At 35.1% G+C, this 268,922-nt stretch overlaps 7 protein-coding genes across 22 annotated transcripts; 2 read left to right on the top strand and 5 right to left on the bottom strand.

Moving 5' to 3' along the window:
* Positions 1-3,845: 3,845 nt before the first annotated feature.
* Positions 3,846-51,846, bottom strand: LOC120782492 (chloride channel protein 2). Of its 10 annotated transcripts, XM_040114796.1 has the most exons (19): positions 31,585-31,722; positions 29,707-30,185; positions 19,759-19,866; positions 17,721-17,886; positions 17,512-17,640; positions 12,461-12,594; positions 12,059-12,215; positions 11,784-11,994; positions 11,571-11,672; positions 11,255-11,489; positions 10,526-11,178; positions 10,016-10,451; positions 9,761-9,802; positions 8,975-9,019; positions 8,843-8,902; positions 8,458-8,676; positions 6,962-6,997; positions 6,483-6,716; positions 3,846-6,114 (listed from the first exon to the last, which is right to left on the bottom strand). In XM_040114796.1, exons 2-19 carry the CDS (start codon positions 30,034-30,036, stop codon positions 5,743-5,745), a joined length of 3,669 nt encoding a protein of 1,222 aa, XP_039970730.1. In that variant the 5' UTR covers positions 30,037-30,185; positions 31,585-31,722; the 3' UTR covers positions 3,846-5,742. The 10 variants fall into 10 exon arrangements, with proteins under 10 accessions (XP_039970730.1, XP_039970746.1, XP_039970760.1 ...); XM_040114812.1 differs by lacking the exons at positions 29,707-30,185; positions 31,585-31,722 and adding an exon at positions 51,507-51,846; XM_040114826.1 differs by lacking the exons at positions 29,707-30,185; positions 31,585-31,722 and adding an exon at positions 51,507-51,590 and having other exon boundaries at positions 17,721-17,905.
* A 33,046-nt stretch (positions 51,847-84,892) lies between these two features.
* Positions 84,893-89,968, bottom strand: LOC120775245 (heterogeneous nuclear ribonucleoprotein H3). Of its 4 annotated transcripts, none has more exons than XM_040105337.1 (8): positions 89,846-89,968; positions 88,972-89,425; positions 88,776-88,907; positions 88,048-88,192; positions 86,857-87,002; positions 86,631-86,783; positions 86,101-86,570; positions 84,893-86,041 (listed from the first exon to the last, which is right to left on the bottom strand). In XM_040105337.1, exons 2-8 carry the CDS (start codon positions 89,405-89,407, stop codon positions 85,814-85,816), a joined length of 1,710 nt encoding a protein of 569 aa, XP_039961271.1. In that variant the 5' UTR covers positions 89,408-89,425; positions 89,846-89,968; the 3' UTR covers positions 84,893-85,813. The 4 variants fall into 4 exon arrangements, with proteins under 4 accessions (XP_039961271.1, XP_039961287.1, XP_039961263.1 ...); XM_040105353.1 differs by having other exon boundaries at positions 86,631-86,660; XM_040105329.1 differs by having other exon boundaries at positions 86,101-86,783.
* An 845-nt stretch (positions 89,969-90,813) lies between these two features.
* LOC120766892 (huntingtin-interacting protein K) lies at positions 90,814-91,456 on the top strand. The gene is made up of 3 exons (XM_040092642.1): positions 90,814-91,016; positions 91,080-91,187; positions 91,252-91,456. The coding sequence occupies exons 1-3, from the start codon at positions 90,867-90,869 to the stop codon at positions 91,348-91,350; spliced, it is 357 nt and encodes a 118-aa protein (XP_039948576.1). The 5' UTR covers positions 90,814-90,866; the 3' UTR covers positions 91,351-91,456.
* Positions 91,457-91,632: 176 nt separating this feature from the next.
* Positions 91,633-93,751, bottom strand: LOC120766891 (dnaJ homolog subfamily B member 12). Its single transcript, XM_040092641.1, has 7 exons — positions 93,654-93,751; positions 93,262-93,594; positions 92,998-93,193; positions 92,544-92,934; positions 92,366-92,481; positions 92,061-92,224; positions 91,633-91,991 (listed from the first exon to the last, which is right to left on the bottom strand). The coding sequence occupies exons 2-7, from the start codon at positions 93,392-93,394 to the stop codon at positions 91,879-91,881; spliced, it is 1,113 nt and encodes a 370-aa protein (XP_039948575.1). The 5' UTR covers positions 93,395-93,594; positions 93,654-93,751; the 3' UTR covers positions 91,633-91,878.
* Positions 93,752-94,190: 439 nt separating this feature from the next.
* Positions 94,191-264,632, top strand: LOC120766888 (protein roadkill). 4 transcript variants are annotated; one of them, XM_040092636.1, is made up of 11 exons: positions 113,001-113,037; positions 121,727-121,956; positions 200,761-200,787; positions 225,771-225,818; positions 260,481-260,631; positions 262,423-262,544; positions 262,918-263,079; positions 263,158-263,453; positions 263,616-263,794; positions 264,148-264,290; positions 264,486-264,632. In XM_040092636.1, the coding sequence occupies exons 5-11, from the start codon at positions 260,554-260,556 to the stop codon at positions 264,628-264,630; spliced, it is 1,125 nt and encodes a 374-aa protein (XP_039948570.1). In that variant the 5' UTR covers positions 113,001-113,037; positions 121,727-121,956; positions 200,761-200,787; positions 225,771-225,818; positions 260,481-260,553; the 3' UTR covers positions 264,631-264,632. The 4 variants fall into 4 exon arrangements, with proteins under 4 accessions (XP_039948572.1, XP_039948570.1, XP_039948568.1 ...); XM_040092638.1 differs by lacking the exons at positions 113,001-113,037; positions 121,727-121,956; positions 200,761-200,787; positions 225,771-225,818 and adding exons at positions 94,191-94,835; positions 111,624-111,694; XM_040092634.1 differs by lacking the exons at positions 113,001-113,037; positions 121,727-121,956; positions 200,761-200,787; positions 225,771-225,818 and adding an exon at positions 229,508-232,178.
* On the bottom strand, positions 96,090-98,781 carry LOC120766889 (probable cytochrome P450 6d5). Its single transcript, XM_040092639.1, has 6 exons — positions 98,210-98,781; positions 97,923-98,075; positions 97,014-97,213; positions 96,708-96,941; positions 96,405-96,647; positions 96,090-96,332 (listed from the first exon to the last, which is right to left on the bottom strand). The coding sequence occupies exons 1-6, from the start codon at positions 98,737-98,739 to the stop codon at positions 96,157-96,159; spliced, it is 1,536 nt and encodes a 511-aa protein (XP_039948573.1). The 5' UTR covers positions 98,740-98,781; the 3' UTR covers positions 96,090-96,156.
* On the bottom strand, positions 102,425-105,466 carry LOC120766890 (probable cytochrome P450 6d5). The gene is made up of 6 exons (XM_040092640.1): positions 104,937-105,466; positions 104,647-104,799; positions 103,391-103,590; positions 103,100-103,333; positions 102,790-103,032; positions 102,425-102,723 (listed from the first exon to the last, which is right to left on the bottom strand). The coding sequence occupies exons 1-6, from the start codon at positions 105,464-105,466 to the stop codon at positions 102,545-102,547; spliced, it is 1,539 nt and encodes a 512-aa protein (XP_039948574.1). The 3' UTR covers positions 102,425-102,544.
* Positions 264,633-268,922: the final 4,290 nt, after the last annotated feature.

Here is a 268,922-nt window from a genome sequence, read left to right as displayed (position 1 = left end):
AAAAAAAGTTCGTTGCACACAATTCAATACAATTTTCGTTTCTCTAAAAATGCGTAGCATACTTTTAGAGGCGGTTTACTTCGAAAATACTAGTTACAGTTATATTTCTTTAGTACTTTACGTGGATTATTCTAGCCAATAGCGGCTTTAAGAATACTCAAGCCTGTTGCCTGTGTGATATGCTATTATTTCGTACAAATATTTAAAAAAAAGCATAGCATTTAGGCGTTTGAACCGCGCTAGTATCTTCAAACTGTAGTATGTACAACTACGTATGTATATAGTCTTACTTTGTGATATACTGTGAAGAATGTGCGCTTGAAGAGCTATTTTGGTTGATCAAAAATTATTTGAAATCTAAATTCTTGATTTTATAAGAAATTCTTTATTTTTTCTTAAGTGTACTGTGAACGGTTTTGTAATCATAAAAGGGAATTGCGCCTAGTTCGACGTGATGGGCACATATATAATGTAGTAAGCTTTTAGGCGCTCAAATTCTTATTTTATTAAAATTCTTAATAATTGATTGCCTACTCTTAGGCGCTCTCAAATAATATGTAACGGAAACTCGCCGACTACTTGTATTTGTTATTCCACTCGTCTATCCGCAGCGATCTTAAAGAGCGCAAAACCTAACAATAACGGCAGTTTGTCTTTAGTTGGCGTAAACGGTTAATATTTATATTATAACAGCCTACTTAGCAGATAAAACTGCAAAAGTTAAGTGATAAAAATTGGTTACTTTATAAATGAAAGAAGAAAAAATACAAAAACGAAAAGAACAACCCTTGTTTTATATGAGAAAAGCGTAGAAATATTTGTATTGCGCTCAATTTTTGATGCCAAAGTTGTTGTGTTTGAATCATGAGCGAACAGAAGAACTGGGTAGAGCAGCGAGCGGTAAACACGGTTGGTTCAGTCGAACGCGCACACACCCACCCACAAACAAGTGTGGCTTAGAAACAAAATTGAAAGCGAATGAAACGACGACCTTTTCGGAGCTTGCGCCTGCCTTGGTTTTCCTTATTGAAAAATATTAAATTTATTTTATAATTGTATTAGACTTATACTCTTACACATTTTCTGTTACAAAAAAAAAAAAACAAAAACAAAAAATGTTGAATATTTCGAAATTTCGAAAGCAAATATTATGCAAAGAAAAAGTGCAAAAAACGAAGCGATGTTGCTACATATTGTAGTAAAGCGCGCGAGAAAATTCCATTTAAGCATAAACCAACAACACACATACATACATACATAACCAACTACATACGAACATTTATACTACATACATACATAACAAGAAACGTTTACTATACACCGCGCTGACACTTATCACTATTACAAAAACAAAAACACATACAAAAAATACAAATTATAAAAGTAAAAAACAAAAAAAAAAACAAAACTCCCTCTCAAAACAAACATTTTTATATAAACTATATATATTTTTGCAACTCAGTGAGAAGAAGAAGAAGAAGAAGAAGAGAATGATGATGATGATGATAAAGAATAGCTGGAGATAATGACCAAGCGATAGGCGAAGGTACTTCTACCGAGCGTGTTAGAGGCGAGCGAAGCGAAAAGTTAGTATGCTAAGTACATTTGATAAGAACCGAAATGAGAGCACTGAATCTATGTACGTATGTAATAACACTACATTATGCAACTTTGTCAAAATAAAATAAAAATAAAAATTAAAATACACTCTGTTGTAAAGCGGCACAATGTTTGTGCGCAAGCGTGGTGAATTACCCGTACATGGCAAGAAGCGATCAGTTAAGAGCGTGCATGAATGATATGGAAAAAAGCAAATAAACATAAAAAAGCATGCATTAAAGCCCATAAAGATTATAATAAACAAAAATAAAAAGGAACTCGAGAATCAAGCAAAGCGAAGAATTAGTATTTTATTTCTACAACTAAAGGGGTTATTGGTTATTTGAAAAAAATTGCAAAAAAAGGTGAGTAACAGAAAAAAAGTTGTATACAAAATATGTACATGAAAATGGCAATATTTCATATACAACAAAATTTAATCTAAGTTGTTTCCAATAAGGCGTGGTTCGAAGCAACGTCGTACTTGCTGTTAGGCTGTCCAATTTTTGCAAGAAGAAAAAGCCTTTGAGCCTAATATTGATTTTGGTTAATTTGTATGGGATTTTTTGTTTTTTTCTGTGTCTATGTACTAAAAAGTTGTTCCAATGCTTAAACATTCAATTTTAATTTCTTATTTGTTTAATCTTTATACTTGTAGTATTTCCTTAATTTGTTATTTATTTTATACTAACTCACTTGAATAGTGAAAAGGGTAAATATATACAAACACATGCATATCAACCAACAGTAGGTGCTACACTGCGCATGATTAATAAACGAGTTGATTTTTCAATTTTTTCCCTCTGCTCTCATCACGGTTTTGTCCGCGCTTGAATAGCAAAAAAAAAATTCTACTCGAAATATTTTCCCTACAATGATCTACGCTGCAAAAAAATTCAAAATTTGACAAAAATGGCGTTTTAAAATTTAATAATTAATTTTACACATTGATCCTTGTTTAGGTTTAAAAAACAAAGTGCTTAATGTCAAAGTTATTTTTAGGATATGTACATATAACATATACAGTTGAACTATAGTATACTCACACAATTCCAATGATTTTCTACATTAATCGGCGGAGTGAAATGATCGCAATCTGCATTGTGAAGATCACACTTTCAACAAAGAGAGTTTCATTATTTTCATGCAACAAAAAAAAAAAATAGAGTGAAACCGAAAATTAGACCTCGTTGAAGACTAAAAGAGGCAGTTAGAGACGGAAGCATCAAAACAATTTAGAAAATTATTTTGGATGCTCGTAAATTAATCAACATAGCTGATATTATATCGATACCAAACTACAGATATCAAACATTTCCATAAAAAAAATTTGTTTTTTTAAGGCGTTAAGGAAACCCATCCTCGTGTAAAAAACAGTCTTTTTCAACTATTTTTTTCTCAAATAAAAAATGAAATATTTTAATAGATTTTGTTACAAATATACTATTAACAAAGAAATTCTGAACTTTTTGGAAAAAAATATTTTAAAATCATCCATTGCGATGCCATTTCCGGTGATCCCTCGGAAAAACGATGCGTCCGCGTTGGCAGGATGACGCCTTACAGGATCAGCTACAATGAAAAAACACATGTTTTAGTTAAAACCTGAACTTAGAACTTAGATGAAAATTGGATTTTTGGCAGACATTTCTACAAAAAAATGAAAATTTCGCGACAATTTTTTTTTTCAAATAATTGTAATCGGAAAAAACCGTTCGTTCAATTCCTTAAGAATTGTATCTTAAAGACCCTGCTAAAATATCATGAAGAACGGTTGGGAAATTCTGGAGAAATCTTACCAACCGACTTCAAAAACACAGTTTCGAGAAAAACGCAAGACTGCGCACTTAGCCTAGCTAGCCTCGAGCGCACAAGTTCTCAAGGCTGCATCTCCGAAACTATTACTCGGATCAACTTGAAAATTTAGAACAATATTCTAGAGGTTTCAAAATTGAATAAGATAATAATTTAAGTGAACCCCGTAAACCCATGTAACCCCTAAATCACATAAAGTGTGTTTCGCTTTGATTCTTTATACTTGAACGTTTTTCTTATATAAATGACCAAAACTAGTCTACCACGCATACATTAGCGTTACAATAAATAGGTTCCTCTTCAGCACTGATGATCCGATGATCCAATGACCGCAATTTATTGATAGACATGATATACTATGTATATACTATATATATGTAAGTCACCTAAATTCAGCTTCAGTTTTGCTTTGTATAAGTAATAAGAAGGCATTTCGCTGGACGATCCTTTTTTTTACTTTAATTCTCGTTAAATTTTATGTACATAAATGTTCGTTACGTTTCTTATCTTACATACAAGTTTAAATTAAATACTTTAATAAACAATTTGCGTGTTTTTATATTAATTTTTTTCTTAGAAAATACTTATATTTGGTTTACAGTTGCCAGTCACATAGTTTGTTCGTATGCATGTACATATGTATACGAGCACAAACAATGGTTTGTAATATCACTATACGCTACTTTATTTTATCACACATACATAACAACTGCATGTATGTATATGTGTATATATGCATGTATTTATTGCAATTATTACTTATATATAAGCATGTGTGTATGTATGTATATTTAAATTGTAAATACTACTGACTGCACGTTTTCACTTTGATTTTGCCTGAAATTGGGATTTTCGGTTTCATTAAAGCGTTACGCCTGAATGGCTACTAACTGAATACCAAATGGCACGTTTCGTCTGCGATTTTGTGGGAGAAACCTGCCAGCATTAATATTGTGATAAATTATAAAAAATATAAATTGTTAAAGCATGATAATAGAACTTTTAGTCATTGGGTATTAATCGATGTGTAATTTAATTAAAAATATTTTGCTTAAAAAATAAGTATGCAGATTTTTTTCAGCTTCAGTTTGCTATCAAAGCAATGTTCTTGAAAATTTTATAACAAATTCGTAAGGGAAATGTGTTTAAATTTAGCTTATAGCTTTAATATCGTTCATCTTTGTGTACATTCTGTGTACAACTTATTTTACATACGAGTATCTATGTATATGTATGTATATGTTGTATGTGTGTGTTTGTGTTTGGAAATTGGAGCTTATTAAAAATATAACACAATGCTAACTAACGTTTCGACTTATAATATTTACATGAGCTGCTAAAGTTCTAAAATTCTACCATTTATGCAATTACATATTTACTCTCTACTTGCAATATAATTATTAGTATTTATATATATGTACATCATGTAATTATTTAAAAATACTATTTGCTAAATTTTAATACAATTTAGTTTAGTTTGCCTTTTTTTCCAATACAACTTCACTTAAATACCTACATATGCCTATGTATGTATGTACATATATGTATATTAGGCTGTCTGTCATTTCCCAGGTTGATTTTATATTTGCAAGCGCCCCCTGAAGTTTCCGTTTTTGCTCTAACTGAAATTATGCAACGGAAAAAGCCCCTTATTTTCAATTTCAAACGGTCCGAAATCATTTAACTACTCCCATATACTCGTATTTAACATGCTCTTTTGCAATAAACTCTTTATCACCAAATCAAATGAACCTACAACTTTTAAGAGTGCATATTCTAGTAAAAAATATGACGCTCTACAAAAAGGTTTTTATTAATTTTTTCCATAAAAGCTTTCCTTTAAAAGTTATACGCAGTTAAAGTTGGGCAACAAATTTGTTGCGCATTCTCACTCGTACAAGTGCCTTATAAATTCTGTGTAGCTCATACGTCATGGTGTACTCGTACGCATACTTAGCACTCTTGTATGGAATGCTCACTGCACTCAATGCATATAACTTTTAAAGGAGTGATTTTATGGAAAAAATCATTAAGAACTTTTTTGTTGAGCGCTAAATTTAGAATTAGAAAATCATTTTATAAAAATTGTACGTTTGCTTGTTTAATACAAAATATTAAAAAACTCCATGTTATATATACATAAGAAAAGAAACATGACTCAGGCACGATTTAAATTGAAAATAAAGAGCTTGTTTAGGTTGTATAACAATTTTCACAGCAAAAACTGAAACTTCAGGGGGCGTTTGCAAAAAAAAAAAAACTGGTGATATAATGTACACCCTAATGTATATGTATATGTATAGTATGTATTTGTTATTTGCCTGTCTGCTATGGCTCATTGTTCGACTTAGTTGTTGATGGTGTGCCCGTTGTTGTTGTTGTGGCTGTATGTGTGTATGTTTGTTGATTGTATTGTGTTGTGTTATCTTGTTGGTGTTGTGATTGTTCTTCGCCGCTACTCTCGCCCTTCATATGCTCCATTTCAATGTCAGAGCAATTATCCGAATGTGAGAGTGCTGAGTCCATGGAGGTCACCGTGGTGTTAACCTCCTTGTCACTGGTGGCATGCGGTGACAGCGGCAATGGTGGCGCCAATAATGGCTTCTCAACAGCCGAACCATGATCGGCTTCAATATCGTCTTTTATTTGATTTTGTACTACGAAATTATTGCTATTGATGTCCTCAATAGCTTTGCGCAGCTGAAACGAGCAAAGATTAAGAGAAAAATTGTCAAACAATTTATATAATTTTTATAAGAACTGTGGAGAATCGTGCAACATAATTGCTAAGGAGTCATTTTAGAACCACGAACTGTCAGCTGTATAAGTAGTTTCATGGTTTCATCAAGATCTATAAAACTTAGTAGCTTCATGGTTTCATCAAGATCTATAAAACTTAGTAGCTTCATGGTTTCATCAAGATCTATAAAACTTAGTAGCTTCATGGTTTTATCAAGATAAATCTCTACAAATCTTATAAAATTCTAACTTTATAGTTTCAATGTGTAATTCTTTCGGGTAAAAATTTACCTGGCATCATAAGCCTTAATAATATGCTTTGGACTCACCTCTTTCAGACCCACAACACCCACTAGGCGTCCGATTTTCGTCACATAGGCATGATTTATGCCAACCATTGAGAAAAGCGAATGAACTTTGAGTATCGAGGTGCGTTCGACCAGTTGAAATGGCGATGGATCGATATTTACACTGGCCTTCTCCAGATCGATGGACTTGGACATTTCTTCCATTTCCCATTTCTTCTGATCTTCCGGCGACATATCGATCACGCGTTCACGTGGCTAAAGAAAATTTTAAGGTAGAAGTGGGCTAAATATTTGAAAGCAATAGTGGAATAATAATTAAAAAAAAATTTATGTAATTTGTAAAATAAAATATATAAAAAAATAAATCGCCGATTTCAATTTCACATTTTTGTTTGGTGTTGTTTCCACTACTTTTGCTATAATCCAGTAACAATTATATAACCGTTTACTACCTAGTATTTACAGCTGATAACTTATTAGATATACTAACATACACCTACCAAGGTCACCGATTTCGCCTTTTTCATACTCATTGCCTGGTTATTTGTATTTACAGTTGTGCATGTTTTTAGGATAAAAGTTTATACAACGAAGTAGTTGTGGCATATAGAAAAGAGAGAATATAGAAAATATATTTAAATAAATTCAGCGAGAGAAAAAGAAATTTCGACGAGAGCTAATAATAAAGCACGAGCACTGAAAGCACGAAAGGACGATTAGTACGCAGACGCAAGCATTATGAAAAGGACAACAACAATAACAAAAATAATTAAAAATTACAACAAAAACAAATACAACAAATGTGCAAACCTTAAAAATGGCAAGTCTTGCCATATTAAATATGAGTACATATTTTACAAAAGAACAAACTCATACATACGTATATTTTTGTAACAAAAAATATATCTCAATTATCAAGTGTAAAATAAATTTATACATATGTATATTTTATTGATCTGGTCATTAGCATAAGTTAGGGTAGGTTAGATTAGTTTGGTATGCCAATGAGTCAAGCATTGACCAATTTTGGTCTTTTGCAATATCAGATGGAGTTCAGTTACTAAGTCTATGACTCTGTGTTCTCACTATCGCAATATCTCTTCCAGTGTAGCATACTGTGGGGACACCAAATGCACATATCGTAGTCTTGCCAAGTGCACAAGAGATGCTCCATTGCTTCCCTGCCGCCTTGCTCTAGACATAAGGTAAGTCCAATATAGTCCTCGATATTTCAAAGTATACATATACATACAAGTTTAGAAGTAGAGTTTTTTTGTGCCTATTTCTCTAAAGTATCTAAAATCAAATAATATATCTTCTTAATCACATCTTGTCACATTTATTATTACTTATAGCCATACTTCGAAGTTACAGACAATTTCGCCTATCTTGGAACCAACATAAACACCAAGAATAATGCTCACAAGTGATTTTTTGCACTCTCTAGGTAGTTCTAAAGTAAAATACTTTCGTTATATTAAAACAACACTATAAATAATACATCAACTCTCCCAGCGTCGTAAGCGGTAACATATTCAATCAGGCAGCTCTCCTTAATGTTCGTAAGGAAGATCCTGTTTCTACGTGTAGATTTGCAATGTCAAAAGTGATCACTATACTTTAATCAGCTGTATGTGACCGACAATTATTCTTTAATTAAGAAGATAAGAAAAACTCTTTGACGCTTCATAGGTAAATTTCGTATAGCAAAGAACTCAGGAGATCGATACAAATAAAACTTCTACCTAAAACTTAAAGACTGAAGAGCTGAGCTCTGTAGCAACCCATATTTGTATGCATTCAAACCAAATTAGCAAACATAAAAAAGCTCTATATATAATATTTAGAAAAAAGAATACACTCAAATATTTTTGAATATTATAGAATTTTTTTTGTTGCGAAATTTACCATTTAGCGCTAAATTTGTTGTAAAAATCTCTAGCTGCGCCTACATATACCTAAGTAAAGTAATACTCAAAGTTAGACATTTCTTTACTTTTGGCTCATCCTTATCCGTCATTGCATGGGTGTTATCCGTGAGTGTATTCCATTTGATTGCGTTTGTTCGGTGATTGGAACAATCTGTCGTCGAGTGTGACTTTCGGAGTATGCCTTTTTTTGGCGGTGGTGGCAACATCGCTTGATCCCATCTTGTGTTCGCTAACTTCATTTTAACTTTGGCATGGACTGGCGATGAGCTTAAGCTTCGCGGTCGCTTATAGTTTCCGAAAGTATCGAAATAAACAGTTATTATTTTTTAGATGAAAAGTTATGCGCATTTTCAAGAGGTTCGTGTGAATTGAGTTTAAAATTAATATAATAAATATTAATACTACTTATTAACTCATTGCAACAACCTCTAAGCTCTTAATATTACTTACAATGCAGTTATTTTTCTTAAACTTCTTCGATGGACCCGGAGAATTGGGAGCTAATTGGGACTTTTGCATAGAAAATACAAATTGTACTTAGAAATTAAGTTGTCTACATGTCGATATTTTTTATTTACTTACAAATATATTGCTTTTTATGCTATCCGGCGTATCCGGAGGTGTTGGCTTGGAAGCAAACGATAAATGTTAAAAAAAATTATGAAACTTTTTATGAAAACACTATAATAAATTCTCTATATTTCGTATAAGCGTTTCCATCCACTAAAAAAATTGGAATTTTAAAAAAATTATTTGAATTTAAATTTTTACGTTCAGAAAAAACTATTATTTTTGACTGGCAGAACTATTTCCACAGATCTACCTATATATCTTGAAATCAGAACCTATGCATACCGTAAATAAAGTCAGTCATAAAATGTAACGTCTCTCTACTTTGGTCTGAGTGTCCAACTCAATTTGTGCAACAGTCGTATCTAGTTAAAGGAATATACTCGGATCAATATTCGACAAAGGAATATCATCTCAACAGCAACGCTTCGAATTGGTCAACAGGGATTGTTTTTATTTGAAACACGTTTTAATGATTTTCTTCTGAGTGTAACTGAATCTATTAGAACTACGTTTTCAAAAATATAAAAGGACACAGTGACAATACGTGGGTATTTGACAATTTTTTGGTTATGTAGGACCAAGTTGTACCACAGACCATACCATATAGTTGGTCTTCTGGAAAAAGAAGACATAATAGAATATTTTTGTGATTTTCGCTGTTTTTTCTTCGAATTTTTCAACTAAGATTTTTGAAGGTTGTATGAGCTATATTTTTCTATCTTCAAGAAATCTAAATCCACTAATTATATATACATATGAAGGTATATTTTATTATTATAAGGAATCAGTTTTTACCTTATGCTCGAGAGGCGCAGACTCCGTAGTATTTTGTGCTTGCTTGTACGGAAGAAGTAAACACAAAAGAAGGAAATGTAAGAAGACTTACCGAATTATGTAAAAGACAAAAAAAAATTTCTCAAAAAAAATTAGAAAACTTGAAACAATGCACATTTCTCCCAAACAACAACAAAAACATATCAAAGAACAACATAAACTGAACGCGTTGGCTGAGCACACAAACAAAGATATTAGAATAATCATTCTACATACCAATTGAACCTTCTTCGAAATGCTGGGGGCACGCTGTACGAGTGGCACTTCGTTGGCGCTGACCGCCGGCGTTATGCTGGTAGCATCCGGATCCGGTTGGACATCCTGCAGTGTGTTCGATTTGCGAAAGATCGCTTCGAAGGCGGAGCGTATGCGATGCTCAGTGCCAGTGATGGTGGTGTAGGGCGTAATGTTCGGGCTGTGCGGTGAGGTAGGTGCATAGGTTTTTAGATTGAATGAGTTTGTCTTTTTTAAAATGGATTTGCGTGGTCCCACGTTGTTAGTGAATGACTCCTGACGTTGTTTGGGCGGCAGCATTTCATCGTTGGCGATTTGACGTAGACTGAGTATATCGGGTGCGGGCAGTACTTCGAAACGTGACGGACGACGAACTCTCAACTCGGCCTCCTGTTTTTTCTTCTCTTCTTCGCGCGCGCTAAAAAGAGTTGAGAGATATTACAGTTAAGTGAATTAATGTGTCGCCCAAATGCATTCAATCGCTTTACTTACCGTTCTTCTGCCTCCTTTTGCCACTTTTGTGCCACCTCCATGCGTTTCTCACGTCCGATATGCTTCTCGATCATTTTGATCAATTCATAACGTTGCACAGAGCCGAGCAGTATCATATTCTCGTGACTATCGACCAGCGGTAGAGATCGTAGCGTTTTGTTCGCCTTCAGCACCTCCTTGAGTTTTTGATACGAAATGCCATGCCAGATGTACTTCACATCTCGTACCATAAAATCCTCCACATAAATACTGTACATCGCCGAACTGGACGGCAGCAAATCGGGCAGATACGGCAGCTTCTTAATCAATATAATGCTGTCGTACATGGACGGTTGTAGAAGGGCTGCAATGGCGTTCGCTATTAACACTGCGATCATCACCGGTACAACGTGCGTTATCTGGCCGGTCATCTCGAAGATGATTACCGCTACCGAAACGGTATGCGTCACGGCGCCGGAAAATGCCGCCGCACCAACAACTGCGTAACCGCCGGGTATGATGGGCGATAGGCGACCGCCGTAGCGCACGCCGTTCGGGAACCACAAATGCATGCTCTCACCAATGAGACGACCCAAACTGGCGCCGATTTTAAATACGGGTATGAAAATACCGGAAGGCACTGGTATGGTTGAGGCTACAATGGAAATGAAAAACTATTTCCGAGAGAGAGAGACGGAGAGAGCGCAACTTTAGTAATGCTGTATAAGAATTGTCGCTGAAATCACTTACAGTGAACACAATGTATATGGAAAGATTGATGAATATGTTGGTGTAACTGGTGACCCAATGCGTAACTATGGCCGCCTGTTCCACAGTGAGATCGTCACGTGACCACGTGAAATTGCTGAATAACTGTGTGACTTGTTCATGTGTGCTTAATTCGCCAGCGATAAATTGACCGGGTCCTAATGGAAATGAGAGTGTAGAGACAAGCAGCGCCAGAAAGCCCGGATAGAGGAAGCGACTGTGTGAATGAAAGCATTAAACACCACATTTTTATAACTTTTTCTGTTTAATATAAATGAGATGGGTGTTATATACGTACTTCTTTTGCAGAAATTTGTTCATCTTCTTATTCGAACGCATGAAGAGCACATAGCGGCGATGTACCCAAACGTAGGCAGCGCCACCAACACCGGAGACAACGCTGTATCGATAAAAATAAAGAAAGTTAGAAGAACTCGCACTTTCAAATTCTCCAACACAAATTTATAGATTTCTTTCTAAAGATTCTTCAGTGTTGTAGTGGATCACTCACCCCATTAGGGCAAATACGAACAACTCCTGCGGATCGAAAGGGAATTCGGTGGTGAAATTTGTGAGAAATATCGCACGCACTGTGTCCGCATTGTGGAACCAAACAGCCAAAAGACGAAACACCGTTGCACCGCAGACAGCCGCAAAGAAGCCACGCCAATAATTACGCACCGCAAAATAAGTGGTCGTTACCTCGATACTAAACAGTACACCTACGAGAGCGATAGCGATACATAGCGAAAAATATTCTAGAGAATAGTAACACGATCTACTTACCACCGACGGGCGCGGCAAAACACGAACCCACGCCGACCGCACACGCTGCGGCCAACATCTCCGAATTGCGAGACTCATTCTCATAGATGCCTTGGAATGATGTGACGAGCTTACTTAATAATTGTGCTACAATACTTGCTATGTGACAGAAAGGACCCTACGAGCGAACGCAACCAAAGCAAGCGATAAGTTATAGCATGGAGTAGAGAAAAAAAATAAAGTGTGATTAGATGATTTTATATGATCTTATATGAGTTGAAGTATTTTTCGTAATTGAATATGTGAGTGTTGTTTGCCGTCAACTACATACTCGTACTTATCGTATTATACTTTATGTATATACGTACGTAGGCACGTAGTCGACATTGCTCTCCTTACAGTTGCGACAATTTTGATACTTACTTCCTTTCCTAATGGCATACCACTGCCCAAAGTTGCCGTTAAACCAACAACCTTGGCCACCAATGTCTTAAATGTGAGATACTCTTTCAGCGCAACGCCACGCAGAATCGTTTTCATTTCAGGTATACCCGAACCTAAAATTATATACACAGAGATTTTTCATTGTAAAGCGATATCCAGAGAAATGTAGAGTTTGTGAAGTCAGTAAAAAGTTGCGTTAGTTTTATTTGTATTTGTAGGAATACATATCTGTATATACATTCTTACTTTCATTAAGAAATTATAATGATTTTATGAACTTTTCATAAATTTTTTGTTTGAGTATAAATTTTATGGTTTTAGCAATTTGTCAAGAGCTTCTTAAAGAGTATAAACATTAATGTATACATTTTTTTTCAAATAAAGGCCAAGTATCGTGCAGTTAAGGCAACTTCGTGTCACAGCAGTAAAAATGCTCTCAATATTTCTGGTGTGCGGTGAAAGCTCAAAAATCTTAACGTTATACAAAAAAGCTCCTAAATTAAACAATTAAAATTATTTTCTAATAAAAAAATGTTGTTATAAGTGGACTTAAAAGTATTGATTTTTAATTTAGGAATTTTTATTTAATTTTAAAATATGTTATACACAACTTATCCTATAAGCTAAATACACCATACATACATACATATGTACATATGAAGATATGATAATTTTTATTTGAAGATTTTAAGCTGAAATATATACCAAAATGTTTGTAAAAGCTTGCTAACATCTGACAATTGTTATGAATCTTGCAAACTCTCTAAGAATACCTCTTCAAGGTTTTTATACCCTGAACAGGGTATATTAAGTTTGTCACGAAGTTTGTAACACCCATAAAGAAGGATCGGAGACCCTATAAAGTATATATGTATATAAATGATCAGTATGTCGAGCTGAGTCGATTTAGCCATATCCATCTGTCTGTCTGTCCGTCTGTCTGACTGTATATATACGAAGTAGTCCTTCAGTTTTAAGATATCGTTTTGAAATTTTGCTAACGTCATTTTCTCTTTCAGAAGCTGCTCATTTGTCGGAACTGCCGATATCGGACCACTATAACACACTGAACGATCGGAATCAAGTTCGTGTATGGAAAACTTTCTCATTTGACAATGTATCTCCACGAAATTTGGTACAGATTATTTTCTAAGGCAACAATATAATCTCCGAAGAAATTGTTCATATCGGTTAACTATAGCATATAGCTGCCATACAAACTTGGACACATAGTTACTAAAAGAAATGTACCTGTGAAGGGTATGCAGTCGAAGTTAACGTTTTTTCTTCGCCAAGCATTAGAGGGTAAAGAGTTATACCAGATGTTCACACAGAGTGGCAGGTTAGAATACTGGCTAACTACTTTATACTATATTGTGGGTCGCAGAGATTAAGCTGCTGGGATGCACTGACCTATTTGACTTTTAGTCAGCAGTGAAATGGCGAATGAATAACAGCTTTGTTTTATTCTTTTTAGACACAAGGGTACAATCTGATTAGAAAGAGATGTTTTCTGAATTTCATAAAAATAACTCACATATTAACCGATATATATAGTAAGGTACAAAGCCGGATAAACCGTAAGTTCAAAAATGTATTAGGTGTACTGGTATATTTTACCCATTTTTGACTTTCGAAATCGGGGGGCTTGAATAATTATGATGCGAGTTCGACAATTATTATATAATACACATATAATATTGTATATTATAGCAATTCTCAGAAACTACCTTTGCATATATTAAAAAAAATTAATCTTAGTTATCAAAGAGTATCGCTTGAATAAATCAAAAATAGTTGAAAGCAAAAAATAGAGGTTATTAAAATAAACTTGTCAAAACTGTATTCAACAAGTAGAGTGATACTTTCTCAAGTCCCCATATAGCACTAACTAAGGAAGGACAAAGCTTCGAAGTTTGGGTCCGATATGCTAAAGCAGTCCTCTCTTAACAGCCACAACCGAACCTGCGAATATATTTTAAACTTAAAAAATGCTTATACTACTAGAACAACAATTTTTTTTTTAAATTATTGCAGAAGCAATGCAATTGCCAGCAATTACTTTAATATTTACATTTACAATGTAACAACAACACGCAAATGAAGATGTTAAACTCGCAACGGACGTGCAAATTATTTATGCACATTAAATTTCATACATGTCTGTATGTTTGCATGTATTCATGTGATATTACATATAGGTGTTGCATGCTGCGTGACCCATTATGGCACAAATAAATGTGCAAATTGTGAGCACAATAAACATATTCACCATTAATTCTTTATATATTTTTTGCTTGCACGCTGGCAATACGCCAGTGTAACGTGCGGCGGTAAACATACTTGTACATACATACTTGCTTATGTGCATAAGTAACTAAAATTGTGTAAATTAAACAAAAGTTAACAAACATTTGTCTACAAAATTATATTTAAAACTGATATTTAAATGATTAAGCGTACATACATTCATATATAACATTAAAATCTTATATAATAGTCTATTTATTTTATTTATAGCAAAATTTTATTATATGCATAAAGAAAATTATAAATTAATAACATTGATTTTACATTACATTACAATTGTTTGAATTAATTGATTTGCCTCAGTTGCTAATTTTTTCGTTATAAACAATCATCCTTCCACAAGTGTCGATGAGTCTTTTGCATAGAAATTTCCTACTGTTGCCACTCATAGTATGATCTAACAGATACTAATAGAGCTGAAAAAAATTGATAAATTCTTCATCTAAAAGAGCTTTCCAGCCTTTAAATCGATTCATTTCGGGCTATCATTTTACAAGCTGAAGGTTCGACGAAGAATTACAGCTAATTATCGTAATTATCATAGTCAGATATGAAGTAAATCCGCTTTCGATGCGAAATAAATTTGAATTAATTTTATGTTCCCATCAAACAACTGGAAATACTATGTTTAGCCCTACAAATGTGTGTCAAGGTATGTAACAGTCTCTTAGATGTATTTACCATTAGATGTACGCAACTTTAGATTGCTGCAATTTTGTGTTTTATAATTTTATTTATTAGAGAGATGAAGTAAATGTTATTTTGATCAAAGGGCAGCGACATAGAGGCATAAGATAAGCAATTTTAATATTAAAGATTTGACCAATGTCTGTTACAGACCAGAGACGCCATATTAGTTTACGGGTTAGTCAGTATATTCAGTAAGGTTTGCCATTTAATTTTTTAGAATTAGCAGGAATGCCTCGCTGGTACCCAGAATACCCAGATGCCTACACAACGCGCTTAGAAATTCCGCAAGCTATTATGCAAATTTACGTTCTTCGAAAAATTCACAAATACATTAAAAACTTATCTTCTCAGATGATACCTATTTCTGGCTTAATGGCAAATAATAAAATTGTCACTATTGGTTTTAGGAAACGCAATTGCATTTTCAAAAATTGAGCGTTTGGAGCGGATTATGGTATGTCGGCATCATAGGGCCGCAATGAGGAAAGAAATGCCTTTGCAATCAATAGCGCGCATTATAACCGTTGACTTTTTTCCCGGAATTTTTTGAAATCTCAATCGATCTCTATTTCGAATAAGACTGTTCGCCGACTCATGTTTTACAAATATACAAGGACACACTGCGTGTAAAACTTGGCGTCTAGTTAATTTTGAGAAATGGCCGCCAAGGTCAGGCTACTTAGCGTCTCTAGTTTATTTTCTATGGAAGTATGTTCAATCAAAGGTTTACGTCAATCAACCAGAAACGCTCGACGAGCTCGAAAACAACATTCAGCGCACTATAGCCGAAATGCTGCACCGGCTCATCGAAAATTGACGTAAATGGGTGAAAATACTTGTATGCAAGGGCTCCGCTTGCTCCGGTGGCCATTTGGCAGACGTTTTCTTTAAATCAGAAATGGCTTAAAATTATTTGCATAACAAAAAAACAGAACCCATTTTGACCAAAATTTTTATTTTATTTAATTTAACATCACGTAGTTCTTGTTGTTAGACCATTTACGAATGAAACCAGAATACCTTTGACGATGTATTTGAGGTTACGGAACAATGCAAAGTAATTTGACAAAGGCTTAACGATCGTATATGTATATACACATAATATACTGCCTTAGCGCCTAACTATAACATAGGGCTTCATCTGCTCATATAGTGTGTATGTGCATATTGAAAAGTGAAAAACTTTGTTATTTTTGCTACTTTCTACGCTTTTATTTCAGAATCATTGATTTCAAAAAAATTCCTCCACAGAATATGTAGTCCCTTGAAAATAATTTTTGTATGCTTTAGTTACACCATTGAAGTAAAGTAAGTAAGTACGAAAATCTAACAAATAAATTTAAATGTGAAATTTTATAATGTATAGAGGCGTGAAAAGGTGGAAGAGGTAAATAAAACACGCAAAAAGTCAGCGTTATCTGACTACAGTTATTTATCACCCTACAGTTAATAGCTGTCTAATTATGTACTAACGAATATTTACTTTACTTCAATGAGACGCATAACAAACAACAGATGCAACAAAATATGTAAATGTAAAAAATGAAGAAAATAAACGAGATTTTTCACACTATTTGTTGAATACAATAAATACGATATTTGGGTAAAATTTTAAAAGCACTTTGCTAACTCGATTACAATAAACGTATTACAAATAAAATAAAATAATATTAAAAAATATAATAAAATAAATAAAAATAAAATAAAATAAAAATATATAAAACAAAATAAAACTAAAAATATAAAATAAAACAGGTTAAAATAATAGAATAAAGTCTTCAAAGAAAAAAATAAAATAAATTAACTTAAATAGACTTAAATAAAATAAGCGAAAATCAAACAAAACATAGTATAATATAATATAAGCGTTTAAAATTACTATTGTTTAAAAAATAATACATGCAAACTTATCTATATTTATTTTAGTAATAGTAACATGCTAATTGTTTCATTAATAAGTCATTGTTAATATATTAAATAACCATTATTTTGCATTAACAAATATTTATTATGCAAGTTCAACAACTCACCTATACTTTGCGGCGCAACGAGATGCACAAAGCCGGCTGAGAAGAGTATCAAACAGACCGGCAGTGAGACCCACGCGAAATACTGTGTGATCGGCTGGGAGGTGAGATCGCGATAGAGCCACACCCGCGCTAAACAATAACAGAACAATTTGTTGGCAATGCAAAATACTATGGTATGTTAAAGAAAATAAATTTGAAGACCAACCAACCATTTGTACAAATATTGATGCCTTTGTCCACCACATACGATACGAAGGCCATTATGACACCCAGCAGCGCTAAGAATACCCAATCTTCGCCGAGGCGCGCAAATGTACGTTTCCATATCCATGATGAGACTTTTAGCATGCGCGACGAACGTTTGCCCAGCAATTCCTGTAAATATTTCCCAGCACTGCTGCTTTATAAACGATTCGTTCAAATTTGGATAAACACAAACAAATACTAGTGACTACAAAAGGGTTAAAGCGAGGGTGCAGTAAGCGCCTATGCTTAGGCAGCATAATTTATAATCGATTTGCTGTTACCATATTTGTATATATGTATGTATGCGTGTATGTGAGCTTAAATAAATATGTACAGAGTGTGCTAGACTTTATGCGGATAAGTTAAGTAAATATATTTTAAATAAATACAAACAAAAAATTTTCTTGTTTGGAAAGAAAAAATGTATTTTTAGCAATAAAGTTAGAAAACAAGAGTCTTCAGCTAGATAAAAAGTACAATAGATGCAAAAATATACAACAGTATAAAGGAAAAATATACGACCATGCCAGAACATGTAGTTTTAATTTTTTATTGAAGAAACTCAAGAACTTGCAAGTTGAAAAAAAACGACAAAAAAAAGTTTTGGGTATACGAAAAATGTGCTTAAAATTTCAAAGCAAAGCTTCAAGTCAAACATTTTCAGTTTTATTTGTTTATATTTTTAACAAGTGAACTCGCCTTTAACTGAAATAATGCGATCCGTTACGGCACGACGTGCTGGTTTGCAAAAATATACAACTATTTGGATATATAGATTTTTGGTGAAAACTCTGCATGATTTTATTCCGGTTTTATGGGTAAAGAAGCCAACAAAAATGCTGACGAATTATCCTAATAATTCCAAATTTATAATTAATTGTAACAGCTCATGCTTTAGTAATCTATTTTTTATTAGTTATACCTATTATAATTGGAGTACTTGAAAATTTACTTGCTGGAAGAGCAATACTTTAAGTCTGGTAGCTACTAATTCCCAATGGAAACGAACTAAAGAGGGTAAATGGGTTTACGGGCTTAAAAATGATTTTTTTATTGTCTTATTAAATTCTAAAACACCTCTAGAATATTGTCCTAAATTCTCAGGTTAATCCGAGTAATAGTTTCGGAGATATAGCCTTGAGAACTTGTGCGCTCAAAGCTTGCTAGGCCAAGTGCGTCGTCTTTAAACGCGTTTTTCTCGAAACCTGGTTTTTTAGTCGGTTGGAAAGATTTCTCGAGAACTACTCAACCGATCTTTACGAAATTTTACACAGGTCTTTGAGAAACAATTCTTAAAGACTTGGACGAAGGATTTTCTTCGATTGCAACTATTTGTAAAAAAATTTCGCGAAATTTTCACTGAAATTTTCAATTTTTTGTTTTTAATGTCTGCCAAAAATAAAATTTTCAGTTTTTCCTTTGTCCATGTTCTAAATTAAGGTTTTAACTAAAAATACGTATTTACTCACTATAGAAGATCCTGTAAGCAGTAATGCTGTCAACTTGGGCACATCTTTTTTCGGAGGGGTCACCGGAAATGGCGTCGCAATGGACGAGTTTAAAATATTTTTTTCCAAAAATTTCAAGATTTTTTTTGTTAATTTTGTAGTGTATTTTTGTAACAATAATAAGTTCTAATAAAATATTTCATTTTTATGTGAGAAAAATAAGTTGGAAAAATTCGGTTTTTTACACGAGGAAAACCTATGTAATCTCTTAATATTGAGGTATTGAGCATGATGAGCCATATATTTTCTATTTCTACCATGAAAAAGTAGCTCATAAAATAGCTAAGACTGTAATTCAAATATTTATTTACAACAACTTTACCTTTAAAAATGAAATTCCCGTAAATTTATTCTCATTCAGTTGTAATTATTTTGCACTCAATCATTGCGTAAGAAGTGTTTTGAAAATATTTTTATGGCATGCAATTAAGACATTTATGTGTAATTATTAATAACATTTATTTGAGCGTGAAAGATTTTCTTGTTTGTTTACCTTGTTCCTTTGTTTGTCTTCTTGCTTTCGGCGTTTCTCGAGTAATTTGAGTTTTCTGGCTTCATCTTTGGCAAATTCTCCTAAATCTTTGGTATAGCGGCCATACATCTGTGTTAAGAAAATTGGAAATTATTCAGTATTTTTTTAAATTTTATTGAATATTAATATACATATAATATTAAACTATTTTGAAATTATGCATTTATTAAATATAAAATAAACTTTTAAAATATATTATTGAGAAACCATAAAGTAAGTCTTTTTAATTTAAATTTTCCGCAAAACCCCATTCATCGAAATATTTTTTTTTCAAAGTTGGTATGACCGTCAGTGACATCTGTGCCAAATGTCTTATCAAAATAATAATTGGTGTTTAGTATTCGCTTGTATTTCTGAAGTACATACAATTTCACGTAGAAGTCCTCAAGAGACTCAAACGAAGGGTCAATCGGGCCCGACAAAATGAAATCATATTAGACACCTTGCCGAAAAAGAGTAACTTAGAAGAACTAATATTGGAGCGATTATTAATTGAGCCTAATTTAAATATAGAAATCACAGCTAAGCAATTTGAATTTTATTTACGTTAAGTCAAGCCATATTTTCTATACAACCGTGTTATATATATAAGTCTTTGATTTTAAAGTAAATTTCGAATATATTTTTCAAAAGGTATCAAATTGTATGTGTAGGAAAAAATTCCTGAGTTCCTTAATATAGGATTGTTCTAAAAGAGCTAATAAGGCTTTCTATGAGCGGGTTTTGGCTTAATTGCCTTTCAAGTTTTTCTTTTGAATTTTCGAGAACTAAGCAAAAGGAAATCAAAGCCAACCGAATCAACTTTTTTAGTGTACATGAATATGATACGAATGATATTGATGGAATCGTGTTAAAGATCAATCTCATGGTTAAGCCAAGGATAGGTGCCACAGTGGACATTGATCAACTTAGCTGACTGACTGATATTACGAAAAGTTACGAGCCTTAATAACAACATCAAAAAAAACATCAAAAAACTAGAATTCTGACTGAATTTCCCTTTTTACTTTAGGTGTGTGTCTTGGCTTAATCTGACGAAATGAGCTTGTATAAGTTTTCAAAGGCTTGTAAATAACAAATCGACATTATGAGACGTTTTCTTATAAGAAATATATGAACCTAGATGTCTTGAAGAACTTATGAAAATATATGGTTTTATAGATGCGTAATACTGCGTAAACGAATTTCCAAAGTGTGTAAATAATTCATTTTCAACAACCTTATGAAAACTACATATAGTGTTACATTAGAATAGATAGAAGAAAAAAATACCAAGTGTTTTCGCTTTTCCCAGTCTGATACAAAAATAAAATAAATACAAATTTCTTAAAATTATTTGCTTGCTCTACATATGACTGCTTAAAGTCTCTCATGGTGCGGCCGTTTCCAAGTGTCCGTCACACATTTGTCTGTCTCACTTGAAGGCTGCGTTTTTGCTTTGTCACTCAAATGGGCGCGAGTACACCGATGCCATTTGCTCTTTATCTCTCTCGTGTGTCTTGTTTGTCTCATTTGTTTTTACTTCAAAAATATTATTTACCGCTAGCTAGACTTGCTGCTAGACGAAAATCTATTTTTACCAAGCATGCAAGAAATATTGGCAACACTTCGAATTTATTTTGTTTCATTGGCGACGATGAAAAAGAAAACAAAACAGCGTATATAATAAAAATAATAAAACAAAATAAGAGAAACAAAGTCAAGTACAAAATATTAATGATAAAAATACAAATATGTGTACAGTGGGGCGCAAATAAATATTAACTGCACGTTATTTGTAGCAATTTAATAAACTACACCGTGTAACATTGAAAATATTATGTTTGGCTTCAGGTAAAGTTAAATACAACTGCTATGCTTACACCGTGTGCTTAACAACTAAATAATATTTATTTGAGCGTTTAGTAAAAAATATGCACACATCTGCCTTTATGATTGAAAGGTTACTCATACGCCCCAACCAGCCTCATGCCATTTTCGAAAGCTACTAAGTTAAGCTGAATTAAATGTGTTTTTTATATGTTAAACATCAAAAATGTGTAATTACAGTTTTTTTAGATTTTCCAAAATGTTTTTGGAGTATTTTCGTGAGAAACGACTACAACAAAACTAGCTAAAAAATTTAAAATTTTAAAAACAAAATTTCAATTTGATTCTTTTTTCAATTTCGTTCATTTATAATTGTTTTTAAAATAATTATAAAACATATTTTTTTTGCGTGAGAAGTGACAAAATTAAAATTAAAAAAATTTTCAATTTGATTTTTTTTTCATTTTAAATTTCAGTTAAATTATAAAAATTATAATTAGTTTTTAAAATAATTACAAAACATAATTTTTTTGTTACTTTTTTACAAATTAAATAATATATTTTTTACTATATTTTATTTATTAATTACTTTGTTTGTGACGTATGATTAGGCAGAAGAAAATAAAAGTAAGTGAATAAAAAAGTAAGAGTTATTTTTTTAAAGCTTTTAATTTTTTTTTAGAATTTTTTTAGGTTTTTTTTTTAATTCAATATAATTTAGTTTTGTATATTTTTTAAAGTTTTTTGATTAAACATAATTCAGTTCTGTTCTATATTATATTTTGATAAAACAAACCTAAATTATTTTAAAATAATTTTCATACAAATTTTATTATAATTTTAGTATTCCAAAAATAAAGCGCGAACTGGTTTCTTTACTTTAACTTTTTCCTTAATAAAACTAAACAATTCAAACGGGAAACCGCATTTTATGTAGCTAAAATTTTACGAAAGTAAACAGCAAACAACACAAAACATAATTAAAACGGTAATTAGCAAATTTACAAATGCGGCCGATAAGTGTAGCTATTGGCACATAAACAGCCATTAAGCAGCCACTTCAACCCGCCACCTGTGCTGCTGTAGTGCAATAACTAAAACAAATAACTCAATGCGTTGCCGCCGTAATCGCAGCGAAGCGTTGAAAGAAGCTGCATTAAATGGGGGGCATAAATAATTTGTCGTAAAATGAAATTAGCTGAATTGGCAATTATATGTAGAAAGTGTGTAAGTGTGTTAGTGCATTTGTAAGAGATTGTGAAGTGGCGGATAAGTGTGTGGTGAGTGCAATTAAGTGTGCTGCACGTAAGCGCAAACGAAACTTTGTATATGGCTATAATAGTGCTGTTAGCGCTAGAAAGGCATTGGGGAAGCAGTTGTTTATAAAGCACAGCCGCTGAATGGGCAAGGAAGTACGTTAAAATCTATATATATGTATGTGTTTATTTATATATATTATTTACAAAACTCTGTTGGCGATGATTAAGTAAACACTATTTAACTACGTAAACTTATAATTAATAAAAGTTGAATAATTAAATCAACATAAAATAAATAAAGCAAAATAAAAAATATACTGAAACATAAACCTATATAAAAAAATAATATCAAAATAAAGTATATCAAAATAATATGTGAAAAAAATACAAACGAGTTTCTTACTAATTCTACAGAAAGTATTTCATACTTCGCAAAATTGCTGATATCATTATAGTCCAGTCACTAAATTTGCTCATAACTAGAAAATTATTCCACACTCCCTAATAAATGTAAATTAAAGCAATTTTTGTTTTATCTAATTTAGACATGTAAATATATGCATAGCAATTAACAACAAAGCATGTAATTAAAAAGAGTTGTATAATGCATTAAAATTGTAAGCAGCTGAGTAAGCATGGAGACATTCACTATAGAAAATTATTGGGGGAACGTAAGCCTGCGTTTATATGGTAGTATACATACATGTGAACTAATAAATATTTACAAAACAAAATTTTGGTTAGGTACACAAGATGGGAAAATAATATTTAAATATATTTGTAGAATGGAATTCTAGCACTCGAAGAACTTATATTCATACATGAATGCATGAATGAGTTGTTGTTGGGCTGATTTTAGAATAGTTTGCCTTCTTGACAGTCTCCAAGCACCTTTTATTTCAAATTATGCTGAGTTAAACTTGTCAGCTTTAGGAAAAAAGTTACACTGAAACAGCAATAATTTGAGTTGTAAGTCAGTTACAGCGGAAAAATTTTTAATTTACTTCCCAATTTGAAAAACAAAGAATGCGGCATATGCACTTGCATTCAAAAAAATAATGGAACGGCAATATATGAAATAGTTTTTATTTCTAATGCCGTTTATTAACAACGGCCTAATTTATTTGCATTGAAATTGGTATGAAGTGGTTACGTATACGCCACAGTGCTTCTATATACATTATAATATAATGGTAAATGACCAAACTTATGTTTATAATCGTAAAAAAAATTTGGTCATTAGCTAATAACTATGCCGCAAGTTCTCTGAAGGCACATATTTAACTGTTTTCTTTTGAAAATTGTTCAGCTTTACAGCTTCTTAGTAATGCATGCTAAAAAAAATTTTGGATTACAGATAAAAATACATACTGAATTCATATATTTTTCTTTCAGCATATTCTGGAGCATTTTTGCCTTTAGTCGCCACTCAAATCGGAAATTATGCATTTTTAAGTGAATTTGTAAGTGATTTGCTTCGAGATTTGGCTTACGACCGCTGTATAAATAAACGACTTGTTTATTTATATTTACGTTTGAGTATGTTTTTTCGGTCAAGTGTATTTAAATTCCTATTTCCATAAAAAATTATGTTTGCTGCTAATATTTTTTTTTATATGTATATACATAAATATAAACAACATTTAATTTATTGGTCAAAGCAAGTCAATGGAAGATGAGGAATGAATGCATGCAATAGAAGGGTTGATATGATTATTTTTAATTCAGTAAATATAAAAGAAGTGTAATTTAAGAGTCATATATCTTACTATTAAATTTTTTGAGTTAAAACAAAATATGGAGAGTTTTGAAGAATAGCAAAGTAAATATCTGTCTTCAAATTTTATATTTGATCTTAACACACAACGCCTAAAAATTTGAGCGGAAAGCGAAAGTCTACACAAAAAGTTGTCAGAATACAAGTTTGGAAAATATGGCACAACTCATATTGAAACAAAATTTGAGTTTTGGTTATAAAATGGTTATGTACTGGTTATTATATCTGAGATCGATTTTCGATTTTTTTTGACGATACGTTGTTTTGCATTTTAGGTGACGGTATGTATATTACAACTCTTGGAGGTCAAGAGAGAAATATGTGTGAGTGTAGAAAACCAAAAAAATATTTTTTAAATAAATATTTGAAAATATTATTATTGCTTCATTTAAATCATTGCTTTGAAAGAGTAAAGAGTAAATTGCCTGATGTTTCTAACCCTCGCATACACTTACATAATAGAATGCTTCGATTTCGACATCAATTTGATTCTTCTGCTGTCCACCACTATCATAACTATCCACGCTAGCTTTGCGCTGCGATTTGCGCCGCAACGAGGAGCGTCGCTTAATCGCCTCCCGTTGCTCCTTCTCCTTTTGTTCCTCGCGCTTAAGATAATCATCGCGATTGATCAGCAATTCCGGCTCAAAGGCATACTCGCGGATATATTCATCGTCGGTATCCGAGTCGAACATGTGGCGGGGCGATTGATGCGCCGCAGCGCATGCGCTGCACGAACAAAACTAACAAAATTGGTAATAACAACAAAAATGAAGAGCTGCGAAACCAAATGCTGAATACGAACAAAATAAATTGAGCAAAACAGCTATAGTGCAAGGTGAATGTGTGTTGTTGGCACAGGCAAAGAAGTGTTGCTTGCTGCTGGCGTTGGTAACCGGCGCGCAGGCCGAAAATAATGATGTGACACGACGACGTGACGACAGCAATGCGCAAAGTTTTATTGCAAATGAGGTAGACACGGCTCAAGCAAATGTTTCAAATGTGTCTCACTTATGAGTACACACGTATTACTTTGTTTTGTTTTATTTTATTGTATGTTATTGTATTTGTTTTTTGTTTTTAAGAATTTTCACGGGCATATGTGTGTTTTATTTTTGTTTCGTTTTGGCGAGACTTTGTTAAATCTTTTGCTCGCCTTTTGTCTGCTTTCTATGTACTTTACATTCGAATTTCACGATTTTTTTCTTGCGCATAATATTTCACACACATTTCTTCATATTTCATAGATGTCTTTTGCATTAAGTTATTTGCGAAATATCACCGACACTGTTTGCCTCAATGTGTAATGCGCATTTGGCGGTCAGCGGCGACAACATCGCGACGCGTCACACGCGCACTCGCCTCTAGCCCTCTAGCCCTTGAGCCGCTGCAGACATTGTCAGTGTACTTGGTGCCAGGCGTATAACCCTGTCGCAGTGTAACCCCTCGTTGGCATTCTGGTCGAAGGCGATCCTTGTCGCTTGTGGCCATAATATGCTCGGCTGCAGCTGCTCGGCGTCAAGGCGACTGATTCATATTTGATGTTGAAATTTATTGTATTTGTTGTTTTGGGAAATTTGTCAGGCACCGCATCGTAGACATTTTGTGCTGAGTAAGTTTTTTGCGAGATATTTTGCGGAAAAAGGGGAGAGAGAAGGCGCTATAGTTAGTATCTGAGCAGTATTTGAGCAAGATCTGATGGATTTTACGTTTATTTGTGATCAATTTACAAACAAAATATATATTTTTTTATGCAGAAATGTATTGTATGACTTAACACTTAATTATTTCATTTAATGTGTAATATTTGGAGAGCATTAATCTTTGTGATTACCAAATTTTTGATTAAATTTGAATTTTAAAATTTTTACGTAAAGTTATTTTGCATACTGTTACACACAATCCAAGCACTATTTTAATTTATTAATGTTTATTTTTTATTTTTATTTTAATTTCAATTTTTTTATTTTAATTTAATTTTATTAAAATTTTCACTTTTGGTCTAAAAATCAATATTTTTTAATAAATATTTTTTCTATTTATTTAATAAGCGCTTGCACAATTTCAAAGCAGTAATTTGCTATTGTGCTCAACTATAATTTATGACATATTATATATACACACGTTTACACTCATTAATACCTGCCGTTTCGTGCATGTGACGTGAATACTTATTTTTCACTTATTATAGTAATTTCTTTTTGTTTTGAATTATGATTTTTAACCACTATTTTATAAATTTATTACTATTTTATAAATATATCGACACACGTTTAATATATTAAATTTTTTCCCATTTCCACTATATTTTGCTAAAGAGAAAATATGGATTTTATGTTATTCATTATGGATTTTTCTACTTTTCTTCTTCTTCTTCGGCAACCTTTAAAATCACTATACTAATGAAATTGCTAACCACATTTTCTAAACCATTTCCTTGTCATAGTTATTTATACATCAATGGTTTCATAATTTTGTTTGAATTTCCATATTAAACAAATATAATATTAATTATTAATGAACGTTAGCTTTGATAGCCCAAAAATATTAAATTTTCCCTGAATTAAGCACGACGCACGAATGGCAATTCAATTGATCGTCGCACTAACGTTCGCGAAAACTTTTTGAAAACTGAACGGGGAAAAGCTTTTTCACTTGAATGGGATTATTGAAAATTGCTTGTAGTTGGTGGTTTCCTTTATTCCATTGTTTTAAGGTGACCAGGTGTGGTGGATATGAACAAGAATGTGTGCTGAATTGAATTAGTAAATGAAGTGTACGAATACGAGCTTTTTTGTAGCTTTTGAAGCATGTTTAACATGACAGGTGTTTAAAGATTTTCTTTTTCAAAATTTACATTTTTGATTTTGGCACTTTGATTATTAAGCTATCATGTATAAATTCAAGTACTTTTAATATAAAAAAAAATATTTTTTAACAAACACATTTTTTTTACAGATAGCTGAGAAAGTATTTTTTAACAAATAAATTAATTTTTTAATCAAAAAAATATATATGAGTGTTTGATTTAACAAAATCACTGTTTCGTACAGAAAATTATTTCGAAATGACTATTTGAGCACTGTGAGTTAAAAGCGATAGCTTTTTAAAACGTTCTCCTCAGCTTGAAACTAATTGGAACACCTTTTATCAGGGAGAATGTTTATATCTTTTAACTGGTACCAATAAAATGAGACTAACTTTAACAGTATCTTCTCAGCTGTCTTTGAGTAAATAAAGAAAAAGTTATACATACAAATTAAAGAACGTCATTAGTAACTTAAATAATTCAAAAAAGTATAATTATAGAAATTGCTTCAAATTCTGGTCGGTGCAAAATTGAATCTGCAAAAAGATATCCGCGGTTTTCATTACGTCAAAATTTATGGCAATCGTGGTCAAAATAAAAAAAAAAGTGTTAGTATTTAAATTACAATACTAAATTACGTCAAAACTTTTCAATCCAAGGAGGTAACAGTAAAATTTGCGCTTTTGCATCGCTTGACTCTGAAATTCTGTTCAATTAAAACATAACGGTTGTTGGTAAAAATCATCATTAAATTTTACATAAATCACATATTTTTTTAATCGAACAGGAAAAGAAAGCAGGTACTTTTTATGGCGGCTTAAAAGCAAAGACTCTGAAGCTAACTAAGTAAGAAGCGCTATGGAGCTTTTCTCACCTTTAAAGTATGTGACGAAACTTGCGCTTAGAACTATACTAACTCTGTAACTATTTATTTCATTAAAAATTGTCTAGGACGATACTGGCACCCAGAAAAAGTAGAAAATTAGTAGAAAATACTTTTAGTCTGGTCACCCATCTTTGACCAAGCAAGTCCACATATGCTAGCATATGCTAGGGTCTGAAGACTGCTAAAAAAGCTATTTCTGATATTTGCAAGAAATAATATACTAAATGGACAAATGAGAAAGCTTCAAAGCCCTCGCTTTGCGTACAAACCAGCAGCTTGAATAATCCGATTATAAATAATATTTCATGAATGGTCAGCACATTTATTTTTTATGTTTATATATTTTGCTTTTAACATAAAATAACCACAAGGCGGTATAAAAGAACGCCAAGCCCACGAACTGGCCACGCCAACTGCAACAAGCGGGTGAGCGGGGCAGCATGAGGTCAGCAGAAGCGGTTGCAGATGAAGAAGCATGCGCTTAATAAACAGCAGACGCTGTGAAGACAGATGGACGTTGAAGAGCGATGGACAGATGAGGCAACGAAATAGATGGGCAGTGGCAATGGGCAATGTGGAAAATGTTTGCGCAGACAAATCGACAAATATGAGCACCAAATGAGTAGAATTATGAGCAAAAGATCAGTATAAGTGTTAATGATGGGAAATTCGCGAGAAAAAATATATATGGAAATGTGAAAGTTTTCGCGTAAGGCCGGAGATAGGAAGGGTGCTAGCGATATAAGTTTGCAGTTCTTTTATGTGTGTGTGTGTATACTTTAGAAAAATCGTCGGAATTATACGCGGAAAGCATATCAGCGCCACTTACTGCGCTCATCTGCATGCCTGTCTGTCAAGCTGATTGTCAGTCAATAGAAATGCCGAAATGCTTTGTGGGAAGCTTTTATGGAAATATTTTTATCGGCATTATTTGTTATTGCTTTTTTGAGATTTTGAGATTAGCTAAATGCGTTTATTTTTTTTTTGGAATTTAATTATTTTTGTTTACTTTGCTATTTTTGTAGAATTTGAACAATCAATGAACTATTGAAGGAACATTTGTATGATTGCATCCGGTTCCGGCTCAAAATTGTGTTAATGGGAAAATAATTAAAAGAAGTGTGAGTAAACAAGGTTTTATACTATTTTATATCCCACGAGCAACTCTAGGTATTTGTAAGCTTTTCTTCGGTCTAAAAAGACTTTTCGTTGACTATGAAAAATTACCATTATAATATTTATTTCCTGTGACACATAACGGAATATTATAACTACATAATTAAACTCTAGACTTATTCAAAAAGCATGCTTCATTCATTTATACTTAAACTCTACAAAAAAAAGTGAAACAACATGCTCATTTGCTTACTAGGGTATCAATATATCCGAAGGGATCATCGTCATCCGAAGATGAATCCGAATCACGCCCATGATCAGCTGGCGGTGGGCATGGATAGAAGGCTTGCGATTTGATTTTCGGTTGCTTTGACACCCGTCGCAACTCCTCCTCCATGGAGATGGTGCTGTTGCGTCGCTGCCGAAATTGACGCAGAAACTTTTCGAAGTCCGCCCATTCCGAGTCGACGACTTCGACATTTTCTTCGCCGAATTCTTCGTCGTAGCGTGGTTCGCGTTGATGTTCGCGCATACGTGACTCGCTGTCGCGTGCGTGCGGGTGACGACTGGCGAGGTAAACCATTTTTTTGTTTGTTTATTAATGTAAGCTAATTATCACTCGATTGTGGGTTATTATTTGTGCATTATTTTCTTGAAATTGTTTGTTTTTGTTTTCTATTGGTTCTTTACGGTTTTGAATTTTGTATATTTCTTTAAGATTTGATATGAATGCTAATAAAAAAATCAAAGATAATTATGGATATTTTGTATTTATGGTTGGAGCGAAGTTAAGGACTACGAAAAGATTTCCAAAGTTTACGAAAAGCTGGCAGATTATTGTTCGAAGTTAAAAGAATTGCCAAGCATGAGTTCATTGTAGTCAAGCACGCTTGAAAAAAGTTACATTTATGAAGGTCGTCTTAGAAGAAAACCCGAAGGTGTATAGACTACGTGGAATCAATTATTTTTGAGATTTTAGCAGGAAAGTTTGATCTACTTTTTTTTAAGTATAAATATGCATAGAGCTGAAAGCTGTGTTTTTAACATAAAAAAATATTTTTGGAGATTATCTTTTGTTCATTTCGAACTCCAAGTCATCCGTTAAAAAATTGATGGACGTTCGTAATGACAATACTTGGCTAATATTGCCGAGTATTTGAACTCTTCATAAATTTTAATTGTAATGGAAACGATTTGTTGTAGTAGTGATGAGTAGCAGAAAGGAAGGAGAAATGCTAATCGAAAGGTGCTCCCAAGACAATCGGATATCGGTATATGACTGACACTTTTCAACTTTATGCTAAAGTATTGACTTTGACTGGAGGAGCAAATTTTGCGCAAATTTTTGAAAGTTGATTTCAAGATGTTTTAAAAACTACAACAACTACTCATGGTAAGTTTTAGCAAAGTTAGACTTTTGGGGATTTTTGATGTATATAGTACTCAACACTTGTTGTAAAATTGTACAAACAAAATCGATTAAACACATTTTTTAAAGTTTTCGGTATTTTATACATGCATGTTTTTATAATTCAGATAACTTTTTTTATATAATATAGTTTTTATGTTTCATTCATATGTATGTAGATACATATTCCATTTTTTTTCAAATAGTAAATTTATTCAAATATTTTTTGACTTTTTTGTATATAATGAATATAAATTTTTAAAATTTTTTTTATATTATTTTTTTAATTTTTAAACGAAAATTTCATGATAAGCTTCAAAAAAAGGATTTTCCGTCCGATAGAAATCCTTTATTTTATATGCAATGGCAGTTTTTCTCATTCTAAATTCCAGTTTAAGTTGCTAATTGAAATTGTTTGCATTAAATGTTGCCACGCTTCGCAATTACAGCTGCGTCTTAATGATTTAATAACGCCACGAAATCTTCATCACGCACAATCGGTGTGCATACTTGCAGCAAATAGTGATGCTCGGTCCTCGAGACTTCGGACTGAAGCTTCAAATTTTGCAATGTGCTAATTCGTCTCTATTAAATATTTCCGGCAATTTGTACACAATGCGTCATTAAACATACACGCGCGCACGCATACACATAAACCTACAGATCAGTATACAATAAAACTGAGCTATTACAGGTCACGAGGTACTAATTTAGTCACCGAACATTTTGATTATTCCTTCAGAAAATCTCACTGACAGTTACAACGGTTTGTTCGAAGAGGACTTTTCACTAAGTCATAACTGGCCACACAGCGCCACCAGGTATCCGATATGTGTCGATGTATCGAGTAGAAATGGACGTCGCGACGTTTCGCACTCAACTGAAATGTGATCGCTATGAAATCGTGTGTCGAAGGCAATACCACAAAAAGATCCATTAAATTTTAAACTAACCTTAATCAGATCTTGCCACATACTACAACTATATATACATTTTTTATATCTAAGTATATATTCAACCTAAATGATCATTCGGACAGTTCATTGGCTGTTATAAATGAAGATTAACTGTGCACAACTGAGTATCAAGCTTGAAAATGCTCAAGCCAGGCACAAGAATCACTCATGAGGCGCAGAAAGTCTTACTAGAGAGGCGCACAAACGTCTTCATTATATACAACATAGTATGTACATATGCATGGAGATCAGCGACTTGCGCGCTTGTCACCAAACACATAAAATGCTTCAAATTGCCTCAAAAGTATCTACAAGTGTATGTATGTATTTGGGTGTGTGTTGTGTGTAAAGCATGCGAAACAAAGATTGCAGCTTAATTTCATAAATTTATCAATTTACTACTTTAACCGGTCACTCTCCAAGCAACTGTGCATATGTAGGCACATGAAACTATTATAATATACATACGTATATACGTGCATACATGTATCCATATCTTAGATGCGCTCATCGCAAACCATATACTATTACTATATATTTCTACGCGTAGTATGTACATATGTATGTGTATTACTTGAGTCCAATTGTAAGCGTATCGCAAACGCCTTCATTTAATATCAGCATGCCGGCTAAAATGAAATGAAATGAAGCTTATTTACTTATAAACTGTTCTTAACTCATCTTATAGCCACCATATACTACATAGCGGCTCTTCTTCCACATACAACATAGGAGAATGAAATATTAATCGAGCGCCTCACCCCCTATTCACATGGTAGTTTGCTGGTATTTGCTTTAATGTGTACTTCTCACTTTATCAAGAATATGTCAGAGATGCCAAGCTTGAGAGAGCCGACTTATTTTTTCAGAGATTAGTTGGATTAAGATGACAGGTAATGGTATTTAAAGCACATAAACAAATGATAAATATTTTTTAACAATGAAGAGCGGGGTCTAAAAGCTTTGAAGCGATTTTCAAATCAAGGAATAATACGAAGAGCTTGAGATACTCGCTAGCAGAGAAGTTCGGCACGAAAATTTTATGACAAATTAAGGCAGCAAACAAATGGTTTTACATAAGTCCGGGCCGGCTTATACAAAGGCAGCAAAGGAAATCTGACAACAAACACACAGAGTACACTCGAAATGTGGAGGGAATACTTCTCGAACCTGCTAAATAACGGAAGCAGTGCTGCGACGGACGAAAAAGAACCCGTACCAACACTCTACCACGACAACATTGTTGTTCCGCCACTCGACCAGAACGAGGTGAAAACTGCACTACGTCGGCTTAAGAAAAACAAAGCTTCAGTGGCCGATAGATTCCCGGCTGTGCTATTTAAAGCCAGCAGCGAGGTGTTGAAGAGACGCATTTTCCAGCCGCTAAGCATGATTTGGTCGGCTGAATACATGCCAAATGGGTGTAATGTATTTTGCCCTATCCACAAGAAGGGAGATCCTACAACTATCGCGTATAAGGTTCTTTCGACAGTTTGTGCGAATGACTTAAACCCATTCTAAATAAACCTATTGGACTCTTTACAAACAGATCGACACCCATCCCCTTTTTTCGATTTCAAAGCCGCTTTCGACAGCACTGATAGGAGCTACCTATTCGACGCCATACCTAAATTTGGTATCCCTGCAAAGCTGATAAGATAAAGTACCAGGGGGACATACAAAGATTCGTCGCCTCTTGGAAACTATATCACTGTTGTCAGCTATAAATTTGAAAAGGTTAAGGACTTTGTATATCTCGGAACCAGCATAAATTCCACCAATAATCTAAGCCTGGAGGTCAAGCGCAGAATTTCTCTTGCCAGCAGGTGCTACATTTTGTTCGGTAGGGAATTAAAAAGCAGTTCCCTCTCTCGACGAACAAAAAGTACGCCCTATAAATCTCTCACTTTTTCCGTCCAATTAGAAACGCAGAATCATGGACGATGACCTTCCGAGATTAGAAAGCACTTGGAGCAATCGAGAGAACTGTTCTTCGCAAGATCTTTGGAGCAGTCCGCGAATGATGAGTGTCGAAGAAGATGGAACCACGAACTGTATGAGCAATATGGCGACAAGAATATAGTTAAGCGCATAAATATTCAGCGAATGCTCTAGTTAGGCAGTGTCGTTCGCATGGTAGATGAATACATGAATAGATCTCCAGCAAAAAAGTCCTTCGACTCAAGACCCAGGGGTGGACAACGAAAGCAAGGGCGTCCACACATCCAATGGAAGGAACAAGTGAATAGGGACCTGTATGCACTTGAGATGTACAACTAGCATGAACTCGCAAAGAATAGAGGTTTCTCGGCCCAGACCGACCCTCGGTAGTTGTGTCAAAAAAGAAGATGACATACATATGTACTCATATATACGAGTACTTAGATTAGAAATTGCATACTTATAAGTAAGAGATAATTTTTAAAAATATTCAGAATTTACTGTAAAATTTTACTATTATTAATTTTATTAAGTTTTTGTTTAAAAATGTAATAATAAAATCACTTAAGTGAACTTCATCAGAAATGAAGGGATTTAATTTTACGTTTTGTGGTATTGCAATTTATTATATTGGCAACTCTAGCATAATGCTGCCTTCGTTAGTATGTATTTTTATTCGTTGTCACTACATGATCTTTGTTCTTTCTTGTTTAAATGCATCCTAAAATACAGACATGTACAGTTATAAATCCAAAAGTACACTCAAGCAGATATTGAATATATAGTATTTACTAACTTGATAATGATATATTCAATAAAAATATGTAAGTAATAAAATACTGTATTATGGAGTTTGTTTAGGTTAACTGTATCGAAATTGGAACAGAGTTGGGAACTCTTAGAGCGATTAGAGGTAAGACAGGTAAGAAACTAATTACTAGATTGTCCGCCTTTTGGAGTTCACTAACGCCGAAATTCGCGCTATTTCGCGCTAGTTTTCGTTCGTTAAAGGCAAATCCGCTGGAGAAACGTTCCGTGAGATTAATGATATTTGAGGAATGGTACTCTATCACTTCGAACTGCGGAGGAATGGTTTCAATGATTCAGGCGATCGACCAGAAGCGTCCAGAATTGGCTTACAGGAAGGGTGTAGCGTTCCACCAGGACAACGCCAGACCACACAATTCGTTGATAACTCGTCAGAAGCTACGGGAGCTCAGATGGGAGGTTTTATCGCATCCACCATATAGAACGGACATAGCGCCAAGTGATTACCACCTGTTCCTGTCGATGGCGAACGCCCTTGTTGGTGTAAAATTGAACTCAAAAGATGCCTGTGAAAAGTGGCTGGCCGAGTTCTTCGCAAATAAGGAGGAGGGGCTTCTACGAGGGGGGTATTATGAAGTTGCCGTCTAGATGAAAACAGATTATCCAACGAAACGGCGCATATTTGAACTTAATCCGATCACTGTAACACTTTTTATAAAGAATTGAAAAAGCTGAAGGAAAATATTTGAACACCTAATATATAAAGAACAGACGGTTGGAGGATACATCTAGAGTGAAGTAAAAAAGAGATATTTTAATAGGATATATGAAAATAGTTACTGCCTTCTAAAGTGTAGCAACTCAGTTCAACCAGCTCCAGCAGCTGATCATATCTTTAAACGCATTTTTCTCAACTAAACTCTCAATTTTTTTGAGTAATTACTCGGAGACAAATGATCCGATCGCTACTCTTTTTTTTGTGTAAGTACGAAAGCGCTCTAGTTTCGGTCTAGTATGCGCAAAATCCATTCAACATTTCAGCAAGTCCAAGAGGCTTTATTACTGCACTTTGATATCAAGTAGGTTGACTCGATTTTATTGATGCTAATAAGGCGTTTTTTTAGAGAATTTCGCTAGAAACTCGTCGGAGTTCACCGTAATAAATCAAAATTGTACGAGTGGTGTAAATCATTTTGATTTAGTACACGGCTTACTTCGTATTAGAACCCATTACCAATAAATATTAACAAGTTGCTTATTTGTAATAGTAATAAAAGCATTAGCAAAACTTAACTCCGCCTCAATTTCAATCAACTTTTGTTATAGTCAGTACAATAACGGTAATAGTGTGTCTATAATGCGACTTGTCAATACAAGGGTGCATCCCAAGTGCTGCCCGTTGGTTTGCGCATCGGGCATAGTTTGTTTAATTAGCTACTCTTTAGTAGTGATGGCCGATATCCATCGATGAATGCTTCACAAAGATATCTATACACAGTATTGAAAGCGTATAAAATACAGCATGTGCAAGAATTGAAAATCGCTCAACCTTTCCAAGCGACATCGCTTCGCTCTATGGGCTCTTGAAAAGTTCCAAGAAGATCCGACGTTTTCGAACCAAATTTTATTCAGCAATGATACACATTTCTGGCTCAATGGGTAAGTAAACAAACAAAATTGCCGCTTTTGGGACGAAAAGTAAATTGAAGAGATTCAAGAGCTGCCATTTCACCAAGAAAAAACAACGGTTTGGTGTAGTTTGTGGGCCGGTGGAATCATCGGATCATATTTCTTAAATATGATGCCGGTGTGAACGTAACCTATTTGATGCCTGAAATTGAAGCTCGTTATCTCGGCGACATTTTCTTTCAACAAGACTTCGCAACCTCCCACACATAGCATCAATTGGGTCGGTTGATTGGTTATCAAGATCTTGTGATATCACATTGTTCAAGTCTAACGTCAATGCGGACAGTACTGCACGATTTAGGCCTTGGAGCAAAACATCACCCGTGCCTTTCGCCAGTTACCAGCCGAAATGCTCGAACTAATCATCGAAAATTGGACTCAACGGATGGACCATCTGAGACATAGCCATGGCACCATTTGAAAGAGATAATCTTCAAAAAATAAATGCCAAAGAATGTTCTTTCGAATGATAATAAACATTTCCCAATAAGTTTGAAGCATCTATGGTTTTTTTTTAGAGTAGGGGAACCTCGAAATGGATGTATAATACTTGTATATTTCATTGCTTGAGAACTCCAATAACATTATGAATGAATTGAAATTGCTTTTATTATTTAATCCTGAACAGGGCATATTAAGTTTCCCACAATGTTTGTATTTCCCAAAAAGAAATGCCGAAGAACCACTAAAATATAAACATTCAGCACTGTTTGTATATATTCAAATTAGTCCCTCAGTATTTGAGATTTTTCACACATCCTTTACTCCCGAGGAAGCTGTTCATTTATCGAAACTGCCGATATTGGATCACTACAGCATATAGCTGTCATACAAACTGAGCGATCAAAATCGAGTTCTTATATGGAAAACTTTTGTATTTGACGAGACATCTTCACGAAATTAGCCACTGATTATTAGTTTAAACTAAATTACGATATCCTAACAAACTGTCCACATTGGACCATTTTAGCATATAGCTGCCATACAAACTGAGTGAACAAAATCGAGATAAAGATCTTTTTATACCCTATATATGCTATAGAAATGCAAGTGTGTATGGTATTAAAACTTAAAATGGCGTCCTTTCTTGTTTCTACACCATTTAAAGTCTTAATCCCCCTGAAAGAATCAGCTTGATTAAAAACATAATATTTTTTTCAAAACGTATAGACCCCAACTGCTGATAATAAAAACTGAATACAGCTACTAATCACACTGATGTTCTGACGATTACTCATATGATGCTCACTGCTTGAATTTAAACCAAATCAACATTGTTTATAATTTTTTGATGTTTTACATGCTTTATCAAAAGATTTTAAAACGGGTGTGATATGACTGAATTTTCCCACAAACAATATATTTCTACAAATTGTTGTTTAATTACCAAGCATCTTTTATTAAATTACTTTTCTATAAAAATCACATGATAATCAGCTCTCAATGATTTTACTGTTCGGAGGCTTTTGACAGGACAACATCTTCTGCAAACATCATATAGTACATCTCAATGTATAATTATATATTTTCACTTTCTAATTTCAGCACAGCGATACATACTAACCTTTTTCGCTTTCACTTGTGTTTTATCCATTTTCTTGTGAGACATAGCATCTAATATATAAAAAATATGCGAACTTTCCGAATTCTTACGTACACACAATGCGAGGCAGCGGCCGTGCTGTAGACACTTTGCAGCAACACTTAACAAATCGACACGCCCGCCAGTCAACCAACAACGTTCTGAGAGAGATTCTCGCACAACGGCGTTATGGCCAAAACTGTGACCAAAAGCCGAACCTCGAAGTGTATAAAAAAGAATGTACGCCACCGATACAAGAAAGTGCATGTGAGTGTGTGTGTGTGTGCGTGTTTGTACGCAAATATAAGACAAATATTCGCGAAAATTGCGAAGACAACAAAAAACAGCATCACATTGCTCGTATAACCTTTATCGAAGATAAATAAAGATGCTAATTAAAAAAGCGACAAATCTACCGCCAAGGAAGAGGTAAGCATGCCGAGTGTGCCGAGCAGCAGTAATTAAATAACAAAGACAGTAATACTGACAACAACAGCGGCGATGGAAAGATGGAATAATTAGTGAAATAAAAGCAACAACAAGCGAAAAACTAAATAAAAGAAAAAAAATTACAAAAAAACAATGTTAAAATCGTTGCATTGCCGAAGCTATAATACCCTTCATAAACAAAAATTATTTCAAAATAATACAGGAGCTTGTTACCAATCGCTCAGTTTGTATGACAGCAGTTTTCCTGTTAAATAAGCAGTTTTCCATACAAGTACTTGATTTCGGTCGAACCGTTTGTACAGCAGCACTAGGATAGTGATCCAATATCGGCGTTTCCACCAGATTAGCAGCAACTTTTGGACAAAAGGACATGCGCGAAATTTCATATCGATATCTTAAAACCTGAGGGCTGATGAACAGACGACTATGGCAAAATCGACTCAGCTCGTCACGCTGATAATTTATGTACATAGTATGTATGTATATACATATGTGCATTAATTATGGGTCTCCGACTTTTTCTTACAGTTGTGACAAACTTCGTAAACTTAAGGTGTTACATGGGCTCCCTTGGGTAAAAAACAGCCTTTTTTCAACATCAACTTTAAATTGAATTTAGGACAATATTCCAGAGGTGCTGCAGAATTTAATAAGACAATAAAAAAGTATATTTTTTGAAACCCGTAAACCTCTGTAACCCCTTAATACATATATACTGTGCAGGGTATAAAAACAAATAAGTGCGGCTGAAAAGTGCTTAAAGAGTGCAGATAATGGCATGGATTACGTGGTACATGAGTGTGCAAAAATATAAAACTTTACAACCACAACAACAATGTAGGGCGTAATCCTTTGCGGCAGCGCACAGCGTCATGTGCAAGTGAAGTAGAATTAATGAAGTAGAAATTAAACTCAAATACAGGGCAATAAAGACGTCATACATGTATGTATGTATAATATACATATGTGTAATATATATACATATGTATAAGCGCGCAAGTTGGCCCAAATGGCAAGTAAATAAAAGCTGTTGGGTCTTGGCTGTCGTCTAATTAACGCCGACCGCCAGCACATAACACATGCGTCATGTAAACACAGATACATAAAAACACACCCATATACACCTACCTCACTACCACACTACCACACATGTGAGCACACATTGCATGCTTGTGATAACGGTAATCAAAAGCCTGTTGCTGGCGGCTAATTGTCTCAACAAACACAATAAATTCGCCAAAACTCCATAATGTCGAAAAAGAAACAATTAAATACACAATAAATAATAACAGCAATGCAAATAATAATAACAATAACAACAATAATCTAATTCAATAAAAAACATACCGGCATTAGGCTGTTTAAGGCGTTATGCCTCAACACCTTATTAATTAGCTTGTAGACATACTAATAAGCAAATGGTAATTATGAAAAGCAAATAGCACCAACAACAACAACAACACCTACCCAAACATAACGGCACTATGCGCGTTCAATTAGTATGACTTTATGTATTTAGCAGCGATAAAAGCCGCCGTATCAATAAAATTCAGCAGTTAGTTGCTTTAACAAATCCACACAGTGCTCGCCAACCGACGCCTACGCGCCACCAACCCGGCGCGCGGTTTATCTGCCTCGGAAATCAAAGCCAAAACCAGCGGTACAAATATCAAGTGATTGATCGTTACGCACATACACTTACGCACACACATACACACACGAAAATATAACTAAAATTGTAGCGCTAAAGTGCTGAGCACTTAATGGCTTTCTAGCTGCCATGAACCCAGCAGAAAAATGTGATGGGTGGCGTTACTAAGCAGACGAGGATTCGAAAGCACTTTGAGGATTCAGAATATTGAAAAACTGTTGTTCAAGAGTTGTTGCTATTGGTATGTTTGCATATACCATATATAATAGTAACGGTTCTGAAATCAAATATGAAATAAAAATCCCTCGTCGTAAGGTTTTTGCTTCTCACAAAACCCATAAACATCGATAATGTTGGCAAAAATCGATAGCATAACTTTAAAAAAAAACGACTGTTATTAGGTCGGGCGAAACCGAAACCATCAACCAAACCAAATGCTACAGAAAAATACTTCAGTGGTATTCTCTCGGCTGAGAGTCCAAATAGAACATGTCATTGTCGAAATAATTTCTCACAAGTGCCAATCACAGGCGGGTAGTCTGTCGTTAGTCTTTTTTCAATTTGAACAATTTAGTTTTGAAGTAGTTGCGCGTATTTGCTGCTGGGTTAAACCGCTCATTTGGATTAGATTATTTACTGTTGTATGACGTAGTGGTAGGAATTTCGTAAAAGCGCAATGCCGTTAAGTTCAAGTGAAAGGAATAATTTATGACTTCGTCATAAATGCAAACCACAGTGCTATATTTAGATAAGATTAGCAAATCGCAGTGAAATCGCGGTGAAATCGCGGTGAAATCGCCGTGCCATAGATTAGCTAAAAGCATACAAGTTTAATAGACTGGGAGCAAAGTTTGGTTGATAACAGAAATTTGGTTTCTCCGTATCACACATATGTTCATATAACGGTGCTGGTCATTAAAGGGCTGCCAGAAATGCGGGATTTAGATAAAAAAATGTAAGGTTGTGGCAAAAAATAAGAATAATATATCAAACCGTTTGGAAAAATGGCTCACAGCACTGGCTCTGTTACTTAATGATGACACCACTATTTCAAACAGGAGTTATATATTTTAACCATTTTTGTGCCCTGCACAAAGTATATATTGGGTAGTCGAAAAAGTCTTTTCGTATTTCTAATCAAACTTCATTCTTCAACTTTTTTTATTTATAATAATAAATAAATAAGCAAGTATGTACAATTTTCGACTGCACAGCAGTCTGCAGATGCAAGACTAAGGCCCTTGGATCAATGTTTCCGGATAGGGATCGCATAGCTGCATTAGCACCTGGAAGTCTATTGAACTTCATCAATGCGCATGGGCTAGGTGAGTCTATGTGAGTTAGGAGAGGGCATAATAGACCAAAGGTCGCGGCGCATTCCTCATATTCAATCAATCAATGTACAATTTTGGTAGACTACTTTTTGCAATTTTTCCGCTAGAGTCATAATTCCATCAGTGCAAATCGAAATTTCGACATTTCCAGAGCGAATTTGATGTCTACGTTTTGCTTGATCTTGAAAAGCTATATCGAAAACAAATATGCGTGTGCAAAAATTGCAACTCTGTAACTACATATGTATATATGTAAATTATATACTTTTCTGTTGAAAGTTGGTCAATGTAAAGACAAAACTTTCAATTCATGCCAAAACGAGTTTTCACATTATAATAAGGAGCGGCCAGACAGACGTATACTAACGACCTTTTTCGGTTAACGGTAATTAGGCGTGTATAAATTTAAATTATTTATTTACAAGCAAATATTTTTTTAACGCAGGCGATACTAAAATTAAATTTTAAACAATTACGTCACAGAAAAATACAGGAAGAACGAAACTGCGACGAAATATAATGCGAAGAGGCAGAAGTACATTTTGGTAAAAAAAAAAATTAATAAAAGTGCATATACATATTTACTAAAGCAAGGTAGTGTGCTCTTATACAAATACTTTTTCCGTTATTTTCTTCTCAATTAGAAACAGGTTTAAGCTTCGTGAGTCCTCGCTTAAGAGTCGGTGACATAGAAGTCAACCAATATAGATAAGGTAATTCTTAGCGTATAGTGTAGCGCATAACAAAACAATGAGATCTGCTGGTCAGTTCAGCACGAGATCTATTGCAACAACAAAAAGATAAATATTTCCGTTATTTGCTTTATTTCGCTACCCTGAGTTGCGGTTATATCTTGAAAAAACACAATTATCAATTACAATCATTATTTTGTGCGAAATTTAAATTTCATAATATAATATTTTGTTCAAATAAACAAACAAATTATATGCAATTTGAGATAAGTTATTTACACAATTGTGAAAACAAAAAACAATTTGCATATTCATATTATATTGAAAAACGCTTGTAGACAAATCACGAGATTGTTTTAACGCAGGCAAACAAACATAAATTAAATAAATATAACTGTAATTAATACGGTATAACTGAGAAAAGAAAACGTGCAAAAAATACAAAAGCGTGGTCACATGACTTCTAATCCGCTACTTAAAGCAAAAAATCGTCGCGGTGAGGCAGCAAAAATATAATGCTTTATTAATGAATTTTAATAATAAGATAAATGCAAATTCAGAGACAGAAATAATAACAAATAAAAATAACAATAACAATATCTCAAAAATTTTGTTGTCCCAGAAGTTTTCATTTGTTTTATCTTCTAACTGAGAGCATACAACTCTGTATAAAAGCCTTAACAGCCTAGCGAACTCGACGATATTTATCGATCTACATCACTTCTAAGTCTCTCAATCTTCATTGCTATAACAATTGTGAGAGATTGAGAGAGTACAAAACGCAAAAATCAACTAATATGTGCTCTAAAACGAAGTAGCCGAACATTTGTCAATACTACTGAGATATTACGAGGGTTCGCATGCTTTTTATGGCTCTCAAAACTTCCTCTAAGATCACAATTATGCATTTGAGGCTTTTATTGACAGATTTTTTTTAGAAAAGCTTTAATATCCTTATTGTATTAGTTCGATAGAAATCAGCATTTTCATGAAGCAACAGCCAAATTTTGCTTCAATTAGTCTCAAAATATCATTAAATCTTCCGGCTTTATATTAGTCTAAAACAATTATAAAGACACCGTTTCTAATATATGCTTTTATAATTGTCATACTACGATGGGTAAAAAATAGTAAGAATTTTTAATTTAATATTCGTGCGAAAACTCATTCCGTGACATCTGTGTTAAATGTCTTATCAAAATAATCATTAGTGTTTAGTATACGCTTGTCTACCTCAAGTACAGAAAGTGCATTCAGCGATTTTTGTGGTGCCGAAACTTTCAGAATGTTGGAAAAGGCCTTCGGCGATAATTCGGTGTTCCGAGCAAATGTTTTTGATTGGTACAAATTAATCAAAGAGAGTCGAGAACGCGTTGACGACGAACAACGTCCAGAACGACCATCAACATTAGCTCACACCAATAAAATAAAAGATTTGATGCTTGAGATCTGGTGATTAACAGTCAGAGATCTTACTGGCATCATTAGAATATCAAAGAGATCAGTGAAAAAAGCTTTAAGGATCATTCGGGCCTGGGAAAAGTGAGCGCACGCTTGGTTCCAAAATCATCAAATTTTTTCGAAAAACAGCGTCGCGTTAACGACAGTGAAGCATTGCTTTCCGACAATCAGGATGTCATCAAACGAATTATTACTCGCAATGAGTCTTGAGTCTACACCTACGACCCGAAAACAGACGATCAATCGGCCGAATATCGTGGCAAAGTTAAGCCGAAGCTGAAAAAACCACGTCAAAGCAGGCCAAAAATAAAGGTTATGTTGACAGTTTTCTTCGATTACCGAGGTGTGGTGCTTTCCGAATTCTTTCCGACCGGCCAAACTGTCAACAGAGAATACGTTGTATTGCGCGAACTAAGGGTAAAAGAAGCCGGAATTATGGTCCGATAACTCTTGGTTTTTACACCACGATAATGCACCGTCGCATACAGCATTGATTCTTCGTAAGTTTTTTGCCAAATTTTCAACTAATATCATGCCGCAATCACCGTATTCGCCTGATTTAGCTCCATGTGACTTCTGGGGAAACCGTTGTGATTCAATTGAAGATATTTGTTAAACGTGAATGGCGCAAACGTTAAGGCGATACCGAAATTGACTTTAACAACTGTTTCGAGGATTGAAAAAAACGTGGGGATTGCTTTGAAAAGGACGGTAAAGATTTGGAAGAATAAATTAAGAATTTTAAAATTATGATCAGAGTCTTACTATTGTTTGCTCATAGGTATATCGTTAGCAGATGGTTTCAAAAACACAGTTGACACAGAATTATCACATTTTGAATCAGAAAAGATCCTAATCAAATATCGTATTTGGTTTTTTGTTTTTTATTCCACCATGTTTTGAAATGTTTCTCCAATTTAACATTTAATTTCATGCCCATATTTCATATACATACGCATACCATATATCCAATTTTGCTACGCCATGGCGTATGAGTGATTTGTTTCCGCTTACTAAACACTTCACAGAAATTATCGAAATCTCGATAAGCTTAAATTTTTATATTTTTCACCACACATACTTGCATTTAATTGGCAAATGCAATGAATCACTACAAGTAAGGCAGATGTTGCAAAATTTTTGATTTTAATTATAAGTTATTTGCGATAATTATTTTCACTAGTTGCTCTGCCGGTGTCTACTCAAGCGTTGCCTACCGATTACGAGTGCTTAGAACACAAACGTATATTTGTCTAACACCTGAGTGCGTTTGCGAAAATATGGCAAGGTTTTATGATAAACGGATGTCAAACGCCAGCTAACGGCGGACAATTGACGGATGATACACACACTTACAAACATGCATACGCCCATACGAGAGTATGTAAATAACTGTACACACGAATGTAGCGTCTATCTTTTGGAGTACATGTGTACATATCACATACTACAGCAATATACACATGTGTATAAACATATATTCTTTATAAATATTAATCAATCAAATGTTTTGGGTAATATACATATATTGTCATATCTGAACTTTTCGCGCACACTGTTTGTTAATTAAAATACAATATTTTGCTTTGCAAGTAATTCGTATTACTTCTTGAGTTTTTTTTTGCATTTGTCATGTGATTAAAATTTTAATTTTCAGTCAATTTTTTATCATATTAATTTATTAAGTTTTTTGCGAAATTGCCAAAAATTAATTATTGCTGCTTATACATATGTATTTATGCGCAATTAAAAAAGCCAATTTGTACAAATAAGCAATTAAAAGTGTTTATTAGCGCTGGCTACCTGTTAGTATTGTTAATTTATGACTCTTCTTAGCAACACAATTAATTTTTTTAATTTTTGTTTGGTATTAAAAAATAATACGGCTGGCATCGCTTTTCACAGCAGTCATTAAATGGCTGTGGCTATTCAATCGCACAAGTGCACAGGAAGAAATACAATAAAACAATAACAAATAATTTTACTTTTAACACATGATTTATAGCCGCAAAATATTGAAGTCAATCCATCATCTGAATTGCGTTTGCGAAATTTTAGTGCTTTTATTCGAGTATTTTGGGTATTTTACAATGACTGGCCGGCGTTGAGTTCAAGTAAATTAAGTTGGAGTATTCATTTATTAAGGCGGATGGAGTCATGTGAGGAAGTTCACGCAAGTGAGGAAAGTTCTCTAAGTGTCTTTCACTTGGGCGTGCGCAGAAACGATTCTTTTACATATGGCTCAAGCAGCTCACGGCTTCCGCTCTTAAACAAAGTATCGTAGGGTAGCCAAGGAACATCCGTTTCAAGGCAAACTAAAGGGAGAAGGCGAACCATCACTCCCCAGGGTTGTGCGCTGGGTTTTGGACCGGCCACGTAAAAAACGCCCCCAATGAACAGCCTCTCTTGTCGTCTTGGCTGTTGACAGTCATAACTTCGAATTCGTAGATAATTTCTTCTATCTTGGAACCAGTATTAACAGCAACAACAATGTCGGCCTCGAAATCCAACGGATCTAACTCTTGCCAATAAGTGCTACTTCAGACTGAGTAAGCTATTGAGAAGTAAAGTACTCATCATTTCCGTCCTGCTATATGGTGCAGAGGCGGGGACGATGACAACATCTGATCAGCCAACAATACGAATTTTCGAGAGAAAGGTTCTGCGGAAGATTTATGGTTCTTTGCGCATTGGCCACGACGAATATCGCAGTGGATGGAATGATGAACTGGGGCGGGGTTATGTTGTCTAGATGGAAGAGAACACGCCAGCTTTGAAGGTTTTTGATTTAATACCCGCCAGTGAAAGCAGAGGAAGCCCTCCATTCCGTTGGAGAGATCAGGTGGAGAAGAACATGGCGGCAATTAGTACCTTCAATTGGCAAACAGAGAAAAGGGAGAACGACAGGCGCGCTGTTGTAAACTCGGCTATAAGCGCGTAGGCGGTGTCTACGCCAATAAAGAAGAAGAATCTACAGATTTCGATTAAGGTATCCGTAGCGCTGTAAATGATACTGAACAGCTATAGATATGCTCAATTAATTTAATTTAGTAATTTTAGACTAATTGGCCATGCAAAAGTGAAAATTTCTTTCGAGGAATTGAAATACAACTTGACAAGTGCCGCATAATGCCAGTCCAAATATATGCTAAGACGATTTCCGGGATCTTCGAAAACTAAAATTGCGATTGGGTTTTGCGAAGAAAGCCATAAACATGGCAGTCATTAGCATTAAAAGAACTTAACTGGAATTAATTGTTTATCCTCTCAACACTTACTCATCTATTAATAATAACCTTTCCAATTTCCGACCAATTAATTCAGCAAATCTGTCTAAATTAATTATCTTCCTAAAAATTAGTTTTAAGTAATAACAGAATTGTCGATGAAAAATTCAATCAAATATTTTTAAAAAGCAACCAGTCAATTTACTGCAATCCATGAATCCACAGGCCCCACTTAATAAGTACATATGAACACAGGGGACGTGTAAATAATTAATTCTTTTCAAGATAACAGCTTGCATGCTCATTTATTGATAATAAATGCAGGCGGCAATTCGTAAATTAAGTGACATTCATTTTGGTAAAAGCATGTTCGGACAACGACGCCAGTGTCGCAATCTTAGTCGCCTTAGAGCCGCTCAAATGCAAAGTTCAATCAACTTGTTGCAAAAGCAGTGATGGAAGAGATGCAGCAGAGCATTTCGGTATTGTTGTTGTCAGCGTATGAATGATGAACGTCTTGCCGACCATTCTCTGAGTAATTTCATGAATCGGGGATGCTGACCGTAAGCCAATCCCATCACACAGATGTTGAATTGTGTAATCGATAATTTAAAGAACGCTGAAAATTACTATTTTGATTACTAAATTTGATGACTTTTTAGAAATACAGCATTTGCATGAGGTTTTAAGTATGGCGTAAAGCAGTTACAAACCCACACCGATTTCTCAGCGCTCTATAAATCATTATCTTAATTTTACTCGTGTCTGCCTTTGAGCCGCATTCTGGCATTTGAATAGCGACTACGCGCCAATGAAAAAATGTAAAGATAATAACACAACAACACACTCAATAATAGCAGATGTAAACTTTTTTTTTGCGCTGACGACAATGTCTAACACGAACAACAACAATAAATATACTCAAAATATAACAATGTGAGAAATACATATCCGAACAATGAACCGGTATAATGAGCGGGGACTTCCGTCGTCAATGGTACACATTAAATATATTTACACTTCCACACACACACACATATGTATACAATAATTTACGTTTTCGAGCTTATTCACAAAATAATGCAGAGCATTGACGTGATCGGTGTCAAAAAAAACAGCTGAAGAATAATAGCACAAATTTGTTGTAATATACGAATAATTTTGTTGTTATTAATTTAATATTCACCAAATTAAAAAATAAGCATTTGTTGAATTTTCGAAAAATTTATTCTTTTTTAGCGCTTTTTCGTAGTTATTGTTGTAGTTGGTTACTCACATGACTATTAGGGGATTCCCTGTGAATAACTGCATTTTAATATATACATACATATGTATATATGTATATCTTATATGTATCTTTTACAAATATGCAGAAAAGATGAAGAAAGTGAAACATTGTCATGTCAAAATAAACAAAGTGCAAAACCTGTATCTTTATGTGTCTACACTCACGTGACTGTCTGATGATAATTATTCAAATACGAGCCATAATATTTTGATTGGAATTATTACGGCTGAATTTCAAAACAAATATCATACGAACGCTAACAGGTCACTGTCTTATCGGGAAATACGCCAATAGACTGGGGATAGCATACAACATTACTGTACTAGAAGCAGTTAAGAGATGGAAGAAGAAGAGACTGTAGAACATCTTCAATACGGATACAAGGCTAGCAACTATCAGCCGCAGTTTTCTTGACGATGTCTCGAAAGTTGTACATATGAAATTTGCCACAGGGTGGTTCAGAGGGGTATTATAAGGGGTTTTGGTTTATGTGGTTTCGCAATTCCACCCTACCTATCCACCTACCCACTAATCCATTCCAAATCAATGCTGTTTAAATTTTCACAAAGATGCTTCAATTTCTCTAAATGACCCAAAGCATAATCCATTAGAAAATAACCCATATATGATAAGATTAATTTGATTGATTAATAAACGAGGATTTCACCGCGACCTTCGATCTATTGTACCCTCTCTTAAATCACAAGTACTCACATAGCCCCAGCATATTGATAAAGTCAATATTCTGCTGGGTGCCAGTGAAACGTTGTGATCGCTATTTGGAAACGTGGATTCAAGGGCCTTTAACCTGCTTCTGCAGACTGTGTGGTCAATTAACAGGTGTTGTGATGGTTCAGGCTCTCTGTCGCAGAACCAGCAATTTATGCAAGAAGCTAGGCCCATGTGTGTAAAGCTTCTTCAGCTTGCAGTGGCCAGTGTAAAATGTGACCAGTAGTCTGAGTTTATCCCTAGAGAGGTTGATTGTATTATACCATAAGAATAGTTTACCTACTACCAATGAATTATGTCTCTACTCAGAGTACACGAGCAATACATATATTTAAAAAAGCCCTCACTCCATTACTGGAAGTTTTTCAAACAGACGCTTTAAAGCTTCCGAAAAAAATAGATTTTTATCAAGTTCTTCCTCTTTCTTTGCTTCTCCCGACGGATACTACCGCAAATAATTTCAGAGCTGGACTGTTTTCATCCACACGGACGACATGACCTAGCTAGCTTAGGATGGAGTCATGTGTAGAAGTTCACGCAAGTGAGGAAAGTTCTCTGAGCGCCATCCACTTGAGAGTAGACAGAAACGATTATTTTACATATGGCTCAAGCAGCTCACGACTTCCGATCTTGGACCAAGTATCCTCTGTGTAAGCAAAGAACATCCGTTTGTAGGCAATCGGCCACAATATGCTATGATGGTGCGGTCTGAACAATATGTTTGAGAAATGTGGAATTATCTTGCACAATAATTCATGCCACATTTCATGAAAATATCTTTGATAATGGAAAAAGTTTTCCATGTGAGAACTTAATGTTGATCGATGAGTATGCATGGCAGCTGTATGATATAGTTGTACGATATTCCACAGGACGTGTGCAAAGTTTCAGTTCAATAACTCGAAAACTGAGGGACTAGTTCACGTATGTGCACACAGACGATATGGCTATATATTGTATGTATGGATGTATACTTTATAGGGTCTCAGAATGTTACAAGTTTCCTGTTCAGGGTATAAGTACAAATTGTTAAAATCAACCGGCGAGAGATTACATTACTCGTATTATTATTATTATTTTTTTTTTGTTTGGAGAAAATATTTGCAGAGTGTATTAAATTATATAATTGCATAAGTACATGCGGAAATAAAGCTGTGTAAACAATATTTAAAACCACGAATGCTACAAATAACTTTAAAAAGTGCTGCTAACGGCATGTGTAAACACTTTATAAATTTGAAAATTTCGCCAAAGCACAAATTGGCAGAATAAATAAGAAGCACAGAACAAAATACAAAACCAAAAATTGCAATCTTCGAAGGATGCTTTTCTTTTACATACATATATGTGTATGTATATCAGTTTATTTTTTTATACAGAATTTATTTACATCTATACAAGGGGCCAGTTTGAAGAACACAAAAATGTATACTTTATTTATTGACTTTACGCACTCGCGTTGTGATCTTGCTAAACAATAAATGATTTTGATAAGCATTTAACGCTAATCTGCTTTTGTTTTGTGTTTTTGCTAATACACTTTGACTTCATATTCTTAATATTATTATTATTTGTACAAAAAGAGGCTACACTTCCACTGTTATTTGTTATTTAATAGACAACTTTTGCATTTACATATTTATACGAGTAGATAGTTATATCAGTATGAATATACAATACATGTGTTTGCTTGTGTTATCAGTGCGGCTCACACAGTTGCTCTAAAACTGTGCCTTGTCAGCTGTTGATTAGAACTATCTCATCTCATTAGCTTCCGACGGCTCTGTGTTGACTATTTCATAAGTATGTTTACAGATGTAGTTGTCTACAAAACATTCCAGACTTTATTAGATTGTAAAAAAGTGTTGTGTTTTTGTGCCAAAAACAACTAAAATTACGAGTGAATGTATATAACTAACTTTATGGTCATAATAATGCGAATTTCATTCGCTTTGAGTCTTACGTATTTATTTTATTTTTATACTCAAAATTTACTCATATATTCGATATAGATCTTTTATGGCTGTTGACACTACAGTCTCGAGCTTGTGTATTGCGTAACATTTTAGAACAGTCAAAAATTCTGAGTACTTTAGCATCCCGCCAGAAATACCCTGGAATTCGCCCTCATGAACCTTCATTTTAGTTAAGTTTTCGGCTATCTGCCTCTTTCAGCGTGTTTTTTGTGAAAGCAGTAGCCATTAGGAACATAAGAGACCAACTCCGATTACAATGTATTATATATTAAAGACAAACTGCGTTCGATTTTTTTGTATCATGTTAGAGTATATGGCTTACGGAAGCAAAGTGAAAGTTTGATAAGGTTCTCAGAAAATAACCAGCCAAAGCCGTCGATCATAGACAAGAAAACAGAAGAATTCCTAGAACAATATTTAATTTAAAATTTGAATATACTTCTTGAATAAAATCCATATTCCAGAATAGGGAAAATTTTGGTCCAGTTGAATGCCAAAAACAGTTTAAATTTTAACTGTAAAATTATTATCGTCATTTCTTGTATCTTCTACTGGAGCATCGTGTTTTTAGTATCTACCATAATAGTCCGATATCGGCGGTTCCGAAAAGTGAGCATATGCAAAATTTCAAATCGATATCTCAAAAGCTGAGACACTAGTTCGAGTATATGTATATAGGCAGGCGGACAGGCAGATGGGCGGAAATGGATAAATCGACTCAGTTCAGTATGTATGGTGTTTCAAACTTCGGCACCTATTCAGGGTATACAAAAATTGGCTCCAAAAGCACTTTCATCAAATTTTCGAAATATCTTGTCATTAAATATAGAGCATATTTATATCCATCATAATTACATTTAGTAATACGAGTATAATAATTTCTTAAGCTTTCTAAACTCACCAAAGTATGCGTGTACCCCAAACCGCTCTCATCCTCATCCGGATCGTCGATGCCAGCGGCACTATTGCCATTCGGCCGCCCAATGGACGAAGCATTAGAAGCGGTGCGCATTGGATGTACTTTGACATGTGTCAGTGATGGAACGGTGAGCAGAGATTCCATTTGGGCGGAGTTGGTGTTGGTGGGAAACTTCATTTTCGCAGGCGCGCACGAATATTACACGAAACTCACACGATTGTAGCACGTAAATGAGTTTATTTACACGAATTAAATCGAATGAATTTTTTTATTATGTTCGTTTCTGCTTTGCTCTATTTATTTTGTTAGTTTGTAATTATTATTTTTGTAGAAAACATTTTTAATATATTATATATTTTACATATTTTAAATCTTATTTATATAGATTTATTATTATTTTAAATAATATTTTGTATTACTTTACTTTGTTTTATAAAAAATGTTTATAGAAAGACACAAAAGATCACAATCCAAATTATTTTTTATAGTTGAAAAATTTATTTAGTTAATAATATATTTAATTATTATTTAAATTAATTGTTTATTAATATTTATTTGTGTTATACATGTATTTATATTTGATACCCCGATCCACGGTTTTTATATTGTATAACGGTTTTGGCTTTAATGTTGATTAAGTATTTATTTTTTACATTTTTGTAATTCTTTTTGGCAGTTTTCTATATTGCTCCGATTTGTAGCAATTTTTTACCAACAATTTTTAACACAATTCGACTTTTTATAGTTAATTAAATTCATTTTTAAAATTCATTTTTTAAACAATTCGAATTTTGTATTATAGTTAATTAAATTATTTTTGAAATTTAAATTTCAATTTTTTAAGTTATTTAACTCATTTTTTTACACAATGCGATGCTTTAAATTTTTTAGTTAATTAATTTTTGTTTAATACATTTTGATATTTACCATTTTTTAGTTAATTAAGGTTTATTTTAACTAAATTAATTTATTTAATTTTATTTTAATTTAATTAATTTTTTACAAAAATTTTATATTTTAAATTTTTAGTTAATTAAATTATTTTTTTTTTTAACAAATTTCGATATTTTCAAATTTTAGTTAATTAAGTAATATATTTTCAACTCAATTAAATATTTATTTTTTTTTTCCATTTAATTAAATAGTTTTCTTAAACTCAGGTCTTAAATCAAGTGCTGTTTACTTAAATGTTCACTTTAATTCATTTAATGCTTTTATTTAAGCGAAATATAATTTTTATTGCTTTAATAACTGTCACAAATTTCGTATGCATTCCTCGCCATTTAAACACCAACTCATTCACAAACAATTTTCCACACAAATTTCCTCCAGCCTCAACGCGCACGACAGTTAATCTTCGCCCTAACTCCGGCGACGAGCACTTCAATCTCGTAGAGTGGCGAACTTAGCTCTGACTTGCACTGCGGTGATTCTGTTGATTGTCAAGTTATCCGCCGACAACAAATAAAATGCAACAACAACAAAAAATTTACAAAAAAACACACACAAACACAAATAAATCAAATCTCGTAGAGGAAGTAGCGAAGAAAGAATTCTTTTGCAGCAGCAACGAACCAGCAACAACAAATTGTAAGCGCTTTAGCCGTAGCTGTAGGAATATTTCACTCGCGTACGCGTTCGCTGACGGATCATCAGTTTCGACTACGCGTTAAACGCATTTGACTTTGATACTACTACTCGGCGAATATTAGTAGTAGATTTATACGAATATTGTCAACATAGCGCAGCAACAACAATAACAAGGCGACGAGTCGGCACTTCACGAAACGGAGTCATACACTGGCGCATATATGTATGCATGTGAGTAGGTATGCTTGTGGCTAGGTGATCGTCAATTGATCGTTTGTTTGGCTCGGCGATTCGGCATTTCACGCGGCTGCGTGATGTTTGTTTGTATGTCTTACGTCGCTTTGAAGCGTTTCGAAGTCTCGCAGTATCGCTGAGTTGTTCAGTACTTAAGTTGTTGGTTTATTGGGTTATTGGACGGCTTGAATTGCATTTGATTGTGCGATAATGCCTGTTTGGTTGGCTGATAAGTCTTGTAAGACACAGGCAAGTGTATTCGTGTGTGTGTTGGTAGAAGCTGTAGCTGCGTGCATATATTAGGATGAGTGATATGCTTGGATTTCTTGTTGTTGCACATACCGCATGACTGCTTTCACACGAGATGATCTTGTAAATAAAAGAAATGCACGTGACTGACTTGGCGCGCCCTTTGTGTGTGTGAGTATGTGCGTGTATATCTTTGGGGTGTGGGTGCACTAGGGAGTCATTCCCACATACATAGGTTCATATTCATATGTATGTATTTGTAGCATGGCACAAAGTAAATAGCAACAACTAAGCATTATTCATCCAATTGAACGCTTTCACTGTGTTTCTGTGCGCTTCGTTACGCGTGGGTTCCCCGCTGGAGTGGTACTCCATAATGTCACATGTCCACACGGCGTGCTCTCTAAGAAGTTTGAACTTGTTGAGAAAAGCAAATAAACACACACACGTGTAAGTTAATCAAAAATCGGCACACGGTCAAACATATCGATTTATAATTTTTCAGCACTACACAGGTTGGCCTCACTAAATTGTGTTGGCTAGAAGTGGCACACTATCGTATTGACTACGAAATAAGTGCTTGTTGTCGCAGATAATGTGGACACACTTAATTTGTCAATATCAAATGTAAATTTTAATTATTTACTCACATCAACACACATGCACATATGTATGTATATTATTATTTTTAGTAATCACAAACTAATCGGCGCATTCATCACTATTCACACATTCACATTTTCAGCGCCAGTTTACGAAAATCTCACAGGGATATTATCTGAAAGAGTCAAAATGCGCGTGCGATTAGTTTTATGGCAACAATATATACATCTTTAATTATCTAAAGGCAATAAAATAATAAAAAAGGTGAAGAAAATATTTTTAAAATTTATAACTGTCCAAAAATTTGCAAACGAGATATTTTATGGCACTCCCCTGTTTGCTTTTTATATCATATCATAATCTGATTATCTATCATTTGGCGTTTTTATAGCACATTTTTATTATATTATAATTTTTCTTTCAAATTCCGTTTATTATGCATGAGTTTGTATGTACATATGTACATTTATATATGTATACGAAGTTGGTTGCCGTTACTCTATTATAGTATTGAGTATGAGTCTGACATACAAAAAATTATATATGTATGTATATGTTTGTACGTATGTAGTATTAATGCATCATTACCCAAATATACTATCTTTTGCAAAGAAAACACTTCAAGCGCATGTTCTACAGCGTATCACTCCTATAACCTCAACTTACTCGGCGAATTTCTAGCATTGAGGGCACAAAATACAAACATAGAACCCCGTTATGTGAACCAACATAATTAAACGATGTTTCTTTTACCGCACGAGGGCTAAAAGTTAGTGTGGCAGCCAGGGGAGAGTATTTTTTAACACTCTAACCTAGTTTCCTTCTTATCTCTGAAATGTCGATGAATCTGTAAATATGTTTTTGTTTTACGTTATCTTATAATGCTAAATCCAATTTAAAACAGTGAATAATCGAAGAATTTCAGGACTTAAAAAGTTTTTCTCTAATTCCGACAAATAAAAATAATTATTGCGCTTCGGACATGCTTCCTTAGTATCGTGTGGTTTTTACCTTTTTCTGATGTGAACCGTATTTCATGGTAGTCAGAATGGGCAAGGTCTGAACTATAAGGCGTAAGTGGCAAAATTGCCCAGCCGCTGTTCTTCAAACAGTTTTTCAACCGCTCTTGATCATGAGGAAAATTATTGCCACGTGTCTAGTCGCAATTCCTGGTGTTTTTCGAAAATCGCTCACTTCGATTTGATGAGTTGGTGACAGTAGCGTTCCCCAAAAATGTTTCAGCCGATTTAAGAAGCTCGTAATACAGCTCCCTTACCTGATCCCATCAAATACAGCGCATTGCCTAGGCGCCATGAATATTCAGCTTTGTTGTAATTTTGGTCGGTAGGCCAGATTTCACATATTGGATATAACCAAAATACGACGACTCCCGGCTGAGGTTCTCTTCATAAGTAATGAAAAAGAACTCCAGCCACAAATACTTTTCCGAACATAATTAAGTGAAAAAATTCTTGTTTTTTACTGTTGAAACGTGTGCTCTAAGGCTCAGAGAAACTTGGTATAAGAAACTGCCGAAATTCTCTCGTCGCAGAGACCACTCACATACACACATCGTGGATGGGTAGAAGTCGAAAGAGAAGAGGCGCAGTGAGCATTTTCTCGGATGAATCGAAGCTAGGATTGAAGATTGGGGAGTTTTATCTAAGGAGATTTCCGTTAAATTTAGCTTTGATCGACAACCAGCTTCTATGCGACTGTAAAAACTTTTTGACCTAGAGTAGAATGCAGGAGATCTACTGAATTACTAGCTCTGAGCAAAGTTTCCCTTGTTCTTACTGGACATTGTCCTATGGATATTCTTGCAGTGAGAAAAGCCAATACTAGGAGTCTAAGTTGTACGGAAGAGGGTGAGGTGGAAAGATCCAGGTACTTTACCCTTCATTCTCTAGCCTTTGCCGGACTAATGCTGAAACATCTCTGTAAACTTACCTTCGGCGAGCCAAAGGAGTTTTAAAGAAGTGTTTTTAGCTAACACAACAAACCGGCGTAGAATGCTGTCCAAGTGAGATCCCTCTTAGTATCGACCTCTTAACCTAACCTAACGCTTCAAATGAATGACATACATATACTCATAAATACGTACAAGGACAGTGACTTGCCAGCGCATTTTCGGAATAATGGGACAATGGGTAATACAAATTTCGGGACTTTACTCATTTTTCACATTTTTTTTTACTTAAGACCCCCATACCATTTAATATGAAAAACAACTGTAGCATACTAGTACTCAACTGACCCTATCATCAAAGTTGCTTTCTATAATTACTTGTCATACATACATTATTCCTATTATGTAATACTACTTTAAAACCATAAAACTATTGCGTAATAATTATGGAAATTCATGAAATGCGATCGTAAAATGCAGCTTCAATAATTTCTCACTTTATCGCGAGGTTTTTAATTAATCGACATTGAGAGCCCAGCTTTTTCACTTTGGCACACTTATCTAAATATTGGTGTTAACATTTGTTCACGTATTTAGCACAGTTTGTTAAAGCCTTTGTCATGCTAATTATTGCTAACTGTAGTGCTAAGTAAATATGGACATACTATATATATAAACAAATGTACATATTACTTAAAGTATTCTAAACTAGCGACGCAACAAGTGCCGTTCAATTCAGTTACGAAGAAGAGCAAATACAAAACCGAAGAAAAAAATAAAACAAATAATTGCGAAATAATGTAAAAAATTGACAATCAGAGAAGCGTGACTGCTATATTTAGACAATAAGTTGAAACGTTTAAGGTCTCCCAAGACACGGAGAATTATTGGCAAATCAAGGTGTGATATTTTGTAAGATATTGAGATTTATACTATAAAAGATATTTTTTCTTTATTGGCGAAGACTTAGGTGTTTTTTTCGTGGGGGGTCTCAAACCCAGCGCACAACCCCAGGGAGGGATGCCTCGCTTTCTTACTTTAGCTCAGCTTCAAACGGATATTTTTAGATACCCAAAGGATATTTGGTCTGAGACCGGAAGCCTTGAGCTGCTTGAGCCGTATGTGAAAGAATTGTTTCTGGACATTCCCAAGTGAATGGCGCTTAGAGAACTTTTCCTCACTTGCGTGACCCTCTACACATGGCTCCATCCTCCATAGTACATTATTTAAGTGTATGGTTTGAAGATTAAAAGCAAAAAATTTAGCATTACATAGTTAAAATCATAAGAAGGGTTTCCAAAGTGGTTTTTCGAATATCAAGTCGTTGAAATTTTATTGCGGAGAATTATGTAAAATACTGTGTTTCTGTGTAATTTGAGCTTTTATGGAAAATGTTTCCGGATCGGCTGTCAGTTCCTTGAACATTCGAAGGGTGAACAAGTCTTTAAAGAGCAAATTCTCCAAGTAAGTGCTTTATTTTAATATACTAACACTCGAAACACCCAAAAATAGCCATTGTATACTGGAAAGTAGCAATACTAGTGGACAATTAAAGAATTGACCAAATTGATTTTAGAGCCCTTGGTATTCGACTAACCGGATTAACTGGATACGACATTATTCGAATAAGAATAATCGGGTGTTGCAGGAGCCGAAGGGATAGTCCGCACATATACGTAAATATCTTTTCACAAATTTAAAACAAGGAAAAAAATGCTTCTAAAATATTATCCTAAATTTTCAAGTTGCTCTGAGTAATACATAGTTTCGGAGATACAGCCTTGAGAACTTGTGCGCTGGAAGCCAGCTAGGCTAACTGCGCCGTCATTAAACGCGTTTTTCTCGAAATTGCGTTTTTGATGTTGGTTGGTTGATTTCTCGAGAACTACTCAACCGATCTTTATGATGTTTTACACAGGTCTTTGAGATACAATTCTGAAAGACCTGGACGAAGGATTTTTTTTGATTACAACTATTTGAAAAAAAAAGTTTGGCGAAATTGTCATTTTTTTGTAAAAATGTTTGTTAAAAAACCAATTTTCAGTTTTTTTTCCTTCGTCCAAGTTTTAAGTTAAAGTTTTAACTAAAACGTGTTTTTTCACTTTAAATAACACTGTAAGGAGTTATCCGGCCGACTAGTCCGACCCTTCTTTTTACCAAAAATTTCAGAATTTTTTTTTAATAGTGTCGGTTTGTAAAAGTAAAAAGTTTTAATAAAATATTTAATTCTTTAAATAAGAAAAAAAAATTGTTGAAAAAAGTTTGTTTTTTACTAGAGGACTCCCATGTAACCCCTTAATCGGTTAATATTGATACAAACGGTTACAAACCAGATATTCGAATAATAGGTTTTCAAATTACTGGAATAATTTAAAGAAACCTAGTTGATATATGGACTCTTATTATTAATAAATTATTTTTTTACATTTTTATAACATCTACTTTTGCCCCCAATGAAACCAAAAGACATCTGTGTATTTTCGAAATTCGCTAATACATAAATCCTACTTATAAAAATTCCAGATACTCCAAAAGCAGGTGAATCGCAATTTATAACCAAACATGCTAATTGATTTTGTCAACATAAATGCAGTCACAATTTATATGTTTATAACTATTTCGCTCTCTTCTTATCACATCTAATTATAATTAGCGGTAAATGTTGACGTCGCCAGCAAGCATTGACGAACGATCAATCGTAGTGAAATCGGTTCATCGATTATGGAAGCGGAATTGTTTGTGGCAACAAACATTTGACAACACCAAGCCTTCAAATTGTGCTACAACAACAAAGGTTTCAAAATAGTTCACGGAGTAAGTACCTTCCAGTTTAATGAAATTATACAAAGTTTATTAATTTGTTTGATAATTTGTATACATAAAATGCTTATATAAATCGGTGACAGAAAGTGTAAATTGTAAATATTAGAAAATCACCTGGATTTCGCAATATAACCGCATTCTTAATTAAAAAATTCTTTCTTATGTTTACAATTCCTTTGGACACATACATATGTAAAAAAATACTTAGTATTTCTAAATGAAAAAAAATGGCGAAACCTAAAGGCTTAAAATATAATTTTGCACTTTAAAAATAAATCATAAAATACTTTCCAGACATGACTACGAATGTAGACTAGCTCATAGTACAACCAAAATTTGTCATACATATTTGAATGGAACGTATGAATTACAAAGAATAAAATAAAAACAAATTTTCGAAAAATTAATATATACAAGCGGGTTGTAAGAAATACAAAAATGACATTAAATTTTTATATCCTTTTTTAGTTTTGCAATTTTTGGTTGGAATTCAGGAAGAAAGTGAACGTTAAAACACAAAATATGACAACGTAAATATGGCGGTTCGTAAAATGTTTAACACTTTGAATTTTATTAATACAATGTAGAGATATATGTACAACAAGTAAGGAAGTGCTAAGTTCGGGTATAACCGAACATTTCATACTCTTCAGATACATAGGCTTGTTAGTTATATGCGGTGTAGGGTAAGTTTTCACCCGATTTTATTCATTCTAAGCACAAAGATTCACCGTTATTAGAAAAACACGCCAAATGCAAAATAACGTATCATCAAAAAATTCGAAATTGAGTGTCTTATTGATTGTGATTCACTACTTTAAATTACACACATAATAACATATGTCCAACATTTTCAGGTTCTGCGCTCATATATAAACCAGTTTTAACCAATATTAAACAGTTTTTTCACTCATGTTCCATTTTATGTCGAGTTTAATTCATGCCACTGTAAATTTCTGCAAATGTTGTTACGTTATTTTGCATTTCAGGTGACGATATGTAGTATAAAGTCAGCCGGAAGTGCGAAAATTTTCATATCAAGTATATTGGGGCTCAATCCATTTTCAACACACAGACATACTATTATAAATAAAGGATTCTCTGCAAATTTCAATTATATACATTACACATTGACCGATATTTTCGGTAAAACGTCAGGTAAAGGCACTGGGGTCCAAATATTCGCTTTTATCTCGTTATATTAATTTCTTCTTTATTTGTATACTGGAAAGTGAGAGAATCAATTTTTTTTTTTTTCATTTTATTATATGAGAAGTAGGCGTGGTTGTAGTCCGATTTTATTTTCACACTGTAACATATGAATATCAGAAAAATTTTATGTACTGAATTTGGTTGAAATCGATACATCAGGTCCCGAGATATGTGATTTCACGAAAATAGAGGTGGTCTCATCCGATTCGAATTTGGTTGTTGTAGCTTTAGTGGTTTAGTAGAGGGCGGGATCACGCCCACATTTAAAAGTTTTAGCCTACAGGAGTCCCTTGCTTCTGCGATCCCTTGTGTCAAATTACAGTTCAATATCTTAATATAGTGATTAGGTTTTTGTTTAAGTATTATGGGCGTGGTAGGGGAGGGGAGGTCGATTACGTCCATCATTCTCAATTTTTTGCCAAGGAACACGTATGCCAAGTTTAATGACGATATCTCAATTTTTACTCAAGTTACGGCTTGTACAAACAGACAGCCGGACGGACAGACAGAAAGTCCTAAGCTCAGGATGTAATTTATAAAATTTTTTTAAATATATACTTATGAACATTAAATATGTACGCACGAACATATTATTTTGACTGCTAGTGTATGTTTTTGTACATACATATGTATGTATCTTGCAACTGTTTGTTGTTCCAGGTAATTTTGATTTAAAATAAGCATTTTTGCTTGGATAAATTATTATCAGCTATTGAATTATATTTAGCTGCATTGTATACATACATACATATATACCAAACAGATGTATGAACTTACATGTGTACATATTCATATACATATATAAACACAATTCAGAGATTATGATTTCATTTGCGGCACAGTTTTAAATCAAGAAGATGACGCAAAACTCAAAAGTGTGTATGCACAGAAATGTAACTAAAATACTCAATAAAAAATATTCTATGAAATTAAGAAAAAATATAATTTTATTGATGTATTTATTCATATTCGTAAGTAAATTTTAATTTAAATAACATTTCATTGCTCTTTTAATGCAAATAACAGTTTAATAAAGTTGGTGACGCTTGGTTATTTAATTACAAAGCTAATATTTAAATATTTGAACGTTTTTTGCAAATTAATTCCAAAATTTAATCACTTAATTGCTTGCTCTTTCCACGCTCTTTCACAACATACCATTACATGTACATACGTATATTTATGCACGTGTGTTTAAATAAGTAAATAAATTTATTCAGATTATTTTATTTTTGGCACTTCAAATCTTCCGATACATTTAAAATCAACCACAAAACACTTTTCACCTCTAAATGTGTATTTATTTATAAATGTATGTTTGTATGTATGAAACCCTGTTTGTATGGTTGCATGATAAGTCAAACTTAGCATGACAGGTTTTGTTTTTATTGACTAGTGAATCCTTCTTTGCTGCATAAAAGTCACTTGACACTGCCGAACTTGCCTTCTTTCCTACCTGCTCGTCTGCGCAGCCGATTTGGCAACACTTCACCATATTCTCCACTCACTTTTTATATGCGCACCATTATAAAATACAATAAATAAATAAATATTAAACCAAAAACTGGTCAAAATTTGCAGACGAAAAAATCGCTGAAATGTTAAAGCGCACACAATATATGTATGTATCTGCATAAGTATGTACACACATTTGTATGTTAGAACGTCAAAAAAAAAAAAAACACTCAACAACCCACGTCCGACGATTTCCACAACACACTGAATGGATTTGTTGTGATTTGATGTTGTTTTGGTGGCAGTGGCTGTTGCTGTTGCCATTGCTATTGCTGCTATTGTTGAACATCTATGTATGTACAAACGTATTAGCGCAACAAAAACTGCAACAACAACCAGCAATAAAAGTGTAAGAAAGTTGGTAGATCTCAAATTACAGCAAAAACGAAAAATAGTAACAATAACAATAAACAATTTGCACTAACTAACTGCTTGTTGTTGCTGTTTTTGCATATCTTTTCCAATGCAGCTTGTTTCAACAGCTGATAACTTAACCGACCCCCAACTGGAGGCTCACTAACTAGCAGCTAAATACGTGTGTGTCACATATATGTATATACATATATGTACATGTGTGCGAGTAGCACTCACTCATCACAACTGATTGGCATTCTGCTAAGTAAGTACCTGCTACTGGTTGCCCAGCTGCGCACCGGTCTGTCGGCATTGTCATTGCGCTTTGTTATTGTTGCTATTGCCATTACTATTGCTATTACTGTCGCCTTTTACTACTCGTTCGTTAGTATTTGTTGTTGTTGCTCATAAATGTATATGCATTTTTCATTAATTTATTCGTTTTATTATTACTTTCGCACAATTTATTGCGGTGAGCGTTAATTACAACGACTAATCGCATTTTGTTGCCAACATTCACACTCTTTTCCGGGCATGGAAGCACTCAAATCACTTCCACTATCCATAATGCGCTCTCCTTTGCGCTCTAATTCACTGGCTTCTGACAATGTTGCTCTGTTGTTGGAATCTTGCGCCAAAGTATTTTGTATTTTATTGTTGTGTGTATTTATATATCACAGATTCTGTTGTTGTTGTGATTGTTCTAAATATTGATGGATGCTGTTTTTGTAAGTTTATCGTTTGTGGTAGACATTGTTAGCATCCGTGTTGTTGTATTTTGGTCTGCTGTCACCGGTGCTGTTGTTAAGCATGTTGTTTTTAAATGCCGAACAAGTGTTTTGCCGCGTCGCTGGAATATAACGAGTAATCGGTTAACAGAAGCGTTACGAGTAGTTGGATAATGTAAATAATCGTCCGTGTTCGTATAGGTTATGGATGAGTTTATGCTTTATAGTGTGCTGCTCTGCAAATAAGTAGAGATATTCAGGCACTTCTTGAGATGGCTATAATATGTATGTATGTATATCATAGGTATGTCTTTGCATTTAGTATTCATTTCTGATTTCCTTAATAATTTCATAGGTCGACATTCATTATTATACATATCTTTGGGACTTTCGTGCTTTTACTTGTTGGTACAAGAGTTAGACACTCTTTAAGCATGATTGAGCAAATCACCGGTCTGTATTTTATAAAAATATAGTTTAGTTATCTTAGAGAAAATTAAAAAGGTGTTGTGTGAGTTTTTATTATTTATGACATCGCTCCACTAACTTTTACAAAAGTACTGTCTGTCAGAAACACTCTTCAAATATGTCAGTGGAGGTCTTACGTTAAAAAAATTGAATTTTAGTTTTAACTTCCACCTGAGATTGAAATTGGCAAATTAGAGTATGATCAGACGCTCAGCATTACTAAACCCCAAGAATCTATATACATACATATATGAATTGATCCGTAGAGCTTACCACTCGATGCGAATCTGCAGACATTAAATTGTGCACTGCAATAGTTGCAAATGCATTTCCTCCTTTTCTGAATCTATTATCTTCACAGGTCTAACAATTTGCTGAGTAATCCACTTAACCAAGCGTTCAATAATTGTTCAGCGACTAGGGGACTGATAAAACAAACGAATTGGGAGAATGTTTTCAATCACTAAAATAACAACAAGTAATCGGTTTTCATCGAAGCAATAAAAATATGTTTGAACCATAAGTAAATGTGACGTCTTACATTTGAACTTGGTTGGAATGAAAAGATAGGAGACAGCTGTTAAGCGAATGCGGAAAATATAGACATGCATTCATATGTATATACGAACAGGCATACCATACATGCATACTTACAGAGTATATTTTGTATATATTTTATATGTATAATTATATACATACTACGTGCAAAAATAGATGTCATTAAAAATTATGGGATTCTTATTAAAAGCCACTCATAAAAATCAAATGAAAGAAAATAACAAATGTATTTATATAGGCGTGAGTAGGAGTTTATTTTACATATGTATGGATATGTAAACACATACAAATGTATACATGTATGTATACACCTATGTATGTATATATGTACAACACTTAACGGAATTACAAGCACTTTTTTAGTGTTCCACGATGTACATATGTATTTACACAAGTTTCTTGAGTAAGTAGTATGTGTGCTCATGGTGATGATAATTACAACAAGCACTAACTTAAATAGTGTGAAAAAATGCTCATTCACTTAATTGCGTAAATATTACAACAACAAAAACTATAACAAACTGAATGCAAATAATAGAAAAATTGAACTGTTTTAGTCAGAATTAACGAGTGAAACAAAGGGAGTTAGAAAGCAACAACAGCAAAAACTACAGCAATACAAAGCCACAACAACAATTGCATTAAATAATATATGTATATACGATACATATACACACTTATATTTATTAGTTTTAGATGGAATATTATACTCATAATGAAAGTACAAAGCGATATTTCTAAACATAGTTAGCAACAACAAATATGAATAAATAATATATAAATGAAGTAGTATATATAAAATAAAAGCACAACTCTGGCGAGTGATCACCTGTTACTCATTGTTTTTGCGGTATTTCGCGAACAGCTGATTAACACTGGTAGCAAATTGCCGCAGTTCGGTTTTTGTTTTATTTTTTTTTGTTTGTGAGCATTGCATATTTCGAAAGGTTAAATAATTATATGTGTTTTTGTTGTGTGTTTCGTGAAGCTTTGTTTGAATTTTAAATAAAACTAATAAGTAGCGCCTTTGATGTGGACTGCACTTGTGTGTATTTGCGTTTTTGGAGATAATTACGACAAGCAGACGGCGAAAGGAAATCTGAAGTAATGATTTTGACAAGCTTCGTCATACTCAATGTTTTTCGACTCTTGGTAACGAGAACTTAAAGTAATGAAAGTGATATTATTATTGAGGTTAAATAGTGGTCGATAAGCCAACTAAAACCGGTCGACTAGTGTTAATAACAGCTACGTATATAGAGTTTGTGGCAAAAATGTTATTTGTGAAAAATATACTGGATTCCACCGGATTCTGTTCGGAATGCCCCGAAAATGCCATTATAGGTATATCCACGCACTCGAATATTTTGAATTACCAAATTCATATAAATATGAGAAATCAATACGACGAAGGCTTAAAGCCGACATATGTACATATGTAAGTCAGCTTGTGAATACGCTGTAAAGAAGATTTTGCTGATTATGCAAAGATGAGAATCAAAGTGGCACTTACATTGATTACTGATCGTTGTTCAAATATATTATCGGCATTTCATTAAGTTTTAATTAGAGATGAGTAAAATAAATCTAAAACTATCGATATTTGTAATTATAAACACTGCAAGGAACAATACATTCTTAAATAAAATTATTCAAAATTCAGATTTAGATAAAACTAAAGAGACAAATTTCTGAAAATCGTCCGAACCCAAGATTTCTGGTGAAACCTCAGTAAAAGATAGATTGACAAATAGAGATAATTGGGTTCCAAAATAGTCGGCCTTTTACACCTTTTTGTTCATAAAGACTGCTATTAACCATCTCAAATTACTTTAAAAAACTTTTTTGGATCTAAGCTGAATGTTTCCATTTTTTACTGGTCGATATAATATTATCCAAAGTATCGTTATTATCCTTCTGTGGTTTATTGATCGACTTTTTTATCTAAAATATCGATATTATTCTTCCACTGATTAATAATCGATAAAATATTATCTGAAATATCGTCATAACTGATAACCATAACTCGAATTAAAAGTAAGTTCAGTTTTTTTTATTTTAACGTATTAAAAACATATAATTTATGCGAAGCTCAGAGAAACACGTATTGTACTCTTGTGAATTTTTCTTTTTGAAGAGATAATTTATCTAACGATTAAATAAAAATTAAAAATATGTATAAAAGTACGTTTTATTTTGGAGCCTTTTGAATTCCCATGATACCGCAGCCAAACTCCAGGACGACCTCGGTGGTGTCTGGCAGTCTAAAATTTCTCTCAAACCAAAGAACAAAAAATAATTATTATTACCATATAAATTTTGATTTTGACAAAATAATGGCTTCTCAAATAATAGTAGCTTAAAAAATCAAAATTATTATCAAAAATCTTACACCTTTGATCATTACCAAAAAATATATATATGTACATATGTACATATATATAAAAAATTTGAAGTCGATCGGTTTAACCGATTCGTAGAAATTTTCTACACAAACTCTGAAAACGTGTTTCGAGAAAATGAAAATGTTGTAAAAAAATCAGTTTTTCGAAATTGACAACTACGGTAAAAGTTTTTTTTATTATCATTACTTTACTAATTTTTACCTTAACTTAAAAAAATGATTGTTTGTGCCATTATACATCAATATACATATTTCTTTCTTTCTTTTCATACATTCGACTTTGACAGCTGTCAAAATTGTTGGCTTACAGATAAAACATTAACCCTGTTAATAGTTGCGAAAATTTTCGAAAATAAATTAAAGTGCATGACTGACACTTTAAGCTTGTCAAATGACAAGACAGACTTTGTCACATCAAATTTTGCGCTCTAAAAGTAATTTTGTTTGCATTAAAAGTGATTTTCATTTCAACTCACCAGACAAACGTACTAAAGCTGCTCAAATTAATGGTAAATGACTAATTACACTTACATTGGTTAACGGTAAGTACGCGGCAAACTTTTTGCATGTCATAATTTACAATATTATAGAAATTTGCATCGAATTATTTTTAAAAAATTCAAATACACTACTCACACTCTTCTCCAAACGTTCCCGCTAGGCAATCGGCGCGCACAGAACCGACTGACTACTTGTCCAGCGAGCTGAAAGCGCATTTCCAAGTACAAATATATGTCCATAAAGACATACATATGTATGTACATACACATATACAAATAAGTACAAACAAATATCTGTGTTTCATTTAAAAATTTTTTACTTCTTCGCGGACACTTGATAATTTGGTTTTATCGAACAACTTCCAAAGGAAGATTTAAATAAAAACTTTATATAAAGTCATTGAAGCAAGTTTTACGTACAAAAACTTCATTAATACTGTATTATTTTAGCTTACATTTCTGAAAAAGAGCACTTTTTGATATGGGCATAAAGAATTTTGTGTCCGAAATTTAATTTCCTTTAGCTTTTTCTCTAAAAGTTTTTCGATAAGACTAACTGTTCACGATTTTTTCTTCAAAAGTATGTGATAAACGTGAAAAATGGAAAAGGAAGTACTTAATATGAAAATAAGGGGTAAAATTTTGCGTGATTTTTTAAACATAAAAATGCAAACTTTTCATGTGTCCGCAAAAAAATAAAAAAAATTTTAATGAAACACCCTAATGAACATACACACGTACAACATGCTTAAGTAGTATACGTACATACATATGTAAACAATCTATCTTTTTTATTTTTTAGCAAATATTCGCGAATGATTTCGCTTCACCCGAACGCGGTATAAACTGCTAAATCAAATACTCGCTGGCTTCTTTTAAAGTGATTAAAAAAGAAGCTAACTGAAATAGTTAAAATAACGGCATTTTCGCTTGATTGTTTTCTTCAACACCTTTACGCTCGGCAGCATTACTTGAATACAAATTCGTTTGAAAATAGTAAAATCACATTTTTTTTTTGCCAAGCCCACTTATTGTCATCAAAAACTTGATTTTTTTTGTGTGTGTCCAAATATTGGTCTAACGTGATCCAAGTAGAAGCACGTACAAAGGCTTATGCTACAAGTTATTTAAATTTATCATGTATTGAATAACGTCTGTATTTTGGTATGAGCCTTCCGCTTGAGCTCCTTTTCTTTACGCACTTTCCAGATATTATGTCTTGCTCTCATTAAAAACCTCGGCAATGTTTGTTTTTAGTCCATATTTAACGCCGCTGTGATCAAATGCACAACTCTGTCGAATTCTTAAGGGTTTTTGTGTTGAGCCATGTCATTGTAAACCGTCGGACAAATCGAGAATCTTTTTAGTCCTCAAACTTGTCGAACTATCATTTACAAGTTGGAAGGCACGGATGAAGTTAATCCCATTAGCCACGAAAACCACGCGAGTTATGTAAGTTGATGAGAATTCGCGGCTTAAAAGCGGTCTTAAGATTACCTTGATTTGGTATGTTCTTTTATAAGTGAACTCACTAAAAGAATATCGGCCAAACAAATATTAAAGTTAGCTTGGTTTATCAAGCTCAAATCCTTTCAGATGTCTAGCAGTTTCCTGTCTCCAGGGTTGTACTATGCCAAAAGACCAATCAAGTAAAATTCGTGGTTGATCTTGTTGATTCTTCATCGACTAATATAGACTTAGTTGACTTAAATATCAGTCAGGTTGCAGGGTTTTGAAACTAGTCTAGTGAGAGAACTGTTATAAAGGAAACAAATTAGAGTCTCTAGGAAATATGCATAATATGCTTTTGCTAATGGCTCTTCGGTTCGACCAGTAACTGATTATACTAAATTATATTGTATATATGTATAACGTACTTACGTATACAGCAAAGAAATTGTTTTTCAATAAAAGTAATCAAAATACATTAATCAAATTTGATTACTTTTAATATTAAGAATTCTTAATTTGAAAAAATTTTAATTTTTCAGCTCAGGCTTAACAAGGTCGGCTAGTAAAATGTTGTCCATGATGACTAATCGAAATACTGTCGGAAAGTTCCAAAATATAGACAATACACACATGGGTGCATAATTGTGTAGAATACTTCTGATGTAAATTGCGTTCTAAAGTTAGCAAAATACATAACAAGTTAGAGATAATGTGCGAATATTTAGAAATTATAAATTTTCCCATGCATCGCACAATTTTTGATACCGTCACACATTCACCCACATAGATTACATATCCCAGTACATATACATACTTATCTACCACATATACATACATACATACATATATAAGAATTGCGGAGTATTTAGAGCAATCGCACCTGGCAACGCCAATCAATTTTTATGCCAAGCAAATCCCATTTTAAGCTTATCGCCACACATAAATCAAATTCCAAAACATTTTTTTATTATTATGCTTTGAATTATTTACAACTTTGCTTATTGTTTCTGGCTACCGTTTTAGCAATCGACGGGGCTCGCGTATATTAGTGGGCTTGTCGGTGCTTTAAACGCTGCCACTTTTCGTTAAAAGCGTACAATACTGTTACCTGTTACCGTAAATACCAATAGTATATATACATAAATACATATAAAAATCGGTTTAAAGTAAATTTATGCAAGTGTGGATACTACCATAATACGATTATAATTATATATATGTATATATCCTTTCAGAAAAGCTATATATAAACTTGCTTTCAGATTTTATGGCTACCAATCCATTTTTCACCGAATACATTCCATATCAATTTTGACTCGGACGGGTTTATTTAAAACCGAATTGATAAAAACAATTTTTCTAGCTTGGAGCAACCTTTTTTATGTTCGTGTGAAGTTCGTTTTCCATATTTCAATTAGTTTTTGTACTAGATACTAAACTTTTGAGCCTATCAAGCTTTCTTTGATAATTTTTCTTGGTTGTACAAGGTGCGTTCCAAAGGACTTTTTGAATCTAGCGCCCCCTGGTGGCGCTATGCATATGCCGACTAGTGCGTTAGAATTTGCTATCTTTATCGATTGTCCAGTGAGAATTTCATGGCACTTCATAAATTGGAAGTGAAGTTATTGCGTTTTAAGTGTCAGTATGTTTGTGTTATCGGTGCGAAAATGGGCTTCGAACAAAGAGCCAACATTAAATTTTGTTTTAAAATTGGTAAAACTTTTACCGAAACATTTCAATTGATGAAACAAGTTTATGACGATGATTGTCTATCCAGTAACAGAGTGCACGAGTAGTTTCAACGTTTTCAAAGTGGTCGTGAGGACATAAATAACGATCAACATGTGGGCCAATCAAAATCCGTGATCACCGGAAATTCCATCGAAACTGTGCGTGATCTCATCAAAAATCATCCGAAATCATCATTGAAATTCATGGAAATGGAATGGAACATCTCCAAAACATCGATTTATCGCATTTTGTCCGAACATTTGGGCTTACGAAAGGTGTGTGCACTTTTTGTTCCGCGCAAATTGACTGACGACCAAAAATTGCTCAGAATCCTACATTCGAAGGGCATCATTGTGACCGATTATTTGACCAAAAATCACATTTTAACCATTAACCACTCCCCATATTCACCTGATATGGCACCGTGCGACTTCTTCCTTTTCGGAAAAATGCATTTGCCCATGAAAGGAATATGTTATGCAGACGTAGAGTGCATTCAAAAGGCTTGCACCGGCATACTGGCGGCCATACCGGCCAACGAGCTAAAACACTCGTTCGACATGCTCTTGGACCGTGCAAAAAGCTTTGTTGAAGCAGAGGGAGACTATTTTGAATAAAATAAATTGATTTTGCAGAAAAAACTAGTTGTTCTGTTTTTTTTTTTAAGTCCTGTTTACTTTGGAACGCACCTTGTCGTACTTCTCCAAAAGAAAAATACCACAAATACATGTGTTTTCAAATTTTTTTGTAATTTATTAGCTTTCAGCATCTTTTTAATCATGTTTCCCAAATTTACACAATTCGCCAGGAGAATCACAGTTATATATTTACACATTGTCATCTGCAAATATTTATGAATTCACTTAATATTATTTATAATTCGAGTTTATCGGCTTAAAAATAACAAAATACAATTTACTTTCAATTATGGCCATAATTTTATGGTTGGCACGTTTGTTTAGCTACGTAACGGTAAGTCATAAATAAGTATGAGTTAATTTCTATAATTAAATAATCATATAATATATGCCGAACTTTCAGTAATAATTAAAATTAAAATGTAATTTATGAAATGAAAAACATACTTATTTTCAATTGGATAATTTATGAGTTAGCGTTTAATCTAGCATTGCTGTGTGGTTTTAGTAATAAGAGGGGTCTGTGATTTTCGCCGCCTTAATTATACAAGTAATTCTACAATTTGAAGCAGGCAAATTTCAAACATCTGGTCCACCGAATAGTAATCATTACAAATTTCAACACGACATTGACAACTGCTGTAATTATAGCAAAAACGGTGAATGAGGTGACATAAAAACGACAGTAATTAAATTACAACAGCAGTGACAGCGATAGTTACAGTTCAAGATAATGTTGGAATTATTGTAATTACTATTGTCAATAAAAATACGTATTATATAAGTAGATGAATGTTTTATTTGCAAGTGACCTTTGCAAATACATATATGTATGTATATTTATCCGACATATAGTATAAGTTTACAAAATAACTAAGAGCCATATAAAAAAACGTTGACTTCAGCTGCACTGAAGCTACCGTACACTTAAAGGTTTCCCATGGGTTTCCAGGTATAAAAGCTACCCTTTAAAAAAAAATATTTTTTTCATATAAAAAATTAAATATTTTATTAGAATTTTTTATTGTTACCAACATACATACATACATACACTATTAACCAAGAAATTTTGGAAAAAAATGTTTTAAACTCGGCCATTGCGACTTCATTTCCGATGATCCCCCGAAAAAGAGATGGACCCGTGTTGGCAGGATAACTCCTCACAGGATCATCTAAAGTGAAAAATACGTGGTTTAATTGATACCTTAACTTAGAACTTGGATGAAGAAAAAAAATAACAGAAAATTGTATTTTGGCAGACACTTTTACAAAACAATATTTCATTTCGCAACATTTTTTTTTTCAAATGGTTGTAATCGCAAAAAAATCCTTCGTCCAAATCTCTAATAATTGTATCTTAAAGGCCTGAGCAAAATTTTATGATGACCGGTTTAGTAATTCTCGAGAAATCTTGCCAACCGCCTTTAAAGACAGCGCACTGAGCCTAGCTAGGCTCGAGCGCACAAGTCCTCAAGGCTATATCTCCGAAACTATTACTCGGATCAACTTAAAAATTTTGGACTATATTCTAGAGGCGTTGTAGGTATTTAATAAGACCATTGATTTTTTGAAACCCGTAAACCCATGTAACCCCTTAACAGGTTCAGTTTTTATAGCATAAAGAAGTACATACATAAAGATCTTGATTTTGATCGGTCAGTTTATATGGCAGCTGTATGCTACAGTGGTATCGGCTGTTCCGACAATTGAGCAGCTTCTTGGTGAGAAATTTCTGTAACAGACGGACTCTAAAGTTTCCTTTTAGGTGTTACGAACTTCATGGCAAACTAATATCCCCTACTCAGGATCTCAGCGTTATATACTTTTTTATCGATATTTGTTCCCCCGGAAATTGAGAAAATTTTTTGCAGTTTCGTTAACATATACTGTATTTACTCTTCAGATTATTTCATAGGTGAGGGTGCAGTCAACTTCTCCGTATCAAAAGATTATGGCAGGAAGGTGTGGTATAAACCAAAATTATTTTGATTCCTATGCAGCAATTTCTTTATTAGAGTTTTATTTGTCGCTAATAGTTTTTATTATCAATTTCGGTGACTCGATAAAGATTATTTAGGATTCTGATAAAAATAATCACTGACGCTTCCAGAAAAAAGTTGAATAATAGCATAGATTGTACACACCAATTATTAGTGTCATTTATTATTATATTGTATATACATAATTGGCGCACAAAGAATACTGCATAATATCGTTCCCTTTTTTCTCTCATTCTCTCAATGTTTCTCTTTCTTTCTTTCTCTCGCAATTTCCCTCTCGTCATTTTGACATGTACATATATTGTTTCGAGTTCTAACTGTCAGCGTAGATAATATCATTCATTGAGCAGCAGTAACTGTGATTCCTATCAAATCCTTACTAGCCTTACAAGCCTTAATTAAACGTTCAATTGGGTTAGTTATATTTAGGCAATGTAGTAGTGGATGTACGGAATTTAAGAGAACTTCAATCGGCTGTGCTCAACACGTATCAGTCTGAGCTCTGATGCTTTAAATTCATGTTTTCCACTGAATTTTAGTCCACTCCCGTTTGAACCATATTTCGTGGCGTAAATTAAATTTAACAGTAGAAACTTAGACTCACCGCAGGCGTAAGTCTAGACATCATCACCATTATTATTTTAATTATTATTTTATTCCGACGCTTCAACTCAATTTCAAGCATGCACTTGCCCCATAGCTCTATCGATTCGGTATGCCTAACTGTTTACTCTACTTCATATTCATTCATGAAATCGCATGCGATACAATAATTTATTCACTGAATTGCACTGTCCAGTCAATTTAATCACTTGATTGCTCAATTGCCATAATTCCTTTATTTGATGTCACTGTCAAACAGCGATTTTAACCAAATAAATATAAAATAATTTGCAATGTGGCTATGACAATGTGTGGTGTGTGTATATAAAATTACTTAGCACGATTAACTACAATTTTTTATAGCTAAAGCACTTACAAAATGCTCGGATGCTGTCGTTCGTTGAATGCTAATAGGCCAAACCCAAACGTCATTGTTGTTGTTATTTGTTTTTTATTTGACTGAGAAGCAGTTAAGACGATTTATGTCTCTCAGAACTGTTACGATATTTGCAGGTGGTTATTGGAGACATATGTACATACACACATACATGATATAATTATACGCGCTCATGTCCTTATTATTAAATCAAACGAATATGTCGTGCGTTGCAATCAATAGAATTTGACGTACGCATGTGATTACCCGGGTTGTGACAGTTTAAGCATACAATTTGCAGAGTATGACCGCAAACGCGTCGCCAGAAAGCCTTCCAACTACATACATGAAGCCACACTGAGTTCAAAAAATATATTTATACCGTCAACAGGTAGAAACGTCGGAGACGCTATAAAATATATGTATATAACGGGTTTTCAATTGGGAGGCTACAAAAGTCGACCGTTAGGCCATGTTTTTCCCGCTCTTTTAACATTTCTCTTCAGCAAGATTTGCCATTTATCATGGATAGATGTAAAATCCAACAACGAGTCGAAATTATTAAAATTTATTACCGAAATTCGGAGTCAGTGGCCTCAACTTTAAGAGCGCTACGACCAATTTATGGTCGTTAAAATCGTCCTCTCAGATCAACATTTGAGCATCTAGTGGAAAAATTTGAATACACAGGCACAGCACAAAATATTCCCGTGCCAGTCAGACAAAGAAGTGCGCTTAGTCAGTCTCTCACACGTGGTTTTCAACCGTTGGGCATATCTGTGACGTCGTTGTGGCGAATTTTTCGAAAAGATCTTGGTCTACATCATTAAAAGATCAAATTGACGCAAGAACTGAAGCCGCTTGATCACCAGAATTGTCGTATGTTTGTTTGTATTGGGCGGAGCAACAACTTGAAAATGATCCGGATTTTCATCGAAAAAGCATCTTCAGCGATGAGGCTCATTTCTGGATGAATGACTTCGTCAACAAAAAAAATAAGCGTTATCGATTTATTGAAAACCAAGTTTGGTGAACGTGTTATCTCACGAAGGCCCAGTCAATTTGCCGCCTCGGTCGTGCAATTTGACGCAGATAGACTATTTCCTATAGGGCTTCGTCAAGTCTATGGTCTATGCCAAGAAACCAGCGACGATTGATACACTTCGTACCAATATAACCTGAAATTGCAGCATTACCGGCCGATTTATGCTTGAAAACCATCGAAAATTTGGTTCAGCGTCTACACCAATTCCTCAGATTTTGAGATATTAATCCTTTTCTCTTCAGGAAGCTAATTCGACAAATGAATTGTCCATATCGAACTACTATGGCGTATAGCTGCCATACACACTTATCATTCAAACTCAAGTCCCTGTATGAAAAACCTGTTTATTTAGCAATGAAACTTCAACAAATTTAGCGTAGATTATTATTATTTAGCTCAACTATAATCTCCGAACAAATTTTTCAAATCGGACCACTATAGCATAAAGCTGCCATACAAACTGTTGGATCAAAATCTTGACTTTTCTTATATGGAAACTTTTTTATTTGTGAAGGGTATTATAACTTCGGCGCAAGTGGGTTTCATGTTTTCTTTTCTTATTTACTTGGTGATTAACATTTGTGAATTTGTCGAGCACGCTTCTTAAATTGCTTGGAAAATATACATACATGTTGTATGTTGTTTATATTTAGCTACAAATTAAGGACTTTATGGTTTTCTGGTAATGAGAATTTATAATGGAAAAGTTATTTGCCGACAATATATATGATTTAATTCACATATATCGGTTCGGTATACTTGTATAATGCCAATATGTATGTTTGTGTTTGTGATTACATTATTAAAGAAATCTCATGACATAACCTAAGTACATATGTATGTATGTTTTGGAGAGGTAACAAGAGACATTGAATTGATATTCTTCTTAATATTGAATTTATTTGATCAATTCATTTTAGTTTGATACCCGTTTGATAAAACCCTTCGTATATAACTATATCTCCGAAATGAAGTAGTACTTAAAAAAATGTTTCCTGGATTTCATTAATGGTCATATACAATCACCACGGTGGAGTAAAGTCAGCCGGATGTTCGAAAAGCCTGATATTAGGAATATGGGGGCTAGGTCAAGTTTTCGCCCAATTTTATCTATTTTAGGCACAAAAATACACTATAATAAAATGGTATATGGGGGGAGAACGAAGTATTGACCCGATTCAACGCATTTTTGACACACAGAGATATTATTATCAGTTAAAGATTCTTTCTGAATTTCAATTGTATATCCCATACATTGTCCGGATAGACAGACAGTCATCCGGATTTCAACTTTTCTATATATATATATATATAACACCATATCTATCTCTCTTAGTTTTAGGTGATGCGTACAACCGTTAGGTGAACAAAACTATTATACTCTATAGCAACAGGTTGTAAGAGTATAAAACTGGAAAACATCTTAAAAAATATTTTCAACAAACGTTTTTGTAAATGTCTTCACCTGATACCAATTTTGTTAAATTGTTTTAAAATTACGGTGAACACTTTCTTCGAACCACAAATAATCGGCATATTAAATCAGTCAAACCGATAGAATCTTCACTATTACGTGGCCCATACAGTGGGGTTTTAGACAGTCATCTGTCGAATATACATACATATATGTATGTATATATAATTGATTTCAAGTACAAGCATTGTATTACTAGAGAACATTCTCGGAAACCTTGCCATATCATATCACCGAAAAACTACCAGAAGGCCGATATACTGCCATTTTATCCGTCCTACACTACTCGTTCTAACACTATGCTCAACTATCGATTCGGTGGATTTCCCCTGCTTTTTCGACCTTCGTCACGGCAAGATAATGCAACGTTAACTTTTTTCACTATAATCAGCTTTCGAATATTAATTATGGAAATATTTCCGGGTTCCTGTTGTCTCACTCCTGTAGGAACTTTTTCCACAGCGTCTTCCAAATAATTTAAAATTAACAATAGTGTTAACTTCTCTTTCGGAATTTTATATTCGTTGCGACTGTCGATCGACTGGTGTATAGAGCGGCTTTCAAGTTAAAACTCGCTCAACACCATTTAAGTTGATTAAAATCTTCTGTAAATATTTGCTTTGACTGTAGATTGTAATTAATAATTATTGATACAAGTTGTTTGCATATAAGCTTACGAGCTTCTCGAAAGTCGCTTCTTAATTGGTGGCAAAATAAATATTTACATACATACGTACATATGGTATTCGTATACCTCATATCAGGCATATCGCAATGATCAGTTGGAGTTTTATGTATTCTCGTTCAATTATCTATGTTTTTCCTTTTTATCTAGTATTATGAACAGTTTAACACACATTAATTGCAAACCTTTTTTAATTCACTTTTATCTTAACAACTTAAGGTTATATATTTATACATTACTCTTTTGTCATTAGCAGTTCTGTAAGTCGCCATATATTATATTGTGTACTTATATAATATATCTATAATCAATTTATCGACCTTACAGCCATAAGCAGCACTACGAAGCGAAAAATTTCTTTTGATTTTCAGGAAAGAAACTTTTGAAGGTTTAAGGAGGAAGAGGGAAATATTTCCAAGCCTACTTTTCTATTTTTTCCTGAAGATAATGGATGGATGTAATATCTGAAAGGTAAAACTATTTGGTACTCTTAGAAGACCAAAACGGATTCAAGATAGTGTTTTTTGAAGCTAAAGTAGCAGTCTATAAGCACATATTTCTTCCAAGTGCCACAGAAGTGGCATCATGATCCGGATTTTCATGGAAAAATCATCTTCAGCGATGAGGCTCATTTCTGGCTGAATGGCTTCATCAATAAGCAAAATATGCGTTATTGGTCAGGCAGCAATCCACACGTTCTCCATGAGTCATTACATCCAGAAAAAATGACGATTTGGTGTGGAATTGCTCTATGATAATCGAATATTTTTGGCCCCAATTACATAATATGGACTTGGACAATATGTGGTTCCAACAGAAGGGCGCTGCAAGCCACACAGCGAATGTCACAATTGATTTATTGAAAACCAAGTTTGGTGAACGTGTTACCTCACGAAATGACGCAGTCGATTGGCCACCTCGGTCGAGCGATTTGACGCCGTTAGACTATTTCCTGTGAGACCACGTTAAGTCTATGGTCTATTCCAGCGACGATTGATGAGCTTCGTACGAATATCGAACGTGAAATTGCAGCTGTATCGGCCAATGCTTGAAAACCGTCGAAAATTGGGTTCAGTGTCGGGACTTCTGCAAGCGGGGCCGTGGTGGCCAAGCAAAAGAAATCGAGTTCCATACATAATGGCATCGAATGTACTTCCACAGGCATAGAGAATTTCATAGGTATCCCAAACGTTTTTGTTTTATTTTGTAGCGCTCTTATTGAACAACCCGTTACATACTAGAAAGTGACGTCTCATCCACGACATCGGCATATCGGAGTTGATCGTTTCTTATATAAAAGGTTTTTAGCGTCGAAACTTGAGATAAACGTGATACATATCAGTAGCAGTTTTGCATTCGATTTTGATATGCGGAAACCTATGAGTGTAGCCTTTATAACCGACTTTCTGTTCGCCACAACAGTTTGTGCCGGTCAAACATAAAAACAAATAAGTTTGATCTGACAGCTGAGTTTGAGGTCTGTCAAATTGCAACACTGAAGTTTCAAAACTACGATATACGGTTCCGCATTTACCCAATGCGGAAGCTACCTGCAAATAAGTAGTTTTTTTAATGGATGTACCTCAAAATGTCTCTAAATTTTTATTTTATAAATAAAAAATGTAAACTCAAAAATGCAATCAAATAATAGTGACATTGTTAACCTCAGAAATTTAATTGAAAATTTCTACGTAAATTACTTGTACGTAATTGGCGCTTTAGTAAGAATTTTAACTGTTACAAATTGCAGCAGTTTCCATGAAAATTCCAAACAAATTAACTCAACAACGATTTAAACACGTTTGGAAATCCCAAAAACACCACAAAACTTTTGCTGTCTTATGCGGTTGAGAATTGCAATGAATCTTTACTCTATGCCCTTCACGACACGAAACGCACGTACGCGTCGGCAGTCTCTGAACGGTATTGAACACTCGTGTAAAAAATTTTACTGGTAGTAAATTTGTGTTAAACAACTTGTTGCATAAAAAATCCAAAATAAATGAAACAACAAATATATGTGATACGTTCAGTGGAGAACATGTCGGTAGGCTTTTGCACGAAAATTCGCAGAAATTCGCATATTTAAGCGCTGCTTAGCTAGCGTACATACATATGTATGTATGTATGTGTGCTTTAACGGGCCTAAAATGTAAACAAGGTAAGTATGCATGCAAGTGTGTAACTGCAAGTGCAAATATTTAATTGAAATGCAAAGAGACACGCGTCGCTCACGGCTGCAATCACGGCGCTCACATGACCGACCCTACCCACTGAACGATTAACCGAACGCCACAGCTCACCTGATTGACTGCGCTAACGTAACGTGTTTGACGTGCCGCGTGGCAATAAAATAAAAACGAACAAGGTGGGACTATAGACGGGCTGAGGCGAAAACTCGATTGACAGACGCTTATTGAGATAAATATGTACATAAAAACATGCATATATTTAAAGGATATATAAAAAAGAGGATGATGTCCACATATTCATGCTACCTTAAAAGTATATAGTACATACTATGCATATGACGGGCTTTCCAATAGGGATGATATGATTTCTAAGTGTCGTTTCGGCGATTTTTAATTCTAATATTCATCGAATTGCTGAAAATTTCGAGCGTAATTTTCTTTACATAATTTTCAAGTGTCAATAAGACAAAGAACGGCTCGAAGTAATGAAAAAATTGCTTCCGTTCAGGCAAGTGTTGCTGAGGACCGCAATTTGTCGATTCCACGACTTTCACAAGAATTGACACTGTCTCAAACCACAAAATCCGTCAGTTGCGAAAGGATTTGGGCTTGCATCGGTATAAAATTGCTCTCATTCAATTACTGAAGCCATTGGAGCACCGTAACCGTCGTCAATTAACTGATTTTGCCTTGAAACAACTTGAAAACGATAACGATTTCTTTAATAAATCATCTTCACCTTTAAGGCTAACTTTCACCTGAGTGGTGCGGTAAAAAAAAGCTGGCGATTCTGAAGCGAAGAAAATCCACAAATTATTCATGAAAACCATTGCATTCACCAAATTGATAGTTTGGGGTGATTTTTGGTCCGGTGGAACCATCGATCCTCGCTTCTTTCGAAATGAAGCAGGTTTGTATATATTTAGAGCTTTGGCAAATCTATAGCAGATATGCCTTGAGACCAGTAGAGCTCAACATCATAAAATATAAAAAAAGGGCATTGACCGCACAAAATGTAAACAATGGGTTGCTGTCTCGACTAAATGTAAACAAAGGTTGTGAACTTCATGTAAACAAAAAGGTCGTTGACCTCTTAAAATGTAAACAAAGAGATCATTGACCTCGCAAAACGTAAACAAAGAGATCATTGACCTCGCAAAATGTAAACAAAGGTGCTATTTGTGACATACGACTTGATTTAGTGGAAAAGGTACGCGAAAATTGGAATTTGTTCCTGCAAAAGAAGTCCTGGAGGCCATTTGAATGATGATTCAGAACCTAATTGTTTCGATTCTTCACATTAAATAAAAACCATTTGAATTTCCCTAACAATTAGTGTTTTTTAAAGAAATCTTATTGGAAACCCCTATGTAGAGAGGGCATACGATGTTCTATTAAAATATACGTATGTATATCTACAAAAGTCAAGTCAAGTCTTTGTACAGATATTCATGTTTACTCAGAAGATGAAAAAACCAAAGAACAGACTTGTCTAAAATGAGTCTACAATTTAATAAACATGTACGTATGTATTAATCGATAATAATATCGGTTCATTTAGGGAGATATGTATAAAAATGTCCTTAGACGAACAAAACCGTATATACATTAAACAAAGTGTAACGCTGGGTGTAAATACGTAATGATAAAAGACAAACATATGTTGATTGTAGAGGTATGGGCATCATGCCACATGCTGACAATTCGACTCGATACCTCGAAGTTTTAAAAATTCACCGTCTTTTTTTATCATATGTACATAAGTATATAATATTTTCACGGATTTATCAGGTATCAGACATAATCCATGGTCAGTTCTATCAGTAGCTCTTCAAGAACTCCAGCTTCAGACTATCAGATCACTGCAGCGTCTTTGAAGCAAAGGTGGCTGCTATCAAGGAATAACATCAGGCTTATTCCATATTACTCTTGTTTGGGTGCCCAGTCACAGCGGAATCGCCGGAAACGGCAAATCCAATTTGAACCCTTACACAAATTCTATCCCATTGGAAGCGTGTTGGAACAACGTTGTCCTCTTCTATTCTAGCGCTGGAACTATGGACCTGCCGTGCGCGCAGCAAGCGCTGGCCAACAACCCTGACTTGTGTGACTGCGAGATTCTTTTGGGATAGAGTGAATCGTAGAAAGTCGTTTAAACTACTTGCTCTTAGCAAAGACAATCTCGCCGCAATTGTTGTTGTTCTAATTGATCAATAAATTCACACACTTACGGCTAAATCTTTTATCGGACGCTCTTTGCAAAGCTGTATGGGGGAAGGCGAGTTGGAAAATCTTGCCACTTTCTTCTCTATTGTCCTGCTTTTGCCAGACTGTGACCAAAATATGTCGGTGGACACACCTTCAGCGAACCTAGTGAAGTGGCTGGGTTTGATATTAACCGCTTTAAAAATTTGAAATACGCTTCGTCGGACTTTGAGAATCTGGTTATCGCTTTTAAGGAGTTTATAGGTAATATTATACAAAGGACCAACGTTCTCAGCTGCCAAGCGTGATACATCGCTTAGGATCAACCCTACTACTTAGCCTAATCTAAGTACATATGTACATATGTTTAAGAGTGTCAGTTATTGATGTTAAGGAACTTCACCTGATGACCCATCGATGAATTTTGCTACGAATTACTTGCTAAAGAAAGTAAGCCTAACATCCTCACCAGATTTGCTTTTGTAGGTGACGGATCTTACATAAATTCAGGTCCTTGCCATTAACAAGTCCTTGTCCTTGTTAACTTATTTCCATTGGGGATTTGGAGATCAAGAAGAACTTAATAGGACAGTTTTATTTTGCCTTCACCAACTTTGACCGGCTATAAAACCCATTATGTGTCAGTTACATACATACATATTGAATCATAAGTTAAGAGGTGTTAAACTTGTGTATTTGTGATGAAGAACTTTCTGCTTGCCGAGTATGTGTCAGATATAAATAAATGACTCGGCACTCAGTCGTGGCAATGTGAGGCCGAGCAGAATCACTTTTTCGTGCCTCTCTTGAGGTCATTAGAAACCAAGTTCCTTATTTCGGACTCAATCAGAATCATTCATCAATAGGACAGGTGACTCTCAATGCTGAAGCCAGCTCTTCTTGGATGTGACACGGATCCTCATCGAACAATATGTTCAATTCAACGTCTTCACAGCCAAGAAGGCCAAAATCCTTCACGCGGACGGTCGTTCATATCGGAATCGCCGTTTTTGAAGCGATGAAACCAATCAGAGCACATTCTTTCACTTGGAGAGGATTAATTTCGATAAAGCAGACCTCTTTGAATAGCAGTGCGAAAAGGCAAAGTAGACTAATTATGTAGCTCGAAGCATTGGTAATAATAGTATGGAAAAGTTAGCTCAGTTTCGCAAGAGATTTTCCCCGCCCTTTACTGTGTAATATTTCAAAAGATTAAATTCTCATGTTGTTCATGTACAGTTTTAGAATGAATTTTGCTTAGCGGCAGTAAAATAAGTGCCAAATAACGGTAATAAATCCTAAATGCCAGACAAAAATTCCGATATTTACATACATAGCGCTGATTTGCCTATGTCGCCTGATATCGCTGGCATTCGCCTAAACTCATACATATGTATGTATGCATACAAGTATATGCATTAGTATCACCATTTGAATTGCCCCACTAAATGTGTCACGCCTTCTCGTTAATAATTAACTTTCTATAATTTTTCCATTAATGATTTTGTTTACTTTTGTATACTCTTTATGATGACGTAGACGAGCAGATTAAAAAATGTTTCTTGGCATTCGTGCGCTACTAGGGTGAGCAAAAAATGGTAAGCAATTTCGAAATGTTTTGAAATGAGCGTAACTGTGTCTTTATGTTTTTTCGAATTATCCATAAATGTATTTGTGGCTGTGTAGTAGTGATCCAGCTGAATGATCTGAGTTATGCTGCCCTACATAGTAGCAAGAGTGATGCAAAGTTTTAAGTTTTAAGAAAACTCCACCAGGAAAACTCTGTCGAGGTCACAACGCGGAGTTTAATAACTAACTGATTGCCGTCAACTACACCAGCTATAACCATAACCTCAACCTATTCATCATACATCCATATTATACAATTTGAACACCTTATATTTGTGATTTTGAAACCATATGACGTTAGGCGTCCTAGCACCGAACCAAGACAAAACTTTTTGAGTATCTTCAGAAATCGGTTTCGGTTTGTGTTACCTCATAGCTAGCACTTTTGGTCCAAAAATCTAAAAGTAGGCACTGAACAGGACTTATCGGACTCTTCTGAGCAACTCAATCAACAAATAAGCGCTATTTTTACTGTTATTAGTTTTTAATTCCCCGGTCAGTTAGATCTACAACACTTTCAAACTTAGGTACGCATTCTGATGCCTATAAAAGTGTTGCTTTGGGGAATTGGTTCCTTTTGAAACTCTCAGCAGTGATATTCTAGACCGATCATTTCGTAGAAATCACCCTTGCAGCCTCCTGCTTGGAGCGGAACCGCCTCCTAGGACTTATAGGAGGTCTTTCCTTGACTACGTCGACGACATCGTACAGTACGCCGCAACTGACTACCGACAGGTACTGACCGCCATTCACAGTGGGGCTATCAACACCTTCACCGACTGTCTTCCAGTGAATGGCGTTCTTGGAGTCAAATCACCACCCATCGCAGACGAATAGCTCGAGTTGCCGCTAGAAACGCGAATGATCCTAGCGCAGCTTCGTTCTGGATATTGTAGCAGGTTAAACTCCTACTTATCCAGAATAGACCCCGACATATCTAATATATGTCCTGCAATGAGTCTCCACATGCCACTGGCCACCTCTTTGCATGCCCTGCCAACCCTACTCATCCAACATCCTTTTCCCTTTGGTCCGACCGCGTCGACACAGCATGTTTCCTGGGCCTCCCGCTAGATGACGTCGACGACAATATGGATAACCCTTACCATCCTAACGGGGATTGATAACCGTTAAAACAACAACAACCGATCAGCAATTTACTGATGACTGATGTCTGTCGCAAAATGAAGACTACAGTATTTCAACGCTAAGCCACGGAGACCAGAATTGTTAACACAAAATCTTCTCAACTCAGTCATATTAATGGTCGCAGATCTTTCATTCACCTTAGGTCTCTCTTCAATTTGGCTTTAGCGACACTCACTGTGGTTGTAGTCAGACTAAAACTATGAAATTATAGTGTATGTATAGTATATGTATATACTTGTATATAACGGTAATCAGTTTGGCAGCTTTGATAAAAACTTGATAAATTATAACTACCGTAAATGCCTAGCTGAAATGAGGTTAGATATGCATATTTTGAAATTATTTATTATCTAAGCCAAGTACTATGCGGACTACCTGCGTGATAAGCGCATGTACTCGATCGTATAAAGATATCTAAATTTGTTTACCAACAAATATTATCTGTTAACGTCATTATCGAAGCTAAGCGGATTTGTAAGCTAACGTTTCTCTTCTTGGAATAAGTGCGTACGTTTTTCTTTCAAGGAAAGTGGACACATCAGCAACGTCCAATTTTTTTCTTGTGATATTTTCTTTAGTTTCAGTTTAGGTAAACACCTTTTCCATGAGGGTGCCGTTAAACAACCCCAGTGATACAATCTATCCCCGTTCCCTCGACACTCGGGTTTAAGTAACCAGAACGGACGCAAATATTCAACCGATCAAAATCTGACCACTCGGCGGCACTCCTCCAAATTATTTTCCACCGCTAGAATCACAACAATTCTACCATATTCGTCTCTCAAATACCACAACAAAAATGTGAAATTTAGCGGCCAACAGCTCGCATGCGCCTAAAAGTATGCACAGCTGTAGCGCTTTGTGATTCACCATATTTACACACACATACACGGCGCGAGCCAACTATTTGTTATGACCGATTGCTTGCGAAAGGCAATTCAACCAGAGAACATAAATTTTTTTTCATGTTCTCTGAGTGAAGTTTCAGTCGGCAAATTCATCACAAATTACAAACGGATATCCGTTAGAAAAACAAAATTCATACATACGTAAGTACTTTGCCTCCTAAAGAGGTAAAAATTGTTCTTTATTCAGGAAATGAGTTATGCGCATGCGCACAAATCTTCTGCTGTTTACATGACTTCTTTCAATTGTTTCATTAAATCAAAACTGTTATGCAGCATTTTTAGCATATTCTTCTTCCGAAATCTGCGTATATTTTTTACTGACACAACAATATTCAGTAATACTTTAAGTGATAACTTAATTAATGCTGCCACGTTTATAAAAAAAAACGGTATTTTCCTAACACAGTGCTTAAGTAAATGGAATTTATATTACGTTAAAAATTAACAATTTTAGGACGCCAGTATTAGCAAATTAAGTATAGGCTTGAAAAAAAAAGAACGGTAAAGGCCGAGTTTCCAATAGAACACCCGACAAAGTATATAATTTAAGCGAATTAAAATTAATTCAATAAAAATGAGTTAGATGCGCATCATACTCCCTCACGTTGTGTGATGTGCATGTTAATTTTACAGTTAAGTGTATACATAGTATGTAAGTTAAGTTCCAATATATATGTAAACATTATGTTTGCTTCTTTCACAGAATATAAAATAAAACTTAAATGTATTTTTTTATCATTGTAATGTATGGTTAGGTTAGGTAGTTTCCATGTTTTTGAATTGACTTACAGCATAAACAAATTACAAATTAAAGGTTAATGTAGTAGTAACTGTGTTAACGGTTACACGACCACTTGTAGTACCATTGCGGTGATTACGTAGATGAGCGATGAAAAATTGCGTATTTGTTTCGAAAACTAATTTAGTAATTTTCTTTTCCCTCCCCTTGAAACTGGGTTGTGTTGACTTGATTTAAAAAAAAGCACACTTTTACATTTCGTAAAACGTGAAAATGCCTTAGTACCAACTCCCAATCCACATTTGCATTGCTTCCTTTAGATGCGGCGTTGAAAATTGCCTCCGCCACCAGACTTTGCATTGCCAGCTTTGGTTTTGCCATCGAAGAAAAGCTCTATGTAACGTGAACCCATTTGGTCGCGGTGGCGCTTCATAGCTAGTTGAGCATCCTCGTACGTCTCGAAGAAGACATCGGCGGTGCCACTGTGCAAGCCACTTTTATTGAAATTAACACGCACATTGGCTGGGCGTATTGGGTCGAAGAACTGCAAAAATAATTCAATTTAATATTTGAGTTTAATTAAATCGTTGGTGACACACCCACCTTGAAGATAGCATTTTCAAACGACTGATATGGCAGTCCGCGCATATGGATGGTGAAGTACTCATTGTCATTGCGACCACCGCCGATTGGACCGAAATTACCGCCACCGCCGATCATAGCGTTGCCACCGTTAAATCCACCGCCCATATTGCCATTACCGGAGCCACCGGAACTGCCACCACCGCCGTTACTACCGAAATTACCAAAGTTGCTGAAATTGCCAAAGTTACCACCACCGCCGCCGCCGCCGCCGCCACCGCCATTGTTCGATCCGATGCCCATGCCACCATTGCGGTTATTGCCGACTGGGAAGTCATTACCGAAATTGCCGCCATTACTGAAATTTCGGTTATTGCCAAAGTTGCCGAAATCACCGAAATCATTGCCGAAATTGCCGCCGCTGTTGTTGAAACGATTATTGCCACCAAAGCCGCCGTTGCCGTTGCCGAAGTTACCATTGTTGCCGTTGCCTGAGCCAAAATTACCGTTATTGCCAAAACCACCGAAACCGCCGCCATTATTGCCATTACCAAAACCACCAATTCCACCGCCACTGCCACCTCCATTGCCATTCGGTCCAAAGTTATTGCCAAAGTTACCCGAGTTAGTGAAGTTGGGTAAATTATTAAAGCCAAGTGTGTTGTTGGCGCCAACACCGAATGGAGCGCCATTGTTACCCCAATCTGTGGGGCGCCAAAAAAAAAGTGAACACTTAGTGAGTTTAAGGTTGTTTCAGTTTAAAGCACGCATACTTACCATTGCCGCCACGCATGTTGCGTCCGCCGCCGTAATCATTGCCGCGATTACCGCCACGATCCTTCAAGTCATATGGACCACTGCGTCCATTGCCTTTGGCAGCGCGTTTCAGCTCAGCCAGTGAGCTACGGAAGATTTCAATATACCTGCGGGATGGAGAAAAGTTGAGGAAACATTGAAAATGTAAACAGAAATACAGTTATTTGTAGTGACACCCCGTTTTACTGTTATTTTTTAGTTTTCTGTATTTTTCACTATTTTGCTCGAGTTTGTTGCAATTGATGTAAAATTGTACATATTTTAAAGGATTTGAAGCACCTAAAATTGTTTTAAATGTGCAAGTTGTCAACTGAAATTAGAATTCATTATTCATTCATTCATATAAATTATCAGCAGTAGCTGCATTTTAAAGAAGACCATGTTAAATTACTGAGGCGCGTTTGGTTTTTCTTTTTTGAGTGTGTTTATGTGGATATGGACCCAACCAAGACCCCACCCACAACCGTAGCCCAAGCGATTTGAATTTCAAATAAAAGTTTAGTATTGCATCGAAATTACATTTAAAAAATATAGTATCTAAAAATATTATTGTGTTATTATTTTTTGTTATGATTTCGATTACTCCCTCTCGTTTGTGTAATCGATAATCGAGGCGAAATGAGTGACGTTTATTGGAACCTTCCTGCGAGAGTTGAATTAACAAAAGAACTGACAATTGCAGTGCAAATAAATTCGTTAAGTACGAAAAACATATTTTTTTACTAAATGGAGTATATGAAAATATAATTTTGTGGTAAAATAATTAGTAAGTATTCAAAAGGTTATAAAAGCAGAGACCATGTCATAAACATTCAGCTAAAAAATAACTGAGAAAATATTACATTTAATATATATAAATATAAACAACAAGAGAAACAATTTCAGAAATGAAGATAATTTACATTTAATATAGAAAAATAACTTGAAAATATTCACTTCAAAACGTCAAGTTACTTAAACTTTCGAAATTATAAAAACACAACTTTTTCGTGTTGCACTTGGAAGTTTCTCACATCTTCTTATCAAACAATTTGCAGAGCAAAAATATCCTATAAAAAAGGCAAATGTATATTGTACATATTTATTGTATTATTTAATAGAGAAGTATGTTGTTTATTATTTGAGACAATGAAAATTAGAGTGACAACCCACCTGTGCCCAATCTTTTCCCGATTACGTCCCAAGGCTTGTTCAGTGTCATCCTGGCTTTCGAACTGAACAAAAGCTTCCCCAGTTGCACGACCCCTTTTGTCCATAACAAAAAGTATCCCCTCCCGATCCGGTTTGATTTCCAACCCTGCCCATGACGATAACAACCAAATATTAAGAATTCTTTCAATTCAATGCATAAATTTGTTGTATTTTTTTTTTGTTTTTCTATGAGAAACTTTATAAAAATCATCATTATTGCGGCAAGTGTTGAAACGCAGTTTTTTTGCTATTTGGAATGGTGGTAGTGGTTCCAAGTTTGATTGTATATACATACATATATATTTTTGTGGTTTGAAATGGAGATAAACGAATATTGAAATCCGCTTCTGCCTAAACTAAAATAAGTGATCTAACTAGAATATATTTTTTGTTAATGCATTTTGACGAATTTACTTAGCTAATATTAAACAAAACTATGTTGTTGCTAAAAGAAAATTATAAATACATGTAGATTTGCAAAATTGCTTGCACCTACATTTACGTACAAGGACTTATGTTAATGTTGGAGATAATATTTTAAACATCCCAAACAATTGATTTATTAAATGGTGGATACCATATTTATAACAAATAATAAGTATATCATGTATTTCCAAAAAAAAAACAACTATGGAAGTATTCAATATTTAACACTATAACGTAAAAATAACTTAGAAATTTTTACTCACCACTAAAGAATTCTTCGACTTGCTGCTCAGTGACCGCATATGGCAGACCGCGTAATTTAACAACATATGACATGCCATGACTGCCAGTTTTACGCATGGCTTCTTTTGCTTCTTTGGGGTTAGCGGTGAATACTGAGAATTATATAGTATCGTGTAAAACTATAGAAAAACGTATAATTTCATTTTATTAGCTCACCTTCAATGTAACGATGCCCCATTAAGCCTTTGTTTAGTTTTCGCGCTTCTTCAACATCATCTTGACTTTGTACCTCAACATATGCTTCGCCGGTATTTTTGCCATCCCAACGGCTGGTGATAAGATGTATGCCCTTCGAAGCATTAACGACATTTACATTCTTTAGAAAATTTAAGATTTCTTTATGAGTTGCCGACCATGGTAGCCCTCTTAAACGTATGTATTTTGGACCTGAAGAGTTACTGTTATTACCGCCACCGCTACCATCACCACCAATACTGGTCTGATCCTGACTTTGCTCATTGTCATCATCATTTTCATCTTGATCATCATATTCATCACCTTCTTGTTGATCGTTATCATATTCTTGACTGTTGTCATCATCTCCGTAATCTTGAGAGTAATCCTCGTTGTTGGTTTGTGCGTCAGTTGCCATTTTTTTAAGTGAATTTAACTATAAAACAAATATTGTTGATTATTCAATTTTAAATCAGTAATTTTGCTGTATATCAAGAGGTTTTAGTTTAGAATCTTTAGGTAAAAGAAATCGATATTACTCGCCGGTGGTGTTCCACCACCACTACATTCACGCAACACGACGCCAACACTTCAATATTGAAATTTGTACAAATATTAAAAAATTCAAATTGTTATTTTCTTAAAAAAAAAAAGGAAAAATCTATTAAAATATATCATGTTTTTCTTTTTGCAAATTTCACGTATTTATCACAACGGTGTGTTACAAAGCCGCCATCTTGAAACGACAGCTTGTGGAAAAAAAATTCGGCGGAAGAATTGCAAAATTTTTCCATTGCGTTTTCTCGTATTATACGTAATATATAAAAGTCAATTTACTTTAGCGAGTAATACAAACCTTTTATTTACTAGTTTTTGCAAAAATATACTGTATTTGAAGTATATTTAAATTTCGTTTATGATATAAAAAATTCAGCAGTAGCACACTAGAATTCACAAAAACTTTTCCGAAGCGAATGAAGTGAATGAAGCGATGCTTAAAGAGATACCAAAAAAGTCTCCAACTATCAAAAATACCTTGTCAATGCTGCCATTTTTTGCAAAAAAAAAAAATAAGTTGCCACTTGCTAGCCAACAAATAAATATATATGGTAATATTTCGACAATATGTTTTACTTATTTGTGAAATCGAATAAGTAATAGGGGTATTCTCTTGCTCTTGCAAGATTGCAGATTGCAAAAATACTATACCGAAATATACAAGAGCACGAGAGCACCCATTGCAGAATCTAGTGATATATGAATGGCTAATTCGGTCAGTTTGTTGGGAATGACTATTAAGCATGGCTATTGTGAATTGGCGCACCTTCTGAATACATTTTTAAGAAAACTGTAACAAATCTTTAAAATTTAAATAGAAATAATAAAATCCATTTAAAACTTATCTTCCTCAACAATTTAACGACGTAATACGTCTTTATGTAAAATGGCAACTACAACAGGGTTGCAATTATATTTTTGCGTGACATTGCACGCAAATATACATAGGTTTTGGTCTGACATATTTTACAGCCCTTGCAAATATTTTTCTGCGTGTGTTTGTTGTTGTGCCGTTGTAAATCTGCAATTCTTGCGCCGTGCACCGGGTTTTGCAAGAGCAAGAGAATACCCCTAATGTGTTCAAAAATTAAATCTTAAAATAATGTATACCCTCAATATCGAAAAATTTTTGTCTCTCAAGGCATACTTTCAAAATATCGATAAAACATCATCGGGAAGTCTACAAGTTTTTCTTATGCTCACTAAACACCGCGATGACATTTCTACCTTCCTTTTCTGCTGTGATTCCTTTAACAATTTCGCACATTTTACAGTAAAGAAATATATATCAAATTAGTTTAATAAAATTTACATCGATAATGTCTGAAACTGAAATTAATGGCACCGAGGAGGAGGTGCAGGACAAAAAGCAAAAGAAACAAACTCGTCATGACGGTGGTGCAGCCGATTTAGAACGCGTTACAGATTATGCGGAGGAGAAGGAAATTTCGGCAGCGCACATATCCAGTGTGAGTGGACAGCAATAATTTGCTAACAAAATTTGTGATTATATTGACATTTGATAATAATAGGCAGTAGAGCAAATCGGAAACAAACGAAGCAAGGAAGATGAGCGTAAGGTGGCCAAAGAGATGGAGCTGCTAAAAGTGCATGTCAAAAAAGAGGACATTGAACTGATTGTGAGTCGACATGCAAGGCGCAGATGTTCGAATGTTATTATTCTTTAATTTAATTTTCTTATAGATGAATGAAATGTTAATATCACGCTCCCAAGCAGAGAAAGTACTGCGTGAACAAAGCGGTGATGTAGTTGCGGCGTTAGAGGCAATAATCGCTAACTAATATCCTTCCGGCTGATAAAACAAATGAAAACAATTGTCCGTACTATTAATATTTTGTAAAAACTAGATGAAAAAATAAAATGTCATGCTAAGAATATATTTTTTCTAAGCACATTTTCACTTGTGTTGAATAATCCCACCTTTAAATGTCCATGACAAGAACACACACTATATAGGAAATAATAACAAGCTTTTTTTTTTATTTCCGCTTTTATTTTGAAATCAATTATATTTGCCACTTCATACATAGTAGCGAATTTATAATTTTATTATACTATATATTTATATGCATGTATGCTTTAACACCTACATAGGGATATGAAAACCAAAAATACCGCAATATTAGCTTAAAAATCCTTTAGAGTGTTTGTAATTACATATTTCTTTGTAAATATATCATCGTTATCTTCGTAGAATATTATAGTTAAATTTTTATGAGCTTACGTGCTTTGTATTTTTGGGTAAAATTTTTTTAAATAACGAAATTAAAACAACAAAGACAATCCACCGTTTAAGCAGTTAAAATAAACTACGTATTTAAATAATTTTGTAGGTTGTCACAAGAAGGCATATTAATATTTTGCGCTTTGCGGAAGAGATCGCGATCGCCAAATGAACGAGCCTTGGCCAACATAGAATCACCTGAAAAAACAAAAAGGTAAAACAATTTTGACATAATTCACAGATTAGGATTAAGATGCAATGACTTACGGTAGTTGCGTTCGCGACTACAAGAATACTTTAGGTGATCTATATAGTCTTCCTCCACCGACTCTTCCAAACGCCCAACAGATCCCTGATATTCAGAATGGAAGTTGTTCTTAACATAGTAGGGTACTTTCAGACGGTTTGTCTCACGTTTCACAGCATATTTGCTACGCAAAATAAATTTATTTTATAAACTATTTTTGAATTGTGCATGCATAAATAAATATGTGTTCATATTTTTGTCTTTTTTGAATTGTGTATGCATAAATAAATATGTGTTTATATTTTTGTCTATCTTTTTTACTCACTGTGATGGCGACAAACTATAAATAGGGTCCGATATGAAAAATGAGGATACCATCGATAATGCGATCAATAACAGTATAGGCAAAAAGTTGATTAGCGCCGAAGAGTTTGATTGATTCTGTTAGCAGTGCATAAAAAGATAAATAAAGTTTCATGTTCGCAATCAAAATTCACACTTACTTCGCCATCATCGCGATGCTGCTGTCTACGACGCTGTTGACGCATGTAAACATTCTGTTGGGCGAAACCTCCACCGAAGAACATATTGAATAGATCTTCCGGGCTAACCTCAGCCTGGAAACCACGCGCATAAGCATATTCGTAATTGTCTCTGCGTACACCGTGACCACTGGAGTGTGTCTCATTAATACCATACAAATCATATTGTTTACGTTTTTCAGCGTCCGTGAGAATAGCTGCAGCATTTCCAACTGCTTTGAAAGCATCAGAAGCGCCGGGTGCTTTATTTTTGTCAGGATGGAGTAGTAAGGCCAGCTTTTTATATGACTTTTTAATTTCGGAATCCGTTGCTTCTTTGGTAATACTTAGTATTTCATAATAATCCCGACAACTGAAATAATTTTACAATTATTAGTTTAAATTCACAACATACTTTATAAAAATCAAGACTCACCCTTTAACTTTTCGCACGGCCTCTAATTGCTCTTTCGTATATTCAGGCTCCACATGACGTGAGTCAGAGTTCTTGCGTTTACGTGGACCATTACCATTAGATGCACCGTTACGATGTGGCGAGCCATTTACGTTTCCACTGGTACTACTTCTGTTTCCCCCAGTAGTTGCGCCAGCCTTTACTTTGGACAAGAGTTCTAAGGTAATTAAAAACGTAATTGTTATTAACAATCAAAATTGCAGATTTGTTTTTGTATTTTTTCACCTTTAGCACGTTCTGTAGGGAATAGTTTTTCCGCTTTCAGCAAGAATTTTTCTGCTTTTTCCATTTTACCCTCGGCAAAGGCTTGCACCGCTATGTCAATGCAGCGATGCGCTTCATCTTTATTGCCATCCATTTTAGTCGTACACCTGTTTCTATCTGGTGATGTTTGATTAACTTGCAATTATAGTCTAATATTACTAAACTTTAAATCAGCACCCCCACCCCAAGTGACGAGTGGTATCCGAGATGCAACGAAGTTCTGGCAGAAACCGAAGGGCTAGGATTGAGATCTTTAAACAATCCTAAAGGCTCACTCGCACTTTTATTTTCTATCTGTGTACGTAAAATGATATTAGCTAACCCGTCTTTATGTTGAATTTTTATCTTCATACCTGTAAAAATTTTCCTTTTTCTAGATTCCCTTGACCGTGTCTATGAAAATTTTCTTTTACCTACACATCAGTTTTAACATTTTCTTTTACTCAACTTCTTCTCATCGTTTACAGGGTTGATTTATTTCTTTCAAACATTACAACAGTTTAAATAACATTAACAAATTTATATGAAAAATGGTAAGTATACCAGAAAATCCATTAGCAATAATAAATTAGCTACTTAGTTAAGCAGTAGTTAGGGAATTTATTAACCATATTAATTTTAATTGACATTCACTATTGTTGTAATTAACGAAATAAATATTAGTGGCCTTTATGTGATAATTTCTAAATCTAGCATCTTCGGATGATTTTATGAAAATTCTACTTTTGAGTTTTATTTCGTTTATGTGGAAAAAATTTGTTAATTTCTTTCCAATCAGAGCGATAAATACTTCTTATCGATTATTTTTAAAGTCATTGTCATTATTTGTTGGCATGTTGGTTTTACATGTGTTACAAAATTTGGCAGCTCTGGGCGAACTTTCCTATCGACGTCGTCTCGTTTCGTTGCGTCCGCGAAAATAGCGACTTTCTGGTGAAATTTTGCGTATATATGCGCGTAAAATACTCACAAATCTAACAAAATCAATAGAATTTCAATATTTTGACACAGTGCAAGTGCAGTTAATATTATTTGAGACCATAAACGTGTTGTGAAAAAGTGCACTCGATTGGTAGCTCGTCTTCATAGTCATAGTTGCAAAGGCCGTCTGTGTATCCGTCGTCGCGTCGCTGTCGGTGTTGACGTCGCTGTTAGCTGTTAATTGCAATTGAATATCTCGTACGATTCTAACCATATCGTATATATTTGACTTGGTGCGAATAGTTTTTGTTTCAGTGAGAAATATACTAAATGTTCTTGCATAAAAACGTGTCCATTTACAGTTGAATTGGATGATCATTATTAAATGTCTACATTTTGCATAAGAATTATTTTGACGGTTCTGTTGTATAGCTTATGAAAATAAAAACAAACAAATGCAACCACCAGCAGTCATCTCGCTTTAACACACGTAAGAGCGCCGGTAAAGTTAACTAAATCGTCGTCGCAGCGAAAAAAGTGTTTGTGTTTGTATTGAGTGCGTTTGCAATAGCGAGGAAAATCATTGCAATAAATTGAACAATCTTCGTGATAAGGTAAGTGAAACTCATTTGTATTTTTGTTCTTATGATCATATTTTCGATCCAAACGTTTGCTAAAAGTATATAATATATGCAAGCAGACCACACTATTTAACTGAACTTTTGAAAGTTTGCTGCGTACCTCCTAGCGATATGCCGGTGTAAGCTTATTCATACGGTTACTTAAATGGGCGTGAGGTGTGTGAAATAGCTCAAGTATTAAAATATAAGTTAAAGATTTCGAATTAGCACATACATCCTTATTTAAGTATTTACGATTGGCAAATAATTCATATTTGTGTTGTGAATCAAAATTTGCATGGAAACAGCTGTTTTTCTTTGTCGATTAACCAACTTATATTTATCGATTTTTAAGGTGCATTCCATTCGCATTCAATAACATAAATAGACAATCATCAGTGATGTCTGAAGTGAAGCCAATTATTGTGTGTTTCATAGTACGAAAGTTAACATGGGTATGGTGTATTTCGCATAGATTGTTGTCCAAAACAATCTTCAAAAAAGCCTTCAGATGTGTGTATTTAATTCTACGGAAGTTATCGTGGGTTTGGTATATTTCGCATAGATTATTGTCCAATACAACGGTATAATATCCGAAGAAATGCTTTAGATCGGACCACTATAGTCATACAAATTGGTTGATCAACATCTCGTCCTTGTATAAAAAACTTTCTGATTTTACGTCGGCATCGGTACAATCTACGAAGAAATTTTTCATGTCGGACCACTACAGATGCTATACAAAATGATCAAAAGCACGATAAAGATCTTTGTATACTCTTTTCTGCCAAAAGAAATGCACATGTGTAGGGTATTATAGCTTCGGTGCTCTACTATTCCTTAGATATTAATGCTGTTCTTAAGGCGTTATAAATTCTCTCTAGAACTTGATTATTTTTCTTCAATTTATATTGACACAGGTGCCACTTTACGCGTGATTTCACTTTTGCTAGCAATCAGCCAAATAGTTTTACCACACCGTTTCACATCAGTGCTTACTCTAATTTACAGTCAATTTGCGACTGTGAGGTTAAAGACTGTTTCATTCTAATTCTGAGTTGCTAAAAACAAAAATGATAGTAAAAATGTTCTAATACCTATTATTTTTTGTATTGCAGTCAAGGGGTGTAGGGATTGAATTCAAATATCCTACAGACCTCTTAGCACATCAGTCTCAAATTTTTCCTTCAGATTTATTATAATTTACTACCACAATTATCATTTTATATTATCAAATTTATTTATTATAATTTTTTGTATAGTCTTTTAAGATATTAAATATGTTAAACCAATCTCAAGCAAATTAAATATATTCTCATTGTGTATCTCTATTTCGCTTCGATAATCGTACATTTATGCCGCCTTTGGCCATAATTGGAATACCAAAGTTAGCGATTTCGATTTCCTTTCGCACAGGATTTAATTCGATATTAAAGTTGAGCAACAACTTCGCCAAGGCGACTTTTGCATTAACCCTGCCCATACGTTGTGCTGTTTAAAGTATGCAAGTATTATTTTATTAAATAAAAAATTCATAGACCCGTGAAAAAACTATTGAATTACCGATGCAATGTCTGGGTCCTTCGCCGAATGGCATAAAAGCGACGGGATCGTAATGTTTATTTAAAATCCGATCTGGATCCCAACGCATAGCGTCCGGGAAATATTTTTCATCACGATGAAAACCCAATAACGGAATAATAACTGGTGTACCATTTTTGATTACCAAATCACTATCAGGTAGTTGATAGTCCTTCGTGCACTGCCGATTGAGAATGGGCAGTCCAGGGTATTTGCGTGTAGATTCTACAAAAAATTCACTATAATTACTTAAAATGTCTTCAAAAATCTTTAATTAAATCTAACCCGTTATGCAGAGATCTAGATATTTCATATCTTGTACCGATTCGTAAGTAAACTTATTGTCATGCCTTTCAATCGCATCTCTCACGTCACGCTGTGCCTTTTCCAGCGCTTCTGGATATTGCGCTAATTCAAAGGCGGTGAACGAAATGGTGGCCGCCGTTGTTTCATAGCCAGCCGCATAGAAAAGCAACAAATTGGACGCAATGGTTTCAATTGACATGTGCTTCGCTGCATCTGTAAATATAGAAGGCGAGTGCGCAAATACAGTATGGCTAGGCTCAGTAAATAAAACATGTATTTATGTACCTTTGTCAGTCGCTTTTGCAGACCAATCGTTATCATTGTCGTTGACTTGACCTTTATTGCGCAGTTGCATGAGCAGTTGAAGCATATCTTTTCGTGTAATATTCTGCTCCTCGCGCATTTCTATAGTCCGCCTAACAATTTCTCTCATCATTTCGGGTGCCTTTTCGCGCCAACCCAAACGTATGAAGAGCTTTTCCAAACTATGGTTAGTGACATAAAAAAAAAAAACAATTTATGAGTTGTAAAAATTTCAATTTTATAAGAATATCAACATCAATTGACGATCAGCACGTCAATAAAATAAAGTAATTGGTGCTTGAGAATCGACGATTAACAGACGGATATATTACTGCCATCCTTGGAATATCGGAAGGATCAGTGAAAACCATATTGATAGATGACGTGAAAGCACGAGTGTTTCTAAGATTACTCAGTTGTTGGCCTAACGTCTGTGAAACAATGCTTTCATGACCAGGACTTTAACAACTGTTCCGAGAATTGGAAAAAACGTTGGCACGAGTGTATTGGGGCTCAAGATGGATTACTTTGAGAGGTACGACAGAGATTTAGAAGAATAAATCACGATTTTTAAAATTATAAACAAACTCTTACTATTTTTTGCTCATAGCACATTAACTGATCTTCATCGCCAATAAAATAAAACCTTTTTTCTGGTAGACAAAGTGCACTCTATCACCTACTACAAGTCTCAGAAATGAAAACAATAATAAACAAAATCTTATCTCCGCTACTTGTATTTAAGTGCGCCAAGTTAAAATCGCCTTAATGAAATAATTTACTACTTAACTGATAGCATGACACTTTGCACATTATGTTATAAATTAATTCCCGTTTAAAATAAATATTTTAATATTAAAAAAATTATATTGATTGAGGAAAAATTCTCACCTGGGAAATAGCAATTGAACTGTACCGCGCACCACACTGCCGAACGTTGGCTCGTTCAATTTGTCTCTTATTTTCAATATGGGATTATTTGGTTCTTCAAAGCTGTTCACCTCTAAACCCAGAAACACCGAAGCAATGATGTCTATAGCAAAGCTGAAAAATGAATATATTAAAGTGAAAATGCATTACTGCACTTTTTCGAACTGTATTAGTGCAAGGTGACGTTCACACTTCAAAACTAACGAAATGTTGAAGCACATGCTCAAAATTACAATTTATTCACTCACGTGCTCATGACATGTCGCAATTCCAATTCTTTTGAGCCAACGTCAGGTAGCTGCGCATTCACATAGTTGACCATTCTATCACCCACTTCCTCGACGGTTTCAAACATAGCCTTTAATTTTCCCGACGTAAATAACGGTGTCATTGTCACTCGCAAACTCTTCCACTTCTGTCCTTTAAGATTGAACAAGCCACCACTCAATTGCGGATCATCTTCATCATCTACATGTATGCCACGATCGTGAAAACTTTCGAAATGTTTCGTCAATATATCTCTCGCCAATTGCGCATCGCGTATTAACAAAACGGGTCGCGTAATTAGATAAATGCCCAACACTTTATCCTTTGTTCTGCGATAAACATCGAAAATAGCAGTGCCCAATGCTGCTTCACGTTTAAAGACTGGATCTAACACTGCGAATGGTATTTTTGGCTCAAGGTAAGGAAAGCCTTTGCGTTTCCAAAATGTGTAAATCCATTTAACGTAAATAAACGAGAGTGTACAAACGGCTATTAGCAGTAATAAAAACATTTTTCGATACAAAACAAATTTGCCGCAACAGCTAATGTAAAACGCGATGAGGGCACTGAAATTATAACATTTTGTTGTTTCCTTTTATAGCTGTTGATAAGGAAATATTTTAATCTCTTTGTACATATCTGTATACATATATTAAGTAGCGGTATTCCTATATTACAGTCTTGATTGTAGTTTAAAGCGTTTCAAATTGAGTTCCTAATAGAACGAATGTTCTTAGATGCGCATAAGGTCTTAAGGGGTTACTTGGGCTTCCTCGGGTAAAAAACATTTTTTCAACATTTTTTTTCTCATATAAAAAATTAAATTTTTATTAGAATTAGAAAAAAATAATTTAAACTCGGTCATTGCGACGCCATTTCCGGTGACTCCTTGGAAAAAGATGCGCCAGCTTTGGCAGGATAACTCCTTAGAGGATCACCTCATGAAAAAATACATGTTTTAGTTAAAACCTTAACTTAGCACTTGGACGAAGGAAAAAAAAACTGAAAATTGAATTTTTAGCAGACATTTTTATAAAAAAAATTAAAATTTGAGTGAAAATTTCGCGATATTTTGTTTTTTCAAATAGTTGTAATCGAAAAAAAATTATTCGTCCAAGTCTTTAAGAATTTTATCTCAAAGACCTGTTCAAAATTTCATGAACATCGGTTGAGAAGTTCTCAAGAAATCTTGCCAACCGTCATCAAAAAGTTTCGAGAAAAACGCATTTAAAGATAGCGCACTTAGCCTAGCTAGCCCCGAGTGCACACGTTCTCAAGGCTGTATCTCCGAAACTATTACTCGGATCAACTTGAAAACTTAGGACAATATTCTAGAGGTGTTGTAGAATTTAATAAGACAATAAAAAAAAAAACTTTCTTTGAAACCCGCAAACCCATGTAACCCCTTGAGCAAATTTGAAAAATATAATTTTGAGAAAAGCGCGTTTAAAAATAAACTGATGAACTTATTTGAACTAAGCTGCTAGACTTTAGAAGGCTGTCATTCAAAAACTGTTTGTGATATCGATTTAATATTTACTTTTGTTTTATTTTCAAAGGTAGAAGCCACTGAAATATGTTTTACGTTGTGTTTTTATGTTTTTAATTTCACATTAGATGAGCTCCTTAAAAACATCGTTAATATTCCATGCTAAAACGCCAAAAAACAACACTGCGCGGAGGAATGATCGCATTAACGATAAAAAATTCAAAAGTTTTCAAACCTACAAACGTTTCAACAACGAAAACTTTTTGAGTACATGATCATAAATCAGCTGATGTTCAGTGGCCACATTAAAATTGTTATTACTAACTGGTACCAATTGGTAGAAGGTTTATAAATTAGGAAGTCGAAAAAGTCTTTCGTATTTCTAATTAAATTTCAACTTTTTTATATTTATAATAATAAATAAATAAACAAATATGTACCATTTTGGTCGACCACTTTTTGCCATTTTTTCGCTAGAGACATTATTCCATCAGTGTAAATCGAAATTTCCAGAACGGAAGCTAGCGAAACATTGTTGTGCTACACGAACTGATACAACATCGTCTCCGTAAACTTCACAAATTTTATTGGTGGCGTGCGTTCTTCCTTTTTATATCAAATTTCAAAATATAGCGAATTTCTTCATTATTTTCACTCATTTTTGAACAGCTGTAACTTTTTTTCAATTTTCCCGATTTTTTTTTATTTTTTGGTTAAATGAAGCTTAAAATCTCACCTTTCCAACACTATATGGTATGACACAATGTGATTGGTAGCACTGGAGATATACGACTGCAACGACATCTATTGACAAAATACGAAAAGACTTTTTCGACTACCCAATATATTTGGTCTTTCCATCCACGTGAATACACTCAATGCCGTTATCAATATCTTTTCTAATTATAATATTTTGATTGTTTTCAATTTTTGTTTTAGCGTATTTCCTATGTTTGTTATCTTCATTTTATAAATTATTCAGCATTTTACATATGTATTGTATGTATGTATTAGTCAAATAGTAGGAGTGCAGTTGCAAATCTACGCCGACATCTATTTCTGTATGTAAGTAGTATATTATTTGCTCGCGTTTGAAATCTGCTTAGTCACGCAAAAGTCTCTTGAACTGCCTTGTGGACGATTTAGGCTGCAATATTATTTGATTTTGATGAAATAGGCCACATGAAGTAATCCAAAAATAAATTTCTTGTGGAAAAAACTACAAGGTAGTACAAAATTTTGCAGCGCAATTTCCATGGTGCGAAATGCTGTTGAGTATGCAAATAACAGCGAAAGATGGGCACGACCACGAGCGTTATAAAAAACCATGCTACGCACATAACTAGACACACGATGCAACATCGTTTCTCAAGCTTAAAAAAAGTAGACAAAGAGCTGAGATGAGTATTAAAATCCAAGTATCCAAACTGTTCCCGACCCTTAACGGATAATAACACTGGTCTACAGTGGTTTTGTTGCTTTAGGTATATTTTGGATATAACGGGTGATCCAAGTAAAGTTACTTTTTTCAATTTTTGACATATCACGCGGCAGTCGTGTCAAACTGGCATTTTATTTTTGTTCAGTATCATTGTATTTTATCATGAAAATTGTTCAACTTTATTACGAAAATTCTGTAATGGGTTTCGCGCGCTTCGCTCAACTTATGGTCAACATAATCGGTCTACTGGAAGACAACACCATAAGCATTCATTATTGGATAATATTCGACGAAATAGACCACGTGTGAAGAAAATATAACAGTGTGCACGTAGACCGTTAATTCGGCGTCGTTCGCAGCAACTCGGACTGACGTATGAAACGAGATCTTAAATTGAAAGTGTACAAAATACAGTTTGTGCATGAACTGAAGTCGCTCTATGAGCTCTTGAGAAGTTCCAAAAAGATCCGACGTTTTTGTGCCAAATTTTGTTCAGTGATGAGAGTAAGTAAACAAGCAAAATTGCCGCATTTGGAACGAACAGCAACCTGAAGAGATTCAATAGCTGCCATTTCATCCCGAAAAAGCAACGATTTGGTTTGGCTTGTGGACCGGTGGAATCAGCCTGACATATTTCTCCAAAAATGATGCCGGTAAAAATGTCATGATAACCGGCTTTTAGATGCCTGAAATTGAAGTTCGTAATCTCAGCGACATTTGGTTTCAAGATGGCGCCAATGGATTTACTGAGAGAACACTTCGGCGAGCAGATAATTTCACGTTTTGAGCCGGTCGAATGGCCACCAAGATCGTGTGATCTCACATCGTCACACTTTTCTTGCGGGGATATTTAAAGTATGCGGACAATTCCACTTTGATTCAGTCCTTGAAGCAAAGTCTTTCGCCAGTTACCAGTCAAAATGCTCAAACGAGTCAACAAAAATTAGAGACGTAGGCGCGGCCAGCATTTGGAAGAGATAATCTTCAAAAAATAAATGCCAAAGAATGTTCTTTCGAATGATAATCAACATTTCCCATTAAATTTGAAGTTTCCTTGTTTTCTCAAAAATAACAGTATAATAATATAACAAAACTTTTAGAAATGACAACAACACAACCCGAAAACTCGTTTAATAAATAAAAGTCTGGCAGCACGGATTCAGTTTGCAAAACGATATAGTATATGTATGCATACTTATAGATTATGAAGAATACAAACATAATGCACACGGAATAGTGAGACGTTCTCGCCCCATAATTATTTATCCAATGTTTTTGAATTGTCGGCAACGCTTTATTTCTCGTGATTTATGTAAAAGGTTGCGCAATCATTTGTAACTAAGTAGCTAGTATTGATATTGATAATTTTCCAACAGCTTCGATTTATTATTCGCCTTGCGTCGGATTTCGCTTCGATAACCGTACATTTATGCCACCTTTGGCCATAATCGGCACACCAAAATTAGCGATTTCGATTTCTTTTCGCTCAGAATTCAATTCAACATTAAAGTTGAGCAGCAATTTCGCTAAAGCGACTTTTACGATTATGCGACCCAAACGTTGGGCTGTTGAAAAGTGAAAAATAATAAATATTATTTCAAAAAGTTATAAATAATGCTTATTTGGTTTACCGATGCAATGTCGGGGACCTGCGCCGAATGGCATATAAGCGGCGGGCTCATATTTTCCATTTAAAAATCTTTCTGGCTGCCAAAGCATGGGATCTGGAAAGTATTTTTCATCACGATGTATACCCAGCAGCGAAATAATAATCGGTGTACCACACTTGATCACCAAATCACTATCTGGCAGCGGGTAGTCCCGTGTGCATTGACGATTAAGTATCGGTAGTCCGGGATATTTCCGTATAGTTTCTGCAAAACAAGAAATCACTTTAAATGTATAAAAATATTTATTTCTGGGGATTTAATTAATTTTTACCCATTATGCAGAGATCCAGATATTTCATATCCTGTACTGCTACGTATGTGAATTCGTTATCGTGTTTCGCGAGTGCCACCCTTACATCACGCTGTGCTTTCGCCATTGCAATCGGCGATTGTGCCAATTCGAAGGCCGTAAACGAGGCGATAGAGGCAGTCGTTTCATAACCGGCCACGTAGAACAGAAATAAATTGGTGGCAATTATTTCAATGGACATGGGTTTCGGCACAACTGTGGAAAGGGGGCGAAATGAAGTTATCATAAAAACTTTCGGCTGTGGAAACTTACCTTTGTCAGTCGCTTTTGCCGACCAATCGTTGTCATCAACGCTAATTTGACCTTTGTTGCGCAGTTGCATAAGCAATTGAAGCATATCCTTGCGTGAAATATTTTGCTCCTCGCGCATTTCTATAGTACGCTTAACGATTTTTCTCATCATATTGGGCGCCTCTTCACGCCAACCCAAACGTATGAAGAGTTTTTCCAAACTATGGAGAGAAATAAGTTAGGAAACCGCATATCTTTCATTTTGTTACAAAAAAATGAATTCCATATGAAATGAATTTTATTGAACTGTAGTTTACGAGCAGAGAGGGTATTATTTCTCTCAACTATTCTAAGACATATACTATGTCTGGACCGACAACCAAAACATGTTTTCGTGGGAAAAACTGGTTTTCGCACGAAAACTTGTGTTTTCGTCCATATAAAATCTGTCAAATGAAAACACAGTTTTCGCTGAAAACTACTTGAAAACTAACATTCCACTCGTTATAATCGGTGCCTGCTCTAGTTTAATCGATGTTTTTGGAAGACATATTTTGCCGGCCCTAAATTGTCACTTGACATTTGTTTACATTCCATATACAAATACAGCTGTCACTTGATATTCTCATATTAGGGAGATTCTCTTGCTCTTGCAAAACCTTGCCCTGTGCAGAAATTGCAGAATTTTCCTCTTAGTGCAACGGCACAACAACAAACACACGCAGAAAATTATTTGCAATGGCTGTAAAATATGTCAGACCAAAACCCATGTTTATTTTCGTGCCGTCATATATCACTAGATTCTGCTCTCTTGGCCTTGCCTTTTTCGATATAGGATTTTTGCATTTTGTGTCATCGTGCAATCTTGCAAGAGCAGGAGAATGCGGCTATTGATAGTTGTCAGTGAAAACTCATCGAAAACACACATTGTCGGTCCGAACGGCTTAGATTCCACAACATACAAATGTGTTTTCAAAATGTTTTCAATGTCGGTCCGAACATAGTAATAGACATTTAACGCCACGAAGCGCACTTGTTATCGATATTAAAATCGTTTTGTTTCAATCATTCAGCAATCATGAACTAGCTTCTCCGATGTTAATCTCACTTAATAATATTTAAGGAATTATTAAAAAGCCTTTTTGCAAACTTAAATCTATAAGACTGTTAATGATAAGAAATCTGTTAAATTTTTCAACGTTATCAAGTTATACATAGATAACGATTCGAGCCTCTACGCATACATTCTTATTAAGCACACTTCTCTCTCTTCCTACCTGGGATATAGAAACTGGCACGTGCCGCGCACCACACTGCCCAAAGTGGGTTCGTTGACTTTTCGGCTCACATTTAGTATTTCATTGCTTGGCTCAACGAAGCTGTTCACATCCAGTCCGAAAATCACCGATGCAATGATGTCTATAGCATAGCTGAAATATGTATGTATAGTTATGCATTTATTTTGAAAAAATGCCGTTGCAACTTACTAGAATTCATTATTTTTCTTTCTAAAATTATTGCAAAAACTGCCAAAAATCCCAAATATACAACTATGTGAGTAACTCACGTGCCCATTACATGCTTCATTTCAAACTCTTTAACACCGTTGTCAGTTAGCTGCATGTTCAGAAAGTTCACCATTCTATCGCCTACATCATCGATCTGGTCAAACATGCCCTTCAATTTTCCCGTTGTAAATGAGGGCGCCAGCTTTATGCGCAGACTCCTCCAATCTCGTCCTTTAAGAAAGAAAATGCCACCCCTTGATTGCGGATCCTCCTCATCGTCTACATGTATGCCACGATCGTGAAAGCTTTCAAAGTCCTTCGACAATATATCCCTCGCTAGCTGCGCATCGCGTATCAGCAATGCTGGTCGTGTAATTAGATAAATGCCCAACACTTTATCCTTGTTACTGCGATAAACATCGTAGATGGCAGTGCCCAAGGAAGCTTTACGTCTACGTACGGCCTCTAGCACACCAAAAGGTATCTTCGGCTCGTGATAAGGGAAGCCCTTGCGTTGCCAATATGTGTAGGTCCATTTGATGTAAAATATCGCAAGCGCACAGGCGGTAGTTAAGAGCAACAGAAACATATTTTTATATACACTTTCTTACGGGTGCCACTGTTTTAAATGTTGCGCTTACTCATTGAAATCTTATGTTGTCGGCAATGGCGTTTTATAGCTTGTCTCTAAGAGATATCTTAAAAATGCAATAGGGGTATTCACAGCACAGCACGTGGTAAGGCGACAACAATTTGAATGTTTATAAATACACTCAATAGAGTATATTAAGTTTGAAACTCGCAGAAGAAAGGTGACCAGTTAAAGTATTTATATATAAATGATGAGCGTGTTGAACTGAATCGGTTTAGCCATGTCCGTCTGTATATACGCGAGCTAGTCCTTCAGTTTTTGGAATGCAGATCTAAAATTGACCCTTTCTCTTCAATAATATGCTTTTGTTTCAGATCCGCCGGCATATAGCTGCCATACAACATAAATACCTGTTATAGAAAATTTTTTTATTTGATAAGGTATCTTCACAAAAGCTGTCAGCTGTTAGTCCCAGAAACGTTACAAATTACCAGATAAATTGCGAAATTGTTGCCGTGTGAATACCCTGTTAACGTTATCAGCTAAATTTTTTTAAAGTTTAACACTAGCTTTAATTTATAAATATTGAATTATACGTTTTTATATAGATATATATTGTGACAGAAAAGTACCCGGATTCGTCATAATTTATTTTGTAGCCTTTAAGTGGGGATTACTACCTGATGGAATACACTATTGCCAACGATTTTTCCAGTCCTTTTGAGGTGGCATTCAGCTCCGTCAGCGAATTTTGTTTTATCTCTTCGATCGGCCAAAACGGTTTCAATTTCGATATTTTCTGAATGTGGGATCGGAATTTGCACGATCAAGTATGTCCAAAGAGACCTGTTTACAGTACTTTTTGAAACAAATTCAGCTTCATCGGAACGAGACGGGTAAGAACGCGTTTCATACCCAAAATATCCACCAAAATCATTCGAACGGACTCTCGAGAGATATCGAGCTCTCTTGCCGTCTCTCAAACGCTTTCTTGACGATTTTCAAGCACCATATCCTTTACTTTTTTAATATTATCAGCAGTTGAAGAGGTCGAAGGTCCTCCAGAACGAGGCATGTCTTCAATGATCTCTCGACCGTCTTTGAAGTCTTTGTACTAGGCTTGTGTTTTTCAATCACCATAAGTCTTCCAACGAAATTTGGTTATAAATACAAAATTTGAGACTTCTCTGAGAATTCTTTATTCGATATTTTTATTCATTGTAAAAATCGCCATGCACTACTGAGGCGTACCGCCTTAAGCAGTTGCTGTAAACAAACTGGTTGGCAAATCGCGCTTATACTTGGCATAGTAATTCAGGACTGTCCGACCAACTTAGCAAAATATATATTTTTTTTCAAATATCATTTACACGGAGAATTTAATTACATGTTCCGGATGCTTTTTTTGTCACAATGTATTGTATATCGTGTCGTTGCTTCACTCGGATGACTTGCCAGTTTATTTTACCACTTTTAAGTTGTCTGCACAAATATTTGGCTTACAATTCGGTCAGTTGACTCATTTTAGCTGTATTTACTGCTATCGATATTTTCATTTCATCTTTTGATAAATTCTTACTCTAACTAATGTTTGTGACTTGAATCCTTCATAGCATTCTAAAGCCTAACATTGCTGCTGAGGGTTTTTATGGCCCTATAGTTTACAGCTAATGATTATTCTGGGTTAGGCGCTTGTATCTTTGAAAATTCGGCAAGTTTTCATCTAAATTGTTATCGATTTTAAATTTTTGGCGATGTGTTTAGTAGAAAGAACTTGATGTAAGCTCTATCATAATCTAAAATGAAAGCATGTAGTAACTTTGTTTTGTGTCTAAGAATCTTATCCGTGTTTTGCTTTTGTCATCTTCATTTAGGGTTGTCAACAAATGTCTCAAAATATAATCTTTGACATTTAATAGTCATCGTAATTAGTGAATTTTTAACAGCAATCGCAATGAAAGCAACAAGTGTATTGGTATTTTTAATGTAAAGCATACAAACATACATATACATATGTATATAGAAATATGATGCTTATCAGTTGGAGTTGCTTAAAGATGACTTGCATTTTTGATTTTGCATGACAGCACACATGCAAATATGGTGAAAAAATAACAACAATCAGCACGCTTTCTGCTTTAAGAAGATGTCAGTAAAACGCAATAAAATAGCACCTACAGCTGTGCACAGAAAAATTGCAAAGTTGTGGCTTTCTAGGCTAAAAGGCGATTTTTGAGATGAAAAAAAAACCACTGTATAATTTATTTTAAAATATGACGGGTGTATTAAAACATATTTCAAGAATATGCAGTCTTTTTGAAGAAAATAATTAATTATTTTTCGAGTCATAGGTGCTGGTTGGAGAGAGAAGGTGAAACGTGATAACAGATACAGAAGGTTCTACGAATAGTGCATCAAAATGGCACATCAAGTGCTAATTGAGCCCGATAGACAACAGGGCTGCACTCCTACCTACCTACCTACTTACCATAGGTGCTTAAAGAAATGTCCTCCACTGCTGCAGTGACTCGCTTGCTAACATATCGAAGTATGAACAAAAAATATATATTTTTTTCGGATAGTTTCTTCCAATTTTTATGTATAAATAAAATAGGTTAATTCATGTAAAAATTTTGATATTATTTAAAATTAAGTTAAGGGGTTAAGTGGGTTTCAGAGGAACCAAAGAAAAGGTATTTTTACGATTTTTTTAATGCAAGCAATCATATATTTCAAAAATATAATATGGAATGTCAAAGGTCATATTTGAACCATGTGTCCTGAAATTTTGATAAAAAAAATGTCGAAAATTCAGCCGTTGAGACCTCATCTCCCTGGGTGTCTCCCACAAAATGTGCTCTCGACGTGGATGGCATAACTTATTATTGGTTCATGTAAAACTAAAAAGAAAATAAAAAAATTAAAATTGTAATTTTTTCCTAGACTTTGAACAAAAAATCTATATTTTTGGTAAAATTTTTGCCATTTGTTGGCTTAAAAAAAAACGCATTGTTCCTGAGGTGCGCTACACCGACATAAAGAGCGGAAAATCAACCATCAAGAATTGGAGTGCTAAGTTTGGACGACCAAAAAAGGTTGTTACCGACCACACAATAATTTTGGATGACCGCAAAGTGATATTGTTCGAGATTTCAGGCAATCTAAAGACAACAACTGAGCGTCTAGATCATATGATCCAGGAATATTTGGGTAAAAGAAAGCTCTGTGCAAAGTGGGTGCCATGCAAGCTCACTTTTGCTAAAAAAAACAACGAGTTGATGATTCGGAGCAGTGTTTGGAGATGTCCAAGCGTACCAAAGCCGAGTTTTTGCGTCGTTATGTGACAATAGATGAAACTTGGCTCCATCATTTCACTTCGAACTCCAATAGACAGTGGACTGCACACGGAGAACCCGCTCCAAAGCGTAGAAAAACGCAACAGTCAGCTGGCCAGTCATGGCGTCTATATTTTAGGACACTCATGGAATAATTTTTATAGACTACCTTGAAAAAGGAAAGACCATCAAAAGCGACTATTAAGTACATAGCGTTATTGGACCTTTTGAAGGACGAAATCGCCGAAAAACGGACGCATTTGAAGAAAAAGAAAGTGCTGTTTCACCAAGCCAATGCGCCGTGTCGCAAGTCAGTGAAAACGATGGCGAAAATCCATAAATTGGGCTTGGAATTGCTTCCGCATCCACCGTATTCTCCAGAACTGGCCCTCAGCGCCGATTTCGTGTTCTCAGTTCTCAAAAGAATGCTCGCTGGGAAAAAATTTTCGTCAAATGAAGGGAAGATCGGCGAAATTGAGGTCTATTTTGAAGCAAAGGTCAAATCGTACTACAAAAATAGTATCGAAAAGTTGGAGGGCCACTGTAATCAGTGTATCATCCTTGAAGGGAACTATGTTGAATAAAAAAAACGTATTTTGCCAAAAATTTTTTGTTACTATGGTATGTCGGGGACTTATCCATTGACCTGTTAAATGATTTTTTAAAAAATGCAAATAAATTCTAAATAATATTTCGAATACATGTGTACACTATTAAACAAAATTTACGAACTACAAACTAAACATTTCAATAGTCTAGCATTATAATAATACGCAAAATGATGAGCTGAAGTTTTACTTTCGTGTTTTTGCGAATAAGTATGGTAAACAATTGAAAACCGCAAAACTCATTTGCCACAGAAGATCAATGGCTAAGAGGCGATTTAGTTAAGGCCTCACAATTAACATAAATTTTAATTTCCAAACACAAACTCGGCAAATTGTTCACTCTATGACAGGTGGGTGCGGGAGGTGAAGCAATCTGACTCGGCTGCTCGGTTTTGTTTTTGTTTTTACCCTCGAAATTACTTCATTATTATTATATTATTAGTGGAACAGCATGAATTTATTTATTCATCATCATTATTGAGTGGAAGAACCAGTTTTTATGTTGCGACGTGAACGCGAAATGGCAACAAATTGTGTGCGAAATGTGAATGGCCCAACGAGGCAGCAGCGCCAAGCACCAGCGCCCAAGTACATATGGTACATACATACATACATCTGTATAACTGAGCAGATAGCTAGTTATAGTCAACGAGCTAGGCAGGCAACAGCGGTATGCGTAGTGAATGCCATGATTTATACACAAACAAAGCAACAGAGATAAATACATATTGTAGCAACTACTAAAAGGTGAATGGCTTCTACACTCGGCTGAGCTAGTTGTGCACCATAAAAAAAGTAGCACTTTGAGGCAATGAGGATGCTGGTTGCTGGTTTGGAGGTTGTTCTCGTTAAATTCTACACGCCAAATAGTCGAAAATTTAAATTGTGAAAATAACAGAAAGCTGCATGCATACTAACATGCCCACACTAATCTAAACACACACACATACATGTATGCATATGTAGCAACACAAATGCGTACAAACATATAACATAAATTAATAAAGAACAATTCCTTGACCGAAGTTGCTCACCTTAAACATAAACGCTCACATAAACAATAAACAATCAATTCACACATATTATGTCTTGCATTATTATAAACCGTTTGCACACATATCCATACCTACTTATAACTGCAGAAATATGTATGTATTTTTTATGAATCGATAAAGGCTGCTATTCCAACGGTTAAATAAGCTTTTTGGCGAAAATTATTTCAACTTGTTGCAAAACGTGAAAAGAAATATGAAGCATACACATACATACAGTTGTGTTCATAATAATAGTAGCGTTGTTCTAATAGTCTAAATTTAAAATGAGTTAAAGCTTTTGAAAAACATTTTACTCACAAAATTTTATTTTTTCGAACTGATTGTATGGAACAGAGGATCTTAAGGGGTTACTCGGGTAAAAAAACAGCCTATGTTTAACAATCATATATCGAGAGATCTCGTTTCCACGACAGTCGGGTCTAAGTAACTGCAACGGACTCGGATTTTTATCCAGCCAAGGACAGTCAACTTGCCATCATTCCTCGTTAAAACAACAACAGCATCTCGTATAACTCAAAACACTTAATTTTCTTTTTTTAATTCACTGTGTATTCTTGAAGCATGTATTAATATAATCTGAAAATTTCAAAACAATCGATTCAGTAGTTTTTTTGTAATTACCACGACCATTTTTTAGACTGCCACACAGGTGTGCGCCTTAACGTGTATAGAATCATAGCAAAAGGCCTGCAGCTTTCGCAAAAAAGAAATTGAATATAAGTCACAATACAGATGCTTAAAAACGTAGGTACCCTACGTGTTGGCAATAAGTGGGTTCAAGAATATGATGTCGAAACTTTCCAGCGAATGGAGAAACCCGATAGAATTACGTGAAAGTCGATCAAAAATCATTTATGTTGTTTTTTCTTTTATCGGTCCGGATCAAAAGTGATCAGATAATTATCTTCACAGTATTACTCAATGTAAAAAAACTTATTTCAGAAAAATCAAATAATTTAACTTGAAACTAATATGTAAATAGGCAAATGAAAATATATTCGTGCAGTCGCATTATAACAATTTATCGTTATCGAAAGCGAAATTATCACATCAAAATTGTTTTTTCTTTTAATGTTTTTTTTTTTTTTTGCATTTTCCTATTTCTATATTATTTCTAATAATTTAAGTAATACCGTTTTGTCTCTCCTCATTCTAGCATCTGCTGATCTTTGTGGCTTAACTTTCTTTTCTTCTTTACACATAAAGTCCAACTATTTAATTTATCAGGTAAGAAAATCGATTGTAAAAATTATTTTTATTCCTAGTTTAAAGCTGTTTACATTATATTTCATTGTAAAACTTTTGGCTTTTCTGTCGTGATAGTAGTTAAATTTTAAGAAAGAAATTATAAATATTTATAAAACGTTTTAACTGCCAGCTAAATTGTATTTGTATGAAAAACTGTCATACAGGTCATACATTTTTTTTAGTTCAAGAAATTTAATTAAACCAAAATATATCTGCTATGATTATCTCTCTAATCTCCTTTCGTTTTCTTTATTACTGGAAAACTTGTGGACATTTCAATTTATATTATTCTAAACCGATAAAGTTCAGAAGATAGTGTTTAATGAAACAGCTGATCACATAAATATAATGTATATTCTTTTTTATCCTCATATCTTACAAATTACATGTAGCGAAAGTTTCTTAAAGCAACTGTCATAGTGTAAGTATTATAATATTTTAATTATATTTAGCAATCAGATTTGCTATAGATACAGAACACCGCCAATATTTATTTCCTTATTTGTTTGGTGGGCGGGGAGACAATTTCTATTGCCTTGCAGCAAAAAAGCAATTTTCCAAATGTCACAACAGCCAACAAGAGCATTCAATTTATGTTTGAAGAAGCAATAAACAAATACTGTATTATTTATAACAGGCTGAGTTAGTGTCACTGCAGTGGGTAGGTGTGCTCTCAGCATTAGCTTATGAGCATCGCTTTAAGAATTTCAAGAGCAGAGCATACATGTAAAACTTGGCGAGCAAGTTTTGCTGTCGCGACGTTGGCGTTGTGAGAATTCCCATAGTGGGCCAATGCTTGACAACAGTCTGTAGGGGTAAAGGTGGTGCGGTAAAAGCGTACGAGCGGGCTGTTAACAGGGTGTTGAAATAAATGCTGTTATTTGTTATACATGTTGCTCCTACACATGCATACATATGTATGTATGTGTGGCGAAAGACACTCTTTTGTAAATTTTGATTACCGTGCGTTTGTTTTTTTTTCTTTCTTAAATTGCAATTCTCACAACAAACACATTGCGTTTTTGCGACACAGTATGCAACAACCATAACAATATTACGCTTGCGGCAACAACAATTTGCGCATACATACCTATGTATGCGTGTACATACATACATATACAATTTTCCACTGCTCCTACTATCACTGGGTGAGCAACAGCTTCGCCAGCCATGCGCTCAGTCATCAGCTGCTGCGCTTAGAGAGTAGTAACGCGAGTGTACTCAAACGTCAAAGCCCCAATCTTTACATATGTACATACTTACGTGCATAAACTTGTATAACAACAACAAGAATATAATAAATAAAACAAGTGCTCGAACACGTAAGGCAATCACAAAAGTTTTTTGCAGTTTGATCAACATAAAAGCCGCTATTTGTCATAACATTTTATTATGAACCCTTTTCCGTTTAATAAAATTTGTATGAAGTGGTGTTGAAAAGTTCTAGTTACTCTTGCTCAGCAGAGCAGAGCTGTTAGGCTTTGCCATAGGAGTAACAACAAAAAGGTGGAGCTAAATGCGACGGTGATTAATATTACCGCTCTATCTCGGGTTTTCTCTCTTTCCTCTATCGATAACACGGCGCCTGGAAAGTTTTTGTTTTTGTTATTGTGCTTGTTTTGGGTCAGCGGTTTTGACTGTTCGTCCTCAACGTGCAGTTTGTCGCCCACAAACAAGCATATCCGCCTACCGCATCATAGCTTTTCATTTGGTTTTTTATACTTGCCTTACCTTTACCTATTCGTATATACATATGTACATATGTTCGTATGTAAGTGTGCTGTCGTCTCTATTGCCGTTTGTTGGCCGACGACGACACCTTTGTCTAGTGCTTACGATTATTTGCCGCTTTCGCAAGCCGCCAGAGTCAACCATATCTAACCTTCAAATATTGACATTTTTGCAATATAAACTATATTTTTTAATGGTTTTTAAAGTTCACACGTGCTTAAGTACATATATTTTTGTATGTAAACATAGCACACATACATATGTGCATATGTTATACTTTGCCGCTTTGTTGTTTTATTGTGTAAATTGAAAAGTGTGAAATTATTTGAATTTAATGCAAAAATTATGGAAATTATACGCATATATTTGTGCAAAAGCGTATTGGTATAAAGTGAACTTTAATAAATGAGTAAAAATAAAAAAAAACAATGTTAAGACTTTATATTTGTTTTTTGTATGCTGTCAAATTAACACTGGATAACCTATAAATTCGCAAAAAAATCTGATAAAGAGTGCAATGTTTAATTTTACAGCAGGGTCGCTATAGTCAGCTGTGCATTACGTACGCTTCCTTGAAGTTTGCACTCTCTACACGTTAAGTACATGTGTACTTATTCCGTTTGTGTACTACTAGTCTTTTAGGCGGGAGATGCCACCACCGGGTAGCAATTAAACAGCAACTCTCGTGGTGAATTTAGAAAAGGCAGTAAAATATATTTAAAATAATAATAATGCAAAACTAAAATAAAATAAAAAATATATACAGAATAAATGTATAAATCAGTTGATAATTTGTATATCAAATCAAGAAATGGAAATAAAAATATTAAAATAAAAAAATTTAACGGATAGATCAAACGCATACATAAAACGCATAGATAAATCAATATAAACTCACCAAAATAAAACAAAAAATATTAAATTATGTGATATAAATTGCAAAAGTTATCAAAACAAAATAAAGTAATATATTATTTAACATATTCTTAAATAATAAGGCAAAAATATTACTTAGAATCAGAGTTGTGAATATTTGTATTCAAAATACAAAAGTATAAAATAAAAAAGTATTTTTAATTAAGACTTCTGTGATTACAAAACAAAAAAATGGTTAACAAAATATAATTATTTTTAATGCATTATTTGCAACCCTGCATACATTTATGCACAAAGCATATTTCTAAAACCAAAAACTAAACTCATTGCTTTGCTTTACATTTTATCGATAAATATAACCTTAAAAGTCATTTCGCTCTAATTCCTGGCTAACATGCAACATTTATTTTAATACTAAGTTTTTGAATTGATTTGATTTCTCTACATTTTTCACATGTCAGTAAGGTCGAAGTGGCACTAAAACTAATTTCGTGCGCTTGTGCTTGCTTTGAGCGTCTTTGAAATTTGACATTCTATTTATTTCACCTTTAACGGTTGAAATTGACATTTAGCTGCATAAATAAAAATGGCTTTGAATGTATGAGCATACATACATAGGTACAGATTTACATCAGTATATATATTTTATAAGACATAATATGTATTTTAACTTGTACCTACTTTAAGAAAACGTTGTTATTTTTAGTGGTAGCAGTTGACACTTAAACATTTTGAATGTTTTTTAGTTTACTAACTTTTAGCTACAATCTTTGCTTTGCATACTGTCGTCCGTCTTACACGCAACTTTTTACCAGATTTATAAAGAGTATGCACATAACTTAAAAAAATATTGGCAATCAATTGGCTAAAACAGATTAGAAAGGCAAGAGAGCAGAGAAGTAGACTCGGCTCACAGAGAGAGCTCAATAAATAAAACAATATATGTATGTATGTCTCATTTATATTTAAATTATCTTACAACACATAAGTACTTCTGATAGAAAAAATATCAAAAAATTCGCTTATCACACTATTTTCACACGCCCACTCATGTGAAAGAGCCACCCACTGCATCCGAAGAGTTAACACTGTTAATTTACAGTGCACTGTTACCATATTCATTACTCATATGTCGATGTAAGCTGTTTCTATGTTATTGAAAGCTGTTTATATGTTACTAACATTCGTAGCCTTGCATATATTATATACCAGAGTGCGCTGTTAAATATACTGTTAGCGCCGCTGCGCAGTTGTGCTCTGCTCTGCCGATATTTATGTAAGTAGCGAGCATTTGCGTGAGCTCTGGCCAACCGGCCGAATAATCAAGCAACTTGAGAGTGAGGTCATTGATTATACGATGTGAGTATGTTTTGTATATACCGGCCTCCCTTTTACTATACTTACACATGCATATTGTTGTACATTGGGTATATAGACATTTGTTTGTCTATCGGCACGTATGCTGGTCAGAATTGGCATTTAGTTTGTTGCTATGTACTTGATAGAATTAAATATTGAAATAACATGTGGCAACGGCAGCGGCAAAGGCAAAAGCTATGAAGTAGTAGTGCAAAGTAAAACAAACAAAGTGAGAGCATGCTCAAGTATAGAAATAAAATAAAAAATAAAACAATCACAAGTGGTGTAGAATAATGTAAACACAACTTAATATTGTTAAACCCTGTGGGAATTACTGAGCGGTTGTACCAAGCAAGGAGTGAGGTTAATCTAATTTGGAAAAACAGTATTATTTACGATTATTCGATAAATATTTAAACAAGGATTTGTTAAAGTTAAAAGTTATACCATGTTCAGACCGACACTTAATCACACGATTTCGGCTGTTGAATGGATTATCCCACTAATCTTAAAAATTTATCAAGATTTCGCCATACAAAAATGACAGTTTCAAATCACTTCATTGAAATGATTTGAAACTGATCCACGCTAAATCTCTCTGTGCGACTCTGATTTTGCGCAATCTACTTGTCAGCACTGGAAATCTGTTACATTATCACAGCTGATTTGGACAATACAAAGGGAAAAAAATGTAAACAAACAAATTTTTTTTAAAGCAATGAATCTAATTTCATCTGAAAATCGACTTAACAAATGAAAAAATGCATCCATTATTTCTATTATATGGAAAATATTAAAAAAGCCGTATTTTTATTTCAAAATACTATATGACAATCTTTTCTTTTGATAAATATTAAGCGATGTGAATTCTTGAATGACAATAACAGCTGTTTTTTTATCTTTCTAACGGCAGTGAGAACACTGTTGGGTTATGAAATGCTTAAATATAATCTAATCTTTTAAATTTTCGGTCTGAACATGGTATTAAATATTAAAATAAGATATAGTGTATACAAATTAAGAATGGAGATTAATATTTCTTTAATTTACTTATTAATTTTTTTTTATTAAGTTTTAATTATTAATATATTGTTATTGCTTTTTAAATTTTTTTAATTATAATTATTTAAGTATTATATTATTTGTTTTTTTAATTATAACACATTTTTTAATGTTGATTTTAATTTATTATTATTTTAAATTTAAATTGTATTTTTTTAGATTATTTTTTCTTAATTTTATTTTTGTTATTTTATTTTTATTATTAATTTTTATTTTGTTTTCAAATTTAATTTTTTTAGTCATTTTTTTATTAATGTTTTTAGTTATTATTTTCTTAATTTGTTCAATTATTAATTTTTTTGATAACTGTTTGTAATTATGTATATATTTACATATATGTACATCGCACAAAAATATCTTAAAGTTAATGTCGCGATTTTTCTAAAAACGTTTTAAAAAAATCAACTTTAATGTACATATAATTTAGCTGGGTTCCTAGTGGGTACTTAGTTCTACTGTTAAACTTTGCTTCTGGTTTTTGCTGCTGTTACGCATAGATAACAATACTTATTCATTTGTTTTGATTTTCTCATTAGTTTGTTATTTTTTGCTATACTTCTCTCTGTTTTTCTATATACATACATATGTATGTATGTAAGAGCGAGCACTTAAATATTTCTGCTTAGCTTTGCAATTTCCCTAACATTGCTTTTGTTGTTATTAATATGATATTTGTTGGGTTTTTGTTTCGGCTACTCGTTATATATTCAACTGCAAATGTATTCATTTATATAAGTATGTATGCATATAAAAGTCGACTTTTTATTAATACGTAGCAAGCACGTTTGCCATACGTACATATACATACATAAATATACATACATACATACATATAAATATATTAGTATGTTTGTTTGTACATACAAGCTAAACGAGATATAGGAAGAACCTTGTGTGCTCATGACTATGAAATGAAATTAAATTTAGTTTTGCCCTCCTCCTATGCCGCTGATATTGTTGCCTGCTAACATACGCAAATACATGCAAACTCGACGCTCCCTTGATTCTTTTATGTATTGTGTTGTTTTTATTGTAACGTTGTTGAGGTTGTGTCTATGAGCTTTGAGAGTAGTTCCTCTGTTGCGGTTGACGTTGTCGTCTACGTCGCTGCCATTCGCCGCCGTTCGTTGCCATTGACCATCGCTACTGCCCAGTTTGGCTGTTTGTTGTTGCTGTTTTAGAAACTTGGTGCCTTAAGGCGTCGCTGCCGTGATTGTCATTGGTTACGCGTCTTCCTCTTGTTAATTGTTTAATATGTAATTACTTTTGTTGTACTCGACAATTTGTTGTTTTATGAAAACTTACATATGTATGTATATATTTTTCTCCCTTTTATACAAGTTTTTCTAATCTATTTCGCTTTTCATATACACGTTAATATACATTTATGTATGTATACACTCCTTGCTTGCAGCATTTTCATTAATTCTTTGCGTGTTTTCTTTACACAGTTGAGAAATTAACGCCAAGCTCTTGGAATGCGGTTGTGTCTGACTTTTCTTTATCATTAATTACACCTTGTTGTTGCTACTTCCGATTTATTCTCAATATCATAATATTGGAGGTTAGCTGGCGCTCAATAGGGCATGGCGATTGTCAATGTTAATATTTTTTTTATAAAAACAAAGTCTCTTTACTTGCGTTCTTTGCTGTGCTCATTACTTTTGCTTATGTAGTGCAAATACTGTATTACAACAATACATTATTTGCAGCAGTTGCAGGCACATTGTAAAATTGTTGCCACTGTTGTATATTGTGCTATCAACGTGAATTTTATATATTATATTTTCATTATAACATTCTGCATTGGTTGTTTGAATAATTACGTAAATATTGTTAAAGTTGATTTAATTAAAGAAATTATGTGCCTGATTCAACTCTTAATATTCCGTTCTCATACTTAATTTATTGCCAATACTCGTGCTTACACATCGTGTGTACTCATACCCTCATGTCAGTTACTCTTTTCCTCTTTCTATTCATTAGCAACATTCCAAGCAACATGTTGCACAACATTTATTTATTTATTAAATGCTTTGTCACTCACTCGCTCACTGGATTTTGAACGTGTGCTGTTTAGTGACCTTGAAATAACTTGTATTCTCTTTTTTCTAAAATCAAATTAGAATTAAACGCTTTTATGTGTGTGCACATTAGTGTTTTTGGCACTAAACATGTTATGAGTTTAGCAAATTTGTTACTTTTTTTGTTCGTGTATATTTGTAGTTTAAAGTTTGGTCCGCAAGCACGTTTGCGATGCGTATTTATACCCTGCACAGGGTTATTAAGTTTTCCAAAAAGTTTCTAACAACAAGAAGGATACGTCGGATACTCAAAAAATTATATACATATTTATAAATAACGTCACGAGCTGAGCCGTTTTAACCATGTGCGTCTGTCTGTCTGTATATACGCGTACACGCGTACTACTCCTTCAGTTTCTAAAATGTCGAGCTCAAATTTGCACATGCCATTTTCTTCGCAAGCCACTGCGAATTTATCGCCATCACCGATATCGCAACCGTATAGCATATAGCTGCCATACGAACTGAACGATCAAAATTCAAGTTTTTGTATAGAAAAACCTTTATATTTCTATTTGAAAACGTTTTTCTTATTTAAATTGCATCAGCACAGATTTCGTTTGTGTTCTTTTGCAATAAAAAGTTTTCACTGACAAGCTTAATCCGTTTTATCAATCGTCAACTATCCGCAGACCTTCAATTCACTCTCCAATTGCAAATGTACGAAAATTAAAAATCCTTGCCAATCCTGCTGGAGGTCAGCTTAAGCCCTGAACGCACCGAATGTCCTCCAAGCGTAATTCGGAGGTGATTCCCTTGAAAAGGTATATGCTAACACACATACACACATGCCAACAGATAAATGCGTGTTTTACCCTTCTCGGCGCCCTGTCGCATTTGCGTCACGCCTTGTGATTTTTGAGAAGCGTTTCACCGACCGCACGGCCTCCATTAGTCTAGCACTTTGAACCTCGAATCGAGCCGGGAGGCCTTCAGCTAAATAGGCGCAGGCGATATAAGCGACAGCTGCTGTCGCATCAGGGACATTGATAAAAAAGCATATTTCATATGTTGAAGCGCAAATGATAACAACAGAAACAACCACAGCGCAATAAAAAATGTGAGAGCCGCGTGTGTGTGTATGTACTATGTACATATGTGTACATAGTGATTTAATATTGCCAAATTAATATCAAAGTGCTTCAGTCGCTTCACGCGTACACACGCACATGTTAATAAATATATTTAAATACATTAATGTGTGTGTGTTTGTTTATTGTATTCATTGGCGTGAATTTCTCCTCGAACATTTTGCGTTTCTGGTATTAGTTCGAGGAGTTCTTTGAACCTAGGCAAGGCCACAAAAGTGCCAAAAGCGTAATACAAAAACTACAACACAACTACAGAACACCGAACAAGCAAGCATGGCGAAAACCGAATTTTGATAGTTTATCGACACAACTGACAATAACAAAAACAACAACTACGGCAGCGACGACGCGCTGTGCGCACTATTTAATCAACTCTGCTGCCGACAACAATCGACCGCTAAAACCGCATGCGAATGCGGATGACGAAACGGGGAAGTTGATGCCGGCAGTGTTGATGGAGCGGCTCGCGACCGCTGCTGCGGTGGGCGAGGCTGCGGCAGAGGCGGCTGCGGCTGCGGTAACACGCGCGCAAATTAAGCTTCAATGTCAGCGGTAAATGTTTTTAGCAAATATTTTATGCGTGTGTGTGCGGATGTATATGTATGTATGTATGTACTTATGTGTATTACTTAATGGTGGCGGTGTTAGGCGTCAATAAGTTTCGACAAAAAATTTAAAGATACCTGTCTCTACTAAATCGTTTGATAAAATGTATTTACACCCATCACACGCACACACACGCCGCGCTAATAAAATCACACCGGAAATTTCGGCTTCGCAAATAATGCGGGCGAAATATCTACGTTGGATTAAGCATTCTCCCCACCTGTTGTTGCTGTTGTAGGGCATTGATTATGCCATGCTGCTGTTTGCAAGCGATACTGCATATACCATACATACATATGTACATACATATCTATTTTTACACGTTAGGGCTAGGGTTAGCTTTGTAGCGGGCTTTGTGCGTGGGCGAGTGAATGCGGAAAATCGCTTTACGCCACAAACCAACAACAAAAATGGCTAAAAATAAAAGCGTCAACTGGCATCTACAGCAAAATGTGTATGTACATATGTATGTATGTGTGTATGTACATATATATAGAAAAAGATAACAGCTGCTGCAACTGTCAGGGCTAAAGTGGTTGGAGAAAATCAATATCAATGCAAAACCACAAAAAACAAAAAAAAAACACTTAAATGAAATTTATCAGACAGGAAGGAAAAGCTAAAGATGGGGCGCAAACAGTTATGCTTGTGCATATGTTAAAAAAAATTGGAAAAGACGGTGATTCTGAAAAAAATATTTGTTGAAAGAGTGGGTTCAGAAAATTGATTATAATTATTAAAATAAAAATATATTAAATAAATAAATAATGAAATTATAAAATAATAAAAAAAAACTAAAAATTAAAAATATAATAAGGAATAAAAAAAAATTTAGCAAAAAATAAAAACAAAAATAAAATATACAATAGAAAGTGTTTATGTATGTATATTTTAGTAAATTTAATTAAAAAATTTCAAATTATTTTAATATTATTCTAAAAATATTTTTTTTTTGTAGTTAAAGAAATTATATATAAAATATTTTGAAAAAGTTAATTTTTTAACAAAAAATTTAATTAAAAAATTTTTCAAATTTAAATTCTTTGAATATGTACAAATTTAAGTCGTACAATATACATATCTATGTATGTACATATATGTCATACATATATATGTATGTATGTATGTACACAGCTCGTGAACTTATTGAGCAAGGAAATAATATAAAAAGTTTCATTGAGCGGTTCAAATTTCTCCAACAGCTGGCAGTTCATTTTCCCCAGCTAATAGCTAAACAATAACAATAATAAATACGATTAAAGAAAAAATTTGCAAATGCTGACTGTGGCGTCCTTGAGAAATAATAAAGCAAAAAAATTAAAATAAAAGTATATTTACTTGGGTTGATTCGTTAAGAAAGGAAATTGTTCAAAGTGGAAAACATATCGCAGCCCCTCGGAGAATTTTTACACGTCAGGATGGCTTTAGCAAGGTAAGATGAAAGGAAAAGGCAAATCTAGCTTATTTCAAAAATTATTTGATAAATATTATATTGCTGATTTACAAAAAACTCATTGAAAAATATTTTTAAGCTTTCATTGCAGAAGTTTTTTTGAAGAGCTTTGAGGTTGTCTCAAAATACTTATTGAGTATTTACTACATATGTATGTATGTCTCGTATTCAATCAACAATTAACTGCGTAATTCGTTAAGCTTTTACTTACATACATTTTAATTCGAGCGAAATAGCTTTCACCAACAGATTTCGAGTACATTAGCTCTCTAGTTCTTATATATTAAATACATCGGTATATGCATTTGAGAAGTTAAGTACACTTCTAAGCTTCAAAGAAAGCTTTAAAAGTGATTTCTCTTAAAAATATGGTTGGAGTTACTGTTTTATATTCATACGAACTTTCGTCAGTTCTTCATTGTAAATTTAACCTTTAATCCGTGGAATAGAACCTAGATCTAAAAAGCTTCGTATACTTATGTATATAACTTTATACATATACTTACAAAGCTTTAGTTTAAAGCTTTTAGGCTCTTTTTTGTTATTCCAATAATAGTGTGAACGACAGTTAGGTAAATGAAACTTCCGAAGCTTTTAAAGCGCTTTCATCAAGATTTAGTCAACAAACTGAGAATACAAGTTAGACATGCGAAAAGTTTGAACCTCGAAGCTTTTACCGAGCTTTTATCAAAATTTTATAACAAGTTCGTAACTTTTGATATTCGAAGCTTTAAAAAAGCTTTAAGTCATTTATACAAATTTGAATTTATTTGATTACTTGCTGCATTAGATATTGAGAACACATTTTTTTTGCTTCGGAGCTTTTAAAAAGCTTTCATCAATATATAATCAACAAACTATGAACGAAGAGTTTGTGTAAAATTTTAAGCTCGAAGCTTTTAATCAATATAATATGTGAACGAAGAGTATGCGAAAAATTTGAAGTTCGGAGCTTTTAAAGTTTTCATTAACTTATACAAATTGCCTCTTCCTCTTACCAAATAAATTAATTTGATTACGTACTTCATCAAATTTTGAGAAAGTATTTTTTTAAAATAAAACTTAAAATATTACAATTATGTTATATACATATATGTATAATACAATATTATTATACCCGAACGTGCCTGCACGCCCACTAAGAATATCGCATATGTATATGGACTGTACGTATGTATTGTTTTACTGGCTACAACAACACATGGCTACATGTTTCTAGTCGTAGTCGTACCAACGAGTAAAACCTAAACGACCTTGAAAATGATGCTCTCAACTGCTAGAACTTAAAACAGATTTTTTTATCGAAAATCTTCAGTTATATTGAAAAACACGTTCAAGTGCATACATACCGACACACACACACATTTATTGTTAGTAGATAAACATGAGTTTGTTTTGTAGCTGACAATAGGAATGAAATTTGAAATTTTCACAAGCAACACACACACACGTGCACACATGTATGGTAAACAATTATTTATGAATACTTATGATTTACGTTCGCATTTTTCCTCTCGGTTTCATTGAAGCATCTCGCTACACTTCCGCCTTTAAAATATTCATGGCGTATGCCATCGCCAAACACACACACAAACATTCACAACTAGATTGTTCAGTTAACATGTGCTTGCGTTTGAGCGCTTGTGCGACTTGTAATAATTAAATTGACAATGACGTCAAAGTCAAAACATTGAATTTTCAGCATCATTTTAGCATTCAAATTGTATACTTCACAAGTTGTATAGACTTCACTTTAATTTTTTATAGTAATTTAACCTTTTTGTGAACGCAAAAAGCAACTTGAATTATGCCGAACGCAATGGAAAGCAATGTTATGCACATAAATATGATTAATATGTTTAAGTGGAAGCTTTAGCCTTATTATTTCACTACCTCATTGCTTTACCAACACTCACACACGCACATCCATACATACGAACACACATATTTCCTTATGTAGGTGTAATTGCGTGCCTGCTACATAAACTCATGTAAGTTCAGCAAAATATATACGAACTTACAAATATATACATGTATGTAGATATGTCTGCATTAGAACCCGAGGCCCTCCGCTGTCTAGTATTTATTATTTCCAAGTTGGCGGCTGTCTAGAAAACCTCTGCTTTTATTGCTTTTGTATAATTGAAAATTTTGACCTCGTTTTCAGCACGTTTGGGTGTACACGTTTTCGAATTGGTTTTTATCACCAAAATGCTTAAGACATAATATTATATATAGTATATACATACATATTAACAAGTACACAAAAGTTGGCTACTCTTTTAATGCACTGTTCGCATGCTTCATATGTTTGAAATACATACATACAAATATTGCTGTTGCAAGTCGTACTTGATACGTAGTAAGCCTATTAATTGTAGTTCTGAAAGAAAATTCAAATTGAAAGCTTTTACTTTTATTAAGCTTTCATAATCCTTAAAGCTTCTTATGCCTTCTAGTTAATATATAACAACACACTTGTGTTGCTCGTTGTGAGGAATTTGGTAATGAAATCATGCAATATTCGTAGAAGCTTAACAATTACTTATTTATTATGGTGAAAGCTTTTGTAGGATATCTAAAGTAAAAAAAAACAAAATTATATATTTGTAATCTTTAATGCTTATTTTATGTTTTTTATGTAAAAAATATTTTAAAGATTTCATGTAAGACCTTGAAAACTTTTTAAAAAGCTTGCACGAAAAGAGATTATTTTTTAATTCGAGTTTTCATTACTTGATATATACTAAACTCGTTCGTAGAGTAAATGAAAATTGAAGCTTTTACTTTTATTAAGCCTTCATAATCCTTAAAGCTTCGTTTGCCTTCTAGTTAATATATAACAACACACTTGTGTTGCTCGTTGAAAGGAATTTGGTGTGGAAATCATGTAATATTCACAAAAGCTTAACATAAGTACATATTAACTATGGTGAAAGCTTTTATAGGATTTTTTAAGTAAAAAAAATATTTTTAAACTTTCATGTAAGTCAAAAAAATATATTTTAAAAAATTACAGTTTTTTACTTGATTAATTATTCTTAAAGCTTCGTATGCCTTTTAGTTAATATATAACTATATATTTGTAATCTTTAATACTTATTTATTGTTTCTTTGATGTAAAAAACAAATATTTTAAAGCTTTCATGTAATCTCTCACAAAATTTTTAAAAAGCTTCCAAAGCTTCCGCAAAAAAAAATTTATTCGAAAATTTCAATTTTCATTCTTACTTTTTTATTTTTCCCAAAACATATTCCTTCCAAAATCTTTACCCTTATATATTCTCTTTCTTTTCTTCATAGTAAAAATGTATATTTTTATAAAATTAACTACTAGTTTTAGTCTAACTGTACCAAAGTGGCTAAGCTTTCATATACATACATATGTAGGTACGGTATGAAAATTGCTTAAAGCTCTCTACCTGCTCTACAGAAAAAAATAAAAAGCTGCTTCTTTCTACCCCATTTATTACTCATATGACTATAAATTAGAGTGAATGTCCGAACGCATCATTCATAAACGGTTTAGCAGCGGTATGTATGTATGTATCTACACCTTGGTGCTAAACGTTTCCTCTATATTGTTGTTGCAACGCTCAAAAGCCAGATGATGAGCCGCCTTTGCCTTTGCCGCCAAAAGCGTCAAACCTAATGCAGCATAGCAGAGTAGTAATTTTCATAGGTGCTATAGCGGTGTTGTTTTTGCTATGCTATTGAAATCGCTAACAGTAATTGCATGTTGCTAACAATGACAACCACCAACAACAGTAAAGTGCGACAATATTTGCACGATGCACGCCATAACACAAAATGCAGCAAATAGCACATTATATTGTTGTTGTTGTTGTTGTTGTTGTTGTTATTGTTAATTGTTGCAAATGTTATTGACATTGGTTGCTGTTATTATTATTGCCGGCGCTATAACGGTATTGCGAGTACAAAATTCGCCTGTGCGCCCGTTCGTGCTCATAAATGGCGCATTTCGTAAATAAATACATTGTTGTTGTGGTTGCTTTTGTTGCAGCACCTTGTCATTATTTATGATTTATAAGGAAATGCAAAGTATTCGCTCTTTCAGGCACATTTTGTAGTGATTTTTTCGTTTTGTGTTGTCGTTTTTTTATTGTTTTTTTTTGAAGGTAGCACTTGCCTTCTCCACTTCGCTCGCATGTCCGTATGTATGTTTGTAGTTTTGTAATGTGCGCTGTAATTGTAGGTTAGTCGTTCGGGCAAGCGCGCAAAAGGTCATCATCACATCAAATATTCATTTGCATACGTAAATATGTACATAAGTATATACATATGTACATAGTTCTATGAGAATCTTATGTCGCACATCGGAAATGTACTTGCTATTTTATCTGCGAGTGTATGTGTGTGTTTGTTGTTATCTATATTTCGTTTATGCATTTTTGTTGTAATACACGCGGAAGCCGGTAATGTTACGCTCGCTGTAAATGGCGTGAAAATTCAATCTGATTACACTTAAAAGTCCAACGCACAGGCGTTACTAATTGTTTTTGTCGTGTAAAAAATGTAATTAAATCCAATACCGTTACAAATATTGAAAACTAATGTTCCCATGAACATATACATACGTATTTTCAGTTCAGTGCGTTCATTTGTGTGCACTTATGTAGTCGCTTTAGCTTCAATAATTTAATAAAAAACACTTCGAACACTCCCTAATTATATATGTATCGATTATTGTGGGTGTGTTAGTAATCGACTTTCGATATTATTGACACATCGAAGGATTTTAACCGGCTTGCCTTGACATTCTCAAAGCGTTGCCGTGCGATTCTGAACTTGTTTTGATTTATTATTTGTTTTATTTTAGATTTATTACTTTTCGGTAAATCTTGGAAAGCTCAATTATGCGAAAACTGAAAAGTACCTCAAGTACTAAGTACGAAAAATATATAAATTTTATAATAAAACAAATATGATTTGGGATATCAATGACATTCTTTATTCCTGTGAAGGTATATTCGATGTCATTTTGTATGGAACTCGATTTCATTTGCATGGCCACCACGGGCAGGCTAGCAGAAGGCAAGACGCTGAACCCAATTTTCGACGGTTTTCAAGCATAAATTGGCCGTTACTGTTGTAATTTTACGTTTAGATATTCGTACAAGGTTCATCAATCGTCGCTGGCTTGTTGGCATAGACCATAGACTTGACGTAGCCCCACAGGAAATAGTCTAACGGGTTCAAATAACACGACCGAGGCGACCAATTGACTGGGCCATTTCGTGAGTTAGCACGTTCACCAAACTTGGTTTTCAATAAATCGATTGTGACATTCGTTGTGTGGCTTGTGGCACCGTCCTGTTGTAACCACATATTGTCCAAGTCTACATCATCCAATTCGGGTCAAAAATATTCGGTTATCATTGAGCGGTAGCGATTCCCATTCACAGTAAAGTGCCGGGCTTGATCATCACGGAAGAAGTATAGCCCACAAACCGTAATTTTTTCGAGATGAAATGATGGCTTCCGTCAATTTGATTTTGTAAGGATGTAGGCCAAGATCTTTTCACAAAACTTGTTACAATGACATCACAGAGATGTGCAACACTTTATAACGACGTGTGAGAGACTTGCACTACGGGCACTTATTTGTCTCACCCACACCGAAACATTTTGTACTGTGCCTGTGAATTAAAATTTTTCCACAAGACGCTCAATTGTTGATCTGACAGGCCGATTATGATCACCATAAATTGGACGTTGCGCTCTTAGTTGAGGCCACTGACTCCGAATTTCGGTAGTAAATTTTAATAAGTTCGACACGTTGTTGGATCTTTCCATGATGAAATGGCAAACCTTACTGAAGAGATATGTCAAAAGAGCGGGGAAAAATAATGGCGCCGTTTGCTGTCCCTAACGATCCCTATTGAAATCTCTGTTACTTGCCAGCTTCTAGTCTTTCGCAAAAGTTCTTTTCGTAATTCAGTCAACCAAACTAACATAACTTTATTTGTAACTTTCGGTATGCCATACATTTAATCAATACGGTATATTTTATTTGTTTTCAAGTGCATTTACGTTTGCAATCCGAAGCATAAATAAGAAATCTCTCTTTTCCGGGAATTCTTTTTATCGCTCTTCACCAGATAGGGGTGCCAGCATGTGACTTTCTTTCATTCATCAATGCTTCGCTGCGATTATACATACTTATGTACATAATGAAAGCAACTTTGAAGCGCATTTATCAACGCAGCGAAATTCAAAATGTTCGTAGATTTTCTCAAGGGCGGTTTACAGCGCTTGAATTCAAGGTACATACAGTCCATATATAAATATACATATGTACATACATACATACATATGCATATCATATTTGAGGACATCTAATACATAAATGTGACGATATGTATATAAGTATTTACAGTAAGTCATCATAGACCGACCTTTCGAAGCAAATAATGGTGTCACTTAGTTGATTGGTACTCCAAAAAAAATGGAATTTTTTTGCTGTCGAAAATGGATATTTTCTCAAAAATTCAGTCGGAGAGATGGTGCAATGTATGGATTTCTCAAATTACCCCTATTTGCTTTTCGAAAAGCAAGCAATTGTAGAATATTTAGTTTCAATATAAATATAATATAGGCAGGAAGTAAGTAATATTTATTTAATTATTTCCCAAAACTTCTATCTGCCATTCTTACCTTGTTTACACTTGCAGGGTCACTCTCTTTCTCTCTCTCACACACATTTTATATTAATGATAAGCTTGAATGCATTTCTGCGCTTACTTTTGTGCTTTGCATCGCATTTGAGAGTTTTTTCATAGATGTGTGTTTGTATCTCTGTTTTTTATACGTCGTAGTATGACTTTTTTCCTCGAAACCCAACTAAAGTTTAATTTTTTTCACACGAATTGAAACGAACATTTATTAGCGCCGTATTTGTAGTTTGGATTAACATCAAATTTTCGGAAAATAGTTTCAAATACCTGTACCCATGATGCGACATTTTATTTGCTCGTATTTGGCCCTACGAATCTTCAAATCGGTCGAACATAACTTAACTGGTATTGTACTGGTTATCTCGGGATAGTCAACTTCACTCGGTATCACCTTGACACGAGAATATTTCAACTACCTCTGGAGTTCCAAGTAAACGGTAATTCAGAGTACAAATTCGACCTCTGATATGCCTAACTTACCAGATTGGTATGGGATGCCTCAAAATCAGTTGAAGTTGTTTGCTTAGTAGAGATTTTCACTTAGAGAATTTTATGAACCTCATTACTTCGGAACCGAAGAGGTGTTCCCAAGAATTACTTTTCCGAAAGTTAACATCCCGAATGAAGCGTTCTCTACGAATCATCAATTCGACTACCCTTCGTGTGAAATAGTCGGTATCATCTAGTTTCAGGTCACCCCATGAAAATGGAATCTTACGGAGTACTTGCCTTGTAATTCATGCGCTTTAGCTGACATGTACAGTTAACCACTACCGTAAACAATATAAAACCAAATTAAATCTTCATTAATTCAATGCTCGGCTTCATAATGGGACACTTTTTGATCACAAACCCTTATAATTGCCGGGATATATTCCACATACTCATGTACATATAAACCGAGGTGTTTGTATTTATTTGTTTATGCAAATTTGTAAATCCACTTCCAGAAATTTGTTGATTTTACACTCAACAAAGCGTTGAATTGTACGCCTGACAGCTTTCCGTTGGATCACGCCCACTTCGCATACACTCACAGACACGCTCTCGCAAACACACACACATATACTCATACCCTCCGACCACCAACAACCAGTGCACAATTTCATATCATTGAACATTTGGAACACTTAAGTCCTTCGGCCGCGACGTTGGCCCTCTTTAATATTTTATGAACACAGCGCTAAGGTGGGTGGGGTCGGTGCTCGGCTGGGGGTCGGTTAGTTGACTAACTCTGGCGCGGGTTAAAAATTCATACTAAATAACCGTAGCGACAGGGCGTTCGTTGGCCAACCAAATAGGGTGGTGTGATATGCTGACAAAATGTTGTGTCCTAGAAATGCAGGCAACTGTAATGTGTGAATGCTTGCCAACACAAATTCATACATTTGCACACATACACAAACACCCATGCACCTATACACTCACAAAATACCTAAACAAGTCGACATTCTATGTATTTGTTGTTGGCATTCAGTTGAGGGGCACTTTGTATTGGGGGAGTGTTGCCCTCGATCTAACTGCGCTGAAGGTACAGTTTTTAGAGTTGAATAAACACACATCCGTTTGTAATTGTGTACATATGTATATGTACATATAAGGCAGTATGTATATTCTATGGTGAGTTCATGCTCTCGAACTGACGGCTAAAGTGGAGTGTTGTGTATACTTAGGATCTCATTGCCAATGTACATTGTACATATACAGACAGTGTTTTGAAATTCAGCAAATATTTTGTTTAATAATGTAGTTCTTTAAAGTTTTACACCTCCAATGCCACTTGTCGGTAATCTTCTTCTTTACTGGCGTAGACACCACTTACGTGGTTAAAGCCGAGTTTACAACAGTGCGCCAGTCGTTCTTCCTTTCCGTTGTTTAACGCCAATTGAAGGTTCCAAGTATAGCCAGTTTCTTCCCCTTGTGGGGAGTGGAGGTCTTTCCAACGGAGTGGAGGTCTTCTTTTTTCTCTGCTTCCCCCGGCGGGTACTGCTTCGAATACTTTCAGAGCTGAATTGCTTTTATCCATTCGAACGACATGACCTAGCCAGTTCAAGAGACCTAAGAAATACCACTACCATTATTATATCGGCAACAGCACATGTCCCGATACGCCCATCTTTGTCATGGAATTTTCAGTTCTTACTTATTTTGTCGCCGTGGACAAGTGCGTAATAAGATTTTGGATGGTGTTTTCTTCTCTCCTCTGAGCTCAGCAAAGTCCATCTATAAATGGTTGCACAAGTTCTAACTGGAGAGTATTCGACCGGAGTTTATGCGGTAAAATTGAACAGATAGAATCATTTCAACACTTCCTTTGCGAATGTGCCGCCTTTACCAGAACAGGGCTAAAACACCTTGGATCCCATACTTTCAGACCTCGAGGTGAGGGAATAGAAATAGTAAGCATACTTAGGTTCTAGGCGCTTGGTCGATGGCTAATGAAATTCAACTACAGGAGTTTTTATCTGGCTTCATAAATAACAGTAGATAGTAGTCTAAGTACCAGCCAACTTGAGGGATCAGCCATCTAACCGTACCTAACTTAACTCTTTATTTAACTCAGAAAAGGGGCCGGTATGTGCTTCCATCGCTTTTTTTACTTTTTACCCATAACATAATCGATAAAGGACCACTGTAGAAGGTTGTAATGCGCTTTATCTACCGTCAAAGCGACATCAGACAAATACAACTTTGTCTCTATAACACCAAAAGCTACCGCAATGCTACTGTTTCGTCGTTTTTGTTCCACTTATCATACAAGCGTCTTCTACCTTAAAGCTCTCTTGGCATTGGAACTTTCTGTATATCCATACTTATGTATCTGTATGCTCCATATGCTCATAAATGGCCAGATAGATAGTGAAACCTTTACCCAAAATTTAATCAGCTACAATGATAATGAGACTTCCCGAACATGGCGTCTAACTGACAAAGCGAGAAGACCCAAATAGCCGTTAACACAATCAAATACAAAAGTAAAAAAAAATTAAATAAAAATCTACGAAATAGTGTCGATGATGACATGATTTTATTTCAATTTCAATTTCACGCGTTTCATTAATACCCACCTATCTGATGCGCCGCTGCCGTTGCTGGGGGGCGATGGCCAAGCGTTTGCCGATAACAATGACACAATTTGTCCCAGTATGGCACTAATCACACCTACAATCGTGCATGCGGCGCTTACATCGAAAAAGCGCGCTGTCGGTGTCGCCTTATTTCTAATTTATGGCTGGCATTAGAGCAGTTGTCACTTGACAACTGTCAGTAGTTGTCTGCCTTGTCTTTGTTTTTGTATTTCTTACATCTGAAAAAATAATCAATATAGTACAATTTTGATCATAATTACAAATTTAATTATGATTACAATTTTAATTACTTGTTTACTTGTAATAATCACGATTATTTGGTGCAATTCGCACTGGAGTACCCACTCAAAGCTTTAGCCCCGCTGACTACAGATGTGCTCGTATGGTGAGCGTGGCTGACTCTGACTTAATTAGAATAAAACATTGAACTCCATTTATGAGCGTGAACGCTGGCGCATTGAATGTGAGCTTGGATTGATTTTTAGTACTGCGTTGGCCTTAAATGAGCGCGCCACTTTGCTGTCTTTGCCTCGCGCAGCGCCTAGCATTTTTCCGCCTCTCCAGCAGCGCCACATAATGTACTTATGTATATTAGATTTGTATGTATGTACATATATGTGTGTTGTCTAAGCTTGCTTGATCTGTTGCTTATACAGTTAGACAGTTAGTCATTCGTTCAATCGGCGTCAGCACTAATTAAAATGGATGTCTGAGGTGAAGGACGCCAATTGACAAGGAAGGACAGATTACTAAGTGGTTCTGCTCTGCTCTGCTCTATTATTAGGTTCGATAAATATTCAGACAGCTAGGCTGATAGCGTGGTACAAACACATACACATGCACATATAATTTATATTTTTTAGAATTGTATTAACGTGGTTCTATTCTGGAGAATGACGTTCGAATATATTTTGTTTGAATTGAAGTGGTCGGAAGGTATAAAAACAGTTTTTGAACCATTTAGATGTTAATAAAAATAATTTATAAATAAATTAATAAAATGTATTAATATAAAAATAAATTCTTATTCTTAATAAAAAAAGAAAAATAAAAAAATTATTCAAAATTCATAACAATAATAAAAATACATTAAATAAAAAATAAAAATAAACAAGTTTTAATGAAAAGGTAACAAAAATAAATCGCTTACAAAAAAATTGTATCGAAAAGTTAAAAATTATTAAATAAAAATGAATTAAAAAAGAACAAATTAAAGTGTCAAGAGAAAAAAAAACAATAAAATATTTGTTTTAATTTTTAAAATATATCTATATAAAAAAAAAATTAATTAGAACTTAAAATAATTAATTATTATTAGAAAAGTAAAAAAAAATAACCGTTTATTTAGGAAAAAATAATAATAATACAGAACATACAATGAATTAAGGTAGAAATAGGCAAATAATAATTAATTTTCTATAATTTATTCTAACTTTCTTAAATTTTCTTCTATAATTTACGCTTATTTTAATTATTTTAAAATCTTATGATATTTTTTTTGATTTTGCTTTACTTTTTTATAAAATATTTGTTTTATTATATTGAATTTTAATTTAATTTTTTTTGATAAAATTTTACAAATATTTTTTTAATTAAATTTTGTTTGATATTTTTTTATAAAATACAATTATATTTTTGATTAAATTTTTATTTTAATATAACTTTTTTAATTTTTTTTTATTTTAATATAACTTTTTTTATTTTTTTTTTATTATATTGAATTTAAATTTTTTATAAAATATTTCTTTTATTATATTGAATTTTAATTTAATTTTTTAATAAAATTGTACAAATATTTTTAATTAAGTTTTGTTTGATATTTTTTATAAAATATAATTATATTTTTGATTAAATTTTTATTTTAATGTAATTTTTTAAATATTTTTTATATTTTTTTTTAAGTTATATTGAATTTAAATTTATTTATTATTATATTAAATTTTTTTTTTAATATATTTATTTTTTATTAAAATTTCAAATATTTTTATTTTTTTATTAAAATTTTGTTCAATATTTTTCTTTTCTAACTTTTTAATAATTTTATCTTTTAATAAATAATATTATTTTATGTTTTATTGTTTTATATGTTTTAAATTGCAATTAATTGCATTAAAAATATACTTTTCTATTTCATCCATATTTTTTAAATTGTTCAAATATATTTTTTTAAATAAAATTTTGTTTTTATTTTTATTTATGTACTTATTTTTACTTTATTATTATTTTTTTTATTTATATTGAATTTGAATGTGTTATATTAAATATATTTTTTTTATAAAATTTTTCCAATATTTTTATTAAAACTTTGTTTAACTGTTCTTTTTCACATATGTTTTTTTTAATAATTTTATAATGTTATCAATATTTAATAATAAATATTTCTTATGGTTTTATTTCTTATATTTTTAAATTAAAATTAAAAAATAAAAATAAAAATATGGATGATATCATCCATATTTTGATATAATTTTTTTTTAGTTTTTAATTAATCTTTATTAGTTAATTATTTGATCTTTCTTATTGCAATTTTCTTGTTCAATATTATTTTTAGATATTTTTTTTTTTATATAATTTTATTTATGTTTATTTATTTATTTTTTATACATTTTTTATTTGTTTATAAATTTTAATTTTTTACTTTTTTTTTTAATTTTTAATATATTTTCTTAATTTTTGTTTTGATATACATATATTTTATATTTTTCATAGTTTTCAATTATAATATTCAATTACAATAGAAAACACTGAAAATGCCTTAAATTGCAACGATATCGACATAAGGTTTCTGACGTTCTTGTTGTTGTTTGTTGCGTTTCAAAACACTTGCAATCATGTTTTATTGTCATTTACCCAACCGCACATGGCTACTCAACCAGCTGTGCTCTCACGAATCATAAGACAACAGAAAAATTAATAAAAATTGTTTGTTAATACTTTTTTGCTGTTGTTGCATTCGAAGGCACGCGTGCGCACACATGTCAAAGCTTTTTGCATGTGACATATAACAAGTGAGGGAAGTGAGAGGCAAAAACAAAAACACAAACCGTAAGTGACTGTCACGTTTAGTGGCGACAAAAAAGAGGAAATAGAAAAAACAGCGCAACTAAAAATAACAGAACTTAAGAGTTCAAAACAAATTAGCGCATATTAAGCTTTGAAATGGGCTTTGTTGGTGTTGCTTGCTAAAAATACAGTTCCATGTTAAGCCAAGTTTCATTCACTGTCATTGTCAATGAAGATAAAAATACTCGCACAAACACACTCACATACAAACAAATATAAATGTGAACTTAGAAATCGGCTCAGTGACGTTTTGACCAAAGGTTAAGAGATTAACCCTGAATTGGCTTACAAGGTAAATTCGTTTAAAGATTTCTAATTCGTATGAGGGCATTGTAGTTTGAAAACAGCCTCCGTTGTTTGATTAACATTCCGAAATTAACACTTCAGCCGAGTTCAATGTAATTCTCAAGCGAACGGAAAGGCTTAAAGCACATGGCATAAGACAAAACGCGCTACAAGATAGGCAACAAATGCGTTGGACCTTCGTCGGTGTTGAAGTATGAGCAAAGTAAAGATATAGCGAATTCACACGACTTAAATAGTTTTAGTAAAAACTAAGCTAATCTAAGCATTGAGTTATGTCGATATAAAGGGTGTGGCAGCATAGTTGTTTTGCTGTGTCTCTAACTTATTTATCAATATTATTAATTTACTTTTTATAAACAGTAGGATCTGAACATTGTGCACAAAAAATTCTTTATTTTATATATTTTAATACAAATCTTAATTATCGCTTACACAATAGGCTTCTTTTGGGTCAAAACAAGCAAACTTGTAATAAGCCTCAATTGGGATGACCATCAGTGCATTCATTGAATTTTGGTTTCTACGGTTTCAGCTCGTTTTCAGAGCGCCATTCGCTATATTGTTACACTATTTCAACGTCATATTCATTAACCCATGTGTCGTTACCAGTAATAATGCGTTTGTTGAAGTCTACTAGATATCGTTTTTGCAAAAGATTCCGGGTTTGATTGATACGCGTCATCCCCAAAATTTTAACCAAACTGTTTTCGTATAATCCTTAAGGAGAAGATGAGATCCTCTAATATCTCACTGTTTCAATGTTTTCGTGATAAAGGACTTTAACACATTTTCAACTATTTTGTAGCCGTGATTGGAAACACAAAATTTCAAGCAAACTCGTTCCATGGTGAAGATTGCTAGACAAAGTGTTCGCTTTGGAAACAAACCAATTGACATATGGAGATCAAATTTCACACGAACATAAAAATGATTGTACCAATGTAGGAAGAGAATGCTGAGTACATCAGTCCGAGTATACACTAAATATTTTTCTTAGTTCTTCTTCGAAGAATTCTCTTTTAACAAGTCGCTAAAATGAGAAAATTTCATGGTAAAGCAAGTACAAGTCCAAGGGATATTCTGAGGAACAAAGCGGGTTAAAAATAAAGCCACTATAAATGGTTTATTAAAAGGATATATTGACGCATTTTCGAACAACTCCGGACAACACATTTTAATGCAGAAATAATCAGAGAGTAATTTTATCCGAGTTGAGCGTTTTTTTGCCACTCGCTTACAAATAAAAAGGCCTAAAATAGTAGCATAACGATCCGCTTGCCTTCAGAGTTTACGGCAAGAGTTGTTTATAAGGAGAGACTTTTTAATATGTAGGGTTGAGCTCGCGATATCGGACTTTAGTGATCCACTATAAAATTACAAGGATTTGAGGAACCGAGACTGAAAATTTTGGTCTATCTCTTGAAATAACTGGAGATTAGAAATTCTATGACGAACTGGAATTTGAAGCAAACTGAGATTTTAAATTCAATAAAAATATTAACTTTTTATTTTAAGAAAAATAATACAAATATTTAGAGAACTATTAAAAAAAAATACAAAAAAAAAATACTTGTAGAACTACCTGTCTGTCTACTTTTGCTTGACCTTATTATTACAAAGAATATGTATTTCCTAGTTGTCGTTTTGAAAAAGACAAAACAACGAAGGAATTTCGTTCTCTTCTAACAAAACACCTTGATTGGGCGCCCTGCTACTGCAACATTGATCCGCATTTGTTCGAATTAGCCGCCACTGAATATTGTTGTGCTTCAAAGCGTCACACAGATTACTTCTTATTACAGTTTGTGTTCCATTTACAATATTTATTTATTAATTTCGGTTCTTTTTTGTATTTTGGCTTGGTGATTGCCTTGCTTTTTAAGTCGTACAGGGCCATACGAAAAATATTCTACAGGGCCGCCACCTCCAAAAATTGTAATGACTACAAACAAAAGCAACTGCTGCAACAACACGTCGTCGTTCGCTGTAGACGAATGCTGGCAGTGCCAACGACATGAGCAGGCGAGCGAGCGAGCGGCGACAACAGTAGAAGCAGCAGCAGCTGCAAACCGCCAGTAGCAACAGGAAAAGCCAAAGCGACGTTCTACACACATCCAATTTGTATACAGTAACACACACATATAAATATATATTCGTACACGTGTGCCAGTGTGTGTAACCATGTGCTTTCGTAGCTATTGGTAGCATTGGCCTCAGTTGCGTGTTGTTGCTGCTTTGTAAGCTTTTATTGTTGCGTTGGTGTTACACTATTTGACATGCATTGCTGTTGTTGTTGCTTGTTGTTTTTTGTTTCATTTGGCCACATTCCACTAGTGCTAGCACAAACGAGTTGACCTGAACTCGCCGAGGCAAACGCTAACGCCCAAAGTGTGCCACTGTGGGTGCGTTTTGCAGAATTTTCGGTAAAAAATTTTAAAGACTTTCTACCGGTAGAAAATAATAAAAAAGTTGCTTTCAGTAAAAAATTGCTTTCAATAAAAAAAGTTGCTTTCAAAAAAAAAATCCTTTCAATGAACTTTCAATAAAAAATGTTGCTTCAAATAAAAATGTTGCTTTCAATATAAAATGTTGCATTCAATAAAAAGTTAGCTGTTGCTTTTTCTTTAACCTCCACGATAAAAAAAATTGCTTTAAAAAAAAAAGTTGCTTTCAATAAAAAAGTTGTTTCCCATAAAAAATATTGCTTGCAAAAAATCCTTTCAATGAAAAATGTTCCTTTCAATAAAAAATGTTGCTTCAAATAAAAATGTTGCTTTCAATATAAAATGTTGCATTCAATAAAAAGTTTGCTGTTGCTTTTTCTTTAACCTCCACGATAAAAAAATTGCTCTCGATAAAAAATTTACTTTCAATAAAAAAGTTCTTTCAATAAAAAATATTGCTTTCATTAAAAAATTTATGAAAAATTAAGCTTTCGTTTTAAACTCCAGTAATTCCACAGATGTTTGGTCTCTCAGGCCAATGTTTCCAATAGAATCCACACAAATTTTAGTTAACAGCTATTTGCTGGACCTTAAGCACGATTCTCGGAAGCTCAATTCAAAGTAGGGCGTCTCTACCGATTAGGAAAATTTTGTAAAATACCCTCATTAAAAGATAAAAAGGAATTGAGAGCTTAAAATGTAGAAGAATTCACACTAAAATCGCTTTTCGTAATCTGAAAAAAGGTCTAGCCCTTAAAAAAATGCCATCTAACTATGCGTAAGCTTCTTATCCCACTGTGCACAAAGCGCGCGTCATCATGCAACGCCGCGCGGCCATCAAAGGCGTGCGCATAGTTCATCATTTTAAGTGTTTGACAGTTTCTGACCGTCAATCAGGCAACAACACCAACAAGCATAACAACAACCCAGTTTTATTACAAAGCTACTCACATGCGGCCAGCTGGCAAACAATAACATCGATGTAGTTACGCGCTTGTATGTGTGGTCCATCTCAAAATTTATGCTTTTAATTGCCACCCGCACGCGTATGTACGTACATACATCACGCGCTCACCCGTTTTAGCGTGCACATTAACTCATTGGCTTTGGCGTCTTTTATGCGTAGTCATACGCCAAGCCAAACTACACTCAAGCGAAATGTTAACGATGCGGCCGCAACAGCCGCCAACGCAGAAATTCTTTGAGCGCGCGCATGTTTGAACGTTTGGCCGCGTACCGCTGAAACGCTTACCGGCTTGTAACATGGTTAGCGGCGCAGTCGAGGCGGGCAGAACGCCATCGTGCGCTCAATCACTCACTCAATTCGTTGCGCCGCAACGCAACGCAACGTGCAAATGAGTTTTAGCTGAGCGCCGCCGACTTTGCGCGCTTCTCCGCGTGCTCGTTTGCCGCTCGCAACGAGCTTGTTGGCTCGTTTGTTCACTCGTACTCGTTCAATTGTTTTGGGTCGTTTTGACCTTCTTCAAAAGTAGGTAACCTCATTTCTCATTTATCGTGTAAATTTTACACATTTACATGCTTGCCCGCTGCTGCTTGCTGTGTGCGCCGCCTAGGCGTTAATGCACGACGGTGTATGTGCGCGCACCGCGTTATGCATAAGCGCGTACTTGCTGTTTTGTTGTGTTTGCATGTTTGCGTTGCCTTGCACATTGCGTTGTGCGGTGCGTGGCAACAACAAAGTAAAGCGCACAAGGAAAAATATGAATTTGTGCGTATTTCATTTTTCACACATTTCTGGGTTAAAGGCGACGTCGCCGCCACCGCCGCCGCGCGCTGTCAAGGTGCAAAGCGCCCTTCTTTGGCGCGCTAGGCGCTCAACACTGTTATTACTAGTAGCGTTGCGGCTTTGTTGGCTTGTTGTTGTAGGCCGTAGGCCTGTCGGTTGCCTCATCACTCGACGTTGCCCCAAATTCAATATGCGCGCTCACCTACTCGCCCATATGTATGGGTGAGTGTCCTCCATGCTTCAATACGCCACAACGGCAGCCGTTCTGCGCTGCCATCACCTCAATCTCCTTTTCCGCCTTCCGTAACTGCGATCTCATTAGCTTTTGTGCGCTGCGGGCGGGTGAAGGCACTGAGGGAACGACCTTGCGCGCGCTCTACCAAGCGGTTACTACGACGCGTTCGCTGGTAGGTTGGTTACCAGCTTGCCTACTTACATGCTAGTTTGGTTGGTTGGCTGGATGCTCTTGGCCCATTTCAATGTTGAATGCTTGGAAAAGTTATTCATTTCATTGCTTTCAGTTGCGCTCTTGTTGTTGTAGTGGTTGTTAGAGTTTTTTCTTTGCTCATCCGTGCACCTGCGCCTAGTTTGCCAGCTAACGTGCCTCTCATGTTTTACTTAGTTCTTGTTAATTTGTTGGCCTCTGTAGCTTTTACCTTTTATTTTTTTTTGTTTGCACATTTTCGCATTTGTTCGGTAGTTGCTCTCTATTTGTTGTTGTTAGTAAGCAGTTATCAGCATTTATTAATGTCAACAACGTCATCATCGTTCATCTTCGTCATTCTAATATGCATTTGCTTTGTAGCGCTGCGCCGATTGCACCCTGTATCCTCGTTGAAAACTTCGTTACCAGTTACCATCATTTACGTTACAATCAAAGTGAGCTGCATCAGCTTCGTTGACTTCATTCCCTGTAATGACAATATGATTTAGCCACTTGAGCGCTTCATTAAACACATTTAGCCTATGACATGTGGCAGGGTTGTATTTCAAAGAAAAGTTAATTATTATAATTTGTGTTCTGAGTTTTTCTCCAAAAAGTTGAGGAAAAATAATAAATTTACTAAATTTCGTATATCATTTAATCCTCAACACTTTATTTCTTCGCGCTGAAATGTAGGCAATGTTTTATAATTATTTTATTAAAAATTATCATTAATTAAAATATATTTTAAAATTATTTTGTATTCTCTTTTCAGGTACGTTATGGTTTCTGTAGTACATAAAAATTAGTTTGGACTGTGGTGTTTACCATCTGAATTTTATGATTGCATTCGTAAGTATTCGTATTTTGAAAAATGCACTTTTTGAAAATTTAAAATCTCAAAAAATTGTGAGTGGTGTATGCTAAAAAATTAAATTTTTTTTAGTACTTTTCAAAATTGATTCACTACGTTCTCACTAAAACTTTTCAAAGAGCCTAATTGTATGCAATAATCTTTTAAAAACAACTTCGAGCCACGAATTATAGCCCGAACACGCACATCACAAATTGCTCTAAACTTATACACTGTAACTGCATTTAGTACAAACGACGTTGCCATAATAAAATTTTTTGCCTAAAAGCTTTTTATTGTAAGTAGACTAAACTTAATTTTATACATCCAAAAAATCTTACTTAAGCAGAATATTCTTGTTCTGAGCGTTATATTTAGTATACCGCAAAATGTCAAACCTAACCTCAAAAATTTTTAATACTCGCCAGTTTACTAACTAATTTATTAATAAAGCCTGCGATAATCAGCAGAAATTAATTGTTGACGTTTAACTTTGCTGCGTATCAAGATTTTAAGGAAACAGGGTTGCTTTGATATTATATTTTTTTCTTAATCCACTTAATAAGATTTAAAATTTTAATTAAATAATGTCCACAATTGAACAAAATGTAACCAAAAACCTCTGAACGACACAAAATTTTTTTATAAAACTATATTAAATAAATTTAATACAAGTGGCAACACTAATGAGGTTCACACATTATTTCAAAGTCATTGTAATCTTCAGTTTTGCTCGAATTCTAAGAAAAAATCTACAAATCAAAATTTTTTTTAATAGAATATTTGAATTAAATTGAACCGATGTGGCAACACAGCTCAACTCTATAAATCATTTTTATGTCACTGCGAGTTCTTGGTTTCATTGCGGCTGCTGCCTCTACAAGTGTTGCCGATGGTCATCAGCTCCATCATCAGCAACAACAACTACAGCAAAAACAGCAGCTGCTGCTGCTGCTTGCAACGACAACTTTCAGTCCAGCGAATCTCAATGCATTTTTGACTCGAAAAAACTGTTTTTTTGCTTTTACTGTTTTGCTTTGTTTCATTATTTTGTTTCGCGATGATGCAGCGGCGGCAGCAACAGCAGCTGTGTTGCCTACAATTTCAATGCAAGCTTCTAGGTATCGCGCGCTGCCACTGTCGCTGCTGCTATTGACACCATTTTAATGCTGACGATGCGCTGGCTTGTTTTTGTTTTTATTATTTCATTATTTTTTGTTGTTCGCAATGTTACGAAAAATCCGTTATTGTTTTTGTTGCTATTTACCTTCAATGCGAGCGCGTCGTGACATCCAATTTTTATACTGCTGCTGCTGCTGGCGACGCTACGCTTGTTGCAAATGCATGTTGTTGTAGTTGGTGTTGCTCTTGTTGCCAACAACTGACTTATACTGGTGCTGCTGCTGTTGCTGCTGCTGTGCTCGCTCATCGTCATGGATGTGGGTCAATTGCGCTAATTGCTCGCGGTACTCCATGCGTTCAACCGAGTTTATGCACTCGTTTACATTTGTGTGTGTGTGGGTGTGTACGTGTGTTCTCTAAAAAAAAGCATAAACAAACAAATCGTTTGTCTTTATGGTATATATTTTTATACGGTTATTCACACATACAAATATATTTGCATTAATACTTATATTTTTTTCTATTAATATATTTTTTTGTTTTAATAATTTATATTTTTTGCTTTTTCTACATATTGTTAATTTCTAATTGGTTTTTAATTAAAAAAATATTATTTTCATTCAATTTTTAATAAGTATACGTGCATCATATATTTAATATTAAATTTTAAATTTAGTTTTTAAATTTATATTTGATTATTTATTTTATGTGTTTTTTTGTTTTCTATGTTTAATTTTTTGTATTTATTTTAAAATATATTTTTATATTTATAATTTGTTTTTTAAATTTTTTTTCTCATAATTTTTTGTAGCTTTTTAAGTCGATTTTCTCATTTTTTATTTTTATTATTCTTTAATAAGTTTATAATTTTTTTTTATTATTTTAAATTTTTGGTTTCTACTATTTACATATATTTTATTTTTTAATTTTTAAAAAGTATATATTTATTTTTGAATTTTTCTTTACATATATATGTATTTGTGTACATTAGAGCGGGTAGATTTTTTTCTATAGAATTGCGTATGCGGGAAAAGTTCCAAGTATCATACTAAACAACTTTGCCTAAGAGACTATGGGTCTGAAACCGGTTCTTAAGGCGAAGTTTATTTTTTTTATTTTCTTGGGTCCTTGTAAATCAACCCGCTCCAACGTACATATTTATAATTTTTTTTTTTGTATTCATTGTTGTTTTATTTTTACTTAATTTTTATTCTATTTTTACTTTATTTTTATTTTATTTTTACATTATTTTTATTTTATTTTCACTTTACTTTTTCGTTATTATACGTTTATGTAAATTTTTAATTTTTGAATAAGTTTATGTTTAATTTTGCATATTTATTCTTTTATTTATTTTTTGTTTTATTGTTTTTAATCAATTTTTTTTTGATTCTCTAATTAATATTTTTTATTATTTTTTTATTTACTTTTATTTTTATATACATATACTACATACATACATATATTTTTTTAATATTTTTTTTTATTTTTTTTATTCTTTAATTAATATTTTTGTGTTTTTAAGTATATTTACGTTTATTTATATGTAGTTTTGCTATTTCGATTTTATTTTTTATCATAATGTTTAATTTTTGAAAATAAATTTATTTATTTTGTTTTCATTTCGCTTCACCTTTTCGCGTTCTCTTGACTCTTTCGACGCCATCTATTTATAAACGCATTGTACACTTTACAATTGTTTTTATTGTTTCTCATACACATATACATATGGTATACATATGTATATACATATTATATATTTTCATAGCGCTGCCGTTCAATGCTTCACGCATCGTCGAAATTTTGCGTTTGTTGCCTCGAGAAATTTGCATTCCAGTTAGTTGTTGTTTGCTGTTGTTCTTCTTGTTGTTATAACGTAGAGTAGTAGTAGTGCTTCCTCCGCAAGCTTGTGCTATTCGCACTATTTTCGACGCTTCTCACGCTCGACTTTTTTTATTTTTGCAATTCTAGCGCTTGTTGTCATTGCACTGCAATCTTGTTGTTGTTATTCCATCGTTTTATGCATTTCTGTGTACAATGCCGCACTTGTTGTTAACAGTTTTCTTATTGAATGCAGTTGCAGTCAATGTTCTTGCTGCTGATTTATTTTTTTCCAGTTGTTTTCGCGTTTTGCTTTGTTGTCTTCTTCTTCTGCTGCGAGTTGTAAATATTTAACATATTTATGTGTATTCTCAATTATGTTTGTTTGTTGTTGTAGGCATTAAGCGATTTGAACTTCAAATTTCTGTTGTTTTACGATGCGTTTTGCACTTTGGCTTTTATGGCGTTTGCTTTTTTGTTTTTGCACTGTTTTCATGTTCTGTTTTTCAATTGCGAGTTTCCTTCGCCATGTGTTTAAAAGTCACTTAGCGTGGAGCTAGACCCGAGTCAAAACTTTTAACCTAATTGGAATGTTTTCGGTGTTTCCCAACAAGGTTTTCCTTTTTTAATATTTTAATTATTGAAGAAATCGTCACTTCGTTAGCTTTGTGCAACTTCTAAGCTCTCTATTTGGATTTTATTGAAGAGAAGAAGAAACCCGAAGGGGATTGAATGTATAGCAATGTAGACTTAAAAAAACAAATTGTGACGATAGTCGAGGTAAAACCAACGAACATTGTATTATTAGGAAATGCTGAGAACACCTTTTTAGTAGCCTTTGAAATAAAGTTTTTAAAGCCTATGGCTGCATTTTACGCTTACTGAGGGTTTTTTCTAAAATATTTTGCATTTTTAAGATTATCTATTCAGACAGAAACTTGAAAAGATCTTTTGATTTTTTTTTGAGGATTTTGGAGAGCTTTTGATACTGGAATCTTTCTACGGCCTTATTGATACTCTCGTTGTAGCGAATAGTCAATTTCCACGGTATTCACTGTGAGATGAGGACTTCCACTATGGGTCATACTGATGGATTAGTTAGTCAGCATTCTTAAAACCGATTTATTAGCCGACTTCCGGAGTATGAAGTCCTACGACGTTGAAAGGTTCTACATACCTTTAGTGAATTTAAGAAATAATAAACATGAATAAAAAAAAATTGATTTCCTTGAAAATTATTCCTACCATGGAATATTTGAACCCATTATTTTGACTTGCGCAGTATACCTTCCTTTTTGTATATTCTACTCCTTATTTTGCAGTTCTTCCTATGGAGTATTTTCCAATAATTCCCTCAAACGATCTTAGATCACAAATAAACCGGAAATTAAGTAATTGTATATATATTATACTCGTATATAACTCATACAGTGACCGACTTATTCAGCATAAGGTTTGTTGGAAAAACGAAAATCATTATATAAATTATTATCATGCCAAAAGGAAAAAAAATATTCTCTGGATTTCATTAAGTCAGCCGCGATTTCGTGAATCCTGACATTAGTTATATGGGAGCTAGGTCAAGTTTTCGCCTAATTGTATCCATTTTAGGCGCAAAGATGCACCATTATCAGTAAAACACGCTCTCTCAATTTCGTTAAGATAACTCTCATATTGGCGGATATATGCAGTATAAAGTCACCCGGAAGTTCGAAAATCTTTATATTAGGTATTTTGGGGCTCAGGGAAATATAGACCCGATTCAACCCATTTTGATACAGACAGATAGCATTATCAGGAGAGGATTCTCTGAATTTTAATTGTATATCCCATACATTGACCGATATTTTCAGTCAAAAGTCCACCATAGTTACTGGAGTCCACATACCTCGTATATGGGGCCTTGAACAGTTTTAGTTGTACTTGGACAATTTTTGGTCATAATGCGACCTTTAAAGGACTTATAAAAAATCGACCCGCACTAATATACATATGTACATATGTTTGTTGGTTTGTCATTGTTAGGGGGGGTTGAGCAAGGGACACACACAGAGCAGCTTCTTCTCTTACGCATATTTTTCGGCAATTCAAATTCGGCAATGGTGACTTTCAATGAGTGCACAAAAAACACTCACACGTACTCGTAAATTACCGTATGCCGCTTGCTTACGGCATTCGTACTTGTGTGTGTGTGTGTATGTCTGCCAGCTGCTGTACTGAAAATGATGGTTACGAGAAGTAGGTCAAGAAGTATTTGCAGCAGCTCAGCTTCATTTACGGTACTGGTCCGATGTGCGAAATGTGTTCACACACACCTATGTATGTGTAATTGTGTGATTACATGTATATGTGTATATATACATATATATGTATGTACATATGTATGTTCATAGGCGTATGTTAATTAAAATATGCAAAAGATTATAAATTAAGGTCTCGCTCGTCAATCCTTCGCTGAAAATTTATAGTCCCTCTTGCTCTCTCTCGTTTCGTGATCCATAGCGTTGCTGTTGTCAAATTTCACTAATAATATATCAATACAAAAAGAACAATGCCAATACATACACACAAATGTGACCATTATCGAATCTAAAACTGTGCAGAGTGTCTAACATTTTCACGCAAATTAGGTCAAACTCGTCCAGAAAATTCGGTTACAGCGTGTAGGTGAGAGCGCGCAGAAGAGCCGCACAAATGAAAAGTGCTGGCATAAATATTAAGTGTAGTAAAAGTAGGGCTCTGTTTGTGCTTTGCCTTTGCTGTTTTTCTCTTCTTTGACTTCAGTATTCGCTGCAGTTTGTTTATATTTTGTAGGTTATGTGCAATTTTGGAAAGGTGAAATTGTTGGCATTGTACGGCAAAATATATTGAAGTTGTAGTTTTATTGTTGCTGTAGTGGCAAAAGTGCAATACGATTTGTTTTTTTTTTTTGTTTTAGTTTTATGAAGAAAAGGAGTCGATTTTTTTTGTTAAAATTTTTTTTTTTTAAATATTATTTTCATAATTTTTTATATTGCTTACATTTTTTACATATTAGTTATATATGTATAGGTATTAAATAATATTTATTCATTTTCTGAATAGTTTTTAGAAGTTTTTTCAATTACTCATATTCTCGCAATATTTTGCTTAGGACTTACAGTACCTTTCTTCACTCAACAGCGGGTTGGCAGATCTTAAAATCATCGGGTAATTTTTTCCGTGGCTGGAGTTTTAGGGAGGCTCGGTGCTCTTCAAAATCTTTTGCAGTTTTTTTCCCCACAATTTTTCGCTTTACGGCCCTGTCGGACAAATAATGGTTATAAAAAAATACTTAAAATCTTAAATAAATTAACTTCGCCATCTCTGTCGCCTATTCGCTCGTCTTTCTGCTCGCGCAAAGGAACTGAATTTTCATAAAATCGACCGATACCGCTGCAATTTCACGTTCGTTATTCGTACGAATTTCATCAATCGTCGCTGGCTTGTTGGCATAGACCATAGATTTGAGGTATCCCCACAGGAAATAGTCTAATGGTGTCAAATCGCACGACCCAGGCGGACAGTTGACTGGGCCATTTTGTGAGTTAGCACGTTCACCAAACTTGGTTTCCAGTAAATCGATTGTGACATTCGCTGTGTGATTTCTGGCACCGTCCTATTCGAACTACATCCAAATCCATATCATCCAATTCCCATTCACAGTAACGTTCCGGTCTTGATCATCACGGAAAAAGTACGGCCCATGACACCATAAATGAGTCTCATCGCTGAAGATGCTTTTTCGATGAAAATCCCTATCATTTTGAAGTTGTTGCTTCGCCTAATTCACAAACATACGACGATTTTGGTGATCAAGCGGATTCAGTTCTTGCTTCAATTTGATCTTGTAAGGATGTAGGCCAAGATCTTTTCGCAAAATTCGCCACAACGACGTCATAGAGATGCCCAACTCTTGAGAACGACGTGTGAGAAACTGATTTGGGTCTTCTTCAATTGAGGCGCTAGCGGCAACAATATTCTCGACACTGCGGGCACTTCTTTGCCTCACTGGCAGCGGAACACTTTGTGCTGTGCCTATGGATTAAAATTTTTCCACAAGACGCTTAATTGTTGACCTGACAGGACGATTATGACGAACACAAATTGGTCGTAGCGTTCTTAAAGTTGAGGCCACTAACATCGAATTTCGGTAGTAAATTTTAATAATTTCGACTCGTTGTTGGATCGTAAATGTTTCCATGATAAAATGGCAAACTTTACTGAAGAGAAATGTTAAAAAAGTGGGAAAAAATTTAACGTCGTTTGCTGTCCCTATCGGTCTACATTTTTAGCTCCCTGTTGAAAAACCCTATATATCAAGGTGCAAGATAATTTAGTAAAGTTAACGGAAAATGTTATACTAATTGTGAAGTGGTATGGCGTCAAAAATCAATGAAAGCTGTCAATACTTTTTCCTAGACCCTTAGATGCCGGTATTTCATACCGTAAAGTATACCGTTTCTAATAACGAACGATGATTTTCGGTGAGGTGATAAACTATTGCAGGTATCTGGCAATAAATATACAACACGCTCAACATTCTTAGCACATTCATTTAATATGCATAAATAGGCGTAGTGCGGCCTCTCTCCACGCGGCACCCACTAAAAGCGCGCCATTAGGCATTTTTGTACAGCATGTCATTGTTGTTGTACAGTTTTAGTTTTAGCAACTGTAGTCGCCACATACTGTTGTTGCTTTTTTTGTTTAGCGCCACACGCAACTGGGTCACGCTCATGAACTAAACTAACGAATTTTTGATTTAATTTCAATTCTCTGCATTTTTTTCCGTTTTTTTCTTGTTTTTGTTTTTGGCGAGCAAATGAAATTTTTGCATACAGAAACGCACACACATTCATACAGGCAAGCGCAGAAATAATAAAGGCAGTGCACATACAAACGTAAGAAAAACGTGACAAATTCAAAAAAATGAAAATTGCGAAGGCAACAACAGCAATAACAGCTACAACAAAAATCTGCCTAAAATTGTCAAACAATACAAAGTGGCCTTTGGAGGTGAACGGAAATACAATCAAGCGTTAAAACATCAAAAAATGGTCGACGAGGCGCTAACTTGCACACATATGTACACACAAGTATTTTTTGTACATACATATGGATATGTATTCATGTGTGTGTGTGTGTGTGTGTGTGGATCTACAGGCCAATGGCAGTTGAGTTGATGCGCAGTGATGTGTATGCGACATTATTATCTAAAATTTTCTAGCTCTGCTTGTTTTTGCCATTTTTACTATTTTTTGTGTGCTGTTGTTGTTGTTGTTAGTTTGTTTGCATAGAAACAGGCTTGAGATGAACGCACGTTCCGAGGTCTGCATGAGTAGGCGCGTTAAAGTTTCTGCTTCCATTATGTATGCATGTGTGTGTGTGTTCACGAAGTAATACTGAACGCCATTCTATTTATTACCTTTTCTCGTTTGTTTCATTCTGCCTATTCATGCCTAGAACCTCGAAACACTTTTCGTTTGTTTGAAGGTTCACGAGTTCAAGGCTTTTAAGCACAAGTGTTTGACAAATAAGTTAGACAGAAATATACCGATAAGTTTGTAATAATGACTGTCGAAATAGAATTCGTTTTTAATGAGAAAAGAAGATTTGAGTTTAGAATTATTATACAATTAAATTGTTAAAATTTGTTTATATTGAAGTAGAGTTTTTAGTTGCCTTAAGTTTTTTGTAAAATGAGTCAGAAAAAAAATTAAATCGATTTTAAATACAGTTGCACTTCCCTAGAGCGAATCAACATAACCCACAAAAAAACTTAGACTTACAGAAACTTCGAGTTAGAGAGATTTCGAGTTATAGAAGTGGTCTTTAAAACATAAAATTTTTCAAGATGCCTGCTGAGATCGGCTTCGGGATCAAGGGAATTTTTCAAAGTCAAATGCTGATTGTACTCGTTCTTTCTGAAATATAATACATATATGTACATACATACATACATATAGTATTTTGTAAATATTGGCATGAAACCCATTGTGGTATAACATTTTTTTCGATTCACGATTTATTATCGGTAGTACTGGTATGAAATGGGCGTTTTTTTTGTGAAAAGGAAATACTAATTTTGAATGGGAAAGAAAAAGAAGTTATTCAAAGTATTGAACATTGCTTTTTAAACTTTTGACCACCCTTCTGGCAGTTTGTCGATGCCATTTCAATATATATAAATGTTTCTCCTTTTAAAGAAACCAATCAGACACCCAATTTTCGACTTCTGCGCAGCAATCGAAGTGCTGCTCAGCCAATGCGTGAAAACAAATGGTTAATCGGAAGAGGCCAAGAACTACCAGCCTAGTACTTTGATTGTATTCTGAACCGATTTTGCTTTTTGTGCAGATGAATTATCGTGTAACAAAATTACTTCGCCGTGTCTTCTGGCCTACATTAGTTGTTTTTCGATCAATGCTGAACCATGCATTTAATCATTTGTCTGTTGCGATTAGTATAAGGATGCTCATGGTATACCACACCCTGCTGATCCCACCAAACCCATAGCATTGCCTTCTTACCGAAACGATCTTTTTGCAGTCAATGTTGATAGTTTTCCCGGATTAAACCATGCTTTTCTCCGTTTAGGTTTCTTAAATGTAATCCATTTTTCATCGCCGGTGACAATTCGATGCAAAACTGTTTTTCTTTCGTGTCTTTGAAGCAAAATTTCACAAGTGTTTTTTCGGTTATCCCATTTGTTTTTCATTCAAATCATGTGACACCCTTTTGGAACTTTCCAATAGCTTTCAAACGATCTAAAATGGGTTGTTGTTCCTACTTTAGCATCGTTTCCATTTACTTTTGACTCAACGTATCATCTTCATCCAATATTTTTCTTCAAAGAGAAACAAAAAATTATTACCTTCCGCAAATCATCACTTTCCGGTACGAAATTTGACATTTTCAACGCAATGAAAAAAATTTGAAGGTGTTTGTTCAATGACTGTGAGATTATTGAATATGTTTGACAGATTATAAAACAGAAAAAAAATTAGAGCTCAATCATAAAAAATGTTCCTTGCCAATACGTATGACTAATACATGTAGTTTTGGCCAATTCTTGTTGTTGGAACCCCGATTTTTTCATTCGTAACATACTTTTTCTCAACATACCCCAAAAATATATTTTTCCGTCCGTATTATATTTAAATACGCAATCACGAAGGCAGTTTTCTATATTTGAAGATTCGTTTCAAAAGTAAGGTGACTCTTAAGAAAAGAAGTTAAGAAAATGGTGTGGAGATTCGTAGATTTATGTTGCTGATGACGTCAGACAGGTGTTGTCTTTATCGGCTGCTATCATGCCGGATCGAAATTCCGTGAACAGTAATCACATCAGTTAAGTTGGGTTAGGTTTCAAGTTTTCTCCTTGTGACAGTGCAATATGCGTTTCTGAAGATATTTTGTGTAACGTCGTTTAATGATGTGACCCATTAATGGGTTGCAGCTCCATAAACACAAAAAAAGTAAAGTTTTAAAGTGAATGTAAGGTTTTTTATGGAAACCTCCGTGTTTGAGTGTAGTGTTTAGTGGTAAAGAGCAAAGTCGCTTATTACCTCGCGTGTGACGTAATGCGATTTTATCAATACTAATGAGAGTATATAATTTCCTTATATAATTTCTTAAAAATCTAAACTAATTTAAAATATATATAAATTTTTCCCCAATCCCGAAAAATTATCGTCGTTTCGGGATCCCGAAGTAACGGGATTCATGAAATATATATTAGATACCTCGTAAAAGTGCAGTAGATCTTCGAATTAATTGCTTGGCTCCAGCACTAACGGCTCTTTATGCTATTTTATGTTCAAAGTGTTGAATAATTGCGTCCAAGTGGCGGTCAACACTGTGCGCAACAAGTAAGCGTGCAACAACAAATGAGTAATAATATTAATAAGTAAAAGAATAACATACAAAAAATTGATTGAATGTCTGAATGCCGCAATGCCGCAATGTATCAGTGAATAAATGTACAGATGAATGAATGCGTTTAATGAGTTGTAATTTAGGTGGAAATTAGTGTCAATGTCAATGTGTTGCGTTCGAAAAAGAAATTGGAACAAGTTTGTTGGCGTGTTCCATGCAAAAATAAACTGTTATGTTTGTACAAATGTAGATTTGTGTGAGTGTGTGCGTTTTTATTAGACCCACGCATTTGAAAACAATTCAAACACTTGTGTGCGTAATTATAAATTTGTTTTTTATACAGTCTGACTATGAGATATTTACTCGTATGTGGAGCATCGGGTCATACAATTTCCTATGAATTCTTTATATAAGTATTTCCTTGAAATATGAATTTATGAAACTTAGTTTTTGAATATTGTACTGTGAAATATAGATTCGAGAGAAGTTTTCGCTTTCGGTAGTTAATAGTAATACAAAGAAGAACCCCCAGAGGTGATCTAGTGACTGATGGCCAGAGCATACAAACATTATGGATATAATACTTCTCCAACTTGCTGAAAGTCAGTGATTCCCCAATCGATGACGATGTAGTTAAATTGCCCGACCATAAAGAAGTTCGAATAGCAATTACCCGTCTGAAGAACAACAATGCAGCAGGGGCCGATGGAATGACGGCTATACAAACACGGCGGCGAAGTACTGATAAGGAGCATGCATCAGCTTCTTTGTAGAATAAGGTCGGACGAAAGCATGCCCGACGATTGGGCCCAATTCACAAAAAGGGAGGCCTCGAATTATGCTCTAACTAGCGTGGGATAAGCCTCCTCAACATCGCATATAAGGTCTATCGAATGTATTGTGTGACAGATTAAAGCCCACCTTCAACAAACTGATTGGATCTTAACAGTGTGGCTTTAGGCCGGGAAAATCAAAAACTGAACAGATATTCACCATGAGCCAAATCTTGGAAAAGACCCGTGAAAAGAGGTTCTGGTCGCACAAATCGACGAAGAATTTTATAGCTGCTTTTGGTAGCACGAAAAGGAGCTGCCTTTATGTCGCTATATCTGAATTTGGTATCCCCGCAAAATTAATATGGCTGTGTAAACTGCCGTTGTGCAATACCAAAAGCTCCGTCGGGATCGGGAAGGACCTCTCCGAACCGTTCGATACCAAACGAGGTTTCAGACAAGGCGACTCCCTATGGTGCGACTTCTTCAATCTACTGCTGGAGAAACTAATTATGCAGAGCTCAATCGAGCATACCGACCGATGATATTGATATCATTGGCCTCAACATCCGCGCCAGACTGGATAAGGAAGCGAAGCAAATGGGCAATTATCGCAAGTTCTCTCTCGACGAACAAAGACCAAACTCTATAAGTCACTCATTATTCCCGTCCTGCTATTTGGTGCAGAGGTATGGACGATGACAACATCTGATGGGTCGGCGTTACGAGTTTTCAAGAGAAAGTTTCAAAGACAAATAACCAGTCACCCACTTGTGGCAACTCTGGCTTTATTATATGCTATTTTTAAATTATTTTTTAACTTGTTATTATTTTTATTGCTTCTTTATCCTTATCTTAGCCCTCGAACAGTTTATAGCTTTTCAGTCGCATGTTTGTATGTGTGCTCAGATCGCAATAGCTCCGATTGTCTACTAAATTGATAACTGTATAGTAGTATTTTATAGCTTACTTGCGGTTCTCCTTCGCTTTCCGCCGCGAATTTCATTGATAACATTAATTTCCATGATCGCCTTCAATAATTCACTTTATTATGCGGCCTGCCGTCACTTCGGACGCTTCAGCCGCTTTTTACTTCAACTTTTGTCCTTTGCTTTGCTACTCCAGTTGACCATCGGTGCGACCATCAGCTCGTCCGTCATTTCATTTCAAAATCATTAAAGTCGGTGTCATTCGCTGTGTACCTTGTGGTCGTGCCTCATCGGCAGCAGCTATTTTGTGCGCTCGCATCGTTTAACTCAACTCAACTCATTTCGCACAAGGTAGTCGTAAAGTATTCACAATCACATTCGCGTTAGCATTCGTACTTCGCTATTTGGCCGTTCAATGTTCGCGGCACTCCATTCGTTGGGTTCGCACGTTCATTGTCCGTCCCTCACTTGGTAATTCATTCAACTTCAATTTTTTCCGTTTCTCACACACACACTTCTGTACGACAAGTACAAGTTTATGATTTGCTATTAAATATTTGTGCGTGTAATGTGTGTGCTTTTATTTTTAGGGGGATTCGCTTAGGTTTTTCTTTAGAAACTTACTGAAGATAATATAGGAGTATTCTTCTTTCAATAATCACTGTTTTTTGCTCTAAACGTACGTTGTGGTATTCTAGGGATCCTAAACAGAGTTTTGCTTCGTACTTTCACTCTTCTCTTCTTCTTCTCGTTATATGCCTCACGGTTCCACGTAGAAGAGAATTTTAGTCTTCAAAATATACTTCTGAGCCAATACAAGCATGCCAAGGCTTCAACCAAATTTTCTTTCACTTGTTGTAAGCCTCGCTATTTCCGGTGACCCCTCGGAAGAGGGGTGATGCGCTCGCGTTGGCAGGATAACCCCTTTGAGAATCATCTAAATTGAAAAAATATGTGTTTTAGTTAAAACCCTAACTTAAAACTAGGAAAATTGGGTTTTGGCAGAAATTTTTACAAAAAAAAAAGAAAATTTTGCGACTTTTTTTCAAATAGTTGTAATCGAAAAAAAGACCTGTATAAAATTTCATAAAGATCGTGTGAGGGGCTCTCGAGAAATCTTGCCAACCGATTTCAAACACACATTTTCTAGAAAAACGCATTTAAAGACGGCGTACTTAGCCAGCTAGCCTCGAGCGCATAAGTTCTCAAAACTGTATCACCGAACCTATTTCTCGGATCAGCTTGAAAATTAAAAAAAAAAACTAAAAAAAAATCGATTTTTTAAAACCTCTGCTGTTTAAATTGACCAGTCTGGGTCAAATTTGATCAGTTGATATATTAGTTAAAAATTACATCAAAAACGTACAGACCGTAATTGTAATTTTGAGAACCGTTGGAATGATTTACAAACTCTCTTAATTGATTTTTGTCCTATGGAGTGAGCGGCTAAGTTTCGAGTGAGCTTCTATGATTTTGGGATCTGTCCTACTACAACAACTAACTTGCTTTGAAACGTGCCTCCAAGTTTAGCTTCTACACCCATCCCATCCCATCTTCCCTCTGCCTCTACATTCATTTCGTTTTAGGCCCAACTGCTCGTACTGATTTGCGCCAACACTTCACCTCCAAACATAGTTAAATACATACATAGTATGTACATATATGTGTGTAGTCTGCCTAAGCGCCTCTGTCCCTTAGCGTTCATTGACCAACGCAGCAAAGAACCTTGTATTCAGTCACTCAATCCACAGGCAACAGCCAGCCATGTACCTTCAACCTTTCCTGATGCCTGTTGGTTTTATTGCCACATACCCACTGTTATATACACACAGCCATACATACATATATGTATGTTTATATGTGTTACACAGGCATAAAATAAATAGTTTTAGTATAAATGTTTGTATGTGTATGTGTATGTGCCTCTTTGGATGCGTATGCGTTCGTGTTATAAATGGGTATCCTTGAAAATGCCATTGTCGGCAAGTTGGCAACCATGCCCCACCCTGCACCGCCTGCCTTTGCCTGCCTCTGTGTCATTTTTGTTGTTGTTGCTTTGGATGCCTACATGCGCACGATTTCAGATGCTTTCATTGGTCGCTTGGCGGCTTTGGCAGGACATGATGGTGGAAGCGCTTGATGGTAATATGAGTTGCACGGTCCTAAAATTTATACGTATATATGTATGTATATATACATATGTATATGTATGTTACGTTATGTAGTATATAGTCGTAGATTTATTTTCGTTGTCCTTGAAAAGTTTTTTTTTCTACTTTTTCGTTTCGGTGTGCGCGCTTGTTTCCTTGGCTGTTGTTGCTGGCATTGTAGGCTCCATTATTACAGCACCACCCAGTTTGCACGCCTGCACCAACCCGCCTATCCCGCTGGCTTTCAGACCTATCAGCCGGTCCGCTGCTGTACTGTCTTCCCACCTGCCCTTCCGATCACTTTCTCTATTGCGTTTTTGTTGCTCTACTTGTCCTGCGTCCTCTCTATCTACTTTTGAACACCATTAAATCGATTGAGCCCATGCTGCTCGTGCGTTTTACAGCCACATGGCTTAGCAACAACGCCAAATTACCGGCAATATTAGAGATAAATATACATATATAAAAGCACACACTCTTACATACAATCACACACAGGCACTCGTATGTACATATGTATGTGTGCGTGCTGATTGCAAATGCGTAGAAAAAAGCCCGAAACAGAAAGATTATTTGGTAATTTTGTCTCTGTACTTGTTGAACTTTGTCCTTGAATGATAAAAACCAACAACAACAGCATGGAATTTGGAGATAACAAATATTGAAGGCGAGTTTTATTGCGCCATAAAAGCGCACAAATACATATATTTATCTAGTCTAACCAAAATACATAGATAAAGGCCAAAACAAAAACAAAATATACGAAAAACATTTCGAAAAATTCGTTAAGTAAACCCAATTTGCCGTGTGTGTGTCTATTTCGTAATAATACAGTTCGTTTGTCCTTGAGAGCCGGAAAAAATGTTGGAAAATATTATCGACCCTTGTAAATTACACACACAAGATAGATACATAAGCACTTTTATTGCAATGATTGCCGGAATTTGATCAGATAATGCGATTTTTACTCAGCACCTTGTTTCCCTCTTCTTGTTATCGCCTATGGAGACACTTAATAACTTTTTATGCCTCAAAGCTCTGAAGTGGCATCATAGAATTTTTAGATTTCTGAATTCATATTAATTCTATTTTATGCTTCAGTAAATTTCAATTTAGTAGAAAGTTGTTTCGTTCTTCGATACTAATCTACAGTTATTTTAAAGACATTGATTTTGACGCAACTTTTGCTATGTGAGAACCAGCTACCTTCAATACTTAGAACTAAACAAATCTCCTGAAACTTTTAGTTAGGATACAGTGAGATTTCAACGAATATTGAGGCAAAAAATAAGGTCACTCGGATAAGTTCTTAATAGAGTGCTTCTATAACTAACTATAACTCTGAACTTGGTGTTTATTTCGAAATGATCGAATTAGAAACACTCTTATGTTATCTATTGAAGATATGGATGCCGGTGCATTACAGGGGTAAGGGTTCCGTTGGCATAAAAAGACAAACCATAATATACAATTGAGTTTTCAGCACTTGTATTGTGATTCTCAAGTTAATTCAGTTGTAAATAGAACTATAGGGTATTTTCAGTAGGGCACTACAAAAGTAGACTGATAGGGACGGCAAATGACGCCACATGTTTTCCCGCTTTTATGACATTTATCATTAGTAAAGTTTGCCATTTCATCATGGAAAGATATACGATCCAACAACGAGTCGAAATTATTAAAATTAACTACCGAAATTCGGAGTCAATGACCTCAACTATAGGATTTACTATAGAGGAGGCAATTGGATTTAGTCGATTTCGATCCAAATTCACTATAAAGCACATATTACTATATGATCGAGACTATTGCTATTGTATTATCGTGAAGCGAGGGCTAAAATACCAGTCGAGAGCTCGTAAAATTAGAAAGATTTGAAAGGTATTCGAAAGAAAGTCACCACAAAAATGTTTACCCCTAAATGATGTGCGTCTTTCGTTGTATGTTTCGAGTTAATCTCGAGTAGGGAAGCGGAGAAACACTTGATGCGCTATTTTGAACTTCGCTAAACTCGCTCAGACGTTATTTTCTATGAAACTGTTATCAAGACCACCAAATCGGGGGAAACTTGTAAGCTTCAAAGTAATTTCTAACCTGCTAATCCCTTCACCATGGGTCTTTCATCTCGATTAGTGCCACAAACGACGAAAATTGGATTGTTTTAAAAATCACATACACACATGGCACAAGTTTAACTAAAACATGCTGAAAGGAAGAAGCATTACGGAGAGACCGCGCGCACGAGAGAGATAAAATAGCAATTTTAAGTCAATCATTGCTCCGTTCTAGCGCGAAAACTAGGACACTTACAAATGACAAACGAAAAATAAAAATCAGAAAAACTAAAACTACATATTCGAGAAGACAAACAACAACAATGTGAGAAGAAACGAGTCGAAAAGTGCAGTGGCACCGAATAATCGCCGTTTTCATTGCGCTTTAACAGCAAAGTGTCACACAGATGAGGTGTTTGGACAGCAACGACGGCAACAGCCACAGCAACAACATGCATGTTCATCAAACGACAGCAAAAAGCAATCAGCAACAAGCGAAATTAACAAATTTGTACAACAAAAGCAATGCGACCGGCTCTAAAATATCGAAACGCAGTGTAGAGGACAAAAACAAAACGCACAACAACAACAATAATGTGTTAAACTGGGTTACATCTGACAGACGGACACTTAGAAGCAGTTCATTTTTGGGCTTGGCTTTAGCGGTCTGGGCACGGTGTGCGCTTGCCAGAAAAGTCGATTAGACAAAATGAATTATTGTATGAATTTTTATTCGGTAAAAGCGCTGTCATATCAATGTAGACCAAATGAAATTTGAAATTTGCTCCGAAATGTCAAAGCTGGTTTTAGTTGAACTGCTGAGTCTTTTTAAAGTTTTATAAAGGATGCTCTGTTGTCGCCTTTCTAAAAGGTTTTGTGTCTTTCACGCCCAGATCCTCTTATAGTTCTAGATTCTAGTGAGATAAACGTGAGAGTCGTCACCATCTTAATGAAACCAAAATCTGAACGGATTGCGCCGGCATCGAATTATTTTCAGTTTCACCGGAGCTAATAGTCCATTAACGGATCGGATCCACTTCGGACTGCTTTATCCAGCACCAACAGCGTGCTCTCATCACATGTTTATTTATTTGAGGATCCAAGACTGCCATGAAGCAGTTAAATTCCATATATCACCATACTCTTTTGTCGAAAGCTCCTCCAAAACCTATAATTCATCAACAAAACGCAACCGATATGTTATTCTTGTGCCGGTTGTCGTCATACCCGCAAATCACAGCAATCAAGTAAAGACCAGACGTGAAATTTGCATAAATTAAAAATGAGCAGATAAAGTGAATTATGGCAACGCAGCGCCCAAAGTAATAAACAATAATACATACGTAAATTATACCGACGACGTTGGCGCCAAAGACAGACAGACGCACATTTATTTCTTTGACTTTATGCTTCACTTTTTTATTTTACCTCCCTCTTTGATTTGGTCTTCATTTTCGCGCAACGAAGCTCTGTAAAATTTCGATTATTTTCGCCTGCAAACTCTTGCCCATTCTTGACTCATCGTTTGCAGACTATATGGTTGACTGCGGACGATACTGTTGACGTTGAGACTAAGTACGCGGAGAGTTTGAGTAGTCTGTGACAAAGTAGAATCTCTCGTAAATGATGGCCTCTGGATGGTAAGTATGTTAAACTGAGCGGACTGAGGCCCAAAAGTTTTGGCTGAGAGATTTTGGGATTGAGAAAAAACTCCTGGTCGGATATAAAGTTTGAGTAGCTTTGATTATGCTTCCACGTCACTGTTGACAGTCCAAACATCAATGTCCTAGATATTTTGTCTATCTTGGAACCAGTATTAACACGAACAACAATGTTAGCCTCGAAATAAAACGTAGAATAACTCTTTCCAACAAGTGCTACTTCGGATTAAGAAGTAAAGTCCTCTCGCGACGAAAAAAAAAACAAAACTCTACATATAACTCGCTTATTATTCCCGTCCCGTATTATGGTGCAGGGGCATGGACGATGACAACATTTCATGCGTCGACGTTACGAGTTTTCGAGAGAAATGTTCTGCGGAAGATTTATGATCCTTTGCGCGTTAGCCACGGGAAATATCGCGTTCGATGGAATGGTGAGCTGTATGAGATATACGACGACGTTGACAGAGTTCAGCGAATGTCGAATGTCGTCCGAATGAACGAAAACACTACAGCTCTGAGAGTATTCGATGCAGTATCCCCCGGGGGAAGCAGAGGAAGAGCAAGGCCTCCACTCCGTTGGAAAGTCCAGGTGGAGAAGGACTTGGAATCTCCAATTGGCGCCAACTTGCGAAAAGAAGAAACAAATGGCGCACTGTTGTTAACTCCGCTTTAACCATGTAAGCGGCTTCTACGCCAGTAAAGAAGAAGAAGAATTTGAGGCCTTTCAATAAGTCTAGAGATAAATTGAATTTGTGGCGTTAATTAATAAAATAAATCCTTTTTCACCTCAAAACAAATGAAAAAATAGTATAAAAAATGCAACGCATATCATGCGGCCCTCGTGTGCACTGCCGTGAAATCGCCTTGATCGGAGATTATGCTTTTTCGTACATTTTGTCGGCGGCACTCGAGTGTATTTGATGCTACACATTTCTCGTTATTGTTCCTTTTTTCTTAATCCAGTTGCTGTTGTTATTTCTTACCAATTTGCAAACAAAGCACATTTTCGCCTTATCTAACGTTGGACTTTCTTATTTAACGCATCTTGCATTGTTCGCTTTTTTCCTGGTCGCACGCTAACTGGCGGCCCCTTTGGCTGCTGGCTGCGGTAGCCTCTTTCTTTTCCTGCTTTTTGCCGCGGCCTCCGCTTTTGCTCGCGTGTCGAATTTGCGTTTCTCCGCCGTCGATTTGCACTTTTATTATTGCACTCTTTTTGCTTTCATTTTCGCTTTTGTTGGTGTTTGTATTTCTTTTTGCTTCGCGCCGCCGGCTGCTAACTACTTAAGTCGGCTGTATCACTTTTGCCTCGGCATCTAGCCACTGCACAGTCTGCACGTATTAATCTTGTACGTTTTTACGCTGAAAGCCGCTCAACGAGTGCTACGCGTAAGAATGTTCCCGCATGTGTGGGGCAAGTTGACCATGGCATCGTGCAGAGTGAAGAGGAAGTCTTGAAACAAGTATCTTAAGAAGCATTGGCGCTTTGTCTGCTGTGGTTATGTGGTCTTTGTTCTGCTTGTTCAACTTGTCTGTCACAAATAAACATACAAATATATACATACTTATGTACATATGTAGTATGTACTCTTATTAGCTTTGGTTGTTGTACAATTTGTTCTGGTCTCTGCTCTAGAATCTTGCACATATTCGGATCGCGTGAGATTTTCGCTTTTTTTTTATATACTTATGCGCTGTTGTTGTACTTTTTTCTTAATCTGCTTTTGACTAATTAATTTTTTTGTTTTCACTTGTTTTGCTGTTGTATAAAGTGTTGTCCTGAAGTGTCTTTAATTTTAGACATGCCTCTCTTCTCACTCATATTATGCCGAAAGTATTGCAACTGAAATAAAACCTGAAGACGTATGTAGGTAGAGTCAAGTAGTTATTATTTCAGTAATTTAATAACCATTTCTTCTAGCAAAATCATATACATAGATTAACCGTTAAGAATTCTTATTTCAGTTTTTTTTATCACATATTATAAGTATATCACTTTAAACGCAGCAGTAAGGAAACCCCTTCTACCCAATTTTATAATAAGTTTTGTCGAGCATTTTAAACTTGGCGCTAGTTTGCTCCGGGGTTCCCAAGAAATATTTTTGTTGCTGGGGATGGCTTAAAACAATAGTAGATCGTTTTTTGTTGAGACGTTTGCTATCTTCAAATAAGCCGTGCCATTAAATGAGCTGCGAAATCTAGTCTAGATTTTACTATCCAAAATATCCAAGTATTGTTGGACATTTATAGCATTGAATGATAGCGATTTACCTAGTTCTGCAACTTCAGCACCTCTCTGAAAAGCACAAGTTTTTTGTGATCAATTTGCAACTTGACGTAGAAAGAACTCAAAAATTGCAAACATAAATTATAATTTAAATTAAAGAATAGGTTAACTTATTTAAAACCGTTTTCTACTCCGGTTGTTTTGAAGATTTGCCGTGAAAGTAAGAATGCTCGACATGAATGTGTGCATTGTCGGTCTAAACATGAAGCTAATGTTCCTAAACTTTGAACACGTGGTTCCATTAGTGCTCGTAGGGGCGCCAACAATACTTACGAAGCCAAAATTGTCGTATCGGAATTCGGCAAAAAAAGGAATAATCTACTTCATAGGCTTCTGCTGCACATTCTTTCTTAGTTAAGGCCGTTGATATGCTTTAGTTCGACTTCCCTTTGGGTAATATTATTCTTCTGTTCTCTTTTTGGTATCTAAATGTTTTCCACATTCCCACCACTATCCCATACACGATTGAGTAGGGATAAGTTCTTGTTTGAGAAACACTTGTCAATGTTCTTAAGGCACTTAAATATCGTAAAATCACAGCTTACTTTGAGTGCTTCAGATTAAGTTTGCACCGTTCGTCATACAGATTTAAGTATGTATAAATAAAAACATATATATGTATGTACATAATATATACATACATACATATGCACTTAATACTAACATGTGTAGCTCTTGGTAGCTGCTTGTCATTCGCTTCTTTACAACCTTTTCTTTTGAGCGCCTCAGTAGCAGCCACATGTCAACCAACCACTGCCTTGTGATGCCTTTTGCAGCGGAGTTAGTTTTTATGTACTGAATGCGCTCATGAATTTTCATTTTGTACAGTGTTGAGCAAAATTTAAGCTCAATAAAGATATAAAAAAAAATTATTTAATTAAATTAAATTATCATATTTTATTTTAATTGATAATTTGTTTGGATGTATGGTATACAAATGACATTTTTTATTAATATAATATTTACATACAAAAAAGTAAAAAAAAAAAATTTTTTAAATTTTGATTAAAAAAGAAAAAATATTAAAAAAAAAGTAATAAACATTTTTAATTAGTATATTATTTACATTAAAAGTATTAAAAAAAATGTTTATTTTAAAAATATTAAGCAGTTAAAAATTTAGAAAAGTAAAAAAATAATAATTAGAAAAAATTCATTAGGAAAAAGTCAAATAAAAATTGTTTAAAAAACTAAAATTAAAATTTATTTATGGTTTAGACCTTATTAAAATTATTATTTAAAAACATTAAAAAAATTCTTACAAACTATTCGATATTACATTTAATACTTTATTTATAAATTCATAAAGACTTAATTTAAATATACAAATTACATACCACTGCTTAAATGTTGCCCAACACTGTACCCGTACAAAGTTTATTCTGTCGAAGTACGCCTTTATCCAAGCAGATAAGTCGTCGCTGCTGTTTTGACTTTTACTGCTCTTTTTGTTGCCCGTTTATCATATTTATTTTACTCCTGTTTAATCGCCATTCTTTGACTTTTTTTCATTATTTATATTTCCAGTGCTTTTTTTTTATAAAAATTTCCTTTTCGCCTTGTTTCTTTGTTATCTCAAAGCAGTGATCTGAACATTAAAAGACACTTTAAAGCTAGCGTTTACACTCAAAGGCTTTAACACGTCTTTTTTTACAGTTAATCGCATTAATACTCTTTTGGCCACCTTCAATAGTTTCGCTGCCCGATATTAGTTTTCAAAAGTTTGTTTTAATTTGTATCTCATATACCAACCGATGTCTCGCAACTGATAAATCTTAAAACAAAATCAACAACTTACACGCTCTTCAACTTAAGAAGCAGCCAAAGTCAAACAAACTAACACCAAGTAAAATATGTTTAAGGTCAAATTGGTGACAGATTAATTGGATTAAAATACAATTGCCTGGTACGCATACGTAATACATAAGGTGGAGAGAAGAATAAACAAAAGATATGGCATTATAAAGAACACTTTCAGACACACAAAGCTACATACAAAAGTAAGAAGTATTTTCCGTTTTGTGTTGTGAGTGAGTAACACTCACTTGACCTGATTTCTCAAATTACCTGCGCTAAAGTGGAAGCCAAAATTTGTTAAACACACAAAATACACTTTTTAGGAATGAAATTAGTTAAGTGGCATAAGTTTATATACATACTAACTGCGTTATATCAGTTTACACGGAAATGTTTCACAAGTTCAGGTGTGCGAGAAGGTCGAACAAATGCTCCGCAACTAAGGAAGAATCCCCCGTTTGTGTGGCAACATTCAATAACTTTTATACGCAAGTAACCTAGTAGGGTGATCAATTTCATAAAGTTCTTGCTATAATAAAAAAAAAATACTGAACACTTTTTCGTAATATACATACATATGTATACGATTCAGTATCTTGGTTATTGGAATATGTCATACTATGCAGTACAAACATATATACGATTATGTAAATGGTCTTATTTGATCTTATATGTGCCACGACGTTTATAACACCCACAAGGAAACGATGGTAAGCTGACCCTATATTATATCCCTCTGTATGTTTGTATATACGTGACCTAATCCTTAAATGTTTGAAATATTGATCTGAGTGTTTTCACGCGTCTTTTTCTCCCTACGAAGCTGCTGATTTGTCGGAAACGCTCTTATCCGAACACTATGCAATATAGCTGCCATACAAACTCATAGATCAAAATTAAGTTTTTGTGTTGAAAACTTTTTCATTTCACAAGCATTTCGGCACACATTACCGTTTAAGGCAATGCTATATCTGCGAACAAATTGTTTAGATCGGATCACTATAGCACATTATGTAGCTGTCATACAAATTGACCTGTGAAGTTAACGTTTTTTCTTAAGTTTTATAAAAATTATAATGAAAAACGATATTATAAAAAGCAATGTTATACAATATTTTAATATACACTTTTTTTTCATATCCTTATTTAAAAATGTGTAAAATTCTGAAATAAAATTGAACCGATCACCCTAACACTTAAGGTAGTTAGTAACCTACTTTTGTAACAACATGCTAACCCCTGCTCTTATCTACCTTTATAACTTATTCCTCTGAATACACAATGTTTAATTAGGCGTTAATAATGTGTCAAGGTTTCTTAATATTTTTTTTTTTTCATAACAAATATGTCGTGATTCATATTTATTCAAACGTGGACTATGTACATACACACTTAGGTTGCTTTTTATATTTCGGGATTGGAGAACAATCATATTAATCATGGAAAATCACTTAATTGTTTTTTAAAATATTCTTAAGGTTAAGATCTATGCGTTTTCGGATACGTTTGCACCAAATGTCGAAGCACTTTTGCCACTTTGATTGAGATATCTCCAAAACACCGGTTCTCAACGCATTAACCGCCTTTTCAGGTGTTGACCTTTTAGTTTATTACTTTGCGGAGGATGTATCGTGAAATCGATGTTTAAGTGCTCAAAAATGCAGTTGATTCAGGCGATGTATTAGAGTTCGCATTGTCGTGGTGAAGAGAGATCGGTCTTCGGTGATTGGTTTTCCTGATTTCTTGAAAGACAACTGGTAAGAAAAGGGTTGTGTAGCACTCAGAATTTATATTAATTTATGTTCTGTATTATTCTAGTGGTATGGTTACGAAATGTTCAGTTTTTCTAAAAAAACAAGTAACCATTTGCTTGGAAATGCTTTGTGCGCGTGCCCATACAGTCGACTGCTGTTTATTTTCGAGCTCATACAAATTCAGAATTCAAGTACCGTTATTATCGATTGGATTTACCATACTATGAATGAACTCTGGCTGTAAAAATTTTAAAAAGTAATCGCTCGAAAATCTTCACTATCTAACTCCATTTTTTGGCCGAGGTGAATATTTTAAGTTACTATGAACGACACAAATAGCTCTCCTATGTCAAAACATTCTGAGCATGTATAATATCTAATATATCGAACTTTACGTTACAGTTGTGAATTGCCAGATTGTAACACTAGGGTCGCCAAATCCCGAAATGTAAAAGGCCACCTACTTACATCCATATACAAATTTGAGTTATTGAGACATATGTATGTAATTGATTTGAATTTCTAACGCTTGGCGGTGTTAATTCCTTCATAATATTTCTTATACATATTTTTTTTTTAATTTCGTTTAAAAATTGCACAATCATATTTAGATAAAATCAAAACACATTCACTCAACTGCTTTGCATATATCGATTGGTAATTGATTATTGTCACAATTGTGGCACTTTTACTAAACACATTTTCGCCACCCTGATTACATAACCGCATTTCGTTTCTTTGAACTGGACAAGCGCGATCAACTGCGCCACACACACATACCTACATCTATATCAATGTGTTTGTGTGTGTGCTTCGTGGCTTGGTCGCTAGGCCGGGTCGGTTTGGCTTCGCTGGCACTTTCTCTTCCTGGTGATGCAGTCGCTTTTGACGCTCTCTCCCGCCTTGGCGCTGGCGCTAAGCAAATGTGCACATTGTTATTGTTGTTGTTGTTGCATTTAATTTCTTCAAATATGCGATTTCTTTGCCTATTTCCTTCCGACTTTCATTCATTGCATGATAAAACCACAAAGCTCAACATAACGACAACAACAACAACCACATAAATCAAATGAAATGTGGCTAAAAAAGGAACGCCAAAGAAAATAGACGCTTGTTTGCTGCATGTACATATGTATGTGTGTATGCATGTGTATTGGTGGTGCTGAGACAAAGGGAAAACAACGACAGCGTCAATGTGAATGGAAACGCTCATCTGAAAGTGAAACAAATTACAATAAATTAACAAACGGAAAGTAATTGAGACAAAGAAAAGTAAAACGCATTTTGCACTGCTTTTCTGCGCTGTGGATATGCATATGTGTTTGTGTTTTCGGTTTTGAAAGTGCGCAAATTTTGCATTATTATTCAATTTTCAATTTAATTTCAGCCATCCATTGCGGTGAGCTTACACTTCCTGCTTGGAAGCCGGTGGGAATTTTAGCTATTTTCTCACTTTTGGTGTTTATGCCAAATTAATAATTATTGTGTTATGTGTAATGGTTTATTACAGTAGTTTTTTACTATTTTTTAAGGTTTTTTTGTTGTAAATTTCCAAAAATTGTTTTTTTGCAATTAAAATATTTAATATTTTTATAAAAAAATAATATTTTCTATATAAATTCTGGGTTGAAAAGAATTCAAGGTTTTAATAATTTTTTTTTTTAATTTAAATTTTTTTACTTCGTGTTTTTGTTTAAATTCTCAGCTTCTCAAAATTATTTCATAAAAAATTCGCAATAAATACATATATAAATTGTCTATAAATTATAAAAATTTAATGTAGTTTATTTTTTAATTTATTTTTTTTTTAACTATGGTGGCAACGTCAAACGTTAAACTTTTTAATCATATTTTTTATATTAATTTTCCATTCAATATTTTTGAAAATTTCTTTTATCATTAATATTATTTTTTATGTGTCAACTTTACAATATAGCCAACCCTGTCTATATATGTATGTACATGTGTACATATGTATTTATTAACATTCAAGCCTTTCAACAATTTATAATTTAGCCGGTGCACATTTTCTTACAAGTTCTTAGCTTATTTTTATATTTAAAATATTTTTCACATTTTAGGCTAGTTGGCAACTCTATAAATTTTAGTTTTTTGTGGTAAAAGCTTCATAAATAGCTTCTTAAATCTATGTTTATATTATATAAATTATATGTTTGCGTCAATATTTACTTACAAACACGATAAAAATGGTAACCCTGTTCTAATTTCAATTTGAATGCATATTTTTGAACAATTCGGTTTTTACCTAATATTCAACCTACGTTTTTAAATATACGAAAGCTATTATAAAAATATTGAATACTCTTCAATACTTTATCAAATGCGATAAAAGTGGCAACCCTGTCCTAATTTACACTCCAATTAATGTTTTTCAATAAATCTGCATTTCCGACCATATATGCCTTAAATTTTTAAAAATTCATAAGAATTAATCAAGTTAGTTCTTTACTCGGTGTCCCTTTCTCTCTCTCTATCTCTCTCTTCTAACACCCTTCAAACACTTTTTTAAAGTGAATTCCCTCGTCTACTCCTTCTCCCTGTTAATAACTTATCTCTTGTCCCTCAATTCCACTTTATCTTGTTGTTATCATCATCATTATGACTATCATTATAGCCATTAATTGGTCATAAACGTTGCATTTGTTATGATCTCTGATTTGCTCATGAGAAGCTTACATTTGAACATACGCACATAACTGAGTAAAATGATGATCTCAGTTGGATTTTATGACACATATTTACGCGCAATCACAACTCAAAAACAACCCAATGTGATCACCTTCTCTCTGCCAAGAAGCAGAAAAAAACGCTCGTAAAATATTATTGTCTGGCGACCTTTTACCCAAAATTTACCCAACACATTACTTGCTTTTTTAATGATTTCTTATTTTCTTTCTTACTAATTTATCTTTCTCATCTTTTTTTCCACCTAAAACGTGCAATTAGTTAAGTGTTTTCTATGTTTTTATTCCCGAATGTTTGTATATAAAATTGTGGTTATGTTTTCGAAAAGTCTGTGACCAGCTTATGTAAGTTGTGTCTACCAAGTGCAAGTAGTTGCGTTCGAGACCTAAGTTTCCCATGGCTTTAAGTGTATAAAGGAAAAATGGTACGAATGTATGTACTTATCAGAGTTTTCGTATGTGTGTATGTATTCATGTTTGTGAAGATTAGTTCCATAAAAAGTTAGGTTAGTAGTCGTTATCTTCCTTTCAGCGTTTCCTTTTTTAACATCTCCGTGTACAAAAAATGGATATACCCTTAATATCGTGTACTTTCTAACTCTAAGGTAGATGTTGAAAGGTTTCATTACCATGTATTTTCTTTATATTGAGGTTAAGTCAACCTTTTGCTTGAAGTGATAGTAATCTAAGCATAATAATAATCTATAAATAAAAAAAATATTTCATACTTTTCACAAAATCTGTAACTTTAAATATATTTTCCTCTATTTTCAGGTATGTGTGATATTTTCAAGAAGATGAATGGATGAACAAAATGTTTCGTAAGTTTTAATACTATTTATAATGACAATCTATAATTAAATTTTTTCTAGCCACATGAATCTTTATAAATTTTTTTTAATAGATCCATATTTATGTGCCAAAAGCGCTTAAATTGTAGACTAATTATAACTGTTAAGTTGCGATACAATTATTTTGAAAAAGTTATAAACCGAGTATGCTTTGAAGAATAGAAATTGATTATCAAATTTAGGTTTTCCATCTTTTTTATTTGACAAAATATCTTACGAGATTTAGCATGAATTATTGTTCAAGGCAATGCTACAATCTGCGAACAAATTGTTTAGATCGTAGAACTATAGCATATAGCTGCCATACAAACGCGTGATCAAAATGAAGTCCTTTTATGAAAAACTTTTTATTTGACGAGATACCTTCACGAAATTTGACATAGATTATTGTCTAGGGCAAAGTTGTAATCTCCGAAAAAATTGTTCAGATCGGGCCACTATAGCATATAGCTGCCATACAAACGACCACTCTAAATGAAGTCCTTGTATGGAAAACTTTTTTATTTGACCAGTTATCTTTACGAAATCTGACACAAATTATTTTTCAAGGCAACGCTACAATACCCGAGCAAATTGTTCAGATCGTAGAACTATAGCATATAGCTGCCATACAAACGGAACGATCAAAGTCAAGTTGTGGTATTAAAAACGTTTTTATTTGACGAGATATCTTCACGAAATTTGATATGGATTATTGTCTAAGGCAAGGGTACAATCTCGGAACAAATTGTTCAGATCGGACCACTATAACACATAACTCTCACACAAAATGAACGATCAAAGCCAATTTCTTGTACGAAAGAGCGCAGGGTATTCTAGCTTCGGTGCGAACGAAATTATCGGTTTTTCAGAAATAATCGTTTTTGTAATTTCTTTTTCTTTCTAAATTTTTTTTAAACTTTGAAAAAGTCTCATATTTTACCGAAATTTCCTTTTGATGATATTTAATCGCCCTTTCTTTTCGCTAAGCGCTCTCATTACTTCACTTATTTATTTGCATATACGAGTATACGTACATATGTACACTTGTATATACATATGTATGTATGTGTGTTGGTATGAATGCATAAATTTAAAGTACGAAACAAATTACGTTGAATGCACAATCATGCAACACTTTCGTTTTTACAACATACATACATACATACACGCGTGCAACTGAGCTTCCTTCTGTCACTGCTAAGTTGTTTTTGTTGCCATTTATTATCATTATTGCTGCTTTTTTGTGTCATTTGCTGGGACCGTCAGCGGAGCACATTAATTTTGACTTGTCTGCCGACATTTTGCATTTCTATAAACTCCCAATGAACGGCATGAGTCTACAAATGCATGTGGATGTAGATGTGTTGGTTTATATGTATGTATGTGCGTGTGTGTGTGTTGTTCAAAGTGCATGTCTGGCTACTTTGTAGAGCAACTTGTTTTTGACTTGTTTGCTGTTGCATTTGTTTTTGCATTTTTATTTATTAAATAATTTGTTGTTTTTGTTGTTGTTCTCCAAGTCTGACAGCTGTCGCCGCGAACTGCCACCGCTGCTGTCGCTTGCCGGTTTGCTCTTGTTTCTGCTATTCTGTTTGCCCGCCTGTCCGCCCGTCCGTCTGTGTATCTAGCAGACGGACATGCATACTTGGCCAGTGGAGAACAACAACAACGCCTCATACATACTTTATGTTTTTACCCTGTCAATTGTACAGCAAAGCCAGGGGAGAGGGCTTTTGGGGCGGTGGGCTCTTGAATCTCACAAGTATGCGCGAGCACTCGTGGTTGCAGTCATAATTTATGAACTTTTGCTTGCAACAGGCGACGAATGTAGACTTGTGTAGTTCGCTGAAAAATTGCATTGCAGCAACGGTGGTGCGTACAGGGAGGGGACCCCGGCTACCCTCGTAATTCCCAGTTGACTGTCAGCTCGTTCCTCACTCCACCCTAATTCGTTTCCGATGTGAGGCACGTTGCCTGTTGCGGCATTTTGTTTTTGTTATTAGCCAACTTTGTGGTTTGTTTTTGCCATTTCATCGATCCATCGTTTTGACGCCATTAAAAGGTGATAAAATTGTTGTGTGGAAGAATGGCTGGAGTTCTTCGTGCAAGTTTTGGCACACAATAATTCACACACACAGACCCATACATACATACTTACGTCAAAAGTTGTAACAACAACCAAATAACGCAGTCTTTTCGCCCTCAGACCCTCCGACCGCCAAACCATGCGACCGGAAGACCTTAGCATACTCGTCCAGCTCATACTCAGCTGACAAGTAGATAGCGCAACTTAGCTAATAGACGCTCTCGCCTATTTAGCGACGCGATGAACTTAGGTTCCATTGCCGGAAATGTCCACAAAAAAAAAAAAACAATAAAACAACAAAAAAGCAAGTAATGCCGCTGTGGATTACTCGGTACTTGCCGCGCTTGCGCTTGGCGCAATAAAAGCGCAAAAGTGATAGTTGAGGTTATGTAAAAATGTGAAAATATTCATTCGCGTGTCACATTGCACGACTGACAGGCCAAAGTTTTCACCGCTGCCGCCGATATCTCCACACCACAGCGCCGCCGTTCGCATATGTAAATGTATACAATAGTTAGTAGATTTTTTTTTTTTATTTTTTGGTTTCTTTTACTTGACCCTGTCTATTTACCCTAACACCCTAATGCCTGTCTAACCGCAACTGCCGCGATTTCATTTCCTTACTTATCCGTCGCCTTTTCCTGTTTGCCTTTTTCTCAGCACACATCTGCCTTTGGCTGTTTGTTGTTGTTGCAGAATTTTTTTTTAGTTTCAACGCTTGTCACTCGTGCTTTGTGGTTAACGAATTGGTATTTGTAGATTTTTTGCATTTACACGCTTTTTGTTACGCTTCTTGGCCCGTACGCCTGTCTACTCTGTTCGTTAGTTCAGATTTTCTCTTTCTTTCAAGGCACTTATGTAGGTGGAAGTTTCTTTTCCATATAACAGGACGTTATATAAATAGCGTTATCCGATTTCTTCGTCTTCAAAACGACAATTTCGACTTTCGAGCGGAGTCCGGTTAATGTTTGGATGGTGACTTGGTAAAAGATTTCGTCTTTACATGTAACCGTATGTTACGCATTCTTTAACTCTTTCTTTTGAATTATGTGAAGAAAATATACAATTTTCTTCTTTTTCTTTAGGTTTTTTGGAAGCGAGTTCATAACAATTAGTTTTAGTCATATCGGCATTTCGAAAGACTTGTGGTACCTAACTAAACTAAGTTCTAAACACTTTAAGGACTGAGAGTCCGAACGTAGCGTTCCTGGAAGGAGACGGTTTATTAGTATCTCGTTATAGATCTAATGGCTCGGAGCATTGTTCTCGTATACATCTAATGGCAGCGGAGAAATAATTCCCATTTCGAACAGAACTCGAAGCATTGTTCAAGGTTTCTTTTCATTGGCGTATGCATTTTATTACGGTAGTGTTTCAGATATAGAGGTGTGAATACTTTTTTGTGAAACATAACTGTGGATCTATTTATTAAAGCCATAATATTGAGATCTTATGAGTTTTTATTATCAATTTTTGATTTCTCAATAATTTTTGTTTTGGAAGAAGATGGGACTAGATCTTAGATACTTAGTTCTAATCATATGTTGTACGATAATAATATTGGATGTTGAAGCAAGACTTTCTCGTTAATCAACTTTCGTCCTCACTATATTGGTCCAAAAAATTTTTTCGTATTTCTAATCAAACTTCAACTTATTTTTTTTATTTATTTTTTTGTTTTAGTGAACCGAATATGTACCATTTAGGTCGACCACTTTTTGCCATTCTTTCGCTAGAGACATTATTCCATTAGTGTAAAACTTTTCTGGTTTCTCGGCGAAAAACTGCGACAAGTAATTTACTCCATTAATGGAGTTCTGCATTGACCGGAACAAATGGTAGTCCGATGGTGCAAAGTCAGGGTTATATGGCGGATGCATCAAAACTTCCCAGCCAAGTTCTGCCAGTTTTTGCCGGGACATCAAAGATGTGTGTGGTCTAGCGTTGTCCTGATGGAAGACGAAGCCCTTTCTGTTGATCAGTTCTGGCCGTTTTTTTCGATTGCTTCAATCTCATCAGTTGACAGTAAAATGTAGAATCAATCGTTCGACCAGGCTGGAACAGCTCATAGTGCGTGATTCCTTTCCAATCCCACCAAACACTCATCATAACCTTTCGAGGCGTCAATACTTGCTTTGCGACCATTTGTGGAGCTTCACCACGTTTGGACCATGATTTTTCTCGCACATCCTTGTCGTATTTGATCCAATTTTCATCTTCTGTTACCATTCGCTTCTGAAATGGTTCGATTTCATTTCGTTTCAGCAAAGAATCGCAGATGTTAACTCAGTACATTAAATTTTTCACAAACAATTCATGTGGTAAACAAACATCGAGCTTCTTTTTGTAGCCAGCCTTTTTTAAATGGTTCAAAACCGTTTGATGATGAATGTTAAGTTCTTTAGCAATTTCCAGAACGGCAGCGAGCGAATCATTGTTGTGCTACACGAACTGATACAGCATCGTTTCCTTAAACTTCACAAATTTCATTGGTGGCTTGGGTGGCATTCTTCCCTTTTTTATACAAAAATTTCAAAATATTGCGAATTTCTTCATTATTTTCATTTTTGAGCAGTTGTAACTTTTTTTCAACTTCCCCGAATTTTGTTTGGTTAAATGAAGCTTAAAATCTCACTTTTCCAACACTATATGCTATGACAGAATGTGATTTTGGTAGATCTATGTAGTATTGACGAAATACGAAATACTTTTTCGACTACCCAATATTTTTAATAGAACAAATTTTCTTCATATACAAAAATTTTTTGGCTGTTCGGTATCGAGTTTCTTCTTCTCTTTCCTTCTCTTTTCTACCGAAATTCGAACTGGTAATACTTTCTATATAAGTTTCCGAGATTTGATGTAAATTTTTCGCACACTCTTGTTTCGACTTCGCTTTATCTCGTTCAACAAATGCACTTAAGCCCTAAGATTTCTTTATTTCTTCAGTTGATTTCATTAACAATTATATTAATTACTTTTAATTTTAATGTCAGACCTTTCCATACCAAGAGCATCGATTCTTTTATTTTCAAAATGTTTTCTTAAATTCTTTTATTTTCAATATGTTCTCAAGTGAATGAAACGATACTTAGAAGTTTTTCTTGAGCCAAAGTCAATCAATATTCTTTATTTTTGTTGTTTTTGGGTTTCTTTCCAAAAAACATCACATTTCGAGCTGTCAAACATCAAACGGACACTTAACTGGAAAGTTGGTGTTACTTATGGCTTCGGTTGATCCAACTGCTCTGACAGCCGTCAGATACATGATTTCTTCTTGAAGAAAGTGTGCGACTTCTGCTTTTCTAATTTTCGCCTTTCTTTTCGCTGCTGTGTGTGCTCGCATGTGTGTGTGTGAATGTGTGTAGGCATTTCGGGGGCAATGTGAAAGCACAAACATGACTGACGCTCCCAAGCAATCACAATCATGCTGGTCAAAGCTAATTCAAGAAAGCAAAACTGTTACAAACAAAAATGAAATTACAAAAATGTGGAAACAACGCGCTACACATACATACACGCACACACACATATGTATATGCAAATGATAGATGCGGTGCGAGCGCGCTGATCCCGAGTTATTTACAATAACGAAAAACACAAATCAATATTGACTTTTCCCTCGCAGGAGATAAGCAACTACTTTCCTTCAATATTTGTAACAACGATGTGGCAATCGCCAGCTACGCGGCCACGGCCACGGCTGTGGCTGTGGCGTAGGCGGCCGCGTCGTCGATATCCGAATAGAGTAACTGCGAGCGACCTAAAAAGTATCCGAAAGCGAAAAGTAGCCAAGCTGAGCTACATAAATATACAAACAAACATCTTCGCTGAAATGTGAAGCAACAGAAAATCACAACAACAATAACACGAACAATTGCAACAACACGGCAAACAGAGTTGCCATGAAAGAGCTTCATAGAAATGGGCTGTCAAACAACGCGTGAAGGCAATAAGCAAAAGACAAACTCAACAACAGCAACAACAATGAAATTGAATACAAAAAAAACACCAAAAACAGTAACAACACTAACAACAGTAATCGCAAACGATGTATGATCACATTATTGTGGCATTGTGAAATGGTGAATGATAATAGAGAAATCTGTTAAATCTTAGCCAACAACAACAGAAACCAACAATTGCGCGTCAGAGAAGTCATAGTATAGCCACGCTGGGTTGGCGGCTTTTTTTGTTACAACTTTCATTTAATATGATGTGGCAAATGTAGCCACCTCTTGAGAGTTTTGACAATAACCATAAAGAAAAGCCATTAGATTCATTTACAAATATGAAATGGTTCTACGCCATAGAAGCTCTATGGGTTTTGATTGATTCGAGTTGAGGGAGATGCATTTGAGATGTTGCGTGGAAGAGTGACAGTGCTATTGAAGATGAGATGACTTAAAGGAGATCAAGATTGATTCTCACATCAAACTAATATTACTACTTAACAAATTTGCAGGTAGGAAGAAACATGATTGGGCTTAAGTCTATGGCCGGGTGAAGACTGCTTGTCCAGACTCTTGCATAAATCCAGTCTGGATAGTCAATACGGGTATTTAAGGGGTTAGGTGTAGTCAGAGACATGAAAAAAGTCACTATTTGTGTTGATATACTATACTTCAAACCCAAGTTTCTTGCGGTGACAATAACCAATGCTGGAAGATTTATCTAAAATCGGCAAAAAAAAGGTTTATTAATAAACGAACGAAAGATTTTCTACTCGACTTGTACTCCTGCTCTCTGAGAGCGCTCGTCAAAAACTCGGTGTAAGGGAACTGTAGAACGGCATTTCGAGCCCCTTACGTACACAACTGAAACCAATGGTTTTCGGAAAATGCAAAAGAACTGTTATGATGAGGAGTGCCCTGTCGCAGCGGAAAGAATGCAGACTGCCTACCTCTCAACGTTACCATCGACCACAACACGTGCGGGATGGGATTAATACTGAAAGTTAAAGAGGGAAGCGAGACGCATTTGCAGACAAAAAAAGAGAGAGGTCGAAATGCGTGCGTATGAAGAACTTGATAAGCTGGCCGACAGGGGTAATACTCAAAAATTCTACGAAAAAATTCAGTGACTAACAGAAGGTTTCAAGACCAGAGCATACTGTTGTAGAACCCCCAGAGGTGATCTAGTAACCGATGCCCAAAGTATACTAAAATTATAGAGGGAACACTTCTCCAGGCTGTTGAATGCCAGTAAAAGCATAACAGTAGGAGAAGACAAACCCATAATTCTTCCGCAGATTCTTTCTCTCGAAAACTCGTAACGTCGACTCATCAGATGTTGTCATCGCCCATGCCTCTGTACCATAAAGCAAGACGGAAATAATGAGAGACTTATAGAGTTGGGTTTTCATTCCTCGAGAGAGAACTTTACTTCTCAATTGCCTACTCAGTCCGAAGGTAGCACCTGTTGGCAAGAGTTCTCTCGTCGGAGGCTGTTGTTTTCTTACGTGGCGGGTCCCAACCCAGCAAAAAAAATATTAAGATAGATCTTTTGGTCAGCCGCTGTTGAGTCCAATGCTAGAGGCGGCAAACAACACACTTACAACACCTGACTGACGTGAATTAATGTAAGCGCAATGTCTCGGATATAACATATACATACATAAGCAGTTCTGCCTCATAGGGTTCCATCGGCTTTTACATCCACGTACTTGCAGGGCATCTACGTATGAGTGTGGGTGGTAATGGCTGGAGTGCGCATGCGGCTGTTTTGCACGTGGGAACCGGCGGAGCGGCTCGTGTCGAAAAACGTTGACATTGTTGCAAAACGTGTCACAACCTGCCACCGGACAGGCGCATCCGTATGCAACAAGCCGCGACACACGTTGGCTGATTGCAGCGCGGTTAAAACGTCACTTCCCCGCAGCTTTACCTGTGCTTCCACTTCTTTTAGCTTTACATTTTAAGTATCACTGGATGTATAAACATATGTATATGTATGTGTTTGTGTATGTACATTTGCATTTCGATTTAATTTCACTGTGGATTTTTGTTTGCACTTCATGATCGCCGCCAATCACAAATCTCCGAACGTTTTCTCCTTTTCAAAAGCGCTCTTTACACATCGAAGATTTTACATAACGCTACACATTCACCAAATGCCGAGCTATTAATCGCAACAACAACAAACAGCATATGTTGTTGTAGACGATGGCAACTTTCTTCCGACACCAAACAGCATTGACAACAACAACAACAACAACAACATGAGCGGCGACTGTGGCGATAGTTTTGCAGCTTATCTTTGTATGTGTTTGTTGTTGCTATTGTATAATGCACAAATCTCAAAGTTTCTTTTTATATCCACATCTCGCGCCTTGTTGTAATCCATTTCAAAGGGCCAACAACAATACGTTATGGTAGTGTGGGTTCACGCCGTCTGCCACGCGCCGGCTGTCATTCTCGTTTGGAAAATTTCAAAACGCCGATTGCCACAAATTTGTACGCATTTTTCGTGCATAATTATTAATGCTGTTTGTTGTTGTTGTCCGGTTTCAAAATTTCCAAAATTATTAAAAAGCAACAGCAGCAACAGCGGCAGCAGTGAAATGTCTCGAAGCGCTACCGGGGAGTACTTGAGTGAGCACTCGAAAGCATTCATGATATGCAGACATATTTATATGTATGGATGTGTGTATGCCTATTAGCCGGTAATGTGTACTTTTTGAGTTGTTATTTTACCGTTTACCACTAATGGATTAATTGTCTGTGAAATTTTTGACGCTTTTTGTTTTTGGTAATTATCTTTATTATAATTGTTTATGTTTTTTTTATCGCGCCTAATTCGAGAAGTGGCAACGACGCTTTCATTTTCACTGTCGGATATGTTGTAACCACTTCCCTACATTTGTTTGCCTACAGTTTTCCGGAAAGTAATACGACTTAGTCGATTGAAAAAAATTTATTGAACCAATTCCTTAAAAACTTTCAAAATAGGCTTCTTCGGCGTCGATGCAGCGCTGTCAGCGCTATTTCCAAGCATTGAAGGCGTCTCGGAAGGCATTCTCCGGAATAACCTTGAGAGCCGAGGTGCATGCTGCTTGGATCCCCTTTGTCGTCTAAAAAGGCTTGCCTTTCATCGGCCTTTTCAGGCAAGGAAACAAACAAAAGTCCGGGGCCATATCTGGGCTGTAGAGCGGCTGCGGAAGCATTGAGATGCCGGCCTTGGTTTGCTAGCTGTTCACAAGAAAAGCGGTGTGAGCCGGGGCGTTGTCGTGGTGCAACTTCCAATCGGCTGCGATGTCTGGCGCATGTTCAAGTGCTCCGTCACAATGTCATAAACCTAAGATTTATGATGATAAATTTAACATCTGGACAATTAAACGAATGCTTAGTCGACGGTCGAGTTCAAAACTTTGCTCACACGAGTCACATTGTCGGTGTTTGTCGAAGTCGCAGGTCACCCAGCACGGTTTTCATCAGTGACCTATTCCCGGCCCTCCAAAAAGGCCTGGTGCCACCGAAACACAACACTTCTAGCTAAAGAAACATCTGGGTAAGCCCGCTTGATCATATCAAACGTCTCTGTTGCCGATTTACCGACTTTCACACAGAATTTAATCGCGTGCCTCGGCTCTGACGAACGCTGCATTGTCGGCTTGCACCACTCATAGAAACACGTCGCACGAAAATGTTTGTCCTGACTCTCCCGATGCTCGGAGACAACTGACCTGCCGCTCGTTTGTTAGGTAGGAACGCCCTCTACCGAATCCAGTCGGTACGCGCACGCTCCGAAGTATAGTCGCGGCAGAAGAAAATCAGTCCTATTACTTTCCGGACAAAACTTGTATAATTCGTGTAGCTCTAGGAGCAATTGTTGGACAATTTTGTTGGGAAAACCGAACAAAAAAATCTTGAATATTATAAAATAATCTTAAATTTTTCATGATCTTTCTGTATGTTTACGTACCAGTCTCACAGTTTTTGAGAGTTTGATCTGAGCTTTTTCACATGTCGTTTTCTCACCAAGAAGCTGTTCATTTGTCGGAACCGCAGATATCGGACCATAATGCACTCATCGATTAAAATCAAGTTCTTGTATGAAAAACTTTTGTATTTGACAAGATATCTTCATGGATTATTTTCCAGGGCAACGGTACAACGAAAATGGTTCAGATCGTACTACTATAGCATAAAGCTATCATACAAATTCATCGACAAAAATCGAGTTCTCTTATGAAAAACATTTTATTTGACATAAATATTTCCATTTATTTGACAAGATCTTCACAAAATTTGGTATGAATTACTTATTTGTATTAAATAGCATTTCCGAAGTCACTCGTTAACAGCACCACCTATCGGGGAAATTAATAAATAGATGTTCACATAAACTTGTACCTCTACCACGTGGAAATAATACATGTTTCTAACCTCAAAGCACTCACTCCCACCTACACCCATTAGCAACACCATTATCACAGCAACGTGCAACGCTGTGAAATGTTGCAAATACCATTGTTGCAACGCAGCTTTGTTAGCTTGCCGCTAACTGCCGTCGGTCGCTTCTGACATTGTCAATATGCATAAATAAGCGTTATATATGCTCTTGTCATTCGTCACGTTCGGAATTGTGCGATACTTTATAAGAAATCAACAACAACAACAGCAACAGCTAACGATGTCTTGTCGCATTCGTCGCATATAAACTGATTATTTGGTGATTTTTCAAAATACTCACGTAGTAGAAAATGTGTGGTAATGGGCGTAATAATGTTTTCTTTAACGTTCGACATTAACAATAAGAGTGCTTGACTCTTCGTTACGTGACACGCAAATATATGTGCATATCAGCATTTAAAATAAAAAATGAAGAAAAACTTGAACATGAAAAATTAGTTTTAAAGAAGTCTGATCTTGGAGACGGCTTCTTTCGAAACTTAGCTTAGCTTTCCAGGTTCTCAGTTCCCTGAGCTTCGTCAATGTTGTCATATCGCTATCATCATTCCATTGTTTGTAATATTTCACGTCCTTAGTAAGCAAATATTGACATTTGTTTTAGAAAGGCGTTCTCCCGTCGTCACCTATTCAGCTAGAATAGAATAGATGACGAACATTTGCCAAACGTAGAAAATGTTTCTAAAATAAACCTCGATTCTCGTTCCGAATCAAGTAAAATAGTTTACGGCTTTTAGATTATGACCATCAATCTAGACATTACTATGCCTCGAATCCTCCGTTTCTTTGTTTGACTGTTCATTTATAGAAAGAACTCTTGTTTCTTTATTTTATGTATCGAATTTAGCAGTAGTTGCGTAAATTTTCGAAACTTTGTTGCGGATCAGACATGCATTTCGGCGAGAATATACTTTCAATGCTGCTGACATAATCGTTTGGTAATAACAGGTCAATTGAAAAGTCCCAAGTTCCGGGTTTTTCCGGAAAGTAATAGGACTAATTTTCTTCCGCTGGTAGAGGGCGTTCGAACGAGTGGCTGGTCAGTTGTCTTCGAGCATCTGAAGAGTCAGGACGAACATTTGCGCGCGGCGTCTTTCTGGCGAAAATCCATGAATTGGGTTTCGAATTGCCTCCGCCTCCACCGTATTCTAGAGATCTGGCCCCAGCGCCTGCTTCCTATTCTCAGATCTCAAAAAATGCTCGCTGGCAAGAAATATTCGCCGAATAAAGATGTGATCGCCGATACTGATGCCTATTTTTATGCAAAGCACAAATCATACTACAAAAATTATATTGAATATTTTGAAGGTCGCTATAATGGTTAAATCTTTATTAAAGTGGTGTGATCCCAATTATATTGGCAACAATTAAACAGATTGTTAAACTTCCTTTCTTATAATCCACCTGAGAGCTAAACACAGTAGGACCATTAGAGCGCTCTCCGCACTCATACATTTATACTCAGACTTGTCGACAATGCAGATTACGTAAAGCAGCAAAGTCAAGCGCTAAATAAGCAGTTATGACTTTGCCGTAAGCTGTTTCTATCATCACCCTCACACTCATTTACTCGTGGGTACTCGCCGACCATCACCCAGGCATCGCCGCTTCGAGGTTGACTCTGAATGTGTCATTGCCGTTGAAAAAAGTCATAATAATAATATATATGTACATATGTACATAATTATTTGCTCGATTGCAATCGCTCCATATATCGGGTGATTTTTTAAGAGCTTGATAACTTTTTTAAAAAAAAAAACCCATAAAATTTGCAAAATCTCATCGGTTCTTTATTTGAAACGTTAGATTGGTTAAAATTGTTCTCCGAAGTTTTCCCTCAAAATGGCCATAGAATCGCGAGCTGTGTGGCATGTAGCGCCATCTTGTTGAAACCACATGTCAACCAAGTTCAGTTCTTCCATTTTTGGCAACAAAAAGTTTGTTAGCATCTTGGTTGACATGTGGTTTCAACAAGATGGCCCTACATGCCACACAGCTCGCGATTCTATGGCCATTTTGAGGGAAAACTTCGGAGAACAATTCATCTCAAGAAATGGACCCGTAAGTTGACCACCAAGATCATGCGATTTAACGCCTTTAGACTATTTTTTGTGGGGCTACGTCAAGTCTAAAGTCTACAGAAATAAGCCAGCAACTATTCCAGCTTTGGAAGACAACATTTCCGAAGAAATTCGGGCTATTCCGGCCGAAATGCTCGAAAAAGTTGCCCAAAATTGGACTTTCCGAATGGACCACCTAAGACGCAGCCGCGGTCAACATTTAAATGAAATTATCTTCAAAAAGTAAATGTCATGAACCAATCTAACGTTTCAAATAAAGAACCGATGAGATTTTGCAAATTTTATGGGTTTTTTTTTTTAAAAAAGTTATCAAGCTCTTAAAAAATCACCCGATATTTTAATAAATATATAAATTTATAATTACCCTACGTACATATGTATGTAAGTACGATTACGGTATTACTATCAGTGCAAACGACGTGCTTTACACCAACGACACGTCAATTTGTCCAACGATCTGTTAATAGTTTTTACTTTTAAATCAATGCCGCAGCACACTACATATATGTATGTATACATATGTGTGTGTGCGTGTTTGTGCCCTGCTGTTTCCGTAAACTGTTATCAGACACCAGTTGGGGGACGTTTCAGCCGCAAAATATCAAATAGTAAGCGGTATGAGAGCTTTTCTGCTACACACTCACACTCACACACATACATGCTTACATAAATACTCACATACCAGCGCGCATGTCTAATCGTATCGCTAAACGGCACGATGAGCATGCGCCAGCTGGCCAACCATGACGTATACGTGCCATAATGCCAATGTACTTCAGCGTTAAGTAATCAGAATATCAGCCATGAAATATTGTTGTACAATAACAATAACAAATATTTACATATTTGCATACATAACTTTATCTATGCACATACAAACATATATACATACAGTCTTGACTGCGACAAAATTATTGCGTTCAATGTTTTTGTTCTTGTTGCTGTTACTTTAGTTCATGGTAATGCCGTAGTAATCTTTTGCCACTCAGATGATGGAGTGTAGTTGTACAAAAACAAATATTATCTAGATAGTGCGGCTAGCTGGATTTTTTTTCGTTTGGTACGAAAATAGCAAGACCTTGTCACATTAACTTTATCATCGTTTGGACATTTGAAGATTGTAATAATTACACAAAAGTATCTAGCAAAACAAGGTTGTAAGCTAATGGAAAAAACTATCAAATGTCCTCAGTTCTCTGCTTGCACACCATAATTAGTCATACAAATATAGACTACGCTAGCTTCTGAAGCAATCCATTTATCCATAAGACTTACTGAAAGACGGAAGCCACCAGCTGGCCTATCTCGTATACAATTCAAGCACTAAAGCAAACTGTTACACTTGGTGCAATCTCTATCAACTGAAAGCTAGTCTACCAAACAAGAATATCAACGACTTCAGCCTTTTCTAATAGAAAATATGTAAACTCAAAAATATTGGTTGTAAGTAACTCGCGAAAACTATTTAGCGTCTTCTTTCGTAGCTAACATTCTCTTGACTGAAAAAGCGTCGAATCTATATATGTATGTAACGCTAAAAAAGTTGGAACCCGTAAGAAAGAAGTACAGGAATGATACCACCTCGCCTTATTCTAGACTGCTTCAACATTTGTGATCCGTCTGTCTTCTAAAGTCAGACTTAAATCTATAAATCCCAAATAGCATGAATAGTTTCAGAGTTTAGATTGGAGGATCTAACTCCTAGTGTGATTATAGCGATGATTTCCTACCGTTAGAGGGTTGGAGCAGTTGGAAAGTTAGCTAAATTCGGAGTTTTCTAAACTCACAAAAATCCTCTTTTAAATAACTGTAAAACCGCGAACTCGAGTTTGGAGCATAACGTGAACGTACACGTTCGGTGCCGTTACTGGGCATGGAGTCATGTGTAGAAGTTCACCCAAGTTCCCTTGGAAAGTTCTCTTAGTTCTATTCACTAGGGGGTGGTAAGAAACAATTCTTTTATATATGGCTCAAGCAGCTCACGACTGCCGCTCTTGATCTAATTGATCTAAGGTATCCTCTGGATAGTCAAAGAACATCCGTTTGAAGGCGAGCTAAAGTGAGAAGGCGAAACATGTCCTCCCCAGGATTGTGCGCTGGGTTTGGGACCCGAGTAAACAAGGTCAAGACGAAATATCTCCTGTGTTCAAATAAACAGTCGTCGCACTCGCAACTTGGCTTTATAAATTTGAAGTCGTAGACAATTTCGTCTATCTTGGAACCAGTATTAACCCCAAACTCTATAAGTCACTTATTATTTCCGTCCTGCTATATGGTGCAGAGGCATGGACGATGACAACATCTGATGAGTTGACGTTAAGAGTTTTCGAGAAAAATGTTCTGCGGAAGATTTATGGTCCTTTGCGCATTGGCCACGGCGCTTATCGCAGTGGATGGAACGATGACCTGTATGAGATATACGACGACATTGACTTAGTTCAACGAACTAAAATACAGCGGCAACGGTGGCTAGGAGTCATGCTGTCCGAATGAACGAAAATACTTCAGCTCTGAAAGTAATCGGCGCAGTACCCATCGGGGGAAGCAGAGGAAGACGAAGACCTCCACTTCGTTAGAGAGACCAGGTGGAGAAGGACCTGGCTTCGCTTGGAATCTCCAATTGGCGCCAAGCAGCGAGAAAGAAGAATCACTGGCGCACTGTTATAAACTCAGCTATTATCGCGTAAGCGGTGCCTAAGCCAATAAAGAAGAAGAAGTAACGAGCTTTGACCTTGAGACCTCGGTCCTTAGCAATTCCGAAGAGTTTAAATTCCTCTCGCAGTAAGAAGCAGTAGCTTGCTAGCCTCAGTACCGCATTATTTTTGTAAAATCAGTCAACGCAATAGGAATAGCTGTCGATAATTGTAACGAAAAAAATTAAAAAAGCACTCGCAATAATCCAAAACCGAAGCAGCAAGACGAATGGCACGCGATAGGTACGGTACTTAACACACGTCTGCCAAGTGCCGAGACAACGACGAAGCACATGCCACAACACGAGACAGTTGTGGCACCTGACATACCCAGCCGGTAGAAGATCAATAGTAAGCCAGACGAGCACACCAAATCGGCGAAGCGCCGTGGTCGTAGATGGTGTATGTAAGTAGAGCGAGTTGGCAGCGAACTGACGGCGAACAGGTGAATAGGAAATCAATACCAAAGCCATACCGTCGAGCAGGTGGTAGAGATACGTCACTAAACAAAAAAAATGTAGTAACGAGCTGGCAAACCACGGCGAATGACGAGCACAACAGCGAAATAATGACAGCTTTAATAATAATGCCGACAACAACAAAAACAAGAAGCGCAAGCACAACACCAGCAAATGCGACAATAATAATGCGCAACCTGAAAGCCAAGTTAAACGAGCTCGCAAACCCGCACATCAGCCGGCCAACATACCTACCAACCCGGCCCATCAGCTACTAGTCAGTCACACGGACCGACAGCCGTCCGTTTGCATGCGCTGTCCGCGGCGTACGTTTACACATCTCACGTACATACATAAGTACTTAGGTACGTAGCAGGTTCAGTCGCTCGTTTGCTTGCCAGCCGTCGCGGTAACCTTGAGCACAAGTTTCAAGGTACACATACGTCAATGTTTTTGCTGCGCAGATTGGAACTGGCCGGGAAAAATAGAAACCAAATTGAACCGACAGGAAAAAAATCGAAAAAGGTTTAAAGTACTTTGCCAATAAAAATAATTACGTGAAAAATTCGCAACGCCAGCCAATAACAACAGGTGCAAAATTGTACACCACACCCGGCAGATGTTAATTGAAAATGATAAGAGTGAACTCAAAAGGGGACTCAAGGAAAAGCACCGCAAATTTGAAAGTCTAAGGAGGTGTGGTTTTGAAGTATGACACTAGCGTTTAGGTTATGCCAAACTTCTCTTCGCTAAAATATAAGACCTCATTTAGCGAAATCGAAGCTCGTAATTTCAAAAAGGTTTCTTCATACTTCGTATTTCCTGTCGCGCCAAAAACTTATTTTTTTCTAGAAGCTGTGACAACAGCGCATCTTGTAAGTTCGACATGACACCGCCAAGGTTAATTAAGCCAGTAGCGTATATAGTACAGTAGATAAGTTATCGCGCAATATACAATTCTTCTTAGAGATAATCCAAATGACGGCTTACAAAGCTCAAAATGCGTTGCTTTGCCTCTTCAATGTGGCGACACACGAAAAACTTCTCAAGGTCGTACGCGGCGTTAACGTTACACAAGGCTGTTCACCTCCTAAAAGTATACTACTTCACACACTCTGACTTACACAGTGCTTTCACGTGTCAACTGCGTCGTGTGTCGAGGAAAAAAATTTGAAAGCTTTGCTGTCAGTATTTGTGCTGAGAATTTCTACGACTTTGTGTTTGTTTTTTGCTATTTATTTCCTTCTTTTATTATTTATGAATTGTGACAGAATTGCGTTGCTCGTGTGTTTGACAGGATATTTAAATTTGACCTTGACGTGGTTAAGTGTTTGCGTAAAAGCGTGTTGTTACGTGCTTTGGTATTGATCCGATATTGTTTTGCCATACTGTAATGCAATTACGGAAGTTTTTGGATTAGGCGATATGAAAGTTTGCTTTTTGTTGTTTATTATGTGGAAAGTGGTATACATATGAATTTGCTCAAGCTCGCACGTGTATGTTTAAGGTATTCGTAGATCCGCCTTTAATGACATTTTTCTAGATGAACAGCACGGTTGTCTAATTCCCTTCTAAGTGTTTAGTGTCGATATATCCCATATTATACTTACCAAAAGTAACTGTCAAAAGTCTACCTCTGAAAGTGTCACGGGCGTCACTGGCAAAAATTTGTAAAAATTGCTCGACCGGATTTTTCTGGCTAAAAGAATGATAGTTGGAAAAATTCCGAGATGATTTATTTCTAGAAACTATCAAGACTCCGGATGAAAAACGAAAAAAATGGAGATGTGTAACACAATGATCTTGGTCCAACCCCCTAGGTTAAACAGTAGAATAATCATGGTATATATATTCATACTTCTCGAGGCAATCTTTCCAATTTACACGAAGAGAGATTAACGATGAAAATAGTCATAATTGTGCCCTCCTAAAAGTATGCCTCTTAATATTATTTTCTTTATGATTTATAACGGGTTTGAAATCAAAGTTAACTCTATATATGTATGTACATATGTAAGTAGAGTATAAAATAATAAAAAAAGAGGCGGTAAAATTTTCAGTTTTATTGAACTGAAAAAGTAAAAAAAAAATGCTTCAAAAAATTTATTAATTTTAAATTTAAAATAAAACCTCTAAATGTTACTGAAATATAAAATTCGGTGTCCATATAATATTTTTTATTAAATTGTCAATCTTTCCTCATCGAGCAAATATTTTAACGCCGCGTAAATATTGGCCAACACTCCGCTAGTGGCTTACCAACGCCAAATTGATGCCACAAATTGTTGCAATGATCTGTTGGTTGCATTTCGACCTGTCATGTACGTGCTGATGTGTCTGTGTGTGCGAACGCCCATACATTTGGAGAAAATTTTGCATTTATAGCTCTATTAAAAGCGCACATACACGCCCGCGCCCCCAACAATACGCAAGCAATAATCATTAATCCAATGAAGGCAATAATCATAAGCGACATAACACGACAGTCAGCCAACCAAATGAAATGACTAAACGCGAAGAAAAAATGTGAAATGGTGCGCATGCGCATGCGTGTGTGTCTGTTCGACTGTTCGGTTGTGTGTGCGCACATTCACTTTCATTTCATTTATCCAACGCGGCGAGGAGCTGTGCATTTCCATTTTTCTTTGGCAATTCGAGTAAGCAAATGCTTTTCCTGCTTTCCTTTTTTTGTTGTTGTTGGTTTTGCATTTTGATCGAAGACGTTTTCGCTTCTCGCTTCTCGCTTTTCAATATTTCATTTTTAAATGTGCATTTTCTCCGCAATAATTTTTGTCCACCTCTACTTGTTGCTGTTGTTTGTTTATGAAAGTCGTCGCTGTCGAAAGTTGTGCTGTTGAATGAATAATCTTGTGGCTACCTCACGACAAAGCAACAACAAATTCATATCAAATAGTTGAACTCAGATCTGTGGATATCAAATCAATTGACCTTTTAATTAACTGGAGTTTAACGAGGACTCAATTGACCTCAAATACTTCAAATATGGTTTTATTCGTCTTCGGCTGCCTTACGACTCTTTTCCGTCGGCGTTTTAAAATTTTTCCTTAGATCAAGTGCTCTGTGGAATTTAGCAACTAGAAAACCTTTTTTTATATATATGATAGGCTCCACAAACTGCTTTTATTTGATGCTTTGCGGAACTTCTGAAAAGCTGTTAAGCATTTCTACCATTCGAGTCTCAGCTGAAAAGCGTTTGAGCTTTTTTACGGCACGAAAGTTTGCAATTACGGTCTCGGCTCGGCAGCTATTTGAAAAAGGTGTTTTTTAACACCTATTTTAGAAAGCCTTTGCTTTAGATTTTATATCCTCAATTTACATGTTTTAGTCGCTTTCTATTTAAACTCAACTTTGGTCTACCTTACAGTCTTGAAGCTTGGTAAGAGAGCATTAGTAAGCAGATAGAAAAATTCTGAGTTTCAACGCTTTTCAAATTTATTTTCTATCATTAGGTAATAGGCTTAGGTCCTCTTAAGGTTTTTTCGTCTGGTTCCTGGGCTTTCTTTATACATTGTAAAGGTGGTCAGTGTTATTTATCTTTCTCTTTCTTTGGCTTTCATGGTTTGTTTGCCGGAGCTTTTCGTTCTTTCTCTTCAATTTTTCTCATACATATATTTGTCGGAGCCAATCTGGCCTTCAACCAGTTCAACATACGAGTATAATTTCGGGATTGATCTGGTATTTCGTGAATGGATATTCTCCTTGCCACCGTAGTACAAATATAATGGTTCATGTTGAAGATTAATTCGAAAGATGATTGAGTTCTTGGCTGTCGCAGATTAATTCTCATCTGACGTACAATGAGAGATCAGGTATTTCCGGAATATATTATTTTTTTATTTACGTCTATAATATATGTATATTGCGACTATTTCTCAGGCGAATTTCTGTTCTAAAACATTCCCTCCCTCATATAGCATGTTCGGTTTTTTTTGTTTGTTTTTAATGCGGAGGTTCACCCATAAAACCGGCGTTGTGTTCAACTGCGATATGTAGTAACAACCTAAGGCTCTCATTTCTAACGCTCTGATATAAATGGATCTAAATGTGACTCTACATTTTTATAATATTCATATAATTCTATACATTTCATACAGAAGGACGATTCTTACCGCATATTTCAATTACAACAACAAACCTCTTGAAGTCTTCAAGCAACCGTTGATAGATGTTCGTCTCAACGCAGCATGCTACATCTGATATTTCTTCGCTATTTCTTAGGTTTTCTATTGCATGCCGGTGAAATTCTTGTAATCGTTCCGTTACGTAGACATTGTATGCTGCCGTTTGATAGTTGCCGCTTGACTCATGCCATTCTTGCAACGTTTTCCAACACTACACAAATATAACTATAAAAAGGCGGCACAGACGCATTGACTTCGCCTCCACTGTGCGGCAATTTCGCCGTATTCTTATTTCAAATGCATTTCTTTGATCGACTATGCACATAACTATGAACATTTTTATGTACATATTCCTATATCCATATTTCTACTGTGATTAATCTCGTAAACTCGTTCCACATATCGCTTTGAATCGCTGCACTGAAATATAATATTCAAATATGTTGCATTCAGTGATTTGTTGGAATTCCACAGCCACACATTGCATTGTACCCGATTACTTATGAACGTATGTATGCCTGTGTAATCTTGCAGCTTTGCTTTTGTTGTATATCCGCGTGGTTTTGTCTATTCTTCTCAGAGGTAACGATGCTGATCGCTTGGCTCGTATTACTCTTATTTGCTCATATAACTCAATGCGTCTTTGAATTGAATTTATTACTGTTATTTCGGTATTTACAGTTGGTCATTAAATTTTTATGTTCCAACTTAAGTCCATTAAGCCAAGTAAGCGAGCTAATTTGGTTGATAGTTCCTTAGCAAAATCATATTCTGATCATAAAAAACATGCTTCGAACTGGTTAGTGCAATTAGCTTGGAATCATTAGCATAGTTTCGCGGAGTTAAGGTCGAAAGAAAATCCGAGAATGGTAAGTTGCGGGTAATTAAATGGTCTGAATGAAACTCACCCACAAGGCTAACTTAACAATCGAACAATCGCTTATATACGGTGAAAATTGCGGCTTAAACTCGGGTTTGTTGTACATATTGGTGTTTAGTTTAAAGTATCCTCCCAAGATGGCGGTGATCGCACTTAGATTGTTTAATGTAATTATTTGTGAAGCCAGATAAAACTCGTGTAGTTGATTATTATCTCTTGAGAAGGCGTCTTGAAACTATCAAAAATCTGCTTAGGTACTTTATTTAAATTTTTCACCAAATTGTCTAAAAGTGTAAGATCCGAAGTTTTAACGGCTTGATCTTGCAAAGGCGGAACATTCGAGCAGAAAGTGTTCAGTGATTATATCTCATAGGCTGCTTATCAACCCTTCCAACTAGTAACAGATACTCGAATTTATACTCGTCTCGCATAAGTAAATGAGGATTGCACCGCGACCTAAGGCCTATTGTGTCTTCTACTAAGTCACAACGTCTCAACGAGACCCAGTAAATTGATAAATTCCAAAATAGTGGTAGGTGCTATTGAGGCGATGTGATCCCTATTTGGAAACATGGATCCAAGGGTCTTTATCCTGCGCCTACTAACTGTTTTGCAGTCAGTTAGCAGCTGTTCTGGTGTTTCAGACTCCAAGTCGCTGCTAGGCCCATGTTATATAACTGCTTCGTGAGCTTACAATGGCCAATGGTTGAAGGCGACAAGTAGCCTGAGCTTTTCCCTTGGGAGGTTGATTACATATTTAAATCTTTTAAGGTTGTAACCACCCATTAGCAACTGGGCATGGCGCATGCCAATGCTTCTCCAAACCCATCTGCTGTCATTTGGAGTAAAGTGTGTTTGGCGACTTGACCGATTAAAAAGTGAAACGGTGTGAGTTCCAGCATGACTTCAAGCGTCGCCGTCGGACATGTGCTCATGCCACCCATCACGCAGACGCAGGCGAGTCGTTGCAGCTTCGATTGTTGAAGTCCTACCGAAGTCTGTGATGCTTTCGAAGCCCAAGTTACCGCTTCATATGTGATAATCGGTCGAACGATCATGGTGTACAACCACCGGACAATCCTTGGCTTGGAGCCTGAGAATCTACCAGCAACCCGTTTGCATGAGACCAAGATGTTTGACCGTATTAGTCATATCTATCTCTCTGCCCTCGAGAGCTTGGTTCCTGAGGCCAGGCAGAGTTTTGCGTCTCGTGAACGGGACGATGGTCGTCTTCAAGGGGTTGATGTTTAGTCCAACACGTTTCACTATCCCTTGGCAAAAGCAATCTGTGAATCCAGGCGAGTTTAAGTACTTAGATTTCAAAATCATCCTTTATTTATAGTAGAGATATGTATAAATATGTATGTGTTTACTAAAAGTTTCGAAAATCGCCTTTTCAAAGCGGTAAATTGCGATTTCGAGTTGCAAACTGTAAAAACCGTTAAATAAAATCCAAACGAAGTACAAAACGCTGAGCGACAAACCTTACAATTGTAAATCGTCCGCCACTTCGCCCGCTCGCTGTCAAGCTGTCAATTTAACGACGTCACAATATGCGTTCGTTCCATTTGCCTCCTTTTCGCTGAGCTTTCATTAAACCGAGTACTAGAGTCGTATATACGTACATACATATGTATATTGTAAGGGTATTATATTATTATTTCTTTTAAATTTTATTTTTTTCGATTTTGTTTTTGTTATATTGTATTTGTCATTGTGTTGTGGAGTGTAGTGAGTAAAGATTTCTTTTTTACTGACCATAGACAAGAAATTTACTATGCGCGGCATCTGAGCTCGTGTGGACTTTTCCTTTTGACCGATTTATTTATTTCTTCTTTGTTTTTTTGTTTTTGAAATGAAAAGAAAAAAATCGAAAATAAAAATCGGTCAACAACTACACCAGCAAAGCGAGTGTGCAAATGAAATCAGTTGAAAGTTTCGAAATATCCGTAAACTCCACTCCACACTCCACTCGAATTCACCGAATAAAATGCACACAAAGCTTTGCATGTTCGATTAGACCCGTGGTGCGCTCGTGTATGCACGTCGGCATATGCTCGTATGCAGTACCTAGCGAAGTTAGACACAGTTGGTGTGAAGTCAATTCGTAAATGCCGTACTGTTGCTGAGCTGCCGTTATGTGGAACACCAAAGTTTATGAGCTGGCGGCAAATCGCTCGACAAACAAACCGACTCGTACATAAATACAGTTGAAAAAAAAATAATTACAAAATGAAAAACAAAAAAAAAAATGAGAAGGCGCATTGACTTTTCGAAAAACAAATAATAGGAAAAAAAGAAGAAAAATTATGCTAAAAATTTATTACAGCTGATTTGCGGCGAAACCAATGAGTTTTGTGTGCCGTACCGTTGGTTTGCGGTATTAATCTGTGTACAAACCCACTTGCGCTCAAAGCTTATGCTTTCATACCAACATACAATATGTATGTAGGTATATACAACTGGCATATGAACACTCATTTAGGCCAACATTTGTTGACTGATTTCGAATTGCCCCATAAGTGGTGCGGCTGTCGGCTTTCAGCTACCAAGTGTTAAGTTTGGAGCGTGTTGGTAGCTTGGCGGCAGTAGTGAGGGTACAGCGGTGAAAAGCTTGGTATTTTGGGCGCATGCGCATTTCATAATATTCCAATTTAACGCTATCTGCATTTTTGAATGCGATTTTTTTTATTAAGTATTATTATTATTTTTTCTTTGTAAGAGTAACATTGTGTAAATGTTTTGCTTAGTGGTGACATATTTAGTTCAGCTCCTTGATACATAGTTGATATTAGAAAAAAATATGCTTGAGCGTAGATATTTAATGAAAAATTTTAATTTGTAAACTTCTTTACTCCTTTGCTGGTGTAGACACCGCTTACTGAAGACTGAAATTGTTGCAACAGTTCAAAAAGGAGACTGTGCTGAAACTAACCGTATGGAATAAAAAAAAAAATTCTGCAAAATATTCTCATAACACTCTCTTAGCCCGGTTTGACAATTTGCATAATCACACAGTCACGAACATTTCATGTCAAAAATGGATGATATTGGTTCATGACCAGATCTAGACCTTCAATCACATACTAAAAATAATTTAGTATCACATTTTGAATAAATCGGTGCACATTATCCTATAGCTCCCTTATATACATAGTAGTTGGGACCTGAAGGGGTTACATGGGTTTCCTCGGGTAAAAAACAGCCTTTTTTCAACAAATTTTTTCTCATATAAAAATTAAATATTTTATTAGAATTTTTTAATGTTACAAACATATGTACACTATTAACAAAAAATTTTTGGAAAAAAATATTTTGAACTCGGCCATTGCGACGCCATTTCCGGTGATCCCTCGGAAAAAGATGCGCCGCATTGGCAGGATAGCTCCTTATATCATCATCTAAAGTGAACAAATATGTGTTTTAGTTAAAACCTTAACTCAGAACTTGGACGAAGAAAAAAAGACTGAAAATTGGATTTCTCAAAATTTTTGTTTTTAAATAGTTGTAATCGAAAAAAATCTTTCGTCCAAGTGTTTAAGAATTGTATCTCAAAGACCTGTGTAAAATTTCATGAAGTTCGGTTAAGTAGTGCTCGAGAAATTTTGGCAACCGACTTCAAAAACAGAGAAAATTATTTTTATTTGTATTTCTTTTTATTAGTTTTCTTCTTTAATTGGTAATTTTTTTAATATTTATTTTACAAATTTAATTTTTTTCATAAGTTTTATATTTGTTATTTTTTTTATATTTTTAAATTTATTTTTAATTTTATTATTATTATTATTTTTATAACTTTTCTGTTTTAATTTATCATCAAATACATTTTTTAATAATTTTATAATATTTAATTTTTTATTTTAGTTTTAATTTTAAAATTTTTTATTTTTTTTTTTACTTTTTTTGTTTGCATATTTGTTGTTTATTTTTCGCATTATTTTTCACCAATTCATTTCATAACTGTTTACTGTAAATCTTATTTTTATTGTTGGCTTTTAATGTGTTATTTTTGTTGCGTTCCATGAGCAGCATGTAACGTCACGATATTAGTCAGCCAAAACATAAAATAGAAAAAAAAAACTAAATTTTAACTGCAAATGAAACCGAAACCGAAAACAGTCAAGAGCTGCCTGTTGGACTGTCGTGCTGCTTGCTGCTGATCGGGCGACTTGAAACGTGTTTTCTCCGAGCCCATTAAGCACACACACACAACCGTACACAGTAAACTCTAGCAGTTGGCCTGCATACAAACCCACTAATACATGCATTTGTCGGTAAGTCTGAATGCTTATTAGTGTGTGTGTGTGTGTGTGTGTGTGTATGCAGACGACAAGTTTTATTTTTAGCCACCGTAATTCATTCACTTTCGATTTCTACCGTTTTTTCTGTGCCGATTTTTTACCTTTTTCGTTTTCATTTTGGTGTTTTTATATTTTTTTTGGTTTTTTGCTTTCTGTTTTCAACATTAACTTCTTGCACCGTTTTAACCCACGCTCACGCATGCTTACGAACGCTCGGTTTGCCCCTTCCCGCGCCCCACCTTTCGTTTTGTTGTTGTTGTTATTGGCTCGCATTATTGCTGCAATCGTACGGTGGTGAACAACAATAACAACAACTGTCGCCTCATTCAGGTAGATAATGAGAGCGCATGCGCCAACGCCACTCGCCAACGGCCGCCACCCGACCAGCTGCTGTCGAAAACCGTTTAGTAAGCGCCATATGCCCCACTTAGGATTGCCAACCGCCCGACTGCCCGCCAACAGCGGCAATTCCCCCTCGGATCGCTTCGTTAAATGACAACAAAAGCAACAACATTCGAAAGCGTTGCCTTGTTGTCGTCATCAGTTGTAATAGTTGTTGTTGTTGCTGTTGTGGAGTTGCAGCTGCTCGGCTTGTTGACTGACTGATTTTTGGTGGATGTATGTGTGTGCGTGTGTGTTTGTTTGCTGCTTGGCTGCTTCGTTGGTTTGGCAATATTCGCATTCACCGTCGTCGTCGCAGTCGTCGGCGTCGCTCTTGGTGTGTATGAGTGTGTGCGCATTCGTGAGTTGGCTTATAGCTGGATTTTCACCCGCTGCCACTCTCTCTCGATGACATAACTTTTCGTTTTCTATTTTTTCGCTTCATTTTTCATTGTTTTCATTTATTTGCTTTTGTTGTTGCTGTTGTTGCCGTCGTTTTGCCATGTGGAAAGTTTGTTTATTTTTTTATTGCTACTGCTGTTGTTGTTGCAACGCCGCTTTACGCTCATTTGTTGCGGTTTCGAAAAGTTCGCAATTAAAGTGAACTGTTGTTGTTGTTGCTTGTAGTGAGTTGTTAAAATGCAAAAGTCCGTCGATTTTCAGTTATTTTTTGGAGTAGTAGCAAATTGTTTTTGTTCGACCGCATTTATCGATTTTACTAGGCGTTTGTGTATGTATGTGTCTGTCTGTATATGTGTTGGTGTGTGTGTGTGCCAGCGGTAAGCGCGTAAAATTGAGGTCTGCACGTAATCACATATTGCCCACGATTGTTTTCATAAAAAAAACATGTGCCTACATACATACATACATATTAGTGTGTGCGTGTAGATATGGTTAATGCAATGGGAAGTGTGTCGAATATGTTGCAAGTCCCTATCTTGGTAGCAACAAACGCTTGTGAAATCTGTAGGCTCATATTTATTAGAAAGTGTTGCCGCTTTCGACGATAATATCAGCAATTCAATTGCTGGCTGTAAACATACATACATATATGTACATACATATTTCTATTTGATCTCCATGTAAAATAGACCGCATTTCGCTAAGAGACCGCACTCAGTTCAGCTGTGAAGGTAGGGACTTGTTGGCTTGAGTACTCTCGTTTCAGACCTTCTCTTGCCACTAAGTATTCTTGGTAGATATTTATATAGCATCTTCCTTCCTCAGCCGTTAAGCCAAGTAAAACTGAAATGGAGGTATAATACGCAAAACGTGCCTCGCTCACCTTCGGAGGTTCGCATCTTCAAGATGCAGTCTCTCTCAGTTGAGTTCGCCAACTGTGCGCTCAAAGCTAGTCAAAGAGTATCTGTCCTCCTTTGAAATAGTATCAAGCTACTTTTTCATCACACTAATTTGGGTGCAGTACCCTGATGGAAACTGCGAAGCCGATTAACGAATCAGATGTGGGACCCTTGCTCCGCTCTCTTCGAAACTGGACCGAGTTGGAATTCCATTGGCATCTTGCTTTCTAGCTCTGGAACAATGGACTTCGCGTGCAGACAGATCTGAGTTCATCTTGCCGCAGTCGTAGTAGACACTGTCCAATAGGCATTCATGCGATATAGCTTAAAATCTTTTTCCTCTATTGTCCAGCCGTCCATCCTTCGCAACGTTGAGGCTGGAACATCTCGTTAAAAGCGATTTGTCGATATGTAAGGGTCTTATGATCCAGTATCTAGGAGTTTTAGATATCACAGCGAGCCGGCGTTCTAAGTCTCTATAAAGATTAACTGAACCTAACAACTTTTGGGAAGCTTTTACATAATTTTCTAAATCTTTCGAAACTTAAGATTCGCCCAGGAATCTACTATATAAGTACAAAAAAATATACCTAGGAAAAATATTAGTCATTCGACTCAGTAGAGAGATCATGAAAATGTCTCATTTTAATGTTTTAAAAACTGTGTTGGAAAGAGACTTGAGGTGTCAAATTAACACGGAGACCCTGAAGCGCTTAACTTAAAATGACAAAGTCGCAATCGGTACCTACCACTAAGGGTCTGTTTAAAAGGTTAGTTGAAAGAAGCACATGAACTCGAAGCTATGAGGTCTCTCATATATCACAGACCATAAAGTGACTTTGCCAAATACAGAAATTAGCGAACTCTGAACTTTACATGCCACTTTCAATCAAAGTCTTTTGATCGTTTATTTTTTTTACTTTTTGATGTTTATGGTTTTGCAATATTTTCGAAATCTCGCATGAAATACCAGAGATTACATTCTCAGGCGCTCACATAACATTTCCACATCCAGCGAACACCTTAGCGTAAGCACGTACATACTTACATATTGACAAATGTACCGTGAGCTAGGTGAAGCCTAAAGTGCAGCCTAAAGCATAATAACACTCTTTTAGAGCCGAAAACTCATTTGGTTGACCCAAATTCGACAGCGCAGCATACAGACAGTTTTAACAGTTATATTGTGGCAAAACGCAAGGAGCGCAGCGGCGACACGCGACGTAATTTAGTTGCATTGTAATGGCAACAGTTGGTGGATTGCTGTGCCAGCCAGGCCCATGACAGACCATAACAACAACACAGACAGTGTCGGCAAGACCAAATGTTGTGTCATAAGCAAACAACCGAAACCAAAGCAATATTTCGTGGGTAATTTAAGATGCTTTTGCGGAAAAATTTTGTGAAATTGCAGAAATTTTTAAACTCATGATGATGCATCGTAGGATAGGATCCCCTGTCTGTCTTATAAAATCAATATCATTGGCTAAATGTCATTAAAAGAGATCAAAAAACCAGCAATTAATATAGTTTTGAGCTCTTAAAGTCCTCGCCGACCCTTCCAAATTCACTGAGCGAAAATGCTAAATCCACGCGATCACGGTCACGGAAATAAGTCGCAGTTGGTTACTATCTTGGTAACTATGATTTCACCGAAAACGTCCAGCGCCAAGACACAAAAAATACCTTTAACCAGCAAGGTCATAATAAGGATTAAAAAGGCTTAGTTTTGGTACGCACGTTCATTTTCCAGATTTGTAATGCTGAGTTCAACGAAGGTTTCTTAAACATATGTAAGTTATTGTGAGTAATGAGTATGCTCTAACGATTTGTTAGAAGACATAAATGACCGACTTCTCTAAAACTTTCACTATCTCCTCTCTATCTCTTTCTATCTACCTCTCTCTCTCTCTCTATCTATCTGTCTCTCTCTCTGTATATCTTTTTCTCTCTTTCTTCACTGTCTGGTAAGTGTAAAATTACCGTTACGAATTTTGCAGAGGTTCTCGTGCTGAACTGCCACTTTAAACCCCCTGTTGTCGACAATATTGGACTTCAAAACCCCGTAATGAAACCTTTTGCACCACCCAACGATTTGGATGAACTTTTCGTTCTTAATGCTCACGCTTTATTAGGAGAAAATTGCATGACACTCAATGCGGAACGTGCTCTGATAAATCTGTATAAGCTGGATGAGAATTACGCTCGAAAATACCATTTTAGTGAAATCAAAATGTCTTTTTTTGCTGGCGCTGCGATGCAATCATAATTTGAGGGAAACCAATGACCAATTTGCACACACATAAAGCAAAAGAAAACTTTTGACACTATTTTAAATAATTTCGTATCGTTTAGCCAACAGACGCCGCCGTCGTCATGCGACATAAGCGCCGACGGACGCGCTTAAAGTCATCACGAATGTAGCGCAAAACAAAGCATTATATTTCGAAAATACATATTTACAAGTTAAACAGCAAAAACAGAAATGACTAAATTTCAGCAAAAAGAAAAATATACCTGATGAACACAAAAAGCCGTGCGAAGTGAGAATTAAAGAAATACAACGAAGAAAATAACGCCAAGAAGAAACCGACAATGCGCCAACAACGCCAACTCAAGCGGCTAAGCAACTATTATTGTTGTTGATGACGGTGTTGTTGGCAGCCGCGCGATTATGTAATATACATAAATTGCAACAATAGCAACAACCAGCCAGCCAGACCAGACAGCCCGCTAAACAGTTAGGCTAAAGCGAGCAGCTGCGCCATAAAAGAGAGTTACCTGGCCGAAATGCAGCGTCAGCGGCGGTGAGTTTTGTTGGCGCGGCGCGCGCTACGAAAGCGGTGCGCTGTGTCGATACGGGCGGCGCTGCCGTGCGGTCGCAAAACATCTGTCGCGAAAGGGGGCACGACTGGTTGGTTGGCTAGTTAACTGCTTTTCGGCTGGTCGTTGGATGAGCGGCATTGCGCATCGGGTGCTGGGTGGGGTGGCGGCGACTGGCCGCGCTAGGCGGATTGAAGCAACAGTCGGCGCTGTCTTTTGCCACTATCGCATTGCATTCAGTGCTTGCTTTTTGTTGTTGTTGCTGTTAACTGTTGCTCCCAAAGTGATTGTTCATTCGTACGTCATTTTGGATTTCCTTCTTTTTCACTTTTTGCTCCATTTTTCATTTTTTTGTTTGTGTTTCAAATCGAACTTTGGCAGCGGCGCGTTTGCGTGTTTGCGTGTTTGCGAGTTTCGCGTTTACTCATTTTCTCGGGCGATTTATGTATGTTATTGCTTTTCTTATTGTTGTGTGTACCACTTTATACGCTTACAGTTTGGTTGGTGTTGTATTTGTTGTTTCCTTCATTGCGTACGCTTTTATTGTGAGCGCTGCCGCTGACGCCGCGGCGCAGTAAATTTTATGTAATGCCGCTTCGCGCATTTTTGCTGGCAATAAGCGTTACAGCAACAAAAACAACAATAAGAACAATAACAACAACGCGCATCACTGAAACCTTCGAAAAAAAAGCCAACTTTCTTCATTTTTCGCTTGCTCCGTTGCCTCGCTATGTCGCGCATGCGTGTTGTTGCCGCAATGTTGTTGTAAAAAATGCCAAATTTATGCGTTCGACTGTTTCGTTGCTGCTTCTGCTGCTGGTGCCATTTGTATTTGTTTGCATACACCGCCAAACACCACACCGTTAAAGCCAACTCTCCGCTGTGCGCTGTAACCGCGTGTTCGGCTATTGTGGGCCGCCCTAATTTCGCTTAATTACAAAAATACAAAAAAGGGTTTATACATAATTGCAACAAAAATAAACACGCGAAAAGTATACCGAAATAATATTTATGCGTAATCGCTTTCATACGAGGGCTGCTCCTAACATATGACAGATTGATAAACGGTGATGCTGAGACTACCTCGAAAAACCATTTGCCAAGCAATTAATACCCACCGAAGGATGTGGAGCAAAATACTTATTTGATGTTGGTCGGTACTAGCTTAGAACTGAGCTACTTTCTCCTTCCAAAGAAAAATTATATCTATATTCTTTTTGGCCGAAGATGATCCACCAACTTGAAAATTTCTAGATTTCTAACGGCGTTAGCTAAATGTCTGCATTTTCTTTTACATTTCTGAGTATGAGTTCTCATTACCCTCGAAGCTGTTTGAATTATAAGAGTCTATACATTTCATTAGTAGAATATGTAGTCGATGAATTATTGATTAGGAGTCAAGGCAAGAATTTTTATCGAGCAAAACGGGGCATATTCTTTGCTTTCCTATGAACCTATTTGTCTAAAACTAAAATACGTGCCTTTAGCAAACTACTGCAAAGGAAAATCAGATCATTTAACGCTCTAATCTCAATCTTGCTTCAGTCAAAAAAATTACAGTTTCTCCTGAAGGAAAAAACATCAATTTAATTAAAGCGCTGACAACTAAGCTTTAATCTAGACATCTAGGCTTCTTAGTTGAATGAAGGACCACTCCGTTGATCACAGCATTAAATTTCTTGACATTGAAATGTTACTCATGCATAAGTTATTGCAATACTGCTGAAAGAAGTAAACATAGAGTTATCAAAAAGAGGCTTCTTAACATATATGGACCCATAATTTCTTTCAAATCAGCAAAATACAAGTATGTTCTGTATGCATCGATTGTAATCTATTGTTATTACAAGTGATCCGGAAACGATATTTTACATTTTTTTTAATCTCAAAATGTTGATTGTAACCCTCGTAGTGCATACCAAAGGTCCTCTTGTGATTAGTATTGCATATAATAGTCGAATTTTGGATTTGTAATATCTTTTCTTGGAATAAACGTTTTCGGTTTGTTTGTACGGTTTTTGTTTTTGTTCAGTAGCTGAAAAAACCGTTAACCTTTTGCCATCAGCCCCGAGCTTTGTCGCTAAGATGAGCGAAATTTTGTGCGAATTTTTATTCATTTTTTGTTTTATTTTGTTTCAATATTCGTAAATTTAAATTTTTACTGCGATTTTATACAGTTATTTTGTATTTTCAATATTGCAATTAAAGGGAGAAGTTGCAAATAAATATGCAATTTTTGTTTCCGAAAATAAATATGCAATTTTATATTATTATTAATATATTCAAGATTATATTAATTTTCAACTTTGGCTTCTAATTAAAGAGACTGAGTAAGGACACTGGGGATATAAAATTAAAGCAAAAATCGAATTTCTGGTAAGAAGAACGGAAGAGTCGCAATACGGTTCGGAAAACTGGAAATTTGGAAAACAGTCTATACAAAATTTTAAACCAGTAAATTAAGACTAACAAAGTTTTCGAATTACGAAGTTAACCTGTAAACAACGAAAACATTAAACAAATTTCCTCAAAAATATGCTTTCAGATTTCAAGCTGACCAATCTAACTCCAGTACCCCTCGTTAGATTTGATTCAGATTTATTTGATTAATTTAAAAACTTTTAAAAAGCATAAAAATTTGTTGATTTTTTCAAAATTTCCGATTTTCTAACTTAAATTAAAGTTTGTTATTCGAATATTGATTTGTTGGTTTTTATGGTGGTTTTTAGTTAAACAACCTAATATTTAGACAATTTATTTATTAATAAAACTAAGTTTATTCCATATGTACTCATATCTTTCTTATTTCTTTTACAGGTGTGTGTTGTAAATCGTGATACTTTTGTAAGTACATCGTATGTATGTATTGAAAAACCATTCTATCTAAAACTATTACAAAAATTTTACATAAAAAAAAGTATTTTCTTTTAATCGCACAAGATCGACTTTTTTAGTAAAAAAAACATCAAAAAAGTTTAGGTGAGTCAATTGAAGAAATGAACTCTTGTTAAGAGCTTTGAAGCCCGCTGTATATATCACGTCTTTAGGGCAGCCTTCGTTTCTTTATATTGTTGCAATATAATCGCAATAATCTTGTAAGTACTGTGGTGATCAGAGTTCTTGTATCGATAGAAATTCAAGTACGGCCATGAAAGTGTTACCTAAATTAAGAAACAAAAACCAGTGTCTTGAAATTTCAGAAGGCAGGTCAAGACAATACTGAAAGCTCGTAACATAATTGAGGTGAAACTTAAAAAGTTTTATGAGGCATTGGATAACGGAGACCTAAACTTTCTTTGCTTGCGAAAATTTCTAGTGCCACATTTAGCATTATTCGTGAAGATCCCCAACTGAATCCGCAATAAGTTTCCTTTAAAGAATTTTTCCTCGTTGTATTATCCGCAGCCTCATTTCCTCCAGGGCCACAAAGACTTAAAGAAAGCTGCAGATTTATAATTTTAGCGGCGGAAAATAGTTTTCAAAAACGTTTTAAGAGTCTTGTCGAGTTAAAGTTAAATAAATATCTGATTTCGTCTCGGAACTGAATAAAGATTATTGAATAATGACTGTGGAATGACAACTTAGCTCTTGGAAAACTCACTTGCGTGCAACCAGATTGGAAACTGCGATGTCAAATGAAATCAGCACTTTGCAGCATATGTATGCTTGCACATCTTTTCGCGCCGTTATATTTAAATTGATTCTTTAGTGTAGCACTAACTATAATTTTATGATTTGCTTTCTAGTTTTTTTCTCTCACAATATTTTACCCACCAATTGCCACGCCCACAGCGATAAGTGAAATTCAACAAACAGAATTAAAAAAAAAATAGAATTTCACCTAAACTAACAACTAATTTGGTAATTTAGCAGCAAAGATTTATTTAATGACGCTACTAAAAGGCGAGAAAAGCGCGCAAGCGCTCGTGAATAGCTGCATACATGTCGGTATGTATGCGCCGACGAGTAACAGAGCAATTTAGTAGTAGTAAAATAAAATTTCACGCAAACAATTTAGAAAGTACCACTAACAAGACGACGAAAATGAAGAAGAAAACATCGCTGATGATGTTGGTGCAGCCGGCGGCACTGTTGCTGTTGCTGTGGTTGCCGCTGCCGTTGCTGCCGCCGTCTCTAGTGGTCTTAGCGCGCGCTGTTGGTGACGAAAGCCAAAGCGTTGGTGAAAATCAAATTGGCCGACTAATTGAGCGAGTAAGTTGGCTGGCGCAGCTACCAGCGGCCAACGAATTGCGCCGACTGACGAACTGACTGCCCGAGCTGCCTGAGCTGATGTTTGCTGACGTTGTGGCACCTTCAAATGCAATCATAATCCCACTGATGATGACGATGGTGAGCAGCGACAACGGTTTATTTGAAGATCACTTCATTTATTGCAGATTGCTTTACAGCAGCGCTGCGCGCTTAGACTAATGCTAATAATGAAGCTTACGTTGATATTGATGATCGCGTTGATCGCTGGCGGTGAAAAGCCTACCACAGTGTTACCAAATCTATCAAATTGAATTGTGAAAAGATGAAAAAATGAAACTTGAAAAAGAAATCTAAAATACCGTCAGTCCGTTCGTCCGTTCGCATGTACATACGTCATACGTTCGGCAGTATGTGTGCTATTCCGCCGGCTGCTGCTTGGGTGAACGCATCGAAAGCTGCTGGATATTGAATAAACGCTGTAAGAGTTGCTTCAAACTTTCATTCAAATGAGCGCAAATTCGCCAGTACCGTTGGATATGCTCGTGTGTGTGTGTATGTGGCGTACGTACATCGTATATTCGTCGCTGCACTGATTTTCGAGATATAACAACTCGAACTTAAATACAGTATTATATTTTATTTCATAGGCGAACGACTTTCGCATAGCACACACACACACCCATACATTTACTCACTTGCGCGCATTCCAAATTGTGGCAAATTGTCCGCTCCGCGACGCCCATTTCGCCTTGCGCGCATGCGCAGCACCATCAGAAGACACCAGCAATGGCAACAACAACAAGGCACACTTTCAAATCACACCGGCGGTCTTCGGCACGGTACGACGGCTTTCTCATTGAAAATTAGTACTTCGGACTTAACAATCATACAAGTGCCACGCACACACACACGCGTACATATCATATGACGTATGTATGTGTATGGCTGGGTGAGTGGACCGTGCCCTGTATAATTATGTGTAGCATTTTTAATAGTGATTGCTTTCGTTTTTTCTATTTTTATTTCGAAATTTGCATAGGTCAACAAGTGTGAATGACGCATGTGTGTTTTCAGTTTAATTTTCCCACACCCGCCCATTTTCCATGGACGATGGGTGAATACGATTTTGAATTATAGAAAACATGCCTCAAGGTGCTGACTTTCATAAATTAGAATTGATGTTGTTGTTGTGGTAGTTCAAGAAACATTTCCCAAATGATTCAGACGGTAACTTGTCGAGTTGACCGTACTTGACCAGTTCACGACTCTTGATCATAGATTCCTGAGATTTTCGTCTATTATACTAGCCAATCGGCTTATCATTTGATTTAGGCATTAGCCTCAGTATTATTTGGGTCCAAGGATTGATCTTATTGTCCAATAGAGTCCTTAATGTGTATTACCAGATCCTCATAGATCGGCGACGAAGCGGAGTGAGTTTACTACAAATTTGTTCAGGTGGGTAATATCAATCCCAGCCACTTCGCCAAGCGCTAAGTTCGCCGGAGGTTTATCAACTGAGACATTTCAGTCTCAATAGAGGAGAAAGTGACAAGATGAGTTCAACTCGTCTTCCGCCAAACAGCTTAGACAAAAAGCGTCTGATAAAATATTTAAACGGAACGCGTGTGGACCTATTGAATAATGTTCAGTCAGACCACCCACAATTGCGGCGATATTGACTTTGCTAAGAGCAACTAGATCAATGAGCCTCATATGGTTTACTCTGAGACAGAAGGATCTCGCTGTCCCAAAAAATCTACACGTTGATCATCGCTTACGGAGATTTAGAACGAAAGAGAACAACGTAGTACCCACACGCTTTCAATCGGATGTAATTGAAGTACGAGTGCCCTCCTCAGCAAGCTCATCGGCTTTACAGTTTCCTCCAATTCTGCTGTGATTGGGCAGCCAAACAGGTCTCAACCGGAAGAAGTTCCTTTATTAGATCTGTGAGCTCAAAGCCAGTATAGCCGTTCTTCTATCGAACTGAGTGTGCACCGCTCTGAAGAATGCTGCACTTCGGAGCAGTTTATAATATCCACGGCTACCTTTATAGCAGCTATAGTGGTCTGGTAGAAGCTGGAATTGATGTAGAGCTCCCGACAAAAGAGTATTAGATTTAGTTTGAAAATAGAATGAAGACATCTTGTATATATCAGACCTTTAAAATTTTACTCAATCAATTGGAAGAGTACTCTTCTCATAAATGGAATACATTCCATGGTTCACTTATTCGATCGCGTCACATCGTTCCAACTTAGTTTGTGACTTTTTCTCATACAATCTAATATAAGAATATGGTGGATGCTGATTGTTTTAGTCTCGGTCTCAATATTGTGGCTTTCGATGTTTTATATAACCAAATAAGTAGAATATTTCTTCCTCAGTCGGCTAATTTAAAGTCTAGTCTTCTTTTCCGCATGAGATCAAGATTTGAGCATGACGTTTGCAGAGTTTACAGCGATCTGAGTCGAGGAAACGACTAGGAAACACACAAACGCACACAAGCCTCGTCCAATTCGAAGCTATTCCGTCGAACTAGTTCCCGCTGACGTTGAGTACATGGGCGGGTACCTTTTCTGAGTGACCCTCGCATGGTCATTTATAAAAGCCAATTTCTTAGTAGACACATGCCGGTTTGTAGATTTTCCCACATACCTCTATTATATTGGTTTAAGTGAATCACATAGTATTTTGAAAGCATAGAATTAGTCAAAGAAAAGCCAAATGCAAAAAAAATTAATAAAAATGAATCAAAACTCGCACACTTGAGCCATAAATTCGAGACTTACTCGTGTATTAGCCTTCGGAAAACCTTCTCTCACAACGTACGATCACTTAAGTAGCAGACATCTACCACACCAAAGCCAATATCAGAGTGTGTGAGTGATCTTGTGTGTTTTTGTAGAGGAAGTGAACTAAACGCGGTCTTGGCCAACGGACCATTTGCCCTGAAGAAACGCTCTTTACGCTCCACGAAGTGTACGAACGCGTGCGCGCACTGTAAAGGTCACACACATAAATACGCCTAGCGACAACAACGAGAAAAAATTAAATTGGAATTAATAATAAAAACAGAACATAAAATTATCAAAAAAACGGTACAAATTAAATTTGACTCATTTGGCTCATTGTCTAAGATTGGTGCTTAGCGGTCATTTAAGAGTTTCGGTTTTTATAGCCTTCCTTGATGTTGTTTTTGGAATCCCCAGGTACAAGTACATGCTCTCATACGTATTGAGGTGTGTATGGTGTGTGGTTAGTTGGTTGTTGGTGGCCTGCGTGTTTTGATTGCGCTAATGACGGCAATAACAATAAATGCTACAACAACACAAATAAAAGTATTCAAAACTACAGAAACAAATGTAAAATGAGAGGAGCAACAGTCGTTGAAAAGCGCATAAAAAATGCCACCAACGCTGCCAAACACCAGAGACCCGCACCACTGCGCAAGGCGAGGGAAGCCAGCACCTTTTCGGACAGACGGACAAACCGGCAAACGGACAGATAGACAGACAGACAGCCACACAAGCGGATGAACCAACAGTTGTGTGCAGATGTCTATCTGATGTGGTGGTTTAAATGGAAACCACATAAACCTACCAAGAAATTGCCTTACACACACACACACAGATATTTACATATGCTCGCTTATAACCGATAGTGATCGCAGTGATATTTATAGAAGTAGTAGAAATTATTCGTATAAATGTAAAACCCTTTGCTACTTTGCGTAAAATCTTCATTCGCACCGAGTCAACCTCTCCATCAAGATCCATCATCAAACCTTCAAATTGCAGCAAACGCGATGGCTCACATAAATTTGACTCTGATTCGGGTGAAATGTTATTGTTTTTGTGAGAAGAAATGGAAGCTAATGAGGAAGTGCCAACCTCGAACGGAATTCGTGTTTACGTGATTTATCCCATAAGATGCCGAGTGGAAGACAGAGTCTTCGTTCAATTGAGCTTTTTTTCCTAGCTGAGCATTAAAATTCAAAATTTTGTATTAAAAGTCGATAAGTCGAACAAGTTTAATGAAAATCTATTAAGAGGTTTCCATAATTCCAATTTTCTTTTGAGCTAGATGGTCTTACGTCCATTTTTAATATTTTTTACTAAATACGTCTATCCTGCCATACCAAGTTCGGAATACAAAATTTTCGGGTTTATCTAACAGGTCAATTGAAAAGTCCCCGGCCTGTCACAATAAAATATAGTTCGCTTCAAGGGAGTTAACAACAGCGCGCCAGTCGTTTCTTTTCCCAATCTGACGCTAATTGGAGATTCCAAGCAAAGCCAAGTCTTTCTACCATTTGGTCTTTCCAACAGAGTGTATTTCTTCCTCTTCTTCTGCTTCCGCCGGCGGGTACTGCGTCGCATATTTTCAGAGCTGGAGTGTTTTCGTACATTTGGACGAAATGACCTGGTCAGCGTAGCCGCTGTCTTTTAATTCGCTGAACTATGTTAATGTCGTCATATAACTCATAGAGCTCATCGTTCCATCGAATGCCGAAACTTCATTAGTTCTTACGTTGCAGGTCTCAAACCCAGCCCTTTGGTTACCCAGAGAATATTTGGTCTAAGTCCAGAAATCGTGAGCTGCTTGAGCCATATGTCAAAGAATCGTTTCTGGCCACTCCCAAGTGAATGGCAATCAGAGAACTTTCCTCACTAGCATGAACTTCTACATATGACTCTATCCTCATCAAGGGTGATATAGTATATCCAATACGTTCCTTTGATATCTTTAGAGTCTCTGCTCTCTCGAATAATTTCACTTTGCGGTCATTCAAAATTATTTTGGACACTTTCACCTTCTTCGGTGCTCATTTCACCAAGTGTAAACTTAGCACACCAATCCTTGCTGTTTGTTTTTCTTGTGCAATCTCCGGGAACTCATCATCAAGCCAAGTTTAAGCTTCAAATGTCTATATCCCTTCAAAAATCTATATTTTACCACGATCCAACAAACCTTGCTTCCCTTGTCCAGATTTCGAGTCAAAGAAGTTTTTCGCTGAAGATCATCTACCGGGCCCACGACATGGCTAACTTCCCTAACATAGTTAAAAATAAAATTTTTTCGGGGTTGTAAATTTCTTATATTTTATCCCGTTTCTTTAAAATCCGACATGGTGGCCAAACCATGTCATCCTATCATTTAGATTAACCAACTCTTCCTCGTGTCAGCACGCAACATACACAGTAATAATACATTCGTTTAATCGTTTATACTCGGGTATAACTAGATACAACTTCAGTCACAGCAAGCCGCAGTCATCCCGTCAGCGAAACGTCGGCGGCGACCGGAGTTCGCTCAGCTTTTCGACGGCGCAATCTTGCTGGCAGTTAGCTGTAGTCGCGCGTCTTTGGTGGCATTTTTTAATATAAAATTTATTAACGTTCACAATTGTTGTCGCCCTTAGTTGCTGGAAATTAGTTTTTTATTTGTTCGTTTGTGTCCATCGGGCAATATGCCAACCGCCGTTCCGCATTGATCCAGGTAGCATGCGCCGGCGAATCCTTCGTCGGTTCAAACACACATAGCTGGCTTTGATCCTGCGTCCACAGACATACGCGATAGTCAAATAAGTACGTGTATTCGGCTTCGTGAATAATAAATTCAAATGGAAGAAACATTTCTTCTCAGCCGCACTTTTGTATGTTTGCATTGCATCTGCATCTTCAGCGTCCATGTGTGCGGTTCATGCGTACGTACGCATGTGCGTGCATTGTTTGTCAACTTCCCCGACCACACACGCCCATGCAAACAACACTTCTACAAAGGCACACACAAATTTGCCAATATTTACGCTCAGCGTTGAAAGATCTCCCTGTTCCCGTCCGCCGTGTTGGGTTTGCTAGCACAGACCCCGAGTCCGGTAGGAAATTATAAGGCAAGTTGGCTAGAGCTACAATTAAATTAAAACCTATCTATTTATAACTGATTACAACGAGACTAATTCATCTGGCATCCATATACTAAGGCACTCGTATGTTGAAGTCAGTTTGTCGATGGGAAAAATAAAGCCATGATTCTTATACCTCATTTGAACGAGCTGAAAGCTTAGAGCTTTTTCTGATTCCAGGATCGGTCTGTTCTAAGACTTCTGAGCTCTTTTCATGCCACCAGTACATTCTCAATATACTCGACACGATACCTGTTCAATACATGCTATTGTATCTACTTCCTTTTTATTTATAGACGCTCTTAATGATTGCTTCGACGAGATCGGGACTCAAGAAGCGATTGTTTTGTTTATTTTCTTTTGAGAATTGTCATATTTATATCTTCCTAATCTAGACACCTAATCAAATCGAACCAGTTAAGGCTATCCTTAAGACTAGACGGAAAACTTGTTAAAGGAGTGTACAGAATTTTTTCGAGAAAACATTTATAAAATAACCCGAAATTTGCAAGAAAATTTAATGTGGAACACAGTTTGTGGAAGTGGAAGGATCAGAGCACCTACAAGGTCAGTGTTTTAGACGAAAAATTACTGCGAAACACCAAGTGTCAAAGAGACTAAACTAAAAAGTTTTTTGATATATGTATATTCTGAACCGCGGATTTACACCTTTTTACTAAGATTCTTTGGGCCAGAAGTTTCGGCTACGATTGGTTGTATGAGTTTTAAATGAAGTGAAGAGACCTGTAAGGTTTTGTTTTCTTCTTGCTTTTGAATTGAAGCTAATAAAACAATGATTTATTACTATCCCGATAATACCCCTATTTATGTTTCTTATAATTAATCACACATTCGTTTAAACCCCATGATTCATAATACATTTCCCATACTACAAATTGTATGCCATTCTTATCGGGTCACTAAACCATTTCACAGAACCGCCGCTATCGGCACTACACTGGCTTCCTTAATAAGTAATTGACGACCAAACTAACGCATTATGCCACACACATCGTGTGCGGTTCGTCAGCGCCAGCGACGTCCGTCAACCCAGACAGCCGATCCCGTTCGGGAACAGTGAATACGACGTTTTAGCGTCGCAATAGTCAGTCGTCGCCGGTGGCATACGCTAGTCCTCGCGCGACGGCAACCAATCTCCATAGTCACTTGAGCAGAACGTTGACTGAAGTCAAGCGTGTACCATATCGGATACTGTGCTGCGGCAGCCGCAAATGTATACGTTAGTGTAAGTGCAGTTGCGTGCAGAAAAGTTGCAGTGTGCTTTGTGATTTGCTATTTGCTATTTCCTCGTTAGTTCATCAACCAATCCATATTAGGTGGCCTTCTCAGTTGCTTTCATATAAATTATGGTATTCATAATTTAAGATAAGAGTTCAAATGGAATGGTGATCGTTTTTACGACATCTTAAGAGTCTAAGAGCCTCAGGTTTTTTTTTGTATGTTCCAAATAAATTTGAAACACTCCAGCTTTATGATGTTAAACTCGTCTGTACTACTTTGAATGAAGCATCATAGCCCTGAATATTTTCCAAAGCCAAAGCAATTTTCAAAATATTCCTATTTGTTACCTGTACACCCTGGTACGAGTATTATAGACAACATATATGTATGTACAAATTCCTCTCGATACGATTTCCACTTTCAGTTTTAAGGAAGCTGTAACTTTTGTTGATAAATTTCAAAACTCGCAGACAGTCGATGTTTGATTTCTTGTTGCAATTAGACAGTAAATTAGACTCCAGTGGAGTTAAAGTGGCGTTGCATTTTTTCTTAGCCTCACTGTACCCCCATGCATATGTGTGGTGCGCAGTTGACGCTTGCTGATCGGTTGACTGACTGACTGTTCAGCGTGCGGACGCTGCCATCGCCGCTGTGGTGCCATTCTTTCTTCAATTGTTCTTTCATTTAATTTCGGATTTTTTATTTGCGCTCTCGCATACACTTAGCCAGTCAACCACTTGCTTAAGGGCAAATGAGGGTTCCATCCGTTCTTGTTGTTGTATTTTTCTTAGTAATACTTTCATTTCAAAGCAGTTTACCACACAACTCACACTTGCAAAGAATGGGATTAGCAAGCCGCGGCGTGTTCTATTCACTTGCCATTCTAAACTTTTTTTTGCATTTTTTGTTCTGTAATTGGTTTTTTTTTTTTGTATTCTGCGTGGCATTCTTTGCCTCGAGCACTTACATACCTGGCACTTGGCTTTATGCATGTCTCAACGCGACGCTTTGGTTGGCCTTTGTCTAGTGGAGGAAATTCAATTATGGCCTGCACTCGTTTAATTATTTGTAATTGCCTTTTTCTTATTGTAATCATTACTGCTTATTGCCTTACTGTGCAGCTGTTGAATGTGTGTGTATGTGTGTGTGAAAGATTTGTCTGAGCTGATGCATCTTTCTATGCACTTTTCTTCCAATGCATTCTCAGCTCCTACTAATCTGTCAAAGTTGATTGAGCTTGTCTTTTCAGCAGATCTCTTCGCTGGCCTGGACTTATCTCTTTGTTAAAGAAAGGGGATAAACGCAGACAGCGAATTGCTTTGTTTTTGTTATTGTGCATGTCCATTGGTTTTACTACAGCCTAAACAAACGCTATGGGAGTTCTATGTGAGCCACTGTGCTGCAGCAGCTGCAAAGGACCCACTGGCAAATCCCGGTGTCTACAAAACCTGCGGCGCAGCACCTGCCTTTCGTACTGTTTACTCTTGTTGTTGTTCACTGCATTCACCAACGTAAGCAGGTAATAATAGCTTTGTGGGTCACTCAAAATAAATGATTTTTCAACTGTACAAAAATTAAGGACAATAACTAAAGGACACTTCGGCACTACCATCTCTGGACCCAACTGAACCACTACATTCTCTGTATAAGCAATAATTTAAAAGCGGTGGTTTGTTTTGACTTGAAATTGATTTTATTTGCACAATTTTAATGGCGAACCATGCTGTGACATAGTGTCTACAGTTGTGGCGGTAGTTTTAGCCCTGGCAGCCTGAGCCCACACACGCAGTATCCACAGGAAGTCACAACAATTGCTTCTTTGTCTACAACAGGAAAATTCTTCGCTACACAAATGTCATTTAAGTGAATTTTCAATTGGTGAAAGAAATGCCTCGGAGATAATTGAAATTTTCAATCCAAATGTGTGAGTTGTGACAAGTTGGTGGGTCTATTCTTCTGCAAAACCGAAATAAGAAGAAAAATCGATTTCAAGATTTGCGCAGCTGCTTGTTTATATGAACATTATAAACCAAAAACTTCACATTCATAATATTATACAAGTTTTTTTTTTTATCTGATTTGTCGTATTAATCCGAAATCCTTCGAGTCTCGATATTGTATATTGATTTGAATTCTATATTCAAATATGGACTATGATCTCTTAGTACTTACGTTAGGTGATGCAAAATTTGCTCAGAGTTCCATATGAAGTTCGTTAAGGACTATAAGTTGTCCAAAAATATTAACCAATAAAAGAAAAAGGAAAATTTTTGAAGAATGCCGATATTTCTCGCAATAAGCTCATTTTGTCTCAATAAACTGGCTGTTTACACCGCTCGAACTCCTTAGGCCTAATGTAATTATTGACGTCGCTGTAACAGGTGGTCATCACCCTTCCCTCTTTGCTTTTGATTTGAAGCTAATAAAACAATGATTTATTACTATCCCGATAATACAGGTGGTCATCACCCTTCCCTCCTTCTTTTACCACTTGAGTTCGCTTGTTTCGAATGTCCATTGATTTCTAATGTGTACAAGTGGATCCATGTGTCATAGAAGCATACGAAACGTCACAGTAAATTATTCAGAGTTGAGCTGTTTGCCTGGGGGAAGCAGACTGTTGTCTTATGTCAAATATTTTATGAAATCATTCCTGAAATAAATTCAAAGCACGGTGCCGGGTTGACAGTCCTTGGCCGGATAAAAAACCGTTTCCCCTCCGGTTAGACCCGATTGTCATTGGTGCTTTGGTGTGGTGGATCGCTGCCAGCATAATTTCATGCAGGAAACTCATGGAGCACTAAGAACCACCGAACCACCCCAACGGCTGCAGTTGAAAGGTCACTTAACCTGCCACCAATTGCAGCGAAATCAGATTCACGGCGTGAGGTGAGTTTTCCACAAGAACCTTCGAGCGTAGCTAGATAGATAGAAGACAGGCGGACAGCATAGACCTCATATCCTCAAACTTTATCTGGAATAGAAAGTTGCACGTCACACTAAAAGAGGTAGTATGGCGTAGGGTTACGCGACACACCAGCGGAACTTTCAACATTTATATGGGGTGAGGGGGCGCGGGGATCTATTGCGCGGAGCTATATCTCAGGCGATACTTCTAGCTGCCGATAGATATAGTGGCAGCCAGAAAGCGGCTGTATGCATACTGGGTTAAGGGAGCAAAGGCATTCCGGAAAACGTAATAGCTGGTGAGATTGTGCCATCCGCTACCGATTCAGGAAATAGGCAAGTCTGTATGCATGTAACATGCAGGATCGCCAAGATCATATGTGAGGGAACGGAACGAAACACGCAAGCTTTCTGTTCACACAATTTCGAAAATACCGTAGGACGTTTGTTGGTCTGGTCACAGCCCACAACTTACTGGCATCACATGTGCGCCTTGGTGCCATTATTAGCAATAAGACATGTAGAAAGCGCTAGGAAGTAGGCATGAGAGAAACGCTTAAACACTTTCTCTGCTTCTGTCCGGCCTTATCTAGAACTCAACTTATATATCTAGGAGCTTCGCAGTACAAGAGACTGGATGAAGTATTGGAATTAGTTATCAAGTTTCACAAAAAGCCTTGATGTCCTGCACGGCCTAAACTTCAGGACATATTAATAATAATCATCCATCTGGCATTACAAAGGACCTGTAGGACAACTAGACAGTGCTATCTAAGCACGCGGTCTCCTGAGTCTCAACCCTGTAGTGCGCTTTCTGCCGGACCTTTGCGTGGCCTCGCAGCCGTTTGCAGTGCACATCTGCGGGGTTCATCAAAGCGAGGAGACTCATCGTATACAGCGACTAGGTGCTCAATGCGCCATATCACCTTTCAAAAATAAAAATCGAATCACTGAGTGATATGAAGCCGATTCGTCATTTCATTTGGAAATATATTTTCCAATTTTGCAATTGAAAACCATTATTTGGAACATTCACGCGGTAAGGTTTCTTACTTTTTCATCTACTACTCTTTACTTAACCTCACATATTATTTAGTGCTGAGGACTAAAGATCAATATTTTTAATCAATCCAAATTATATCAAATTGTTTAAAAAGTTATCATTTCATTTATTGAAGAAAATTTGCCGCCCAGCAATGATTTATTGGAGGCACCCGACATTATTAGGTGCGGGTACATTTGTAATGACACCAGTCTAACATAAAGCACCAAACACTTGTTCGTTAATATGTGTGTGTGTGTATTTGCCTAAATATTTGTGTTTAACGCCAATATAAACTCGATTTACTTGACACAAATTTTCACACAAAATCGCCGCTCAAACGACATTATGGATGACAATAACCCAATTTTTCACAAATGACGGCACTACAAAATGCTAACTTACTCGCATTGTTATTGTTGTTGCTGCTGTACCTGCATTGTTAAGTGCAAAGTGGTTGCGGCTGCGCAGCTTGTTATTTTTTTCTTATTGCTTTTTCAACAGTGTAATGATATTTATAGTTATTTTTTTCATATATTTTCTCAACCTCTGACAAAACATACATTTATACATACGTACATATGTATATAAATAATATTTTTTCGTCGCACTCAAGCCTACGCAAAAGTTTCACCATTCAAATCAAATAGCTTTACAAAAATATGTTTGCTTAAGTGATTAGCTTTAAATGGACGGACGAGCGGTCGGGGTCACCAGCGCCAGCGCCGCCTTCGCAAGTGACACACCACTGCAACCAGGTCGTTGCCGTCGTCGCAGCCGCTGTCTTTACTGGGCCAGGCCCAGTTTTGTAACACCGCGGCACCCGCCTGGCCATCATCTGCACCAAACATAGTCGCCAAGCAGCTGCTTTCAATGCCGTTTGACATTTGGCCGATTTACTATTTATTTACTGTTTGTTCGCTGTTGTTAAGTTGTTGCTCAAACCTAAGTCTTATCGACAAACTTGCCATTTCCGCTCCACTCTGCGGTAATCTTTTGCATTTATTTTGTTAATATTTAATTAAATATTAAATATATTTAATATCTTAAAGTCACTCAAACTTTTAGAGGTAAAACTCATCGAAACGTCTTTGTATGAGGTATCACTGCCCGGGGGATTTCCCAAAGGCAGAGCAATATTTAAAATGTTCCTATTTGCTGTCTGTTTACTCTGGCGTTTGATATATTTATGCCTCTCTAAAGTGATTATCTAGAAATATGATTTCCATTTTCAATTCTATTGAAGCTGAAAGTGAAAACTTTTCGAACTACTCAATATACAATGAACTTTCGTTGGATTTCACTCATTTTAATGCTCCCAGATAATGCGGCTTTCAGGTTTATATACGTAGATGTAAGTCTTGATCTGTAAGGTTGAGACTAGAGTAAGTTCATTTTTGGTTTGTGCTTATGTGGAATCGCACTGTATGAATCCCAGTAGAGTCCCCGTCCATACTTACGAGCTTAAGCTGTCGCCGAACACTCCAATACGTTCTCAAATACAAAAGAAGACCTCAGACCTCAAATCATCTTGCAATAACCTGAAACATTGCAGTACCCTTGTATCAAGTTACTGTTGACAGTTCAAACTCCGAAGTCGTAGATAATTTCGCCTATCTTGGAACCATTATTAACACAAACTACAATGTCGGCCTCGAAATCCAACGCAGAATAACTCTTGCCAACAGGTGCTTCCTCGGACTGAGTAGGCAATTGAGAAGTAAAACCCTATTTTGACGAACAAAGACCAAATTCAATAAGTCACTCAATATTCCCATCCTGCTATATGGTGCAGAGGCATGAACCATGACAACATCTGATGAGTCGGTGTTACGAGTTTTTGAGAGAAAAGTTTTGCGGTGTTACGATGGCTAGGTCATGTCGTACGTATGCACCTGGCTTCACTGCAATAAGAAGAAACGACTGCGCGCTGTTGTTAATCACTCAATCATATATAGCTCTTCGCATAGCAAACTTTTTCATTTAACGAGATATCTTCAAGAAATTCAAAATGGATTATTGTTCAAGGCAACGGTACAATTTTCGAAAAAGAGTTTAGATCGGACCACTATATCATATAGCTGCCACACAAACTGACCGCTGAAAGTCAAGGTTTGGTTTCAGAAAATTTTTTGTTTGTGATGCAACCGAAGTGGACACCTCTTTTAACTGTACGAATTTTTTCTGTTTCCTTCTAATTTAATTATACCAATTCGACTGATTTATACCAGTTGTTTGTTCGATTCGCCGCTGTCGTATAAATTTTTCACTTTCTGCCTGCATGCTTTGCTTATATTTTTGAAAAGTTTTCAAATTTATTTTAATAAATTTAATTTATATTTTAAGTTGCTTCAGTTTTATTACTTATTGTGCTTCTTGTATTCCACTATCCTGCATTATCTCGTTTACAAACACCATAATGTTCAATTATTTTACTCTCAGAGTTACATTGAATTAGGCTTCAAAGCGCAGCTTAGTATATCATAGACACTTTATTAATTTTAGTTTTTTTTCATATCATTTTTGTGCTTATTCTATTTTCATAAGTCAGCCAAACAACCAACCGATATTTTGAACTATTAGCACGTCTACCGCCTTCAGCTTGCTCGATTTTTTTCCCTCTTTTCTTCGGTTTTTTGCCTCACTCTTTACTCTTCGGTCTTCGATGGCTTCTTCTTGTGCTTCGTCATTCATTGTAGTCATTTATTAAGCGATTGATGAGTGGTCCACTAGCTTGTCTAGGTCTTGCATGCCTGACTTGGCTGACTTGGCTTAGTGTCTTGTTGCTAATAAGCGTCAGCTTTTATTAGCTTGGCCTAAACGCTCAATTGATTGGCAGCATTTGTTTGCTATTTGTAGTTGTTGTAATGTAGTTGGCACTGACTGACATCGCCACTCCGTTTGTATGTAAGTATATACGAGTATATATGTGTGTTTTGTCGTCACGTATGCACTCATTATTTCGATCTCGCTGTGATTTGCTGTTGTTGTTGGCATGCATAATGACATGAATAATCTGTGTATGTGTAAGCGCGAGTGCATGTGTACGTGCTATCGCCAAAATGCCGTGGGATAAAAAATTTACATTCATTTATTTCTTTGCCTGCTTTTCTCTTCCTACTTTAGATTGCCTTCATTTACACGGTTGCATGCATTGAAGCATCTTTGCGCGGCCAAGCGTTCGTTCGCTTGCACTAATTCATTCATTGTTGTGCTTGTCGTTGTTGTTGCGTTTTTGTTTTGATTTTGAAAGTCTGCATTTGTAAAATAACTGTTAATTTTATTAGCGCTGTTTCGTAATCACACTTTATTGATTTATTAATTGTATTTTGGGCTTATTTTTGTTTTTGTTGTATTGTATTTTACGTTAAAAAACATGTATAATGTCTTAACGCTAAATAAAACAGAAAAATAATAATTAATAAAATATGTAATTTTATCAACAAAATAATTGAATTGTAAAATAAATAATTTAATTTTTAAATTTGTTTATACCCTGACGTGCTATATTAGGTTTGTCATGAAGATTGAAACACCCAAAAGGAAGCGCCAGAGACCCTACAAAATATATGTTCATTATGAGAAAAGAATACCCAGAAATTGTAAATAAAAGACAAAATATTCAATTATTTATCAATATTCATTTTGTCGCCTTCAAAGAAATCCCCACCAGATGTAATTCATTTATGTCAACAATTTTTCCAGACCTCGAAACACTTTTCTAAGCACTTTTAGGGAATAGCTCCTTCAGCGGGTTTAGTTTTAACTCTTCGATCGACTGAAAACGGGTTCCACGGGACGGCAACATCAGTTTGGGAAACAAGAGAATTGCACACGGAGCCAAATCTGGTGAATACGGTGATTTATCGATGGTATTCTTTGGGTTTTGGCTTTAAATTCGGTCACAATCGTGGCTCAACGCGATGGTGCATTATCATCGTGTAAAATACATGAGTTCTTCTACACTTCCGGCCGTTTTCGGCGGATGTTCTCAGGCAAACGACTCAATACGGCCAAATAGAACTTTTTATTGACCGTCTGTCCCTCCAGAACAAATTGATGATGCACCAAACCATGAATATCGAAAAAATGGTGATCATCACCTTGATTTTTGAGCGGCTTTTTCGTAATTTTTGTTAGGACCGGCGGGGGGTTTTGTTGGCTTCGGCTCGTTTTTCCCTCCATTCCGCTAATTGTTCACTTGTTTGCATATCAAACTCATAAGCGCATGTCTCATCGGCAGATATAATGCTATCAATGAATGCGGGATCGGAATTCGCACGTTCAAGCATGTGCAAAGAACCGTAAACAGTTATTTTTTTTTTAAATCAGCTTTATCGGGAAGAGTCGAGCAAGAACGCGTGTCATACCCTAAATATCCACCAGAATCATTCGAACGGACTTGCGAGAGATGTCGAGCTCTCTTGCCGTCTCTCAAACACTTTTCTGAAGATTTTCAAGCACCATATCATTCACTTTTTTTAATATTATCATCAGTTGAAGAGGTCGAAGGTCGTCCAGAACGAGGCATGTATTTAGCGATCTCTCGACCCTCTTTGAAGGCTTGGTACCACTTGTGGGCTTCTGTTTTTGATAAAAGTGAATCAACGTAAGCCTTTTCCCATGTTCGCAACGATTCCACACACGAAATTTGGTTAGAAATGCGATATTTGAGACAAATTCTTTGTTCGATATTTGTATCCATTGTAAAAATCGCAACGCACTACTCAGTTCTACCGACTTAAGCAGCTGCTGTGAACAAACTGGCTGACAGATCGCGTTCATATTGGCATAGTAATTAAGGACAGTCCTACCAACTTAGCGAAATACTTTTTTTAAATATCTTTTACAAGAGGAATTCAAATTTACTTGTTTTACTCATCTGAAAGCGACATATAAATATAATATAATATGCAACAAGTTGCAAAAAAAAAAACAATAATATTGTGAGAAGCAATTTTGGAATTGTTTTCTTGTTTTTTATTTATTACTTTTTTCTTATGTTTTTAATTTTTAGTTTTTCTTATAATTTTTTTCGGTTTTTTAATTTTAGCCGACTTCTTTTTAATTTTTTGAAAATATAAAAATTATAACCGCAAATCCAAAAAATATATACCTATGTATATTATTTCAATTTCGTGTATTTCTCTGCTTTTCTGTCTTGCCTGAATCGTGTAACTGTAACATTTGTTGGTGTGAAAGCGGCTTTAGATCTGCACACACTGCGTCTAAAATGACTTGAATCGCAAGCGGCAGACGCCAGCCGCGGCATCCGCAACGCTCAGCGCCATCATCATTGCGGCAGTGGCATGCGGAAAAAGTAGTTCATGGCAGACACGCACACACACAGGCTCATAAAAGTGCGCCGCCACATATGCACTTGTTATTTACGCAATTTTTGTTATTTATTTTATTATTTTTGCATGACTTTCATTTTTTTTTATTTCCCATGCGAAATGGACGCAATGTTAAATTTACTTTTTCCATTTTTATTGAGGCTCATCCGTGTTTTGGGTATTTTAGCGAAGGCGGCTGAAGCCACTTAATTTGATTTTCGTTAAAAACGTATAAAATGCCATAACTAAGCACTAAATAAAGTTATAAAACGCTAATTTTGCACAGGGAATCGCAGTAGCAAGGAGCATCTGTATGCAGAATTTTTTGAAAAGGTGGGCGTGACCTCGCTCTCTAATAAGTTTAATGTACATATTTACTAACCCAGTAAAGTTACAACAACCACATTCGCCCAGCGCAAATATTATAGAAACTCCTACCGACAGTGTGAAAATGGGTGAAATCGGACTACAGCCAAGCCGACTTCCCATGTAACGGTACTGTTAAAAATTACTAAAAGCCCGATAAATGAAAAACTAAATACGCCAGAGATATTAAATTTTAACCCCGTGATAGTATGAAAGGCCTTTAATGGAGCCGGGCTCAAAATTGAACGGGGAGGTCGCTATCGCACTATGGAGGGTTTTTTTTTTTTTAATTTGACAAAATAACGGCGATTTGAACAAAAAGTATCGAATTTGAGCCTTTTTTCGACAGTTTTTCGTAGAAAAAATAGCACTCTGTACCCTTTCTACAAGAAACGCTGTAGCGACCGTAATAGTTTGAATTTTGGTTTCAAAATTTGAGAAAATGTTAATTACAGTGTATACTACCCGATAATGCAACAAAAAATAAATCGATTTTTTGAAAATTCACAATGAGACTATCGCTTAAAAACGTTTTTCCAAGGTTTCTGCTAAGTTTTCAAAGGGAATATCAAGCACTTGAGGAGTAAAGATCTTAAAGTCAAGCAGGAAAAAGTCAACATCGATGGTTTAGCACCTAAAATCGCAGTCAACCGCTTTCTTATTGTCACAAAATAGAGCATAGAAATTTCCTAACTCGCATAAATAGTTGCTTCGAGGCTTTCGAACAATGTTTCTCACATCCGCTGTCGCGAGAGTTTCTCTTATTTCCTATTCTATTTTAAGCCAAAGTGTTAATTGCCTTCTGGGCGGTCGTACAAATAATTGAAGACGATTTCTGTATCCACGCCACATTAATATGATCACTTACTGATGACTATTTACATACATACATATGGCATGTGTGTTTGTTTGTATGTATGCTAATAACCATTTGACAATGCCGCAGCAAAGCAGCAAAGACCAAATAAAAAATGGTTTCTCACTTGCACAATGCCATTTAGCCGAGTCTGACGCAGCTGACGCGCTTCGGCTACTGTTTGTCCAAGTAATTTATTTTGCAGATCGTCTATGTGCTTTTCACACTCCGACTTAAAAAGACGTTTGCATGTATGTTTGGATGTACATATGTGTGTATTTTTTCGAACATTAACTTACTTTCTTGAATAGTTCAGTACAAAGCGGACCGCATACGGTGGTTGAAGAATGAAAGGATTATGTTTTCAATATAGTTTGCATTGAGGAAACATGAAAAAATAGAACACACACCGCGATGGATTTATGAGTAGTAGGTTAAAAGAACTGAAACCTTATGCAATTACTTTGGGACTCTTTGGCAAAGCCTATGGCTAATGCTTACAGGTATTTAAATCTGATTATCGAACCTTAAAATCTGATAGTGATGATAAGGTGGATCATACTACAATAGACGCTGCACTGTTCGATCGTTTGGTACCTAAGCAAAAAACTACCGTTCCTTCGCAAAGTCTTAAATTCTTATTGCTGAGTTTTACAACGGTATCTGTAGCTGCGCTTATCTCATCAATAATATCAGAGGTCTGTTAAATACAAATATCTAACACTTAGTCTTCGAGAGAAGACAAAGTAGATCACATACTCGTAGATAGATAGAAGACCACCAGCCACCTGAATCAAGAGTTTAACGCTAAATATATGAGAATCTTCAGGTTTTGATGAACTAGCAGAGCTGTATATAATATACATTGAGTTACAGGGGATAACATAACATGTACTACTAAGAGACTTTGTCCAATTGTTTTTTAACTTCCCGACATATCGTTACGGAAAATTGTACTAAACTTTTGCAAATCTTAGATCCCATCAATAGACTTAAACACTTAGAAGACTATTCTTTTAGCCTAACCAAAAAAGATCCTTGCCTACGGATTGTGTCCTTCTAGACTAAAATTACAAATACCTCGATTTCGAATGACTTGTTCAGTTTTCAGATTAGAAATTGTAGAATATCGAAACTGGAGGATATATCTAAATATATTTTAACATAAAATGTATTACGCTTTGGACACCGTGCTAGGGCCAATTACAGTCGCAACAAGCCTCCGGTTAGTCTAAGTTTACAGCAAACACTCGACATATGCTTCCACAGATGCTAACAGGCCTAAGAGCAAATTCTTCACGCTGACATACGAGAGCATGGCCGTGACACGAAGGCATTACGCACGCAAAGATCAGTGAGTTTGAAGAAGCCGATAGCTTGAAGGAATATTGTAGATAGCAAAAACAACATTGGCTCTACTTTGAACTAGGATGGCAGGATAGATTCAAACGCGTACTGCCATTGCGTATGGACTTTGCTCAACACGGTTACAGAAATGTGTGTGTGCATTAATGTTTTTGCCGGCAGCTTAATCTCGTTTTCTTTCTGTTGCAACAACTCAACGATTACGTGCGACTATCCAGCCGGCTGCACGGCGTGTAGTTTCTTTCAAAGTTCTCAAAGCCAACCGCATGCGTATCATTCTTGCGGTTACAGGCAACAGCAGCGCCGGCAACATTAGCTGGCGACAACAAAATAGCCAAGCGCTTCGCTGGTGTATGGCTTCCTACCTTCCTGTGCGGCCGGTTTTATCCTCTTCCTGCCTATACGACCAACTGTGTCCCGCACACGCTGTGCCTCGACCTGTGCCAACTTACTGTTCGCCTGCTGTTCGGCGCGCCGCAACGCCCTTCCACCGCATTCGTTACACATAAATGGCGCAGCTACTATTTCCATGTGGATGCATAAAAGTCAGCCCAGAAAAATGCCATTCGAATGTAATTCTAGCAGTCTTGTAGAGGCATGTGTATACTTTTGTGACTGTGTGTGCGTGTGTTTGTGCCTGTGACTAACCGATTTGCAATTTTCTGCTGTGTAGCTGCCTTCCGTGCAAACGTAGCGCATCCCAGGGGTTTAACATACCATATCGTCTCAAAATACACTCTATGCTCAGCTGACATTGCCATGCCATTATTTACATACACACTATCTTCTTACAAATCCTCTATCTTACATCGATTCGTCCTAACTCGCGTCCTTGCCGTCAAAACTTATAGTTTTTTAATCTATTCGCTCGGGCGGATAGGTTCTTTGTCTCTAGTTTCCATTTGAAGCTTATCACTTGCCGATAAACCAATATATTCCGAGTCTCTCATTGTAATTTTTTCCCCTTAAGTTGGATAAGTTCCTATTCTAGTTTGCATATACGCATACTTCGACAGTGAACTTTGAATCTTTTTGTGGAAGGTAATGGGGAGTAGAGTCTCTGGAAATAACATTAACTTATGTGATAGTATATGCCAGAAAGATCCTGTAAAATCTCACTTTTCTATAGACCTTTCTCAGACCCCTAAGCTACACTCTTTACTGGTGAGTTCTATTATATGAGCTCCATTAAAAAATTCCTGGGTTGTGCTTTAGTTCGAGATTTTCGGTACAATACTTTCTTCTTACGTCCGTACATCATTTAAACAGAAAGCACTTTGAGCTTTCGAACTAAAGTAAATAACTAAGCGTGAAAAAATAGTAAAGTTAAAAAAGTTGAAACTTGAAAACAAGCGGAAAATATTAGTTTTACAATTAAAATTCGGTATGCTTACCTACTTTGCTTACTACAATATCTTTTAAGCACCACCCTATGGCGGAAGTTAGTATAGGTGTGTACCTATTTGAGAATCACGTCAACTTTTTGTGTTGTTATTAGAAAATTGTAGCAATTTACCACGAAAGCTGTTACCGAAAATTATAATTTAAGGTACATGAAAATGTTGCCAACGGTGCAAACAAAAAACGGTGCTAAATAATTTTGGAGGTATGTGGTTAATTGTGTTTTAGTACGCGTGAACACTTGGATACCAAACTTAAATTCGTTACACGTACCTGTTTTAGGTATTGCAAGAAGTGATCGGTTGACAATTATCGCCACTTTTTATATGCACAATTGCAAGGATATTGAGTACTGCTTTGTACCATTTCAAAATGGCGTACCGCATTTTTATCAATTTCCGTAGAAGTAAAAAGTTTTCGGTACAAGCAAATAGTTTTCGGTACAAATAATTGCCTAAAAGTTCTTTTTCTCCCTAAACGCTACACACAACTAAGCCCAAAATAAATAAAATAACAACAAATTTGTGTATCTACAGCTGTGTACCTAAACCCACATTGCCACCGAAGTTATAGTTCCACACTCAGAGTGCGCCGTTTCTAATATTTATTTGTGTGATTTTTTATTAGCTGCTAACGATTCACCACACTTATACATCTACTTAAGTATTTAGATGCGGGTATGTAAGTGTGTGTCATGTGTGTTTGCTATTCTTCTCAATTCTGCTTGTTGTTTTGTTTTCATTGCATTTCCTTTTCGCTTGTTTGTTCTACGTTTTGTGTCTTAGATTTTCCTAGCGATTCCCTGGATTTGACTTATTATTTTTTGTTGTTCTTTCTGCTGACTGCGGTTGGTCTTCCACAACTTAGTCGCGTCGGTTGTTGTCAACACCAGGCAACAACTTTGACCACCGGCGTTGTGTCTTGGCGAGATGTTGTGCCGAAAGACATGTCTACATATACGTTTGTATGTGCTTATTTATTAATGCATATAAGGATGTGTGTATATGCCAAGAAATCACTCCTCTGCCTACCTACCTATGCAGCTTAGGGTGGTGCTTAAATGCAGGTTTAAACAAATTTTTGTATTTTGATTTGTCAAACGACCTTTTACTCGAAACTCGAAACTGTGTTTCAATATCTGTTGTCAAGATTTCTCGCAAACTCAACCGATCTTAATAAAGTTTTACACAGGGCTTCGAGATATAATTTATGAGGTCTTGAATGAAGGTCGCTATTTCCAATTGGCATCTTACTTTATATGTTTATGTGCTGTATGTAGCTTTAGAGAGATACATGGGTTTTGTCGGGCAAAAAACTGCCTATTTTCAAGATTTTTTTTTTGTATAAAAAAAATTATATATTTTATTCAAACTTTTTATTATTCTAAAGATACATATTTTGCAAAAATTTTATGAATTTTATTTTATGAAAAATTTCTTGACTTAATTTGATGCGATGCGTACAAAGGATTTAGAAGGCAAAAACTTGCAGAATAAAAATTTAAAGGATCACCCTAGTGTAGACACTTGTGTATATCACGCAATTCTATTACCCTAATAGGCATGCTCCGCCTAAAGCACTGCAATAGATATGCTCCTGCTTTCATATAGCTACACTTTTTTATATCCCTACATATGGTACATCTGTACGACCTTATATTTCTACACATGCACTTGTCATCGTTGCACGGAGCTGCTCTTATTAATTTCACTTTTGCACGCACATACTTTTGTAATATCCAAAAGTGTATATACATATATATATATGTATTTATTATAATTTCCAAGTGCGAGCGCAGTCTTAGATTTCTACAGTGCATCGTAAAAAAAGTGAAATATTCAAATAGCCGATCCACTTCAATAACATGCTGATCCTACACATCCAGTCGCTTTTAAGATACAATTAGATATATATGTACAAGTACATATACATACATATATTTAGTTATAGGCTTTATGACCCTGTGTTATTCATTTCATTTTCATTTTCCGTTTTTACTCGCAACTTAACCACATTTCCACAGATGGCTGTGTCCCTTGAGCTCATCTCGTCGATTAGTATTCAAAGAAGCATCGCAATACTCAGCCTCTGTAAAACCTTATGGTCCGTTTGAAGAAAGACTATGGACAAAGAAAGACTAAAGTGCTGCTACAACGCCTAATAATCTAAGATATATGTACATAAAATAAAGCAACCCACATAAAGTTTCTCTTCCGCAACATTCTTTAAAATAAGACAACAATCTTTGGTCAAATGAGCAACAAAATTCCTTCTCTGAACCTAAACTAGTGTCTCGTAAAATCGGCTCATCAGTATTATAATTATGTGATATAAGTAACACTGGATGATGGCATCTGATGAGTCGGCGTTATGAGTTTTCGTGAGAAAGGTTCCGCAGAACCTTAAATTAAAGAAGATTTATGGTCCTTTGCGCATTGGCAACGGCGAGTATCGCATTCGATGGAACGATGAGCTGTACGAGATATACGAGGACATTGACAAAGTTCAGCAAATTAAGAGACAGCGGCTACGCTGGACGAAAACACTCCAGCTCTGAAAGTATTCGAGGCAGTACCCGCGGGGGGAAGTAGAGGAAAACCTCCAATTCGTTGGAAAGTCCAGGCGACCTGCACTTACACTTGGAATCTCCAATCGGCGCCAAACTGCAAAAAGGAAGAACGACTGGCGCGGTGTGTTATCGATATCCAAGGAAACAATTTCCAATGCAATTTCGATGTCTCTGTCAGAGTTCTGATGGCTGTTTTGATATGAGAAGAGATGTATCCGCTTTACTTCTAGATTTCTTATGCGCACAGCAACTTCCAACCTTTGCAACTGAAATGGTTGGAAATAGAATTTAACAACTTTTCTATACAACTTCAAGTTTCAAGTCAACTTGGACGGTTAGAAAGTCTGAATTCATCTGTGAGGAATTCTCGGTTCAACCACAAACACTATCATCGTCTTTACAGTGGCACAATTCAGTTATTAGACTTTTGAACAATTGTAAAACCTCGCATAAGTTTTACAAAAATATTTTTCAATTATACCAAAATTAAGCAACTAATATTTCAAATATTTGTTTTAATTATTAATAGCATATTATTAACAGTTAAGTTCAATTTCCTTAACAAAAAAGTTTAAATAACTACATTTTCACTAAATATAATTTTATTTTCCATCTTTCAGGTATGTTTCTGAATCAGTTCTCTCTCTCTTCGTACCATTATAAGTAATGTAAGTAAATAACAAAATTTATATATTTTTCACTAAAAAATTGAAAGTCAACGCTTAAAATATTAAGAATAGTTTTCGTTTGTTAATATATTCTGTATTCAAATTGCTGAAAAAGAATTATTTTTGAACCTGTTCATGCTCTTCTTTCAAATATATTTTAAAATGTTTGGTTTCACTTGCTCCAGTTCTGAGCCACTGTGCAGTTCTTAGTATACAACTACAGGTCGTTGTTAAGTTAAATGTATTAACTACAACAAAGCATATTGTGGATTTCTGAGATATATAGGGCTTTAACCGCAAAATAGACATGCAGCAGATGCGCAACAAGCCTCAATGCATTTTTCAGTGTCATACCAAAAGTCCATGGGTCATTCTAAAACTCGGTGTTTTCTAGTGGTACAATTTCTCTAAAATTTTTTTCGTACTATATAATTAAATATTTAATTTTATTTTTCGATTTTACTCCAATTTTTGTTATTTTTCATAATTTCAATTTATATTAAATTCTTATATAACGTCAATATATTTTATTTCAGTATAATTAAAATATTTTATCCTTTAACTTTTTTAAATCCATTTTTTTATTATTTTAAAGTTTTTTTGTTTTAAGTTTTGTAAATAATTATTTAATTATTTTTATATTTTACAAAATTTTTGTTTTATTTAATTTTTTTTTGTATTTTACTTCATTTTTCATATTTTTATTTAAACTTTTTTTGCGTCAATTTTTTTATTAATTGAATAATTTTTTGATTTTTTTTCTTCAATTTAATTTATTTTTTTTGTTGCGTTTTAAAATTTTCTGTGTCAATGTGTTTATTAATTTTGAATATGTTTTGCACTATTTTTGTTATATTTTAGCGCTTTCAATTTTATTTTTAATATATTTTATTTTATTTAAAAAAAATTTATACATAATTTTTTTTTTATTTTAACATTTTGTGCTTCCTTCGTGCCATTTTATTTATTTATCCGGTCTTATTTATTTTTTGTACGTTTAATTACATATTTTTTTTAATATTTACATATTTATGATTTTCTTAATTTTTTTATTTTTTATTGCTGTTTTTATTTCTATTTTTTTTTTACTTTTATTATATTTTTTATTTATTTTTTTTTTTTTTATAATTTGTTTTTAAATTTTTTACATACGTAGATATGTATGTACATATCTACATACCATATTTTTTTTTTTGTTTTTTTTTTGTCATTTCGTCACAGACACTCCACTCTTAATCGTGTGACTGTCAAATGTTTGCTTTACATTTCAAATACACACACACATGCACACATTTAGCAGAAGAAAATCCACACAGCAAAAAACAAAAAAAAAAAGAATTTTGTTGTAGGGTCATAAATTCATTGCTCACTCATTTTCACGCGCAGCAATTGTAAAAGCAGCAGCAACGACAACAACCACAGCAACAGCAATGGCATTGCCTCGCCTTCGCTTGCGCCAACAACCACACGCTTGAGGTTTTGTGCTCAATTTGATATTGTAGTTGTTATTGTAATTGAGGTTGAGAGCATAGTGTTAAATAGTTGCTCTGCAGCGCTCTGTTGCCCGATTGCGTTGCTTCCTTTAAATTGGCTTTTATATGGTTGAACTGTAGTTGTTCTTACTCAAGCCGCTACAGCTTCTGCTAATGTTATTGTTGTTGTAGTTGTTGCTGTTGCTGTTGCTGTTACTACACTTATTGTCACCGTGCAGTTGAGCTCTTGTGCTCATTTCTCTCGACCAGGCCAAGGAGGGCCAGCGTCAAAGCCATTACATCGGTATGTATGTATGTATGTACATGCCAACAACAACATCAGCAATAATAATATCAATTTATATAAAGGGCGCGAGGGTATGCATGCGCAAATGAAACTCCCCACACACATTAAAAAGCAGAGCAGGGCAAACATGACAACAACAACAACAACAACAACAACAGCTATTATAGCAGGCAACACTCAGCGCCAAGTAGTGGTGGCAGCAATAACCGCAATAACAATAATAACAACAAAAGCACTGGTTTTTATTAGGCAGTTAGTCAGTAGTTGCTCGCCATATGCGAGTAACAGTGTCGTCGGCAGCAGCGACGTCGACAGCGAAGACTACAGTGAAAATAGCTGCTGATATTTGTTTCGTTTTTTATTTTTACTCTTTTTTTCCACGTTTTTTATTTTTATTTTTGTTTTATTGAGTGAGTGTGACTGACTGACTGGTTCGGCGACGTCCACCGTTCAACGTCTCTCTGCGTGCGACTCACGACCTCAGCTGTTGTTGGTTTATTCGTTCGTTCACTCATACGCTGGTTCGTTCGCCCCTCGCAAGTACATGCATACGTGTTTACAAAAATACATGTATGTGGCTATGTCTGTATATATGCACTTGTATTGGTGTGTATCTGTGTTAATTTTATACAACGCTGCTTGATTTACTGATTTGCTCAATGCTCAGCGTCGTCGTCGTGTTGAGGCGCATGTCAGCGCAGCTGTCGACGTCGCCGTTGACGTCCACTTTCAGTTGGCCACCAAACCAGCAACGTTGGCTCGGCTGCTGCTGCTATTGCTACAGACAGCATTTTTTCGTTCGTTTCCAACAGACAAGTCAGTCGTACGGTAACTTTCAAGCGAGGCGGATCGTTTTAGCGCGGTTAGTAGAGACTCCAAACGGCATGGATAGATGAACTTTTATTATTTTTGTGTACCTCTACCTGCCTCTGCGTACTACCACACATTTTAGTGCGAACACCAACCAACCAACAACCAATCAGCCAGCCAGCAAGCAAGCCAAAACACCACCAAACACCTCGTTCGCCCCCACAAAGCAACAGTAAATATACGCGTGTATGTATTCATGTGTACACACACACACATTCGAAATAGAAAATACCACAGCAGGCGCAGTAGTTGGTACATACAAACAGCGCATGAATATAAAATAATTACGTACATATATATATTAGGTACATATGTAGTACATACACGCTCGCCAGTTGTGTAGTGACCTGACAGCCTCAAAAGCAGCGTGCGAGCTCATCGAGAGCAGTCAACAGCAACAGCAAATAGTAGAAAAGTAGCAAAAATTTACAAATTGGGTGTAGAGTTTTTCGGCTAACGAGCGTGTATTAAAAAAGTGGAATTTATGAAAAGAATTCACAACAACGTCAAGCAAAACGGTGTTATAAGTAAATCAGAAGCAAGCATAAACTAAAATATTGCAAAAGCTAATCGCGTTTAATACAAACTGACGGTCCGCTCACGCGTTGAAAATATCGAAAGCAGCGAAATAATATACATACTTGTATGTGTGTGTGTAATAAAAAGGTACAAATTGTTTCATTAAATGTGCAAAAAGAATCTCGAAAATTAATTCAAAAATTTTTCAAATACACAAGTGTTTGAAGTGGCAAGTAATTGTATGAAATAGTAAATACATACACATAAAATAAGGTTTATAAAAAATTGTTACACATGCCACAGAACGAGTCTTACACTGGTAGAAAGTGTTGAAAAAGCCTAAACAAATATATTAAAAATCATATGCAAATATAAACAAAAGCTAAACACGACAAATTATTTGTGAAAAGCAAAAACAACTTGTTTTAGAAATAATTTATAAAGAAAATAATTTTGTTAATGGAAACTTACTAGTGACAAATAAAAAGTATTAGTGACAAAATAAATTTTAACAAAAACTAAAAAAAAAAAACATAGTGACGAATTAAGTTCTAGCAATAAAAACCAATTCCACAATTGTGAGCAATAAAAAATAAATGAAAGACGGGCTGAAAAATAGAAACAAAAATTTTGTGAAAAGTGCTTTTTTATGAAGAATTACTGAAAAAACTCGCTTGTTTAGTGAAGTAAAAAGTGTTGAAAAGTGCAAATTTATTAATAAATTTTTTTTTAAATTCTAAAATAAATATACTACACTTGTATGACTTAAAGTACCAACTAAACGGGAAAGTGACATGAGAAAAGCTGGAGAAAGAATATTTTGAAAATTGTAAGCATACTTTTTACAATAACTACAGATAGATAATGTATAAACCTATTTAAACAGCTGAAATAAAAAAATTTAAAGCAAGTTTGCGTCTGTAAAAGCCAATACGCCAGTGGCAAAACATAAAATTAAGTGTATGTGCTAATAACAAATTAAATTTTAGTAAAAAAACAACCAATTTTAATTATTTACACGGTTTCGTGCTGTACTCATATATTTTTGTGCAAAATTGTCGCCAACGTCGACCATAAAATGTTTGATCCATTTGTTAAAATCAAGAAAAAGCGAAATCTAAATGTTGTTGATATCTTAGACAGTGTCGCGGGTGAACTGGAGCTGGCCGTCGCGCCGCCAGAGCAGGCGGTCATTGAGCAGGTTATTGCTGAAGACGCAGTGGTGGTGGAAGAAGCTGAACAACAACCCGAACAACAACAGCAACAGCAGCAAGTGAAGCAACAATTGTTGCACACCAACAGAGAGCAGCGAGTGCAACAACCGCTGGAACAGCAGCAGCAACAACAACAACAACAGGATCTAGAGCCGAATGCCAATTGTTACTGTGTAAGTGGTGCAGCATTAATTGGTGCAGGAGCAACAGCTGCAGGCGCAAGCGCAAGCGCCAACACCGTAGCTAGCCCCGCAATATCGCCCACAACCACAGGCACCGTTGCCACAATAGCAGCAGCCGCCTCGTCCGCTGCATCGCCACTCTTGGAGGCAATTGCTAGCAGCAGCAGCAGCAGCAGCAGTAGTAGTAGTAACAGTAGTGGCAGCAGCAGCAGTTGCAACAACAATAACAGTAGCAGTAGTGTTAGCGGTAATAACAGTTCCCAAGTGAGTGGCAGCAGTGTGAGCCGTCAATTGGCTAGCAGTAGCAGTGGTAGCAGCAACAGCAATTGCAGCCGCCTGCAACAGTTGATATCGACGCCGCCAGTGGCATTGCGCGGTTTATCGTCCTACTGCAACGGCGATTTGCAGCCGTCAGCACAACAACAGCAGCAACAACACCAGCCAACGCTAGGTCAGCAACACGCGGCACAATCGGCGGCCGCTGTGCCCACATTGCCTCAATTACAGTTGCAATTGCAGCAGCCAACGCTGCATCAGCAGCAGCAGCAGCAACAAGCGCCTTCGGTGTTGCAGCAGCATTTGGGTCACCTAAATTTCGAAAGTGGAGCATCGAATGTGAGCGCCAGCAGTGGTAGCGGCAGTAGCAACAACAACAACAATTGTAGTAGCAGCAGCAGCAACCTGCGAAGTAGCACAACAACGTTGCAGCGACACTTGGCCTCGCCAAGCAACATTCTCCAGGAAGCGTTCAGCAATAATTTGCACAGAATTTTAAAGCGTTCACATAGTTCCTCAACGTTGGCGTCCAACAACAACAATAATCCGAGCAGTAATTCCATTTCTTCCTCGCCAGCGTCGCCGCCATCCTCTTCTGCGATCTCAAATTCCAATTTCGCCGGCACGCCCACTTCACTATTTGCCAGTATTTACGGTAGCAACAATAGTAGTAGCAGCAACAGCAGCAGCAGCTGTAACAACAACAACAACAATAGCCACCAAAATCACCACCACTTGAATAACAGTATAATTGCCAGTCGTCTTTTCGGCAGCAACAGCAACAGTAATAACAACAACAACAATCAACCCAACCAGCTACCCAACAATCTGAATCAGAATAACCACAGTCACCTCCAACAACAACTCACAGCGCCAAGCAGCAGCAGCACAGCGGCCGCAGCGGCAGCCACATCAAGCGCTGCCGCTAGTGTCTCATCCACCCCGCAGCAGCAGCACACTAACAATAGCAACAGCCACCAACATCGCCTGCCGCAACATAGCCACCACCGAGACCATCATTCCGCTCTTACCAATTCGATAACGAACCGCATCAACCAATCCATCAGGCGGCACTTGAATCAGCAGCAGCAGCAGCAACAACATCACCACTTACAACAGTACAATCAGCAAGTGATAAATAATAACAACATAACAAGTAACCACCGAATACAACAGCAACAGCAACAGCCTATTCCTCAACACGCACGTTTCCCACAACAACAACAACAAAATAATCATCATTTACAACATCACTTGCAACAATCAAACCATCAACAACAACAACAACAGCATCATCAAAACAGTGGCAGCAGCAGCAGCAACAACCAACAACTGCAGCATCACCAACACCATCATCATCATCACCAGCACCAGCAGAACCATCATCAAAACCAACAACAGCAACAACAATCTCCTCTGTGCCTAGTATTATTAGTTAAATGTCCGAATTCTAAGGAATTTTGTAACGCCGCCGCCGCCAACGCCGTCGCTGCAGCCGCACATTTCTGTGATAATAAAAGGTAACCAAAAACAAAAACAAACATATTTATTTCATGATAAAGCTGATGCACGAAGTGTCTAGATAGGAAAAAACACAAGAATTTTGATAAAAAACAAAAACACAAAAAATCCAGTAAAAGGGTGTCAAACGCAACATTGAATTCGGTGTGCGCAACAAATAGCTGCCGTTATTGCCTTCGTGCGCATACCTACTTACACTACATATAAGTGTAATTCTATAGCGTCTCACCTCCATATCTTCCCCCCGCTTCACTCTCGCCTCGGCGGCCCATCCTTTGTGCATATCATTTGCTCCAAAAGTTCATCGCGTGCCCTAAATTTATTCGAGGCCGCTCCTAAATGCTTTGTTGCCCTTAATGCTGCACAGTGGATTGAGTCAGAGCAAAAGTGAACTGGATTACACAGACAAATTGGTTTATGTTTTCTGTTATTTGCAGGTTTATTTATTAAAGACAATAATAGTTTCGCATAAGAACTTCATTTTGATCATTCAGTTAACCTGGTCCGATCGAAAAGGCTTTTTCGGAGATTGTAAAAAATGGTCAACATTTTTGCATTTATCACTTTCTGTAGCTGTTTTGACCCACTGTAACACTCAGTGTACTCATCAACTCTTGCCACCGCCGCGAATATGAGATCAAAATCATTGAGTGAAACCTATTTTCGCTTGATTGTTGTTGTAGCTTCATTTCATCACTACCAGCAACAGCAACATAATATTACAACAACAATATGCAACAAATCAATTCTATTACTTCTATGCAAGAACAGATTTCCATATTGATTGACACACATTGCCGCGGTGAGGGCGCTGGTGATGATATTTGTAGGTGCTGTTGTCGTTACTGGCGGCATAAGGGTCAACTCGCAAATGTTTCAAAAAAACAAAAAAAATGTAGCAGAAGCGCTGCCCGTTTGTGCACCACTGTGATGTATTTATACGGGGAGAGGGCGACAGTGTTGAAGCAAGACATAACTACAGCAGTCAACCTGATGCCTCCTAAACACGCTTTTTGCCGCTAGTATACCACAGTTTGCTCAGTTCCATGTTGATTTTTTTAAATTTTTTTTAACTTTTTTTTTATTTTTTTTAAATTTCTTTCGTATTTTTTAAATTAAATAATTCTCAATAAATTTTTGCTAAGCATTAGAACGGTTCTGCACGTCTGTTTATTACCGTTCCCAGCAGCTTCTACACACACATGCCTCGTACTTTCTTAATTGGGTTAATTTGTCTTTCATTGAATACCATAGCGAACAACTCCAACAGCGTCTTCTTTCATTTCATTTTTTCTCTGTACGATTTTTATCTGTTGCTCTGCTTGTTGCTACTGATTAAATACTTTGGTGCTATTTCCATATTGCTTTCTTCTTGCGTGTGCTGTTTATTTTTTTTCATTGATTTTTTTTTTTATAAAAGTACGAAAAGGTCTGCCTGTGGCTCAGTCATTCTACTCGTATTATTTTTTTTCGTTATTTTTTTATTCGTTTCTTATTTTTTTTTATCGCTTTTGAAGGACACTCAATGGAGTCGAGGCTGCCAGTCGCCATGCAAAACGTTCCACCGTCGATTATTTGTGTCTAGAGATCCTCGCCCGCTTTTTTTTAATATAATTGTGTTTCATTTTATAGTTTTGTATCCCAGCTGCGTTTCGTGTGTAATTTCAAGTATTTTCTTGCATGCGATAAATTAGTTAGCTCATCAAAGTAATTTAGTACATCAGCCCTGTTGCTATGTGTCTTCTACTTTTTTCGATTACTTTCGTACGCATGTACTTGGACTACTTTTTTGTTGTTGAGCTCTTTGTTTTCTTACTCGTATTATTTCATGTGGTTTTTAATACAGTTATTGCTCTGTTCGTGTGGGTGTCTGCGCCCAAAGTCGCCAGGTTCACTGTTAGCCTCAGCACTGAGCTTGTTAAGTTTCTATTTTTATTATTAGTATTATGTTTTTTTTTTTTGAGGTCGCAGGTCAATTATATTCACCACACCCCAGCGTGTGCCACTTTTTCCGCATACAAATAACTGTTGCGCAAGTCCATGCCATTTGATGCGCTTTGAGAATATGTTTTCGTTTTATTTCACAGCAAATGAGTATTCAGCTTATATCCTTTCACGGTTACAAGCTGTGACTTCATTATTAGAAATTTTAGGTCATGTTAAAAAACTGAAATTGTTAAAATAAGAAAAACAAATGTGGAACTCCAATATTTAAGAGAGATTTTGCGACGTGCACTCAAATTTCGAGTACATACTTGAGTAAAAAACTCACACAATTCTCAAGTACAATATTTTCCGAAAATACATATACATACACAAAACTCAAATTTAAAAAAAAAAATATTATATAAATATAAAAATATTATTAAATAAAATATATAAATAAAAATTTAAAAATAAAATATTTTTGAATAATATCAATAAATTATTTCACTCAAAATAAATCAAAATTATTTTTGAGCAATATCAATAAGTCATTTCTCTCTTTACAATAATCATTTCACTCGAAATAAAATTAAAACATTTTTGAGTAATTTCGATAAAATTTCACAAAAACTGTACTTAACTATTCTCTACAGTACTAAAAGTTGCTTCGTGCTGTAGTTACACACATTAAATGGAAATTAAAATAAAATTGTGCTCTGAAAACTAACACTCATTCGAGTACTTATCATAAACATACTCAAACATTGAGTGTTCTGCTATTTTTCTTCCTCTTAAAATTGTGTGTGCAATGTTTACTCGCTTTTCACTCTTTTTGCGAGCAGGAAATATTACCCAAACACCACGTTTTCTAAATACCGGGTGTCCGTATCGTGTTGCGCTCGTTCACGCTAAATTTTTGTCTAACTTTCGGCTTTTTTGAGTGCCACTAATAAGATGTCTGCATTGCTGTAAGCTTACAAAATAGCGTTCTGTATCTTAACTATTTTTTCTTTATTTTTATTTTTTGTTTTGCGAGCCCCGGAAGTCTGCTTGACCGCTGCTTGTGCGAAAAGATGAAAGAAATTGCGTAAAATATTTGGTTGCCTCCGTCTTCCTTATCCTCTTCGCTTTCGACACAGATACGACCGCTTCCACCGCTATCGAATTTCTTGCATTTTGCATGTTTTGCTGCGTATTTTTTTCGTTTTTCCAGCTTTTTTGTAGCTTTTTTTCGGCATGTCTTTTCTCCTGTTAGTTGACCTCGCACATATTTCCGTTTCGTCCAAGTTATGTGACAATTTTATTAGCTCTTCCTTCGGTTTTCTTTCTTTGATATCAGCCGTCTCTGTTGGCCTTTCGTATGGCTTCTTCTCGTTGGTCGCTGAGTCAGTGTGGTGCTTTTAGTTCTTCGCATGCTATTTTTAGTTTGCGGTCTGCAGCCACTTCCTGGTGCACACTGGTGGGATCCTCCCTAAAAGTAAGCGGAAAATAAAATTTTTTCACACCAAAGCGAAACCTGGAGAAGAGCGATTTGTTGCCAAGGGTGTCGGTAGCGAAATTTTCGTAACGGCTAACTCAAGTGTATAAAGTTTTGCCCTTCCGTCTAAACAAAAAATCATAAAATGTCGAGTTGGCAAAAGTCAATCAAAGGGTATCTGGACTGAGACTTTCTGATATATTTTTTATAAACACTAATTTTTTGGCTCACGAATGGAAGATTCTTATTAGAGAAATCTACTCGTAAAATAGAATTTTTCGTCCGCAAGCAGAAATAAAAAAATTAAAAACATATGTAAGTCTCATACTGTTACAACAACAAAAAATAATTTTTCGTTTAGGTTTATTGAATATTGAAAAAAAATATGTATAAAAATGCATTTATTAGTAATTATGATTTCCTCAAAACTGCGCACTTTCTTTAGAACTGAAAAAAACCACAAATATACATTTTTCTCCAACAAAATGCTTATCAAGAGCTTGTCCGAAATTCGCCCTGAGCAAACATTTCAACGAATGTATGTATGTGTTTATAATGTTCGTGCACATTTTACAAAAGACCTTGACTTGGCTGGAGAGCCTTTAGAATATCACAAAGAACGTAAAATAATCGAGAAAAAGCATGAAAAAAATAAATTTACAAATAAGTGTGTGTGTGTTCATTGGTAGATAGAAATTAAAAAAATATATATGAAATAGGTCATATGAGGCACTGCACTGTCAAGTCCGCATGCCGTCAAGGACACAGTCTGGCTGCCATGGGACCGACGCCCTATATATGTATGTATGTTTGACGCTCAGCGCGCACACACGCCGTTACAGATACTGCTGTACAGTAAGTACTCACGCGCGCATCATGCATGCATTCGCCGAGACTCCCAGCGTCGCGCGCACAACAGCAAATACCGCAAATTTAAACAAGTCCATAAATAAAAAAAAATAATATACACGAAAAATCACCGTGTGCAAATATACAAAATACGCGCTGAAAGCAGCAAAATGCAATGGCGGCAAGCGGCGCGCGGGCGACACAAAATTATTGGCTTGTAAATTCAGATATGCACTTTTATTGTAATTTGTTTTTGTTTTTTGTTTGCAAATTTCCTTAAACCGCAACACGCGCGGCGGCTGATTTGCGCCACCGCCTGCTCACTTGTTCAACGCGCTCGTTTGAGCGCCGCGCTGTTCTCGCCGTCGCTACTCCAGTGCGCTGCTCAAGCAAGCGCTTTTGTATCGTTTTTGCAGAAATTTGTTTGCGAAACTGTAGCTGGCTTATCAGCGCTATAGCGGCCGCCATGACCGCGCCGCCGACAACAACAACACCAATCAAAGCAACACATGCGCCAATTACATGCCAACAACCGCAAGTACTTGCAAGCGCGCGGAGGTAGGCGGCCAGTCAGTCGATCACACATGCACTGAATCATCGCGGCGCGGCCTGAAAGCCAGTCGCCTTTGCCTTTGGAGGCCTTGAAAGCGAGCTTATAAATACTTTTGTGCTCGTGCACACACACATGAGCGCTTTCATACGCAAATGCTGGCGTGATTAAATTCACATACATATACATATATACACATGCACACACACATATATAGATGTATTTGCTATATATTATATTTATTACATTTAAATGTCACAGCCGTGGAGCTTACAAATAATTGAGCGATGGCGTATGTATGTAAAAATGAAATTGTTCTGTCTGATAAAAATTCTGCAACAACAATAAACGCTTTTGATACTTGAGGCATTCTTATAGAAGTTGCTATTTTCGATGACGAGGGACGGAAAACCACAGCGGCTGACCACTTCATTGGCCTAAAGTACCGTTTATTTTTCTTTAATACTGCTAATTTTCATTTTTAATTGAATTTGTCACTGCCATTTATTCCGCATGTGTGCGCGTAATTTATTTTTTGCTGCAAAATTGCGCTATGCCGTGTTTACGGAGTTGTTTTTGTTTTATATTTCTATTGCTATATATTAACATCAGTAGACAAAATATGTCAACAAACAATATAAAACAGCAAAACATAATTGATCGATTTTTTCGATATTTTAATAAATTTTTCGATTACGATTACTTGTTATCGATATTTTTTTGTTTCCGCATATCATACAGAAACCATTTATATTTGTATTAAACTTTTACTATGTTATTAATACGCTTTTATAAGCTTTTGGATTCAAATTTATCGATATGTTTTTGTTTTAATAAAAGTGTGTGCTTCTTATATAAAATTCGCTCAACTTATTTACTGAACTGTAATATATGTATGTATGTTTCAATTTTCAATTTTGTTTCCCATTATTTAATACTTTTTGCTCAGAATTAATTATATTCTTTCACCCAACTTATTTATCGATTTTTTTTTACATTTTTATTCACCAGAATTTAAGCAAATTTCTACTAAGTTAATGTTTTTAACTTTTCCCCATCGATTTTTTTGCGTTGAAATGGGTTAGATAATATTTCGTTAATAACTCGGGTTCATTTTAACCAAAAGCCAACAAAAACATTAACTCCGTTAATAGTGTTTATATCGATTATAATTAATATATTAATTATTAAATGTCACTGATTAAAAAATCAAAATATTAGCCAAAACAAGTGATAAAATTTCGCTTTTATATAATCCCAGTCATCAATTTTTCTTTAATTGATTTAAATCAGCTCAAACTTTCTAAAATATAAAGATTTTTGAATTTTATTTCAAAACTTGATCACAAATTGCAGTCATTTACAAACACTGTTCATCAAAGTTGTTGTTCTAAGAGCCTATAAAAGCAGCAATCGGCTAATTAGTTCAGACATCATAATAAGTTCACCTCGGAATTCTTAACCTCCTAAACTTTAGGGTGTCAATATACAAGTATTTACAGACATATAAATGGGTATATCGAGTTCCGAGATTCTTACCTAATTTAAGCTTAAATTACTGGACTATATTATCGCTTTAAAAAAAATTAACCTCTCAAAATTTTGAGGTTATGTTCGTAAAGTACGCCATTCACTGCAACTGCAGTATTAAAAAATGTTTATAATTTTTCTAACGAAATATTCGAAGAATAATGAAATTTCATTTTTTTATCTCATATTAACATTTATAAAATGATTTCCTAAATGGAGGTCTTCCTCAGTATCCATATCTATTTATCGACCTCATTACGTTTACCAATTTGTTTTTGTTTTTTTTTTGTTGTTACTTTGACAAATGAAAAAATGTTCGACAAATAAAATCTCCAAACGGGCAAACGGCAACCTCATTTGAGCGACCGAAATATCAGCAATTTCACCAGCACAAAAACACAAATCAGCAGCCAATAAAATATAATAGAGAAAAGCGAGGCCAACATCGTGGTACGAGTGCCACACTGCGAGCATAACCTCCATTATCTAACCAAACTTAGTACTTAGAGGTGGCAAGAGAGCAACAACTATGTGTGTATGTGGCGCATACTTTCACAATTCTAATTGTCTGCTGCGCGGCGTGGAGCTGCAGCGCCGCCGAGCCATTGAGCCACATTGGTGCTTCTTTCACTTTACGCCACATTTGGTTGCTTTCTTTGCATCCTCATTTGCTCAGCTCGCGCGCTGTTGGCGGCTGTCCTCCTTTCTGCTGTTATTGTTGTTGTTGCTGGTGTTTTGTGATGATAATTTCTCTCGCATAGCCAAAATTGAAAAGAAGTAGCGGCCCAGCAACGATAAAACCACCAACAACAACAATGAAATATTCAAATAGAATTATAAAAGCCGAACAATAACAACAACACACGAAACTTCTGGTTGAACAGCTTCCAAAAGCTCCAAAAACGAAAAATTAGAACATAAGAGTGCTCAATAAAAAAGCGTGCGCCTGCATTAGCTAACCGGCAAAGCCGAAAGCAAAACGCCGAACTACTTGGAACGCATGAAACACCCGAAATAAATTTGATTGAAGTGAAAAGAACACCACCAAGCGGCAGCGAAGAAAGCTAAGAAAGTGTAAGATGAAAAAAAATCACAGAATAGAACTTCTTCTTGTGCGCGCACACACACACGCCGTAGCTCCAACTAGTTTTGCTTGCCGTTTAGTCCATCGCCGCAATGTGTTGGGGCCATGGTGCTGGTGGCGGCGGCGGCTGCACTGCTGGAGTTGCTGGCGCGAGTGTAAATTGATGAATTGATGACCTAAATGTTTTTGTTTTTTTCTTTATTATTACATTTTTTTGTTTTGCTGTTGTTGTTACTTAAACTTTATGGCGGTCTTTGTTGTTGCTCATCGTCGAATGTGTTACTTTTGCTGCTTAATGCCTATTTATTTTTATTTATTTTAATTTTTTTGTTTCCTACTCATTTGACTGACATTTTAGTACAGAAAAATATACATACATACGTACATACATATGTATGTGTATATGTGCATACAAGCGTACATACAAAATGCTGCATTATGCATCGAACGCACTTGAAGCTAAATATAAAAATCCTTTAAAGTATTGCATAGGGAATATTTCAATTATATAAAAATTTTAAGATTTCTTTATTTTTATTTATTTTTTAGTAATTAAATATTTATATTATTTATTTTAAATTTACTGTTATATATTTATTTTATTTTATTTTATTTTATATTTTTATTTAATTTTTCATATTTTATTTTTTTAATGCGATTAGTTTTTATTTTTTATTAAATATATTTATTATAATTTATATTTATATATAAAGCATTATGTTAGTTAATTTTTTATATTTTAATTTTTTCGAAACTTCTAATTTTTTACTAATCTTATATTTTTAATTTAATTTCTTTAGTTTATGAAATTTTTCTTCATGTTATTTTAAACAATTTTTATTATTTTTTTTTGTTTCGAATTATATTGTATTAATATATATGTACATATATTTATCATTTTTATCATTTCTTTAATTAAGCTATAAATTTTTATTGCAAATTATGTAACATTTTTATTCTATTTTTTTAGTTATATTTTTTTTGTTTTCAATTTTAAAAATAGTTTCAATAATTTGCTCATTTCGATACGATTTGGCTAATATATGTACACATTTGGCTAATATATGTATACATACATATATATATTTTTTTTATATAACCATAAATTATTATTTTCCTTACCATTGATCGCTTTTTGATTGGAAAAGTTAAATTTTTATCAAAAATATTTTTCCATAAATAAAAAAATCAAATATTTCCCCCTACTCTTATCACTTTCAAAATTCGTTGATTTTTTTCGAACTTTCCCTCCCATTTCTGCTTCAAATTCCAATTCCCCTCATTTAGTTGTCATTAAAGCGAAGCACTATCACTACCAGCAACAACAACACCACCACCACTTAGCAGCTGGCTACGGTTTGTTGACTTGACTTACTTTACTATGTGTTTTTGAGGTTAAGTTATGAGGTTAAGCGGTGAAGTTATTCAATTTTCACTCGTTTCGCCTCGCGCCCCGCATTCTCTGCAGCAACATTTTTACCGTTTTGCACTTTTACTCTGCACTTTACTCCCTCGAAGTGGCGCTGTGCCGCTTCAAATTCCGAAATATTCTTGATTCACACACATACACACACACTCCCAAACAACGTAGAGTGTGGCAGTTTGTACTCAATTCCGCCCAGTTTGGGTTGAACAGAGCTGGTCAGTTGAAGCACCGGAGTGGGTGTATAGGTATGCAGGCTTGTGATTCTTTGCCTCGTTCGGCGTCAGTTTGATAGCGTTTGGTAGAAGTGATTTTTTTCCTTAAACAATATTTTTCGTGTTTTTCTCTTAATCGATCTCAAATAGGGTTTACGAGTTTCTTGAAATTTTGTTTCTGCTTTTTAGATTTTTCCTTTCATAATTGCCTTGATTCCATGTACATTGCCATATTTCACACAGTTTATGCGCCTTAAATTTACATCTTTATTGCGAAGTCGATCGCTTAAGTATACAGTCGTTCAATTTTCCCCAAGTGGTAATTCGAGCTTCTCACATCAAAGGCGCAATTTATTGGAAAAATGAACGGCATTTTGCTTTAATCACGCACGCATCGCACTCAAGTGGCCTTTAAGGATTGTTTAGAATTTATTGCAGTGCTTTTGAGTGGTGATGTTGAAATTCTTTGCACTTGATTTTTGTTCTTAATTTTTGTCAGTGTACTTAAAAATATTTAAAATAAGCAATTTGAATCTTAAAATCGTAATTTTGGCATTTGTGAAGTTAATTCGTTGAAAAAAAGAAAGTATTAAAAGAGATAAATACTTTTTTCTAGTTTAGAATTTTTTCTGCATTAGGAATTATTTCAAGAAAAAGTAATTTTTTTAGTTAAACCAGTATTTTCGTTTTGGATCGAAAATATTTTTAAATCGATCTCTTCTTTATCTTTAAAACATTTCAAATAAATTATAACTTTTTGGTATAATATTATATTCTTGCTATGATAGAAACAAAAAAAATACTTGTTTAACTAAAAAACTGACACTTTTGTTGAAAATTTTGTTTCAAATTTAGAAAAAAATATTTACAAACTATTTATAAAGTAAGAAAAAAAATTTTGCTATTTATAGACTAGAAAAAATAGTTTAAAAATATTTATAAATTAGACAAAATTTTTAAAAGTAATTATAAACAAGGAAATAAATATTTAAAAAAAAATCAATAATAGTATAAACTAGAAAAAATATATATAAAATAACAAAAAATACTTATAAACTAAAAAAAAATATTTTAAAATATATACATATAAACTAGAAAATATATTTTAAAATTATTTATGAATCAGAAAAAAATTGCATTAAAAAAATAAGTATCTTAAACGGTATGTTTTTAATCAAATTTAATATTTATACATTCAAAAAAAATATTTTTTTTGCTATATTATTTTTATTTTCTTATTTCTTAGGCTTTTATTTTTATTTTATTTTATTTTTGGTTTTGCAAATGCTTATTTATTATATTTAAACATATTTGTTTTATTTTTCTTTTTTTTTTGGTAATTTTTTTTTTTAATTATTTACTTCTTTAAAAAGCTCTCTGCAATAGGTTTTTTAATTTACAATTAGAAAACATATGCATATATACTTATTGTTAACAATTTTCGCATAATATTATTTTTATTAATAAGTACAGTAGCGTGTGAATCAACATCATCATCATTTCATAATATGTTCATGCCTGAAAAATTGCATAGTCAGCTTTAAACAATTGTTGCCGAATATCAATTTGGGTCAATGATAGCTTTTATTTTCGTAATTTCATAATTCGGCGGTAAAAAATGGAGAACTAATCGCTTTGATTTCTTATCAATAGCAATAAATATGCCTTTGCTTCATTGAGTGCCACTTTGAGTTTGTTTGTTGCTAGTTTTTACTATGATATCAATGTGCCAAATCTATAATATTTATACATATGTATATTTTTTTTATTAATTCTTACACTTTCATTGACCTAAAAAAGGTGCACTCGTTTATGTCCTACGACTTGGTGTTATCTTAATACATTTGTTTACTTGGACCTGATGCAGGAGAGGTATCAAATGGTTCATGGACTTTTGGAGAGTTTAGTGGGGGCTAACTTTTGTCAAAACGCACCAATATATTTGTGATATATATATATTTTGAACTTTTGCTAAGAAAATGTTCGGTACTTTGCAAAAACAAAAAACAAAAATTTTGAAATTCAAGCTTGCTGCAATAGATAAAAAATTAGTGAAATAATCTAAAATTATTTAATTTGTTTCATTAATTATATATTAATTATTTATATTATTATTATTTATATTTTACCTTATTTTCTTAAAATTTTTGTTTTTCTTTTCAAAAGTAATATCATTAGCTTTTGAGGTTATGTCAAAATGTAAAAATGAAACTAATAATTGTTAAAAATGAAATGGAAAACAAATAAACTAAAATTGGAACAAAAAAAATTCACAAAAATTAAAAAAAATTAGGAATATTTAAAAAAAAAATCCTCCGTCGAAAGTCTGTCAAATCAAATGCAAGTACGTAATTGGCGGGAAAAGTAGCAGTGAAGAAATAAAAACCACACTCAAAATGCAACACACCCCAACAACAACAAAACGAGTGGCGCTGTTGCACATTAAAGTTTTCACTAAAAATGAAATTTAATTGCAATTACAGCTGCAGCAACAACACAATAAAATAACAACAATTGGCGCAAAAGTAGCATCCACATTTCACCGGTGAACGCGCTTAAAGTCAATGTGCAGCAAAAGCGGCCGGCGTCACCGTCGCCGCCGCTGAGGAAAAGTGCGCACGACAAAAAGAGAGAGTATCCCACGTGGAGAGAATATGCGCGTAGCTATGCATTTTCGCCGCATTTCATTTGTTGCTTTCATTTCGTTGCCATTTTTTGGTCTTTTTTTTTTTGCATTTTCACGCATTTGTGTCGCCAGTAGCGTTGCTGCGGCTGGTGATTGCCTTGCACCTCCGCCGCCGTTTGTCAGCGTGTGCTCCCGATTGCCTTTGTTTACGATTATTGCCCCTTTCTTGTTGCCGGTTAAACCGCTGATAATTGCCGCGGAATGATTGTTCAATGTTTGCATGCGCTAGCAGCAGGAGTTGTTGAACTGTGGTCCGCCGTTGCATGCGACAAGTCAACAACCAAAAAATGTCATGCGTTTTCTTTGGGTTTTCATATGGATTTTCTTCATTCAATTGTGCGTGTTTTCACGCGGTAGTGAGCGATGTTTTTATATACATATGTACGCGTATGTACATATACACTTTGCAGCTTATAACAAACTAACTGTTTTTGGATTTAAGCCAAAAATCAAGTGTTTACTTGATTTTGCTAAAAAAATTTGCTTAGACTTTGCTGCAGCAACATTTATGTGTATAATAAAATGTTGCTGGCAATATTGTTGCAGCAACATTTGATGTTTAATTTTTCTGTAATTTTTTTTAAACCTAAAGTAAAGTGAAATAATTATTTTTTTTTATTAGAAATAATTTCTCTAGCAACACTTATCTTTATACAACTATTGTCTATTTATTTATGTTTTTTTTTTGGCTGTAAAAATAAATTAAAGCAGACAGAAGTGAATCGAAAGCAGCTACATGCCAATTAAGCAATGTGCAACATTCTAAAGAAAAGTTAAACCTTGAACCGCTTGTAAAAACCACCCGTATTAGAAAGCATTTTCTCAACTTCTTTTCCCTCGGCACATGTAAATGCTCACAGTTCGATTTTGGAAATGCTTAAACAACACTTAAACCATTACTGTCACCGAGCTGCCCCTAAATACTTTCAAAAGCAATCATTTTATATGCAGTAGCAAGCGCTTTTCCCTCACTTTCCACTGATTAAACTCACGCGGCGGCGCCCGAATTTCCTTAGCAAATTTTCACCATTTCGAAAACCATAAACAAATGAAGAAAATTTTCATTTTCACCGACAAACTACTGAGCGTTCAAGCGCACACCACTTACACGCATACATACAGGCGTATGTGCACACTTTGGTGTCCACCTCTACCTTTCTCTCAGCTCAATTTCAGGCGCTGCTTAACGCGCATACACCGCGCCATGCCGCTTTGCGCCGCGCTGCGCCGCGCCGCTTACAAATGGTCAAATTGTAACGCATTAGATGAACCGTTTGTAAGAGTTGCTATTGTTATTGTTGCTGTTAGTTTTTCATTACCATTTCTTGTATATGCGCGCACATATGTATATTGCCATTTGTATAGAAAGTGCATAGAAGAGGTAAAAGCGGCAAAGAAAGCGCACAAGCGCCTTGTGAACGAAAAAGTCCATGCCGCCGCCAACTTGCAATCAATACAAATGGGAGTAAAGCAACAAAACCAAAAAAAAAAAACCAAGAAAGAGAAAGAGAAAACCAAAATAAAGTGATAGCCATGTGCTTAAACGTGCTGCCTTTCCACTCTCACCAGCTGGTGATATCCAACGCGTGAATCGTACCAACTCTCACCGCCATGTAAAAGTGGGCGAAAAAAGTTGAAATTGTAGCAGACGCTTATTTGCCTTTATTGCACCCGGCTTGACTTGCCAAGGGAGAAATCCGTCTAACACACACACACATACATGTACATATGTATGTGTATTTAAATCGGTGACGCGCTCTAACGCCACTGTGCGCTCAATTGCGCTTTCAACATAACGCACATGTGTGTGTGTGTGTCGTTTGCATTTCTCCCATAAACGAAGGCGGCTGTGCGCCTGCTTGGCCGCTGACACTTTTTACTATTTTGAGTTCGGCTGTGTTCGCAAAACTCTCGTTCATTGGCATTTCACGCGTTTCACGTGCTGATTTCGTCGCTCTCAGCTTTCGCGCCGCGCTTTCTATTCGTGTGCATTGCGCGCAGCTCTTTTTTATTTTAATTGATTTGTGAGCGCGGCGATCGTATATTAATAGCGACCGCACATACATATATATACACACATGCACATGAGCGCGCCGGCGCTTTGGCTGACTTTCGCGCACCTCGCTAGTTGGCGTTTGCGCATGCGCAGCGACTTTTAGGTGATCGCGCTGTTACCATTTCTTTTTAAGTTTTTTTTTACTTTTTTGCTGCATTATTGTTTGGTAATCTTTGTTGCTGTTTGTGTTGCATGGATATTTTCGAAATTTTGTGAAAACTATTATACAACTCCTGTGCTTAGTTCACGGCTTTTTGTTGGATTTAAAATTTGTATAATTTGTGCTTTGTTTTGTTTTTTTCTCTTCGTGTGGTGGTTTATCCCACGCGCTTACCGCTCGCACAGCCCGCTTTAATTGTTTTCTTTTCTCTATTATGTTTATAAAGTGAAAAGTGAAAGAGCAGCGTTGCATGCGGAAGCGTGTTTTAGGCTTTGCGCAGTGAAAAGCTGTCGTGCGCCGCTGGCATTATCAGCCGCCTACGCTTTTTCACGCTGCCACTCTTTCTTTTATAATATTATTTTACATTTAAATTTTTTTACCTTTTCACTTTTTTCTTATTGAAGCGTGAAAACAATGGCGGGAAAGCGCCAGGCCAACCAGCTCGCGCATGCCGCACAATTTTCATAGACGCCTCCTTTTTTGGTGAAAACTACATACAAATATATGCCACGACAACCTTACGTAATACTCCGCTTTCGCATTGACAACCCTTTTTTGTTGCTTGATTTTCTTTTCACCATTTTTTTTTTTGGGAGTTTAGGCTATTAAAGCCTCTTGTTTAATCATCTTTAATGCTTACAGACATTAAAAAAAGCAACAACAGCAAATCGCGAAACTTTCATTTATTTATCACAATGACTTCAAATTATGTATTTATATTTACACGACAACTGATCGCGTCGGCGCGATCGCTCGTTTAGTTGCAGTGTAGTCACTAACTCCGCTTCACTGCGGTCTCGGGGGAGTTTCGTGTTAATTTCTGGTTTTTTTTTTGCACTTTTGGTTGATAGCTAATTTTGGTGATCAGCGCGCATTTGTTGTGTTAAATGTTCAGACCGTGCAACAACAACCAGGGCCTTAGTGGAATCAGTCACACGAGTGATCGAGCCATCACTTAGCGTCGACGACACGCTAACTTATCACCCAATAAGGTATGCTTAAAGCCAATTTTGGCTAGTTTGTGGGGAAAAACACACACGCAACAAATGGTGACTTGTATTGTAAAAAGTAAGCGTTAAGTAATATATCAGTTGCGGTTTCACTAAATTTACAACAGCGTTGATCATCGGTTGCTTAGCCACATAAAACAATATCAAAAAAAAAAAAATAACATTAAATATTATATATTTAAAATAAACGAAAAGAAAAGAAAATAATTATAAAATTAAAAAATATATTAAAAATACCATTACTGCAAATTTTGTATATAATATAAATTTCATAAATTTAAAAAATTTCAATAAAATAAAAAAAAATTAAAGTTATAAAAATTCTTCTTCTTCTTAATTGGCGTAGACTCCGCTAACGCGATTGTAGCCGAGTTAACAACAACGCGCCAGTCATTTCTTCTTTTCGCTACGTTATAAAAATTAGGAATTAAAAAAATTAATATAAAACTATAAATATAATAATAAATTTTAATTATAATAATTTGGAAATAAAAATAATAATAATAATTGTAAATATAATAAATTAAAAAAAAAAACATATATCATATTTAGAAGTAAAAAAATTATAAACGTTATTAATTATTTAAATATAATACAAAACCAATTTTTAAAATAATAATAATAATAAAATTATAAAATAAGGTATTTAAAACAAACAAAAAGTAATATAAAAATATTAAATTATAAATATAATAATTAAAAAACTAATAAAATAAATTTTAATTATGATAATTTGAAATAAATAATAATAATTGGAAAAATAGTAAACAAAAAGAAAAATTATATGAATATATCATATTTAAAAGTAAGATATTTAAAAAAAAAAAGTATAATAATAATAAAATTATAAAAATAAAAAGAAAATATAATGAAAATAAAAAAATACATTATAAAAACAATAAATAAAACAAAAAATTGTAGTTATAAACGTAAGAACTTAAAAAAAATATTATAAAAATTTAATTATTATAATTAGAAATTAAAAAAAAAATATTTTAATTAGAAAAAGTTTAAAAAATAATATCTTAAGTTATCTAGATTTCCATTGCTATTTAAGCACATGGATTTCCATTATGTTTATTTAACCTACCTAATGTTTTACTAGTTTTCTGTTTTCGTTTCTACCTTTGTCTCTATATTTTTGTTTTATTTTTCGGGTCAGCTCTTTGAAAAATGTCATATGCATATTATTTAGTCCATTTTTATTCGCTGCCCATGTGCTTACATATAGTACTTACATACATAAATGTGTATATATACATATGTATTTGTGTTCGTATTTACATCACTTCCGTAACTTAAAATATACACTTGTTTTTTTGTTTTTGTACTCGAAAAATTACACAACAGTGAAATCGTCATTTTGAAGCCATGGTCGAAATCGCTTCAATTTACAGCCATGTGAAATAGAAAAGCAACTCTGTCATAATGACATGTAAATAATACGTAAAAATTTATGATAATTTTATGTACAATTTTTCGGTATGGTTATCTGTATATTATGTTACGTTGCATATAGCATTTAATGCAATTTGGAAAAAATAAAAAAAATAATACTGAACGAAAAGAATGTTTTGCTTTTCCTTTTTTGATATAATTTTTCGATCCGGAGACAACCAGGTAGCTTGATGAATTTTTCTATGCTGGAATCTAGTAGCACAGATAACCATTTTTGGGCTCCGGCGAAGTCAATCAGCCTCAACCCAATTGGGGATGTTTCATAATGGAGGCTGAATTTGGCGACCATTGTGCCAAAGATACCTTCTTTCCCAACCCTGGCGTTAACGTCGCCAAGCATGATTTTGACATCGTGGCGGGGCAGCTTTCGTAGGTGCGTTCCAAGCGCTCATAGAAGGCACCTTTGGTCATATCGTCCTTCCCTTCCGTCGGGGCGTGGGCACAAATCAGAGATATGTCGGAGGCTGTTGTTTTCTTTTCATTAGGGCGTTTTTTACGTTGCGGATCTCAAATACAGCGCACAACCTCTGGGGCAGATGTTTGTCTTCTAACTTTAGCTCGCCTTCAAATAGATGTTCATTGGCTACCCAGAGGATACTTGGTCTAAGACCGGAAGTCCTGAGCTCTTGAGCCATATGTAATCGTTTCTGACCACTTCCAGGTGAATGGCGCTCCGAGAACTTTCTTTGTCCTTCAGGGTCTTTTTTTCTTAAATTTAATTTTTTAACGTTTTTAATTTTACTTAAAGTTGTTTCTTATTTATTTTTTTAAGGTGTTTTCATATTTTTTCCACCTAAGAGGCATCTTGCGAAAATAAGAACATTCGCAGCATTAAACATAAATTTCTCGCTTTGAAAGCGACACGCGTGCTTGCTTTGTAATAAAATAGCTAATTTATAGATACACTACATGCACTCATACATATATGTACTCATAAAACATACATACATATGTATATAACAACATTTATCGTATGATTTCATACTGTGAAAGCGTAGACGACAGTTAGAGCAACACTAATAAGATATTTTCTCAATTTGTTTCCATACTTTTTTAATTTAAAAATTTAAGTGCCATTCATTAATTAATAAACATTTTATTAGTGCTTAATTATGGCATACTTTGTTAATAAATATGCGCATTTGCATATATGTCTGTATATTTTTGAATTTATGTGCATGAAAAGTAACCTTTATGAGTCGCAGATGATGATTGTTGTTAAATAAGTTGTTTATGACCAATTATTTGTATACTTTGTATTTATTTTATCCAACATTCTAAACTGAGATTTATTTCGCGTCTGACTAATTTGCTGTACTTACTCGAATTAGTGTGATTAAGGTGCTCACATAATTATTTGTATTCACCTTGCAGTCACAGGGTTGCTTTGATGTTTGTAATTTTTTTTTTACTTTCTGAACATTTCTCTCCCTGTGTGTGTTTTTTGCCTGCTCATGCTGTGATTGTTGTTGCCTGCATGTTGTGCTGAATGCATATAATCAGCAACTCCCATTCACTTACCACCGTCTTACACCTTGTTGATCACACGTTCAGCTTATTTTGTTGCCTTTTGTGTGTGCTCTGCTCCCTCTCGCGACGCCTTGTCGCTTCCACCCATTCCTCTGCTCTGCTTTTTCGATTTTCACCATTTTTTGCCATTGCCTTGTCTGAAGTTGCAGTTCGTCTGTTGATCATGTGCTTATATGGCTGGCTTTGTATTCGCTTGATACCGTTAATCGCTGTCGTGTCTTCGGCTTGGTGCTGCTGGTGGGTGTAGAAACTCAACCGGAAGTGCAGATCACTTCGCGGCGTTTTACAAAAATTTCTCCACTTTTTTATTATGTATCAAATACATACATACACACCGTCATGCATAGGTACATACATACATACATATGTAATCATTATTTTTCTCGGTTGTCACTCCGTTACGTTGTTTGGGCATTTATTGTTGTCGGGTGCTGTGGCGAGTTTTTCACTCAAGTTGCGCATTTTTTTCCAACATATCTTCATTCCCGTTGGTTTATCATCTGTTATGTGCTGCTAACATGAAAGTTAACGTTTATTTAAATTAAAATGGCTTTGTTGTTTTCACTGATGTTGGCGATTAGTTGTTAGTTGTTGTTGTTGTTGTTGTTGCTGTTGTTCGTTGACTTGCCAGCAGTAGCAGTAATAACTTGCGCTCTATTAATGTGCCGTTTGTTGTTATTGCCTGTTGCTGCATAGTTTTCTTTTACACACGTCGGCTTTCTACCCTTTTTCCCAAAACACAGCAACAATTTTATCGCCTCTTTATTTTCAATTAATGCAAAGTGTTTCTTATTAGTCCGCCTTTCGTCGTCATCAACGCCATCATCATCTCCGTCGTCGTGGTCGTCGTCGGCGTCGCATTTTACTATCATTTACATACGGTATTTATTGTGTTGTTGCATTCAACTCCACATTTTTTAAGTTTATTTTTTATTATTTTATAATTTCTTTTTTTGCTTCGAATTTATTAAACAGTTGCTGCACAGTTAAGCTATGCTATATGTATCTATTTTTATTATTGTTGTTGTTGGTTGTGAGGAAAATTAGTGAAAGGGGGTAGCCAAGTGGTTGGCCGCTGATGATATAAGCAACGACCGGTAAAGGAAAGTAAGCGTGATCTCTTGGGTTTATGCTTATATTGGCGCTGTTGTTGTAATTACTTCCAATAGACATTTGTTATTGTTGCATTGTATTTGTGTAGTGAAAATGCGCAAGTGAAAACTCCTACAATTATCCAGTTGGGAAATTTTCAATTACTCAAACTGGGTGGACATTACCAGTCTACATACTTATACATGTACATACATACATACATATGTATATTTTATTTAAAAATTGATTGAACTAAATCCAATTAAAAACAGCATACAACTAGAATTTAATACGTTAATTAATTACTTTACTTAGCAAAATTATTTACAAAATGAAGATAAATTCCAAATAAAAATTATTCAATAATTTTAATTAATTAAAATAATTATTCAATTGAATATAAATTAAAAAAAAATAAATATTTTGTTAAAATATTAAAAAATTTTGTTAATTAAATTAATTAATTACCTTAATCAACAAAATTAATTGATTAACCAATTAATGAGTTAGTTAAATTAACAAAATTAGTTAATTAATTTATGTAATTAGCAAAATAAATTTAAAATAATTAAAAATATATAATTAATAAAATTAAGTAAATACTTTAATTAACAAATTTAATTACAAATTAAAAATTAATTTTATAATTTGAATTAATTAAATTAAATTTTAAATTAAATGAAAATAATTAAAATACATTTTTTATGCTAAAAAATTAAAAAATACGTTAATTAATTATTTAGTTTAATTGACAAAATTAATTTCAAATTTAAAAGGTATTAAATAGTATTTAGTTTGTTTAACAAAGTTTATTGAATAATTTTAATTAAATAAATTTTAAAATAATTAATTAATTTGGCGGATATAAGATGCTCTGGGTAATAAATTAATACAATTTTTTATTAGAATCTTTTGGAGCTCAATTAAGTGATTTATAAAAAAAATATAATTAATAAAATTAATTTATTGACGGGTTTAAGCAACGTCTATTACACTCAAAATGGAGAGCGGAGCATTTTAAAGACAAAGGCGTTTAATGCTCGAATGACGAAAACTTTTTGTACCATTTAATACTCATTTTTACAAGGCAGCTGATGTTTAGGGCTAATAGGATCATTAATAATTTTACAATACATACCATTCGCACCTTCAGCACTAACGCAGCCTGTGTCGAGATCTCCGAAGAATACTATCAAGAAATACAAATACAAAGCTAAAAAAGAAGGTGAAAACAAAAGGGGCAAATATCAAAAAGTGATATACGGTGTACGAAATATTGAATAGATACACGATGGAATGACGCATAAGCTGTCCGAGGAAGCCGGGCCTGTCGCACATTTACTGCATGCAACATTTGCTGCGTGTCGCCGTCGCCGCTCCCAACAAAGAACCAAGCAAGCAACCCAGCCAAGCGCGCCAAGAAAGTCAACATAAACGGCGGATTAAATAAAAATGATGAATTAAGAGGGCAGCCAACGACAAATGGACGTAGCGGCTGGAGAGGGCACAGAGGCAGATGTAGAAGGGCGGCTAACCATGCCAGTGATGGATGGATAGATCCCGATGTGCCGGCTGACAGGCACAAAGTTGCACAAAGCAAGGCATTTATGGTGTGTTGGAGCAGTGGTCTCCGGTTAGATGGATTGCCTTTGCGAAGGCAGCGTAACGAATAGATAAACGAACGTGCGTTAAATACTGGATGTGCGGCAATAAAGTAATAAAGCAACAAAAAGAAAGAAAAAAGGAGCACCGCTTAATACTTAGATAAACGGATTGAGGGCGAGCGAGGCACTGCGCTTCAGGGTCAAGCGACAGAGGTAGTTATTGATGGCTGGATGTTTTGCGCAGCGCACTGATTTAAGACGGCAGATGTGACGCCAACACGCAAACGAAGCTATGGAAGCTGCGCATAAGAAGTGATAAAAAAAATGAAATAATAATAAAAATAAGAGGGAAACTAATCTGAAAGACATGTCATAAATGCAATTGTAGCCGATGCTTGATTAGAAGCGGGCTGCTTACATGCGGCTTGCAACATGCATCAAAACTAATCTGAAGCATTCTTGAAGCGCGGTAAATAGAGCAAATCCGTAGAAACAGCTGGTTTCGCGCGGACTGTGACTGTGAAGAAAGGCGTTAAGACACATCGTGTAACAGCGGCGCTGTTACAGACAAGCATTCATGCCGGCTAAAGCAACGCCTAGAATCAAAAGAGGCACACAGTAAGCTGAAGCGCGTCGAAGAGATGGACAGTTTGACAGCAGAAATGCCGCTATGAGGCCACCCAGTAGCGCCACATGCATGCGTTCCTCGAGTTCTTCGCTATTTCTTATTTTAATTTAGCCGTTGCACGAACAAAAGCAAAGACAACACATTGCATTTGCTTTTTTAAATGATTGTAGCACACAAGCGTGCATAATTGCGTCTGCCGCTGACTAATGTGTGGATTTGACTTGCTTCAATGCGATCACTTGCACGATCAATCTTTTTCAATTTCAATTTCAATTTTTTTTTTAATTTTTTACTTATTGTTATTGTTATTTTTTTTTACCTTTTTTATATTTTGTGGACTTTAAGCTTTAAAACTAGCATAGCCAATTGCTAATAGGAATGTGATTAATTATTTTGTGGCCGGGCATACTGTTATAGACTATAAATGACTATCAAACTTTATTGACAGATTTAAAAAAAATTATTGATTAGTAATTAGCGTAATTAAAAAAATTAAAAGAATAAAATTTATTGTGCCAGTTGGCTTAAAGCAAAGCAGGCATTTCGAATTGAAACTATTCAAATATATAAATGTGATATTTAGGCTTAAGACTTTTTGGAAAACATACAGTAATGTCCGAAAAATATTATGAAAAAAATAAAATAATATTTAATAGTTTTAAAAAAATATTATTAAAATTTTTAATAATAAAAAAAAGTTATGAAAAAAAATTATTAAAAATAAAAATAAAACAAATGGTATTTATTATTTAGTATCATATAAAGAAAATAGAAAATGAAAACAACATAATATTTAATAAATAAAATATGTAATAATAAAAAAATAAATGGTAATGAAAAAATTAAGAAAAATAAATTAACAAACAAATTAATTATTTAAAATTATCATTTACAAATAAAGAAACACAAATTTATAAATATTAAAAAATTTCAGATTTGAGTTTTTTCAATTAATTTTGAACAAACAAAATGATTGAAAAGTCATACTATATTCTTAAATAAACAATCATAACAAATTTAAATTACCTCAATCAACATAAGAATTAATTACAAATTGATTCAATAATTTCAAATAAATAAAAAATTTTCTAATGAATAAAAATAATTAAAAATTTTTATTTCAAAAAATAATTAAAAATATTCTTTTTTTCTAAAAATTTAAAAAATGCCTTCATTAAATAATAAGCTTAATTAAACAAATTAATTTCAAATTCAAAATTTATTAAATAGTTTTAATTAAATAAATTTTAAAATAATTAACTAATTAGTTTGGCTGATATAAGCTGCTGTGGGTAATAAATGAATCCAATTATTTATTAGAGCCTTTATTATTTATTTATAAAAAAAATATAAATAATTAAATTAAATTATTGACTTGCCTCGCGAAGTGGTTTAAGCAGCGTCAATTACAACCAAAATGGTGTTCACAGCATTATTGACTGCAAACCTAAGAAAAAATTATGATTAAAAATAAATTTAAATATACATATGTGCATATGTACAAAATTACAATTAAATTAAAAAATAATAATAATAACAAAACTAAAAATTTAGATCTAAAATTGAAATAATATATAAAAATCTGAAAATATTTCAAGACAATATAGCAATTAAATTAATTACACTTAATATTAAAATGAAATGAAAAAAAATTAAATACTTTAATTTTAAAATTTATAAATTTTAATTTTTTTTAAACAAGTTAAAACAGATTTTGCTTTTCTGTTCCAAAAAAAATTAAATAAATATGTGTTAAGCCTTTCTCTTTAAACCTATATACAGTTTTCCAATCCACACACACACAAATACACTTTTAAATCGTTTTAAACTAATTAATTATTTTTTTAAGAAATAAATAATAGCTTACTTTCACACACTTTCAATTGCCACATGAAAAATCGTATTCAGATTTCTCCAAAACAAAGCAACAACAAAAAGACTGTAGCTACTGCAACACCCACACAATTACTACATATATGTACACACATACATACACACGTATGAACTTGAAGAAGCTACACGCTAACAAAATTAATTTGATTATTTTTTTTTTTTTTTAAGTTGTGAAATTTATGCACAACTACTAAAATGGTAAATTTTCACACCCTTCCGTATTAGTAGCGACAGTTGAAATTAGCATAAGTTAATTGCGGCAATAAATATTATTACAATACCGTAATAATAGTGGTGTCAGAAAAGCTGTGACTACAAAAATTTTGCCAGAAAATGGATAACGTAGAAACTTTTAGGGAAAAATAATATAGAAAATTAAAAAAATATAATAATAATATGACACATTTTTTGTGATATACGCCATCTCTAGTACAAATCCATACATATGTATATGTAAGTACATATTTAGTATTAGTAATATGGACTTTTACAATAAACTAGGAGTGGCATTTGTCCTTCTTGTTTACCTGCATACACATGACGTTTGTATGTATTTGTCCTTATATGAAAGCCTGTATATACTGCAGACCTTTGAAGGACTTCATCGCTGTGCCTCAGGATATTTCTTTATTCGTTACCTTTATATTTATTGCATTTATGCTGGGTGTTTATGTGTATTACCTTTTCAATTACATACATATACTCGTATGCACATATGCCTAGGTAAGGGAAATCCCTGCAGGAAATTTCTTGACTTTGACACCTAAAATTGATTATTTTATTAAAATTAAAGTTCAGAATCGATTATTTATTATACAAATGTTGGAAATCGCAAACTTTGGATTCTTATTTACACTAAAATTTTATTCAAAATTATAGTCTCATACTATATACTATGTATATCAAAAAAAAGTTTGGTTAACCTAACCTATAAAAAAGTTAGTCAAATGATTTTGGCAAGAATTATAATTTTTCTTACTTTTTCTTATTTTAACACATTTCATATTAAATACCCGGCTTTTATGTATAAATAAGGTTAAATTTAAAGTTAAATTCAATAGAAATAATAAATTTCGCACAATAAACAAAAATAAGTGAAATTTATTCAGACAAGAAATTAAACTGTACACTAGTGTTTAAATAATTTAAAAAACTACCCTGCGTACTTGAAATAAATAATTCACTTACATATTTTTTATTTAATTTTTTCAAGTTTTTTAAATTATTAAACAAATTGAAAAAAATGTCAAAAAAAATTAATAAAAATTGTGTATAATTTATTTAATAATTTAAAAAATTCTAAATCAATCTGTTGTCAAAATAAGAGCTGTAATTTTGCATTTAAATCGTTTTTACACAACAAAATTCTTAAGTAATTCACTCTTCAAAAAAAAAAAAAGAATTCCTACATGGCAGCATATTGCACACAAACACAAACTCATAGCTAAATTTTTAGCATAACACCTTGGGCATTTTGGTGTGTGTATGTGTGCACATTCGTACTTGAAACTGCAGCCGCTTCCTTCGGCGCAACGCTCGGCCACTCTGCTCACCGACAGCAATGGCAGCAGCATCATTAAGGCCGACGGCATGGCATTGTTATCAGCAGCGCGGCGGCTAAAGTGTTGCTACCTTGAAGGGCGACGAAACCGCAGCTCATGATGCAGGCGCACATACACACATACATATGTATGGATGTATACCTAAATGAATTCACAGTGATTCCTTCGCTATCTTACTTCCTTCCTTTTGCACTGTAATGCGTGTTTGTTGTTGTTGCCTCTACGCTTGATTTTTTCGCTGCATAGGTGTTTCGTAAATATTTATTTCATACCATTTTGAAATTGTTTCAACTTCACAATGCGGCTTGTTTTTCTTACTATTGTTGTTGTTGTGCATTACTGCGTTGTAGTCTTCATTTTCATTGCCTTGCTTACGAATAGATTCCCGTATTTCAGCTAGCTGCCTGTGCGGCGAGAGAGCGCGACGACGAAATAACTGGCCAACTGCCTGCTTACCTCCTATTCTTGTCGTTGTCATTGTTGTTTTCATGTCTCCTCCAATATGCAGTTGTTGCAGCCAATGAAACGCACTTTCAGCGCTCGTTTTGCCTTTTGTCTTTTGCCTCCTTGCCAATGTTGACAATTTCGTTCTGTTTTGTTTGTTAGTGTCATCTGTTTGCCGCTGCGCTGCTTTACGGTACCTTCTTCATCCATCTCAGCGGCATCTGCAATGCTCTCTTAATAAGAAATCATCTGCTCAGTGTTGTGTGTCGGTGTGAGAATTGTTCTTTGTGCTTCGAAGACGGCAGTGCGTGTATCCTGCTTTAGTGGCTCCTGCATTGATCCTGTCGGCGGTATTCTTTAATTGTGAGTCGTCGTTGACAGTCGCCGGTTTATTTTTAGTGAAAAAATATTCAGAAAACTAATTTTGTTGTTAAATTGTGTTATTTAATTAGTTAATGTGCCAAATGTTTATTATATATGAATACTAAAACGGCGGCTCGTTAAAAAAATGTTGTGCACATAAATGAAATTAAATATCACCGCCTAATAACAACTCCGTCCAACCTTCGTGAAGCCTTCGCACTACTCCCTTTGCATACAAACATAAATGACGAGGAATAGCGCTCAGCTCTTTGTGTCTAAATCAAAACTAACTGCATACGGCCAAGCTACTTGCACATCGCTGAGCTTTCACTAAGCTCAACCCAGAGCACGCGTCCTCAAACACACTCAATTTATTTGCGCTCATTTTACTCTCGTGTTAATTTTAGTTGTTATTCTCGTTGTCTATAGTCTATTTTTTTGTTATTTCAACACCCCACACCACATTTATTTTGCTCCACAACTTGTCAATTAATGCCAGTTAATTCAATAAATTAACTCAAACTGGAGCATTCGGCAATTGTGCGATTATTAAAATACATTTCGTCGAAAGCGTCTGCGGCTGCAACAGCGACGTCGGCACTAATGCCGTCGTCCACAAGCACAGCCGTTTCTACATCGTCGCCGTCGTCTTCGTCATCATCAATTTCGCATTCGTTTTCATCGTCATCTTCGTCTACAGCTTCACGATCCGCACTAGACTCAGCGCCCTCCTCTACAACGTCACAGCTGAGCAACAGCCACAGCTCGGTTGCAGCGGCTACAACTACAACTTCAACTTCATCATTGCCATCTGCCTTATTGTTGGCATTGGCCGCGCCAGCAGTCGCCTCTTCCGCTTTGTCATCATCACCTTCACCGAGCACAGCAGCGCCAGTAACTCCGTCCACAACGCCATCGCCACCTCCAGCAAGCGCGTCATCACCTTCATCATCGTCATTGCGCACCATCACGCCGTTCCGCGTCTCCACGGCACATTCTCATTCAAAATTAATACCAATCGAATTCGATCGCAATATAATGGATTTAATTTATGAACCGGCGAGGTGAGTGTGTAGTGTTGTTGCTGTTTGGTTCTTTTTTGTTGTTTTTGCCGCTGTGCGTCTATAAAGGTTATTAGCTTGGTGCATACATTATTTTCGATCTTATATGAAGCGTGTTTTATGAACTTTTCTGATGGCCAAACGAGTGCTGTGTGCGCGTGTATGTGTGTGTATGCGCGTGTTTACTGCCACAAATGTTAGTGTAAAACTACCGAATGACATTGCAAATTTGCAATGTTTCATCAAACATCACCAGTTATGCATTTAAAAAGTATCAACAACAACAAAACGCATTTCTTATGCCGCGTCCAAGTGGGCTTTGTCACCTATTGGCTGCAATACTTGACTATTTTCGTAACAACAGTGTGCTTCTGAAACTCTAAAACACTAGCTTTAATAACGTTTAAAAATCAATGTTATTACTTTTGTAGCTTAAAACAGCTTTTGATGTGACATAATATGTATTTGTGATATTTATAAACCGGGCTTTGGTCACGCAGAGTCACCTCTCGTGCGAACGACTTGAAAATTTAGTTTTTGTTGCTCATTTCAATGCAAATAATCAATCTAGTTATAAGAATTTGTAAGAAAATATTAGAAATATTTTTTTATAAAGTAACCTTGAGTCTGTATTGGTTTCCCAAGTCTCAACTCTCATTATATCTAACCCTTATTGTTTCCGTTTTGCGATCAAATAATTCAAAGAGTAAAAAAGTTCACACTTGTATAGCTACAGATATTATTTCTGAAAAACTCTATGATGCATGCTTTATTATTTAGGGAACAAATGTAAAAATATCTTATATATCGACCCAGAGGTAATGTAAGATAAAATTCTTTAATTTTAACCCTTTTCTTTAAACAAAACATTTTAAGATCAAAGCAATTGAATGACAGAATAAAATAATAAAAACTACTTTTTGAACTTCAAAACAATAGATGACGAGCGAACGTCATTACAACAAAAGCTTCGAACTGACATTTACTTACAGAAGATTTCTTACGTCGATTGTGCGACGATTATGTGTCAATATAAAAATGCAGATATTAAAATAGTTTCAGAAAAATACGCAGAACAATAGAGTTGTTAAAGGTCTTCTTCAACCAAAACAAGGAAAAGAAATTTTAAATTTTGTCTAAAAAGGGTTAAAAGCACAATAATTTCTTTTATTTAAACTGTCATTGAGTGCAAGAAAAAAGCGTGCTTTGAAATTGAGAAAATATAACAAAAGAGCAGAGAATATTCTTATCGCCAATAAGCTTTAAGCAAAGAAAAATAATGAAAGCTCAATATAAAATTGTTTTGTAAAGCTAAAAATGCATTGTTTTGCCAAATTATTTTTTTACCAACAAAGTTGCTTTGCTTTGAAAATCACTTTCCTTTTTACTAACTGAAATCTAATTGAAAGCGGTATAGCTTTGCTATAAACTATTTCGTATACCAGAAATTATTTTTTTGTACTTAATTTATAGAAAATTGATTTTGTGGTAGCAAGTTCTTTTCACATTTTTCCAACACTAAAAACAATCTAAAAATTTTACGCTGACAAGATCTTGAAAACTTCATCAAGAAACAGCTGTTACAACCGTTAGACTGAGATAGCTATAGCTCACATACAAACATATATCTCTTTAGCGCACATTATTTACACAAACTTCAACTTGTACTCACCATTTCGCTTTTTCATTTATGATTGCAGATTGCCGGTGAACGAATGTCAGGCAATTCAAGCCGCTAGAGTGACATCTAACCTGAGCGCATCGAGTAGTACAATGGCGGTCAGTCGAGTACCATCGCCACCTCTGCAGGAAGTAAATACGCCCGTAGCCGAAAATTGGTGTTACACACAGGTAAGAATAAATAATAATAAAATATAAAATAAATTTTAAAAAAATTTAAAAAGAATATATAGTTATTTTCTTTAATATTTATATTTGTTTTAGTAAAAAAATTAAAAAAAATAATGATTTTTTAATAAAAGTATATAAAAAAAAATAAAGAAAATATTTTTATATTAAACAAAATATTTAAGAGATTTAAAAATTAATAAAGATATTTAAGAAAAAAATAAGCAAATAAAAAAATATTATATTATTACAAAATATATGCACAAATTGGCAGTTTATTTATTTAACACTTAAGTGAAACTAAAATTATGTCAACATAACTCTAGTATTGCACAGCGAACTATTTTCCCACCCTACAACCCCTGGCAGCCGCTCAAGTACATGTTATAAGTTTACATAAAGAATTTTTACAAAACTACAGCCACACATTCATACACATTTGTATAAATATGTACACTTGCAATGAGCAATTGTGTAATGCACTGGGCAACTGCGCAGTGTAGAAACAGCAACAATGTCGTAGAGAAATGTAGAAAATGTGAAATTGAGAAACTGCAGGAATTCATAAAAAATTGTTTGCTTGCAATGAAATTCAAGCGCTCTACTGCCTTTATTCTTTTTTGTTATTTTTGTTTTTTTTTGTACTTTTACAATTCTACACATTTCACTAGGCTTTTGTGCGCTTTGCTCGCATTGCTTGCTGGCTTGCTTATGTGCTGCGCTTGTGCACACCTGAAACCCTGACCTTCTTCGCATGCACCTTGGCTTTATATGTAGCATATTTCACTTCCTCGTTCGTCGCTTGTATGATTGAATTTCAAGTGGCGATGAAATATTCACTTCCTCTCAACCTCAGCTCTGCTAACTCGCAAGCGCGGCACCAAAAAAAATAAAAGATAATTGAAGAAAAAAGAGAACAAAATTTGCGTGCTAGTTCGTCACCACTCAGCGCAATGCGCCATCACGACGTCAACCTAAAGCGTTTCACACGCACTACCTGCAATTTGATTTTTGTGACTACTTATACATACATACATACATCTGTATATACTTATCACACTCTGCCCTTGCTAGCATTATTCTATCAATTACTAGAACTTTTATTCAATACATCAATCCCTCATTCGCGTCATTTAAATAAAAAAAGGGAGCTGCTCAAACTATGTACATTTATTATTTTCTTTTCAATTTTCCTTGGAGAAAATCGATAATGAATGTTTGTTTGCATTTAGTTTCTGGTTTCATTCTTTTGTTTACTAATTTTTATTTTATTGCCTCAAATTTCATTGCCTTCATCATTCGATTGTAATTACGAAAACAAAAATGTTATTTGAACCCTCCCTAAACGCATAATAATTTTTGGTTGCTTTTGTTTTTCGATAAATTTTCTCATGAAATCTGAGTTAATTTCGCTTTAATGTTTTTTCGTATTTATATACAATACTTAGATATAAAAAATATAAAGTTTCATTAAAAAACAAATTACCAAATTAAAAATATATATATATATGTATAGCATATATAAAGTCTGGTTATTTATTATATATGGCTGCTTCTAGTATTCACAATTCCTTCGATACCATATTCGATATTTATTTAAAATAATATTTAACCACCATAAGTGTTGGAAAAGAAAAAAATTTCGTTGAATATTTTCTCACCACACATGAATTTTCTTTAAATTACATTAGATCTTATATAATATACATTATGATATGTACATATGTATATATATTTAACATTACCTCTAATACTCTTTATTAAATCCATAAATTTGCTTATATTTTATTTTAGGTGAAAGTGGTGAAATTCAGTTATATGTGGACCATAAATAACTTTAGTTTTTGTCGCGAGGAAATGGGTGAGGTACTGAAATCGTCCACATTCTCTGCCGGTGCTAGTGATAAACTGAAATGGTGAGTAAAGACCAAATAAAAAAATAAGAAAAGTAGTTAACTTCGGTTGCAAGGAAGCTATAATAGCCTTCACAAATAAAAAATATTCCTTAAAAGAACTTTAATGGGTCAGCCTGCTATATGCTGTAGTGATCCAATCTAAATAATTTTGAAGATTGCATCATTGCCGAGCCAAATTTGGTGAAGATGTCTCGTAAATTGAAAAAGCTATTCACACAAGCACTTGATTTCGATTGTTCAGCTTCCATGGCGGCTTACAATAGTATTTAGTTCTAAGAAATTAAGAAAAATTCAAAATAATTTATTAATAATACGTTTTTCTTAAAATAGCAGCAATTTTATAAATATTCTCTTTTCTTTTACCATTTTCCAGGTGTTTACGCGTCAATCCAAAAGGTCTCGATGAGGAAAGCAAAGACTACCTGTCGTTATATTTATTATTAGTTTCGTGTAATAAATCAGAAGTTAGAGCCAAATTTAAATTTTCCATACTGAATGCGAAAAGGGAAGAAACCAAAGCCATGGAATCGCAGAGGTAAATACACAAAGCGCATTTTCCCATTGACACACAGTTTTAATTAATGTCAAATATCATTTTTCCATCCCCTTTTAGAGCTTACCGTTTTGTACAAGGCAAAGATTGGGGCTTCAAAAAGTTCATAAGACGAGATTTTCTATTAGATGAGGCCAACGGTCTGCTGCCTGAGGACAAATTAACCATATTCTGTGAAGTTAGCGTTGTAGCTGATAGTGTGAATATCTCTGGTCAATCAAATATTGTACAATTCAAAGTACCCGAATGTCGATTATCTGAGGATTTGGGTGCATTATTTGATAATGAGAAATTCAGTGATGTTACGTTGGCGGTGGCCGGACGGGAATTTCAAGCGCATAAAGCTATTTTGGCAGGTATGGCGCATTTAAGTCAAGCATAAATCTTCTTACATATATTTTAAATGTTGAATTCTTTGGAATTTTGAAATTTTTTGAAATTTTGATATTTTGTGATATTTCCATAATTTTTATAAACATTTTTTGTGTACGTTCTAAAATTGCTTTTTCTTTACACAGCACGTAGTGAAGTCTTTAATGCTATGTTCGAGCACGAAATGGAGGAACGCAAACTAAATCGTGTCGATATACACGACGTCGATCACGAAGTCCTGCGCGAAATGCTGCGTTTCATCTACACAGGCAAAGCGCCAAATTTAGAAAAAATGGCAGATGATCTCCTAGCGGCTGCTGATAAGGTGAGAATACTTAAATAATTTCGATATTTAATATTTTGGCAAAAAGGCATAAGTCAAAAGTGCAAAAATGTGCTAAATCAATTACTTTATTTAATAACACTATAAATAGAGGCTCATCAACAACTTAAGTTTGCATATTTTTTAATAATTATGTGTCGCGAAGCCTCCTTTGTACCCAATTATCTTTATAACGCAAAAGTCATGTACCCCTTTTGCTGTCTACATTTCCCAGAAACGCCTTTCGACTTCCGCCACATTAAAAATTGTACTTTTTCCACAAACGTATTTGTTTTTCCAACTAATCACGTCACTTTTCTAAAATTTGTATTTGTTTGTATTTCATTTGTTTATAGTATGCCCTCGAAAAGCTGAAAGTGATGTGTGAAGAGGCGCTTTGCCTTAATCTCTCCGTGGAAACCGCAGCGGAAACTTTAATATTAGCCGATCTCCATAGTGCAGACCAGTTGAAAGCACAAACCATAGATTTCATAAATACGTGAGTATCTACCACAAAGACTCACACATATGTACATATGTCATTTCAACGCATAATTTATTTGTTTATAAATACACTTTTGTGTGTGAAATGTTTACAAACAAATAAGTGAATGCGTTTGATTTAAACAAAAATGAATATTTATTGATATATTCCCCTTCTCTCTCGCCCGCTCGCTCCCTTTTAACACTTTAGTCACGCCACCGATGTGATGGAAACGGCCGGCTGGCAGAGTATGATCGCGACACATTCACACTTGATTGCGGAGGCATTTCGTGCGCTTGCCACACAACAAATCCCACCAATTGGACCACCAAGGAAGCGTGTAAAAATGAGCTGAAATCGCAATGGTGCATACAATAATATATTTAATTATAATAACAAATACAACAACAACAAATACAGTAACAACAACAATACATATAATCACAACAACAACAACAACAAACATAATTTTAATTTTAAAATAAACCGTAACAACAAAAACAATAGTAAAAACAAACGGAGCAGCAGCAACAGCAACGCAAAATCCAGCAACAACAACCAGAAATGTTCCCAGCGAATGCAAAACAGCAACAAGAACAGCAGTGGAGGACGTCAACTCAGTTTAGAAATCATCAGATGCAACTCTCACAGCTATAAGCAACCACTAATATCCAAGCAGGGCTCTACAATGCCGTACAACACCAAAAACAATTGCGTAACTTACGGCTTTTCAAGGACACAACGTGGGCGAGCCTCTAAGAGCAATATTTTGGTGGCATGCAAGCTGGTAAACAACAACAAACAGTTCGGAAGTAATCACAGCAATTACAACAACAGCAGCAACATGATATTTGATGTGATAATGAAAAGTGGGAAAAATAGCAACAGTAATAAGTATAACAATTGCAGCAGCAACAAAAGCATTGACAGTTATAGCCATCGGAATATTGTGTGCCGCCAGCTCCGGTCGTGGCCATGCGTTGCTTATGCTGGCGCGCAACAGCTGGTGCAGGCGGAAAAACGCATTTCACAAATATTTGCAGTTTCAAAGCAGCTTTACGCAGTCACCGCAATGCAGGCAAGCAGGCGCATCCAGCTATTGTTATATGCAGCTATAGCGATGCTAACAACAACAATAAAAGCAAGCATCTTCACTTTAGCTGCTAAGGCAGCTGTTGCAGTGTGCATACACGCCAATTTCATATACAGCCATGAACATATAAATGAGTATAGGCACTCTCGCCCGCTTTGCTTAGTGAATTAGCAACAATAATTTTATTTTTATTTTTATGAAATACACAATTAAATATTTCAATTGAAATTATATACGAAGAAAAGGTAGTGCTAGCAAGGCGAAAGCAAAAATACACATGGAAAGCATTAAATTAAATTAACAGTGTGCCGGCAAAGTTGTTGTACAACTACTTATTGGCTTTTTGTGCGCAGTTTGTATTTACGTTTTGCTGTTGTATCCATGCGTAATGTTGTTGAACTATTTCCTGTCGAAGATAAGTGTTTTCAAACGCTTCAATATTTAAATTTTGCTAAAAATCATTTTTGAAATCGTACTTTTTCAAAGGCAGGCACCTAAAATTCAAAATAAACACAAATTTTTTTCAAAAAATAATCATTAACAATCTTTACTTATACTTTAATTATGCAACCATTTGTAATTTGTTTTGAGCCAGCAACAACAACCACACCAATTAAAGCTACAACTAAAACAGAAAATTGGAAATTTCTGTGAAATTTATCCAAAGCGTGCACTTACTTATGTTTTAAGCGTGGCTGCAGCCACAACAACAACACATTCGACATTCGTATAACAGTATATAACCAAGAAAATGTAAATCGCTTAACTGTTTGCTTTAAAAAACTAGTTTCCAATATTTTTAATCTTGACTTGATGATACTTTAGAAAATTGAACAAAATTACCAAAACACACAAACAAAAATTATGAATCCAAAAAACGAACGAATTGATGAGTATGTGTATAAAACAAAATTTTTTGTAAAATCGATGTAAACTTCTTGAGCTTTTCTTCTCTATTTTTATTTTTAATTTTAATTTTAATTATGCTTTATGGAAATAATAGTGTTTACGAAAAACCAAAACCACGAAAAAATGCTTTTGAAGTGCATATAAGTATAAAACGCAGAAAACTAAATTAATTTATATTATATTTAACATTAAATGCGAAAGTAAATGATAAATAAATTTATAAAATAAAAATGTATGTACGCACGGCAAAAGCATGAAATGCGCAAACAAAAAACAAAAAATCAAAAAGCATTTTTTTTTTTTAATTTTTCACACAGTCTTTTTTTTTTAGTTTTTCCCCCTACTATTTTTCGAAATTCGATTTATATGTTGTTTATTGGCGTAAACTCGTGCGTATATATGTGTGTTTTCAAAAGGGCAAAAGGCCGAAAAATGTTTTATAACTGTATAGAAAGTGTTGGGCGGGTAGAGGGGTGCACAAATTTTGAGATTGAATGTGTAAATGTAGGAATAATGAAAATAATTAATGCCGGAGCATATGAAATGCTTACAATTGCACATGGGAGGTCAGGCAGTTTCCCACACTCTCTCTCTCTCTCTTGCATAAATGCTTTTGGACGAAAGAAGCTAAATTTATGTGAAATGCTTTTACTTTTCTTACGTGGCAGGATTCAAAAGCTCAGAGGGAGTTCATATTTTTGTAGTGAAATGTATTTTTCATAGTTTCTCTTTGTTAACTGTCTAAAAATTTAAATTTTTTTCCAAATAGTGACAAGTATAAAAAAGTATAACCATCATTTTTTTAAATGCGCTTTTTTAAAAAAGGAATAAAACATGTTTTCTTCTTACACAATTGTACGAAAACCTTATGAATATACAAAATTAAAACTCAATATCATAATTGTTACATGGGAGCATTTGTTTATTGTTATAAAAATTTTTTTTTGTGCGAGGTATTTTTTTGTTTATTTTTTGTGTTTGTGTGCTTTTATTAATATTTTTGTGCTTTTTTTTGCTAGCTTTAATTATTTTTCCCCATTTTAATATAATTTTATTTTATATATTTTTCTTATTTGAATACTTTCTATTAAATTTTTGTTTATTTAAACTCAAATTTACTTCCCCCAAGCGCCACAAATCTTCTGCATTCCCTAAAAAAAAAGTTACAAAAAGCAAAATTAAACACAACAACAACCAACACATTGATCGAAATGCCTTATTCTCCACAACTCGAACTAAATATTTATATATTTTATGTATGTTAGTTTGCAAATTGTGATGTATTTTTATGGATGTAATGAAATAAATTAATTAATAAAGAGAAGCAGCCAAGAGAAATGAAACAAAAGTGAAAAACGAGAATTTTTGTTGGAGAAGTAAACACAAAATTTTTTGGTTAACAAAAAAATATCGAAATCGAAGAATAAAAGTACAGTAAATAAAACAACAACAAAGTGATATAAATGTGTAGGCAATCTTTTTCATAAAACAAACAATAACAACAAGTAAATCCAAAAAAAAGCTAAACATCTAGTTTAGTGTTATAAGCATTTTGTAAATTCGATTGAAAGCGTGCAAAATAAAGATGAACTCATAAAGAATTGGAAATATGAATTTAAAGTGATTTCCACAAAAAAAAAAAAAACAATTTTAGTATGTGTAAAATGTTGCAAAATTTAAAATAACACTTCTTAGCAATTCATTCAAATCTTCAAAAGTGTTTGTTATAAATTCAGAAAAGTGTTTTTTTTTTTAATTTCAGTAATTACATTATTAGAAAAAATAAATATATATTTTGAAAGCACATTCAATATTAAAAAGTAATAAAAAATAGTTTCTTTCACACAAGAAAATAGGTTTTAATTAAGAAGCTCGTTAGTATTGAAATTTTGAAGCTGGATGTTAGAATTGAAAAAAAAAAACTAAATTTTGTCAAGCATAAAATTTTCAATATTTTTAATGCTTTTAATGAAGAGAATTTTTTTAGTAATAATTGCCTAAAAATAAAAATAAAAAGAAAAAATTAAGTTATTCACTTTTGTTTATAAATTTAGTATTTATTATTATTTTTTTTTGTTTGGACTAAAACATTTATTAATTACTAATTATTAATATTTTTGGTTTAATTTAAATTAACTTTTGTTATTAAATATTTATATATTTATGCATATAATTTTTTGTTTAATTTAAATTATTATTTTTTTTTTATCAATTTTCCTTATTTACGATACACATATAAATCTTAATAAGCACCACCAGAACCAATCAACAATACTTATGAAACCAAAATCAGAAACAAATAAATTTTTAAGCATAAAAAGTTCTTGTAGCGGAAAAAGGAATTTTTAGAAATTACAATAGAAAAATTATAAACAAAAAAATAATAATTTTTTAGCGTTGAATTAAATGTGTGTGCGCCGGTAACGGTTTTTTCCACTTGACATATAGTAGCGAAACAGAAAAACAAAAACGAAAATTTGCATGCTAGTTATAAACCAATAGAAATTTCGCGAAAATAATTCAAAACATAGAGAACAAAAGCATATTGAAAATTAGTACAGACAAAAGTAAAAGATGAAAATGTTGCAAACACGTAAGAGCGGCAAAGAGAGTATAAGTAAACTGACATTAAAGCGTGATTAAAT

The sequence above is a fragment of the Bactrocera tryoni genome, chromosome 1, assembly GCF_016617805.1.
Source record: "Bactrocera tryoni isolate S06 chromosome 1, CSIRO_BtryS06_freeze2, whole genome shotgun sequence".
Taxonomy (NCBI): Eukaryota; Metazoa; Arthropoda; class Insecta; order Diptera; family Tephritidae; genus Bactrocera; species Bactrocera tryoni.
This window is presented reverse-complemented; position numbering and strand designations above follow the sequence as displayed.

Coding starts and splice junctions, on each gene's coding strand:
- LOC120766890 (XM_040092640.1), bottom strand. CDS start 105,466: ATGTTTCTGTTGCTCTTAACTACCGCCTGTGCGCTTGCGATATTTTAC. Junction 103,591..104,646: donor TGCCAGTTTCTATATCCCAG/GTAGGAAGAGAG, acceptor TTCTCTCCATAG/TTTGGAAAAACTCTTCATAC. Junction 103,033..103,099: donor TCTGGATCTCTGCATAATGG/GTAAAAATTAAT, acceptor CTTGTTTTGCAG/AAACTATACGGAAATATCCC.
- LOC120775245 (XM_040105329.1), bottom strand. CDS start 89,407: ATGGCAACTGACGCACAAACCAACAACGAGGATTACTCTCAAGATTAC. Junction 87,003..88,047: donor CGGGAAAAGATTGGGCACAG/GTGGGTTGTCAC, acceptor TCCATCCCGCAG/GTATATTGAAATCTTCCGTA. Junction 86,042..86,100: donor TTGAAAATGCTATCTTCAAG/GTGGGTGTGTCA, acceptor TTATTTTTGCAG/TTCTTCGACCCAATACGCCC.
- LOC120766889 (XM_040092639.1), bottom strand. CDS start 98,739: ATGTTTTTATTACTGCTAATAGCCGTTTGTACACTCTCGTTTATTTAC. Junction 98,076..98,209: donor TTGCGACATGTCATGAGCAC/GTGAGTGAATAA, acceptor TTCATTTTTCAG/CTTTGCTATAGACATCATTG. Junction 97,214..97,922: donor GTTCAATTGCTATTTCCCAG/GTGAGAATTTTT, acceptor CACTAACCATAG/TTTGGAAAAGCTCTTCATAC.
- LOC120766888 (XM_040092634.1), top strand. CDS start 230,065: ATGTTTGATCCATTTGTTAAAATCAAGAAAAAGCGAAATCTAAATGTT. Junction 260,632..262,422: donor AAAATTGGTGTTACACACAG/GTAAGAATAAAT, acceptor ATTTTATTTTAG/GTGAAAGTGGTGAAATTCAG. Junction 263,080..263,157: donor AAAGCCATGGAATCGCAGAG/GTAAATACACAA, acceptor ATCCCCTTTTAG/AGCTTACCGTTTTGTACAAG.
- LOC120766892 (XM_040092642.1), top strand. CDS start 90,867: ATGTCTGAAACTGAAATTAATGGCACCGAGGAGGAGGTGCAGGACAAA. Junction 91,017..91,079: donor CGGCAGCGCACATATCCAGT/GTGAGTGGACAG, acceptor TGATAATAATAG/GCAGTAGAGCAAATCGGAAA. Junction 91,188..91,251: donor AAGAGGACATTGAACTGATT/GTGAGTCGACAT, acceptor ATTTTCTTATAG/ATGAATGAAATGTTAATATC.
- LOC120782492 (XM_040114796.1), bottom strand. CDS start 30,036: ATGGTTTACCTCGCCAGTCGTCACCCGCACGCACGCGACAGCGAGTCA. Junction 11,995..12,058: donor TTTTGCCGCGCCCGTCGGTG/GTAAGTAGATCG, acceptor TCGCTCTCGTAG/GTGTACTGTTTAGTATCGAG. Junction 10,452..10,525: donor CAAAAGGAGGCAGAAGAACG/GTAAGTAAAGCG, acceptor AACTCTTTTTAG/CGCGCGCGAAGAAGAGAAGA.
- LOC120766891 (XM_040092641.1), bottom strand. CDS start 93,394: ATGGATGGCAATAAAGATGAAGCGCATCGCTGCATTGACATAGCGGTG. Junction 92,935..92,997: donor GCCGTGCGAAAAGTTAAAGG/GTGAGTCTTGAT, acceptor AAATTATTTCAG/TTGTCGGGATTATTATGAAA. Junction 92,225..92,365: donor TATAGTTTGTCGCCATCACA/GTGAGTAAAAAA, acceptor TATTTTGCGTAG/CAAATATGCTGTGAAACGTG.